The sequence below is a fragment of the Salmo salar genome, chromosome 13 (genome assembly GCF_965601325.2).
Source record: "Salmo salar chromosome 13, fSalSal1, whole genome shotgun sequence".
Lineage (NCBI taxonomy): Eukaryota > Metazoa > Chordata > Actinopteri > Salmoniformes > Salmonidae > Salmo > Salmo salar.
Genome location: NC_138303.1, coordinates 67,024,958 through 67,313,315, shown reverse-complemented (window position 1 = coordinate 67,313,315; position 288,358 = coordinate 67,024,958). Strand labels below are relative to the sequence as shown.

At 43.2% G+C, this 288,358-nt stretch overlaps 6 protein-coding genes and 1 long non-coding RNA gene across 10 annotated transcripts in view; 3 read left to right on the top strand and 4 right to left on the bottom strand.

Moving 5' to 3' along the window:
• LOC106567575 (ceramide synthase) overlaps positions 1 to 24,034 on the bottom strand; it is a 62,392-nt gene extending 38,358 nt beyond the window's left edge. The window contains exon 1 of the mRNA XM_014137053.3: positions 23,326 to 24,034. Coding sequence (XP_013992528.1) covers positions 23,326 to 23,447 — 122 coding nt within the window. The 5' untranslated portion in view covers positions 23,448 to 24,034. The remainder of the gene's footprint in view (positions 1 to 23,325) is intronic.
• Positions 24,035 to 30,844: 6,810 nt separating this feature from the next.
• LOC106567576 (uncharacterized) lies at positions 30,845 to 34,449 on the top strand. The gene is made up of 3 exons (XR_001320102.3): positions 30,845 to 31,466; positions 31,902 to 32,022; positions 32,165 to 34,449. It is a non-coding gene; the product is annotated as an uncharacterized LOC106567576 (long non-coding RNA).
• A 19,785-nt stretch (positions 34,450 to 54,234) lies between these two features.
• LOC106567574 (ubiquitin carboxyl-terminal hydrolase 2) lies at positions 54,235 to 105,995 on the bottom strand. Of its 3 annotated transcripts, XM_014137047.3 has the most exons (14): positions 105,802 to 105,995; positions 105,558 to 105,591; positions 104,399 to 104,996; positions 66,593 to 66,643; positions 66,352 to 66,475; positions 60,309 to 60,420; positions 59,960 to 60,070; positions 58,744 to 58,808; positions 58,555 to 58,658; positions 58,317 to 58,397; positions 58,138 to 58,216; positions 57,317 to 57,424; positions 56,826 to 56,946; positions 54,235 to 56,665 (listed from the first exon to the last, which is right to left on the bottom strand). In XM_014137047.3, the coding sequence occupies exons 3-14, from the start codon at positions 104,939 to 104,941 to the stop codon at positions 56,575 to 56,577; spliced, it is 1,590 nt and encodes a 529-aa protein (XP_013992522.1). In that variant the 5' UTR covers positions 104,942 to 104,996; positions 105,558 to 105,591; positions 105,802 to 105,995; the 3' UTR covers positions 54,235 to 56,574. The 3 variants fall into 3 exon arrangements, with proteins under 3 accessions (XP_013992522.1, XP_013992524.1, XP_013992526.1); XM_014137049.3 differs by lacking the exon at positions 105,558 to 105,591; XM_014137051.3 differs by lacking the exons at positions 104,399 to 104,996; positions 105,558 to 105,591; positions 105,802 to 105,995 and adding an exon at positions 72,974 to 73,575.
• A 9,528-nt stretch (positions 105,996 to 115,523) lies between these two features.
• On the bottom strand, positions 115,524 to 188,150 carry LOC106567602 (alpha-tectorin). The gene is made up of 34 exons (XM_082959733.1): positions 188,063 to 188,150; positions 178,033 to 178,186; positions 177,016 to 177,155; positions 176,387 to 176,568; positions 175,569 to 175,831; positions 174,831 to 174,957; positions 174,345 to 174,461; positions 169,616 to 169,970; positions 149,938 to 150,022; positions 149,501 to 149,640; positions 149,036 to 149,323; positions 148,560 to 148,697; positions 145,118 to 145,283; positions 144,504 to 144,916; positions 141,808 to 142,378; positions 137,734 to 138,344; positions 135,992 to 136,562; positions 135,273 to 135,732; positions 135,062 to 135,212; positions 134,057 to 134,374; positions 133,690 to 133,906; positions 132,527 to 132,726; positions 129,222 to 129,602; positions 128,749 to 128,910; positions 128,488 to 128,612; positions 127,906 to 128,186; positions 123,439 to 123,549; positions 122,929 to 123,131; positions 118,759 to 118,922; positions 118,094 to 118,342; positions 117,765 to 117,927; positions 117,340 to 117,424; positions 117,058 to 117,177; positions 115,524 to 116,398 (listed from the first exon to the last, which is right to left on the bottom strand). Exons 2-34 carry the CDS (start codon positions 178,172 to 178,174, stop codon positions 116,295 to 116,297), a joined length of 7,803 nt encoding a protein of 2,600 aa, XP_082815859.1. The 5' UTR covers positions 178,175 to 178,186; positions 188,063 to 188,150; the 3' UTR covers positions 115,524 to 116,294.
• Positions 188,151 to 202,923: 14,773 nt separating this feature from the next.
• Positions 202,924 to 209,040, top strand: LOC106567571 (H-2 class II histocompatibility antigen, A-Q alpha chain). Its single transcript, XM_014137043.2, has 4 exons — positions 202,924 to 203,043; positions 205,855 to 206,130; positions 207,542 to 207,817; positions 208,672 to 209,040. Exons 1-4 carry the CDS (start codon positions 202,974 to 202,976, stop codon positions 208,809 to 208,811), a joined length of 762 nt encoding a protein of 253 aa, XP_013992518.1. The 5' UTR covers positions 202,924 to 202,973; the 3' UTR covers positions 208,812 to 209,040.
• A 7,497-nt stretch (positions 209,041 to 216,537) lies between these two features.
• Positions 216,538 to 219,657, top strand: LOC106567570 (HLA class II histocompatibility antigen, DQ beta 1 chain). The gene is given in 6 exon segments (XM_014137042.3): positions 216,538 to 216,737; positions 217,449 to 217,470; positions 217,472 to 217,731; positions 218,278 to 218,550; positions 218,863 to 218,973; positions 219,146 to 219,657. Coding segments are annotated over 6 exon segments (780 nt in total). The 5' UTR covers positions 216,538 to 216,673; the 3' UTR covers positions 219,196 to 219,657.
• A 37,596-nt stretch (positions 219,658 to 257,253) lies between these two features.
• On the bottom strand, positions 257,254 to 274,720 carry tiprl (TIP41, TOR signaling pathway regulator-like (S. cerevisiae)). 2 transcript variants are annotated; one of them, XM_014136761.3, is made up of 8 exons: positions 274,634 to 274,720; positions 260,488 to 260,615; positions 260,113 to 260,292; positions 259,875 to 259,974; positions 259,186 to 259,317; positions 258,848 to 258,943; positions 258,598 to 258,660; positions 257,254 to 257,871 (listed from the first exon to the last, which is right to left on the bottom strand). In XM_014136761.3, the coding sequence occupies exons 2-8, from the start codon at positions 260,610 to 260,612 to the stop codon at positions 257,740 to 257,742; spliced, it is 828 nt and encodes a 275-aa protein (XP_013992236.1). In that variant the 5' UTR covers positions 260,613 to 260,615; positions 274,634 to 274,720; the 3' UTR covers positions 257,254 to 257,739. The 2 variants fall into 2 exon arrangements, with proteins under 2 accessions (XP_013992236.1, NP_001135039.1); NM_001141567.1 differs by lacking the exon at positions 274,634 to 274,720 and adding an exon at positions 269,401 to 269,431 and having other exon boundaries at positions 257,265 to 257,871.
• Between the last annotated feature and the right edge of the window lie 13,638 nt (positions 274,721 to 288,358).

Below are 288,358 nucleotides of genomic sequence, written 5' to 3'. Positions count from 1 at the left end.
AAATACATATTTCTGAAAGCTAATGGGAGCTCTGCTTTAACCAGGGTTGTGGTTAAAAATAATATTATGAGTCAGTCAATTCAGTTAGGGAAACTGAATGCATTCAACTGAAATGTGTCTTCAGTTGGAATTCAGGAAGTGAACTGAAATTCCAATTAATCATAAAGAGGCATTTACTTTTAAATTACTTCTGAAAAAACTGAAAAGGAGACGCTATATACACTGCTCAAAAAAAAATGAAGGGAACACTTAAACACAATGTAACTCCAAGTCAATCACACTTCTGTGAAATCAAACTGTCCACTTAGGAAGCAACACTGATTGACAAATTTCACATGCTGTTGTGCAAATGGAATAGACAACAGGTGGAAATTATAGGCAATTAGCAAGACACCCCCAATAAAGGAGTGGTTCTGCAGGTGTTGACCACAGACCACTTCTCAGTTCCATGCTACCTGGCTGATGTTTTGGTCACTTTTGAATGCTGGCGGTGCTTTCACTCTAGTGGTAGCATGAGACGGAGTCTACAACCCACACAAGTGGCTCAGGTAGTGCAGCTCATCCAGGATAGCACATCAATGTGAGCTGTGGCAAGAAGGTTTGCTGTGTCTGTCAGCGTAGTGTCCAGAGCATGGAGGCGCTACCAGGAGACAGGCCAGTACATCAGGAGACGTGGAGGAGGCCGTAGGAGGGCAACAACCCAGCAGCAGGACCGCTACCTCCGCCTTTGTGCAAGGAGGAGCAGGAGGAGCACTGCCAGAGCCCTGCAAAATGACCTCCAGCAGGCCACAAATGTGCATGTGTCTGCTCAAACGGTCAGAAACAGACTCCATGAGGGTGGTATGAGGGCCCGACGTCCACAGGTGGGGGTTGTGCTTACAGCCCAACACCGTGCAGGACGTTTGGCATTTGCCAGAGAACACCAAGATTGGCAAATTAGCCACTGGCGCCCTGTGCTCTTCACAGATGAAAGCAGGTTCACACTGAGCACATGTGACAGACGTGACAGAGTCTGGAGACGCCGTGGAGAACGTTCTGCAGCCTGCAACATCCTCCAGCATGACCGGTTTGGCGGTGGGTCAGTCATGGTGTGGGGTGGCATTTCTTTGGGGGGCCGCACAGCCCTCCATGTGCTCGCCAGAGGTAGCCTGACTGCCATTAGGTACCGAGATGAGATCCTCAGACCCCTTGTGAGACCATATGCTGGTGCGGTTGGCCCTGGGTTCCTCCTAATGCAAGACAATGTTAGACCTCATGTGGCTGGAGTGTGTCAGCAGTTCCTGCAAGAGGAAGGCATTGATGCTATGGACTGGCCTGCCCGTTCCCCAGACCTGAATCCAATTGAGCACATCTGGAACATCATGTCTCGCTCCATCCACCAACGCCACGTTGCACCACAGACTGTCTAGGAGTTGGCGGATGCTTTAGTCCAGGTCTGGGAGGAGATCCCTCAGGAGACCATCCGCCACCTCATCAGGAGCATGCCCAGGCGTTGTAGGAAGGTCATACAGGCACGTGGAGGCCACACACACTACTGAGCCTCATTTTGACTTGTTTTAAGGACATTACATCGAAGATGGATCAGCCTGTAGTGTGGTTTTCCACTTTAATTTTGAGTGTGACTCCAAATCCAGACCTCCATGGGTTGATAAATTGGATTTACATTGATTATTTTTGTGTGATTTTGTTGTCAGCACATTCAACTATGTAAAGAAAAAAGTATTTAATAAGATTATTTCATTCATTCATTCAGATCTAGGATGTGTTATTTTAGTGTTCCCTTAGTTTTTTTGAGCAGTGTATTTCAAACGGTTTTCCAATTTTTAAAATTGTACATTTAAATGAATTGGGTGACCTTAATTCAAAGAGACCCCAACCCTGTCTCTCTTTTGACCCAAGCTAAACCAGCACATCGTTTCTTAAGAGGACATCGATTGGACCGGTTACTTTCTAGACTGTCCAAGTGCCCCCCTATTGGAGCAGCTCTAGACTTAATCCTTATAGTGAAGGAAATAAAATGCTAGTAAAACATAGCGACATTCAGTTTGGACTCCAGGCCAATTCAATGGGAACATAATGGACATGTGACTGACAGGCACTGCAGAGACTTGATATGGATCGCCCATCACAAATCTAACCACCATTCATTCTGCACAGATTCAAGGACCATAACACCAAATAATTATATTTCATATGGCCTGCGACCAAAATGGCACCACTATGGGCCCTGGTAAAAAGTAGTACACTAAAGGGAATAGGGTGCTATTTTAGACACAACCAATGAGTTCGCCTTTAAAATGTGGACGAAGGGATTGTTCAACCAGGCACTCAACTTCCGGCTTAGTTTGACAGATCTTGGCATCTCTGGCAATATGCAGCTTTGAAATCACAGAAATCTCATTCCTTCACCCTTACCACAGCCACTCGCTATTCACGCCCTTTATGAATCGCTCAATTTCGAAATGATTAAAGGTGATTGTATTTAGCAGTACAGTAGTCTCACTTCAGGCTAGGTCAAAGGAGGGTGAAGGCACACAGAGCCATTTCCTGTTGAGACCTGCTGCTCCGGAGGCTCGCACCCTTCCCCACAGACCTTTGTTTCATATTGCAGTTTTAATAGGCCGATCATTTCTTTCCTATGGACAATAAAGTATCTATCTAGTATTTATTAGTGTTGTCACAAAACCAGAATTATGACTTCGATACCATCACGATACCACGGCAAAAAAAATAAGGCATATTAGCCTAAGTCACAGAATGGCACTTGACCCAGACAGAAACTCAACTACTGCTCTGTTCAATCATTGGGCATCTTTTGAGCTCAATATCATTAAAAAGAATTACGTCAACATTTTACAAAGACAGCAATGTATGCATTAATGAATCAATTTGACTTTGGTAAAAACAACTACATAAATGGTAATCCTTTATTTGAATGGTAACTCTATTGCTCAACTGGGTAAATCAAAATGTAGCTTAGGCCTACCCACAATACACAGGTGAATGCATATTCAATGGGAGTGTGTGCATGCATGCATATTGAGCTTGTTTGGCTGATTTCATAGGGCTGCAGATGACAAACAAACAATCTGTTTCCCTTCCATGAGACTTATTTTACTGTACTGATCAAAAACATTTGCATAGAAGTAGATTTAAAAAAAATGTATGCCGTCTCTAACCGGTAATGATGTCATTCACTAGGCGGCCCGCCTGAGCAGTCAGTTCCCTGAGGCAATAGGTCATCTTTGGGAGAGACATAAGTTCATGAATAAAGTTTGGTGGCAATCAGCTTTGAAATCAGCATATTGTGTGTTAAGGTTAACATATTATCACAAAGTACTAGTCTAGTGAATTGATGTCAGCTTTAGCTGTCAGCTAGCAAGGAAAATAAGCTTACAAAGCTGAAAGCTACCGGTTATTTCTTGCATTGTAAAGTGTTCTCGCTCGTATGGAATTCTTTTTACGAACAGTAATTAACAGTTTCAACATTTCTTCATGCTGCGTTATTCAAGTGTGTTGACTTCTGTGCAGCATGGCGTCCGCATGCGTCCCATCCAAAAAAAGTTTAATATATTATGACATTTTGTGAGGTTTTGGTCTTCAGCAAGGGTTTTTTCGGCTGTTGATGCACACAACATTTTTAACTGAGGCTAGCCGAAGATTGGTAGCCAAAGTCTACGCCCCTTGTCGGTGATTGATCAACAGTAGGGATTCTTCAATGAACTGTTTGTCGTTATTCAACGAGAGACTAGTTTTCATGCACATTTTTTAAAAGAGAAATACTGCACCAAACATCTTCGTTAGTGATTGAGACCTCGGCAAAAAGGTAAAAATGAATTAAAGATTTGAGTAATCTTAGATTAAATCTGACTACTTTGAGGAAGTGTATATTACTGGCTACGGTGTCTCAAGAGGGACAAACAGTACAATTGCCGCTTTTTTTCTCATTTCATGTGAAGGTCTTTTAACCTGTTGGGGCTAGGGGGCAGTATTTGCACGGCCGGATAAAAAAAACGTACCCAATTTAAACTGGTTACTACTCTTGCCCAGAAATGAGAATATGCATATAATTAGTAGATTTGGATAGAAAACACTCTAAAGTTTCTAAAACTGTTTGAATGGTGTCTGTGAGTATAACAGAACTCATATGGCAGGCCAAAACCTGAGAAGATTCTATACAGGAAGTGCCCTGTCTGACAATTTGTTCTCCTTCTGTGGCATCTCTATCGAAAATACAGCATCTCTGCTGTAACGTGACATTTTCTAAGGCTTCCATTGGCTCTCAGAAGGCGCCAGAAAGTGGAATGACGTCTCTCCTGTCTCTGGGTGAAAAACAGAAGGAGCTTTTGTGAGTGGTCAGGCTGGGAACAGTGACACTGCAGATGCGCGTTCATGAGAATTCTAATTTTTTTCCTTTCAGCCTTTGAATGAATACAACGTCGCCGGTTGGAATATTATCGCTATTTTACGAGAAAAATAGCATAAAAATTGATTTTAAACAGCGTTTGACATGCTTCGAAGTACGGTAATGGAATATTTTGTAGTTTTTTTGTCACGAAATGCGCTCGCGCGTCACCCTTCGGATACTGACCTGAACGCACGAACAAAACGGAGATATTTGAATATAACTATGGATTATTTGGAACCAAAACAACATTTGTTGTTGAAGTAGAAGTCCTGGGAGTGCATTCTGATGAAGAACAGCAAAGGTAATCCAATTTTTCTTATAGTAAATCTGAGTTTGGTGAGGGCCAAACTTGGTGGGTGTCAAATTAGCTAGCAGTGATGGCCGGGCTATGTACTCAGAATATTGCAAAATGTGCTTTCGCCGAAAAGCTATTTTAAAATCTGACACCGCGATTGCATAAAGGAGTTCTGCATCTATAATTCTTAAAATAATTATGTATTTTGTGAACGTTAATCGTGAGTAATTTAGTAAATTCACCGGAAGTGTTCGGTGGGTATGCTAGTTCTGAACATCACATGCTAATGTAAAAAGCTGGTTTTTGATATAAATATTAACTTGATTGAACAAAACATGCATGTATTGTATAACATAATGTCCTAGGAGTGTCATCTGATGAAGATCATCAAAGGTTAGTGCTGCATTTAGCTGTAGTTTTGGTTTTTGTGACATATATGCTTGCTTTGAAAATGGCTGTGTGATTATTTTTGGCAGGGTACTCTCTTGACATAATCTAATGTTTTGCTTTCGCTGTAAAGCCTTTTTGAAATCGGACAATGTGGTTAGATAAAGGAGAGTCTTGTCTTTAAAATGGTGTAAAATAGTCATATGTTTGAGAAATTGAAGTTATAGCATTTGAGGTATTTGTATTTTGCGCCACCTTGCCCGCAAACATCCCACCTTGCCCAGGGAGGTTAAAGCTGCAATATGTATCTTTTTGGGAGACAAGACCAAATTCACAGAAATTAGTCACTCATTGAGAGTAAGTTTAAAAAAAGTGGTAGATCTGTTCTGTGTGCTCTTTCGATGGTTCCTGTTCTTAAGTTTTTTGTTTTAGCATCTTTTACTTTCGGTTACAATATTTTTGGTTTTGGAAAATATATTTAACAGCAGTTTACAGTGCATTTGGAAAGTATTCAGACCACTTTACTTTTTCCCACAATGTTACATTACATCCTTATTCTAAAATGTATTAACCTGTCTGGGCCAGTGGGACGCTTGGTCCCACCCTAATCAACAGCCAGTGGAATCGCGTCGCGCTAAATGCAAAACCTCAAATGCTATAACTTCAATTTCTCAAACATATGACTATTTTACACCGTTTTATAGATACACCTCTCCTGAATCGAACCACGTTGTCCGATTTCAAAAAGGCTTTACAGCAAAAGCAAAACATTAGATTATGTCAGCAGAGTACACAGCCAGAAATAATCACACAGCCATTTTCAAAGCAACTAGCATGCATCACAAATACCCAAAACACAGCTAAATGCAGCACTAACCTTTGACAACCTTCATCAGATGACACTCCTAGGACATCATGTTACACAACACATGCATTTTTTGTTCGATAAAGTTCATATTTATATATAAAAACAGCATTTTACATCGGCGCATGACGTTCAGAAAATCTTTTCCCTCAAATGCTTCTGGTGAATTAGTGCTACAATTTACAAAATTACTATTCGAAAAACATTGTTAAAATGTAATATTGTCATTCAAAGACTTATAGATTAACATGTCTTGAATGCCATCTCTTTGCCAGATTTAAAAATTACTTTACTGGGAAATCACACTTTGCAATAAACGACGTGGTATGCCCAGAAAAAAAGTCTAGGCTATAAATGTTGGAGCCATCTTGGAACGATCAACCATCAAAAATACTATTGTAAATAATCCCTTACCTTTGATTATCTTTATCAGAAGGCACTTCTAGAAATCCCAGGTCCATAACAAATGTAGTTTTGTTCAAAAAAGTTAATAATTTATGTCCCAATAGTGTTAGCGCGCTCCGAAGGCTAGTGAAAATGTACCGTGTGCGTCTGACTTGTCGTCAGGAATGAGCAAAAAAAATATATTTAAGTTTGTTCAAACATGTCAAACGTTGTATAACATAAATCTTTAGGGGCTTTTTCAACCAGGGCTTCAATAATATTCCATTGGGACGGTTGCATTGTCTTTCAAAACGTTTCGAAAAGGGAGAGTACCCATGGGCGCCGACGTCACAATGGTAATGGCCCATCCCCTGTGACCAAGATAAACAGCCTCTCTTTCAGTCAATTTTGATATTAGGAGACTCAAACCACTTTGTAAAGACTGGGGACATCTAGTGGAAGCCATAGGAAGTGCTAAATGATTCACAAGCCCCTGTGTGTTTCAATGGCAAATGTTTGAAGTGATATCCACACATCAGATTTCAGTTTCCTGTCAGGATTTGTCTCAGGGTTTTGACTGCAATATGATTTCTGTTATACTCACAGACACCATTAAAACAGTTTTAGAAACTTTAGGGTGTTTTCTATCCAAATCAAACAATTATATGCATATTCTAGATACTGGGCAGGAGTAGTAACCAGATTAAATCGGGTACGTTTTTTTTATCCGTCCGTGCAAATACTGCCCCCTATCCTCAACAGGTTAATTAAATACATTTTTGTTCCTCAATTTACACACAATACCCCATAATGACAAAGCGAAAACAGGTTCAGAAACTTTTGCAAAAAAAACCCCAGAAATACCTTATTTACATAAGCATTCAGACCCTTTGCTATGAGATTCGAAATTTAACTCAGGTGCATCCTGTTTCCATTGATCAGCTTTGAGATGCTTCTACAACTTCATTGGAGTCCACCTGTGGTAAATTCAATTGATTGGGAATGATTTGGAAAGGCACACACCTGTCTAGATTAGGTCCCACAGTTGACAATGCATGTCAGGGCAAAAACCAAGCCATGAACTTAGAGCTCCGAGACAGGATTATGTCAAGGCACAGATCTGGGGAAGGGTATCAAAAAATGTCTCCAACATTGAAGGTCCCCAAGAACACAGTGGCCTCCATCATTCTTAAATGGAAGTAGTTTGGAACCACCAAGACTCTTCCTAGAGCTGGCCGCCCGGCCAAACTGAGCAATCGGGGGAGAAGGGCCTTGGTCAGGGAGGTAACCAAGAACCCGATGGTCACTCTGAAAAAGCTCCAGAGAGTTGCTCTGTGGAGATGGGAGAACATTCCAGGAGGACAACCATCTCTGCAGCACTCCACCAAATCAGGCCTTTATGGTAGAGTGGCCAGACGGAAGCCACTCCTCAGTAAAAGGCACATGACAGCCCGCTTGGAGTTTGCCAAAAGGTACCTAAAAGGACTCTGACCATGAGAAACAAGATTCTCTGTTCTGATGAAACCAAGATTGAACTATTTGGCCTGAATGCCAAGCATCACGTCTGGAGGAAACCTGGCACCATCCCTACAGTGAAGCATGGCAGTATCATGCTGTGGGGATGTTTTTCAGCGGGAGGGACAGGGAGACTAGTCAGGATCGAGGGAAAGATGAATGGAACAAAGTACATATGATAACTGGCACGCAGCTCGGTATTAATGGTAAGGTAAAATTGGCATTCCACATGAGAAAGGTTGACGACTCATCGTGAAACCTATTACTGCCAACTTCAGGAGAAGGTGCAGGGGTGAGAGGAGAATAGTTGTCAGGTTAAGGTTGTTTTTTTCTGTTATCTAGATCTCTGGCACCCAAACCGTAAACTTAAAGCATATAGTTGAATACACGTTTTAAAATGTCGACCAATCCATTGGTTAAAAGAACAGCCCTAGATTTGTCCTGTGTTAATGAAGGCGGATTGATTGATTTCCACATTTTCAATATATGTTTTCTCAAGATAAGTGAGAAGAGTCATCTAGCCCATTGGGTAACTCACTACACCACCATATGCCATGTTTTGAAATATGCAGCCAGACAGATTAAAAGTACATTTACAATGTAATACAACTTTCTAGCTCTGCCCACAACTTCCAGGCTTTATAGCAATCCCAGAAAGCATTGATTATTGAGTCATTATTAGTTTTACAAATAAGACATTTGTTGAATTCTCTTGTATATCAAATTCTATATAAACTCAGCAAAAAAAGAAACGTCCCTTTTTCAGGACCCTGTCTTTCAAAGATAATTAGTAAAAATCCAAATAACTTCACCGATCTTCATTGTAAAGGGTTTAAACACTGTTTCATGCTTGTTCAATGAACCATAAACAATTAATGAACATGCACCTGTGGAACGGTCGTTAATTTATTTTATTTCACCTTTATTTAACCAGGTAGGCCAGTTGAGAACAAGTTGTCATTTACAACTGTGACCTGGCCAAGATAAAGCAAAGAAGTGTGGCACAAACACAGTTACACAAGGAATAAACAAACGTACAGTCAATAACAAAACAGAAAAAATCTATATACAGTGTGTGCAAATGAGGTAAGATTAGGGAGGTAAGGCAATAAATAGGCCGTAGTGGCGAAGTAATTACAATTTAGCAATTAAACACTGGAGTGATAGATGTGCAGAAGATAAATGTGCAAGTAGAGATACTGGGGTGCAAAGGAGAATAAGGGAAAAAAAAATAACAATATGGGGATGAGGTAGTTGGATGGGCTATGTACAGGTGCAATGATCGGTAAGCTGCTCTGACAGCTGATGCTAAAGTTAGTGAGGGAGATATGAGTCTCCAGCTTCAATGACTTTTGCAATTCGTTCCAGTCATTGGCAGCAGAGAACTGGAAGGAAAGGCGGCCAAAGGAGGAATTGGCCAGTGAAATATACCTGCTGGAGCACGTGCTAAGTGGGTGCTGCTATGGTGACCAGTGAACTGAGATAAGGCGGGGCTTTACCTTACAAAGACTAATAGATGACCTGGAGCCAGCGCGTTTGGCGACGAATATGAAGTGAGGGCCAGCCAACGAGAGTACAAAGGTCGCAGTGGTGGGTAGTATATGGGGCTTTGGTGACAAAACAGATGGCACTGTGATAGCAAATTGGATGCAGTCTGAGTAGTGTTGGAGGCTATTTTGTAAATGACATCGCCGAAGTCAAGGATCAGTAGGATAGTCAGTTTTACGAGGGTATGTTTGGCAGCATGAGTGAAGGATGCTTTGTTGCGAAATAGGAAGCCGATTCTAGATTTCATTTTGGATTGGAGATGCTTAATGGGAGTCTAGAAGGAGAGTTTACAGTCTAACCAGACACCTAGGTATTTAATTGTCCACATACTCTAAGTCAGAATCGTCCAGTATAGCGACGCTGGACTGGCGGGCAGGTGCAGGCAGCGATTGGTTGAAGAGCATGTATTTAGTTTTACTTGCATTTAAGAGCAGTTGGAGGCCACGGAAGCAGAGTTGTATGGCACTGAAGCTCATCTGGAGGTTAGTTAGTTAACAGTGTCCAAAGAAGGGCCAGAAGTATACAGAATGGTGTCATCTACATAGAGGTGGATCAGAGAATCACCAGCAGCAAGAGCGACATCATTGATATATATCAATATACAGAGAAAACAGCCGGCCCGAGAATTGAACCCTGTGGCACCCCCATAGAGACTGCCAGAGGTCCGGACAACAGGCCCTCCAATTTCACACACTGAACTCTGTATGAGAAGTAGTTGGTGAACCAGGCGAGGCAGTCATTTGAGAAACCAAGGCTGTTGAGTCTGCCGATAAGAATGCGGTGATTGACAGAGTCGAAAGCCTTGGCCAGTTTGATGATTACGGCTGCACAGTATTGTCTTTTATCGATGGCGGTTATGATATTGTTTAGGACCTCGAACGTGGCTGAAGTGCACTCATGACCAGCTCAGAAACCAGATTGCATAGCGGAGGAGGTACGGTGGGATTCGACATGGTCGGTAATCTGTTCGTTAACTTGGCTTTCGAAGACCTTAGAAAGGCAGGGTAGGATAGATAGGTCTGTAACAGTTTGGGTCTAAAGTGTCACCCCCTTTGAAGAGGGCTTTCCAATCTTTAGGGATCTCAGACGATACGAAAGAGAGGTTGAACAGGCTAGTAAATAGGGGTTGCAACAATTTCGGCAGATAATTTTAGAAAGAGAGGGTCCAGATTGTCTAGACCAGCTGATTTGTGGGGTCCAGATGATGCAACTCTTTCAGAACATCAGCTATCTGGATTTGGGTGAAGGAGAAATGGGGAGGTTTGGGCGAGTTGCTGTGGGGGGTGCAGCGCTGTTGACCGGGGTAGGGGTAGCCAGGTGGAAAGCATGGCCAGCCGTAGAAAAATGCCTATTGAAATTCTCAATTATCGTGGATTTATCGGTGGTAACAGTGTTTCCTAGCCTCAGTGCAGTGGGCAGCTGGGAGGAGCTGATCTTATTCTCCTTGGACTTTACTGTGACCCAGAACTTTTTAGAGTTTGTGCTAAAGGATGCAAATTTCTGTTTGATAAAGCTAGCCTTTGCTTTCCTAACTGCCTGTGTATATTGGTTCCTGCCTGTGTATATTGGCCTAATGCAGTACACCACAGGATGTTTTTGTGCTGGTCAAGGGCAGTCTGGTCTGGAGTGAACCAAGGGTGTTGTATAGCACACTATTACTTATACAACTAATATAAGGACAGGACATGCGTAGAAATTAATGTGGGTATTGTTTAATGCGTTTCACAGGAAGAACATTCCAAGCATTTCAACGTAGGTAAGCAGGGGGGGGGGGGGGGGATTACAGGTGCCCTAAAGGGACAAAACTAGAATATCAATACACAACATATTCCTCACCCTTTACTTTTGATGACTCATAAGGAAAAAGTAAATATTCACTGTTTTGCCTATTGTTTTCTTCTTAACATGTGTTCTCTTAATGTAAATAAATGAACTTTTCAGAATAACCTTTTCTAAACTGGGGAAGAGGGACAGGTGCGCCCTGTTGATGCCAAGGTCTTGGCTATAACTGCATTCCCCGCACCTACCACCAGACGAGAGCTACGCCGCTTTTTAGGGATGGTTAGCTACTACCAGTTTCTGTAAAACTTTCTCTGCGGTAGTTGCTCCATTGACCGATTTGCTCAGTCCGGCTAGATCGTTTGAGTGGTCCCCTGATAGTCAGGTAGCTTTTGATAGTGCTAAAGCACTCTTATGTAATACCCATGTACTTGCTGCTCCGGATTTTGAACGACCGTTTAAACTTGAGGTAGATGCTAGTGCCAGAGGTGCTGGTGCTGTTCTACTGCAGCAGGACAAGAGTGGAGTGGATCATCCTGTTTGTTACTTTCTCAAAAGGTTAACAAATGTCAGGCTAACTATGCAACCATCGAACAATAAGCTCTAGCTTTGTTGTTAGCTCTGCAATACTTTGAAGTGTATATTGGTTCTAGTGCCCTACCAGTGATCGTATAAACTGACCATAACCCCTTAGTGTTTCTCCACCGTATGTACAACCAGAACCAGCGCCTTATGCGTTGGGCGCTTATTGTGCAGAATTATAATTTGGAGATCCGCCACAAAAGGGTTCTGATAATGTAGCAGATGCTTTGTCTCGTGTTTAAAAATGTATGATTTTTGTATGTCTCGTTAGGTTGCCTTTGCGCGTTGAACTTGTTGGTATTCGCTGTAAATACTTTGGTTGCAATCCTTATAGAAGGCAGGTGCTTACCGCCCTATAGCACACGTCGGTAGCCATGAAGTGCTTCGAAATGGCTCACAGCAACACCATTATGCCTGAAACCCTAGACTCACTCCAATTCGCATACCGCCCCAACAGATCCACGGATGACACAATCTCAATCGCACTCCACACTGCCCTTTCCCAACTGGACAAAAGGAACACCTACATGAGACTACAGCTCAGCGTTCAACACCATAGTGCCTACAAAGCTCATCACTAAGCTAAGGACACTGGGACTAAACAACCATCTCTACAACTGGATCCTGGACTTCCTCACGGGCCACCCCCAGGTGTTAAGGGTAGGCAACACCACATCTGCCACGCTGATCCTCAACACGGGGGGTCCCTCAGGGGTGCGTGCTTAGTCCCCTTCTGTACTCCCTGTTCACCCACGACCGCATGGCCAAGCACGACTCCAACACCATCATTAAGTTTGCTGACGACAACAGTGTTAGGCCTGATCACCGACAATGATGAGACTGCCTATAGGGAGGAGGTCTGGCAGTGTCGTGCCAGGACAACAACCTCTCCCTCAATGTGAGCAAGATAAAGGAGCTCATCGTGGACTATAGTAAAAGGAGGGTCAAACAGGCCCCCATTAATATCGACAGGGTTGTAGTGGAGCGGGTCAGAGTATCAAGTTCCTTGGTGTCCACATCAACAAACTATCATGGTCCACCACAAACAGATGCTGTCACCAAGAAAGTCATGAAGAGGGCATGACAACACCTTTCCCCCTTACAAGAAAATAAATATTTGGCATGGGTCCCCAGATCCTCAAAAAGGTCTACAGTTGTACCATTGAGAGCATCCTGACCGGTTACGTCGCCACCTGGTATGGCAACTGCTCGGCATCTGACCATAAGGCGCTACAGAGCGTAGTGCATATGGCCTAGTACATCACTGGGGCAAAGCTTCCTGCCATCCAGGACCTATATACTAGGCGGTGTCAGAGGAAGGCCCAAAAAATGTTCCATAGACTCCAGTCACCCAAGCCATAGACCGTTCTCTCTGCCCCTACTCGGATGGTATTGCGCCGTCCCAACCTTCGCTCTCTCTCTCCCGCTACTCTCTCCTCTTCCATCCTATCATCTCTTCCCTCTGCTCAAACCTTCTCCAACCTATCACGATTCTGCCTCCTCAACCCTCCTCTCCTCCCTTTCTGCATCCTTTGATTCTCTATGTCCCCTATCCTCCAGGCCGGCTCGGTCCTCCCCTCCTGCTCCGTGGCTTGACGACTCATTGCGAGCTCACAGAACAGGGCTCCGGGCAGCCGAGCGGAAATGGAGGAAAACTCGCCTCCCTGCGGACCTGGCATCCTTTCACTCCCTCCTCTCCACATTTTCCTCTTCTGTCTCTGCTGCTAAAGCCACTTTTTATCACTCTAAATTCCAAGCATCTGCCTCTAACCCTAGGAAGCTCTTTGCCACCTTCTCCTCCCTCCTGAATCCTCCTCCCCCTCCCCCCCCTCCTCCCTCTCTGCGGATGACTTCGTCAACCATTTTGAAAAGAAGGTCGACGACATCCGATCCTCGTTTGCTAAGTCAAACGACACCGCTGGTCCTGCTCACACTGCCTACCCTGTGCTTTGACCTCTTTCTCCCCTCTCTCTCCAGATGAAATCTCGCGTCTTGTGCCGGCCGGCTGCCCAACAACCTGTCCGCTTGACCCTATCCCCTCCTCTCTTCTCCAGACCATTTCCGGAGACCTTCTCCCTTACCTCACCTCGCTCATCAACTCATCCTTGACCACTGGATACGTCCCTTCCGTCTTCAAGAGAGCGAGAGTTGCACGCCTTCTGAAAAAACCTGCACTCGATCCCTCCGATGTCAACAACTACAGACCAGTATCCCTTCTTTCTTTTCTCTCCAAAACTCTTGAACGTGCCGTCCTTGGCCAGCTCTCCTGATATCTCTCTCAGAATGACCTTCTTGATCCAAATCAGTCAGGTTTCAAGACTGGTCATTCAACTGAGACTGCTCTTCTGTGTCACGGAGGCTCTCCGCACTGTTAAAGCTAACTCTCTCTCCTCTGCTCTCATCCTCCTAGACCTATCTGTTGCCTTTGATACGGTGAACCATCAGATCCTCCTCTCCACCCTCTCCGAGTTGGGCATTTCCGGCGCGGCCCACGCTTGGATTGTGTCCTACCTGACAGGTCGCTCCTACCAGGTGGCGTGGCGAGAATCTGTCTCCGCACCACGTGCTCTCACCACTGGTGTCCCCCAGGGCTCTGTTCTAGGCCCTCTCCTATTCTCGCTATACACCAAGTCACTTGGCTCTGTCATACCCTCACATGGTCTCTCCTACCACTGCTATGCAGACGACACACAATTAATCTTCTCCTTTCCCCCTTCTGATAACCAGGTGGCGAATCGCATCTCTGCATGTCTGGAAGACATATCAGTGTGGATGACGGATCACCACCTCAAGCTGAACCTCGGCAAGACGGAGCTGCTCTTCCTCCCGGGGAAGGACTGCCCGTTCCATGATCTCGCCATCACGGTTGACAACTCCATTGTGTCCTCCTCCCAGAGTGCTAAGAACCTTGGAGTGACCCTGGACAACACCCTGTCGTTCTCTACTAACATCAAGGCGGTGACCCGATCCTGTAGGTTCATGCTCTACAACATTCGCAGAGTACGACCCTGCCTCACACAGGAAGCGGCGCAGGTCCTAATCCAGGCACTTGTCATCTCCCGTCTGGATTACTGCAACTCGCTGTTGGCTGGGCTCCCTGCCTGTGCCATTAAACCCCTACAACTCATCCAGAACGCCGCAGCCCGTCTGGTGTTCAACCTTCCCAAGTTCTCTCACGTCACCCCACTCCTCCGCTCTCTCCACTGGCTTCCTGTTGAAGCTCGCATCCGCTACAAGACCATGGTGCTTGCCTACGGAGCTGTGAGGGGAACGGCACCTCCGTACCTTCAGGACCTACACCCAAACAAGGGCACTGCGTTCATCCACCTCTGGCCTGCTCGCCTCCCTACCTCTGAGGAAGCACAGTTCCCGCTCAGCCCAGTCAAAACTGTTCGCTGCTCTGGCACCCCAATGGTGGAACAAGCTCCCTCACGACGCCAGGACAGCGGAGTCAATCACCACCTTCCGGAGACACCTGAAACCCCACCTCTTTAAGGAATACCTGGGATAGGATAAAGTAATCCTTCTAACCCCCCCCAAAAAAAAAGATTTAGATGCACTATTGTAAAATGGTTGTTCCACTGGATATCATAAGGTGAATCCACCAATTTGTAAGTCGCTCTGGATAAGAGCGTCTGCTAAATTACTTAAATGTAAATGTAAATGTAAGCGGTACCGGAGCACCAAGTCTTGGTCCAAAAGGCTCCTTAACAGCTTCTACCCCCAAGACTGCTGAACAATTAATCAAATTGCCATCAGGACTATTTACATTAACAACAACCCCCCCCCCCCCCTCCTCTTTGTTTTTACACTGCTGCTACACGCTGTTTAATATCCAGACATAGTCACTTTACCCCTACCTACATGTACAAATTACCTCGACTAACATGTACCTCTGCACATTGACTCGGTACCCCATATATATATATACGATTTTATTTATTTATATATATATATATATATATATATATATATATAAAATCGTTATTGTTATGTACTTATGTTACTTTTTGATTTTATATTTTTACTTTCATTTACTTGGTAAACATTCTTAACTCTATTTCTTGAACTGCATTGTTGGTTAAGGGCTTGTAAAGCAAGCATTTCCCGGTAAGGTCTACGCCTGTTGTATTCGGCGCATGTGACAAATAAAATGTCATTTTATTTGATTAAGCATACATTTTTGTTAACTGTAATTTTGTTAGTTATGCTCCAACTTTCCCTCCATCTTCTGCTAACATCAGTTCTTTATAAGTATTGGTTCCAGAAGGTTTATATGGTTTTTCTCTAAGAGAACTGCCATTCTAACAGCAGAAATGGGGCAGCTGAGGCAACCAAGATAAATACCTTCTGGTGCAACGATGTGACCATGGCTCCCTCAATCACTGTGGAGGGAACAATCCCCCAATCAACTCAGTGATTTCTAAACAAATGTGGAAATGGCCCAAGAGAGTGTGGTTCAGTTGGTTGGAGGAGCATGGGGCTTGGAATAGCAGAGCTGTGGGTTTGAATTAGTTGTTGTATTAGTCACATATCAAATACAATTTTATTTGTTACATGCTTCGTAAACACGTGTGGACTAACAGTGAAATACTTACTTACAGACCCTTCCCAACAATGCAGAGAAAAACAAAAGAGAAATAGAAAGTAAAAGACAAAAAGTAATATACATATTAGGGCTGGGAATTGCCAGGGACCGCAAGATACGATATTATCACGATACCATAGAACCGCAATACGTATATGTATTGTTATTCGATATTGCGATTTGATGTTCTAAACATATTACTTACTACGCTGAACAAAAATAAAGCTCAACATGTAAAGTGTTGGTCCCATGTTTCATGAGCCGAAATAAAAACAATCCCTGAAATATTCCATACAAAAAGCTTATTTCTCTATTTTTCCACATCCATATTGGTGAGCATTTCTCCTTTGCCAAGATAATCCATCCACCTGAAAGGTGTGGCATATCAAGAAGCTAATTAAACAGCATGATCATTACACAGGTGCACCTTGTGCGGGGGACAAAAGTCCACTTTAAAATATGCCGTTTTGTCACACAACACAATGACACGGATGTCTCAAGTGTTGAGGAAGCGTGCAATTGGCATGCTGACTGCAGGAATGTCCACCAGAGCTGTTGCCAGAGAATTTAATGTTCATTTCTCTACCATAAGCTGCCTCCAACGTTGTTTTAAATAATTTGGCAGTATATCCAACCGGCCTCACAACCGCAGACCACGTATTTCCACGCCAGCCGAGGACCTCCACATCAAGCTACTTCACTTCGTCTTGACGGGGGGGTGCTGTAACTCAGTAAAATCTTTTGTTGCATGTTGCGTTTATATATTTTTTTCAGTATGCGTCTGCTGTAGATAGACAAGAGAGTAACAAGGTTGGTTGTTTCCACTTGCCACTACATAAATGTATTTCAACGTTTATGTATTTATATTGGTTCATTGAGATTACATATCAATAAGGTGTTATGCCATTGGTCTTGCTGCAGACAGGAGAGTAATACAGTTGTCCTCCACAGCTAAATGTTCTTGTCTATTTTCAGGTATTTACACCTATTGTATATTATACTATTTTTGTAATTGTTATCTTTGATTACAAAAGCCCAGTCTGATAATTCAATACAAGCAAATAAACACCAACTGTGACTGCTGGTGGGCATTCCTTTCTTTAAAAAAACAACGCAAGGGAGTTAACAAGTACGATCACATCTGTTACAAGAGCATAAGAAAATGAGTTGAGATCAGTCATGGAAATAAAAGCGCTGAAAACACGTTGGCTCACTATTTTAAAAAAGGAAGCTGGAGAACAAGCTAGATTATGAAAAATACAGGAGATTTGGTACAGGTACAGCTGACTAGCACTAGCTAACGCTACCTAGCAACAACAAAAATGCTAGGTAGTCAAAGTATGTGAGTCAAAGTATCAATATAATGTCATCCAAAATATTAGTGTGATATGCAACTATCGATTTCTTCCCCCATCACTACCACATACAGCCTAATGAATACGTCTTAACTGTATGTTTCATTGGATACACGTGTTCACAAAAGGACCACGTTATTCGGCCTATATTATTCCTGCATTGGCCAATAGCCACATTGTGGGGCAGGAGCTCCAAGTGTGTGATAATGTTTAGATTTTATAGATAGTTGTACAAAAGGACCTATAATGGTGCGAGCAGGTTGCATCTATGGTAACTAAGTGCAGCAAAACACGTTTTTCCCCTCCTCTACCTTAAAAGATTCAATGCGCCACAAGACCTGATGAACATTAACACCGGCTACATATGCCCCACCCTGGAATATGCCGCAGCTCATGGACCCAGGCCTAGTCTGATGACCCGGAGCGTATTCAGAAGAGAGCATGCATGCCGCATCATCCCAGGAGGATACTCCAGTTATACTGAGGCACTACTGACCCTGTCCCTACCCAGGCTTCTTGAAAGGAGGACACAGCTCTGCAGACTTCGCTGTCAGCCTCCTCAACTCTCCATTCAGAGACTATCTACCCCCTGACCAAAACACAGCAACAGGTAGGAACACCCGCAGCCAAAATCAACTGACAATCCCAAAGTCAACAATACAGAAGGTCACCTATCCCATACCTCTGTTCATTAATTAGTCACTAAGGTCACTGGACCTCTTGATTCATAATTGTATAATTTCTATACATTTCTGTATTTGGTCAACCTCTTAAATCATCCATATTTCGTATGCGCAATGATTTCAGTATGTATTGACTGCTGTGAGTAACATGTTTTTTACTTTACTGAACACGACCAAATGTATGTGGACACCCCTACACCGTTGCTGACAGGTGTATAAAAATCTAGCACATAGCCTTGCAATTTCCATAGACAGAAATTGGCAGTAGAATGGCCTGACTGAGCCCAGTGACTTTCAACATGGCACCGTCACAGGATGCCATCTTTACAACAAGTCCATTCGTCAAATTTCTGCCCTGCTAGAGCTGCCCGGTCAACTGTAAGCGCTGTCATTGAGAAGTGGAAATGACTAGGAGCAACAACAGCTCAGCCGCGAAGTGGTAGGACACACAAGCTCACAGAAACGGGACCACCGAGTGCTGAAGCGGGTAAAAATCATCTGTCCTCGGTTACAACACTAGCTCCCGAGTTCCAAACGGCCTCTGGAAGCAACGTCAGCACAACGCCCATGATTTTGGAATGAGATGTTCGACGAGCAGGTGTCCACATACTTTTGGTGAATATGTATCTATCTTTAACTGTATGTTTCATTGGATAAGCATGTTGACAAAATGACCATATTATTATTCATATGAGGCCCATATTATTATGTAAAGCATGGCTACGAACAGTGTGGCTACATGGGTGATCTTATGTTCTTCCATGATGGAAAGACCTGGGCTTATCCTGCCTGAACCCACCAATAGGAGGAGGCCTTCACATCAGTCCCACACACATGGTGCATTACAGGTGGAGATAAGGTCATTTCCATGTAAAGGGGCCCATGAGCACCAACATGTGAAATTGGGTTTCAAATGAAAGCTAAGAGTCTATATAGAAAGTCTATATGTCCTTTAATTGTTTTTTTTTTTTTTACATTTTGTTGCATTACAAAGTGGAATTGAAAGATGTAATTGTATTTTGTCATCAATCTACACAAAATACTCCATAATGTACATAATCTACAACTTTTTACAAGTTCATACTAATTTAATAACTCAAATAGTAGTTGCATAAGTATTCACCCATTTTGTATAGGCAAGGCTAAATTAGTTTGGAAATAAACTATGTCATAACAAATCACATAAGTTATAGGGACTCACTGTGTGAAATAATAGGACAGTATTTTTTTTATGTCCCCCATACATACAACAACTATAAGGTTCCTCAGTCAAGTACTGAATTTCAATCACATATTCAACTACAAAAGACCAGGGAGCTTTTCGATAAGCCTCAAAGAAGGGCAGTGATCGGTAGATGGGTAATGTCTGGCAGACATATCAGTGTGGATGACGGATCACCACCTCAAGCTGAACCTCGGCAAGACGGAGCTGCTCTTCCTCCTGGGGAAGGACTGCCCGTTCCATGATCTCGCCATCACGGTTGACAACTCCATTGTGTCCTCCTCCCAGAGTGCTAAGAACCTTGGCGTGACCCTGGACAACACCCTGTCGTTCTCCGCTAACATCAAGGCGGTGACCCGATCCTGTAGGTTCATGCTCTACAACATTCGCAGAGTACGACCCTGCCTCACACAGGAAGCGGCGCAGGTCCTAATCCAGGCACTTGTCATCTCCCGTCTGGATTACTGCAACTCGCTGTTGGCTGGGCTCCCTGCCTGTGCCATTAAACCCCTACAACTCATCCAAAACGCCGCAGCCCGTCTGGTGTTCAACCTTACCAAGTTCTCTCACGTCACCCCGCTCCTCCGCTCTCTCCACTGGCTTCCAGTTGAAGCTCGCATCCGCTACAAGACCATGGTGATTGCCTACGGAGCTGTGAGGGGAACGGCACCTCCGTACCTTCAGGCTCTGATCAGGCCCTACACCCAAACAAGGGCACTGCGTTCATCCACCTCTGGCCTGCTGGCCCCCCTACCTCTGAGGAAGCACAGTTCCCGCTCAGCCCAGTCAAAACTGTTCGCTGCTCTGGCACCCCAATGGTGGAACAAGCTTCCTCACGACGCCAGGACAGCGGAGTCAATCACCACCTTCCGGAGACACCTGAAACCCCACCTATTTAAGGAATACCTAGGATAGGATAAAGTAATCCTTCTAACCCCCCCCCCCCCTAAAAGATTTAGATGCACTATTGTAAAGTGGTTGTTCCACTGGATATCATAAGGTGAATGCACCAATTTGTAAGTCGCTCTGGATAAGAGCGTCTGCTAAATGACTTAAATGTAAATGTAATAACAAATCAGACACTGAATATATCTTTAAGCATGGTCAAGTTAATAATTACATTGTGGATTATGTATTAAGCCACCCAGACACATCAAAGATGCTGTCGTCCTTCTGAACTGAGCTACGGGACAGGAACCAAACTGCTTATGGATGTCACCATGAGGTCATTGGTGATATAAAAATGTCTGGAGTTCAATGGCTGTGATGTGAGAAAGCTGAGGATGGATCAACATCATTGTAAATGTTTTTTGTTGTTTGTTTGGCATACATTTTAAGTGAAAAATCATTCTCACCACAATGGAATTGTCCATAAGACACCACTTTACCCACGTAACACAAACCCCTGACGAATGCTGTTCACAACCGTCTCGAGGGGAGTTGGGGCAAATGAGAATAAAAGTGTTTATTGTTCATTACAAATGTCAATACCGTTCTTCTATTTTAACAATATAGAAGGGATATACACTACATGACCAAAAGTATGTGGACACCTGCTCGTCGAACATCTCATTCCAAAATCATTGGCATTAATATGGCGTTGCCCCCCCCTTTCTGCTATAACAGCCTCCACCCTCCTGGGAAGGCTTTCCACTGGATGTTGGAACATTGCTGCGGGGACTTGCTTCCAATCAGCCACGAGCATTAGTGAAGTCGGGCACTGATGTTGGGCGATTAGACCTTGCTCACAGTTGGCGTTCCAATTCATCGCAAAGGTGTTCGATGGGGTTGATGTCAGGGCTCTGTGCAGGCCAGTCAAGTTCTTCCACACCAATCTTGACAAACCATTTCTGTATGGACCTTGCTTTGTGCACGGGGGCATTGTCATGCTGAAACAGGAAAGTCCTTTCCCCAAACTGTTGCCACAAAGTTGGAAGCACAGAATCATCTAGAATGTCATTGTATGTTGTAGCTTAAAATTTCCCTTCACTGGAACTAAGGGGCATAGTCCGAACCATGAAAAAAACTAAACAGCCCCAGACCATTATTCCTCCTCCACCAAACTTGACAGTTGGCATCATGCATTGGGGCAAGTAGCGTTCTCCTGGCATCTGCCAAACCCAGATTAGTCCGTCGGACTGCCAGATGGAGAAGTATGCTCGAGTCCAATGGCGGCGAGCTTTACACCACTCCAGCCGACGTTTGGCATTGCGCATGGTGATCTTAGGCTTGTGTGCGGCTGCTCGGCCATGAAAACCCATTTTGTGAAGCTCCTGACGAACAGTTATTGTGCCGACGTTGTTTCCAGAGGCAGTTTGGAATGCAGTAGTGAGTGTTGCAACCGAGGACAGATGATTTTAACTCGCTACGTGCTTCAGCACTCCCAATCTGTGAGCTTGTGTAACCTACCCCTTCACAGCTGAGCCGTTGTTCCTCCTAGACGTTTCCACTTCACAATAACAGCACGCACAGCTGACCAGGGCAGCTCTAGCAGGGCAGAAATTTGACATATTGACTTGTTGGAAAGGTGGCATCCTATGACGGTGCCACGTTGAAAGTCACTAGGCTCTTCAGTAAGGCCATCATACTGACAACGATTGCATGGCTGTGTGCTCAATTTTATACACCTGTCAGCAACAGGTGTGGCTGAAATAGACAAATCCAATCATTTGAAGGGGTGTACACATACTTTCATATATATATAGTGTATGAGGCACGAGAAATGGTCTGGTCTAATCTTGTTATAGAATCTGGAGAAAAAAAATGTCACTGCCTAAAATACTGCCAGAGGGAGAAAAGCTCGAGCAGCACACTGCAGCTTATCCATTTGCTCACTGACCCACTGGCACTTTAACAGGCAGGTAAAACAAATACAACACATACAGTAGCAGGCCAAGAGATCGTAAAACAAACGTATATGAATTAACTATTAATTACGTTGCTGATGGGCATTCAACATGATAACATTAGTTGTCTTTTTTTGTAACCTAGCCTACGTTATTGCAGCTAGATAATGCCAGATAGCTTCTCCCGCTATCGGGATATGTGACATAATCAAACTGGTGAGGCATTCAAGGCTGACTTGACGGGGTTACTGAGCTAGCTATTTAGCTATGTATCCCCCGAGGCATCAACACATGCGTCTAAGAAATGCATTTTCCGTTAGATGAGCATTAGCGAATTAATAGGAGCGTGATTAAGGCCAAGCGATCGGCTCAGTATTCTCTAGTTCAGCACTTTACATTGCATAACTCAGTAGCCACCACAGCGATCGAGTTTGAAGGGGAATTATCAACTAGCTAGAGAGTGACAGGGTACAAATGATCATCGAAGTCACCCTGCGCATGTGATTGTGTAATTTGGACCAAGACGCAGCAATATTCCCATGATATTACTATGTTGTAATTCACTGGGCTAGCCACCACCGGTATGATAACGCAGGCTACAATAGCATTATCGGGTACGACATAATAGCCATGACGACATATCAAATGTACAAAAAGCATAATTTCTAATCTAATATCTTTCAGCACTCTTTGAAATAGCAACTGTGTCTAATTCGGTTAAAGCCCATGCCAAGCTCGAGACTCAGCAATTTGTTGTATCAGCTTGCATGGCCGTACTTGCTAACATAGCCTCCTAGGGCCAGCTACTGCTTGACCAGCAATGTCCAGGATTAAACGTTTACCATCTGAATAAAATAAAAATTATTACCTCTCGCTGACCAGTACAACGTCTGCATCGGTCCACTGTTTGAAAATGGACGGGAGTACCCTCCGAAAGACGAAGAAGAGTCCGGGGAAAACTACGACGCCGCAAGCCAGCACTTGCAACATCCTTGCGTTGCGCTTCTCCCGCTATCGACCTATCTATTATTATAATATGGGTCGAGGGCTGCAAGATGTATTTTACACACCGCGTTTTACACCGGCGACTGGGATTCGCCGTGTTTGTTAGACAGCATTAGTGGTCACGCCACGAGATCCAGTCATCGGTGACCGCTGCGTTTTTTCCCTTGCCTCAGCAACACCACACTGTACACACAACCGAGCTAGCGAAGGTACCCGGTGATTGATTGGTCTTCACTCCTGGCGCAAAGCCGGTAACGTTAGACAGCACGCTTACTACATGCCGCGGAATACAATTTAATATCGAGGTTTGAGAATATTCTACCAGAAAAAAACGGGGGGAAAAATAATACATATGTGAATTAAACCGAGGCAAGGTTCGACCAACGCGTGGGTTTCTCCGAGTTGGGGTACCTTGCTTTGCGAACCATCAACGACTCAACAAGCGCTCTCTTATCAAAGATTTGTATAACTTAACCAAGATACACCACAACCTGTCGGTTCAAATGAGTCATAGTGGGCAGAACAAGCAAGGAGGTGGGCAGAGTCAAGCACGAGCTAGCAAGGTCCTATTGGCGCGTTTTAGCTGTATTTGCATATTTCCGTTAGGGAACGCCTTCTCTATGCGCGTGTGCAATAACTCAATTCCATTTGCACTTCTAAACAACGAAATTGTAAAAAACTTTAGCAAAGGGTAAAGTCTACAAAACTTAGTCCACTCTGTTTGTAACAAATTATACTTTTGGGATCAGAAAACTGTATTGCGATTAAAGGTTTCATCAATGACAAAATGTGCTATGTCAGCCAAAATCCATCTTCCATCTTCTCCCACTGCCGGCCACTGGACTTCCTCTCACTAAGCGTTTGGTAGTGTGTGGAAACGCCAAGCGGATGCTTCACATTTACACATCCGGTGAAATATCTGTCTCATTGTTCCATCTGTGCTGTTATTCATGACGGTGCAGAGACCCTACAAACACCGTGGACAAGGCGCATTCCGCAAGACAGCGCCATCTAGGCAGTAGCGGACCTGTGCTGCCCATACAGGCATAGTTCACCCTGATGATTTTCAATTTACTGTCATTTTCTGTTTTAGAAGCCTACTCTCAGTCTACACATAATTAGGCTATGCATTGTTGCAAAATTATTCATTTTTGCAAAAACACACTATTTATAGAGGACAAGTACAAGAGGACAGGTACCTTAGTGTCTAGTTTGAGAAACAGATGCCTCACAAGTCCTCAACTGGCAGTTTCACTAAATAGTACTTGCAAAACACCAGCCTCAACGTCAACAGTGAAGAGGCGACTCCGGGACACTGGCCTTCTTTTGCCCATCTTAATCTTTTCTTTTTATAGGCCAGTCTGAGATATGGCTTTTTCTTTGCAACTCTGCCTAGAAGGCCAGCATCCCGGAGTCACCTCTTCACTGTTGACGTTGAGACTGGTGTTTTGCGGGTACTATTTAATGAAGCTGCCAGTTGAGGACTTGTGAGGCGTCTGTTTCTCATACTAGACACTCTAATGTACTTGTCCTCTTGCTCAGTTGTGCATCGGGGCCTCCCACTCCTCTTTCTATTCTGGTTAGAGCCAGTTTGCGCTGTTCTGTGAAGGGAGTAGTACACAGTGTTGTACAAGATCTTCAGTTTCTTGGCAATTTCTCGCATGGAATAGCCTTCATTTCTCAGAACAATAATAGACTGATGAGTTTCAGAAGAAAGTCTTTGTTTCTAGCCATTTTGAGCCTGTAATCGAACCCACAAATGCTGATGCTCCAGATACCCAACTAGTCTAAAGAAGGACAGTTTTATTGCTTCTTTAATTAGCACAATAATTTTCAGCTGTGCTAACATAATTGCAAAAGGATTTTCTAATGATCAATTAGCCTTTTAAAATGATAAACTTGGATTAGCTAACACAACGTGCCATTGGAACACAGGAGTGATGGTTGCTGATAATGGGCCTCTGTACACCTGTGTAGATATTCCATGAAAAAATCTGCCGTTTCCAGCTACAATAGTAATTTATAACATTAACAATGTCTACACTGTATTTCTGATAAATTTGTTGTTCTTTTAATGGACAAAAAAATTAGCTTTTCTTTCAAAAACAAGGACATTTCTAAGTGACCGCAAACGTTTAAACGGTAGTGTATATATCACAAAAGGGAATTAGAAAATACAAATATTCACATGCTTCCTTCTTTTTATATCTTTTCAGAATATTTATTGATGTAATGTGCACAATATTTCTAATCACATTTGAGACTGTACAAAACATGATATATGTATCAGAAGAGCTTTGTCAATATTAATATTTGCTCCACTTCCTATGTATATCAGCCTCATGAGGCTGAAGAAATTAGGCTTGTCACCCAAAACCCTGACAAACTTTTAGAGATGCACAATCGAGAGCATCCTATCGGGCTGTATCACAGCCTGGTACGGCAACTGCACCGCCCTCAACCGCAAGGCTCTCCAGAGGGTTGTGTGGTCTGCACAACGCATCACCGGGGGCAAACTACCTGCCCTCAATGACACCTACAGCACCCAATGTAACAGGAAAGCCCCAAAAAATAATCAAGCCACTTTAATAATAAAAAATTGGATGTAATAAATGTCACTAAAATAATGTTTACATGCAGTTGAAGTCGGAAGTTTACATACACCTTAGCCAAATGCGTTTAAACTCAGTTTTTCACAATTCCTGACATTTAATCCTAGTAAAAATTCCCTGTCTTAGGTCAGTTAGGACCACCACCTTATTTCAAGAATGTGAAATGTCAGAATAATAGTAGAGAGAATGATTTATTTCAGCTTTTATTTCTTTCATCACATTCCCAGTGGGTAAGAAGTTTACATACACTCAATTAGTATTTGGTAGCATTGCCTTTAAATTGTTAACTTGGGTCAAACGTCTCGGGTAGCCTTCCACAAGCTTCCCACAATAAGTTGGGTGAATTTTGGCCCATTCCTCCTGACAGAGCTGGTGTAACTGAGTCAGGTTTGTAGGCCTCCTTGCTCGCACATGCTTTTTCAGTTCTGCCCACAAATTTTCGAAAGGGTTGAGGTCAGGGCTTTGTGATGGCCACTCCAACACCTCGACTTTGTTGTCCTAAAGCCATTTTGCCACAACTTTGGAAGTATGCTTGGGGTCATTGTTCATTTGGAAGACCCATTTGCAACCAAGCTTTAACATCCTGACTGATGTCTTGAGATGTTGCTTCAATATATCCACATCAATTTCCTGCCTCATGATGCCATCTATTTTGTGAAGTGCACCAGTCACTCCTGCAGCAAAGCACCCCCACAACATGATGCTGCCAACCTCGTGCTTCATGGTTGGGATGGTGTTCTTCTTTCTTGCAAGCCTCCCCCTTTTCCTCCAAACATAACAATGGTCATTATGGCCAAACAGTTCTATTTTTGTTTCATCAGACCAGAGGACATTTCTCCAAAAAGTACAATATTTGTCCCCATGTGCAGTTGCAAACTGTAGTCTGGCTTTTTTATGGCGGTTTTTGAGCAGTGGCTTCTTCCTTGCTGAGCGGCCTTTCAGGTTATGTCGATATAGGACTCGTTTTACTGTGGATATAGATAATTTTGTACCTGTTTCCTCCAGCATCTTCACAAGGTAGTTTGCTGTTGTTCTGGGATGAATATGCACTTTTCGCACCAAAGTACGTTTATCTCTAGGAGACGGAACGCGTCTCCTTCCTGAGCGGTATGACGGTTGCATGGTCCCACGGTGTTTATACTTGCGTACTATTGTTTGTACTGTTGAATGTGATACCTTCAGGCATTTGGAATTTGCTCCCAAGGATGAACCAGACTTGTGGAGGTCTACAATTTTTTTTCTGGGGTCTTGGCTGATTTTTCCAAGATGTCAAAAAAAGAGGCACTAAGTTTGAAGGTAGGCCTTGAAATACATCCACAGGTACACCTCCAATTGACTCGAATTATGTCAATTAGCCTATCAGAAGCTTCTTAAGCCATGACATCATTTTCTGGAATTTTCCAAGCTGTTTAAAGGCACAGTCAACTTAGTGTATGTAAACTTCTGACCCACTGGAATTGTGATACAGTGAATTATAAGTGAAATAATCTGTCTGTAAACAATTGTTGGAAAAATATTACCTGTGTCATGCACAAAGTAGATGTCCTAACCGACTTGCCAAAACTATAGTTTGTTAACAAGAAATTTGTGGAGTGGTTGAAAAACGAGTTTTAATGACTTCCGACTTCAACTGTATCAACCATCTATTGCACCTTGCCTATGCCGCTCAGCCATCGCTCATCCATATACTTATATGTCCATATTATCATTCAACCCTTTAGATATGTGTGTATTAGGTAGTTGTTGGGGAATTGTTAGATTACTTGTTAGATATTACTGCACTGTCAGAATGAAAAGCACAAGCATTTCGCTACACTCGCATTAACTTCTGCTAACCGTGTGTATGTGACCAATAAAATTTGATTTGATTTGAATGCATGCGATGGAGGGCAGTAGTGAATGAAGATTTGCATGCCGAGGGGGTACGGTGGGGTGGGGACAGGGCAGGGTGGCGTTAGTTGCGCTCCGACTGTGGTGCTCACTGAGTGGTGAAGGGCTCGTGGTGTGAGGGCTTAGTGACCCACAGGTCACCCAGTGCTGCTGAGTCCACACAGGATCCCCTTTGTTCTCCAGTCTGCCATGCTTGGGATGTCACAGACCCTAATCCTGTCCCTGCCCCACTCGCTCCCCAGGCCAGCATTGTCCACTTACCCCTACTGAGTTCACACACACACACACACACACACACACACACACACACACACACACACACACACACACACACACACACACACACACACACAGTCGTGGTGTGATCATAACCACATTCATATCCTGAAGCTGCATTTCTTGTAGCTGGGGATTTTAACAAAGCTAATCTGAAAACAAGGCTCCTTAAATTTTATCAGCATATCGAATGTGCGACCCGGGATGGCAGCATTCTGGATCATTGCTACTCTATCTTCCGTGATGTATATAAAGCCCTCCCTTGCTTCGGCAAATCTGACCACGACTCCAATTTGTTGCTCCCAGCCAGAAACTAAAACAGGTAGAAACTAAAACAGGAAACGCCCGTGCTCAGGTTTGTTCAACGCTGGTCCGACCGATCTGATTCCACGCTTCAAGATTGCTTCGATCACGTGGACTGGGATATGTTCCGGATAGTCTCAGACAACAACATTGACGTATACACTGATTCGGTGAGTGAGTTTATTAGCAAGTGCATCGGTGATGTTGTACCCATGGTGACTATTAAAACCTTCCCCAACAAGAAACCATGGATTGATGGCAGCATTCGCGCAAAACTGAAAGCGCGAACCACTGCTTTTAATCATGGCAAGGCGACCAGAAACATGACTGAATACAAACAGTGTAGCTATTCCCTCCGCAAGGCAATCAAACAAGCTAAGCGTCAGTATAGAGACAAAGTAGAGTCGCAATTCAACGGCTCAGACACGAGACGTATGTGGCAGGGTCTACAGTCAATCACGGATTACAAAAAGAAAACCAGCCCCGTCGCGGACCTCAATGTTTTGCTCCCAGACAAACTAAACAACTTTTTGCTTGCTTTGAAGACAATACAGTGCCACTGACACGGCCTGCTACCAAAACCTGCGGGCTCTCCTTCACCGCAGCCAACGTCAGTAAAACATTTAAACGTGTTAACCCTTGCAAGGCTGCTGGCCCAGACGGCATCCCTAGCCGCGTCCTCATAGCATGAGCAGACCAGCTGGCTGGTGTGTTTACGGACATATCCAATCAATCCCTATCCCAATCTGCTGTTCCCCCATGCTTCAAGAGGGCCACCATTGTTCCTGTTCCCAAGAAAGCTAAGGTAACTGAGCTAAACAGTTACCTGCCAGTGTTTCTCTCTGTTTAGGGCCAAATAGCGTTCTAGTTTGCTCAGTTTTTTTTGTTAATTCTTTCCAATGTGTCAAATAATTGTATTTTCTCATGATTTGGTTGGGTCTAATTTTGTTGCTGTCCAGGGGCTCTGTGGAGTCTGTTTGTGAACAGAACCCCAGGACTAGCTTGCTTAGGGGACACTTCTCCAAGTTCATCTCTCTGTAGGTGATGGCTTTATTATGGAAGGTTTGTGAATCACTTCCTTTTTTTTCACTTTTTTTAATTTAACCTTTATTTAACTAGGCAAGCCAGTAAAGAACAAACTCTTATTTTATCATGACTGCCTACCCCAGCCAAACCCTAACCCGGACAGCGCTGGGGCAATTGTGCACCTCCCTATTGGACTCCCAATCACGGCTGGTTGTGGTACAGCCCGGGATCGAACCAGGGTCTGTAGGGACACCTGTAGCACTGAGATGCAGCGCCTTAGACAGCTGCACCATTCGGGGGTTGTAGAATTAAACGTCTCTTTTCTGGACTTTGATCACTAATGGGTATCGGCCTAATTCTGCTCTCCATCCATTATTTGGTGTTTCACATTGTACACTGAGGATATTTTAGTAGAATTCTTCATGTAGTCTCAAAGGCTCTACAGGCTGCAACATCGAGAGCATCCTGCCCAGTACATCACTAAGGCTAAGCTTCCTGCCATCCTGGACCTCTACACCAGGCGGTGTCAGAGGAAGGCCCTAAAAATTGTCAAAGACCCCAGCCACCCCATCATAGACTGTTCTCTCTACGTTCGTATGGCAAGCGGTACCAGAGCGCCAAGTCTAAGACCAAAAGGCTTCTCAACAGTTTTTACCCCCAAGTCATAAGACTCCTAAACAAGTAATCAAATGGCTACCCGGACTATTTGCATTGTCCCCCCATCCCCTCTTTTACGCTGCTGCTACTCTCTGTTTATCATATATGCATTGTCACTTTAACTATACATTCATGTACATACTACCTCAATTAGCCCGACTAACCGGTGCCCCTAACCGCACATTGGCTACCTGGACTAGCTGCATTGTGTCCTGCCACCCACCACCCGTCAACCCCTCTTTTACTCTACTGCTACTCTCTGTTTATCATATATGCATAGTCACTTTAACCATACCTACATGTACATACTACCTCAATTAACCCTGTATATAGCCTCACTACTGTTATGTTTCACTGTCTTTTTACTGTTGATTTTATTTCTTTACTCATCTATTGTTCACCTAATACCTATTTTTTTTAAACATAAAAATCGCACCGCTGGTTAGGGCCTGTAAGTAAGCACTTTATTTGAATTTGGTGTTTGTCCAATTTTGTGAATTCTTGGTTGGTCAGCGGACCCCAGACCTCACAACCATGAAGGGCAATGGGTTCTATAACTGATTTAAGTATTTTTAGCCAGATCCGAATGCATTACACCGCCTCCCACATTCTATTTTACTTCCTACCGGGTTGCTGACTTCCGGAGCGATTTACGCTATTGTTTTTATCATTAGTTTACTAGGTCGTCAATGCATTTCTGACTGAAATAGTTCCGAATGCCTACGTTTAAATTACAGCATGAACATTGTTCAGTGCCTCTGTGTTCAGGTTCTTCAAAATGTAATGGTATTGTGAGCTTCTGTAGTTTCCCAGTCGATGTAGAGCTCAGGAAACCGTGGTTTGTGGCAGAACGTCGTGACAAGTGTAGGTGTGTAGTACACATTTCGTCAAGAGTGACTTTGTTGAGGGGAAAATTGTGGGGCGACAATACCTAAAAAGAGGTGTTGTTCCTACAGTCTTCGCGTGGAACTGGCACATTCAATAGTGACCTGGTGTTTGGAAAAGAAAACTGAAACCTCCTGCCCCGACTGAAGAGGATGAAGAACAAGGTGCGCTGCCTATGGACTGTGCCGTCTCTTGATCCAGGCCAGATTACTGTGCAGTCCCTGAACATGGCAAACCATGAGCACATAAGAGAAATTGAGGAGCTTCGAGCCAAGCTGGAGAAACTGACCGCACAACACGGCTTTGGTCTACAGCGATTTGCTGGTTCTGACGAGGATATACGTTTTTACACAAGGTACAGTAATGATTTATTATCCTGCATTACTATTGTTTATTATTTACTATTAATTATTATTATTATTATTATTCCAAAGTCCATCTTACTTTTAAGAACATGTTCATTGTTATTTAAAACTTGGCTAGCATATCTTAGCATAAGTAGGCACATTGAATGTATATTGTATTTACATTAGTTTTCAGTTAACCCCCAGGTTGTTGCTGCAAATGAGATTTGGTTCTTAGTCCACTTCCCATGCTAAATAAGGACAATTTAAAACAAATTCACTGCTGTGACGATAGCTGCTGTGAATTACAGTATGAATTGCAGTAACAAGAAAAACAGGTTACAATAGCAGCTAGGTCATGTCTAGTGCTACTTGATGCTTAGAGAAAATGGGCAAAAATAGGAATGAGCATTTTTGGTATTCAAATACTCTGGGTCCGTCTTTAGATTTGCAAACTACACCCACCTGATGGCCTTCTGGTACATGATTGAGCGGGCAGCAGAGACCAAGTTTATAAGAGTCACAAGCACCAATCCATCTGAAACAAGTGTTACTTGAAGAAAACCAGTAAGGGACAACTTCATTAAATACAGTACTTAATAGAGAATATTATTTGATTTTACTGTAATTGTTCAACATTATTTACTTTTTGTGTTATGGAACGAATGTTAGGACTTTATTGTACTAAAACTGTTTTCTTTATGTTCAGACCCTGCCATCAATCGATGAGTTCTTCTTGTTTATGACTCATCTGTCGCTGGGTCTGAAGCAGAAGGATTTGGCCCATCGGTTCAGGATCCACCAATCGACAGTGAGACAGATTATCATATCTTGGGCCATCATCCTCTATTGTCTGCTTGGATCAGCACGGATATGGATCCCCAAGGAAACATCAAAGCACACCAGCCACCTGAGTTCAAGGACTTTCCAGACACCCAGGTAGTGATCGACTGCACTGAACTCCGCTGCCAGACATCATCTTCACTACTATTGCAGAGTGAGGTGTTTTCTTCCTACAAGTCACACTGTACCTTTTTAAGGGCATGTTGGGATTGTCACCACATGGAGTTGTCACTTATGTGTCATCCTTGTATGCTGGATCTGTGAGTGACAAGGAGATCTTCAAGTAACGTAAATTCCGGACTATAAGCCGCAACTTTTTTCCCAGCTTTGAACCTCGCGGCTTAAACAATGACACGGCTAATATATGGATTTTTCCCGCTTTCAATTTTTTTTCTTGCAAAAAAAAAACACATTCTGTGACGTGCTCAGTTTTTGGGCGGCATGAAGCTTTCATTAGACCAATGAAATTGCTGAACGGGTTAAGGTCAAACAACTTTTTTGTTTACTGTTTAGATTAAATCGAGCGCTCTCAAACTTCCCATCATTCTGATTACGGTAGTCATTTTGTCACCCTCATCATGGCAAAGACACGGAGAAATGCATATGATGCAGCTTTGAAGTTGAAGGCGATTGATCTGGCTGTTGGAAAAGGAAATAGAGCTGCTGCATGGGAGCTTGGTCTTAATGAGTCGATGATAAGACGTTGGAAACAGCAGCGTGAGGAACTAAAGCTTACTGCAAATTTTTTATTTTTTGTTACAAGCCATGTTTCGTTAAAGCCTATTTATTTTTGTTACAAGCCGTGTTTCGTCAAAGCCTGTGTAAAGTTCATTTGTTTCAATGTACCGGTAGGCACCTGCGGCTTATCCTCTTACATCTAGACGTTCCGCTAGCGGAACACCACTCCAATATCCAATGATAGGGTGTGGCGCAAAATACAAACTCCTCGAAAATCCGAAAACTTCAATTTTTCAAACATATGACTATTTTACACCATTTTAAAGATAAGACTCTCCTTTATCTAACCACACTGTCCGATTTCAAAAAGGCTTTACAACGAAAGCAAAACATTAGATTATGTCAGCAGAGTACCCAGCCAGAAATAATCAGACACCCATTTTTCAAGCTAGCATATAATGTCACAAAAACCAAAACCACAGCTAAATGCAGCACTAACCTTTGATGATCTTCATCAGATGACACTCCTAGGACATTATGTTATACAATACATGCATGTTTTGTTCAATCAAGTACATATTTATATCAAAAACCAGCTTTTTACATTAGCATGTGACGTTCAGAACTAGCATTCCCACCGAACACTTCCGGTGAATTTACTAAATTACTCACGATAAACGTTCACAAAAAACATAACAATTATTTTAAGAATTATAGATACAGAACTCCTTTATGCAATCGCGGTGTCCGATTTTAAAATAGCTTTTCGGTGAAAGCACATTTTGCAATATTCTGAGTAGATAGCTCGCCATCACGGGCTAGCTAATTTGACACCCACCAAGTTTGGTACTATTCAGGTGCGCTTAATAGTCTGGAAATTACGGTAGTCTGGAATTATTTCCTTACTCACCCCTGACATCGGCATTATGGTGGATAAGGGCTTTCTCGTAGATGATATTGTTCTGTGCCAGGTCTACCGCCAGCCTTTCTGTCAAGACACACACAGATGCCAGCGCATGAGGTTAGGGAGACCCAATCCATAGCCAGGCTGAGAGTGCATGTTGAATGAATGATCCACAGAGTAAAGGAGCACAAGCTGTTTGACAGGGTCATCCCCCTGACCATCTCAGGCAGCATCAACCAATTATTTGCAGTGGCGTGCCTGTTGGTCAACTATCAAAATGGACCTTTGGTCAGAACATAGGCCAAGCCAGTGTAAATGTACATGTGTTTATTTGCTAGCAGAAAAATAATAATTTGTTTATCTATGACATGTATCAATAATTTGTATTGTAGTGAATATCTGTTTGTGTGGAGCTTGTATTGGCTTTAATTAGGCAATGAGTTTAGGAGTGGGGGAAAGAAATCAAGTAAACACAGAATAGCCAGAATGCAAGATTGAATACAATATTAGAGGTGTAATTGATTAACTGAACTGTTGAACATTTGCTGAAATAAATGTTTTTAAACAAATCTATTCTACTGTAGTTTTCTTCACAAGAACATCAATACTTATTTTTTCATGATACCACTAAACTTGGCACCCATTCAGGTGCGAGATAAGACAATTCTGAAAGTAGTGGTAAAAATAAGTGGTCAACCTTCTCTCTTATAGTTCTTGAAACCTGTTGATCTTTATATATCCTTTCAACTAGGATGTCCTCCTGTGCATAGATGACAGTCACACCAACTACAACCTGTGAGAAGGATTTGACCTTGCATCTGCCAGTAGTAAGCATGAGATTTCTTCAACTTCAGCTCTCCATTCTATATCTTCAGGTAAGGGCAGTCAACATAACTTGGTACATTTGGGCACTTGACCTCTAAGAGTCAAAAGTGTGGTCTCACACTGGGATCAAATTTGCTGCCATCTGGAGAGGATCCTAACCACGGGGCATCTGGGTGGACTACGAAGCCACACAGAAAGTTAACATTCTTCAGTGTGCTGTACTCCTGTACAGCCACTGGCTCCATGGCTAGCCCCCTCTTCATCTCCATGGTCTGCATACCAGATCCCTTGAACATCCGCTCAGCTAGGCGGTCAGCTGAGGTCTCTCCCGGACATGGCAAACCTCTCGAAAACGAGAGGATGTTATTCTCATTTTCCTGAGCTGATGCCATTCTGGGCTGCTGCTCTGTTCCCTTATAGCAACTTCGACTTTGTGTAACATCTTGTAGGTTGTCTCAAATGCCTTGGCGTGGAACTGCTCCTGATGGCTAAGGACGTAAGCCCACTGGGAAGACTGAAGCCTGTAGCTATCTAATGGAAGTATTGGTGGAGAAGGGGCATCGGCAATCTTCACAATTTCACAGGTCTTTGGCTGTGGAAGTTGATAGGACAGCACACTGCCAGCTTGCACTGGCCCAAAGGCGGACTCAACCAGGGGCATGTCAGTTGACATTTCCATTGTTGTCACAAGAGGGGCAGTAAGTGGAGTAAAGCTGGCATATGTTTCTGAGACACAGAGAAGGTCCATGTCAGGCATGTATCCTTTGAGTGCTTTGTAGAGAGAACTTCTGCAAAACATTTTAAAACCTTAACATCCGGTTGGAGAGATTACTATGACAAAGACTCATGTACCTTTTACAGAAACAGCAAAAGCCCGAAAGTTCAAATAAAATTGATTAAAATATACAGATTTATAGATTATTCTATATTTCCCCGCAGTCTTTGTTCCTGTCACGACTTCCGCCGAAGTCGGTTCCTCCTTGTTCGGGCGGCGTTTGGCGGTCGACGTCACCGGTCTTCTAGCCATCGCTGATCCACCTTTTCATTTTCCATTTGTTTTGTCTTGTTTGCCCCACACACCTGGTTTACATTCCCTCATTACTTGACGTGCATATAACCCTCTGTTCCCCCCATGTCTGTGTGTGGAATTGTTTGTTGTAAAGTGTATGTGCACTTCAGACTAGTTTGCGACAGGTTATTTCAACCCGTATTTTGTTGTTCTGGGTGCAGTTTGTTTTGCCTCATTAAAGTGCTCCGGTTGTTACCCATTTCTGCTCTCCTGCGCCTGACTTCCCTGCAGCCAGTTACGCACCTCTTACAGTTCCTAACATTTGTCATGACATCATAAAGACGCCACTGTTTAGGCTTATCATCTGGAAACAAAAAAATCACAAGAAAATGTTTTCTAAAATGTTTGTCTTCTAGGAAGCTCCAACTTACCTTATTCTGGTAAAGAAGGGCCACCAGATGATTGCACATAGTACTTCCTGGAACACAGGAGAAGTTGCTTTGGACCACTATCACTGGTACAAAGTCCTTTAACACCATCTGTGAAGTGAAGATAAGTGTTATGAAAGACTGAAGTGAGAAACAAGAATGATGCGGCCCATAAATAATAAACATGGTAGTGTCTAGTCTTCTTAACTAGGGTTCAATTAACTATACAGGAATACATTGTCTCAGTAACAAAATTACCAAACACCGCATCAACAGATCTTTACCAAATAACCTAAGTGGGCAATTAAAATTCTTATTTCCCTCATTAAAATGCAAATCAATTTATAACATTTTTGCCATGCATTTTTTCTGGATTTTTGTTGTTGTTATTCTATCTCTCACTGTTCAAATAAACCTACCATTAAAATTATAGACTGATCATTTCTTTGTCAGTGGGCAAACGTACAAAATCAGCAGGGGATCAAATACTTTTTTCCCTCACTGTATCTATAACCTTTCCCTAATCTTGCGCTGTGCGACTTTTCACTCCTCCTCATGGACCTGTGACAGGCAGCCCTCACGGTGATCTCCCCTGTCAATGTATCTTTGTTAACTACTGTGTAGAAGACATGAATAACAATTATTTTTAGCTAGCAAGGATCATTTTTAAGCAAGCTAATGAAAATACACACATTCTCAGGTAGATTCTGTCAAGGTTACATCATTTTATGAAGTAACTAGCTAGCTACAGTTACTAGTTAAATTAGCTAGCTAGCTAATATGGTTGTAGCTAGCTAACGCTATATGTGTCACTGACTTGGTACTCACCTTCATAGTTTCTATATAGCTTCCTATATACATCTTGAACCCCTTTTCGTTCTTGCTCGCTGGAGTCTCCGAGGCTGATTTAACAATTCGATGTCGAATCATTAATATTAATTTGATGTAAGTCCTGAAGACACCTAGTAAAAAACTGCAACATAGTGGTAGTAATGTTATGTTGTCCATAACTAGTCTGACTTCCGTTCTATAGTATGCGCCACCCGAAATTACCACACCAGTAGGAAGTGTGCTTAGAACGTTCGGTCATGGAATGTACATAAGGGCTATTGGTATGTCGAAGTTTATGTTCCTTTTGATGGCATAGAAGGCCCTTCTTGCCTTGTCTCTCAGATCGTTCACAGCTTTGTGTAAGTTGCCTGTGGTGCTGATGTTTAGGCCGAGGTATGTCTAGATTACATTTTTTATTTGTGGTCCTGGCAACTGGACCTATTTTGGAACACCATTATTTTTGTCTTACTGAGATTTACTGTCAATCTGTGCAGAAGATCTAGGTTCTGTTGTAGGCCCTCCTTGGTTGGGGACAGAAGCACCAGATTGTCAGCAAACAGTAGACATTGGACTTCAGATTCAAGTAGGGTGAGGCCGGGTGTTGCAGACTGTTCTAGAGCCCTCGCCAATTCGTTGATATATATGTTGAAGAGGGTGGGGCTTAAACTGCTTCCCTGTCTCACCCCACGGCCCTGTGGAAAGACAATTTTTGCCATGTTTAACCACACCCTCTTCAACATATATATTGTTTGGTACATGGATTTTATAATGTTGTATGTTATGTCTCTTGTCTCTCTCTCTCTCCCTTGGTCCAATCACCATGACTGCCAGGGGGCAAACCAAATCCCTCTCCATTCTCAAATCAACTGATTAGGCTACCAACCTATAGGTATCATCAATCAATGCTATTGTCAGAGCAGCAAATATTTTATTTACACATTTTACTGGGCCTATTCAGAGGCTACGTTTCAAATGGCACACTACTCCCTAAGTAATGCACTACTTTTGACCAAATGGCACTACTGGTTGCCATTTGTGACGTAAGCAGAGTACACATAAACAAATTAGGGTTATTTGGGAAGGATGATGGTTCTTCTAAGTGGAACCATAATGACTCAAATAACCGTTTTGAGCTATTCAATGGTTCTTTACAGTTCACAAAATGATTATTTGTTCTTTAAGTGATAATTCAAATGTAGGGGAAGCGGCTCATTCGAATATTTTGGGGCTTGGTTTGCTTACAGCTCTTTTTGTGCAACTGTGAGTGAGAGTGTCGCTTCTGTCTGTCTAATGTGTTGTGTTATGCCATTACATATTGTGTATGACTATGGCCAGTGGCTTTGTGTCAATTGAAAATGGTTGACTAAATCCATCCGTGGTTCTCAATTCTCTCCTCGGGGACCCCCAGTTGTTCCAGAAGTATCTAAATTGATTCAACTTAACACAATAATAACACCTATGTAATTTTAACAATATAATATGGCTGACCAGAATTAAAAAAAACTTCTTCATAAGGATCTACAAAGAAACTTTCAGATTGAGACTGGTTCTATAAAGAACCATAAAAAGGGTGCTATTTAGCCTCAAAAAGGGTTGTAACCATAGTGCTCTTGGATAAACAGACTATAATGCTATTCATATGCAAACAAATACGATAAAAGTGGCATATAGTTCAACATTTGATTTGTCAGAGTATGCATATGAATAGCATTATCATATTGTTTTTAAAACCTCTACGGGATCGGTGTACCCCCTGCGGGATGGTTGAGCTAACGTAGGCTAATGTGATTAGCATGAGGTTGTAAGTAACAAAAACATTTCCCTAATCTAACTGCACTGTACAATTTACAGTAGCTATTACAGTGAAATAATACCATGCTATTGTTTGAGGAAAGTGCACAGTTATGACCTTAAATGTATCAATAAACCAATTAGGCACATTTGGGCAGACTTGATACAACATTTTGGACAGAAATGCAATGGTTCATTGGATCAGTCTAAAACTTTGCACATACACTGCTGCCATCTAGTGGCCAATATCTAAATTGCACCTAACCCAGAATAATACATTACTGCCTTTCTCTTGCATTTCAAAGATGATAAAACAAATTAAAAACGCATGTTTTTTCTTTGTATTATCTTTTACTAGATCTGTGTTATATTCTCCTACACACATTTACACAAACTTCAAAGGGTTTCCTTTCAAATGGTATCAATAATATCCACATCATTTTCCTCCCTCATGATGCCATCTATTTTGTGAAGTGCACCAGTCCCTCCTGCAGCAAAGCACCCCCACAACATGATGCTGCCACCCCCGTGCTTCACGGTAGGGATGGTATTCTTCAGCTTCCAAGCTTCCCATGGTGTTTATACTTGCATACTATTGTTTGTACAGATGAATGTGGTACCTTCAGGCATTTGGAAATTTCTCTCAAGGATGAGCCAGACTTATGGAGGTCTATATTTTTTTTCTGAGGCCTTGGCTGATTTATTTTGATTTTCCAATGATGTCAAGCAAAGAGGCATTGAGTTTGAAGGTAGGCCTTGAAATACAGTGGGGGGGAAAAGTATTTGATCCCCTGCTGATTTTGTACGTTTGCCCACTGATAAAGAAAGGATCAGTCTATAATTTTAATGGTAGGTTTATTTGAACAGTGAGAGACAGAATAACAACAAAATTATCGAGAAAAACGCATGTCAAAAATGTTATAAATTGATTTGCATTTTAACGAGGGAAATAAGTATTTGACCCCCTCTCAATCAGAAAGATTTCTGGCTCCCAGGAGTCTTTTATACAGGTAACGAGCTGAGATTAGGAGCACACTCTTAAAGGGCTTGTTACCTGTAAAAAAGACACCTGTCCACAGAAGCAATCAATCAATCAGATTCCAAACTCTCCACCATGGCCAAGACCAAAGAGCTCTCCAAGGATGTCAGGGACAAGATTGCAGACCTACACAAGGCTGGAATGGGCTACAAGACCATCGCCAAGCAGCTTGGTGAGAAGGTGACAACATTTGGTGCGATTATTCGCAAATGGAAGAAACACAAAATAACTGTCAATATCCCTCGGCCTGGGGCTCCAAGATCTCACCTCGTGGGGTTGCAATGATCATGAGAACAGTGAGGAATCAGCCCAGAACTACACAGGAGGATCTTGTCAATGATCTCAAGGCAGCTGGGACCATATTCACCAAGAAAACAATTGGTAACACACTACGCCGTGAAGGACTGAAATCCTGCAGCGCCCGCAAGGTCCCCCTGCTCAAGAATACATATACATGCCCGTCTGAAGTTTGCCAATGAACATCTGAATGATTCAGAGGCCAACTGGTGAAAGTGTTGTGGTCAGATGTGTTTTACTTTTGTTAATTTAGTAAATATTTTCTGAACACTATTTCCTGGACTGCATTGTTGGTTAAGGGCTTCACGGTAAGGTCTACACCTGTTGTATTTGGCATATGTGACATTTATTCAAATTTTATTTGAATTGAGGCTGTTCTGAGAGCAAAAGTGGTTGTAACTCTATATTAGAAAGATGTACCTAATGTTTTGTACACTCAGTGTATTAAAACGAATGAGCATTGCGTAATGAATTTTTAAAAAACTAAAAGAAGTGATTTATTTGTAGGTGCTTATATAGTAAGTGTGAACAATGGTGACTTAACTCTTTCTTCCTCTTTTATCGTCAGCCATTCTCTATGCATACATTTCTCCTGCACCTGCGGAAAACACACCCACCCCAACAACACCACCTACAAACCCAGAGACTACTACTACCGATGTGTCCACCTTTGCATCTTCCACTGCTGATACTTACACCTCTACTCCAGTGACCGACCCAACATCTAACCCCACAGAGGCCACCCCCACATCCACCTAGACCAACGAGGGAGCCCCAGAGCCAGTATTGTCAACTGGCCAGACATTGAGCGTAACGCACACAGACACACACACAAACACACACCTTATCTATTCATTAACAGAACAGAGGAAGGGGAAACCCAATATTGAACCATGAAAGTGATACCACACGGGTTTATTGGCCATCATGGTTTCATCTTGTTTGTGTGTAACCAAATTTATTCAAATGCTACTATTCAAATCACTCTATTAGGCGGGAGCAGCAGCCCCAACTGCCAAATCAGAGGACAAAGTAAATAAATAGATACAAAATGATGTAAAAACCAAATAAAGTACAAACAAAACAGACCAACAAGGAGACATACATCTGTCAATGAAAATGCCTGCTCCAGGCTACTCTGGCAACTGCAATCTGTTTTTTTGTGTGTTTTTTTTTAACAAACAAGTTCAAGTAGTCCTCCCTCTTTCAGTCTGTTTTATTCCATTTGGTTCTTAATTAATATGACCTGGTTGTACTGTAGGTACAGTGCATTTGGAAAGTATTCAGACCCCTTGACTTTTTCCACATTTTGTTATTTTACAGCCTTATACTGAAATTGATTAAATCATTTTTTCCCTCAATCTACACACAATGCCCCATAATGACAAAGCAAAAACAGGTTTTAGAAATATTTGTTAAAAAACTGAACTATCACATTTACATATGTTTTCAGACCCTTTACTAAATATGTTGTTGAAGCACCTTTGGCAGTGAACACAGCCTCGAGTCTTCTTGGGTATGACGCTACAAGCTTGGCACACCTGTATTTTGGGAGTTTCTCCCATTCTCAGCAGATCCTCTCAAGCTTTGTCAGGGTGGATGGGGAGCGTCGCTGCACAGCTATTTTCAGGTCTCTCCAGAGATGTTCGATCAGGTTCAAGTCGGGATCTGGCTTGGCCACTCAAGGACATTCAGAGACTTGTCCCAAAGCCACTCCTGCATTGCCTTCGCTGTCTGCTTAGGGTCGTTGTCTTGTTGGAAGGTAAACCTTTGCCCCAGTCTGAGATCCTGAGCGCTCTGGAGCAGGTTTTCATCAAGGATCTCTCTGTACTAGTCTCCCAGTACCTGCCACTGAAAAACATCCCCACAGCATGTTGCTGCCACCACCATGCTTCACCGTAGGGATGGTGCCAGGTTTCCTCCAGGCGTGAAGCTTGGCATTCAGGCCAAAAGGTTCAATCTTGGTTTTATCAGACCAGAGATGGTGTCGATATGTTTTTCCCCAACACCACTTTCCATCAATTTGTATAGCAGACCTTCATGCCAAATTGAGCCAAAAGCTTTTTTGAAATCAACAAGGCATGACAAGACTTTGCCTTTGTTTTGGTTTGTTTCTTTGTCAGTTAGGGTGTGCAGGGTCAATACGTGGTCTGTCATATGGTAAAAAGCCAATTTGACATTTGCCCAGTACATTGTTTTCACTGAGGAAATGTACGAGTCTGCTGTTAATGATAATGCAGAGGATTTTCCCAAGGTTGCTGTTGACACATATCCCACGGTAATCTCTCTCTCTGTCTCCTCTAGGTGAGAGGGATCTTTGTTGGTCTGGAGTTTAGTGGGAGGCTGGGAAGTTTGGGGAGGGGTTAGTTTTGCCAGACTGGGTTTGGTGAGATGATAAGCAGAGATTCTATTGGCCTGAGACCAGTCCAAGACTCAACCTCCTGCACAACCACTGTGGCAAAGAACCAAAGCCCTGCCTCCTTCCTCTATCTGAAACCACTGCCAAACAACACATTGAGAACCATAATTTATAATTTAACAGGAATGCAGATTGCATTATTATGGGCCAAACTAGGAAATTGTATGCTGTGCTCAGTTCAGATAAAATACTACTTCCAACTGCTGATAATATACAATGCACACAAATATGTTTTATTTAGTTTGTTATTTTATGGAGCCATCCCTTGTATAATTTTCTACGCTTCCCAGATATTAGCATAGAAAGTAATGCATATGCTTACTGCCGCTAGGGGGAGCTCTGACGTCAATGGGGAGCATTAGTGGGATCGTGAGGTCTTGGATGTTTCTTCTTCAATCCTGGAAAATGCCTGGTACAGACTACTACTAACTGTTCTCCGTCACATCATTCCACCCTGGTAATTCAGGTATGTAATGTGCAAAAGTACAATATGAGATAACATGGTTAACTACATGGTCCATGAGTTTAGTGAAGGTAATTGAAGGGCGTTTTAAGAGTGAAAAACTGGTTGATATTTTCCAATTATAAGTAATGGAGGTTTGCTTCGTTGCTAATGGTTTTCATGTAAGCAAAGCCAACAAGATTGCATCCAAACTTTTTGTGCAATGTGACGATAGAATGTGTTGAAAGTGTTTATATTTGTAGGAAAATATCATTTAACAGTTCTCTAGCTTTATGATAGCCTCGTCGAGAACCAGGCTTCCCTGGGGAAGGCCATGGCACAACATCTGCTAAAAAGAGTTAGAACCCAGTGTAAATCAATGACGCCTCCCATGTGGCGCAATGGTCTAAGGCACTGCATAGCAGTGCTTGAGGTGTCACTACCGACGCGGGTTCGATCCCAGGCTGTGTCACAGCTGGCCGTAACCGGGAGACCCATGAGGCGGCGCACAATTAGCCCAGCATCTTCCGGGTTAGGGGAGGGTTTGGCCGGCTGGGATTTCCTTGTCATGTGGCGCTCTAGCGACTACTTGTGGTGGACCGAGCGCCTGCAAGCTGACCTTGGTCACCAGCTGAACGGTGTTTCCTCCGACACATTGGTGCGGCTGGTTAAGCGAGCAGTGTCAAAAAGCAGTGCTGCTTGTCGTGTTTCGGAGGACGCATGGCTCTCGACCGTAGGGGATTTGCAGCAATGAGACAAGACTGTAACTACCAATTGGGGAGAAAAAGGGGTAAAAGTACAAGAAAATACAAAATAATTCAGTTCAACACATCAAACCAATCAAATGTCTTGCTTCGGCTCACTAAATTAGTGTCGTATGTGCAACAGTGCGTGAGGATGGTTCTGAAAGATGTGCCACGGCTGTCTCGATCCCCCTCAAGTACCAAAACAGTGTCTGTTCATGAAAGCACTGAGAGTCCAGCGAGACAAGGCCTATTTCAGGGACCCAGGCTCAGCAACAGATGACCAGCCGCCAGATATACACTAACGCCTCACAAGTCCTTAACTGGCAGCTTCATTAAATAATACCCGCAAACACCAGTCTCAACATCAACAGTGAAGAGGCGACTCCGGGATGCTGGTCTTCTAGGTAGAGTTCCTCTGTCCAGTGTCTGTGTTCTTTTGCCCATCTTAATCTTTTATTTTTATTGGCCAGTCTGAGATATGGCTTTTTCTTTGCAACTCTGCCTAGAAAGCCAGCTTCCCGGAGTCGCCTCTTCACCGTTGACGTTGAGACTGGTGTTTTGCGGGTACTATTTAATGAAGCTGCCAGTTGAGGACTTGTGAGGCGTCTGTTTCTCAAACTAGACACTCTAATGTACTTGTCCTCTTGCTCAGTTGTGCACCAGGGCCTCCCACTCCTCTTTCTATTCTGGTTAGAGCCAGTTTGAGCTGTTCTGTGAAGGGAGTAGTACACAGCGTTGTACAAGATCTTCAGTTTCTTGGCAAATTCCCGCATGGAATAGCTTTCATTTCTCAGAAGAAGAATAAACTGACGAGTTTCAGAAGAAAGTTCTTTGTTTCTGGCCATTTGAGCCTGTAATCGAACCCACAAATGCTGATGCTCCAGATACTCAACTAGTCTAAAGAAGGCCAGTTTTATTGCTTCTTTTTAATCAGAACAACAGTTTTCAGCTGTGCTAACATAATTGCACAGGGGTTTTCTAATGATCAATTAGCCTTTTAAAATGATAAACTTGGATTAGCTAACACAACATGCCGTTGGAACACAGGAGTGATGGTTGCTGATAATGGGCCTCTGTACACCTGTGTAGATATTCCATAAAAAAAATCAGCCGTTTCCAGCTACAATAGTCATTTACAACATTAACAATGTCTACGCTGTATTTCTGATAAATTTGATGTTATTTTAATGGACAAAAATGTAGGAATTAATTTTCAGCATAATTGGCTGTAAGTGACAACAATGAAAGTAAGTGTTCTACCTACGAACAACATAGTTATCTACAGCTAACTTTTGTCAATGGAATAGGCCATGCAGCTACAGGTGAACTTTTGTTTGATTGTTTATTACAGTTTGGGTTATGTTTAGGCATTGACCCCAAATTCTTAAGGTTAGGAATTAAAGGTTAAGGTTTGGGATAGGCTGAAAACCAAAATATCAGAAACAACCTTCCATCACTGGATTAGAACATGCAACCTTTGGAATCGGAGGTAGATGCTTGTGCCCATCCACAATGCCCCAGCAAAACCGAAACCTACTTGAACGTAACAGCGCTCACTGTTGCCCCTAGTGGCCAGTTTCCACATCTCCCTCACACATGGATGTGCATCAAATATTGACTTCTATCACGGGTGACCTGCTTGTTTACAACTACTTCTGGTACAAAGTCAAGGATACTTAGAGGTCTTTTGGAAATAATTGGTATATGTCTTCAAGGTAATCGGCCCAGAGAAATACCAAAGTATTTGATGCAAGAATTGCAAACACCATGTATGCCTCACAAAAGACTTCATCCAACATCAAGGGGCCCATGTCCAGTTTGACATTGCACAGAAAGTCAGCAGGACCATTGGAGGGCAGACAGACCTGATGCAGCGATTTGATTAAGACTGTGAGCTGAAGTCAGTCTGGAAAGCCCTCAATCTCAAGTAGATCTGAGGACATTAACCATATAGAAAGTGTGCTTCATAATCAGAAGGTGTTTGCTTTGACCACTGGCAGGTTCTACCCAAGCTTCCAGAACTTGCAAATAAACCTGTTGCACAAATTGGACTATGAGGACCTAGTGTTGTGGATCAGCAACCACAAACGGAACATACACCGTGAGAAGAACAAATTGTCTGCTCGTTTGGCACGCAGACAGAGGCACAAACGTTGCCAGTTGATTTCAGCTGTAGTGCTGAGACCCTAGAATGGAAATGAACTGAAATGACAGTTAGAGAAGTAATGTAAGAGAGGAAATAAGACATAGTACTGTAACCAATGACAATGTAGACTCACAAAAGGTGTATTTACTTTTATAACGCTACATTCTTGGTTGGATTAATTTGTGTAATTCCTTTAACTGAAAATATTCTATGTACCTTTTCTTATCATTTACTTGTGTAATTACTTTTACTTACAATGTTATGTACTGTTAACATTCTTCCTGTTGTTGCTGTCTGAAACGTGATAAAGGAATACATTGTATGGGCTGTGATGTGTACACCATGCAAGAGCAGTAACAAATGCTATAGCCTTTTCACAATTCTTTGGGCCAACACTGGGGGGAAAGCCCACAATTTTTCTACTTTGCAAGTTGTGTAAAGTTTATAGTAGTATACTTTGTTACTTATTTCAGCCAAATAAGGCAACTACAAATTACAATAAAGTCATACAATCCACTGAGCATTAATGTTTCCAAATCTGGAATATTTATTAAGGAGAAAAGTGAAAGTTAAAAAATTGCTATGGGTGACAGGTCACATCTTGGCCCACAAATATTTAAGCTAAATTATTTATTTACAGTGTGTGTATGGCATATATTCTACTATTCCACAGCTCAATGGTAAAAGGGCCTGTTTCCACAAAAATATTATCCTAGACTACATACCATAAGTCTTTTGAGGTGTTAAGCAGATGAGACAATACCTACAGTATTAATCAACATGTAAAAGTCTTCATGTATACACAGTCATGTTTGCAAAAGCCCCAAGTTGTCCCAACACTGAATCATAATCATGACCACTCAAGTGTTCATCATCCCCAAAAACCTCTATGATGATAGAGGGTAGGGCTATTGCATGCCTCATGTCAGTAATAGGCAGAGCAGAAAACATTTCCTAAATTCAGAAAAGGGAATTGCACTCAGAATGTTGTCTATTATTTTGTCAGGGTTACTGCCATTGGCTGATGCGCAATAAACAGAGACACTCCCATTGTCACGAACGTCATTGGAAGCATACTCGAACCAAAGCGCAGCGTGATCTGGGTTCCACATGTTTATTAAATGAAACTCTCCAAAAAAAATAAAGAATAAACAAACACGTGAAGCTATGGAGTGCTCACAGGCAACTACACGTAAACAAGATCCCACAAAAGACAGTGGGGAAATGGCTGCCTAAATATGATCCCCAATCAGAGACAACGCTAAACAGCTGCCTCTGATTGGGAACCATACCAGGCCAACAAAGAAATACACACACTAGATTACCCACCCTAGTCATACCCCGACCTAACCAAAATAGAGAATAAAAAAGGCTCTCTATGGTCAGGGCGTGACACCCATGAACACCTGCGTGCCCCATCTCAAGTGCAAGGTCATTTAATTTCACTCTCAGGTAATGCCTATGCTCTTCACTGACCAGCCTATATCTGGGTTGTTATTGTTGTCCTACATGCCTCTCCAAAAGACTTGAATTGCCCTCACATACGTCCTTGCAGTTGCATGAGGTAGCACAATTGTCACAGCAGTCATGTTTGGGTTATATTGGTTGCATGACCTTATCAAAGAGCTGTAACAATTTCACCCGCTTGCAGCTGGTACTGTTTGACACATAGTCTCATCTTATTTGAAACTCCAACACGTTGTCTTCAATTGAGTTGACTACATGACACCCTTAAAGTCTATCCCCATTCCAAGTGCTGAAGTATCTATCACAACTCAGATTAGATGACTCATCTTTCAAGGCTGCGATGATGTGCAGTTTGATGTGCTCAGGTATCTGCTGTGAGTGGTACATGTCGAAAAGTATTTTTCTATTGTGTCCTCTGCTCCTCCTGGATGCACATTTCTCCACAAGGAAATGCTGAAAAACCTGGTTATACAGCAAAGAACAGTCTTCAATTCTCTTATAGTATATGACAGTCCTTGCGGTCTCAGGCCCCTTTGACTCCAACTCTGTGAGCAACCATGAAAACGTCTCTACAGGGTCAGACGACACGTTCACGGCCAGTCTGATGTTGTTCCTGATGTTGTTCCACCTCAACACATTGCTGCATGCCCAGTTGCTTCATTATATTCTTCCTTGTAGCCTTGGAAGCTGTAGCTGTGACGGCCAATTGAGGAACTGGAACGAGTGACCGCAGCTCTCCAACCCCTCCACACCACTTCCAAAAAGCAGCCTCCTACTCCTGTGCCTTACTACTGCCTTTATAGGAAATGGGATAAAAACATGAAAATATGCATTATTTGTCATAATAAAGAACTAAATAATCCCGGTTCAATGACAACATTGTCATGTTGAAGGTAGAGCGTGGCCTTTGTTAATTTAAAGGAGTGTCATTTTAAGAGAAGGTCCAACATAATTTTAAAAAAGTGATTTAAACTAGAATACACAGAAACACAACTGATCAAAGAATTGGCACGTTTCAGGCATCACTCATTTTACAAGTCATATAAATCATATCAAATCTAATTTTATTTGTCACATGCACCGAATAAAACAGGTGTGGACCTTACAGTGAAATGCTTACTTACAAGCCCTTAACCAACAATGCAGTTAAAAAAGACCTACAAAAATTAAGTACAAGAAATAAAAGTAACAAATAATTAAAGAGCAGCAGTAAAATAACAATAGCAAGGCTTTATACAGGGGGTACCGGTTAGTCAAGGTAATTGAGGCAATATGTACATGTAGGTAGAGTTATTAAAGTGTCACGGCCCCTCCTCTGTAGTGCAGGGGCGGTTCCTCCTGCAGGCAGAGGAGGGTCGTTAGTGATTGGAGCCACCTGGGCTCAGGGTATTTAAACTGCTTCACTAACCACTCTTATCTCTCTCTGCTCCTCCAGGTATGATCCTGTTTTGTTTGTTCCTTTCTAGTTTTACGTAGTTTCCATTCCGTCATATTCACACACACACAGATTCATGCATCCCTGCACTTTACATACACCCCACATTAAGACATTTCCACACCTCATTCCTTTTTTTTTGTTTAAAGTTAATAGTTTTTGGTTTATAATAAAGAACCTTTTTGATTGGTCTATACCTGTTGTTCGTGTCCCCCCATTTTTGCCACAGGCTATAGCTACTATGCATAGATAATAACAGAGTAGCAGCAGTGTAAACAGGGGTGGGGGGGGGGGGGGGGGCAATGCAAATAGTCTGGGTAGCCATTTGATTAGATGTTCAGAAGTCTTATGGCTTTGGGGTAGAAGCTGTTAGGAAGCCTCTTGGACCTAGACTTGGCGCTCAGGTACCGCTTGCCGTGCGGTAGCAGAGGGAACAGTCTATGACTAGGGTGGCCGGAATCTTTGACAATTTTTAGGGCCTTCCTCTGACACCGCCTGATATAGAGGTCCTGGATGGCAGGAAGCTTGGCCCCAGTGATGTACCGGGCCGTACGCACTACCATCTGTAGTGCCTTGCGGTCGGAGGCCGAGCAGTTGCCATACCAGGCAGTGATGCAACCAGTCAGGATGCTCTCGATGGTGCATCTGTAGCACCTTTTGAGGATCTGAGGACCCATGCCAAATCTCTTCAGTCTCCTGAGGGGGAATAGGTTTTGTCGTGCCCTCTTCACTACTGACTTGGTATGCTTGGACCGTGTTAGTTTGTTGGTAATGCGGACACCAAGGAACTTGAAACTCTCAACCTGCTCCACTACAGCCCTGTCGATGAGAATGGGGGCGTGCTCGGTCCTCCTTTTCCTATAGTCCACAGTCATCTCCTTTTATCTTGATCTCGTTGACGGAGAGAAAAAGGCTAGTGTGGAGTGCAATAGAGATTGCATCATTTGTGGATCTGTTAGGGCGTGTATGCAAATTGAGTGGGTCTAGGGTTTCTGGGATAATGGTGTTGATGTGAGCCATGACCAGCCTTTCAAAGCACTTCATGGCTACAGATGTGAGTGCTACTGGTCGGTAGTCATTTAGCCAGGTTACCTTAGTGTTTTTGGGCACAGGGACTATGGTGGTCTGCTTGAAACATGTAGGTATTACAGACTCGGCCAGGGAGAGTTTGAAAATGTCAGTGAAGGCACTTGCCAGTTGGTCAGCGCCTGCTCGGAGTACACGTCCTGGTAATCCGTCTAACATAAATCTTGATTAGATAAGTATTCAATCCCTGACTCAATACATGTTAGAATCACCTTTGGCAGCAATTACAGCTGTGAGTCTTTCTGGGTAAGTCTAAGAGCTTTCCACACCTGGATTGTGCAACATTTTCCCATTATTCTTTTCAAAATGTTTCAAGCTCTGTCAAATTGGTTCTTGATCATTGCTAGACAACCATTTTCAGGTCTTGCCATAGATTTTCAAGCAGATTTAAGTCAAAACTATAACTTGGCCACTCAGGAACATTCACTGTCGTCTTGATAAGCAACTCCATTATAGATTTGGCCTAGTGTTTTAGATTATTGTCTTGCTGAAAGGTGAATTTATCTCCCAGTGTCTGGTGGCAAGCAGACTGAACCCAGTTTTCCTCTAGGATTTTGCCTGTGCTTAGCGCCATTTAGTTTATTTTTTATCCTTAACAACTCCCCAGTCCGTAACGATTACAAGCATACCCATAACATGATGCAGCCAACATTAAAATATGTTGAGTGGTACTCAATAATGTGTTGTATTGGATTCGCCCCAAACATAACACTTTGTATTCAGGACAAAAAGTGAATTGCTTTGCCACATTTTTTGCAGTTACTTGTTGCAAACAGGATGTGTTTTTTTAAAATATTTTTATTCTGTACAGGCTACCTTTTCACTCTGTCAATTGGGCTAGTATTGTGAAGTAACTACAATGTTGTTGATCCATTCTCAGTGTTCTCCCATCACAGCCATTAAACTTTGTAACTGTTTTAAAGTCACCATTGGCCTCATGGTGAAATCCCTAAGTGGTTTCCTTCCTTTACGGAAACTGAGTTAGGAAGGACGCCTCTATCTTTGTAGTGACTGGGTGTATTGATACACCATCCAAAGTGTAGTTAATAAATTCATCATGCTCAAAAGGATATTCAATGTGTTTTTTTAATATATTTTTTTATCCATCTATCAATAGGTGCCCTTCTTTGTGACGCATTGGAAAACCACCCTGGGCTTTATGGTTGAATCTGTGTTTGAAATGCACTGCTCGGCTGAGGGACCTTACAGATAATTGTATGTGTGGGGGTACAGAGATGAGGTAATCATTCAAAAATCATGTTAAACACTGTTATTGCACACAGAGTGAGTTCATGCAACTTATGCGTCTTAAGCACATTTGTACTCCTGAACTTATTTAAGCTTGCCGTAACAAAGGGGTTGAATACTTATTGACTGAAGACATTTCAGTTTTTCATTTTTAATACATTTCTAAAAACATAGTTCACAATACCCCATAATGTCAAAGTGGAATTAACACTCGACTCTTTCCCCCTTACTACTGTAGCTCTGACTTAGCTACTTTATTGAAGAAAAATATACTTACTGTGATATGTGGTTGTCGCACCTTGCTATCTTAAGATGAATGCACCAGAGGCGGCTGGTGGGAGGAGCTATAGGAGGACGGGATCATTGTAATAGCTGAAGTGGAATCAATGGAGCGGCGCCAAACACATTGCTTCCATATGGTTGGTACCATTCCATTAATACCATTCCAGCCATTACAATGAGCCCATCCTTCTATAGCTCCCCCCACCAGCCTCCTCTGCAATGCACTAACTGTAAGTCGCTCAGAGTAAGAGCGTGTCCTAAATTACTAAAATGTGAAATGGAAATGTAACCCAGTGACACAAAATCTCAATTTAATCTATTTTAAATTCAGGCTGAAACACAACAAAATGTGGAAAAACTAAAAGGGGTGTGAATACTTTCTGAAGGCACTGTATACGGCAACTCCAGGGCAGACAGCCGGGATGACAGCCGGGATGACGGACCGTGCACTGGAACTCCCCAATGCGAAACACAAATGCAGTGAGCCAGCGGAAGGTCATGTTGGATATAGGCAGTCGTATTAGACTAGCAATGAATCAAAGCTTACTTCTTAATAATAAGGAGGTGACTTAAGAGTCCAATCCTGGAGGCACAAGCTATACCGCAAGTTATAGAACTTGTCTATAAATCAGCTACCAAAAAGTAAAGATTACATTCATCATAAATATTCATAGTTGATATTTCCACCTATTGTATCTCTGTGTTTACTGGTCTATATTTCCAAGATGAATTAAGATATCCTAATGCTGTTTGTGCATGTAGGGCAGACAACACACTAGTTGTACTCACATTTTTGCAATATCAGGACAAACATAAGCAAGCACCCCCCCCCGAAATTATTATATGTGAGAAACGGCATGGAATGCCTTTACACATCCGAGCACCGAGAAAGTGATGTGCACGTGTGTATAGAATGTATATTGTGTAGAGTAGTGTAAAGCGAGTATTAGCGACTGAGTGTATACAGTTGAAGTTGGAAGTTTACATACACTTAGGTTGGAGTCATTAAAACTCGTTTTTCAACCACCACAAATTTCTTGTTAACAAACTATAGTTTTGGCAAGTCAGTTGGGACATCTACTTGTGTGCATGACACAAGTAAGTTTGTTTTCCAACAATTGTTTACAGACAGATTATTTCACTTATAATTCACTGTATCACAATTCCAGTGGGTCAGAAGTTTACATACACTAAATTGACTGTGCCTTTAAACAGATTGGAAAATTCCAGAAAATTATGTAATCACTTTAGAAGCTTCTGATAGGCTAATTGACATAATTTGAGTCTATTGGAGGTGTACCTGTGGATGTATTTCAAGGCCTACCTTCAAACTCAGTGCTTCTTTGCTTGACATCATGGGAAAAGCTAAAGAAATCAGCCAAGACCTCAGAAAAACAATTGTAGACCTCCACAAGTCTGGTTCATCCTTGGGAGCAATTTCCAAACGCCTGAAGGTACCACGTTCATCTGTACAAACTATAGTTCGCAAGTATAAACACCATGGAACCACGCAGCCGTCATACCGCTCAGGAAGGAGACGCGTTCTGTCTCCTAGAGATGAATGTACTTGTGTGAAAAGTGCAAATCAATCCCAGAACAACATCAAAGGACTTTGTGAAGATGCTGGAGGAAACGGGTACAAAAGTATCTATATCCACAGTAAAACGAGTCCTATACCGACATAACCTGAAAGGCCGCTCAGCAAGGAAGAAGCTACTGCTCCAAAACCGCCATAAAAAAGCCAGACTATGGTTTGCAACTGCACATGGAGACAAAGATCGTACTTTTTGGAGAAATGTCTGGTCTGATGAAACAAAAATAGAACTGTTTGGCCATAACGACCATTATGTTATGGCCAAAAGTGTGAGGAAAAAGGGTGAGGCTTGCAAGACAGAAGAACACCATCCCAACCGTGAAGCACGGGGGTGGCAGCATCATGTTGTGGGGGTGCTTTGCTGCAGGAGGGACTGGTGCACTTCACAAAATAGATGACTTCATGAGGAAGGAAAATTATGTGGATATATTGAAGCAACATCTCAAGACATCAGTCAGGATGTTAAAGCTTGGTCGCAAATGGGTCTTCCAAATGGACAATAACCACAAGCATACTTCCAATGTTGTGGCAAAATGGCTTAAGGACAACAAAGTCCATAAAAAATGAATCTGGCTCTGAACAGCTGCTTTCTAAACATGATGGCGATTTTTATGTATTATGCTAATTCGATTTAGACTCTGGGGTGTTAATCCAACACAGCACCCTGTTAAACTAAAGCTTCTAAGATGCACTCACCAGCCTTGAGAAAAGGAAGAAGAGTGGATGCAGAAGAGACACAGAGGGTAGGAAAGACAGAGAGACAGCACCGAGAGAAATAAATCCTGCCTCACTTTGGAAAGTAGAAGGAAGATCTGTTCAAGCAACGCTTCTCCCAGTACTTGATTATGGTGATATAATCTACATGCATGCTGCAGCCTCTGCTTTAAAACCTTTAGATTCAGTCTATCGTTCAGCACTGCGTTTTATCACTGGGAACGATTTTCGTGCACATCACTGCATTTTGTATAGTTATGTTGGCTGGGAGTCTCTGACTACCAGAAGGGCCCAGCATTGGTTACTTTTTGTAAAGAGGTTCTTCAGAAACTCCCCCACTACCTCAGCTCATGTATAAACTGGAGATCCAGACATTTTAAGACCCACTCTCTAGACTGGCTGGTTCTGGAGGTCCTGCGGGTCTCCACTGACCTGGGTAAAAATGCTTTTAGTTTTTATGCCCCCAGCTCATGGGATAGCCTTCAGCACACCTTGAAATTAGGCTCGCTGGTCTCCATTGGACAGTTTAGAGTATAAGGGAGGTAATACTGTATGTGAGAGTTGTGTTTTTGATTTATTTTGTTGTATTTACTGTATGTTTCCTTTTCACAGAGCTCCCTTGCAGATAAGACCCTGGTCTCAATGGTGACCCATCCTCTATAAATAAAAGTAAAAATAACAAATAAATAAATACCCACTTACACAAGCTTGAATATGCACACACACACATGTACATGCACCCACACACACTCACTCACTCTCTCTCTCTCTCTTTAATACCCACATTAACAAGATCAGTGACATAAGGATTAGTCTCCAGCCAGAGGTCACTGAGGAGAGAAATGGGGTGACTCTGACCTAGATGTAGAGGCAGGCGGAGAAGGGAGAGAGAAGAGAAAGAGAGACAGAGTTGAGAGGGAGAGTAGAGAGAGACAGAGTAGAGACAGAAAGAGAGAGGTAGAAAGAGAGCACAAAGAAAGGCAGCAGGCAGGTTACCTCCACATTAGCCCCACGCAAAACAACAACTATCCACTGTGTTTGGGCCAAGCTGCTGGCTGCTACTGAGAGGATTTAGACTTGAATAACCTTGGACTCACACACACACACACACACACACACACAAAATCTCCCATGGGAGTATGTTAGAGGAGACACCACCCCCCAGTGGATCAGTACTGAACCAACATCACTTCTCATGTTGACCTCATGGCCCGTATTCACAAATAGTTTCAGAGTAGGAGTTCTGGTCTAGGATCAGTTTTTTGCTTTATAATATCACAATGAATAAGATTTTATGGACAGGTGGGACCTAGTCTTAGATCAGCAATCCTACCGTGAGACATTTTATCAATACAGGCCTTGGGCATTTAGACATTTAGGGGGGCAGGTGCACACAGTGTAAAATTAAGACATCCAAATGAATTATTGTCATCTAATTTTGCTGAAAAATGCAATTAATTAGACATTCCCATCTCCATAATGGAAAGTGGTAACACTTCCCCCCCAACCCCATCTCTTAGCTTAGCTCTAGCAAACCAAGTGACGGGCTGCCGTTGTGTTGTTTTCTGCATCTAGGAATGGTGCCTTAATACTCTGAATTGTTTAAAGTCATGGTTAACTGGGCAACAAAATCCATTTATAGAGATCATTTGGACATGATATTTAAAACATGCTTAATGGAGAAGATTAACCTACATTGGTTTCTGATTAAAAAAATGCTAATAATATGCTAATAATAATATTAGCATTTGTTAGCAGAGACTAGTTGAACAAAGTGTGGATTGTAGTCCCTGTTTATCAATAAACTGCTTTCAAGATAAGGGAATAAATATCTAAACATGTAATTTCTCTGAACTGTGCCTTTAGGAGTTCATAGTTGGCACAGGTGGAGAAGATTACTCTTAATCAAAGCCATTTACTGTACAGGTGTTTGAATATTAGATAGAAAATTACACAATTGTGAGTCCTTGTTTTGAACAGATCAGGGTTGTAGACACCAAACGCACGAATACAGACCAAATGGGTTAGGGATTAGCTGAATTTGTCCAATAACAAACTCTAGTTTTTGTAGAAAAAAACCCAGCTTTATTATTTACACTAATAAATATGACCCTGGGTCCAGATACTATTTAAAATCATTACAAATACTTTAGCTGTGCTTGATTAAGCTCTCCTGTTGCAATGGAACAGTCCCAAACGTGCTCTGCAAACCCTGCAAACCTGGCACCCCAGGCAGGCTTAAGCAAAAGCTCAAAGTATTTGAAAGAGTTTCAAATAGTATAGGAACCCAGGTCAAATACTGTTTGAAGTAATTCCAAGTTATGTCTAAGCCTTTTACAACTGTTCATACACGCATTGACAAACACTGACCTCATTCTACGCCAGATGGTGCTAGAGAGTCATCCATCCATCTCTAAAGTCACAAATATGGTGAAATTTGTTTAAATAGAATAATTTACAGAACGGAAGGTCACGTGATAGGCTTTCATGTCTCAGTGGTGGCCTTGAAGTGAATGACGAAACTCCGGCTTAGGGTCTTAGAGACCTCGTTGTAGTGCATAAAAAATATATATATTTTCACCGTCGGCATGGCGACTGCACACGCACACACCCACTCTTCCCAACGTCCCCGGGAGAACTGCTATGGTTGAACCTCAACTCAATATCTGTATCCTGGCAGTGCAGCTTATGTGTTGTAGCTGAATCCATGGTGCCAAGGGCTACTGTATACATATATACAGAGCAAGGCTCAAAAATCAACTATCAGACCAGACACAGGCCTTTTAGGCTCGTTGCATAGGATCCAGGTGCTGTGTAGATCTATGTAGTCCATATATTATCCATATGACCAGGCTGCCAGGCTTTACGTAGCCTATATGTCCATGACATGTAGCTTCACAGGCGTGAATGAGAGGAGGAGGCCAGCTCGTAGAAGAGCACATAGGCATCACTGCTGCGGACCTGGCTGGATGACATGGGGCTCACCCTGTAGGGAGGACGCCGAGAACAAGTGTGTGTTAGAGCATTGTTATAGACACAGAGATATAGAAATATAGATAGATACAGGCACAAACACACCGAAAACAAAGCTATTGACTCTGATTCGTAATATAGGGTGGAGGGGACATCATGGCGTCATTACATACCTGGAGTCATTGTAGCTGTACCACTCCCCCAGGGCTGGGTTCCTGCAGTAGGCTGTGTAGTGGCCACCCAGCGTGTTCCCAGAGTGGTTGGACACCGCATAGAGATTATACACTGCATTCACTACACACACACACACCACACACAGAGACAGAGATTAGTGTTATGTCATTGACATCACTGAGGCCTTCATTCAGTTTCAACAGACACCCTATCATTATTGAAAGACAATGCCTGTTAAGCCTGATTTAGAAAGAGGATGCCATACCTATAGACTATAAAGCAAGTCATTTGAACTGTGTGTGCGTGGGTGTGTGTACTGTGTGTCCTGAGTTCAATGAAGCCAGTTGATCTAGTCAGTCGAGCAATTCTAAAAATATAAAAGTAGCTGGAGACAGAGTGGTAGGCTATTTACAGATCTTGTTGTTGGTGTGTGTGTGTGTGTGTGTGTGTGTGTGTGTGTGTGTGTGTGTGTGTGTGTGGGACTACTTACTGCTGTTTTCGGAGGCAAATTCCCTCATGTCCAGCTCTTTGAGGGGGAAGTTGACATAGGTAGAGAGTTTACTGGTTCGGACGCGGTTCTCTGAGAAGCGCTTGAGGTCTGGGAGACAGGCTCCGTCAAGGACAAGCACATGTACAGCTCGAGCATAGTAGCATAGATACAGTAGCTATTGATAGCATAGTAGCATCTATAGATATTGATAGCAATTGATAGAATAGACAGCTTTTGATAGCATAGTAGCATCTATAGATATTGATAGCATGGTAGAATAGACAGCTATTGATAGCATAGTAGCATCTATAGATATTGATAGCATGGTAGAATAGACAGCTATTGATAGCATAGTAGCATCTATAGATATTGATAGCATGGTAGAATAGACAGCTATTGATAGCATAGTAGCATCTATAGATATTGATAGAAATTGATAGCATGGTAGAACAGACAGCTATTGATAGCATAGTAGCATCTATAGATATTGATAGAAATTGATAGCATGGTAGAACAGACAGCTATTGATAGCATAGTAGCATATATAGATATTGATAGAAATTGATAGCATGGTAGAACAGACAGCTATTGATAGCATAGTAGCATATATAGATATTGAAGTAGCATTGAGCTTTCATAGCTCAGCTGGCTACTGGGTTAACCCCAGAACCATACACATTCAATACACTGTTTGAAACATAGCATTACAATGATTTTGGCTGCAAAGTTCCTAGAATTAGTTAATTAGAAAGGTTGAGAGTAACTTAATTGTTGGGGGAACCAATGTTGGGGAGGCCAATATGATGTAGTAGAAAGGATACGAAGCACAAGGATCTGGGGGAACTTCTGGATGGTGAACTTCTTAGTGCATTTCCTTCTGGCTTTACACCTGCAGCATGTCTGAAGGAGGAGCGGAAGAGAGGGTTTGGTCATTACATGTAGAAACTCAGTCTCACACACTCACTCACACACACACACACCAAGCGCAGTAGTCCCTTACCGGTTTTTCATCTCCATCCAGTACATCTTCTTTGGTGAAGAATCGCATGCAGTCTGTCAGACTCACTTCCCCTGAACCTTTCTGCAGACGCAAACACCCTCAGTCAGACACAGCTTTCACTGTTTCTTTGTGTGTGTGTGTGTGTGTGTGTGTGTGTGTGTGTGTGTGGTGTGTGTGTGTGTGTGTGCACGCGTCTGTGCCTGTGTCCATGCCTGCTTGCATGTCTGTGTACACTGACCTTAGCGATGGGTAGTGACAAGTCCCAGAATGGATCGAACACTGTGGAGCAGTAACCACATTCACTGCAGGTCAGAGAGCTCTTCAGCTGGCCAACAAACAGATCTACACAGAGAGAAACAGACACACGATTATACACATTGGACATCACACACACTTGTAATACACACACTTTTTCTCAGTCACTCACCGACCACTTTGCTGTCCTCTCTCTCTAGGTATTTGTTCCACATTTTCTTCCCTTTCTCATTGTCACTGTGGAGGAGACAAACACAGATCCCAGGTGAGATTAGTGTCAAACAAGTTGTCCTCTAGAACAGACACACTCCTCTCTAACATAGATCCTGGGTCAGTTATGTTAAACAAGCTGTCCTGTAGAACAGACACATTCCTCTCTAATACAGATCCCAGGTCAGTTTACGGTCAAACAACCGTCATGGGACCGAGAGGCACCTTTATTTAACTAAGCTAGTCAGTTAAGAACAAATTCTTATTTTCAATGACAGCCTAGGAACAGTGGGTTAACTGCCTTGTTCAGTGGCAGAACGACAGATTTTGTACCTTGTCAGCTCGGGGATTCGATCCTGCAACCTTTCGGTTACTAGTCCAACGCTCTAACCACCTGGCTACGCTGCCGCCCCGTGTGGCAGAGCATAACATGCTCTGGTACTTTGCTGACTAGTAAGTATTTTTGAAACCTGCAGCTTTGGGCTGTATGTGGCAATGTGTAGTTCATGCATGCATAATCTGTTAACAGAATTACTGACTTATTTCAATTAGCCACGAAATACCTAGTTTGAAAGCAACTGTTTTCTGGAAGCTGTCCTATGCCATTTTCCCCCACGTGGGCCAGCCCCCTAGCAATTCTAGTTACAGCCTCTCACCATTTGAGTGAGAGCTAGCAAGATGCACACAGTAGAGGAGAGAGAGAGCAATGACGTGGTGCACTTATCCACACATTTGTGAAGTAGTGTACAATTTTCAGGGACCACTTTTGGCTCGTGCGCTACTTTCAGAACTACTGGCTAAAATGTATACAAAAGTACCGGAGAATATCTTTAACCAATAAAACATGACTCATTACAAAGGCAGTTGCCTCATGATATTCAGGCAGTTATGTCTAGGCATGTCTAGGCATGTCTAATCCTAGGAGAACAGGTCAGGTTCATTATCTACTGGGCACACACTGGTTGAATCAACATTGTTTCCACGTCATTTTAATGAAATGACGTAGAACCAACTTGGAATAGACGTTGAATTAATGTCTGTGCCCAGTGGGTAGGCACCAAACAGAAGAAAATGGACAGACTTGTCCACTAAGAAACGCTGATTTTCCTTTTCCTTTTCAAAACGGTTAAAACTACTGAACAAGCTCCTGGGTTGGTGCTACAGGAGGTGAGACTTACGAGAGGTGGTCAATGTCCTCGGCCGGGAGCCTGGGCCGCACTGTGACCCTGTTGACCTCGTTGTGGAGGCCGTCCAATAGGAAACGCAGGAACTCCTGAGCGTCCTGCTGACTAGAGGAGAGAGAAAGACATTTCATTTCAAAAGCTTTCTTTTTTTTCAACCACAAAATAAGAAATGAAAATGAAAGATATTAACAGACATTAATGCCTCACTGGGAAAGGGAGAGAGAGCGAGATGCCGTTTTTAATAGCTAACACTAATTTATGAACTCGCTTTCTCACGGCACACGTATGACCATAGAAATATAATTACTAGAACAGACCACAGCCCTTTTCTGAATTAACCTACTTGTATCCCACAAATTTGGGCGCGTATCTCTGGATCTGGGTCTTGAAGTCTGAGGGACTGATGGCCTCGCTGCTGACTGATGTCCATAGGGTCTGAGTGAGTTTGGCAAACTCTGTGTGTGAGAGAGAGAGAGAGAGAGAGAAAGAGACGGGGAGACGGAGTGAGAGAGAGACAGGGGAAAGAAAATGAGACCACTTTTAGAGCCCTTGTACTGTGAAGCAGAGGTCACATTGCAGGGGAGAGGAGCCATGTGAAGAATAACAATCAGGTAGCAGACAGACCTTAGCTACTGTTCAAATGTTAATCATTTCCAAACCGTGTGTGTGTGTGTGTGAGTTAAATATAAATTTCAAATCAATTTACGACACAATCTGTCCAAGTATTAAGCATAGAGGTTATGTTACATATTAGAGGTCAGTATTATAGTGTCCCCAGGTGGTTCTGGAAATATTCTTAGGATGATAATTATGCTGCATAATCATGGTTAGTGCTTCTTTACACAATGTTGTCTAACTTCCTGTTTCCGGTCACAACTTGCAGACTTGTTTACGCTGCTGTGCGTTTTTGTTGCCGATCTTACTTTGATACCTGACGGTTTTTTACTTTTTCATTACCGTATATTTTTACTTTTTCCCTCACTCAACTTTTTTCCTCACTCAACTTTTTTCATTCATCCCCGGAGGTTTTATCTGGACATGGTTCGTCAGGACTTCAAACAGCCGAAGCTAAGTAACATTAACATGATGCCTTCTAATTGCAGTCGTTGTATTTATAATATACAGGAGAACGATCGCCTTACGGCAAGGATAGCTGTGCTGCAAGCCCAGCTTCAGACGCGATCGTTAGGCAAGGGTAATTTCAGTGTAGGAAAGGATGAAACAGCGTCTGTGCCGCCAGTAAGTACAGATAGTAACGTTAGTATAAACCCCCTCGCACGGTCCCCGCAGCCGGACATCTTTCTCATGGCTTCTGGAGGGAAACGCTGTAGGAATGCTCAACCGGTGTCGCTTATTCAGCCGACAGAAACTTTCAACCGGTTCTCCCCATTAAGCGAGTCGGAGTCGGAGGCCGAGACTTCTCTGGTCTCTACTCCTCCCGTTGTGGGGTCTGAGACGCCGACGGCTCCCACCATTAGCTCTGACAAATTGAAAACCCTAGTCATTGGCGACTCCATTACCCGCAGTATTAGACTTAAAACTAATCATCCAGCGATCATACACTGTTTACCAGGGGGCAGGGCTACCGACGTTAAGGCTAATCTAAAGACGGTGCTGGCTAAAGCTAAAACTGGCGAGTGTAGAGAGTATAGAGATATTGTTATCCACGTCGGCACCAACGATGTTAGGATGAAACAGTCAGAGGTCACCAAGCGCAACATAGCTTCAGCGTGTAAATCAGCTAGAAAGATGTGTCGGCATCGATTAATTGTCTCTGGCCCCCTCCCAGTTAGGGGGAGTGATGAGCTCTACAGCAGAGTCTCACAACTCAATCGCTGGTTGAAAACTGTTTTCTGCCCCTCCCAAAAGATAGAATTTGTAGATAATTGGCCCTCTTTCTGGGACTCACCCACAAACAGGACCAAGCCTGGCCTGTTGAGGAGTGACGGACTCCATCCTAGCTGGAGGGGTGCTCTCATCTTATCTACGAACATAGACAGGGCTCTAACTCCTCTAGCTCCACAATGAAATAGGGTGCAGGCCAGGCAGCAGGCTGTTAGCCAGCCTGCCAGCTTAGTGGAGTCTGCCACTAGCACAGTCAGTGTAGTCAGCTCAGCTTCCCCCATTGAGACCGTGTCTGTGCCTCGATCTAGGTTGGGCAAAATTAAAAATGGCGGTGTTCGCTTTAGCAATCTCACTAGTATAAAGACCTCCTCCATTCCTGCCATTATTGAAAGAGATTGTGATACCTCACATCTCAAAATTGGGTTACTTAATGTTAGATCCCTCACTTCCAAGGCAGTTATAGTCAATGAACTAATCACTGATAATAATCTTGATGTGATTGGCCTGACTGAAACATGGCTTAAGCCTGATGAATTTACTGTGTTAAATGAGGCCTCACCCCCAGGTTACATTAGTGACCATACCCCCCGTGCATCCGGCAAAGGCGGAGGTGTTGCTAACATTTACGATAGCAAATTTCAATTTACAAAAAAAAAAACAACAATGACGTTTTCGTCTTTTGAGCTTCTAGTCATGAAATCTATGCAGCCTACTCACTCACTTTTTATAGCTACTGTTTATAGGCCTCCTGGGCCATATGCAGTGTTCCTCACTGAGTTCCCTGAATTCCTATCGGATCTTGTAGTCATAGCAGATAATATTCTAATTTTTGGTGACTTTAACATTCACATGGAAAAGTCCACAGACCCACTCCAAAAGGCTTTCGGAGCCATCATCGACTCAGTGGGTTTTGTCCAACATGTCTCTGGACCTACTCACTGCCACAGTCATACTCTGGACCTAGTTTTGTCCCATGGAATAAATGTTGTGGATCTAAATGTTTTTCCTCATAATCCTGGACTATCGGACCACCATTTTATTACGTTTGCAATTGCAACAAATAATCTGCTCAGACCCCAACCAAGGAGCATTAAAAGTCGTGCTATAAATTCTCAGACAACCCAAAGATTCCTTGATGCCCTTCCAGACTGCCTCTGCCTACCCAAGGACGTCAGAGGACAAAAATCAGTTAACCACCTAACCGAGGAACTCAATTTAACCTTGCGCAATACCCTAGATGCAGTTGCACCCCTAAAAACTAAAAACATCTGTCATAAGAAACTAGCTCCCTGGTATACAGAAAATACACGAGCTCTGAAGCAAGCTTCCAGAAAATTGGAACGGAAATGGCGCCACACCAAACTGGAAGTCTTCCGACTAGCTTGGAAAGACAGTACCGTGCAGTATCGAAGAGCCCTTACTGCTGCTCGATCATCCTATTTTTCCAACTTAATTGAGGAAAATAAGAACAATCCGAAATTTCTTTTTGATACTGTCGCAAAGCTAACTAAAAAGCAGCCTTCGCAAATGGAGGATGGCTTTCACTTCAGCAGTAATAAATTTATGAACTTCTTTGAGGAAAAGATCATGATCATTAGAAAGCAAATTACAGACTCCTCTTTAAATCTGGGTATTCCTCCAAAGCTCCATTGTCCTGAGTCTGCACAACTCTGCCAGGACCTAGGATCAAGGGAGATACTAAAGTGTTTTAGTACTATATCTCTTGACGCAATGATGAAAATAATCATGGCCTCCAAACCCTCAAGCTGCATACTGGACCCTATTCCAACTAAACTACTGAAAGAGCTGCTTCCTGTGCTTGGCCCTCCTATGTTGAACATAATAAACGGCTCTCTATCCACCGGATGTGTACCAAGCTCACTAAAAGTGGCAGTAATAAAGCCTCTCTTGAAAAAGCCGAATCTTGATCCAGAAATTATAAAAAACTATCGGCCTATATCGAATCTTCCATTCCTCTCCAAAATTTTAGAAAAAGCTGTTGCACAGCAACTGACTGCCTTCCTGAAGACAAACAATGTATACGAAACGCTTCAGTCTGGTTTTAGACCCCATCATAGCACTGAGACTGCACTTGTGAAGGTGGTAAATGACCTTTTAATGACGTCAGACCGAGGCTCTGCATCTGTCCTCGTGCTCCTAGATCTTAGTGCCGCTTTTGATACCATCGATCACCACATTCTTTTGGAGAGATTGGAAACCCAAATTGGTCTACATGGACAAGTTCTGGCCTGGTTTAGATCTTATCTGTCGGAAAGATATCAGTTTGTCTCTGTGAATGGTTTGTCCTCTGACAAATCAATTGTAAATTTCGGTGTTCCTCAAGGTTCCGTTTTAGGACCACTATTGTTTTCACTATATATTTTACCTCTTGGGGATGTCATTCGAAAACATAATGTTAAATTTCACTGCTATGCAGACGACACACAGCTGTACATTTCAATGAAACATGGTGAAGCCCCAAAATTGCCCTCGCTAGAAGCCTGTGTTTCAGACATAAAGAAGTGGATGGCTGCAAACTTTCTACTTTTAAACTCGGACAAAACAGAGATGCTTGTTCTAGGTCCCAAGAAACAAAGAGATCTTCTGTTGAATCTGACAATTAATCTGGATGGTTGTACAGTCGTCTCAAATAAAACTGTGAAGGACCTCGGCGTTACTCTGGACCCTGATCTCTCTTTTGAAGAACATATCAAGACTGTTTCAAGGACAGCTTTTTTCCATCTACGTAACATTGCAAAAATCAGAAATTTTCTGTCCAAAAATGACGCAGAAAAATTAATCCATGCTTTTGTTACTTCTAGGCTGGACTACTGCAATGCTCTACTTTCCGGCTACCCGGATAAAGCACTAAATAAACTTCAGTTAGTGCTAAATACGGCTGCTAGAATCCTGACTAGAACCAAAAAATTTGATCATATTACTCCAGTGTTAGCCTCCCTACACTGGCTTCCTGTTAAGGCAAGGGCTGATTTCAAGGTTTTACTGCTAACCTACAAAGCATTACATGGGCTTGCTCCTACCTATCTTTCCGATTTGGTCCTGCCGTACATACCTACACGTACGCTACGGTCACAAGACGCAGGCCTCCTAATTGTCCCTAGAATTTCTAAGCAAACGGCTGGAGGTAGGGCTTTCTCCTATAGAGCTCCATTTTTATGGAATGGTCTGCCTACCAATGTGAGAGACGCAGACTCAGTCTCAACCTTTAAGTCTTTACTGAAGACTTATCTCTTCAGTAGGTCCTATGATTAAGTATAGTCTGGCCCAGGAGTGTGAAGGTGAACGGAAAGGCTGGAGCAACGAACCGCCCTTGCTGTCTCTGCCTTGCCGGTTCCCCTCTTTCCACTGGGATTCTCTGCCTCTAACCCTTTTACAGAGGCTGAGTCACTGGCCTACTGGTGTTCTTCCATGCCGTCCATGGGAGGGGTGCGTCACTTGAGTGGGTTGAGTCACTGACGTGGTCTTCCTGTCTGGGTTGGCGCCCCCCCCCCCCCCCCTTGGGTTGTGCCATGGCGGAGATCGTTGTGGGCTATACTCGGCCTTGTCTTAGGACGGTAAGTTGGTGGTTGGAGACATCCCTCTAGTGGTGTGGGGGCTGTGCTTTGGCAAAGTGGGTGGGGTTATATCCTGCCTGTTTGGCCCTGTCCGGGGGTATCATCGGATGGGGCCACAGTGTCTTCTGATCCCTCCTGTCTCAGCCTCCAGTATTTATGCTGCAGTAGTTTATGTGTCGGGGGGCTAGGGTCAGTCTGTTACATCTGGAGTATTTCTCTTGTCTTATCCGGTGTCCTGTGTGTATTTAAATATGCTCTCTCTAATTCTCTCTTTCTCTCTTTCTGTCTTTCTCTCGGAGGACCTGAGCCCTAGGACCATGCCTCAGGACTACCTGGTATGATGACTCCTTGCTGTCCCCAGTCCACCTGGCCGTGCTGCTGCTCCAGTTTCAACTGTTCTGCCTGCGGCTATGGAACCCTGACCTGTTCACCGGACGTGCTTGTTGCACCCTCGACAACTACTATGATTATTATTATTTGACCATGCTGGTCATTTATGAACATTTTAACATTTTAACATTTTGACCATGTTCTGTTTTAATATCCACCCTGCACAGCCAGAAGAGGACTGGCCACCCCTCATAGCCTGGTTCCTCTCTAGGTTTCTTCCTAGGTTTTTGGCCTTTCTAGGGAGTTTTTCCTAGGGAGTTTTTCCTAGCCACCGTGCTTCTTTCACATGCTTTGCTTGCTGTTTGGGGTTTTAGGCTGGGTTTCTGTACAGCACTTTGAGAATATCAGCTGATGTACGAAGGGCTATATAAAAATAAATTTGATTTGATTTGATTTGATTTGTCCTAAGGGAAATAATGGATTATTATTATGTTTTATTACCAAATAGTCCACACTGGCCCACTTCCAACCTTTTCAGAATTTGACAGCTGGTAACGTCCTAATGTTATTCTAATAATGCACTTTGCACTAAGGCTTAAGTAAAGTGCTCCTTGTTGGATCAGTAGTGTGCCTTACCCTCCATGAGAGCGGCCTTGGCCCTGCAGTTGTTGTTGAGGTCGGTGCGGTGCGTGTTCCTCAGACAGTAGTCCCTCAGGTCAGGTGTGTTGCTCAGACACTGCAGGATTGAGTTCATGAAACACTACACCAGGACAGAGAGAGAGAGGGGATAGACGACATCAGATCCACTACAAACCAGACATAAACACAGTGTAAAAACAGACTCATGTGTTAGTGATTTAAGTAATGGTTTACTTACTGTGTTGCCGAGGTTTCTCAGTCCCACCAGGCCTTGAGGACTCTTGGAGTTCTTTTGAGGCAAAGTAAGAGAGACACGGGTTAGAGCACAGCAGAAATCTTTCTTCACTCAGTCACACTATGGTACATGACAACTTACAAGAAGATGGGACCAAACACGAGGTCACCAGTTTAAGCCTGCTCTTGTGAGTCAGGAAATAGAACCCTCTATCCAGTGAATACTGAAAGAAACTGGTGGTATTACTATTTACCCCCACGAAGTATTTGACTCTGTTGTGAAAACATGGACATCATAAACTGGGTAGTTCGAGCCCTGAATGCTGATTGGCTGAAAGCCGTGGTACATGAAAACATTTATTTTTACTGCTCTAATTACGTTGGTGCCCAGTTTATAATAGCAATAAGGCACCTCGGGGGTTTGTGGTATATGGCCAATATACCACGGCTAAGGGCTGGATCCAGGCACTCCACTTTGCGTTGTGCGTAAGAACAGCCCTTAGTCATGGTATATTGGCCATATACCACACCCTTATTGCTTAATTATACACAGTGCGTGAACTGTATGGCCTTTGATGACAGTAATGTACACTGACATGTTGGATGTTCACTAGAGTTGTGTAACATTGTCTGAAGGGTATGGTATTACTATAGTAACGGTGGGGTATTACTACGGTGTAAGCACATAGAGCTGGGATGAAACTAGTCGACATACTGAACATATGACAGCCTCCGGCAGCGTATAGCGCATTCCGCATCTGTGCGAGAGCCTCACGGGGCTGTGTGATACACTCACACGGGTTGTCACCGTGTCACACGAATCACATATGACTTAGTGTCACTGGAGGAATCTGCCACTGCTCTGCTAATCATCGCCATTCCACAAAGAGCCACCAACAGGCTCCTATTGCATGGTGATGTCACAGACCCTTTTTTATTTGGATTTATTTTATTTAAACTAGGCAAGTCAGTTAAGAACAAATTCTTATTTACAATGATGGCCTAGGAACAGTGGGTTAGCTGCCTTGTTCAGGGGCAGAACGACAGATTTTTACCTCAGGGATTTGATCTAGCAACCTTTCGGTTACTGGCCCAACGCTCTAACCACTAGGCTACCTGCCGCCCTTGAGGTGACAACTTTATAGCAGGGCGATGTGCTACACATGGGTAACCACGGGGGGCCAGTAGGAAAAAAAAAAAAAAAAAAAAAAAAAAAATGTATGAAATGAAATGTATGCATTCACTACTGTAAGTCGCTCTGGATAAGAGCGTCTGCTAAATGACTAAAATGTAAATGTAAAATGTAATGGGTAAGAGAGTGAGTAGCCCTACAACTACTATGTTGGTTTTGATGGAATGGATCTCAATTATTTAACATTTACTGTACGGAGAGATCCACTGTACACATGATTAAGTAATTCAGCAATTAACTGTCCCTATTCAATCCATTCATATGAATACTGGGTTAAGCATAAGCATAGATTCTACACTGCATTACATTTACGTCATTTAGCAGACGCTCTTATCCAGAGCGACTTACAAATTGGTGCATTCACCTTATGATATCCAGTGGAACAACAACTTTACAATAGTACATCTATATCTTTTTTTTTTGGGGGGGGGGGGGTTGGGGGGTTAGAAGGATTACTTTAGCCTATCCCAGGTATTCCTTAAAGAGGTGGGGTTTCAGGTGTCTACGGAAAGACTATAGACTTAGCTTGTGTCAATGTAAGTGTCAATACTGTCACCACACATACACTACATGGCCTAAAGTATGTGGACACCCATTCAAATTAGTGGATTCAGCTATTTCAGCCACATGTAAACAATTTAGCACACCGCCATGCAATCTCCATAGACAAACATTGGCTGTAGAACGGCCCGTATTGAAGAGCTCAGGGACTTTCAACGTGGCACCGTCATAGGATGCCACCTTTCCAACAAGTCAGTTTGTCAAATTTCTGCCCTGCTAAAGCTGTCCCGGTCAACTGTAAGTGCTGTTTGTGAAGTGGAAACGTCTAAGAGCAACAACGGCTCAGCCGCAAAGTAGTAGGCCACACAAGCTCACAGAACGTGACCGCCGAGTGCTGAGCGCGTAGCGCGGAAAAATTGTCTGTCCTCGGTTGCAACACTCACTACTGAGTTCAAAGCTGCCTCTGGAAGCAATGTCAGCACAAGAACTGTTCGTTGGGAGCTTCATAATCTAGAAAAAAGAAACGCACACCTATAAAGGCGAGGTGCTGGCTAAAGGAGTAGAAAACTAGAAAATAAGGGAAAGCCGCACACTCTAAGAGCTCAGATGCAAAAATGTAATAACCTAATAACCAACGTTTCGACAGCAAAGCTGTCTTCATCTGGGTATCATCGTTGGGAGCTTCATGAAATGGGTTTCCATGGCCGAGCAGCCACACACAAGCCTAAGATCACCAAGCGTCAACTGGAGTGGTGTAAAGCTCCCGGCCATTGGACTCTGGAGCAGTGGAAACGCGTTCTCTGGAGTGATGAATCACGCTTCACCTGCTGGCAGTCTGACAGATGAATCTGGGTTTGGCAGATGTCAGGAGAACGCCATCTGGCCAAATGCATAGTGCCAACTGTAAAGTTTGGTGGAAGAGGAATAATGGTCTGGAGCTGTTTATCATGGTTTGAGCTTGGCCCCTTAGTTCCAGTGAAGGGAAATCTTAAAGCTACAGCATACAATGACATTCTAGATGATTCTGTGCTTCCAGCTTTGTAGTAAAAGTTTGGAGAAAGGCCTTTCCTGTTTCAGCATGACAATTCCCCCGTGCACAAAGTCTAACCTCACAGGAACCCACTAGACAGACCAGGTCTTCCTTGAATACTGGGTTAAGCCATAAGCATATAGTTGCTTTACTGTATAAACTATAGACTTCTAATATAATTGTACATTACATTAATCAAACAAATGTATTCAGAAATCCCTTTTTACATCAGCAGGTCACAAAGTGCTAGACAGAAACATAACATTTTAATAATTTAGCTGACACTCTTATCCGAGCGACTTACAGTTAGTGCATTTATCTTAAGATAGCTAGTTGAGACAACCACATATCACATTTGTAGTAAGCTACATGTACCCCCCACCATCAGCCATACTGTGGTAACGTAGCCTTCCCTGAATACTGGGTTACACCAGTTCTGGGTTAAGCAGGTTTAATGGATAATGTTGCTTTTCCAAGCTAACTGCTACATGTAACCTACTGTATACAGTGTCCCCGTAATACACATTGCTGTATTAGAGGGACATTTCTGGGAACTGGACATTCTTGAAAGTTCCATATTAATATTCCATATTCCTCTAGTGTTCTAGCTAGGCTAGTCCAAATTGAAGTGGAGGGTTTGGTGAAAGTGCATCGGTACATCTGCTGACGAATGAAACACCTACGGGAGGCAGGCAGCACCCGCCTGACGCCACAGCTGACAGGACTGGGGTGGCATCACACGTGCATGTGGGTACAGTATAAATACAAACAGTCAGGCACACACAGGCCTAAAAGGAACATTCACACACGCCATAGACACACACACACACACACACACACACACACACGTGAATGAAGTAGAAACAGCAGTCAGATAGTTACTGACTCACATGTATCTATCTCCTGTCCCACCCCAAACCACTCCACATACCGTACAGTATGTAACACCGCAATGACACTTCTCACACCCATACAGGTACCAAATTCCACATACTTCTTTCTCATAGTTCACTTTCCACTGGTAGAGCAGTGCAGGCACTGACTACAGGCCAAATTCATTGAGCTGGTGAGTACGGAGTACAGACAGTGCTGCTTTACATGGCCCTTCAGAGAGCGTGTCTGGGCCCACTCTTCATCGTTAGCGCTGAGACGGACCATATGGCTTGAGCCGCATGCACAGGTCAGTTTCTCACACCCTGGGTAGAAATAGCACCAGAGCCAGGGACACTGTTACAGTGATTACTGAGGAGAGGCCTGTAGAGAATGGGCTCTATTGGCATGTGGCTCACTCAGAACATGGAGGGGGGTCCAACAATAAGGGCCCTGATTGGCTAACGGCCCATCTGTTCTGAGGAGGCAGTCATTCCATTGGTTGGCAGAGGTTGAAAGTGTAAGAGTGGGGAGAACGTTGTGTTCTCCAACCTTGCTTTGCAGGACTAGTCACAGCCAAACAACTTGTGGCTGGGCGCACACACGCACGCACACACACAAAACCCGCTTCATAGCTCTCTCATACACACTCATACCCATATAAAGTTGGCATATGGTGCACCACCCAGCAGCCACACCGTAGGCTGACTGTACTGCTCATACCAATAACACTAAAAACTGTGGCGGATAAAACATTGATAACGTATTAGAACCATTGATAATGTTGTCAAAGCAGCAATAATGTTGCATTACGGTTATGCGATGGCTGTCACTGTGATGGTGCTGACTGAGGAACATTCTGCTCTCTAGATGTCCCCGTAAAGGACATCCATATCTTTAGGCCCTCAGCCCATTCTAAGAACCCATGCACCCAATCATCCCACAGCATACTGTACAGTACATGAGATAAGGCGAGACATTCTTGGAGACATAGGCTGACATTCCTTATCTATTGGTGTTCGTTCAACGTCGTAAAACAACGTCACGCCCCCAATTGTTAGTGTGACGCAGGCCAAATGGTGTTAACAGTGTTCTCGATACCCTAACGTGTGTTGCAGTTATGTAACAATAGGCAAATCAGGTTATCTTCACCCACAAGTGCTGATGGGACTTTCTTCTATCAACCAGGGAACACGGTGAGGTAAAACAGTGTTCTTTGTCAAGTGTATACTGCGGTACGTTTGACTTTCAAGGGCTAAGCAGCAGTCACTGAGGGCAAAGGTTATGAATGGTGGTTTGTTTGGTGTTTCATTGCGAGGTTTTGTGTTGAGAACTTGACTGATAGAAGGAATGATAGACAGTGCTATAGGGCATTGTGAGCCTTTGGTTTGTCCACTAGGGGTCATCCTGTCGTTTCCTCAGGGTTATTCATGTATTGATTAATGAGCCGGTATTTTCATAAAGGGTCTCGGAGTAGGAGTGCTGATCTAGGATCAGTTCCCCCATGTCCATGTAATCTTATTCCGTATGATCTTAAAAGCAAAACTAATCCTAAATCAAAATCGTACTCAGACGCTTGATACATACGGCCCCTGTCTATGGTGTGGTATGTTATACAGGCCTTTAGGCTTACATATAAGCTATTTAAAAATACATATTATTTCAAGAACGACTTCAAAGTACTGTGTAGTGTTAATGTAGTCTGTGCCGCATCAGATGATCTTTTGTCTTTAGGCCTAATTCTTCTCCTTTCAGTAGACTATGCATGTTGCATTGGAGGTTCAGAAGGGAAAGGCACGAATTTTGTCTCTTCACTAATTCTCTGTACTGTACAGTGTAGCCTACATTCAGGGCCAGAAAAGAACAGCTGGAACGGAAGAAAGCAGGCCTATATTATGTGCATTACGGGCCAGCGGTGCACACACTCCTACTCAGCTCAGAGCAGTGGTTCCCAACCTTTTGCTGTTACTGTACCACCAAGTACATTCATTATGCTCTTCCCAGAGTAACCCAGGGAGTCCTGGTTGAGAAACGCTTGTGCAGAGGATGCTCCGAGCTCTGTAAGAACTGCTGATTATGTAGCCAAATCAACTGCAGGAGGTTATAGTAAGTTGACAGGCAGGCAGCTGTTTCGAGCACTGTTTTCAGATGCCCGATGACTTGAACATAATGTGAAACTATTCCTATTGGATTGAAACAATAGCTATTGCATGCTGTCATACCATATTTGGATCCACATTTGTTGTCAGTGCAACAACCCTGAGCCTATATTGGCTTGTGTAGGATGACAACATTCCACCACACAAAAGTGTAATACTCTTATTTTATATCATCACGGGTGTCAAAATAACGTGTAACTTTTTGGAGAGGATGTAGGCTTGCCTATTCGAGCTACAGGTGCAGAATTTAAGTTAGCCTTGCTTCACTTTTGCAAATCAATAACTAAGCCACAGACCCGTTAAGATTCCAAGTTCCAACGTGGAAAGTGTAGTTTAAAGGGCTCAAGCTCTAAAAGCAATTTCATAACACATTTAATCTGTTGCTGACAGGGTAAGTGATATTATTATGTAAGTACGTAGACTACAGCTGCCAACATGATCCTTTCCTGAGGTTTATGTTGTTGATTGAAATGTCGCCTGTAACTAAAACAAATCTATCCGATGATAAATGTAAATATGAAATAGGCCCATAAGCCTAATATCAAAAATCGTCTGACAATATTCGCTCAGTCACAGTTTGGGCACCGGCTACCTGAATATGCCTTTGCTTGCATACAGAATAGGCGCACTCACCTTGGCTTGATTAATAAGAAGACCCACAAATGTGGACACCAACATTGAGCGCGACATTGGAGGACTCTTCCTGCGCAGGTCCGTCTTTAGGAAGGGGTATGCGGTGACCGGCGGCTCCTCGGGCACGGTGACGGTGTACGACTGTCGCATACTAGGCATGATGGCGGTGTAGGCTACGGTCTAAACAGCAGACGATACAATCAATTAGAGGTGGCGATGCTGAAAAGTTGTCTTCCGCGGGTGCAACAGTAGCTGGTCCCTGTGTAACGTGGTTGCACTTGGTAAGGAAAATGTTCTTCTCATCGAGGACAAGGTGTTCAATTCGAATCCCTCGAAACACTTTAATGATCAAATAAAACAGGGGTTGATGATCAATTGTCGCGATTTGCAGTCCGTCAGAAGTGAGACAACCCGATAGACCAGGTAGTCCAGCCTATATACTAGCCTTTATTTATAAATAAACAGTAACATATAGGCCCCAACGGGCACTTTGCCTACCAGAATAACATTAGACCCCAAACTCAATCTGGAATATCACTGGCTGCAGACTGAGGCCGATTCGGTTTTATATGGTTCCACCAATAAACTAGAGTCGGTGTGCAGTGCCCTTTCGTTTTACTACACAGCACACGCCCCCTCGGACTCGGTAGACGTCACGAAGTATCTCATGCTTGTCGAGACGTCAAACAGCAGAGGACGAGACCTTCTCCCCATTCACAGAGGAGGATGAAAGCGGAGCGGATGAGGACTGAGAGGAGGGTGGAGGAAATGCATGATATATCCGTCCGTGTATAATAATATATGCAATTTAGCTGACGCTTTTATCCAAAGCTACTTACAGTAATTTTACGTCTGTCGGTCTCTACATATAGATCCATTTATCTATCCATATATTTTTACACTTTGCCTTACAACATTGGCTTCATCCACCTTGACATGTGAATTTAGCTTGACAATATAATGCATAATATCAGTGTAATGTCATTAGTAAAACCTATAACATGGTATGACAAGCATTATGGCATTATGTCAATCAAAAGTCAATAACGTCCAACGTTTGTTGCTTGCAAATTTAGCAAACTAAAGCAACAGTTGGTCCTAGCTCAAGCATTGCCATGCGTTTCTCTATAATATTGTGAATGAATGACAAAACTGGGTTGCATTCACTAAGCAGCAAACAGCGCGAAACAGGGAGGGCCTACATAGATCTGACCAATAAGAAACGCTTGTTTTTATTTTCCGTTATAGAACGTGTTGCAACGGTGTACAGTAATGAATACGACCCTGGGGTACAGTAAGAGCAATGTAACACATTACCCAATCAAACATTTTCCCTGGATCAGAGATTGTTTTTAATGCAAGCAGATTTTTGGCATACCAGGGTTGTGCTCATTAGGGCACACAGTCAAAAAAAGGTTTTGCAACCGTAAACGAAAATTAGCTTTCCAGTCCAGGGAGTCCCTTCACCGTTTTCTTCCTAATTGGCCCATCATCACTCTACAGTCACATTCAATCTGTACACAGAATAATACCAGGTAGAGGGGGTGTTAAGAAAAAGTAATACATCCACCTTCAAAACCTAAACAGGAAATCCAACAAACACAGCTCCTTAATCTTACGAAAGCAAAGTGTCGCTTTTCGCCGCATCATTACGTAAGCAGCGTGGTGACCCGTTCCCTGAGAATCAGTGCATTCCTCTTATGAAACGCCACTCATGTAAGGTTGGGAGTTATGGTCTAAAAATCATATCTTGATTTTTTCAAAGTTATGTGCGATTCACGATATATATCTCGATTTAAGTGTTCTTTAAATAAGCTTTTTGTACAATTAAAGGTAAAATGCACTGCATTGCAAATAGTCAGCAATAATATAATACATTCAGGGTTTGTGAAATTATACCTAGGCTAAATATGAGCCTTCCACAACCATAAGACCCACTAATGATTTAATTATTTTATAAAAAATAGATACATCTGCTTTTTTGAAATAATCACTGATCTGGCATTCAAGTCTGTCTATTGAAATGGACATTTTGTAAAACATTCTTTTTTTTTAAATGACCAGAACCATGCATAATGCACACCAGGGGAAATGGCCAAAATATCATTACATGGAATCATGGAAATATGTTTATTCTAATTCTATAGTTAGAATATAAATAATTGTGGGCACTTTGAATACAGTGCTGTTTGACATGACAACGAATGAAAATGCCAGGAAGGAGTTATTGTGACAGGGCAGGAACCAAAGTGTTGGTCAGCGTTTCCTAGGGGACCCTATAATCTTTGGCTACATGAAATGTTTCTTCATGCAGCCAAAATATTTATGCTTCACCTATTCCTCTTTGATTTAGAAGATACTGTTGCACAAACAGCATGCTGATTTAGGCCTACACCATCACTGGTATCAGGCTGTATTAGCTAGCTACATTTGCTCTGACTACGTACATTTATTAGCTAGCTAACTAGCGATTGGCATTAGAGGCTAAAACTATTTAGCTAAACTTTCTAAGAAAAGACAAACTAGCTGTTTGCATATGTAAGAAACACAAATTAATAGTGTAATTATAGAACACTTGTGGATTTATATTAAGAAGCAAAGTGTAAACAACATAGTTGTGATCAACATTGTTGCATGTGTCACTCAATGAACAACAACAAAATTATTTTAATATTAAATGAACACAAAAAATGGACAACTTTGTTACTCTGAGATTTTGGGGGGGATGAAATTTAAAGTATGCTAATATTTTTTACACATTTGTTTAGGTGATTTTACACTTTATTCAGACTGTAATGAAATTAGATGGGGAGACAGGCAAATGGGAGAAACAGTGGGAAGGTCGGAAGCACGGATTGATCCCTATTCTCAGGTGGAAAGTTGTAGCAGGTAGCCCAGTGGTTAGAGCATTGGGCCAGTAACCGAAAGGTTGCTAGATCGAATCCCCAAGCTGATAACGTAAAAATCTGTTGTTCTGCCCCTCAATAAGGCAGTTAACCCACTGTTCCTCGGCCGTCATTGTAAATAAGAACTTCACCACGAGTCAAACTCATTCCACAGAGGGCTGAGTATGTGGGTTTTCGCTCCCCCCTTGTACTTGATTGATGAATTAAGGTCAATAATTAGTAAAGAACTCCCCTCACCTGGTTGTCTAGGTCTTAATTAAAAGGGAAAACCCAAAACCTGCAGACACTAGGCCCTCCATGGAATGAGTTTGACACACCTGCACTACACCAATACTCCGCACAGGAAATACTAATATTAATGGTTGATGGCAGTCGGTAACCAAATCATAGATTGCCGTCTCCTTGTCCATAGACTGCTTTCAAGGTAAGGACACACATTTTGGTGAACTCTCTTTAAAATAGGGCTGGAATAAAATCCTGCTTGCTCTCCAGAATGGTTGTCCACCCCTGATCTGTTTCCCAAGTGCTGGGTGTTTGAAAATGTTCTTGTTATAACAATTAATTTATCAAAATCACCCAACCTTGAAGACAAATCTAATGTATATCAATATTTAGGTGGTTTATGCCATCTAGTTGAAGTTTCTTGCCATAATCTTACTCTACAAAGACAAAATATGAGTTTATGAGTTGTGAGTCCCCCTACCATCTCTGCCTAGTATGTGCACAATACTAAAATGTCAAAATATATATTTGAGGTCTGGAGCATTTAATATGCAGGACGTAATATGTAGGGACTTATTCAAAACTGCCCATGAATGGCTGCAAAATACATAGCCTCATATAATTCATTTTCAACGAGTAGGCATATCAGATTTCAAAAATGTGATTACAGTGGCAAAATTGGGAAGAAGCGGAATACAATAATGTCAGTGTGGGGAATAACATTAGTGTTCTTGCTGACAAGCACATGAATTACCCTTTATTTTAGCCCATTGTTAAGAATAAGAATTGTCCCATTGATCAGACTAAATAAAGTACATTGCTAATAAAATCTCATAACCAATGTGTTTATATTCATTATCTCCCCTCTAGAATCAAACGTACACTTTTGGGTTCACAATAACTTTGACAAAATTATGTTCACAGTTACAAATCAGGTCACCCTAGCAAACTTCCCAGCTACAACATACTGTGGGTCTGTTTGCTGCCGTTTAGCTGTCACAGCCTGCCAATCGTCAAACGAGGGGACTGCAAGTGTGGATTAAATGTACATGCTGTCAAATGGCTGCATTCTGCAATAGGACCCGGAGTAACAGCAACCTAATTTTGTTGACAACATTGTACATAAAACAGCGCTACCGTGCTGCTCTTTTTACAGTTATATAAAGTCAACGGAGAACGTTCTCTCTCCATTCAGCTCCACTCTAATCTTGAGGGGCGTTTTTTGTAAACGCGCATCCAACCCCGTGATCCGGTACTTAACAAGACCAATCATATGCTGCAATGTGCCGCGGTTCACGGTGCTGTGACAAGCAAACGATCGAGGTTCCGCTCTTGATGTAAAATTGATGTCGCAGATGCTACGATGTCAAAACGATATGGAGCACAGTTGAAAGTTAACACACTACACAATGTACTCATTAGAAAAATAAAAGCAGTAATTTTCGTTGCGTGATATATAAGAGGTGTGGCATTTGAGGGTCAATAGCGTGTGTCTCACGGCCAATGCGTGGGAGTTGGCAGCTCTGTAATCATTTTAGCCAATTTGGATCTATTTAGTAGCTAACAAGGTAGACCAGTTGACTTGTTATAAACAGGCCCTTCTGTCCGTCTGCAACAGTTTGAACAGAATGCTAGCCTGTCCACTTTGTTCAGATGTTGAAATGTCAAGTGGCCAACCTTATTTCTCAGAATGAGAACGACTAACCACTTCGTTATATAATTGTGTTTTATGCTTTAACACACAGACTAGAAAAAATATTTTCAGTACTTGGCTAAAATTCTGCTAGCGGGCCGTTTTATCTCAATGTCACATGCAATAAAATGAGCATTAATTTATTTTCCAGAATCAATGTTCATTGATACTCCCGTTTTAGTAGGTTCTAGTCTGCGCGCAATTTGAGTCTCAATGTGTCCATATGACTGATTTTGTCCCAAATCTCAAATGCAATTAGTGAGTTGAAACCGCTTGTCAGAGAGGAAGAAGTGATCTCTCATCTTGGTTGTTGTGAGTGGCAGGAGGGGGGCTTGGTGTGTGTGTTAAAACCTGTTTGGGATAGGGGGCAGTATTTTCACGTCTGGATGAAAAGCGTGCCCAAAGTAAACTGCCTGTTACTCAGGCCCAGAAGCTAGGATATGAATATAATTGGTAGATTTGGATAGAAAACACTCTAAAGTTTCAAAAACTGTTAAAATAATGTCTGTGAGTATAACAGAACTTATTTGGCAGGCGAAACCCCGAGGACAAACCATCCAGGATTTTCTTTTTTTAGTTCACTGTGTTTTCAATTGGTTTTCTATGGGAACCTAGATTTGTTGCACTTGGTTGCAGTTCCTATTGCTTCCACTAGATGTCAGTCTTTAGAAATTGGTTGATGTTTTTCTTTAGAGAAATGAAGAAGCACGGCTATTCAGAACGAGGGTCCAGCCTAGTGCACTCTAATGTTTTAGTGCGTGTGACCGGGATCGCGCTTCACTTTGTTTTCGTCCGGTATTGAACACAGTTTATCCCGTCTTAAATTTTATTGATTATTTAACCTAAAGTTGGATTAGGAAAGTTGTTTGAAATGTTTGGAACAAGTTTACAGGTAACTTAGATATTTTGTAGTCATGTTGGGCGAGTTGGCACCGGTGTTTTTCTGAATCATACGCGCCAAATAAAATGGACATTTTGGAGATATAATGACGGAATTAATCGAACAAAAAGGACCATTTGTGATGTTTCTGGGACATATTGGAGTGCCAACAGAAGAAGTTCTTCAAAGGTAAGGCATGAATTATATAGTTATTTCTGAGTTTTGTGTCGCGCCTGGCGGGTTGAAATATAAATGTCATGTGTTTGTTTGATGGGATGCTGTCCTCAGATAATCGCATGGTTTGCCCTCACCGTAAAGCATTTTTGAACTCTGACATGGTGGCTAGATTAACAAGAAGTTAAGCTTTAATTTGGTGTATTGCACTTGTGAATGTATGAAAGTTAAATATTTCAAATAATTTTTTGGGAATTTCACACTCTGCAAATTTACCGGATGTTGTCGAAACGTTCCGCTAGCGGAACCCCTAGCCATAACAGGTTTTAATGGAAAGGTGCACACGGACCAAGACCTGTATATAATGGGGAGATGCTCATGTCTCCACCCTAACAATGGGAGTTGTTGGACAGAGTTAGGCGAGAGTAAAACCTCTCGCTTCGCCTCTTCCTCTCTGACACAGCACAGAAGGAGCGAAGGAGACAAGACCAAAAATACAACATGAGAAGAAGCGTACATAAACGCTTGTAAATGTAAAAATAAAACTCGATTCATGCAATACAGGCATCTGAAATACCGCACAATAACACATTAAACATTATTTCGATATATCGCCCAGCCATACACTCAAGCGTTAAATATAAGAACTACGATAAACTGTGTTTACTAGCAGTCTAGAGGGCAGGGTCATAATATGACATATAGCACCTGCTCCAGATATGTATGTAATAGGGGTTAGATATTGAAATATCAGATATTATCATCATCAATAACGTACTGTCCGAACTCAACAGCCTGGCAGGCACAGTACGGAAGCAGATACTTTAACACTTGAGTGTATCTTACACTTGCCATTGAGTGACAGTGATTGAATGTGAAAAGGCTGCACAGCCATTAGCCGTGGTTTATTGGCCAAATACACCTTCTTGGGCCTTATAACACACCGCCTAAGGGCTGTTCTTAGCACGACGCAACGTGGAGTACCTGAACAAAGCCCCTAGCCGTGGTATATTGGCCATATATGTCACGACTTCCGCCGAAGTCGGTCCCTCTCTTTGTTCGGCGGTCGATGTCACCGGTCTTCTAGCCATCGCCAATCCACCTTTCATTTTCCATTTGTTTTGTCTTGTTTTCCCACACACCTGGTATTCATTCCCTCATTACATGTCATGTATTTAACCCTCTGTTCCCCCCATGTCTGTGTGTGTAATTGTTTATTGTTGAGGTTGGCACGCTTCCGGCTGGTTTGCGCCGGTTTTATTTTATTACCCGTGTTTTGTGGCAGCCTGTACTTTGTACTTGTGTTTTTGTACTTTGTGCTGCCTCACTGGTTCGTTGGGCATTTGTTTTGTGACGCAGTTGCGTTCTGTGCAAATGATTGCCTTAGTAAAGTGCTTTGTCCACTCATCTCTGCTCTCCTGCGCCTGACTTCGATGCACCAGCTACACTCACCTCTTGACAATATATCAATACAGGTGTGCCAAGCTTGTAGCGTCATACCCAAAAAGACTCAAGACTGTAATCGCTGCCAAAGGTGCTTCAACAAAGTACTGAGTAAAGGGTCTGATAACTTATGTAAAATTTCAGTTTATTTATTATTTTTATACATTTGCAAAAATGTCTAAAGGTTTTGCTTTGTCATTATGGGGTATTGTGTGTGTGGGGGGGGGGGGGCAATTTAATACATTTTAAAATAAGGCTGTAACCTAACAAAATCTGGAAATATATTTTCCAAATGCAATGTATGCCATAAATTTACTCCACTATCACCCTATCAGTGAGGTAGGTATCTGTGTACATCAGAGATGTGTAACACAGAATAGGTTTTAATAGTGGGAGATTTAGTTACCGAGATTAAATCGGACAGACAGCGCATCTCAGTATGGAGCGCAGTTCACAATGCATGTATCATCTCACCAGCTGGTAACTTTTTTTCCTTGTGACAGGTACATTTGCTGCAGCATAGTCTATGCTACAGTAATAACAAATTGCATCCAAAATAGATAATCCTGTTCAAGAAACATATATCGATGTCCTAGCCTACCTCTTTCAGGTAATACATTTAATGCACTATTAGCCTTATATTTAGCTAATGAATGATGGGTTAATATGCATAAGCTTCTAACTTATAGTCTCTATACTGTTCTCTTGCACAATATGCATCTGCTCTCAGCTGGCCTCTCTCCTTCTTTGCAACATGGATTCGGGGTAGACGTAACATAGTAAACAAACATCCAGGACACTCAAATTGGTATGATATGTTACGTTTGGTATGAATTTGTCGATGTCCATCATTGATTTAATATGTTATGAATTACAATTCGTATGACACGTTGTATATTACAAATCATACAATATGTTACAAATTATGTTACAAAATACATATAATATGTTATGAATTACAATTTGTTGTGGATAACATTAGCTAGGTTAGGGGTTAAGGTTAGGGTGAAGGTTAGGCTTATAGTTAGGAGTTCAAGGTTTAAGGAAGGGTTAACTAACATGCTAAGTACACTGAACAAAAATATAAACGCAACATGTAAAGTGTTGGTCCCCTGTTTTATGAGCTGAAATAAAAGATCCTCTAAATTTTCCATACGCACAGAAAGCTTATTTCTCTCAAATTTTTGGCACAAATTTGTTTACATCACTAATGAGCATTTCTCCTTTTCCAAGAGAATCCATCCACCTGACAGGAGTGGTATATCAAGAAGCGGATTAAACAGTATGATCATTATACTCTAAAATGTGCAGTTTTGTCACATAACACAATGCCACAGATGTCTCAAGTTGAGGGAGCGTGCAATTGGCATGCTGACTGCAGGAATGTCCACCAGAGTTGATTCCAGATCATTTCTGTCTGTAATAAAGCCCTTTTGTTGGGAAAAACTCATTCTGATTGGCTGGGCCTGGATCCCCAGTGGGTGGGCCTGGCTCCCAAGTGGGTTGGCCTATGCCCTCCCAGGCCAAACCATGGCTGCGCCCCTGCCCAGTCATGTGAAATCCATAGATTAGGGCCTAATTTATTTATTTAAATTGACTGATTTCGTTACATGAACTGTAACTCAGTAAAGTCTTTGAAATTATTGCATGTTGCGTTTAGATTTTTATTTAGTGTAGTTGCAAAGTAGCTAAAAAGTAGTTAAAGTTAATAATTAGCTAAAATGCTAAAGTTGTCCGTGATGAGATTCGAACACGCAACCTTTAGCTTGCTAGACATTCTCATTATTATTGTTTTTTTGCCTTAAGTAACCTTCTGTCTAATGTAACCATACCAAACTGAAAATATCATACTAATTTGAGTGTCCTGGATTTTTGTTTACTATGTTACGTCTAGTCTACAAGACCAGGATTTTCTTTTAGCTCTTGTGGAGTCCGAGTAAAAGCTAGACTAGAATAGCTTGTTGAAACCTTGATTTTCCCAAATCTGTGGAGACTGAAGGGATCTTGAGAGTTATCCATTCCTGAGAACGGGTTTGGTAACATATGATTCTGAACTTAATTAATGAAGTTGCATATGAAAGGAGTTTCTTTAAGATTGCTTTGTAAATAAATAAGAGAATGCAGCGCTCTTCTTACAGACAGAGAGGTCCATCCCACATTTTTATACAGACTACAATGACGAGTCCGAAAATTGTCCCCTGTGATAAAATGTATTGCGGAATGGTAGAATGCGTCCAAGGGTTTCAAAACAGAGGTTGCCACATGCATGTAAACAATACCACCAAAAACCAATACAGGGAGAACCGTTGTTTGAACAACCGTTGTTTTTCCAATTGTCAACACTGAGGCATGATTTCTTTCCATATCAAAAAAACAATCGTGGATCTTAGCTTCTTAGTCATATTTTCTATATGCGTTACGAAGAACAACTTCGGACATCAATCTAGACACCCAGGTACTTATATTGAGAAACACTATAATGCAAGCTATTGTTTGCTGAATGTTAAATACAGCAGCCAAAATAACTCGCTATGAGTTTGAAAGAAGTGAGAGAACGAGCGATAGGCTATAGCAGTTATTTATTCAGACCATACCCATTCAATCTTCGTGAAGAGAAGCAAAACCCATTTGAGCAAAATGATCATTAACTGGCTAATAATAGGGACCTCAAGGAAAATAATGTCTGGTGTGTTAGAAATGCCAAGACCAGTTTTTGGTCCCAGTAGCCTCAACAGCACTCTGTAGGGTAGCACCATGGTGTAGCCAGAGGACAGCTAGTTTCTGTCCTCCTTTGGGTACACTGATTTCAATACAAAACCTAGGAAGCTCATGCTTCTCACGTCCTTCCATAGATTTAAAGGGTCTACAGACAATACGCATACAGGCACGACTGAGCGTAGCGCAGTGTTGCAATGTAGTTTTGTGTCACAAAAGGGGCGGATCCTTGTAATACGCGCCGTCATTCGACGCAGTTTTTTTCCTACCTGGAAATTGAGACCCGACGTATCATTTCTTGCAAAGACTGAGGGGCAGTATTGAGTGAGTTTTGCAACGGAAGTCCCGCCCATGTCTACATCACGTCTTTTCTGGTATTCTTTCTGGTATAAACACAGAAAAGATGGACGTTCTTCTACTTTTCTTTTACTACTTGCAAGCTTCCTTTTTTGCACTTTTTATTTTGAGATTTGCTAAGCGCAATTATGTCTATGTCCAGTTTGGAGGAGCGTCTGTGCGATCTGGTGAGACAATACAAGAACCTTTATAACCCTTCAATGCGGTTGTATTCAGACAAGCAAGCAAAAACAACAACTGGAGGGAGATATCACGTCATTTAAACACCGATACTGATATGAAAGAAACATGGAGAACGAGTCGGGACCAAGCGGGCTGTGCCTTTTACTGAGGAGTCTGGCCACTCTACCATAAAGGCCTGATTGGTGGAGTGCTGCAGTGATGGTTGTCCTTCTGGAAGGTTCTCCCATCTCCACAGAGGAACTCTGGAGCTCTGTCAGAGTGACCATCGGGTTCTTGGTCACCTCCCTGACCAAGGCCCTTCTCCCCCGATTGCTCAGTTTGGCCTGGCGGCCAGCTCTAGGAAGAGTCTTGGTGGTTCCAAACTTTTTCCATTTAAGAATGATGGAAGCCACTGAGTTCTTGGGGACCTTCAAATGCAGCAAAACATTTTTGGTACCCTTCCCCAGATCTGTGCCTTGACACAATCCTGTCTCGGAGCTCTACGGACAATTCCTTCAACCTCATGGCTTGGTTTTTGCTCTGACATGCACTGTCAACTGTAGGACCTTATATAGATAGGTGTGTGCCTTTCCAAATAATTCCCCATCAAGTTGTAGAAACAGCTCAAGGATGATTAATGTAAACAGGATGCACCTGAGCTCAATATCAAGTCTCACAGCAAAGGGTCTGAATACTTCTGTAAATAAGGTATATCTGTTTTTTATTTTTGTAATACATTTGCAAAAACGTCTGAACTTGTTTTTGCTTCGTCATTATGGGTTATTGTGATTGAGGGGCAAAAATGATTTGATCCATTTTGGAATAAGGCTGTAACATAACAAATGCTGGAAAAAGTCAAGGGATCTGAATAGTTTCTGAAGGCACTGTACATACACACCCAAAGTGGCAGCGTTAGAGTATTGAGCTGCTGTTTGGGGCCATGTGCCTGACATATGCTAATAGGAGTGTTAGTACACTGGGGGGGGGGGGGGGGGGGGGGCATGTGACCCATGGTGTTGGATGGACGCCACCTCTGGACTGCAGCTGAGAGAGGTGAATGGACTGAGAGAAAACGAGGGAAAGGGGAGGGGTTCAAGTAGAGGGGGAATTAATGAGAGCGAAAAGAGATGGATGAGAAAGTGGAGTGAGTGGAGCGAGACAAAGATATTTAAAGGGATAGCTCACCCAAATTACATATTGGTTTCTTTACCCTGTAAGCAGTCTATGGACAAGGTATGACAGCAATCCATGCAGCAATCCAACTCACCTCTAACTGTTATAGGCCTATTTCTATTTTGCCCTGATATTCAAAAGTGTTGGAAAAATGTGTCAATAATCAACTGACTGGCTTTCTTGATGTCTATAGTATTCTCTCAGGTATGAAATCTGGTTTCCGCTCAGGTTATGAATGTGTCACTGTCTCCTTAAAAGGTCCTCAATGATGCCATCATTTCCCTTGATTCTAAGCAATGTTGTGCTGCTATTTATATTGATTTGGCCAAAGCTTTTGATAAATTAGACCATTGCTTTCTTGTGGGTCGGCTAAGGAGTATTGGTGTCTCTGAGGGGTCTTTGGCCTGGTTTGCTAACTACCTCTCTCAAAGAGTGCAGTGTATAAAGTCAGAAAATCTTCTGTCTCAGCCACTGCCTGTCACCAAGGGAGTACCCCAAGGCTCAATCCTAGGCCCCACGCTCTTCTCAATTTACATCATTTGGGTGGGCCTGTGCCCCTGTGACAACAATTTTGGACCCCCTCGTGGCCCCCCTAAATGTGGAGTATGAAATAATTTTTACAACACATTTTTGCTATCGTTCTTTTTTTACATCCGTTATTAGACAGTGGCAACGCGGAACACTAATTTAACCCACACATTTTCTAGAGGGACGGCTTTATGCGGAACACAACAGTTTCGTAGCACATGCAAAACGATATGACAACAATAACGTCTAATGTAACTGGCCCCTCCAGTTGAAATGGTCTAGAACCGCCACTGCTGCTACCATGTTGTGTTGCTACCATGTTGTTGTCATGTTGTGTTGCTACCATGCTGTGTGGTCATGTGTTGCTGCCTTGCTATGTTGTTGTCTTAAGTCTCTCTTTATGTAGTGTTGTCTCTCTTGTCATGTGTGTTTGGTCCTATATTTATTTATTTTAATCCCAGCCGCCGTCCCCGCAGGGGGCCTTTTTCCTTTTGGTAGGCCGTCATTGTAAATAAGAATTTGTTATTAACTGACTTTCCTAGTTAAATAAAGGTTAATAAAAATAATACATTTGGCTTATTTTCTAAATGCTAACAATTTAGCATTTGTGGCACAAATCCCATTCCAGTCATGATACCGATATTAGCATGTTTTGCGCATCATGTTCAAATCATCTCATAATGGATTGGATTTATATAGCGCCTTTCTACTAAGTGAGGTACTCAAATCCCTTTACATAGTAAGGGGTGAAACTCACCTCTTCCACCACCAATGTGTGGCACCCACCTGTGTGATGCACAGCAACCATTTGTGCCAGAACGCTCACCACACATCAGCTAGCATGGTGAGGAGTGATATTTGCCAATTAGGAATGAGGGTGATGATTAGGTGGCCATGATGGAAATGGGGCCAGGTTGGGAATTTAGCCAGGACACCGGGGTTAACACCCCTACAATACGTGCCATGGGAGATTTAGGACACCCGTTTAACATCCAAAATACAGAAGTGACAATCAATTTGACATACTTTCGGATGATTTGAACATGATGCACAAAAAAATGCTAATATGGGTTGCATGACTTGAACGGGATTTGTGCCACAAATGCTAAAACGTTAGCATTAGGAAACAGTGCCAGGAAAATAAAACCAAAGCATGGATTGCTGTCATACCTTGTCCATTGTAATTTGGGTGAACTATCTCTTCAAGAGCAGTGTTTCACAGACTGCCACGGAACAGGTCCACAACAAACTCTGTGAACAAACTCGATGTCACTGGTTGCATGCCTGCATCACTGTGTGCATGTGTGTTTTTGTCCTCATAGTTTTTTGTTATTTATTTAAAAAAATAATTTAACCTTCATTTATACATGTTTTTCTCATTGAGATAAAATATATTTTTCAAGAAAGACCTGGTCCACAGCAGCAGGGGGAACAATGTTTCAGACAAAACAACTTCGATACACTAACAACATTGAACAAAACTATAGACACACATACAGTACAACAATTACATATTACGTAAAGAAAAATCTAAAAAAATATAACTTCACCTTGTTACTAGGTGAACGTGCACTTACTGCATCTTTGTGTGTGTGTGTGTGCGTTCACATGCGTGAGTGTGTTTTCGTCTCAACAATTCCATTTTAATTTGGCTGGCATTTGATCTTTAAAAACAACCCACACATCACAAGTATGGAACAAACAAACCAGGCCTAGCAAAGGAGGAAGAAAGGGCTCTACCTACAGTGGAGGAAGAAAGGGCTCTACCTACAGTGGAGGAAGAAAGGGCTCTACCTACAGTGGAGGAAGAAAGGGCTCTACCTACAGTGGAGGAAGAAAGGGCTCTACCTACAGTGGAGGAAGAAAGGGCTCTACCTACAGTGGAGGAAGAAAGGGCTCTACCTACAGTGGAGGAAGAAAGGGCTCTACCTACAGTGGAGGAAGAAAGGGCTCTACCTACAGTGGAGGAAGAAAGGGCTCTACCTACAGTGGAGGAAGAAAGAGCTCTACCTACAGTGGAGGAAGAAAGGGCTCTACCTACAGTGGAGGAAGAAAGAGCTCTACCTACAGTGGAGGAAGGAAGAGCTCTACCTACAGTGGAGGAAAGAAGAGTTCATTCATGAGCATGCATCCTGGGCCAAGCACACACATAGACACTGAGGAGTTGGCCATAGAAAATGTCCTGTAATGTCCCTTCATGTAGCAATTCAAGTGACAAAGTACCTCTGGTCTTTTCAGCAACACAGGCTCACTTACAGTAAACATGGTCTGACCAACATGTCCTTCCCCCCACTGAGCTGAACTTTCTTATGGCCTCAAGGTGTTAAGTCCCTGGCTGTGTCTGATATTGCAACCTATTCCCTACATTGCACCCTTCTTTTGACCAGGGCCCATAGATCTCTGGTCAAAGGCAGTGCACTGTGTAGGGGTCCTGGTCAAAAGTAGTGCACTGTGTAGGGTATAGGGCACCATTGTGGATGCACCTGTGTGGGGAAGTGGAGGAAAGGGGACTCAAATACAATGTAGGTATAGAAAGAGCCTATAGTGGCCTACACATAATGAGTACAACATGGAACTAGAGTATGGACTGTGTACATTCACGTAAGACTGACACAGTGGCACCGTTACGTTGGGAACAGCAACAGCATTGGGCATGGGTACCCGGTCAGTTTGTGGCCAAAGTGTAGGACATTACCCAAGAGCTTTTGTACACAATGAAATGAGACTCAGCGGGAGTAAAACAACAGATCTCTTGTTTCACATCGTGTTGATGCCAAGCAGAATGTTTGTCGTATGTGGCATTGTGTCAGTCATATGTGAATGTACACAGTCCATGCTCTAGTTCCATGTTGTACTCTGCCATATTATGTGTAGGCCACTATAGGCTCTTTCTATATCAAATCTTATTGGTCACATACACATGGTTTGCAGAAGTTAATGTGAGTGTAGCGAACTGCTTGTGCTTCTAGTTCCAACACTGCAGTAATATCTAACACGTGATCTAAAATTCACAGCGACTACCTTATACACACAAATGTAAAGGGGTGAATAAGAATATGTACATATAAATATATGGATGAGCGATGGCCGAACGGCATAGGCAAGATACAGTAGATGGTGTAGAATACAGTATATACAGTTGAAGTTTACATACACCTTAGCCAAATACATTTAAACTCAGTTTCACAATTCCTGACATTTAATCCTAGTAAAAATTCCTTGTCTTAGGTCAGTTAGGATCACCACTTTATTTTAAGAATGTGAAATGTCCTAATAATAGATAGTTATTTCAGCTTTTATTTCTTTCATCACATTCCCAGTGGGTCAGAAGTTTACATACACTCAATTAGTATTTGGTAGCATTGCCTTTAAATTGTTTAACTTGGGTCAACCATTTCGGGTAGCCTTCCACAAGCTTCCCACAATAAGTTGGGTGAATTTTGGCCCATTCCTCCTGACAGAGCTGGTGTAACTGAGTCAGGTTTGGAGGCTTCCTTGCTTGCACATGCTTTTTCCGTTCTGCCCACACATTTTCTATAGGATTGAAGTCAGGGCTTTGTGATGGCCACTCCAATACCTTGACTTTGTTGTCCTTAAGCCATTTTGCCACAACTTTGGAAGTAAGCTTTAGTCTTGATGTTGCTTCAATATATCCACATAATTTTCCCTCTTCATGATGCCATCTATTTTGTGAAGTGCACCAGTCCCTCCTGCAGCATAGTACCCCCACAACATGATGCTGCCACCCCTGTGCTTCACGGTTGGGATGGTGTTTTTTGGCTTGCAAGCCTCCCCCTTTTTCCTCCAAACATAAAGATGGTCATTATGGCCAAACAGTTCTATTTTTTTTTATCAGAGCGGTGTGACGGCTGCGTGGTCCCATGGTGTTTATACTTGCATACTATTGTTTCTACAGATGAAGGTGGTACCTTTGGGCGTTTGGAAATTGCACCCAAGGATGAACCAAACTTGTGGAGGTCTACAATTTGTTTTCTGGGGCCTTGGCTGATTTCTTTTGATTTTCCCATGATGTCAAGCAAAGAGGCACTGAGTTTAAAGGTAGGCCTTGAAATACATCCACAGGTACACCTCCAATTGACTCAAATGATGTCAATTAGCCTATCAGAAGCTTCTAAAGTGATTACATAATTTTCTGGAATGTTCCAAGCTGTTTAAAGGCACAGTCAACTTAGTGTATGTAAACTTCTGACCCACTGGAATTGTGATACAGTGAATTATAAGTTAAATAATCTGTCTGTAAACAATTTTGGAAAAATTACTTGTGTCATGCACAAAGTAGATGTCCTAACCGACTTGCCAAAACTATAGTTTGTTAACAAGAAATTTGTGGAGTGGTTGAAAACCTAACGAAGTGTATGTAAACTTCCGACTTCAACTGTGTGTGTGTATGTGTATATGTATGTATGTATTGTGGCAAACCTCTTCAAAGTTAGGAGCGTTTGTCACAAATTAAGTGGGAAACTGTCACCAAAGTCAGCCCAGAATGAAAGTTATTTCAAACATGACAGTACCTGTGTGTTTGTTTCGCTGTCCTGGTCCACCCAGGCCGCAGGTAAGGTCAAGGATAGCAGGGTTCGGTACACAAATCTGGTTCTCGGTAGGTCCAGGTCTAAACGCCAACAGGTAAGTCCAAAACAGTCCAGCTCGTACACGGTAAATCCAGCCAATGTAGATTGTCTCTTTCTCTATGGTTCATAGATCCTTCCCGCCCTCTCTCTCTCTCTCTCTTCCTGGTTTTTCTTGACCTTTTATCTGTGGGTCGGCTCCACCTTCTGAGGGTTCCCCTTGCTTCTGGGAATTGTAGTTTTGGCAGTTGGCCATTTTGTGATCTGTAGTTCTGATCGGGGTGGCCATTTTAGTGATCGGGCAGAGCCCGTTTATTAGTTCTGCCCTCACATATCTGCCATTTATCACTCGACCCCCTTCTTTGCCACAGTATGTATGTATGTATGTATGTATGTATGTATGTATGTATGTATGAATGTATATATATGAGAGAGAATATTCACCATGTGGTCATGCTGGAGAGCGGTGCAATCCCATCACCTGGTGATATTTGTTGGGGTGTGGCTTAAGTCACAATTATTCTACAGTATTTTAATGTGTGTGTTTCGGTTGTGATCTCAAATGTTGGGGCAGCATTTATTTTAGAAAGATGTTAAAAAAATAAACAAACTACTAATTAGATTAGTACAGTGGCTTGCGAAATTATTCACCCCCACTTGGCATTTTTTCTATTTTGTTGCCTTACAACCTGGAATTAAAATACATTTTGGGGGGTTTGTATCATTTGATTTACACAACATGCCTACCAGAAATGGTTTGATAGATAAAAACGGCTGCATGGGACCTTTAAAAATGTTTTTTATTGCCTTGGGTTGAATTCGAACATATCATGATGTAAATAAAAGTTTGGAGACTGTTTATTTACATAGGTTTGTTTGGGGGTAGGACTGCAATTTGCAGCACTTCTGTACAACCACCCATATAGTGCACTACTTTTGACCAGATCCCTATGGGCCCTGGTAAAAAGTAGTGCACTATATAGGACAGGGATCATCAACTAGATTCAGCTGCGGGCCAAGTTTTTCCTTGAGCGGTTGGTCGGGGGGCCGAAACATAATAAATAACAAAATGTAGAAGTCCAAACAGATAATATTTCACTAAAACAATAATTTCAAACCTTGCTTACATTTGTAAACAATCACATACAGTGCATTCAGAAAGTATTCATACCCCTTGAATTATTTCACATTTTGATGTGTTGCAGCCTGAATTCAACATTTTATAAATTTAATTTTCTCAGTTATCTACAAACAATACCCCATAATGAGAAAGTGAAAACATGTTTAGACATTTTTGCTAATGTATTGAAGATAAAATACAGAAATCTCTCATTTACATAAGTATTCACATCCCTGAATCAATACTTTGTAGAAGCACCTTTGGCATCGATTACAGCTGTATTTCTGGGTAAATCTCTAGGAGATTTCTACACCTGGATTGTGCAACATTTGCCCATCATTCTAGTCAAAATTCTGCAAGCTCTGTCAAGTTGGTTTTTGATCATTGCTAGACAACCATTTTCAGGTCTCGCCATAGATTTTCAAGCAGATTTAAGTCAAAACTGTAACTCGGCCACTCAGGAATATTCAGTGTCTTCTTGGTAAGCAACTCCAGTCTAGATTTAGCCTTTTGTTTTAGGTTATTGTCCTGCTGATGAATTCATCTCCCAGTGTCTGGTGGAAAGCAGACTGAACCATGTTTACCTCTAGGATTTTGCCTGTACTAAGCGCCATTCCATTTATTTTTTATCCTGAAAAACTCCCCAGTCCTTAACCTGTTGGGGATAGGGGGCAGTATTTGCACGGCCGGATAAAAAAAACGTACCCGATTTAATCTGGTTACTACTCCTGCCCAGTAACTAGAATATGCATATAATTGTTTGATTTGGATAGAAAACACCCTAAAGTTTCTAAAACTGTTTGAATGGTGTCTGTGAGTATAACAGAACTCATTTGGCAGGCCAAAACCTGAGAAGATTCCAAACAGGAAGCGCTCTCTCTGACTATTTCTTGGCCTTCTTGATCATCTCTATCCAAAACAGGGGATCTCTGGCATAACGTGACATTTTCTAACGCTCCCATAGGCTCTCAGAAGGCGCCAGAACGTTGAATCATGACTTTGCAGGCCATGGCTGAAAAACAGTAGCGCATTTGGATAGTGGTCGATCTGAGAACAATGAGACTGGGGCGCGTGCACGAGCCGACACCATGTTTTTATTTTTTCGTCGTTTATTGCACACAGAGTGAGTCCATGCACCTTATTATGTGACTTGTTAAGCACATTTTTACTCCTTAATTAACTTATTTCGGCTTGCTATAACAAACAGGTTGAATAATTATTGACTCAAGACATTTCAGATGTACATTTTTTCATTGCTTTTTCCAGTTTGACATTCTGGGGCCAGTGACCAAAAAAAATCAACATTTAATCAATTTTATATTCAAGCTGTAACACAACAAAATGTGGAACATGTCAAGGGTTGTGAATACGTTCTAAAGGCACTCTATGTCTCTCTATTTCCAAAATTAAAATCACTTGGAACTAATTTCATGGAAAATAAAACTAAAACTTGGGGGGCCAAATAAAACTACGCTTGGCCGCCTGTTGGGGAACCTTGATATAGGGAATATGTTTCCATTTGAAACGCAGCCCCAGAGTTCCTGACAGGGTCTTCTGACATCATCACCACCACCCACACTCTGCTCTCCGCTCCCAGCCAGCTGTCAATTACCGCTATCGCTACTAAGTCATCTCCCACAATACCACACTTTAAGGTGGAACATTAGCTGGTTGTGGTCCTGGGGTTCTGATTGGTTGGTGAGTGTCAGTGCCGTTGCTGCCAGCCAATAGGGCAGCTTTAGGGCGCCTCATGTATCTAAACTATTAGTTTTGACTTCATGACATAAAGTTCAACTTAGAGAACATGGCAACACAGTCTCTGCTAATATGATCTTCCTGCTTCATAGCATTTTTTTTATGGAGAAACAGAAAGAGAGAGAGAGATAAGAGAGAGTGTGAAACAGAGAGAGGCAAAAGAGAGGGAAAGACAAAGGCAATATAGAAAGTTAGAGTAAGAATATGTTACTTTCTAGTGCTTATTAAGAAAATGTTGAACTACCTGAAACCAAGTGGTTTATTTCCTACTTGTTTCACTGAATCCCACTGCAATTTAAAAGGAATTTAAGCAGGGAAATATGAGGCAATAAAGTGGTTACCAGATAATTTCCAAGTAAACACTACACTCCTAGAAACAACGGTTTAGATTTGTTCTTAATGGGCTACAAACGCTTGTCACTGTAGTTGTACCCTGTAAGATACGTCCTTTGTACCTTTTTTATAGGAACATAATTGCACCCCAGTTCATACCTCAGATAGTACCTTTCTTACATTTAGGCCACAAGTACAAAAGCGTACCTTTAGATAAAGTACATTTAGCCTTTATAGAGTGCCATCACAGTGACAGAGCCACTTGTTCCTCGTAACTGGCAAAAATGTACCTCTATCATAGACCACTTAAAATCTGGTACAACACTTCCACTCAAAGGTGGCCAAAAATAACTAACTGAAAGCAACCCACTAAGCCACGCCGCCAATATAATTTCCCTGTGTGCCTTGCCTTTGAGTAAATTGTAGTTACCACCCATGACATGGTTGTTCAATTCGTTTGTTTTCAACCGAAAATACAACTCTTTATGACAAATTACATCTCATAAGGCCTTATTTTGAGGCCTAAATTCACCCCAATACAGTGGCCATGAAACTCATGGTTTACAGGCCACATCAGGCCTGCAAGTAGGTTTGCAAAATTCCTGTAACTTTACAGAGTTCCTGCTTATTCCCTCCCATTTCCAGGAATTTTCCAACTGAGATTTCTAGAAAAGTTGCAAACCTATCTAGGATATTCAACAGTTGGAATTTTTATTAGCCCGCACGCAACCTGCATTCAGAATGAATGCCAGAATTAGGAACATTATGAGGAGACTACCTAAAACATTGAAACTGGAACAACCATTTCAGTAACAGGTGCAAAAAAATCCAACTAACTGATTGGATTAGTTTAGAAAAATGTATGTTATTTATCTTTGTGTAGCATAAGATTAATCAATCAATGTACATGCAAAAACACAGATATTGAAAACAATTCTAAAAATCTACCTGCAGTACAGCATGCTGGGAAATATGATCATGATTATAGTACAAATCTTCCTTTTAGGATATAACCACAGTGACAAAGCCGTTAGTTAATTTCAAGTGGCAAAAGTTCATCATTGTACCTTATGGTGGGTATTGAGAGTATTAAGGGTTCACAAAATATATGTTTGTACCCTGGAAAACAGAAATGTACCTTCGCCGTAGAATGTCATGACTACCTTTTACATTCAAAATATTGGGTACAAAAATGTTCCATTATACTAGATTATCCACACATGTAACCTAAAAAGAAAGGTACCGAACAGTACCATGTGAGATCATTATGTGTACCTCGGATGGTACATTGTGTATTTTGATCTATCTTTTTGTACGTCAGGAAACAATTTGTACCCTAACCGTACCCTTATTTCTAAGAGTCAGGTAAACACAAATGGTTCCTTGTAAGAAGGAAAGACGGACAGCGAGAGGACTGAGGTGTCTGGGCAGTTCCTTGTATACGTGCTAGAACCCACATGGACCTCACCAGTCTCTGGTTTCTCTGGTTTCTGTCAGAGGTGGACATTGACATCAAAGAGCAGGTAAATGGTCACGCACACACACGGACACAGTAACAATGAATGAGCTGGTTAGACTAGAAGCCGTCATCCTAGGAGGACTCATCAGCCCTGACATCAATCTATATAGCTAGCGTGACACAGAAAAGCGCAGAGGACAGCAGCAATTGTAGCCTTGATTTGATAGCGTCCTTGTAAACCGTACAGCTCTGTACAGACCATTAGGGAGACAGGTAAAGTTAACAGCTTATTGCTGGGTGGCCCAGAGCCATTAAGTGTGCGCTGGGCAGAGTCCAATGCCACAGCCACGTAACTCCATCATGTACTTTGATGATGAATCAGGTATGATTGGATGGTAGATGACTGTCGTAAGTGAGATGTCCTTGATCACACACACACAAATCATGGATAAACCTGGTTGTGATTCAAGGCACACAATTGAACCTGCCGGTTCTCTCCCTCCCGATGTCACCTCACCTTGCCAAAATACTATACCAGGACAGTTTATCCTGACCGCATTCCACAATCACTGTGTCACTCCAGGAAAGAGCTTTCTGGGTAAGGAAGGCTAAGACTCAAATGGTAGAGTTCCATTCAAGATCAATTTAACAAGGATATTTTAGAGCCAGCGGTGGGAACTGAATAGATTTCTGTTAAAAAGTTAGCATGGAAACTATTTATTTTGGGGACAATTACATTACCTACAAAATCCTGGGTCGTATTCATTAGGGCAAACAATTGAAAACATTTTAAAATGTAAATGAGCCTCTCTCATTGGACAAGTCCAAGTAGCGCCCACAGTTCATTTCAGCGTGTTTCTTCTATTTGGTGCCTAATGAACATGCCCATGGTCTCAGTACTTCTCAGTGAAGGAAAAGGAAGAGGAGCTGTGTTTCTCTGGAAACAGTAAAGCTAGGATGTGTCTTATTACTAATAAAGGTTTCCAAGAATGGCTGTAAAATAAGAAACATTACAGAAATGCATTAAAAACAATTCAATTGAACACACATACACTACCGGCCAAAAGTTTTAGAACACCTACTCACTCAAGGGTTTTTCTTTATTTTTACTTTAATAGTGAAGACACCGAAACTATGAAATAGCACATATAGCATTATATTTGAGATTCTTCAAATAGTCACCTTTCGCCTTGATGACAGCTTTGCACACTCTTGGCATTCTCTCAACCAGCTTCACCTGGAATGCTTTTCCAATAGTCTAGAAGGAGTTCCCACATATGCTGAGCACTTGTTGGCTGCTTGTCCTTCACTCTGCAGTCTGATTCATCCCATACCATCTCAATTTGGTTGAGGTCAAGGATTGTGGAGGCCAGGTCATCTGATGCAGCACTCCATCACTCTCCTTCTTGGTAAAATAGCCCTTACACCACCTGGAGGTGTGTTGGGTCATTGTCCTGTTGAAAAACAAAATTATAGTCCCACTAAGCCCAAACCAGATGGGATGGCGTATTGCTGCAGAATGCTGTGGTAGCCATGCTGTTTAAGTGTACCTTGAATTCTAAATAAATCACCAACAGTGTCACCAGCAAAGCACCCCCACATCATAACACCTCCTCCATGCTTTACGGTGGGAAATCCACATGCAGAGATCATCCAATCACCCACACCGCGTCTCACAAAGACACAGCGGTTAGAACCAAAAATCTCCAATTTGGACTCCAGACCAAAGGACAAATTGCCACTGGTCTAACATCCATTGCTCATGTTTCTTGGCCCAAGCAAGTCTCTTCTTATTATTGGTGTCCTTTAGTAGTGGTTTCTTTGCAGCAATTCGACCACAAAGGCCTGATTCACAGTCTCCTCTGAACAGTTGATGTTGAGATGTGTCTGTTACTTGAACTCCGTGAAGCATTTCTTTGGGCTGCAATTTCTGAGATTGGTAACTCTAATGAACTTATCCTCTGCAGCAGAGGTAACTCTGGGTCTTCCATTCCTGTGGCGGTCATCATGAGAGACAGTTACATCATAGCGCTTGATGGTTTTTGCAACTGCACTTGAAGAAACTTTAAATGTTCTTGAAATTTTCCACATTGACTGACCTTCATGTCTTAATTTCACGTCCGGATGAAAAAAAGTGTGCCCAAAGTGAACTGCCTGCTACTCAGGCCCAGAAGCTCGGATATGCATATAATTGGTAGATGTGGATAGAAAACTCTAAAGTTTCTAAAACTGTTAAAATTATGTCTGAGTATGACAGAACTTATTTGGCAGAAGAAACCCCGAGGACAAACCATCCAGGATTTCTTTGTTGTTGAGGTGACAGTGTTTTCAATGGGTATCTAGATTTCTAAGGCACTTTCTTGCAGTTCCTATCGTTTCCACTGGATGTCAACAGTCTTTAGAAATTGGGTGATGTTTTTCTTTTGAGTAATGAAGAAGTATTGCTGTTCAGAACGAGGGTCGAGTCTAGTGTACTGTTGTGGTTGGGGCGCGCGATCCTGAAAGCTCGCTCCACTTTGTTTTCGTCCTGTATTGAACACAGTTTATCCCGTCTTAAATTTGATTGATTATTTACGTTTAAAAATACCTGAAGTTGTATTAGGAAAGTTGTTTGAAATGTTTGGATGAAGATTACAGGTAACTTATTAGATATTTTGTAGTCATGTTGCGTGAGTTGGAACCGGTGTTTTTCTGAATAAAACGCGCCAAATAAATTGACATTTTGGAGATATAACGACGGAATTTAATCGAACAAAAGGACCATTTATGATGTTTATGGGACATATTGGAGTGCCAACAGAAGAAGATCTTCAAAGGTAAGGCATGAATTATATCGTTATTTCTGACTTTTGTGTCGCGCCTGGCGGGTTGAATTATGATTGTCATGTGTTTGTTTGATGGGGTGCTGTCCTCAGATAATAGCATCGTTTGCTTTCGCCGTAAAGCCTTTTTGAAATCTGACACGGTGGCTAGATTAACAAGAAGTCAGGCTTTCATTTGGTGTATTGCACTTGTGAATGTATGAAAGTTAAATATTTTTAATAATTGTTTTTGAATTTTGCGCTCTCCAGTTTCATCGGATGTTGTCAAATCGATCCCGTTAACGGGATTTGATCCATAAGAAGTTAAAGTAATGATGGACTATTGTTACCCTTTGCTTACTTGAGCTGTTCTTGCCATAATATGGTCTTTTACCAAATAGGGCTATCTTCTGTATACCCCACTACATTGTCACAACACAACTGATTTGCTCAAACGCATTAAGAAGGAAAGAAATTCCACAAATTAACTTTTAAGAAGGCACAGTTGTTAATTGACATGCATTCCAGGAAGCTGGAATGAAGCTGCTTGAGAGAATGCCAAGAGTGTGCAAAGACGTCATCAAGGCAAAGGGTGGCTACTTGGAAGAATCTCAAAAATAAAATATATTTAGATTTATTTAACACTTTTTTGGTTACTACATGATTCCATGTGTTATTTCATAGTTTTGATGTCTTCACTATTTTTCTACAATGTAGATTATAGTAAAATAAAGAAAAACCCTTAAATGAGTAGGTGTTCTAAAACTTTTGACCGGTACTGCACATGTTATGTAAGCCATAAAACTGAAATGCAAACTTCCACACACACACAATAATATTGACACAAACAAACCTACGTATACATTAGAATACATTCACAGTAGAGGTCGACCGATTAATCGGAATGGCCGATTAATTAGGGACGAATTCAAGTTTTCATAACAATCGGAAATCGGTATTTTTTTTTACACCTTTATTTAACTAGGCAAGTCAATTAAGAACACATTCTTATTTTCAATGACGGCCTAGTAACGGTGGGTGAACTGCCTTGTTCAGGGGCAGAACGACAGATTTTTACCTTGTTAGTCCAACGCTCTAACCTAGCCTTACATTGCACTCCACGAGGAGCCTGCATGGCAGGCTGACTACCTGTTACGCGAGGGCAGCAAGAAGCCAAGGTAAGTTGCTAGCTAGCATTAAACTTATAAAAAACAATCAATCTTCACATAATCACTAGTTAACTACACATGGTTGATGATATTACTAGTTTATCTAGTGTGTCCTGCGTTGCATATAATTGATGCGGTGCCTGTTCATTTCTCCTCGAATCACAGCCTACGTCGCCAAACGGGTCATGATTTAGCACTGTCGTTGCACCTAACCATAAACATCAATGCCTTTCTTTAAAATCAATACACAAGTATATATTTTTAAACCTGCATATTTAGTTAATATTCCCTGCTAACATGAATTTCTTATAATTAGGGAAATTGTGTCACTTCTCTTGCGTCCCGTGCAAGCAATCAGGGTATATGCAGCAGTTTGGGCCGCCTGGCTCGTTGCGAACTGTGTGAAGTCCATTTATTCCTAACAAAGACCGTAATTAATTTGCCAGAATTGTACATAATTATGACATAACATTGAAGGTTGTACAATGTAACAGCAATATTTAGACTTAGGGATGCCACCCGTTAGATAAAATACGGAACGGTTCCGTATTTCACTGAAAGAATAAACGTTTTGTTTTTGAAATGATAGCTTCCGGATTCGACCATATTAATTAAATATCCCAATGCCTCAGGGCAGTGACACTGACTCTGAGGTCATTAAAGATCCCATTGCACTTATCGTAAGAGTAGGGGTGTTAACCCCGGTGTCCTGGCTAAATTCCCAATCTGGCCCTCATATCATCACGGCCACCTAATCATCCTCAGCTTACAATTGGCTCATTCATCCCCCTCCTCTCCCCTGAAACTATTCCCCAGGTCGTTGCTGTACATGAGAATGTGTTCTCAGTCAACTTACCTGGTAAAATAACGGTAAAATAAAAAAATGACCAAAGGCTCGTATTTCTGTGTGTTATTATGTTATAATTAAGTCTATGATTTGATATTTGATAGAGCAGTCTGACTGAGCGATGGTAGGCAGCAGCAGGCTCGTAAGCATTCATTCAAACAGCACGTTCGTGCTTTTGCCAGCAGCTCTTCGCAATTCTTCAAGCATTGAGCTGTTTATGACTCCAAGCCTATCAACTCCCGAGATTAGGCTGGTGTAACCGATGTGAAATGGCTAGCTAGTTAGCAGGGTGCGCGCTAATAGCGTTTCAATCGGTGACGTCACTCGCTCTGAGACTTGGAGTAGTTGTTCCCCTTGCTCTGCGGCTTTTGTGGAGTGATGGGTAACGATGCTTCGAGGGTGGCTGTTGTCGATGTGTTTCTGGTTCGAGCCCAGGTAGGGGTGAGGAGAGGGACGGAAGCTATACTGTTACACTGGCAATACTAAAGTGCCTATAAGAACATCCAATAGTCAAAGGTATATGAAATACAAATGGTATAGAGAGAAATAGTCCTATAATTCCTATAATAGCTACAACCTAAAACTTCTTACCTGGGAATATTGAACTCTCATGTTAAAAGAAACCACCAGCTTTCATATGTTCTCATGTTCTGAGTAAGGAACTTAAACGTTAGCTTTCCTACATGGCACATATTGCACTTTTACTTTCTTCTCCAACACTTTGTTTTTTGCATTATTTAAACCAAATTGAACATGTTGCATTAGTTATTTGAGGCTAAATTGATTTTATTGATGTTTTATATTAAGTTAAAATAAGTGTTCATTCAGTATTGTCATTATTACAAATAAATAAATCAAACGTTTTTTTTTTTAGTTTGAAATGTTTTTTTACAATTATTTTTTTTATTTTTTATTTTTAATCGGCTGATTAATTGGTATCGGCTTTTTTTGGTCTCCCAATAAATCGGTATCGGTGTTGAAAAATCATAATCGGTCAACCTCTTATTCACAGAATTGAAAAGACATTCTCAACCACAGGCATACACTCTGAAATATCACACCCACTCTCTCTCGGCTCACATCAGAGAGAAATAACACCAAAGTCATGACTAATATTCCTGGTATTACTCAATACATCACATGGTCTCCATCTCAAATGGCACCCTATTCCTTTTATTTTGACCAGAGCCCTGGTGAATAGTGCGCTATATAGGGAATAAGGTGCCATTCAGGACATATCCACGATTCCAGGGAAGCCTCTGTGGGAAAAGTCCTTCTAGGGAAACCTACCATACTATTGCTAGGTGAGGCATCATCACCCTGGCAAACAAACAAGACAGCACATCAGTAGATCAGGCTACATGACTCACATTCGCCACTCGGAAGATATGGATAGTCATAAGTCTACTCTCATCTAGGATGATGAAACTGAGAAACAAACATACACTCAATAACCAATGATGTAGACGCACCTTATTTTGTGGTTTGACTTCTTCCACCTCTTACATTAGTGGTTTTTTTTGGGGGGCATTTAGTGTTTACCCATCTATTGACCCATGATGCTCATCAACCTATCTTTTACCACTAAATCCTCCTATCAAGGCTAAATCATACATTCAATAAAACCAAATGGAAAAGGCTAAGACATGGTGTTGTAAATGGGAATTAGGACTGGGAATTGCCAGGGACCTCACGATACGATATTATCACGATACTTAGGTGCCGATACGATATGTATTGCGGTTCTCACGATTCTATATGTATCGCTATTCAATACTGGGATTTTATTACGATTCCATGGTCCAAACATATTGCTCACCATATGTCTGTCTGCTGCAGAGGGGCAAGAGAGCCATGAGAAAATGAGTTTTGATCAGTCATGGAAATAAAATGGCTGAAAACAAATAGGCTCTCTATCTTTCAAAAAAAGATGGATGACAAGCTATGAAGAAAAAATATTGCAATATTGTCAACACATTAAAATATATCATCACAGATAATATCCCGATGTAACTATAGATTTTTTTCCCCCATCATTACTACGAATAAGGCCAGTCCTCCCTTCCATTTCTTTTAATTATTTGAAACCAACTAAACTTATTTAGGATATAAAGGTCACAACTCATTTCACTGAAACATTGAAAAGACTGTATAAAACCCAGAATAAATACAATCTATGATGACTAATAAGTGAGTTTGGTTATGGCAGAGGCTGAATGCCTACATATGGATCTCAGTCTTGTCATTCTCATAGTAGTGGCACCTCCCCAGTGAGTACAATTGCTGACAGTGAGGTGAATAAAAATGCAATTGACTGTAATTCTTTTCAGGAGATTTTTAAATATGTGGCTGAACAGTCATCAAAACCTGCTGTGTCTTAGAATGCAGGGTTGAATCCTAACTTGAGAGACATGCGCAAATGCACATAACTCAAAGTATTACGTTTGTGTCAATGAAGGTTTTGTGTGAAGGTTTCAAGTTGTTCAGTGCTCTCTAGTCTCTACCACTTTGGTACTATATTGTCAAAGATAGTATTTCTTTGCCCTCTGTTGGACATAGGCAAGGATGCCATCAAGTGGTCTACAGTGAGTACTGAACAAATACTGAAATTATTTCACCTCAATGTCCTTGTGTGCTTTTACCACCAGCCCTGTGTCTTGAGAGCCTAGGTCGTGTCTACACTTGACACTTACATGCGACTTCTGCTATCAGAATATGAAGACCACATTGAAAAGACAGGTGTTGTGTTCAGATCTGGCTGACCACTTCAGAAGGTGGTCGGATTTCTCCTCAGTCTGGACGCAATCAGGTTACCGAAAGCGCATACAGTGGGCGACGTCATCAGGACTCCTCCCACAAGTCTCCAGAAAACTTGTGTTTTGGGACCGAGAGGCACCTTTATTTAACTAAGCTAGTCAGTTAAGAACAAATTGTTATTTTCAATGACAGCCTAGGAACAGTGGGTTAACTGCCTTGTTCAGGGGCAGAATGCCAGATTTTGACCTTGTCAGCTCGGGGATTCGATCTTGCAACCTTCTGGTTACTAGTCCAACGCTCTAATCACTAAACTATCTTTTTATTCTAACGTTAGAGGAAATACATTCCTAGTGTGTGAGGAATGTGTTTGCTGGCCTCATAAATGCTAGCCAGCTGGCTAATATTTCGGGAATTCTTTTTTTTGTTTGGCTAGAGTTATGCTAACCAGTTTGCAATCACTTTAGCATTGCTTGCTAGCTACAGAGGTTAGCTGGCTAGATAGCTACTGCCATCAGCTGTTGTTGTGTTATTATCATATTTAGCCTGGCATTTGAATATAGCGCAGGAATAGGGAATCCGGACACACATTTAAATATAGGTGTAGAAGCATGACGTGTTCGGAATTCCTTGAACATAACTCTATGATCAGAATACTAAATCTGCATGCACTGTCAAATTAAAACACGGCCCCAGAGACCTGGCAAGCAAAGCTAGTAACCTATGTAACCAATGCCACCATGGAACATCCAAGTCATATAGCTATCTTTATCTGCAGCTGATATGCACCTTTAAATGTAAACTCAGCTAAATCACATTGCCACGAGCAGCACTGCAGATATTGAGATTGGCGAGATGCAAGACTTGTCCTAATAGTCACACACAGTATCTGTGCATGTGCAAAGGTTTACTTCACGCTGTCACAGCATGGTAGTCAAAGAACCAAAACAGCTGAAGTTGAGCCTTGTGCTTACACACTCGTAGTTGTTGTGGAAATTGACCCACTATTGCTGTTTACGGAATCTACAGTTGAAGTCGGAAGTTTACGTACACTTAGGTTGGAGTCATTAAAACTAGTTTTTCAACCACTCCACAAATTTCTTGTTAACAAACTATAGTTTTGGCAAGTCAGTTAGGACATCTACATTGTGCATGACAAGTAACTTTTCCAACAATTGTTTACAGACAGATTATTTCACTTATAATTCACTGTATCACAATTCCAGTGGGTCACAGTGTGGTAGCCACTGCTCCAAAACCGCCATAAAAAAGCTAGACTACGGTTTGCAACTGCACATGGGGACAAAGATTGTACTTTTTGGAGAAATGTCCTCTGGTCTGATGAAAACAAAATAGAACTGTTTGCCCATAATGACCATCGTTATGTTTGGAGGAAAAAGGGGGAGGCTTGCAAGCCGAAGAACATCATCCCAACCGTGAAGCACGGGGGTGGCAGCATCATGTTGTGGGGGTGCTTTGCTGCAGGAGGGACTGGTGCACTTCACAAAATAGATGGCATCATGAGGGAGGAAAATTATGTGGATATATTGAAGCAATATCTCAAGACATCAGTCAGGAAGTTAAAGCTTGGTCGCAAATGGGTCTTCCAAATGGGCAATGACCCCAAGCATACTTCCAAAGTTGTGGCAAAATGGCTTAAGGACAACAAAGTCAAGGTATTGGAGTGGCCATCACAAAGCCCTGACCTCAATCCCATAGAAAATGTGTGGGCAGAACTGAAAAAGAGTGTGCGAACAAGGAGGCCTACAAACCTGACTCAGTTACACCAGCTCTGTCAGGAGGAATGGGACAAAATTCACCTAACTTATTGTTGGAAGCTTGTGGAAGGCTACCAAAAACATTTGACCCAAGTTAAACAATTTAAAGGCAATGCTACCAAATACTAATTGAGTGTATGTAAACTTCTGACCTACTGGGAATGTGATGAAAGCAATAAAAGCTGAAATAAATCACTCTCTACTATTATTCTGACATTTCACATACTTAAAATAAAGTGGTGATCCTAACTGACCAAAGACAAGGAATGTTTACTAGGATTACATGTCAGGAATTGTGAAAAACTGAGTTTAAATGTATTTGGCTAAGGTGTATGTAAACTTCCGACTTCAACTGTACGTCATATTGCTGAGTCTACCTTTGAAATCACTATGAATCAACTACAGATCAGCTCAGCCTCTCACAGTACATACGTTTTTTTTTTTTTTTTTTACGAATAATGGTATCAGTATGTCTCACTCACTCTCCTTCACCCACCATTCAACTATGCATAGAATTATGTATAGAACTATGCATAGAGTATGTACAGTACTTCCGTCCCACTAACTCACCTCAGAGACCCAGTAGGGAAAGCCATAGTAGTCAGCTCTGGCTGGACTCCGTCCTCTGATGGCAGGGCAGGGCTGCTGGTCCGACAGCCCCATGGAGGCCAGGTCCTGGGTGAGGGCCGACTGGCTGACCAAGCGATGCCGGCGGGACAAGGGCGAGGTGGACACCATAAGGTACGCCGAACAAGTCGGTGAGAGACCCCTACTACCCCCATTGGTGTTAATACGCTCCCCAACCGGCCGCCATTTGTTGGTGGCCCCCAGGGCTCGGCTGAAGCTTTCACTGCGCCGACATGCCTGGGGGACCTCGATCCTGGGGAGGGGTACCTGGGCTCTCCCCCTCTCTGGCCCTCTGTGGTTGTGGCTGGGGCTGGTGAGGCCCAGGTTCCTGGAGGTGGAGATGGCGTACATGGAGGAAGATGGGAACGGGAGGTGGAGAAGCTCTGATCCCCTACGGGGGTAGCTCATGGTGGGCTCGTAAGCGCTGTAGTAGCTCAGGGGGTTGGAGCTGGGGCTGTACCTGGGGGTGGAGGACACTCGAGACATGCTGGAGCAGAGAGGTCAGCCACAGGGAATGATACACCAGGGATGGATACGCAGACTGGAAGAGAGCAAGGAAGGAAGAGCATCAAGTAATGGTCTGAGGTAAAGGAGTTGGACCCCCCTTAAGATGCAGCCAATAGAGCTGCCAGCTTCCATCTAAAATCAGATCTGCTGTGTTGAACAGATGTGTATTGGATACAGGTGGAAGATACACACTTTACGTGCTACACACACACAGACAAGGCCGAATCTCACTGACACACACATAGGCTGCCCCTAAAGGAGAATGAAGAACATGATACAAAAACAGATCACGTGCACACACTCATATGCACACACACACCGATACATTACAGATGCGTGCATGCATTACACAAACACACACACACACACACACACACACACACACACACAGAATATGAACGTCTCTGTGTCACCCCTCTGGTTATGATATTCAAGACAACCAATGCGATGTTATGAGAACCTTGTTATGTTGGTAGGCACAAATGTGCATATTTGATAGGCTACATAAATAACGTTACAAGGATGACAAGGAAATCCACTGGCTGCCAATGTGAATCTTACTAATGCATTAATCAAATAAACTCAAAACAAACACCTGTTGCTGTAGTCATGTCGTTGCTATAAACAATCTGAAAGACAAGAAAGAAAGCCTCAATTGGAGGGGGTAAAAAGTACCATAGCAACAGTAGTTGTCTTGTTCACCAATGTCCTTCTACATGGAACCAGGTTTAAATCCAGTCGGTAACCAACGTTCGATTTACTCTAAGCCAGTTAACGTTACATCATCGCAATGAGCTATTACTGTACAGTATGCTATATAGAAGTATGTTACCTCTCACCTTCGAAGGCACTTTTCTGGAGTGTCCAAAACATGTATCTTCTGTGTCGATGTCAAACCAACATTTATTTTGCCCTTAACTATATCTGCACATTATATATTTCTATATTCCACTTTCAATCCAGATAGAGATAAAGTTGCAATGTCCTTGCGCGCAGTGTACAGAGCATGAATGGATGTAACAGGTAGGTAAGGTCTATTTCGTCTTCTTCTTTTTCTTCTTCTTCAAATTTGTATTGGCCGATCGCAACCAACTTAAGGTGCTTACAGTGCCACCTATGGTACTAGTGTGGCCCTATTCATCTACTTCTCTTATCTAGCCCTGTGTTTCTGCATACTGTTCTGTGCCCGGTTTCCCGACAGCGATTGAATTTAGGTTTACGAGTGTTTTGACATAGGGTTGTGACAACTAAGGAGGACACTGTGTTCCGGTGTTGTTGCCATTCATGTTCTCCCAATTGAGTAGATTGTATCACGGTAACATCTAGATGGATACCAATATTCGTTATTTATTGTGCAGTCTGCTATCCTTATCGCTGGCGACACTATGCAAGCACCCTATTTCCCCAAAACACTGCTGCTCTCGTATCAGCTTTCTTCATTCAAATCTTAGTTTAGCATTAGAATTATTCCACAAAAATGACGAAGGATCAGCTGCTAGAAAGATATCACCTATTGTTGCAAATATTACAATGCTTACACCCACTATAATAATGCACTAAATCAAGATTTGGCACATCATTGCCCACTTGTTAGGCTACACATGAAATATATTGAGACAAATTACAGACAGTAACCTATACAAGTAGTAAAATACTCAGTTGATTGAACATTAAATGTATTTCAATATGATTGAAAAAGGCCTATCGCCTACTGTATTTATTATTTAATGCAGTCATCTCGGTTTTAATTTGAAGCATTTTTTTTATACGTCTCTTGTTTGTTTCAATTGTATTTGTAGTCAACTTTGTTCTGAAGTTATCTGTGTTAACAGAGAGGTGGATAAACCATGTGATTCTTTGTTTATTGGAGATCTTCTGTGTTTACATGACATGGGAGGGCAAAAAAAGCATCTAACGACCCAGTTAGCTGTTCTAACAGTGGTCTGAGGCAGCCAGAGATGGGCAATATTTCTGATACATGTATTTGAAATACGTATTTTAATTACTTCTGAGTATTATGTAGTTTGACACTGGTTTGAACTACACTTCATCTTGTATTTTGCATTTTCAAAATACTGTAATTTGTATTTTTAAAACACTAAATACTTCTTTATACCATTTTTTGTTGTTGATCCAGAGCATACCAAATATGCTCAATGGGTGACATGTCTGGTGAGTATGCAGGCCATGGAAGAACTGGGACATTTTCCACTTCCAGGAATTGTGTACATATCCTTGTGACATTATCATGCTGAAACATGAATGGCACGGTATCTCTGTGCATTCAAATTGCCATCTATAAAATGCAATTGTGTTCATTGTCCGTAGCTTATGCTTGCCCATATCATAACCCAAACGCCACCATGGGGCGCTCTGTTCACAACGTTGAAGTCAGCACAACGCCATACATTTACATTTACATTTAAGTCATTTAGCAGACGCTCTTATCCAGAGCGACTTACAAAATGGTGCATTCACCTTATGATATCCAGTGGAACAACCACTTTACAATAGTGCATCTAAATCTTTTAGGGGGGGGGGGGGGGGTTAGAAGGATTACTTTATCCTATCCTAGGTATTCCTTAAAGAGGTGGGGTTTCAGGTGTCTCCGGAAGGTGGTGATTGACTCCGCTGTCCTGGCGTCGTGAGGGAGCTTGTTCCACCATTGGGGTGCCAGAGCAGCGAACAGTTTTGACTGGGCTGAGCGGGAACTGTGCTTCCTCAGAGGTAGGGGGGCCAGCAGGCCAGTGGTGGATGAACGCAGTGCCCTTGTTTGGGTGTAGGGCCTGATCAGAGCCTGAAGGTATGGAGGTGCCGTTCCCTTCACAGCTCCGTAGGCAATCACCATGGTCTTGTAGCGGATGCGAGCTTCAACTGGAAGCCAGTGGAGAGAGCGGAGGAGCGGGGTGACGTGAGAGAACTTGGGAAGGTTGAACACCAGACGGGCTGCGGCGTTCTGGATGAGTTGTAGGGGTTTAATGGCACAGGCAGGGAGCCCAGCCAACAGCGAGTTGCAGTAATCCAGACGGGAGATGACAAGTGCCTGGATTAGGACCTGCGCCGCTTCCTGTGTGAGGCAGGGTCGTACTCTGCAAATGTTGTAGAGCATGAACCTACAGGATCGGGTCACCGCCTTGATGTTAGTGGAGAACGACAGGGTGTTGTCCAGGATCACGCCAAGGTTCTTAGCACTCTGGGAGGAGGACACAAGGGAGTTGTCAACCGTGATGGCGAGATCATGGAAGGGGCAGTCCTTCCCCGGGAGGAAGAGCAGCTCCGTCTTGCCGAGGTTCAGCTTGAGCTGGTGATCCGTCATCCACACTGATATGTCTGACAGACATGCAGAGATGCGATTCGCCGCCTGGTTATCAGAAGGGGGAAAGGAGAAGATTAATTGTGTGTCGTCTGCATAGCAATGATAGGAGAGACCATGTGAGGATATGACAGAGCCTAGTGACTTGGTGTATAGCGAGAATAGGAGAGGGCCTAGAACAGAGCCCTGGGGGACACCAGTGGTGAGAGCGCATGGTGCGGAGACAGATTCTCGCCACGCCACCTGGTAGGAGCGACCTGTCAGGTAGGACGCAATCCAAGCGTGGGCCGCGCCGGAGATGCCAAACTCGGAGAGGGTGGAGAGGAGGATCTGATGGTTCACAGTATCAAAGGCAGCAGATAGGTCTAGAAGGATGAGAGCAGAGGAGAGAGAGTTAGCTTTAGCAGTGCGGAGAGCCTCCGTGACACAGAGAAGAGCAGTCTCAGTTGAATGCCCAGTCTTGAAACCTGACTGATTAGGATCAAGAAGGTCATTCTGAGAGAGATAGCAGGAGAGCTGGCCAAGGACGGCACGTTCAAGAGTTTTGGAGAGAAAAGAAAGAAGGGATACTGGTCTGTAGTTGTTGACATCGGAGGGATCGAGTGTAGGTTTTTTCAGAAGGGGTGCAACTCTCGCTCTCTTGAAGACGGAAGGGACGTAGCCAGCGGTCAAGGATGAGTTGATGAGCGAGGTGAGGAAGGGGAGAAGGTCTCCGGAAATGGTCTGGAGAAGAGAGGAGGGGATAGGGTCAAGTGGGCAGGTTGTTGGGCGGCCGGCCGTCACAAGACGCGAGATTTCATCTGGAGAGAGAGGGGAGAAAGAGGTCAAAGCACAGGGTAGGGCAGTGTGAGCAGGACCAGCGGTGTCGTTTGACTTAGCAAACGAGGATCGGATATCGTCAACCTTCTTTTCAAAATGGTTGACGAAGTCATCCGCAGAGAGGGAGGAGGGGGGGGGGAGGGGGAGGAGGATTCAGGAGGGAGGAGAAGGTAGCAAAGAGCTTCCTAGGGTTAGAGGCAGATGCTTGGAATTTAGAGTGGTAGAAAGTGGCTTTAGCAGCAGAGACAGAAGAGGAGAATGTAGAGAGGAGTGAGTGAAAGGATGCCAGGTCCGCAGGGAGGCGAGTTTTCCTCCATTTCCGCTCGGCTGCCCGGAGCCTTGTTCTGTGAGCTCGTAGTGAGTCGTCGAGCCACGGAGCAGGAGGGGAGGACCGAGCCGGCCTGGAGGATAGGGGACAGAGAAAATCAAAGGATGCAGAAAGGGAGGAGAGGAGGGTTGAGGAGGCAGAATCAGGTGATAGGTTGGAGAAGGTTTGAGCAGAGGGAAGAGATGATAGGATGGAAGAGGAGAGAGTAGCGGGAGAGAGAGAGCGAGGGTTGGGACGGCGCAATACCATCCGAGTAGGGGCAGAGTGAGAAGTGTTGGATGAGAGCAAGAGGGAAAAGGATACAAGGTAGTGGTCGGAGATTTGGAGGGGAGTTGCAATGAGATTAGTGGAAGAACAGCATCTAGTAAAGATGAGGTCAAGAGTATTGCCTGCCTTGTGAGTAGGGGGGGAAGGTGAGAGGGTGAGGTCAAAAGAGGAGAGGAGTGGAAAGAAGGAGGCAGAGAGGAATGAGTCAAAGGTAGACGTGGGGAGGTTAAAGTCACCCAGAACTGTGAGAGGTGAGCCATCCTCAGGTAAGGAACTTATCAAGGCGTCAAGCTCATTGATGAACTCTCCAAGGGAACCTCGAGGGCGATAAATGATAAGGATGTTAAGCTTGAAAGGGCTGGTAACTGTGACAGCATGGAATTCAAATGAGGAGATAGACAGATGGGTCAGGGGAGAAAGAGAGAATGTCCACTTGGGAGAGATGAGGATTCCAGTGCCACCACCCCGCTGGCCAGATGCTCTCGGGGTATGCGAGAACACGTGGGCAGACGAAGAGAGAGCAGTAGGAGTAGCAGTGTTATCTGTGGTAATCCATGTTTCCGTCAGCGCCAGGAAGTCTAGGGAGTGGAGGGTAGCATAGGCTGAGATGAACTCAGCCTTGTTGGCTGCAGACCGGCAGTTCCAGAGGCTGCCGGAGACCTGGAACTCCACGTGGGTCGTGCGCGCTGGGACCACCAGGTTAGAGTGGCAGCGGCCACGCGGTGTGGAGCGTTTGTATGGCCTGTGCAGAGAGGAGAGAACAGGGATAGACAGACACATAGTTGACAAGCTACAGAAGTGTTGTTTCTTGTATTATTGTCTCCTGTGTCTTTAGAGAACTGTTTCACTTTGATATCCTTTTTCTTCTGTCCTGATTTTCTCTTTCTTTTCTTCTGTTAACTAGATATTCTTTGTTATTCTTCGTTAGCTAGCTAGCTTCTTCCAAAAGAGTCCCTAGCAACTGCTTAGCAACTGGTAAACAATTCAGCTTGCTAAGATAACTACAATTTTATGAAAAATAGTTATTTTTCAAAAGCCTATCTTCTTTGTTTGTTGCTTGTCTTTTCTCCTATTCAGTCTTGCAGTTTTCTTTTGCTTTTTTCCGATGTACTTCACTCTAAAAACCATGTAAATTTCAATATTTCATACACATGGTCTGTGGTTGTGAGGCCGGTTGAACGTACTGCCAAATTCTCTAAAATGACGTTGGAGGCGGCTTATGCTAGAGAAATTAACATTTAATTATCTGGCAACAGCTCTGGTGGACATCCCTGCATTCAGCATGCCAATTGCACGCTCCCTCAACTTAAGACATCTGTGGCATTGTGTTGTGTGACAAAACTGCACATTTTAGAGTGGCCTTTTATTGTCCCCAGCACAAGGTGCACCTGTGTAATGATCATGCTGTTTAATCAGCTTCTTGATATGCCACACCTGTAAAGTGGATGGATTATCTTGGCAAAGGAAAATTGCTAAAAGGGATGTAAACACATTTTTGCAAACAAATTGAGAGAAATAAGCTTTTGGTGCCTATGGAAGATTTCTGAGATCTTTTATTTCAGCTCATAAAACATGAGACCAAGATTTTACATGTTGCGTTTATATTTTTGTTCAGTGTAAAAATGAACAATTGCAAAGCATGCTGAATATTACTCTGCTGAGCTCTGCCCCGAAACAAGGCCAATAACCCTGTGTGCTTTTCCGTTTATTTTGGTATGTTCATTTTCACATATACACATTTGTATTTTGGTCATTTAGCAGACTTAACCTTTACTGAGAATGTTGTTGATGTTCAGGCTGGCTACATGCAAATGTATTTTTGTATTTTAAAATACAAAAGGCATGTATTTTAAGTCAATACATTGATCTTTATGGTATTTTGTGCTTGTATTTTGTAATTGTATTTTGTCATTTTTGCCCATCCCTAGAGGCAGGCATTAGATTAGGCCTACTAGCGTTTTCAAGTACAACATTAATAAAGGTGGTTTTGGGAAACCGCTCGGAGATTTAACGATGCTCCTACAAAGGTTCTAACGATGACCTTAGCCTTAAGATGCTTTTGGGAAACCGGGACCTGGAGTGTGAATTCATTACGCTTTGTTGCACAAAAGGGAAGGGAAGGGGAAAAGGACGGGGAAAAGGGAAGAAAAATTGCCTACCAACTAACGCTACAGCCATTAAATCCACTACTTGGTCCTATCTGATCCTACACAAGGCCGGCAGCCTGGGAGGACAGGACACTATTGTTCAACACACCCTGTAAGCCCTCTGCAGTACTCTGCAACTGCCACCACAACATCTATTTTCTGTGATTTACGTTCCATTTCTGCGGTACAGTTGATAACCATGGCTATAAACGCTAAGTCAACCTTACTGAAACGCATGTTATTTCAGCCTGATCTCATAGATCATAGATTTTGTTGCGATTCTGCTATGGGCCGGAGAGAATTAAAAAAAAAAACATATCCATGCAATTCTACTCATTTTGCCATGTGGCAGAAATACATTTTTGCTGTTCTAAAGCAAGTTTCCTGCAGTTCTACACATTTTGCCATGGGGAAGACAGAACATTTTGCAATGTTATAACAAATGTTGTGCAATTCTATTCATTTTGCCATGGGGCAGAAATAAATAATAAATAAATAAAACACAAGAGAAAAACTGCTGAAGCACAACCAAAATTTGAACCTGTACCTTGTGTATTGTACTATTTTAACTACCAACAGTAAGTTGAGACCCCAACTGAGTTCCTAAAAAAATATATAATAGTAATAATTTGGGGTCTTCACTGCCTCAGCATAATACATCTCCTGTACTACTCTGATCCTGGCAACATCAACCTACCTTTCTCTCTCACCGGACACTTCTGATCTCCAGTAAAGAAATGTGTTTACACAAGGCTCATTCCAGCCTTGTGTAGGTCTGCAATCTTGTTCCTGACATCCTTGGAGAGCTCTTTGGTCTTGGCCATGATGGAGAGTTTGGAATCTGATTGACACCTCTTCTGTGGATAGGTGTCTTTTATACAGGTAACAAGCTGAGATTAGGAGCACTCCCTTTAAGAGTGTGCTCCTAATCTCAGCTCGTTACCTGTATAAAAGACACCTGGGAGCCAGAAATCTTTCTGATTGAGAGAGGGCCGGTTGTGATACAGCCCGGGATCGAACCCGGGTCTGTAGTGACGCCTCTAGCACCGCGTTACAGTGACTTAGAACCACTCAGGAGGCCCCAAGGCCCTGAGTTTATGGTTTTATAAAATCATTGAAGCATTAATGCATGTAGGTGCAACTTTTTAGAAACATTAACATAACAGAGACACAATGGTAATTATGAGAACCATTCAGTTTATTCTGGAAATGGTATTGCTTCTCTAAAATGGGATGGTTGCCTCTCTTGTTTTGCTGCCTTTTGGGGTTACTTAATTATCCAAACTCAATATTTTAAGGCCACTTGAAATTCATACAATATCACATAAAAAAGCCTGTATTAACAATATGTACATTTGTACATAATGAAAATTTTATGAAATACTCCGATATTTTCTAAAAGGAAATTGTTATTGCTAGCTATATGGAGTGGGGTGAGCTTCCTTCTGTGTCATTCATTGTACAAAAACATTACCTGTTCACATGCTGAGAACAGCATAGGTAGGCACATTTGACCCAGGTCACTTTGATATTTAGCTCATACTGATATCGGTCTGGAGAACTGGTTCTACATCGGTCTTTACAAAATGTGAAAATAATTAACCAAAATACATTTGAGAATTCATTTCACCTTCACAATATTATTATTTTTTCAATCAAATGTATCTGAAAGCATCATTTGAAACATGAGTTATTTTAGAACTGTTTCCGATTGAGACTGGCACATGTGCCATGAAGTAGGCACGTAAAATGTCAGTGGGACATGACCAAACACTTTGGTAGTTAAGACACATCCACCAGAGCAGGTATTCCCAAACTGGGGTGAGCGTACAGGGGTACGCGCAATGCCGTCGGGGATAAGCCAAATAAAAATGTGATTCACATACATTTTTTTATTTACATTTTCACATTTTCAAACAGAATATTTATATTTTCTAACGGGGCTATACATTTGAGTTAGTTTTTTTTCTCGTCTGAGTAGCCTCGATTTACTGCCAAAAATAATATAAAACCATCTTGTGTTCAGCGAAATAACAATACAATATAAAATACAGGTAGCCTAGTCAAATAATTAACATCCAATCACATTAACCGTTACTCTCTCGCGGGAAACCTTCACTCTTGCGCAGACATTTAGAAACTAAACATGACAATTTGAAAAATAAGCCACAGGAGTTTTTTGAGCGAGAACAAAGACGACTTTCGAGTAGTAAGACATGTATAAAAGCAACAGATACCATTAATAAGAAGGGGCTAGAAGCGTTTTATATGGTGAGCTACCGAGTGGCTAAGACAGGCAAGCCCCATACTATTGTGGAGGACTTAATTCTTCCTGATGCCGTGGACATGGCTGGGACAATGCTGGGGGAAAAGGCCAAAAAAACTATACAGACAATGCCTTCATCAAACAACACCGTTTCATGACGCATCAGTGACATGGCAGGAGATGTTTTGAAACAATTACTGCTTCACATACAAACCAGTGAATTTATGCGTTACAGCTGGATGAGTCAACAGATGTGGCGGGGCTGGCACAGCTCCTGGTATATGTCCGTTACGTTTATGGGGGGTCAATTAAGGAAGACATCCTCTTCCACAAACCACTGGAAACCAGGACAACAGGAGAAGCTATATGGACAGCTTTGTGACATCAAATGGACTTTGGTGGTCAAGATGTGTTTGTATCTGTACTGATGGCGCAAAAGCCATGACAGGGAAACATAGTGGAGTGGTAACGCGCGTGCAAGCAGTTCCTCCCGACGCCACTTGGGTACGCTACAGCCTCCACAGAGAGGCTCTTGGTGCCAGGGGAATGCCTGACAGCTTGAAAGACGTTTTGGACACTACAGTGAACTCTCGTGTATTTTCTGCACTATGCAATAATATGGGCAGCAACCATGTAAGGCTTTTACAACATACAGAAGTGCGCTGGTTATCAAGGGGCAAAGTATTGACATTTGGCGTTTTTTTGAATGTTGACTTGTCTGACCGCTTGCATGATGACGAGTTTCTTACACGACTGGCCTATCTGGGTGATGTTTTTTCTCGCCTGAATGATCTGAATCTAGGATTACAGGGACCCTCCGCAACTATATTCAATGTGCGGGACAAAATTGAGGCTATGATTAAGAAGTTGGAGCTCTTCTCACAGGTCTTTGCATCATTGTATGATTTTTTGTGTGCAAATGAACTCAAGCTTACGGACATTGTCAAATGTGATATAGCGTAGCACCTGAGTGAGTTGGGTGCGCAGTTACACAGGTACTTTCCCAAAACGGATGACACAAACAACTGGATTTGTTATCCCTTTCATGCCCTGCCTCCAATCCACCTACCGATATCTGAACAAGAGAGCCTCATCGAAATTGCAACATGCTGTTCTGTGAAAATTGAATTGAATCAGAAGCCACTGCCAGATTTATGGATTGGGCTGCACTCAGTGTATCCTGCCTTGGCAAATCGCGCTGTTAAGACACTGATGCCCTTTGCAACCACGTACCTATGTGAGAGTGGATTCTTGGCCCTCACTAGCATGAAAACTAAATACAGGCACACTGTGTGTGGAAAATTATTTAAGACTGAGACTCTCTCCAATACAACCCAACATTGCAGAGTTATGTGCGTCCTTTCAAGCATACCCTTCTCATTCACAATTTTCGATGAACAAATAAAGTTTTATAATGTATGTAAGATGGCTAAATAAAGAGCAAAATTATAGATTTTTATTATATTATTTGTGCCATGGTCCTATAAGAACTATTTTTCACTTCCCACAAGCCGGGTTGTGACATAAACTCACACTCATTCTTATGTTTAATAAATGTATCGTATAGTGTGTGTGTGGCAGGCTTACAATGATGACAAAAAAACAACATTTGAGAGTATGCTGACCTTGGTGCTAGAGGGAGTAAGCAGCCGGAGGTTGAATGTTTGAAGGGGTACAGGACTATAAAAGGTGGGAACCACTGCACCAGAGCATTACTTGGTATGTTACTGAGACTCATACTGTAGTTTCAGAGTAGGGGATCAGGGGCTGAGAAGGGAACAGGTAATCAATTCACATACACAGCCTCTGACTTCACACATAAATAATAATACAGTTATTTTAAACCAAAACACTGTATCTAGTACTAACTCACTAAGCTGTTTGTTAAATGAAATATACCGACTTTCTGCTGTCTAGCTAAAGTATACGTGAATAGAGAGACTCTTTTGGAGGGCTTTTTCCATTGTGATCCAGTGCCCCAGTCTGGTGAGTTGTTGTTGTTATTGTTTAGTGGAACGGGTGGGAAGTGCCTCTCTGCTCTGTGATTGGTTGCTGTGGCAGTCTGTGACAGTGAGTAGGAAGTGTAGATGTCTGCTCTCCTCTGGTTTGCTGTTTTTTCATGTTATACTGCTCTCCTCTTCTCTTTTATCTGTCTCTCTCTCCCTCCTCTCTCTCTGACTGTCCGCCCAGGGTTAGGAGAAGAGGGAATTGTGTGTGTGAGTGAGGAGCACGGAGACCATGGTGCTAAGAGCCAGTGGGAAAACAAGGGGTCGAAGGTCAACGCTGGAGCTGACAGCTGCATGGAGGGAATAAAAAAATAGAATGTCTTATGAAGGGTAGAATAGAAGGTCAGATGAGAAAGAAGAGAACACCAGCATTTTGGGATCAAACATAATTTTTTGGTGGTACTTTACATTATGGTTCCGAAATAACCAGGCATTAATTAAAAAGTCGACGGTAAAATGGTAACAATACAGTATTAATGATTTACGTGCTTGTTTCTTGAAGATTGATTTGTATTAATCTTGTATTTGATTAACAAGTAGTTACCAATTCTGTTGTATAAGTGGGTCGTTCCACCAATTTTGGTGCCTTTTGAGATCTGTAACTTGGTGAAAAATTACTTTTCATTTCACCTAATTTTAACATTCTTTAATAATGTTCAACTTAAAAAAAGAAGAAAAAAAAGACTACAGTACAGTAAGTGCCAAATAAAGTAACAGGGTTGATCGTAACAGGGTTAATGATTTTATCTGAAATCAACCATAAATCCCCTTGTGACAGTGGAAATGGGAAACATGTTTGTTATGAAGTTGCTCTTTATGACAGAATGGTACAATTAGGTGAAATAAATGTATTTTTAACAAAATTACACTACCTTAAAGGCAGTATTTGTAGAATGACCCATATTATTTATTAGCATTGTATAGATGTGAGAGGATGATGTGTGTTTACCTCTACAGCTCTTGCCGTCCCTCTGCAGCATCCCAGTCACACAGCTACACATAGCTCCCATCCCTTTACTGGTGCAGATCTGCTCACAGCCTCCGTTACCCACCTCACACCAGTCCGACTCTAATATGCACACATAAACACAAAATTATGAATCACACACATACTAGTATTTACACAAACTCAAACATAATGCATGCAGATGTTGCAGTTGGACATCAGACACAGACAATAAACACACACACATACAGTACACACACACACTAGGGCAACACTGATGTATACCTCGCCTTCTGATGGGTCCTACAGTGAGGATCTGCTCCTTGTGATCGCTGTAGTCTGAGTACATTCTCCTGTTGTGGGGACAGTTCTACACACACACACACACACACACACACACACACACACACACACACACACACACACACACACACACACACACACACACACACACACACACACACACACACACACACACACACACACACACACACACACACACACACACACACACACACACACACGTGATAAGGTGGAATAACGTAGCCATTGTAAGCATGCTTCACAATATGTTAGATTTGTTATCATTTGCCGCATATTAACACTTTGGGACAGTTTCCTGGACAGATTAAAGTGGTTCCTGATGTAATATGAACCTGTGTTCAGTGGGCACCACCATGTTCAGTGTGCAGTGTTCAGGATCTCCTCACCACTTTGCAGGTATTGGTCTCGTGGTCACACAGTGACACGTCACAGTGGAGGTGGACCTCACTGTAGTCCCCGATGAACTTGAAGACGGTGACGTGGAAGCGACAGGTGAGGGACACCCCGTTCTCAGCCATGCCGATGGTGTTGTCCTTGACGTTGGGACAACTTTGGAAACAGAGAAGGAGAATTTAGTGTGGTCCTTTCCTGTGTTGTCTTACAATATCCTACAGCCAGGATTTCTGGAAAACCTGGGAACTTTGGGAAAGTTGCGAGAATTTTCCAAGCCTGATTATGGATAGGGTGCTGTTTTGGCCGTAGGTGTTGAGCCTACCCTCTCTCTATGAGGACGTAGCGGAGGTGGTCGTTGCTGTAGCGGGACGGCGTGGCCCAGCACATATTGACGATGAGGATGAGCTGGTCCTCATCGGCCCCCTCCACAAACACCCCCACGAAGATGACGTCCCGCGTGCTCAGCACCACCTCGCCCTCGCGGTACGGCTGGCGGTACGAGGAGTTCTTGTACAGCGCCATCTTAGTGATGAAGTTGCCTTCCTGGGTGGGGAGGGTGAGGTTGATAACACTGGAGAGAGGGAGAGAGAGAGAAAGCGAGAGGGAGGTTGGGAGAGAGAGAGAGATAAGGTGGGGGGGAGATAGAGAGAGGGAAGTCAGGGAATGGAAAACATTGGTCGTGTGCAATCTCTTGTCTCCTTGTCCAATGTGACATGGCACATACTGTATCTCTATCGTTCACATAAATGTATAGATATAAAACCAAAATAAATGCATATTTCAGACTACATTTCATCATGTAGGGTTGCAAAGTTCTGTTAACTTTCCCAAGATTCCCAGGTTTTCCAGAAAACCTGATTCAAGTATTCTAGATTTTCTGCTTATTCCCTTCTGATTCTGGGAATTCTACAATTGGGATTTCTGGAAGACCTGGAAATTTTGGGAAAGTTTGCAACCCTAGTGTTGAGAAAAAGAAGGTCCTCTAACCTGAGCATGGGCTTGAGCACGGTCTCCAAGGATATCTTGAGGTCTAGCTCGTAGGCACAGGTAAACTCCACGTTGATTGTCTTGTCCCTGGTGATGATGTTGCCTGTGTTGTTCACACTCTCGATCCACACCGTGTTCTTGTACATGATGTGTGTGCCGTTGGACTGGTAGAAAATAAAATGTTCTCATTTTGAAGATAGAAATTCCAGACAATAACCGTCATTACAGTAGGTATAGTATGACTTGATCTGGGAAGAGATTTCACTAGTAACATGGAGCCCTACTGGCAATTTGGATACACTGCAAAAAGTGAAATCTAAGCAAGCCTAAATACACAGTATATACAAAAGTATGTGGCCCATCTATCTACCTACCTCATCCCCATACTGTATTTATTTATATATCTTGCTCCTTTGCACCCCAGTATCTCTACTTGCACATTCATCTTCTGCACATCTACCATTCCAGTGTTTAATTGCTATATTGTAATTACTTCTCCACCATAGCCTATTTATTGCCTTAACTTACCTAATTTGCCATCACTGTATATAGACTTTTTGTTTTCTTTTGTTCTACTGTATTATTGACTGTATGTTTTGTTTATTCCATGTGTATTCCATTGTATGTGTCGAATTGCTATGCTTTATCTTGGCCAGGTCGCAGTTGCAAATGAGAACTTGTTCTCAACTAGCCTACCTGGTTAAATAAAGGTGAAATAAAATAAATGTAAAAAAAATGGTGGATTCGGTTATTTCAGCCACAGCTGTTGCTGACAGGTGTATAAAATCAAGCACACAGCCATGCAATCTCCATAGACAAACGTTGGTCGTCGAATGCCCTTACTGAAGAGCTCAGTGATTTTCAACATGGCACCGTCATAGGATGCCATCTTTCCAACAAGTCAGTTTGTCAAATTTCTGCCATGCTAGAGCTTCCCCGGTCAACTGTAAGTGCTGTTATTGTGAAGTGGAAACGTTTAGGGGCAACAACGGCTTAGCCGCAAAGTGGTAAGCTCACAGAATGGGACCGCCGAGTGCTGAAGCAAGTAGCGTGTAAAAATTGTCTGTCATCAGTTGCAACACTCACTACCGCGTTCCAAACTACCTTTGGAAGAAACGTCAGCACAAGAACTGTTCGTCGGGAGCTTCATGAAATGGGTTTCCATGGCCAAGCAGCCATACACAAGCCTAAGATTACCATGAGCAATGACAAGCGTTGGCTGGAGTGGTGTAAATCTCACCGCCATTGGACTCTGGGGTGATGAATCACGCTTCACCATCTGCCAGACGAATCTGGGTTTGGCGGATTCCAAGAGAACGCTACTTGCCCCAATGCATAGTGCCAAGTGTAAAGTTTGGCGGAGGAGGAATAATGGTCTGGGGCTGTTTTTCATGGTTCGGGCAAGGCCACTTAGTTCCAGTGAAGGTAAATCTTAACTCTACAGCATACAGTGACATTCTAGATGATTCTGTGCTTCCAACTTTGTGGAAGGCCCTTTCCTATTTCAGCATGACAATGCCCCCGTGTACAAAGCGAGGCCCAAACAGAAATGGTTTGTCGAGATCGGTGTGGAAGAACTTGACTGGCCTGCACAGAGCCCTGACCTCAACCCCATCTAACACCTTTGGGATGAATTGGAATGCCGGCTGCGAGCCATGCCTAATCGCCCAACATCAGTGACCGACCTCACTAATGCTCATCGCTGAATGGAAGCAAGTCCACGCAGCAATGTTCCAACATCTAGTGGAACGCCATCCCAGAAGAGTGGAGGCTGTTATAGCAGCAAAGGGGGGGACCAACTCCATATGAATGATTTTGGAATGAGATGTTCAGCAAGTAGGTGTCCACATACTGTTGGTCAAGTAGAGTATCTTCTATTGAGTGATAAAAAATATATACACTGCTCAAAAAAATAAAGGGAATACTAAAATAACACATCCTAGATCTGAATGAATGAAATAATCTTATTAAATACTTTTTTCTTTACATAGTTGAATGTGCTGACAACAAAATCACACAAAAATAATCAATGTAAATCCAATTTATCAACCCATGGAGGTCTGGATTTGGAGTCACACTCAAAATTAAAGTGGAAAACCACACTACAGGCTGATCCACCTTTGATGTAATGTCCTTAAAACAAGTCAAAATGAGGCTGTATGACCTGTATGGCCTGTATGGCCTGTATGACCTCCCTACAATGCCTGGGCATGCTCCTGATGAGGTGGCGGATGATCTCCTGAGGGATCTCCTCCCAGACCTGGACTAAAGCATTCGCCAACTCCTGGACAGTCTGTGGTGCAACGTGGCGTTGGTGGATGGAGCGAGACATGATGTCCCAGATGTGCTCAATTGGATTCAGGTCTGGGGAACGGGCAGGCCGGTCCATAGCATCAATGCCTTCCTCTTGCAGGAACTGCTGACACACTCCAGCCACATGAGGTCTAGCATTGTCTTGCATTAGGAGGAACCCAGGGCCAACCGCACCAGCATATGGTCTCACAAGGGGTCTGAGGATCTCATCTCGGTACCTAATGGCAGTCAGGCTACCTCTGGCGAGCACATGGAGGACTGTGCGGCCCCCCAAAGAAATGCCACCCCACACCATGACTGACCCACCGCCAAAACGGTCATGCTGGAGGATGTTGCAGGCAGCAGAACGTTGTCCACGGCGTCTCCAGACTCTGTCACGTCTGTCACATGTGCTCAGTGTGAACCTGCTTTCATCTGTGAAGAGCACAGGGCGCCAGTGGCGAATTTGCCAATCTTGGTGTTCTCTGGCAAATGCCAAACGTCCTGCACGGTGTTGGGCTGTAAGTACAACCCCCACCTGTGGACGTCGGGCCCTCATACCACCCTCATGGAGTCTGTTTCTGACCGTTTGAGCAGACACATGCACATTTGTGGACTGCTGGAGGTCATTTTGCAGGGCTCTGGCAGTGCTCCTCCTGCTCCTCCTTGCACAAAGGCGGAGGTAGCGGTCCTGCTGCTGGGTTGTTGCCCTCCTACGGCCTCCTCCACGTCTCCTGATGTACTGGCCTGTCTCCTGGTAGCGCCTCCATGCTCTGGACACTACGCTGACAGACACAGCAAACCTTCTTGCCACAGCTCGCATTGATGTGCCATCCTGAATGAGCTGCACTACCTGAGCCACTTGTGTGGGTAGTAGACTCCGTCTCATGCTACCACTAGAGTGAAAGCACCGCCAGCATTCAAAAGTGACCAAAACATCAGCCAGGAAGCATAGGAACTGAGAAGTGGTCTGTGGTCACCACCTGCAGAACCACTCCTTTATTGGGGGTGTCTTGCTAATTGCCTATAATTTCCACCTGTTGTCTATTCCATTTGCACAACAGCATGTGACATTTATTGTCAATCAGTGTTGCTTCCTAAGTGGACAGTTTGATTTCACAGAAGTGTGATTGATTTGGAGTTACATTGTGTTGTTTAAGTGTTCCCTTTATTTTTTTGAGCAGTGTATATATATATATATTTTTTTTTACCAAGTAAGTTATCTGATGTCATTAGCAGATAATTTAGCCTATTTTAAACTAAAGTAATTTATCTAATTTCAATGTGTTTTTCACAATATTTTACCTTTATTGTCAGTATTAAGGTAAAATATTTTGAAATAAGATACATTACCTGTATTAAGCATTTTTTTAGGTTAAAATAAGCAAACCTATCTGTCAATGACATTAGCTCACTTAGCTTTGCATGAAAAAAGTAGAAAAAAACAAATTTTAAGAGATTCATCACTCAATATATGATATTTAGGCTTACTTAGATTTCACTTTTTGCAGTGTAGGAGGACAGATCTACCCTATTGGCTATACGGATTTTTGCAATTTCTCACCAGGAAAATGGAGCTCTATTAGCCCTGAGTCACAAGCCTAAAACGTGTTCGACACCCGTAGGTGGAAGTAGCATTCTAACCACTAATCCAAGATCAGATCTTTTTTCATCCCGCTAATGATTACAGTTCTGATTAAAGGTAGACTAATCTGACTGTAGATCTGTGGCTACCTGTCTGATAGAGCCACACTGTTCCTTTGTGTTGTTTATGTGGAAGGAAACCACTGATACAGGGACAGATATATTATCACACCCCTTATGATAAAGGTTAGAATTGAAAAATGATCCAATGACCCTCAATCTGTGGTTAATTACCTGTACAATGGAGCCGCAATGGCCCTTGGTGTTGTTGATGTGAAAGGAGATGAAGTCCTCTCCCTCAATGCCGGGGCAGTACTGGTTGTTGATCCTCACGTCCTCACGCTCGAAGCCCAGCTGGAAGAGCTTACACTTGGAGATGGACACCTCCATCTGGGCGTGCTTACATGTCACCTCCGCCTGGATTATGTCATCCTCGCCTGGCGCGAAAACACAGGGTTTGAGAATCATAAGAATATGGTATCTACCTAGTATTCAGTTTCTAGACTTGGGCTTAAGTCGTGTTCAAACGGTTTACTCCCATTTCATGCCTAGTGAACACGACCCAGGTATTTCTTGTAAGAGATTTGATCAAAATGAGATCGAGTAGAATAAATAAATGACTAAGATTAAAAAAATAAATTTCTACCATTGTCTCTATTCTTGTCTAGCCCTAACAATCAATCCCCGCCCCACCCTCGCTCACCCCCTTCTCTCGATTCCCCCACTCCCCCCCCTCGCACTCACCCCCAGCGTTGTTGGGCAGCTCAGGGCAGCCACACAGGTCTCCCCCGTTCTCCTGCTCACACGTGTTGTTGGTGCAGATCTCTCCTGCGCAAGGGTCGTAGATCCATTCTGCTAATGACAGATCCAGGAACAATGTTAGCTGTCACACCACTAACACTCACCCATGAGAACACAACTGAACTGACTGTCATTCTTGAATAGCCTGATGCTCAGTTCAGAGAAACATAAATCAAATTTCCCTGCAATTTCCCCCACGGACACCAACGCATGCTCAAAGTTCAAGTTACCCGTACATATCTAAAGTTTGGATCCACACCCAAGTAATTCATACACCTCAGTTAACTGTCTATCATCTGCGTAACAATGAAAGCCATAACCATTGCATAACGTGTTTTGTGTTTTACATCGCCCTTTGGTAGCATGTGTAGTAATAACAATAACGGACCTACCCCTGCGGAACTCTGTATGTTACCTTAAAGTAGGGGTATTCAAATCTTACCCTACAAGGTCCGGAGTACTGCTGGTTTTCTGTCCTACCTGATAATTTAATTGCACACACCTCCCAGCTAACAAAAAAATGTTACCACAACTTTGGAGAATGTTCCCTTTAGAGTCTCATTAGGTCATTACCGAATATTTTCATGCGAATCTTCCAGTGATGTGCAAGGACTGTTTCCCAAAGACCATTCCCTTAATGTCAAACAGAACTTGCCCAGAACATGGTTACCATGTTCTCAGAATATTCAATATTAATGTCGTAGACACTTTTCATTGGAACGTTGTAAGAACATTCATGTGTCTACTTTTCTGAGGGTTTGGAGAATATTCCATCAACGTCACAACCAAACATACATAGAACATGGTTGTGATGTTCTCGGAATATAAGACATGAATGTTCTAGACACGCTTCATGGGAACGTTGCAAGAACATTCCTGTGTTCAAATGACAGTTTAAAACAGTACGTTCTGCCAAGGTCCTCTGGAGGTTTTTGTCTAGTTCCCAGCTTGGTCAGAGGGTCGTCCCTAAATATGTTTTTAGGACGTCGCCTGATGGTCCCTGATGGTTCAATTGACATTTCTTTGTATATATCCATAAAAATGATGCCAGCTCATTCATGATTTCGACAGGCTGAAAAACACTGCCTGCCTCTCTCTCTCATCCCGACTCCTACACGATCATTACTATGGGACAGTTGAAGAGAATATTGAAACAATGTTGCAAATGTCGGAGAGACAGACAGCAAGGTTAATATAAATCTCCGCTGTTGAAAACCAAATGCTAGTCTAAAAGAAATGTGAGATAATGACTAGATGCTTTTGACAGTGGAGATCAAATTTATAACTTCCCTGCCTGAGCTGATGAGATAGTGGATTGCACAGTCAGATGGAACAGAGGAAATAGGCATTTTAACGTCATAGATTTAGCCGGTGGTAACTTGTGGAATAGACACCGGATGGAATGCGCTTTTAACCATTCAGCATTCAGGATTAGACCCACCCGTTCTATAAACATATATACAGTACCAATCAAAAGTTTGGCCACACCTACCCATTCAAGGGTTTTTCTTTATTTTTTACTTCTTTCTACATTGTAGAATAATAGTGAAGACATCAAAACTATGAAATAACACATGGAATCCTGTAGTAACCAAAACCAAGTGTTAAACAAATAAAAATATATTTGAGATTTGAGATTCTTCAAAGTAGCCACCCTTTGCCTTGATGACAGCTTTACACACTCTTGGCATTCTCTCAACCAGCTTCATGAGGTAGTCACCTGGAATGCATTTAAATTAACAAGGGTGCCTTCTTAAAAGTACATTTGTGGAATTTCTTTCCTTCCTAATGCGTTTGAGACAATTAGTTGTGTTGTGACAGGGTGGGGGGTATACAGAAGATAGCCCTATTTGTTATAAGACCAAGTCCATATTATGGCAAGAACAGCTCAAACAAGCAAAGCGAAACGACAGTAGTCCATCATTACGACATGAAGGTCAGTTAATGCGGAACATTTCAAGAACTTTGAAAGTTTCTTCAAGTGCAGTCACAAAAACCATCAAGCGCTATGATGAAACTGGCTCTCATGAGGACCGCCACAGAAAATGAAGACCCAGAGTTACCTCTGCTGCAGAGGATAAGTTCATTAGAGTTAACTGCATCTCAGATTGCAACACAAATAAGTGCTTCAGAGTTCAAGTAACAGACACATCTCAACATCAACTGTTCAGAGGAGACTTTGTGAATCAGGCCTTCATAGTCGAATTGCTGCAAAGAAACCACAACTAAAGGACACCAATAAGAAGAAGAGGCTTGCTTGGGCCAAGAAACAAGAGCAATGGACATTAGACAGCTGGAAATCTGACCTTTGGTCTGATGAGTCCAAATTTGAGATTTTTGGTTCCAACCGATGTGTCTTTGTAAGACGTAGAGTAAGTGAACAGATGATCTTTGCATGTGTGGTTCCCACTGTGAAGCATGGAGGAGGAGGTGGGATGGTGTGGGGGTGCTTTGCTGGTGACTGTCTGTGATATATTTAGAATTCAAGGCACACTTAACCAGCTTAGCTACCACAGCATTTTGCAGTGATACGCAATCCCATCTGGTTTGCGCTTAGTGGGACTATCATTTGTTTTTCAACAGGACAATGACCCAACACACCTCCAGGCTGTGTAAGGGCTATTTGACCAAGAAGGAGAGTGATGGAGTGCTGCATCAAATGACCTGGCCTCCATAACCACCCGACCTCAACCCAATTAAGATGGTTTGTGATGAGTTGGACCGCAGAGTGAAGAAAAAGCACCCAAAAATTGCTCAGCATATCATGAAGCTATTTGAGAGAATGCCAAGAGTGAGCAAAGCTGTCATCAAGGCAAAGGGTAGCTACTTTGATGAATCTAAAATATAACATTTTATTGGTTACTACATGATTACATATGTGTTATTTCATAGAATAATAGTGAAGACGTCAAAACTACAATGTAGAAAATGGTACATATAAAGAAAAAGCCTTAAATGAGTAGGTGTGTCCAAACTTTTGGCTGGTATTATATATATATTTTTTTACTGCAACCGCCAACCACAGGAGGACTCAGGAGCCTGCTCTAAATGAGTGTAGACAGCCTGCTACTGCCACTCTTCTAATCATCAGATCGGAGGAAGAAAGGAGGTAGGGAGCCCATGTGGGTAAATGGGGATCCCTGCCTTGATTGGGTAACCGACCCCCCCCCCCCAATTTCTTTTAATAAACTTCATAATAAATAAATGTGACTGGTCAATTGTGTGAGTTATCCAACCACAGGAGCCCGCTCTCAATGTTTAAAATACACCGGAGAGCATCATTTTGCCCCAGAGGATCAATAGTTTAAAAAAAATAACTGTGGATTAAGTTATCACAAGCACATACCTCTATCTGACAAAATAAAGGGAACACCAACATAAAGTGTCTTAAAAGGCTGCAAGAACAGCTTCAATGAGCCTTGGCATAGATTCTACAAGTGGTCTTAAACCTTGCCAGGAAAATGCACCCAATACCATAACATATACTTTGTATCTATTGTTTACTCAAGTGTTTCCTTTATTTTGGTAGTTACTGGTATGTCTACAATTGGGAAGGCAGCCGTTTGGGCAGCATGTGCACTAAATATACAGCTTGCGTTGTGGCCATAGACATTTAATCCATAGAAGGGTTTTATAACCTCTTACCTTGGCAATTTGACTGTTAAACTCATGGGTACACTAGCAATGGATGCCAGTCCTCCTGATTTACATGGGAGCTGTGACTGACTATGGTTGGTTGCGGCTGTCAGTTTGCCTCTTTCGCAGATTTCAAAATACAATCGCGGGAAAAACGTACCGTTTGGAAAGCAAATGCCTACTGCTGGAAATACTCATCTCTGTACAACCAATAGATTTTATTTTTCTCAACACCCAATTTTTTGCTAAAAACAGAACTGTTTTTCAAAGTAGCTGATCTTGAGATGGGCTATTGCCACGACGAGCGCATCAGCCATCCCTGTGAGTAGCCTATGGCTTCACCTTCATCATTAGGGGAGTCAGTGTGCCACTGGAAATGTTAGTTAGTAGCCTGCTGTAGCAGGCTATTGTGTTGTTTAAGTGTTCCCTTTATTGTTTTGAGCAGTATATATATATATATATATATATATACACACACACACACATATACACACACACTGTATATTTAATTTCTTAGTCCGGCCCTGCATATTTGACACACTTTGTCACAGAATTGTTAGCTGAGCTACCAGTCCCTGATTAGGGAAAAAAAAGCTGTGAAGTTGGCTTCAAGATCCAGATTTGAATTTGAGGGCCTTAGTGTTCTGAATATTCTTTATCATGTTTTATCAATATTCACCCTTGTACCTCCCCTTGTAACCCCTTTCCAGAAGCCCATTCTCTCCTGCCAGTGGCGCCATGCCCCCATGACCGTCCCCATGCCTGTGCCCTTACAACAATTCTCCTGGGCAATCCACTTGGTGTTGAGCGTGCCTAGGGAGCGGCAGGCCTCGGCGTAGGCAGCCAGCGAGCCGCACACCTGGACCTTGTGGTGGTTGTAGCAACCATCCAGGTAGCAGGACTGGTAGAAGGGCCTGGGGTCCAGCAGGCCATGGCAGGGATGGAAGAAGCCCTTCATCTGGGTGAGCTTCTGGCACCCCTCCTCGCCCTGGAGGCCCAGCACAGCTGTGTTCTCACACGACTGGGCCAGAGCCACGTACTGGTTCTCATCACAGCTGGAGTGAGGGAGGGTGAAGAGATGGGAGGTAGAGGTAGAGTTTGGCAGAACCATCCATGCTTTTGAATGCACCAATGATACAATATGTTTCAACTCGCACCACTACATTCTCCATAAATCCTAGGAGATTCTGGGCATTGCTAAATAACCAGCAAACACATTTTTTAATGGCTTTGAGGAAGCAACAACACCATAGGGTGGTTTTTTAAAATATAATTTTTAAAAATAGAACTGTCACTTTAACCACTAACTGTCTCTCTCCCATGCCCCCCCTTCCCCATGCCTCGTCTCCCCCTCACCCGTTCTGCATGCCATTGGTCTTCCAGCTCTGGGCCAGCTCCAGGGCGCTGATGGCCGACTTCCCACGGGAGGTGATGTAGTCGTCAGTGGGGTTTCCGTTGAAGTTGCCGCAAAGGCCGCACACCTTAATAATACATGCTATTTTATAGCTCTCTTAGTTATTTTCAAATAAACCCCAAATATGCTTTACAATAACCATGTAATGTTCTACATAATGCTTACATAATGTTCTCCAACCATAAGGGAAAACAACAACAAACCTTGTTTTGCAACCGCTGGCCCATAGCGATGCTGAGCGTGTTGAAGCGGTTGTAGCGCACCTGGATGTCCTGCGGCGTGTCGATGACCAGGAAGCCCTCCGATGTGGAGATGCGCATCATCAGGCCCGTGACAAAAGGCAACGACACAGGAGTGCCGTTCACCTGGTTGGAGGGAGGACAGCATGCACTCGTGGTCAGACTTTTTAAGTACACACACACACACACACACACAAATAATTGTACGATATATATGTAACTATACACATGACTCACCATCCAACCTCAAACTAATAAAAACACCCACATTTCACATGTATTCTCTCCAAAATAAACAGATGATAGCGATGCAAAAATAAATGCACCTGTTGACACCCCAAATCATCTTCCTGCTGCCATACACTCATCCATCCATCCAACCATCTAACCACCCTTTAATTCATCCATTAAATCTACCCTCAATCCCTCCCCATCACCTTCACAGTGCTCCCGGAGATCAGGATATTCTCCTCGTTAATATAGAGGTACACATGGGAGATGGTGGTGAGGTTGGGCCTGCTCCACTTGTCGAAGTTTGCGATGAGCTGAAAGGAGAGGTCAGGTAGCTTGTGGCAGTTGGTGGACAGCACGAAGGAGCAGGAGGCAGGCAGGCGGAGGGACGCCCCGTCAAAGGTCCTGAAGACACCGCCACCGGACGCCACGCAGTGCTGCGAGCGCTGGGCGAAGCAGCCGCGCACGCCATGGCGCAGGGCGCACTCCTCCTCGGCCTTGCAGCGGCGCGGGTCACACTGGATGAGATTACGGCTGATGCACTGGCAGCGCTTGGTGCAATCACTGTTCCAGAACAGCTGTTTGGGCTGGAGGAGGGATAGCAAGCGGGAGGGGAAAGGAAACAAACTTAATGAACTCATTTTAGAATATAAAAAAAAAATGCATTTCCTTGCTCACAAAATAGATTTAAATCCCGATGGGATTTTACCTGTGTAAATCAGTGCAAAAAAAAACTTTGCCCGCGCTACTGACGGCTCTATTGCTCTTCTAAGACACACCTACTCATTCAAGGATTTTTCTTTATTTTTTATATTTTCTACATTGTAGAATGTATATATATATGAGGAAAGAAAAAAGGAGGAAAAATATATATATATACTGCTCAAAAAAATAAAGGGAACACTTAAACAACACATCCTAGATCTGAATTGAAATAAATAATCTTATTAAATACTTTTTTCTTTACATAGTTGAATGTGCTGACAACAAAAATAATCAATGGAAATCCAATTTATCAACCCACGGAGGTCTGGATTTGGAGTCACACTCAAAATTAAAGTGAAAAACAACACTACAGGCTGATCCAACTTTGATGTAATGTCCTTAAAACAAGTCAAAATGAGGCTCAGTAGTGTGTGTGGCCTCCACGTGCCTGTATGACCTCCCTACAACGCCTGGGCATGCTCCTGATGAGGTGGCGGATGGTCTCCTGAGGGATCTCCTCCCAGACCTGGACTAAAGCATTCGCCAACTCCTGGACAGTCTGTGGTGCAACGTGGCGTTGGTGGATGGAGCGAGACATGATGTCCCAGATGTGCTCAATTGGATTCAGGTCTGGGGAACGGGCGGGCCGGTCCATAGCATCAATGCCTTCCTCTTGCAGGAACTGCTGACACACTCCAGCCACATGAGGTCTAGCATTGTCTTGCATTAGGAGGAACCCAGGGCCAACTGCACCAGCATATGGTCTCACAAGGGGTCTGAGGATCTCATCTCGGTACCTAATGGCAGTCAGGCTACCTCTGGCGAGCACATGGAGGGCTGTGTGGCCCCCCAAAGAAATGCCACCCCACACCATGACTGACCCACCGCCAAACCGGTCATGCTGGAGGATGTTGCAGGCAGCAGAACGTTCTCCACGGCGTCTCCAGACTCTGTCACGTCTGTCACGTGCTCAGTGTGAACCTGCTTTCATCTGTGAAGAGCACAGGGCGCCAGTGGCGAATTTGCCAATCCTGGTGTTCTCTGGCAAATGCCAAACGTCCTGCACGGTGTTGGGCCGTAAGCACAACCCCCACCTGTGGACGTCGGGCCCTCATGGAGTCTGTTTCTGACCGTTTGAGCAGACACATGCACATTTGTGGCCTGCTGGAGGTCATTTTGCAGGGCTCTGGCAGTGCTTCTTCTGCTCCTCCTTGCACAAAGGCAGAGGTAGCGGTCCTGCTGCTGGGTTGTTGCTCTCCTACGGCCTCCTCCACGTCTCCTGATGTACTGGCCTGTCTCCTGGTAGCGCCTCCATGCTCTGGACACTACGCTGACAGACACAGCAAACCTTCTTGCCACAGCTCGCATTGATGTGCCATCCTGGATGAGCTGCACTACCTGAGCCACTTGTGTGGGTTGTAGACTCCGTCTCATGCTACCACTAGAGTGAAAGCACCGCCAGCATTCAAAAGTGACCAAAACATCAGCCAGGAAGCATAGGAACTGAGAAGTGGTCTGTGGTCCCCACCTGCAGAACCACTCCTTTTTTGGGGGTGGTGTGATTGACTTGGAGTTACATTGCTGGGTTCTTGTGTAAGTGTTCCCTTTATTTTTTTGAGCAGTGTATATATATATATATATATATATATATATATATATATATATATATAATTATTTTTTCCTTCAGATTTTTCAGGGAGTGCTATAGCACCCTCAGCACCCGTACTTGCTGCGGCTATGTTTCCTGGGAGGTTTAATTAACACTCTGAGAATGGAAATTATAGGTTATTTGGAGGTTTTTGAATAACTTCCTTAAAACTTACACTGAATGTTTCAATAATACTTTTAACAACACTGCTAGCTTATTTTGGGTAAACTCTTTTTTACTCCAAGCACAGATAGGAGACATGGAAATTAATTTCCTTACACATTAATCATGCAAACACATGAATTCAGTGAGATTCAACTCTATAATCTTAAATTCTCTATCCATTGAATTTGTCCACTGTGCCACCAGGATGGAGCTAGCATGCCATGTTTTTTTACGAATACAAAGCAGACCCCATTTCAAAGGAACAAGCTCTTATTAAGATCAGGTGTTATCAATTAGTGGACCCCTGAACACTTAACAAGATAGAGGATAGAGAGAGTTTTGTTTATGCTGAGAACGGAATGTATATGTTTTAATAACGTTCTTATAACGTTCTCTGAACGTTACTAAAGTTCTTGTGATTTTTATGGAAAGTTTACTTAACATTTTTGGGAACAATTTGAGAACATGACTTTAAATAGAACCATGTGGAAACCTGTAGGAAACATTATGCTGAAGTACTGAAATTCCCACAGAATAAGGTTTTGTTAACGTTCTTGGAAGAATTTGAGAACATTCCCAATGTCAAACTATTCCCCATGTCAAAATGTGACCATGTTTGAACTTTTAAGAAACGTTCTGTTAAAGTAATGAAAGTTTTTTTGTCAAGTTCCTTAAATGTGCTGAGAACGTTTCAAAGCCATTGGCACCATCACACCAACTCCTTGAATGGCCTACTCTATTAAGTTTACACTTGTGTCTAAAAAACATGATTTTCCTCAAACATATTATTTTTACCGTTAAGTGTGTGAACATTACTGTATTTATACGCAGGGTTTTGTTTTTCAACAGAAAAAGTTAAAAAATAGCTGGAGTGCGTCTTTAAGTACTTTCTGTGTACTTTCACAAGCCATATTCGAAATCTTAAGCTAACTAGCTTGTCACGTGTATATGAATGTCTGTGGAGAGAGACCACTGTCTATGTGACTGACTCACCTCATAGTACTTTCCATCGTTGTAGCAGCCACAGTTCTGGGGCTGAATGCAATCCTTGCCATTGAGGACGTATCCCTGGTCACACTGGCAGCCCTCCACACAGTCTTGGGTGCACTCCCTCTGACCGCGGGCTGGGGCGCACTGCGGTTGGCATACTGACATGCAGCTAGAGTAGTGGCTGTTGGCTGGGCACGTCAACGCTGGGGAAGGAGAAAAAATAAACATGTCTTTATATAGATAACGAAAATGTGGGTTTGCGTCCAAAATGGCACCCTATTCCTTATGTAGTGCGCTAGCATTATAGAGGGAATATGATGCCTTTGATTGAGACACAGGCATGACGATTACATGATTCATTTACCTGGCATTGGTTCTCTGGACAGATTACAGTTTGGGTGCAATGTGGATGATAGATGCAGAATAGATAAGAACAAGAATTAAAATATCAGTTGGTTATTCATTTGACACCGTACTGTATGTCATTGTGCAGGACGGTAACATAAAGCTGCTGCTTTGTGATTCATCTCTCCTTTACTCATATGACTGAGAACTCCATGTAACCTTGGTGAAAGTATCAGTTGTTACTGTTGGGCACTAACTTCTAAACTCCTGAGGGTATGGACATCTACTGAGTGAGAAAGGGGAGTGCAGAAAGTTTACATTTTGTAAGAACATGCTATTGTTAAATCTCATGTATCCTATGGAGAGGAGGAGGGCAATGGTTCTGGTTTCAGTCAACAGATAAGGTAAGACAGGAGTTTGGGAGGGGTGAGGAATTTTGTCCGAGGTCAGGTCAGATGAGTTCAGGTCAGATGACGTGAGAGAGAACAGGCACCACTAAAGTCCTGTCTAGCAAACAGAGATGTATTGGCTGTCCAGATGTGCAAGGAGCAGACTCAGCATAGGAGGAAGGTATAAATATATGTGCTTGTGTAAACATGTTTTGTCTTTGCAGCTGTTCGACCCAGTGGGTGAATAAACTTGGTTTGAGCTTTGACCAGTTGTCCGTTAGTTTTTCACTCTGTTTGTCAGAACCTAACATTATCTAATAGGCTATTACTACTGAGGGGTAGTCCCATGTAAGATAAGCCTCCGCCTGGGCTGGAGAGAATTAAACTCAACTCAATCTACTTTATTCATGTCTCAATTATTATTGTGCTCACCACAGGGTGTGTCACTCCTCCAGTCTAACACACGCACCCCCTGGGTCTGGCATGTGCTGGTGTAGATCTGCAGCCAGTTGCAAGTGGTCCCCGAGGCACCCTGGTCCAGGCATGTGTCCTGCAGGCAGCTCTGGTAGAAGAACGCCGGCGCCACCTTGCTGTGGCAGTGCACAAACACACCGCTGCGGTCCACGATCAACCCGCACAGACGCACTGCCTCGGGCTCCACAAACAAGTACAGCCCATCGCCCAGGTGGAATCGGATTCCCATGTAACCCCTGCCATCAACATTGATGCCTCCTCCCTCACCATCTTGGGCCACGCCTTCCACGTAGGCGTCCGTGACGAGTAAAGGGGCATCGATGGCACCAAGGCCTCTCTCGACCAGCCCACAACGTGGGCACGAGTCGCCGCAGCCCACCTGGCAGAATGTGTCTTGCTCAGCCCAGGCCATTCCCCAGTTGCTGGTGGTGAGTGCGGGTGGAGAAGAAAGTGGCATGCCCTGGCACAAGCCGCAGGTGGTGTTGAGGAGGCGTCGAGGCAGCGTGAGCAGGAGCAGGGTGTTCCAGTCGAAGGCAACCTTCAGGCCAAAGTCCGTCTCTACCACCAGCTGCATGCCGAAAGTGAAGATGTGGACCTTCCCCGGCCCCAGCTTCAAAGGCAGGTACAGACGTTCCTTATTCACCTGGGAGAGAGCATGGGAGAGTGAGTCATGGCTGTTTGTGTGTGTGTGTGTGTGTGTGTGTGTGGGGGGGGGGGGGGGGGGGGGTGATATATCTAGCAAGTCTGAGTGTATAGGATTGAGTGTGTGTATTGTGGTTTTCCTCAGATCTTTGGGTTGGTTTGTGAACCTTTTCCAAATGTCGCTCAGGTCAGCCGTTCCCCTGAGCCCAATCCAGCCCGATAAAAGATGCCGATGGAAATAAGATCCGCCCTGAGCCAGTCAAAGAGGAATTCACTCTTTGCTCCGCTATTCTATCGGCTTGATTAACAAATAACTCTCCCTCACACGTCTGTGTGAGATTCACAACACATCAGTCACACTGGAAGGATGAATATGCATTGAAATGAAAAGTGTCAAGACTTAGTAAGAACACATTTCTCCTGTCTTTTTTTCAGTTGGATTCTCTGAAAAGCATTGGTAAGATTCTTGGCCTGTTACTTACCTCATGTGTTTCTTCCTAATAAAGTCTAACAAGACTGAGTGGAACCGAGCCAAGTCAAACCAAATTTTACTGAGCTGGCCTAGTTACGCATCCACCATAGTTTCTGGAATCGTGGTAAAAAAGGACAATGGGAAATGAAAATATCTGAGCCAGAACAGTTTAATTCAGGACGGAAAGGTAATGTGATAAGTGTATAATACACTCACCGTGATGGTGTGTTTGTAGCTCCGAGACACCTCAATCTCATAGCCGTAGACTTCCAAGATGAACCCCCTCACCCAGATGGCCTGCCCCGTGTCCCTCTCCTCGTTCCGGGCTGACAGCTTGAAGCGAGGGAGGTCGGCGCTGGTGCTCGTCCTGGGTCGGGTGGTGGTGCTCTGGTCCATATCCTCCTCTCCCGCCACTCCGCCATTGCACCTCGTTGTAGCCAGGATCAAGGTACAGCTACTCTGCAGCTCGAAGGGCACACCTCCGAATGGCAGGAAGTGGCTGTAACCAGCAGCAACGCACAGCGCTTCAGTGCGCGGCTGGCAGAAGTAGAGGCCCTCAAGGCCCTCCTGGCAGTACTCACCCTCCCGGCAGGGTGCCAGCATGCAGTAGACGCTGTTGTCCGAGCCGTTGCAGTAGCAGCGCTCCTGGCACTCCCGGTCATTCCAGAAGATCTGGTTGCTGGCCAACTGCCGGCCCCCAGAGCTGATGCAGCCGCAGTCACTGCGCACCACGCACTGGCCGTTGCGGAGTGCAAAGCCCTCCCTGCACTGGCAGCCCTCCTGACAGGGCAGTGGGCACAGCTTGGCGGGCTCATCTAGGCCGGCGCAGGTCAGCGGGCAAGCGCTGGTGCACTCGTCGAAGTAACTGTTCTCCGGACAGGGCAAGGCTGCGGGAAGGAGAGAGAGGGGTGGGCGGAGAGAGATGAGAGTGGGGTAAAAGACAAATAGAGATAGAGGGACCGTAACAGAAAGAAAAAGAGAGTGAGAGAAAAGGATAGAGACATAGAGAGAGGTCGGGACAGAGACAGAAACAAGAGAAAGGGCTATTCAGAATTAGCAGAGCCAAGGTTTGGTTAATAAACGAAAAATACACAATCAGTCCATCACTCAACATCACTCCAAGGTGGTGGCGAGGGACTAACTCACGGCAATTGGTAGCACTCCTCCAGGCAGCAAGGCCCACCTGGGCATCCTGACAGGCCGAGGCATATGCCTGCAGCGAAGAGCAGAGCACTGAGCGGTTTCCCTCCCGCACGCACATGTTGTACAGGCAGTTCCGGAAGAACGGCGAGGGGTTGACGGCACCGTGGCACGCCAGGAAGGAGCTGTTCCCCGGGTCATTGATGTTGCCACACATCCACGGGCTCTGGTAGAGCCGCAGGTCCGTGCACATGCGGTACAGGTCGTCGCAATCACCATTGCACGTCAGGTCGTCGGCGATAGCCCGCCAGCTGTCAGTGAAGAGTTCGAGGGATTCGGCCAGCCGGCCGTTAGGCAGACGGAGATCGTCGCTGGCGTTTCCGTTGAAGAGACCGCACAGGCCGCAGGTGGCGTTGTAAAAGAGGGTAGAGAGAGAGATGTTGAGGAGGCCCTGACGGGTGTAGCGGACTAGGACCAATCCGCTGGATTCCACCACGGTAGCGTTGCCAGGGGTGCGGTAGATCATAAGGGTCTCCAGTGGGTGGACATAAGGCAGTAGTACCAGCTCACCATTCAGCTGGGATTTAGACACATCATAACATTATGTCATAGAGAGGTAGTAGCAGCAACATTCAGTCACTGTAATGTACTGTAGAGCAGTGATATATCTGTTACGTAGTTACACATTTTCAATCAGTAAAGCTGGTCTGAATGGATCTTTTCATTCATCTAGTAAACTCATAATTCACATCGCTTCCTATCTCACTCATCAGCATAGCAGGTATTTATATGGCAGGGGTTATAATGATACCTTGTCAGCATGGCAGGTATTTATAGTGTAGTGTCTTAATGTTAGCTCATCAGCATAGCGTCACGTCTCTTCCTCCTTTTCTATTAGCAAGCGTGTGGAATGTCACTTCAGCCTATGAGCATGGTACACTAAGGCAATTCCACCACAGTTGCTGATTAAACTACTCACTCGTGCAATAATCAATGTCTTTCTTTCAACCAATGGGCATGAATCTAGGGGAGTATTTATATGTCGACTCAAACCTTGTCGTCCAATGACCTATCTCCCCACCACCACCAGCATAATAACCTTAAGACCCGTCATTGGAACTCCTTTCCCCCAGCATAGGGAAACCTGTCATCAGCATCTTGCTCCGAGGAGCATTCCTTGGAGACAAAGCCTACACCAAACTATTCAATAAAATTCCTTACTATATTATCTCTGTTGTCATTCAGTTAAGCCTGTACTCAATTGAACTACATATTCCAGCTAAATTACTTTGAGAAAGGTATTCATCTCATGATGACAGCCTTTCAGGGCCAGTTTCCCAGACTCATATTTAGCCTACTCCTGGTGTAAGTTAATGCTAAATGAAGTTTCTCCACTGAAAGTGATTCTTAGTCTAGAAGTAAAGTTGCCCTGGGTGCAGTGGAGGCTGCTGAGGGGAGGACTGCTCATAATAATGGCTGTAATGGAGCGAATGGAATGGCATACAAAAAAATGGAAACCATGTGTTTGATACTATTCCACTTGTAGCCCAATATCGATGCTCAGAGAATCTTTACAAATACTTTTGTATGTTTACTTGTCTGAAGACTCATGCATTTTCTCTCAATCAGACTGAGGTAGCACCAAAATAGCCTAGCCCCATACTGTATATTTGGAATGACAATGAACAAACACAGAGAAAAGTTGGCTAAAGCACAAACAGACTCGAGCACTAGGCTATATTACTGACCTTCACTGTGTCAAAGTCCGATCCACCCATTTGGGCCTCCAGGTTGGCCACCCTGACCACCACGGGCCGCATCCAGTACGGACCCTTGTTTACCAGCCGCCGGCCCATCTTTACTTCCACAGCAGACACGTTGGCCGGCGTTGGCCCACACGACCTCAGCAGGTAGTAGGAGCTGTCGTCCGGGAAGGGCATGGAAGTCCCGTCGAAAGAGGCCGTCACAACATTCTGGTCCAGAGAACACAACCCCTCCCTGCGCGGGTAACAGCCCAACAGGCCGAACTCTGTCACACACACCTCGCCTTCTCTACATGAATCGTTGAAGCAGGAGACTTCGCCGTTGGGCCGACAGACGCAGCGCAGGGAGCACTCTCCACCCTCGCCGGCAGGGCCCGCCCAGAAAGTGTCGTTGAGAGGGTAGTAGAGGCCTTCACGCTCGCAGCCGCAGTCCTGGTGCCGGACGCAACGGTTGCCACTCAGCACGTATCCCGGATCGCACTGGCAGCCCTCTGTGCAAGGGTGGGTGCAGTACAGGTGGGAGGTGAGGTCCGAGCATGAGGCGGCGCAGGCACTGGTGCACACCTGGTAGTGGCTGGACTCAGGGCATTTCAGGGCTGGCAGCCAATCAAAGGAGAAAGAGGATGTTACTGTATTTAACAAATCATATTAACCTAAGATTGTTATGCTGTTATGTGCTACATGATTACTACTGTAAGTTACATTATGATATTAACCACATCTAAGGGACAGATTGACATTTACTGGGGGGAGGGGTGGTCAAAAATAGGGGAGGGTTGTCAAACTGCTGCAACTGACAGTTGAACTTGAGGTGAGGAAGACCGTTTCAGGCCTACCAGAGTTACTAATATCTAACAATATAGTGCTTATCTTTATACAAAATATAAGACTACCCTCCTTCTGTACGTCTACATCTGTGTTGTAGACGCAGTAACCATTTGACATGAAGTGTCGTAGCATGGAACCTGCATATCTCTATCTCTCTGGGGTTAGGCCGAAGATTCTCTTCCGAAGCCTATTGGCCTTGTAATGTCCTGATACATTTAGTGCTCAAATCTCTGACAGCTGAACCTTGAGGTGGACAATTATTGTTTTAGGAAAGTACCCTACAACCCCTCCAAAAAATAGACTATAAAGTGTTGCATATGCTACACATCAGAACACAAGGAATAGTGTTTTCGTAATTTGTTATAGGTTGTTTTTAAAGACACGTAAATGTGTCTCATTTGGCCAACATCCCTTGTTTATTGATGGTGCTGGCTGCGCCAGGTTGAATTTGAATGCATATGGATGTCCATTACATTTCTCAAATGTTGGGTATATTAAAATCTTCCCTGTCATCTTGTCCGGTGCCAAATTTTCCTAAAGGAAACTCTGAAATGGCATTTATGAAATGTTTTTATGAAGATTTTAGAATATTCGCATAAAAATCTGTCGCCATTTGGATGGAAACCTAGCTATAGACACGCTAAAGACTGGCAAGTTTGCTAGTCCAGTGTCACTTTGATTATGCCTGCACATCATGGTTCACCAGCAGTTGTAAGAATTGTACTTAAAATCACCCCTCATTCTCATCTGAAGCTTGAGCATTTATTAATCTCTATATCTATGTAATTATATATTAATTATGTAAAAAATAGATCCCCTAATCAAAAGATTGGACACACCTACCCATTCAAGGGTTTTTCTTTATTTGTACTATTTTCTACATTATAGAATAATAGTGAAGACATTAAAACTATGAAATAACACATATGGAATCATGTAGTAACCAAAAAAGTGTTAAACAAATAGAAATATATTTTATATTTGAGATTCTTCAAAGTAGCCACCCTTTTCCTTGATGACAGCTTTGCACACTCTTGACATTCTCTCAACCAGCTTCATGAGGTAGTCACCTGGAGTGCATTTCAATTAACAGGTGTGCCTTGTTAAAAGTGAATATGTGGAATTTCTTCCCTTCTTAATGCGTTTGAGCCAATCAGTTGTGTTGTGACAAGGTAGGGGTGGTATACAGAAGATAGCCCTATTTGGTAAAAGACCAAGTCCAAATTATGGCAAGAACAGCTCAAATAAGTAAAGAGAAACGACAGTCCATCATTACTTTAAGACATGAAGGTCAGTCAATACAGAACATTTCAAGAACTTTGAAAGTTTCTTCAAGTGCAGTCGCAAAAACCATCAAGCGCTATGATGAAACTGGCTCTCATGAGGACTGCCACAGAAAAGTCCCAGAGTTACCTCTGCTGCAGAGGATAAGATCATTAGAGTTACCAGCCTCAGATATCGGCAATTCACTGCACCTCAGATAACAGCCCAAATAAATGCTTCACAGAGTTCACGTAACAGACACATCTCAACATCAACTGTTCAGAGGAGACTGTGTGAATCAGGCTTTCATGGTCGAATTGCTGCAAAGAAACCACTACTAAAGGACTCCAATAATAAGAAGAGACTTGCTTGGGGCAAGAAACAAGAGCAATGGACATTAAACAGGTGGAAAACTGTCCTTTGGTCTGATGAGTCCAAATCTTTTGGGTTCCAATCGCCGTGTCTTAGGTGAACAGAAGAGTAGGTGAACAGAACAGAAGAGTAGGTGAACAGAAGATCTCTGCATGTGTGGTTCCCACTGTGAAGCATAGAGTAGGAGGTGCTTTGCTGGTGACAGTGTCAGTGATTTATTTAGAATTCAAGGCACGCTTAACCAACATGGCTACCACAGCATTTTGCAGTGATACGCCATCCCATCTGGTTTGCGCTTAGTGGGACTATAATTTTTTTTTCAACAGGACAATGACCCAACACACCTCCAGGCTGTGTAAGGGCTATTTGACCAAGAAGGAGAGTGATGGAGTGCTGCATCAGATGACCTGGCCTCCACAATCACCTGACCTCAACCCAATTGAGATGGTTTGGGATGAGTTAGACCGCAGAGTGAAGAAAAAGCAGCCAACAAGTGCTCAGCATATGTGGGAACTCCTTCAAGACTGTTGGAAAAGCATTCCAGGTGACTACCTCATGAAGCTGCTCGAGAGAATGCCAAGAGTGTGCAAAGCTGTTTAACACTTTTTTGGTTACCACATGATTCCATATGTGTTATTTCACTATTTCACTCTTCACTATTATTCTACAATGTAGAAAATAGTCAAAATAAAGAAAACTCTTGAATGAGTAGGTGTGTCCAAAAACTTCTGACTGGTACTGTACGCATTTCTTTTACTGACAAATAAAATCAATCAATCAATCCAAACTGTGCAGCGGCCAATTGATGAATGGAAAGAGGTATCTGTTACAAAACACCAAAAAGTTTAATGACATTCAGAGATTGTCAAGCCAAGCCTTCGATACTGGGTAAGCCTACAAGGTAGGGAGGGATATATTTTCTGTTTGTCAAGATTGACATTGTCTATTTATTGGGGTGTTAAAAACGCAAACCATGATATTAAAGTGCCCAAAGTCGTTATGCTTTGTTTATTGGTTGTGTGGTGCATTGGCACAGAAACCTGTTGGTGGAAAATTAATTGGATATTTTATAAAATGAAATATGGCATCAAAATGTTAAAAATCTGATTTCCCCCTAGCTGATCAGTTTCTGCAGCCGGCTCTGATCGTAGCGTAATGAAACAGGCAGGGAAAGTGAGCTCGTCTGTGGTGGTCGGCCAACCCTCAACCTTCTGGCTCTTAGCCCTGCGTGGCATCGACTGTGCCACAAAAGCATGCTGAAGTGGCAAAGTTGATATCCACTTTTATTAACACAGTTATTGTTATTTGTGGTCCTAAACATTATTTTCAGTTAATTATATGGGGGGAGGGTGTTGAATTTATTTTACGTTAAAAGGGGAGTCATGTAAAAATGTTTTTAACTTTGGGGAGGGGTGTGCATTTTTTTTTTTATGACACTGAGTTGGACCAGCCCCTCCCACCCAGTAAATGTAGATCCATGACTAACAGAAACAGTAGGTAACATATTTATTTTAAGGATAGGTAGCTATAAAAATGTCCAAACAAAACCATTTCTACCCGACATATAGATATATATCGGGACAGAAGAGCACCCACCACAGAAGGTGTGTGACCTCCAGGTTCGTATGGTGACCCCCAGGGCTTGGCAGGCTAAGGCGTAGGCCTGGATGGCCTGACAGAGGGTGGTAATGTTGTCCCTGTTGCTGCACATGTCGTAGACACAACTATAGACAAAGGCCGTTGGGTCCACCACTGCCCTGCAGTCCCTGAAAGGCCCGTCCGTCTTGTTGATGATTCCACAGTAGTCCGGGCGGAAGTAGAACGCCTCGGTCAATGGTTCACAGACACTACAGTTCTGGGCACAGCCGTCTGTGCAGCGCCAGTCAGCGTCCTCTGCCCGCCAGCTGCCACCCAGCGCCACTACGCTCTCGGCCAGCGAGCCGTCGGGCAGCACAGGGTCATCGGCAGGGTCGTCGTTATAGTTACCGCACAGGCCGCATGTGTTGTTGAAGTAGGAGCTGGGCAGGGAAATGGAGGCGTAGTGCTGCCCATCGTAGGTCACCAGGAGGCCGAAGTCGGTCTCCAAGGCGACGGCCATGCCCGACTGGTACACCCTGACTGCACCTAGCTGGAGTTGGACTGGCAGTGTCTTCATCAGTCCATCCACCTGGAAAAGGAGAGGTAGGAGATTCAGGGCAGATTATGCAGTACAGTACCACATAAACACCATATTAGATTAGATAGCCCAGCTAACAACTCTAGAGAAAGATAACTTTTTTGTAATGTTATCTGTAATGTTCCCCAGATGTTTGAGTGTCCAGTTTTCTGTTAGTTAGGGGAACATTCTATTTATGTTAGCAAAAACCTCCTGAGAACCTATTTAGCATGTTTTGGCGAAAATTCCCTAAATGTCAAACATAACTTACACAGAACATGGTTGCCATGTGCTCAGAACATAATATATGCATTTTCTAGACTTGTTTCATGGGAATATTTCAAGAAAATGTATTTTGTATTAGTTGTCAGGACTTCACCTGATGATCCCAAAGAAACGTTCTCCCCCCCCAAAAATTCATTAAACATTTCGCCTTGTTACTGTTGCTGAGCCCATCAAGGCCCTGATTGGTGAACCACTGATCCATTCACAGCTATTTGTCTGTAGACAATGTTCGGGACACAGAGCTTTCAACTTACATATTTGACACTCTTTGAAAAACATGATTATATTGTGCATGTTCAATTATACAGTAATTATTATTCAGCATGTCCTCACCTCGGATTTGAACTCACAACTTCTTGGTTCACGGCATTCTGATATTTATGCTACGCCACCATGTCTGTGTCAATTAGCAGTTAATCTGAATATTCTCTCATCATTTATTTGATGTACTTATTTCAGCAACGTTAGGGCTTTCTATATAGTGGTCTATTGTTGGTGGGGCATTTTACCTGGTTTTAATGTTGCTCCTCAATCACTATGATCAATAAAATAGTTTTTCTTGAGTGCACTTCAAGAGATTTACTTCAAAGTGCATTTCAAGCAGACGATGGAGCGATGCTCATGTAAAGGAGTTAAGAACATGCCTTAACCTCATTCCACAACTAGCTTGAAATAATTTGTGCTCAAGGGGTAATCCTACAGGTTCCCATCTTTCATTGAGAAACACATTTTTATTAGATCAATTACGAGTGCTGTAAATGTTGCCAAATAATGACATTAACATACTGTATACTGCTAATAATGTGAGTGTGACTCCCCTAGCAGGTCACAAACCCAGGCCAAAAGCACCAATGACCTAACCACTGTCCCAATAAGGGATAACCCTAGAGCAGGTGCTTATTGGGCCAGTGTAGTCTGGCACTGTCCAGAAGCAAAGCCCAACATCGTATTCCTAGGCACTTGTGCAGATCTGAAACATCTGGATAGGTGTAAGAAATAGGGTGAATCCACTTTGAAGGAAATCTCAGCTCTGTTAAAGGCACACTCAATACTATTATTATTTTTTTTAAATATAATTGCGATTAAAGAGTAACATTAAAACAAGGTTATATGCCCCACCAACATTAGAAAACTATATAAAAGCCCTAACATTTCTGAAATAAGTAAATCAAATGAATTAAGAGAGATTAGTCTGATTACACAGACATGGTGGCGTAGCAGTAACATCAGAATGCTGTGAACCAAGAGGTTGTGACTTCAAATCTGAGGTGAGGACAAGCTGAATAATAATTACTGTTTAAATGCACAATGTAATCATGTTTTTCAAAGTGTGTCAAATATGTAAGTTGAAAGCACTGTGTGTGTGTCCCGAACATTGTCAACAGACAAAGAACTGTGAATGGATCACAGAGCCTTGATGGGCTCGGCCACAGTAACAAAGGGTGCTGTGTAATAATGAAACAATTGGGTTTCTTTGGGACCATCAAGCGACGTCCTGATGGCTGATACCTTTCATGAACATTCCTGTGTATCGAAAACATTAATATCTTATATTCTGAGAACATGTCAACCATGTTCTTTGTATGTTTGGTGGGACGTTGATGGAATATTCCTATGAAAATGTCAGGTAATGGCCTAATGAATCTCTGGGAGAGCGGTACACAGGATCTGCTGGTCTTACCTGTCAAGCTACATGATCAGACCACTGTTATGTACCTAGCCTCCCAAAGGTACAACATCTGACCTATAACCATCTGACCTATGGCAAACTGACAAGACTGTGTTAGCCCGCTGAGCTAAAACCTAGACATCCCTACATATTTGTCCTCCTTGGAAGTGCTGCTCTGCTCACCTGTATTGTGCCCTGGCTGCCCTTAGGCAGGGTGACTCTGTGGTCGTACACCTCCACAGTGACATCTCTCAGCCAGGACACAGAGGCCACGCCGCGGTTCTCATTCTTGGCCTCCACGCTGAAGAAGGGCAGGCCTGCCACCTCCCAGCAGGGCCGAGCTAACAGGTAGGAGCAGGTGCCCTGGAAGTGGTAGAGGAAGCCATCAAAGGTGTGGTAGTGAGGGTCGCCGAAAACCACACAGGTGCTGGTGCGCGTAGACTGGCAGTAGAAGGCACCCTCCTTCTGCTCACACGTTTCTAGCTGGCTGCACGGCGCCTCCCGGCAGAGCACCTCATTGTCCATGTCCAGGCAGCGGCACCGCTGGGAGCACTGGTCGGACAGCCAGAAGATCTCACCGCGCCGATAGAACCGCCCTAGGAGAAGATATGGACATTCATGACTATGGGTCTCCCAAGCCATGATGTTTTTTTAATAAGGGGACTCATGTTGTGTTATGAGGAGAGTAATTGAAGTTTACAGAAACTGTCTACATGCACTTGACTAGTACCTAGACATTCGAACCTAGACATTTGACCAGTGTGTCAAGTCTTTGTTATGTTATAATTTTTACCCACCATTGTAACTGCAGCCATTGGCAGGGTCTATCAGGACAGTGTCTACACGGAAGACCCAGCGGCCAGGCAGGTTTACATTGGTCGTCCTCTCGATTTCAACCACGGCATTGGAACGGGACCCAGGCAGGTTGAGGAAGTTACCGATTTCTCCTCCATTAAAACCTGACTGGAGAGGAGAGAGATGGGGAAAAGGCAAGTGAGGAGGTTATCCCCTTTATAGAGGTGGAAGGCATCAAGATTGGTCTGTTGTATTTTAGCTATATCTGGGAGGTTGTGATTGGTCTGACAGGTTTTAAGGGTGGTATATGGGGCATGATGATTGGACTGATGTGTTTTAGAGGTGGTAAGTGGGGCATTGAGATTGAGGGGATTCGAATAAGCTATGCCCGTCACGTGACTGGGTGAGGAAGGTGCGCTATGCACAAATCGAATGGTAATCTGTGCTGCTCTGTCATATTGTCAACAATGCAGAATGGTGCTTTGTACAACATCTATTTCCCATAAAATATAGATTCAAATTTTCAAGCTAGTTATCATTGGGATGTCAGATAAACCATTTTTTTATCAAAAGCAATCAATTTTGCATGTGAAAACAGAGAATCTTACTTACAGTTGAAGTCGGAAGTTTACATACACTTAGGTTGGAGTCATTAAAACTCGTTTTTCAGCCACTCCACAAATTTCTTGTTAACAAACTATAGTTTTGGCAAGTCAGTTAGGACATCTACTTTGTGCACAACACAAGTCATTTTTCCAACAATTGTTTCCAGACAGATTATTTCACTTATAATTCACTGTTTCACAACTCCAGTGGGTCAGAAGTTTACATACACTAAGTTGACTGTGCCTTTAACTTCTTTGGGATAGGGGGCGGTATTTTGACGTCCGGATGAAAAGCGTGCCCAAAGTAAACTGCCTGCTACTCAGGCCCAGAAGCTAGGATATGCATATAGATTTGGATAGAAAACACTCTAAAGTTTCTAAAACTGTTAAAATAATGTCTGTGAGTATAACAGAACTGAAATGCCAGGCGAAACCCCAAGGACAAACAATCAAAAAAAAAGAAAAATTCAGCACATCACTGATTTAATGGCTGGCACTTTTATAATAGGGCGAAATCGTCCCTGATGGCAGTTCCTAGGGCTTCCACTAGATGTCAACAGTCTTTAGAAAGAGTTTCAGGCTGATTTTTGGAAAAATTAGGGAGAAGTTGTAGTTTTTCTAAGTGGCTCCCATTTTGGCTGTAGTGTTTCCAAGCGTATGGCCGAGAGAGCGTGTTCTTTTTGTTTATCTCCGGTAAAGACAATAACGATTTTCCGTCTTAAATTTTATCGTTTATTTGCGTATTAGGGTATCTCAGGTTTGATTATAAACGTTGATTGACTTGTTTGGATAAGTTTATTGGTAATGTTTGGGATTCATTTTGTATGCATTTTGAAGGAGGGAAACCGAGTGGATTATAGACTGAAGCGAGCCAGCTAAACTGAGTTTTTATGGATATAAACAAGGGCTTTATCGAACAAAAGGACCATTTGTAATGTAACTGGGACCTTTTGGAGTGCCAACAGAAGAAGATCTTCAAAGGTAAGACATATATTATATTGCTATTTCTGACTTTCGTGTCGCAACTCCCTGGTTGAAAATGATTTGTTATGCATTTGTGTGCTGGGCGCTGTCCTCACATAATTGCATGGTTTGCTTTCGCCGTAAAGCCTTTTTGAAAGCTGACACATTTGCTGGATTAACAAGAAGTTAAGCTTTATTTTGATGTATAAAACATATATTTTCAAGAATGTTAAATATTTGAATTTAGTATTTTTGAATTTCGCGCTCTGCAATTTCACCGGATGTTGGCCAGGTGGGACGCTACCGAAAATTCCAGAAAATTATGTCATGCTTTAGAAGCTTCTGATAGGCTAATTGACATAAGTTGAGTCAATTGGAGGTGTAACTGTAGATGTACCTTAAGGCCTACCTTCAAACTCAGTGCCTCTTTGCTTGACATCATGGGAAAATCAAAAGAAATCAGCCAAGACCTCAGACAAAATATTGTAGACCTCCACAAGTCTGGTTAAAAAACGCCTGAAGGTACCACGTTCATATGTACAAACAATAGTACGCAAGTATTAAAACCATGGGACCACGCAGCCATCATACCGCTCAGGAAGGAGACCCGTTCTGTCTCCTAGAGATGAACGTACTTAGGTGCGAAAAGTGCAAATAAATCCCAGAACAACAGCAAAGGACCTTGTGAAGATGCTGGAAGACACAGGTACAAAAGTATCTATATCCACAGTAAAACGAGTCCTATATCGACATAACCTGAAAGGCCGCTCAGCAAGGAAGAAGCCACTGCTCCAAAACCGCCATAAAAAAAGCCAGACTACGGTTTGCAACTGCATATGGAGAAATGTCCTCTGCTCTGATGAAACAAAAATAGAACTGCTTGGCCATAATGACCATCGTTATGTTTGGAGGAAAAGGAGGATGCTTGCAAGCTGAAGAACACCATCCTAACCGTGAAGCACGGGGGTGGCAGCATCATGTTGTGGGGGTGCTTTGCTGCAGGAGGGACTGGTGCACTTCACAAAATAAATGGCATCATGAGGGAGGAAAATTATGTGGATATATTGAAGCAACATCTCAAGGCATCAGTCAGGAAGTTAAAGCTTGGTCGCAAATGGGTCTTCCAAATGGACAATGACCCCAAGCATACTTCCAAAGTTGTTGCAAAATGACTTAAGGACAACAAAGTCAAGGTATTGGAGTGGCCATCTCAAAGCCCTGACCTCAAATCTCATAGAAAATTTGTGGGCAGAACTGACAAAGCGTGTGTGAGCAAGGAGGCCTACAAACCTGACTCAGTTACACCAGCTCTGTCAGGAGGAACGGGCCAAAATTCACCCAACTTATTGTGGGAAGCTTGTGGAAGGCTACCCCGAAACATTTGACCCAAGTTAAACAATTTAAAGGCAGTGCTACCAAATACTAATTGAGTGTATGTAAACGTCTGACACACTGGGAATGTGATGAAAGAAATAAAAGCTGAAATAAATCATTCTCTCTACTATTATTCTGACATTTCACATTCTTAAAATAAAGTGGTGATCTTAACTGACCCAAGACAGGGAATTTTTACTAGGATTAAATGTCAGGAGTTTTGAAAAACTGAGTTTAAATGAATTTGGCTAAGGTGTATGTAAACTTCCGACTTCAACTGTATTACTTCACGAGCTTAAACTACATCACTTTTGTTTTGTGCCGACGGCCAGAACGGGGCACCTGGCTCACATGCGGGAGGCACTCCGGATCCAAATCAAATGCAATCAACGCTAATTTGGTTCACCCGGGTTAGCGGGCATGTCAGAGGCATTAATCGAATCCCCTCATTGGTTTGATGTGTGCCAGGGGTGGTATATGTAGGTTATCTTGATCAGACTACCTGTGCTGTGCTACCACCCAAACCAGTCAAAGGGTCTCCTCCACTGGCTGTGCCTGTGCTCCAGTTGATCTCTCCATAGTTGAACATGGAAAAGCATGACAGACCGTCCGATATCAACACAACCTGAAATGTGTTCACCTATAGAGAGGTGAGAATGTGCAGGCATATGGTAAGTTCAATAGTGAGACAAAACAAAAATTCACCACCTGGCAGAATTTACCTTTTAATTAACCTAAACAAACAACCCCTATTAGACTAAACAAATACTTACCAAGAAGTTCCAAGAGATTTTAATTTGAGACGACTACATATGAAAGTTACTCTCAGTTCTGCATAAGTATCATACAGAGACACATGATTAAAAACATTTATTGTAGGATAATGGTACCATCAGAGGCCATCGTCCGCATGCATGCAGGTGTTTTGTGTGTGGAGCATATAGCAATCCCTGTGATTCATGATTGTGGTTATTTTACCGGGGTGGTCTGACTGCCTCCGTAGAAGGTGACCTGGTGCCAGGTTGTGATGAAGATCCAGGTGGCTGTGAAGGTGGGCATGTTCTTAAAGTACTTGCGGATGTCTTGTGTGGCCCGCTCCAGTAACTCTGGGTCTGTGCTCTCACGGTAGTACACGTCTCCGCGGATGCCGTTGTGCACGTCTGCCCATAGTGGGGCAATGAAGGATCTGCTGTCACCCAGGGGGAAGGCCTCGGGGGTGAACTGGCTCACCTGTACTTCGAAGGAGATCACACCGTTGTTGTTGACCTGCAGACATAGAGAGAGAAAGGGAGGCACGGTCCCAATTGTTTTGTTGATGAACAGATTGATGATCAAATTAACAATTAATGGTTAGATGGATGATATGGTGGATCAATATTTCTCTCTTATGAGTTGGGGATATTTACTGGTATTGAAGGAAAGAAGGGGTAAATGGGAGCTTACATAGATGGAGCGGTAGGGGTTATTGAAATAAATGAATGGCATGAGTATAATTATTTCAGTGGAACTCCCATCATCCATCTTGGGTGTCTCCAGATCTCGGCAGGTAGGCCCATAGGGGTACATGATCTCCTGAGAAAGAGCTGAATGAAGGGTAAGACAACTGTCGTAACAGATCTAGCAAAGAATGGGGAACAACTGTTCATAAACATATATAGAGACTACTCAAGTAATCTGATACATTTTGGTGATTTCAATCAAGATAAGAATAAAGTCATGCTTGTTTAACCAGAAAAAAAGGGAAAATAAGTATATCTTCTAAACATACACAACTTTCACTCTTTCGTAACGGTCTATAACACAATGATCCTTGAGCAATTTGCTCTGACCTTATATCTCTAGATAAGATACAGAATCAGAATCGGAGCCATGTCACTCACCTTCTCTCCGAGAAAAGAAGCTGAAGAGGTGGAAGAGAATGACTGGAGTACCTGGTCTGATCATTCTAGATTCTGAGTAAGGCCACTGAGGACAATGAGAGTGAGAATAATTAATTGAGGACAAGGCATTTAATGAGAGGGATTCAGGAAGGTGTTGTTCATTTAGTTTTCTGATTGTTCCAAAGCCATAGACCCACAAAACCTCATGAACCACATCACCAGCAACTTGAACCATATATCTTCTAAGAGGCTGATACCAAAGACGTGTAAGAGTTACTCACAGAGACAACTTCTCATTAAAAAAAGCGCTTAACAAGGGCACAGGGGAATGAGAGACAACTGGCCAGCCAGTCGACAATGACATGTAACTTCTTTAAGATCAGTCTCCCAGGTCTCCCGTGGGGGTACCCCCCCGCCCCTTCTCTCCGCCATGGTGGCCCATTAGAGGAGCCTTGAAAAGGCCCCATTATGGGTTCAGGAACAATGTGTCAGGATCACATTTACTTTGTGGTCCCGTGTGAGTGGACCAAGCCAGGAACCCTGCGGCCCAACCCAAGCCGCTCCTACTTCTCCTTGTCTGAGGAAGGAAGCTAGGCCTGGGACCTCATTACCACATCTGTTTAGGAGCCATGCCTTGTTGGCTAAAGAAAGGGCAGCGTAAACAGTGGAGCACTAATGGCTTTAATTGAGCTGGCTTGAATTGCCAGGGTCCTTACTTTGGCCCTCGCTTGTCGCGTTGGTGCCTGGCTTGGCAGGCTTTCTACTGCCAAATTATACTGAAATAAATATAAAATGCAACATGCAACAATTTCAAAGATTTTACTGAGTTACATTCTCTGTCAAAACCTATTAATACAACAGTAGCTAAGATGGGGAGAAGTCTGTCCATAATAAAGCACTTCTCTGCCTTCTTAACAACACTTTAAACAAGGCAGGTCCTTCAGGCCCTAGTTTTGTTACACCTGGGCTACTGTTCAGGAAATTACAAGTTGCTCAGAACAGGGCACCACGGCTGGCCCTTAAATGTACACGTACAGCTAACATTAATGATATGCATCTCAATTAAAAAGTGTTGACAAACTGAATGTACTGAGCTGTCTGTTTTAACTACTAACACACAGCTCGGACACCCATGCATGCCCCACAAGACATGCCACCAGAGGACATTTTGTATTGTAAATATGTAGTGGTGTAATAATGATATATGATGTACTGTTTTATCTTTGGTTTTATATGTAAGTGACGTAATGTGTTTGGACCCCAGGAAGAGTAGCTGCTGCCAAGGCCTAATAAATATAAATGGGTGATATGTCTGGTGAGTATACAGGCCATGGAAGAACTGGGGCATTTTCAGCTTCCAGAAACTGTACAGATCCTTCGGACTTGGGACTTTGCATTATTATGCTGAAACATGAGCTGATAGCGGCAGATGAATGGGCCTCAGAATCTCATCACGATATCTCTGTGCATTCAAAATGCTATCGATAAAATGCAATTGTGTTCGTTGACCATAGCTTATGCCTGCCTGTACCATAACCCCACCACCATCATGGGGCACTCTGTTCACAACGTTGACATCAGCAAACCGTTCGCCCACACCACGTCATACACGTGGTCTGCAGTTGTGAGGCCTGTTGAACGTACTGCCAAAATCTCTAAAATGTTTGCGCTTTTCTGATAACAAATTTCTGTGTTCTATTCATGTGCTGTATTAAAAACCAATTTCTGTGTTCATGCAAGTGACTGATTTAACGAATCCTCACGTATCAGTATCTGCAATTTGGCAGTATGCCCAGACCTTGTTTTGAGTACGAACTAAAGATATCTCAGTTTCAAGGTCTCAGCTTAGAGAGAAGAAGTCTCGTGAGGTATTGGTCTGTCACATGTTACAAACCAGTATTGGTTGGTCACATGAATGAAACAAAATGGTAATGATTAATTAATTACGCTAAATCATGCAAATATAACTTGTCTGTGTATAGCCATATATAAGTCAACTCCTGGGACTGCCCAGGAAGAGCTCCTAATTGACATGTGTACTATGGTGCATTGAGTTGGTTGGAACGTCTCCAGCGCGCTGACAACTAAAGGATGATTAATTTAAGATTGACTTCAAGTGTCCCAGTGTAAGAATTTCCACAACAAATGACATTGGAGGCAGCTTATGGTAGAGAAATGAACATTCAATTCTCTGGCATCATCTCTGATGGACATTCCTGCAGTCAGCATGCCAATTGAACACTTCCTCAAAACTTGAGACATCTGTGGCATTGTGATGTGTGACAAAACTACACATTATAGATTGGCCCTTTATTGTCCCCAGCTCAAGGTGCACCTGTGTAATGATCATGCTGTTTAATCAGCTGCTTGACATGGATGAATTATCTTGACAAAGGAGAAACGCTAACGAATATGGATGTCAACAAATGTGTGCACAAAATGTGAGAGAAATAAGCTTTTTATGCGTCTGGAATATTTCGGGGATCTTTTATTTCAGCACATGAAACATGGGAGCAACACTTTACATGTTGCATTTATACATTCTATACTGAACAAATGTACTGCCAAGTCGATCCAAGGGACAACACCTGATCTAATTCAAAGCAGCGTTTGATTGAATGGTAGTAGAATGTTAAATTAATGGTTGTCATAAATTGAATGTAAAAATAAAGTTTACATTTGCGTCCTGTCCAGAGCTCTAAAATAAATAAATGTATAGCACTGGTGCTCCCAACATATAAAAGTTAGGAGCACAACAAAATATACGCACACCAGAATAATTTTAAATGTTTATTGACTGAAATGTAGCATAAATCAAATAAAGTTTTTGGTTAGCAGATGTTATAGCGAGTGTAGCGAAATGCTTGTGCTTCTAGTTCTGACAGTGCAGCAATATCTAACATGTAATCTAACAATTCCACAACAAATACCTTATACACACAAATCTAAGTAAAGGAATGGACTAAGAATATATACATACAAATATATGGATGAGCAATGACAGAGGCATAGGCAAGATACAAGATAGGTAAACATTATTAAAGTGCCATTATTAAAGTGACTAGTGATCCATTTATTAAAGTGGTTGCGCGCGGTGCAGTTGCCGTATCAGGTGGTGATACAGCCCGTCAAGATACAGCCCTCAAATCCTATTTTAGACACTACCTTCACATCTCATCTTTACCAAAACATTCTCTTTGATTTGGATATTTTCCACACAACGTACAATGTATAAACATCAGGCATATACTGGGAAAACGCTTAAAGGTACAATGTTTTCATAATAACGTAATCTCTTAACCTTTAATAACAATACAAAAGTTACATACATTTTCATATTCCACCTCTCGTCATGACCACCATTGTGGCTGACGGAAACCATTGTTCCAAAGTCCCTTTATTGCATGTTTAATGTTCTGAGGCCAGTTCTCCATAGTGAGAGGACAAAGGAATTTCTCAGTGGCCTAAGGTTTATTATGGGCGTGAGGTGTCATAAAACCCCCCACATCTTCAGACCCCTAGATCTCTCCTCCTCTGTTGGGGTTTGGGAGATAATCTGTAGGGTGGTGGTCTCCTGTACCCTGACCTGATCAGGTCAGTCATGACAGAAGGAAGACGTCGGTGTCGGTGTCCGTGACGTGGCTGGTTTTCTTTTTGTATTCCGTGATTGTCTGTAGACCCTGCCACATACGTCTTGTGTCTGAGCCGATGGATTGCGACTCCACTTTGTCTCTATACTGACATTTTGCTTGTTTGTTTGCCTCGGAGGGAATAACTACACTTTGTTTTTGGCCATAATCTCAAATCAGCTTTCCATGGTTAAATGCGGTGGTTCGCACTTTCAGTTTCACGCGAATGCTACCATCTATCCACGGTTTCTGGTTAGGGTAGGTTTTAATCGTCACAATGGGTACTACAGCGAGGGAAAAAAGTATTTGATCCCCTGCTGATTTTGTACATTTGCCCACTGACAAAGAAATGATCAGTCTATAATGTTAATGGTAGGTTTATTTGAACAGTGAGAGACAGAATAACAACAACAAAAATCCAGAAAAACGCATGTCAGAAATGTTATAAAATTATTTGCATTTTAATGAGGGAAATAAGTATTTGACCCCTCTGCAAAACATGACTTAGTACTTGGTGACAAAACCCTTGATGGCAATCACAGAGGTCAAACGTTTCTTGTAGTTGGCCACCAGGTTTGCAAACATCTCAGGAGGGATTTTGTCCCACTCCTCTTTGCAGATCTTCTCCAAGTCATTAAGGTTTCGAGGCTGACGTTTGGCAACTCGAACCTTCAGCTCCCTCCACAGACTTTCTATGGGATTAAGGTCTGGAGACTGGCTAAGCCACTCCAGGACCTTAATGTGCTTCTTCTTGAGCCACTCCTTTGTTGCCTTGGCCGTGTGTTTTGGGTCATTGTCATGCTGGAATACCCATCCACGACCTATTTTCAATGCCCTGGCTGAGGGAAGCAGGTTCTCACCCAAGATTTCACGGTACATGGCCCCGTCCATCGTCCCTTTGATGCGGTGAAGTTGTCCTGTCCCCTTAGCAGAAAAACACCCCAAAGCAAAATGTTTCCACCTCCATGTTTGACGGTGGGGAGGGTGTTCTTGAGGTCATAGGCAGGATACGTGGTTTCCAGTTTGCATAGTCCACACAATATCACATAATGACAAAGTGAAAACATTTTTTAAATGTTTTTGCATATTTATTGGCAATGCACTACAGATGTATATAATTTAAGTATTCACACCCCTGAGTCAATACTTTGTAGTAGCTCCTTTGGCGGCGATTACAGCTTTGAGTTGTCTTGGATGTGTCTGTATCAGCTCTGCACATCTAGATTTTGGGATTTTCTCCCATTTTTCCTTGCAGATTTTCTCAAACTCGGTTAAGTTAGATGTGGAGCGGCGGTGAACAGCAATCTTCAAGTCTTTCCACAGATTTTCAATGAGATTCCAGTCTGGGCTTTGGCTTCTTGTTCTGAAACCATTCCAGCATTGCTTTGGCTGTATGCTTAGGGTCATTGTGCTGTTGGAACATAAATATTCATCCCAGTTTAAAGTGGTTTACACGCTGAAGCAGGTTCTCATCAAGGATTTGCCTGTATTTGTCTCCATTCATTGTTCCCTGTATCCTTAGTCTCCCAGTCCCTGCTGCTGAAAAGCATCCCCATAGCATGATGCTGCCACCACCATGCTTCACGGTAGGGATGGCGTTAGATGTGTGATGAGCTGTGCCTGGTTTGTGTACCACAAGAGACTGGTGTATGACTGGTGGTGTTTCTATACTGCATGCGCAGTAGCAGAGTTTGCAAAACAAAAGATAATCCGATTGATACATATCATCATGGTATCACATGGCCTTATCTTCATATTACAGAGCATGTAAAAGACAGAGGGACAACCTTTACTAATTTGCTATCTAGCATGCTCCGAACACCTGTGTGTAATGGAAGAAGGCTGCCAGAAACGTGTTGTCACTGAAAAATACTGTCGGCTGCAACTGTGATGAAGCCGGTTAAAACAGTGTACAGTAAGTGTGTATTTTGCATTTGTGAAATTATTTTGATGTGATATGAAAGTAGAGGGCTTTATGTTTCTAGAACCGTAACGCAATTGCGAATCGATTCACGTTTAGATGGAGTATTTGGCTGTTTTGTTTGCCAGAGCCAGTCTACATATGAAAATAGCATGTAAGGTCCTTGGACTGGAGTAACGTTAGGCTCCATAAAGCACATCTTGGGCTAAGGCATTCACATGCATTATGTCGTCAAAAAGTTGCAAGAAATACAAATCACCGATGCATTCTTCAATATTCTTTAAATGTAGGCTTCGGATTGAACAAATCTGCACACCCATGTTAATTTATGCAAATATAAAAATGGTTATAGTTCCAAAAGTATAGATAGAATCAAATATCCTTTGACAAGCAATCTAAGTTGGGCTGGTCTGAACATCTCCATGTTGGGTTGGTGTTGATAGCTTAAACGGTGTAGAAGGAGGTAGGTGTAGAATTTTGAATTGTTTTACCATTTCAATCTATGGGCTTTTCTTTGTAATTGAAATGCATTGGGAGCTCATTTAAATATTGCTATTGTTTAAAAAGTATAAATGCTATCAAAAATATTTCCTCAAGCAATCCGAGTTGGGGTAGTCTATTTTCAAAAATTGGTTTTGTGTTTATAGCTTAAATCGTTTAAGCGTGATGCATGTAAACACCTTTGATCTGAGTGCTTTGATCTGTACGGGGGTGGTGTGTGTATCTGTGAGACTTGGGGGAAATGGCTATTGCAATTTGGGGTACAAAAGACCTATTGTGACTTTGATCAGTTTTGTGGATTGGTTAGGAGGGGTGGTGGGCCATGGTATAAGCAGTTTGATGGGTGGGTTGTGGTCTGTTCAGAAACCCTTAAACCTTTTTTAAGTTTAAAATGTTGTTTTAGTATAAGCCGGAGATGTGAATTTAAAATGATGCCAATCATTGTTATTTTACTTGTAAACAGAGAAATACACCAAACACGGTTATATTTAAAATGACAAGAAATGTGTTTCACAGGAGAGACTAGGGTTGTCATGCTCTGACCTAAGAGAGCTGTTTTTCTCTGTTTAGTTAGGTCAGGGTGTGATATGGGTGGGCATTCTATGTTTTTTGTTTCTATGTTTTAGTTCTAGTTTTTCTATTTCTATGTTGTTATTTTTGGGTTGATCTCCAATTGGAGGCAGCTAGTCCTCGTTAACTCTGTTTGGAGATCATATTTAAGTTGGGGTTTTTCTTCCCGGGTTTTGTGGGTGATTATCTTTTGAGTAGTGTTTATTTCTCTCTGCGTCACGGTTTGTTGTTTTCGTTATTCAAGTTATTTGTGTATTGCAACGTTTCACGGAATAATAAATATGTGGAACTACAACCATGCTGCATTTTGGTCCGATCCTTTAGACAGCCGTGACAGAATCACCCACCATCAAAGGACCAAGCAGCGTGCCCAGGAGCAAAAGAAATGGACCTAGGAGGAAATTCTGGATGGAAAAGGACCCTGGAGGCAGACTGGGGAGTATCGCCGTCCGAGGGAGGAGATTGAGGCAGCTAAAGCAGAGCGGCGTCATTATGAGGCACTGTACCAACAATGAGGCAAGTGCGAGAGACAGCCCCCCAATTTTTGATCCATGGCATGAAGCCTGTAGTGATGATCCATGGCCCGGAGCCTGTTGGGATGTTCCATGGCACGAAGCTTCCAGAGTTAATCCATGGCCAGGAGCCTGTAAAGATAATCCATGGCAAGAAGCCTGTAGGGATTATCCATGGTCCGGAGCCTGTAGGGATTATCCATGGTCCGGAGCCTGTAGGGATAATCCATGGCAAGAAGCCTGTAGGAATGATCCATGGCCCGGAGCCTGTAGAGATGATCCATGGTACGAAGCCTCCAGTGATGATCCATGGCGCGGAACCTGTAGAGATGATCCATGGCATGGAGCCTGCAGCAACGTTCCCTAGTCCGGAACATATAATGACGCTTCCCAGTCCGGAGCCTCCGGTGACGCTCCTCAGTCCGGAGCCTCCGGCGACGCTCCGCAGTCCGGAGCCTCCGGCGACGCTCCGCAGCCCGGAGCCTCCGGCGGCGGTCCGCAGCCCGGAGTCTTCGGCGGCGGCCTTTAGCCTGGAGTCTTCAGCGGCGGTTGGCGGTCCAAAGCTTCCGGCGATGATCCACGGTCTGGTTCCTCCGGACACACAGAAGCGGGGGGATCAGCGGGCGGTGGGGGTGCTACGCCCCGAACCAGAGCCGCCGCCAAGTACAGATGCCCACCCGGACCCTCCCCTATAGGTTCAGGTTTGCGGCCGGGAGTCCACACCTTTGGGGGGGTACTGTCACGCTATGACCTAAGAGAGCTGTTTTTCTCTGTTTAGTTAGGTCAGGGTGTGATATGGGTGGGAATTCTATGTTTTTTGTTTCTATATTTTAGTTCTAGTTTTTCTATTTCTATGTTGTTGTTTTTTGGGTTGATCTCCAAATGGAGACTGGTCCTCGTTACCTCTGATTGGAGATCATATTTAAGTTGGGGTTTTTCTTCCTGGGTTTTGTGGGTGATTATCTTTTGAGTTGTGTTTATTTCTCTCTGTGTCACGGTTTGTTGTTTTCGTTATTCAAGTTACTTGTGTATCGCAACGTTTCACGGAATAATAAATATGTGGAACTACAACCATGCTGCACTTTGGTCCTGAAATACTACATTTCTTGTGATGGTTGGATTGTATAAAATACATTCATAATAATATATTTATTTCTACTTTCTGTCTGTGTCGCTCTCTCTCTGTGTGTGTGTGTGTGTGATTATGTGTGTGTGTGTGGACATGTTTAACTATACCTGTGACTTATACCTGTGACCTGACATTTTGTTAGTCCCCACAAGGTCAAATGCTATTTTTAGGGGGTTTAGGTTTAAAGTATAATTAGTGTTAGAATTAGGTTTAGCGTTAGGAGTTAGTGTAACATTATCCTCAACGTGATCTCTGAGGAATGTGATGTAAATTAATTATCTCTTCCAAATCTACACGGTCATCTCTTTAATGCGTGTACAGTATTCAGCCTGATGGTAAATTGTGTTCAGGTGTGCCAAGGTTAGTGGACCCTGGTGAAAGAGGATCATTGTTCAGTCATCGCCCTGTCATCATGCCTTGTCAACACAGAGATTACCACAACCCCTATTTTCACTCCTTCAGTTCCCTCACACGTTGTCTGACAGGAATTTACTCCATAATGTTTCAACAGAACAGTTGAGATAAAGCCTGGGGACTGCACTGAGGGTTGTAACATAGTGGTGTAAACACAACCCCTCTGGGGTCACAATCCAGTGCCCTAAACTTCTGACTGTATCAGGAGGAGTCTACTCTAGCAACAACAAATAGAACAGAAAACAATTGTAGAAAATCATCCAATTCATGCCAATTACATTTAGCAGAACATTCAAATAATGCAGCATTATTGCCATGCATCTTCAAGACATAAATAGATTAGGGACTGTTGGCTAATGCTCATGAGATACGAAATGACAGACTGAGTAACTTCTAAATCACAACATCTTCATTAGCACATACATGTTGTCAAGTCAAAAACTATAGTGCCAGATGCTCAGCAGTAGGCATTGTTATAACATGCAACATCAAATCCTAATACAGTATTAACTAATGACACAGAGATGACATTATTCTAAGACCAAATGCCAAGGATGGCACTGTCATCTTCCCTGTGTGACATCACCATACACATGTTCATAAGGCAGTAAAGCACTTTACTCTCATGTCCTGATTTCCTAAGAGCTGAACTGGGTGAGGCTATAAACTGTCATGAAACCTTAAATACAACAAGGCTACCAGTAACAGGGATAATCCACCATGTTAGGAATTTCTGTATTATCTAAAAAAAAAACAATGAAATTCCAAGGATAAACGAGTTTGAACACACCTGTACGGGAGTCAGATTCAGATGCAGCTCACCTGTCCATCAATCGGTGATGCATGTGTTGGAGGGAAAGGGAGAGAGAGAGAGAGCTAGAGGACGAGGTAGATAGATGGACCACTCACCTGCCTTCAGAACACGGACACTTAACCCCTCACCACTCACACCAGGCTTCCTCCAGTACACAGATGTGTTCCATCCAACTGGGAACCATCCACAGAGTTAAAAGAAGTGAAGAGAGGACTGGAGAAAGACGGAGGGGTGGCGGTTGTTATGGTGATAATGGGAGGGGGGGGGGGGGGGGTGGACGTCCAAACAGAGGGGTGCTTCTCGTTCACCTCCAGCAGGATTACCGGTACTGTTAAAACAGGAGTCCCAGAAAACAGCCAAAATCCTTGCCTAGGGCATGCAATGGATATCAAAAGGAGCAGGGAGAAAGAGATTCCTTGTATGAGAGGAGCGGCAAAAATGTAAGCCCCTGCCAAAGCTCTGGAAGGAACTTTACTAAAAGAGGCAGGTGCAAATTTTACCAGGGATAGTGTTCAACTTAATCTGAGATCAGTGTTTGGGGAAAGTAGTAGGTGGGGAGGTGAGGGGGACTTTGAGTGGGCAGAGACGTAGAGGGAAAGTGAGGGAAAGAGCAAATGAGATATCCTGGAAATGAGGGCAGAAAGACTACACAAGCAAAGGCAAATTATTGAAACCAAACATTATTTCCCTCCAATCATGGAAGGCAAAACAGTTACAACAAAGAGGATTTCGGACATAGATGCCAGCCCCTTGGATTGGGCCCTGATTCCCCCCCTCAGCCCTGTCCGTGTCTCTGTATGGCTAAAGCTTTCCACCTGAGCAGCTCAGACCCAGCCAATTTTAATTTTTTATTTTACCTTTATTTAACCAGGTAGGCCAGTTGAGAACAAGTTCTCATTTACAACTGCGACCTGGCCAAGATAAAGCAAAGCAGTGCGACACAAACAACAACACAGAGTTACACATGGGATAAACAAACATACAGTCAATAACACAATAGAAAAAAATATATACAGTGTGTGCAAATGTAGTAAGATTAGGGAGGCAAGGCAATAAATAGGCCATAGTGGCGAAATAATTACAATTTAGCATTAACACTGGAGTGATAGATGTGCAGATGATGATGTGCAAATAGAGATACTGGGGTGCAAAACAGCAAAAAAAATAACAATATGGGGATGAGGTAGTTGAATGGGCAATTTACAGATGGGCTGTGTACAGGTGCAGTGATCGGTAAGCTGCTCTGACAGCTGATGCTGATAGTTAGTGAGGGAGATATGTCTCCAGCTTCAGTGACTTTTGCAATTCGTTCCAGTCATTGGCAGCAGAGAACTGGAAGGAAAGCCGGCCAATGTAGGTGTTGGCTTTGGGGATGACCAGTGAAATATACCTGCTGGAGTGCGTGCTATGGGTGGGTGTTGCTATGGTGACCAATGAGCTGAGATAAGGTGGGACTTTACCTAGCAAAGACTTACAGATGACCTGGAGCCAGTGGGTTTGGCGACGGATATGTAGCGAGGGCCAGCCAACGAGAGCATACAGGTCACAGTGGTGGGTAGTATATGGGGCTTTAGTAACAAAACGGATGGCACTGTGATAGACTACATCCAATTTGCTGAGTAGAGTGTTGGAGGTTATTTTGTAAATGACATCGCCGAAGTCAAGGATCGGTAGGATAGTCAGTTTTACGAGGGTATGTTAGGCAGCATGAGTGAAGGATGCTTTGTTGCGAAATAGGAAGCCAATTCTAGATTTAATTTTAGAATGGGGATGCTTAATGTGAGTCTGGAAGGAGAGTCTACAGTCTAACCAGACACCTAGGTATTTGTAGTTGTCCACATATTCTATGTCAGAACCGTCCAGAGTAGTGATGCTAGTCGGGCGGGCAGGTGTGGGCAGCGATCGGTTGAAGAGCATGCATTTAGTTTTACTGGCATTTAAGAGCGGTTGGAGGCCACGGAAGGAGTGTTGTATGGCATTGAAGCTCGTTTGAAGGTTTGTTAACACAGTGTCCAAAGAAGGGCCAGATGTATACAGAATGGTGTCGTCTGCGTAGAGGTAGATCAGAGAATCACCAGCAGCAAGAGCGACATCATTGATATACACAGAGAAAAGACTCAGCCCGAGAATTGAACCCTGTGGCACCCCCATAGAGACTGCCAGAGGTCCGGACAACAGGCCCTCTGATTTGAACTCTATCTGAGAAGTAGTTGGTGAACCAGGCGAGGCAGTCATTTGAGAAACCAATGTTATTGAGTCTGCCGATAACAATGCAGTGATTGACTGAGTCAAAAGCCTTGGCCAGGTCAATGAAGACGGCTGCACAGTACTGTCTTTTATCGATGGCGGTTATGATATCATTTAGGACATTGAGCGTGGCTGAAGTGCACCTATGACCAGCTCGGAAACCAGATTGCATAGCGGAGAAGGTACGGTGGGATTCGAAATGGTCGGTGATCTGTTTGTTAACTTGGCGTTCGAAGACTTTGGAAAAGTCAGGGCAGGATGGATATAGGTCTGTAACAGTTTGGGTCTAGAGTGGTACCCCCTTTGAAGAGGGGGATGACCGCGGCAGCTTTCCAATCTTTAGGGATCTCAGACGATATGAAAGAGAGGTTGAACAGGCTAGTAATAGGGGTGCAACAATTTTGGCTGAACATTTTTGAAAGAGAGGTTCCAGATTGTCTAGCCCAGCTGATTTGTCGGGGTCCAGATTTTGCCGCTCTTTCAGAACATCAGCTAAGCGGGGATGGGGGGACGGGGACGGGGGGAGGACGGGGGGGCTTGGGCAAGTTGCTGCGGGGGTGCAGAGCTGTTGGCCGGGGTAGGGGTAGGGGTAGCCAGGTGGAAAGCATGGCCAGCCATAGAAAAATGCTTATTGAAATTCTCGATTGTCGTAGATTTATCAGTGGTGACAGTGTTTCCTAGCCTCAGTGCAGTGGGCAGCTGGGAGGAGGTGCTCTTATTCTTCATTCTCCATTTACAGTGTCCCAAAACTTTTTGGAATTAGTGCTACAGGATGCAAATTTCTGTTTGAAAAAGCTGGCCTTTGCTTTCCAAACTGACTGTGTATATTGGTTCCTGACTTCCCTGAAAAGTTGCATATCGCGGGGGCTAATCGATGCTAATGCAGTACACCACAGGATGTTTTTGTGCTGGTCAAGCAAGGGCAGTCAAGAGTGAACCAGGGGCTGTATCTGTTCTTAGTTCTACATTTTTGAATGGGGCATGCTTATTTAAGATGGTGAGGAAAGCACTTTTAAAGAACAACCAGCCATCTTCTACTGACAGGATGAGGTTATTTATTTATCTTTATCTTTAATTATCTTTATCGTTTAAGTATTTTAGGGAGCGTTTGACAGTGATGAGGGGTGGTCGTTTGACCGCGGACCATTACGGACGCAGGCAATGAGGCGGTGATCGCTGAGATCCTGGTTGAAGACAGTAGAGGTGTATTTGGAGGGCAAGTTGGTCAGGATGATATCTATGAGGGTGCCCATGTTTACGGATTTAGGGTTGTACCTGGTGGGTTCCATGATAATTTGTGTGAGATTGTAGGACGGCCGGGGTGTTAAGCATATCCCAGTTTAGGTCACCTAACAGTACGAGCTCTGAAGATAGATGGGGGGCAATCAATTCACATATGTTGTCCAGGGCACAGCTCGGGGCAGAAGGCGGTCTATAACAAGCGGCAACAGTGAGAGACTTATTTCTGGAAAGGTGGATTTTTAAAAGTAGAAGCTCGAACTGTTTGGGCACAGACCTGGATAGTAAGACAGAACTCTGCAGGCTAACTCTGCCCCCTTTGGCAGTTCTATCTTGACAGAAAATGTTGTCGTTTGGGGTGGAAATTTCAGAATTTTTGGTGGCCTTCCTAAGGCTAGGACATCAGTGAATGCGGAGAGTGCTAAAGCAGTGAATTCAACAAACTTAGGGAGGAGGCTTCTGATGTTCACATGCATGAAACCAAGGCTTTTACGGTTACAGAAGTCAACAAATGAGAACGCATAGGGAATAGGTGTAGTACTGGGGGCTACAGCGCCTGCCAAAGCAGCCATGTCTCGCTTTGGGGTATTTTATGGACAAAAAGAGAGAGAAAAACCACACACAGGCTAAAACCCTGCTTTTTCAAGACCTTGGGTAGTTCTACTTACAGAATTAACATGAGTCACTTTGGACACACTGTGTTCTTCTCTTTAATTAGGAATGGCCTCATTTACATGGGAACACAGCGTACCTCATTTCCATAGATCCTGAAGAGATTAGGCATGAAAGAAATGGCAGGTGGATCTGTTCTGATAGGGTCTGGGAAGGAGAGGTGACTCAGTCGGGTCTTTGTTGCAAGGGGGACAGTGGAGGTAACTGGAGCGAGGGGGAGCATGTCGTGTCAAAGGCTGCAGGACTGAGGGCTGACCTGGGGCTCCCATTGACCAGTGTAGGGGCTCTTTGTGGTGGATTATTTTACTCCTCCCATGCATTGTTGTGTAAATGCATATACTCTTTACCAACCTGTGAAAAGAGAGCGACACACCAAAGGGGACTACAAAAAACCATGATCCCAGTGGGCCGGCCGGTACCGGGATCCTCCTGTGCTAACGGCCGGTGTTTTGGGAAATGTCGAGGATGGGGAGAAGTAGGAGGAATTAAGATGGGGACAATAGGCCTGATTTTCTCACTTAAACTCCCAATCTCGCATGGTGTAACGGATGTCGTCGTAATGAGACCAAGGTGCAGCGGAGGATGTGTGTTCATCTTTGATATTTAATTGAAAAAGAGAACACTACAAAAAATAAACAAACAACGACAGCAAAACAGTCCTGTTAGGAAAAACTCTCAACAGAAAACAATCACCCACAAAAACCCAAAGGAAAACCAGGCTACTTATGTGTGACTCCCAATCAGCAACAATGAACTACAGCTGTGCCTGATTGGGAGCCACACACGGCCCAAAACAAAGAAATACAAAAACATAGAAAAATGAACATAGAACATTGAACCTTTATTTAACTAAGCAAGTCAGTTAAGAGGCAAAAGGCCTCTTGCGGGGACGGGGGCCTGGGATAAAAAATAAAAAATAAATAAATACAATACAAATAAAGGACAAAACACACATCACAACAAGAGAGACAACACAACACTTCCATAAAGAGAGACCTAAGACAACAACATAGCAAGGCTGCAACACATGACAACACAGCATGGTTAGTGAGAGGATGAAGGTATTTCACTCCCTCTCCCTCCATTTAGCTCACTGGGAATGGGGACAGCGTTGTGTAATCAGTTGTTACATACTGAGCTCAGCTGAGGTGACATTGCATATTTGCCCCATGTAAGGTAGCACACATCTATGCCTCAATGAAGAACAGATATTTCCAGGAACAGTCTTGCTGACAAGGAGGTTTACTTCTAAATGGTCTGATTGTAGTTCCAATTGTTAAAAGTTGAGAAAATAAAATAGCAATGATTGAAACGGACTGATCAGTTACATAAATAAGTTGTAAAAGCATTACATCAACAGTTTCTGTGGGACCACCCAGTGACAGGTGAGGGTATTTTGTGGGAATAAAGTCTGCCGCATTGAACATTAAAAGTTCTGGAGAACCCATCAAGCTTGACCTTCCAAAAAAAGGTCCTAAACTGGATTCCCGGGTGAGCTCAGTGCGACAGTCATTCAATCCCCAGAGTGGGCCACTCTATATCAACCCTCTAACCTCCGCCCAATGCCCAGCAGTTAGCCTTGCCTTGCCCTCCTCTCCTCTTCTTTCCTCCACAATGTAGAACCTCCTTGTGGTAACCCAAACCTCACATTCCCAAACGACTCCTACTCCTGGGCACACAATGGGCTCTGTTCAGCTCTTACTGCCCTTGCTTCTGCTCCATAATGCAATGGGGGAGATCAGGATACAGCCTCCCCGGGCCAGGTGTTGGGTACGGGACAAGGGCGCGAAGAGGTACCGTAACATCTCGACCCCCACCACCTCCCAACTTCGGTGTGACCCTGCATTAGGGGGACAGCCCTGTTGTCACAGCCTGGTAACCCAAAGCCAGCCCAGTCTTCCCTCCATAGAGGAAGTTGAACCTGTGGCCCTGGTGCTCCAGTCAGAGAAGGCCCACGCCGAGGGGACCTCAGCCCCATCTGTTGCGTAGTGACAGAGCCTCTGCTGGGACTGGAGGTTGGGATTGGGAGCCGGCGGGCTGGGTGCTATAAGCAAACACCCAGAATTGGCTGAGTGTGACATCAGCCAAATGTGTCTTGTGTGGTTCACACCCTGTCTGGAAGATGAGGAGTGAGGGGAGGAGGAGCTTTCGGCACCTCCAGGCTTGGTGACACCAATTAAGCCTGATTATCTTGTAGCCAAGTTGTTGCAGTGATCTGGGCGGTTGTGATTATGGACTGTCTCGGCTCCAGTTGGAAGATTTGTGCTCCATGGTGGTGACTTCAGTACGTACATTACCGTTCTAAAGTTTGGGGTCACTTAGAAATGTCCTTGTTTTTGAAAGAAAAGCAATTTTTTTGTCTATTAAAATAACATCAAATTGATCAGAAATACAGTGTAGATGTTGAAAATGACTATTGTAGCTGGAAACTGCTGTTTTTTTTAAATGGAATATCTACATAGGCGTACAGAGGCCCATTATCAGCAACCATCACTCCTGTTTTCCTTTTGGCACGTTGTGTTAGCTAATCAAAGTTAATAATTTTAAAAGGATAATTGATCATTAGAAAACACTTTTGCAATTATGTTAGCACAGCTGAAAACTGTTGTTCTGAATAGCTGGAGCATCAGCATCCGGCGACAGTTCCCCGTCCAGAGCTTCCGGCGACAGAGACGGCCTCCAGTCCGGAGCCGCCAGAGACGGCCTCCAGTCCGGAGCCGCCAGAGACGGCCTCCAGTCCGGAGCCGCCAGAGTCGCCCTCCAGTCCGGAGCCGCCAGAGTGGGTGCCCAGTCCGGAGCTGCCAGAGTCGGTGCCCAGTCCTGGGTCGGCGGTAAGGGTCCCCGCCACCTAAGTGGGCCGTGCCAGAGGTGGAGCGGGGTCTGCGTCCCTCACCGGAGTCGCCACCACGGAGAAAAGCCCACCCAGACCCTCCCCTATAGGTTCAGGTTTTGCGGCCGGAGTCCGCACCTTTGTTGTGGGAAGTTGACTTTGTTTATGGCCCATTGCCTTTAGCTTCACGGTTTGTTGGGTAGTGTTTATTGTTTTGTTCGGCGTCTTTTCTAATAAAAAGAATATGTACGCTCACCACGCTGCACCTTGGTCCTCTCCTTTCAACCGACGTGACAATCAGCATTTGTGGGTTCGATTACAGGCTCAAAATGGCCAGAAACAAAGACTGTTCTTCTGAAACTCGTCAATCTATTCTTGTTCTGAGAAATGAAGGCTATTCCATGCGAGAAATTGCCAAGAAACTGAAGATCTAGTACAACGCTGTGTACTACTCCCTTCACAGAACAGCGCAAACTGGCTCTAACCAGAATAGAAAGAGAAGTGGGAGGCCCTGGTCCACAACTGAGCAAGAGGACAATTACATCTGAGTGTCTAGTTAGAGACACAGACGCCTCACAAGTCCTCAACTGGCAGCTTCATTAAATAATACCCGCAAAACAACAGTCTCAACGTCAACAGTGAAGAGGCGACTCCGGGATGCTGGCCTTCTAGGCAGAGATGCAAAGAAAAAGCCATATCTCAGACTGGCCAATAAAAGAAAAGATTAAGATGTGCAAAAGAACACAGACACTGGACAGAGGAACTCTGCCTAGAAGGCCAGCATCCCGGAGTCGCCTCTTCACCGTTGACGTTGAGACTGGTGTTTTGCGGGTACTATTTAATAAAGATGCCAGAATCCTTCCAGATCCTTGACATCATTCGTCTGTGCTTATGGACTGCCCTCTTCATTTCAAACCACAGGTTTTCAAGTCCGGAGACCAACATGGCCATTGCGTGGCCATAGAGCTTTATTTTCATACTAGTAATTACCAGTTGGAGGGGCGTTCAAGTGGATTTTTACACCTTCCCACTTGGTTATGAACAAAGCACGTATATTAAAAAGTAAACAAAAAAAGTAACGCTTTATTCCTCTTTAGTCTGATATTTACTTGGAAATAATATGAGGCAATCCTAATTATACTGTTTAACATTTTTACCCTGGTTTCTTTGGCATTCACTGATACAAACACCACTACTTACCACCTGGTGGAAGTAACCAACTATGTTGAATTCTTTGAAGTACTGTGTGTGTGTGTACAGTGAGTAGCAGAAAATACCCATTGTTATCCCGTAGGTAAATATAATCTGAAATGGGGCTGTAAAATAAAGCATTACCAACATAAAGTAACCATTTCATTATCACCACAATAAAGCAAAATTAAATGTTTTAAATAGATTTATCCGATAAATGCATTTACATATAGCAAGATTATTTTACAGGGTCTTAGACAGACATGTATTACAGTGCTATGCATAAAGTCAGATTTAACAACAGTCAGCAGGTAAACATATGTCCATAAATTCTCTATGTGTACAGTAAGTTTGATTTTAAGCAAAGATAAAAGGGAAAACATTTCTTGAAACTGGAGGCATTGAAGTTTTCAGAAAAAAATCTGAATCACTTTGATAATTATCAATCTGATCATCTTCCCCCAAAAATATAACATAAAAACAGTATATACTCTATGTACTATAGCATACGCTCTTATCGTAGGTCCCTCAAGTTTAAGTTACAAGTCCATGCAATCCTCCATAGTAAATGACGGCTCACTATTAAAAAAATCCAACCACGATCCCAGCCCACATACACTACATTGCATACTTTACCATTACCAACCATGCGAACACAACATGAACAGATCAAGAAACACCTGTGATGTGCCTAAAATAATTCCCAAAAGGTCAAGATCCAGCTACTTTTCTAAACAAAGCCTAGCGCTGACAGACTGAGGGCCACGTTCATTTAGCTTTTGCACCGGTATAATACGTAAAGTAAAAAGATCAAAGAGGATTTCAGATTAAAAAGGGAAATATAATTGGTAGGGTGATTGGTAAATAAACCCAGTTTCATCGTCACCTTGGTTTACTGATTTCTTCCATGTATAAGAAGAGTAGCTAACCTCTGACGCAAAAGCAGAGTGAAATTGACTTTGGACTGGACAGCATTTCTCACATCTTTCCACCAATTGGAGGTCTCTGAATCTGAAGACACCTATTAGACAACATGAACCAATGGGAGAGCACAAATTCTGGGGCCACATTGGACACTGGTTCCAGTAAGAGGTGTTGGGTGTGTGAGACGGATGTGAGGTGTGGATGACGGGGAGAGAGGAAGATGGAGAGAGCAAGAGGTGAGGAAGGCCACAGCCCGTTGGGTGAACCCATTGTAATCCAAGTGACTGTGACACAGCAGCCGGTATGTGGTTACTCAGTGAGGCTGGCCTGGGGTTCCCCGCCTCTCCCTCCAACACCCACTCCCCCTCGGCAGGGGAGAGAGCTGGTCCCTTCTTGTGGAATCAGACAGCAGGAAGACCTACAGCAACCTGAGCGCACCTCCCCTTCTCCAGATCCCCCTCTCTCTCCACCTTTAACAGCAACTGCCCACCCCCCCTACTTGGCCTTGTCTTGTCTCTTTCCGCCAGGTCGCCTGAGTGAGTTGGGGTCAGTGATGTTCCGTGTGGTCTCTGTGTGTCACAAGCTCTATCATCCTCAAAGCTCAATGAAGCGTCTCTCTCAGCGCACCACCCCCTGTGATTCTGACTCAGGGGTTATCTTTGGATATCTGAAGCACATGATTTAATACTGGGGGGCAAGAGGGAGGGTATGCTAATTGTGCTAACATTACTTAAAAACTAATATTTCTGATAAAATACTATTCTGGGCTCTATTTTGACAAACCAAATACAATGGAAAATCTCAGTGGTGTGACGTGCCACCAGCGTCTGACAATAGCAATGCTTCGCACCAAGCCAAAAATAGAGCCCTCAGTGTGATAGCGTGCGTGTAGCATACATGTGTAAATATATATTTATACACAGTAAGGTGCTTTACCAATAAACGTCTTTACAATCAATGTAATTGGTAAAAAATAAAATAAAAGCCAGCGTAGACAGTTGGTGTCCAGAAGCTGGTCAGTCTATAAAGTCCTGCGCGCACACACACACACACACACACACACACACACACACACACACTTCTTAGGAGTCCAAGGAGGTGGACGAGATGGTGCGGCTCTTAGTCTTGGGCACCACCAGGATCTCATCCCCGTCTTGGATCATGTACGAGTGGAGTGCCCGACTGCCGTACTTCATCTCCTCAGGTCCCAGCGCGGAGCCTAGCTCGCGGGCGATGTAGTACAGTCGCATGCCATTGGCTGGCAGGTCCACCAGGGCCCTGAGCTCCTTCTTGAGCTCCCCGACTGTTTGCTCCAACCGCAAGCTTAGAGTCTCCGTCCGCTCACCCCAGCGCACCTCCAGCATGGCCATGCAGCGTGGACGCAAGTCTACCTCGGCCAGCGGGGCAAGCCGTCCGTACTTGGACACCAGGACATGGTACCTGTGGAGACGAGACAGAATGGATGGTAGGTTAGGATTTGTCATTTGGTAGAGAGAATGGTGGTGATTGGTCATTTTTGGCAGCCGCTCTTATACATACATTATGGCAGGGATTCCTTAACTTTTTTGGCCCGTGACCTAATTTTTATGTAAAAATACATTTGACCCCACCATGTGAAAAAAGTGATGTAATAAATGGCCAATGCTTACTTTTTTTAATTAGGGCTATGACACCCTATTAGAGCCTTTTGTAGGCCTCCGGATCAATCCCCCACCCACATTCGGAAAGTATTCAGACCCCTTCACTTTTTCCACATTTTGTTATATTACAGCCTCATTCTAAAATGGATGAATAATTTTAAAAAAAATTGTCCGGAATTGTCCGTAGAGATCCGAGACAGGATTGTGTCGAGGCACAGATCTGAGGAAAGGTACCAAAACGTTTCTGCAGCATTGAAGGTCCCCAAGAAAACAATGGCCTCCATCATTCCTAAATGGAAGAAGTTTGGAAGAACAAAGACTCTTCCGAGGGCAATCAGGGGAGAAGGGCCTTGGTCAGGTAGGTGACCAAGAACGTGATGTAGCGCCAGAGTTCCTCTGTGGAGATGGTAGAAACTTCCAGAAGAACGACCATCTCTGCAGCACTCCACCAATCAGGCTTTTATGGTAGAGCGGCCAGATGGAAGCCACTCCTCAGTAAAAAAGGCACATGACAGCCCACTTGGAGTTTGCCAAAAGGTACTTAAAGGACTCTCAGACCATGAGAAACAAGATTCTCTGATCTGATGAAACCAAGATTGAACTCTTTGGCCTGAATGCCAAGCGTCATATCTGGAGGAAACCTAGCACCATCCCTACAGTGAAGCATGGTGGTGGCCATCATGCTGTGGGGATGTTTTTCAGCAGCAGGACTGGGAGTATTGCGTGTAGATTGATGTGGGGATTAAAAAAAAATAAAAAATTATGAGCTGGATTGCCTGTTTTTGCAATTTGTTTATTTTAATTTGCGCTCGTTAGCATATTTAGCTAGCAGCCTCCATGTAAATTCGATATTACTTATGCAAATGTTGTTAGCATTCTGGTAAAAGATGCCCAATTATGTTTTTGGCTGGGTTTTTTGGTGCCCCCTTGTGTACTAAGCTGGTAATACCATAAATCCCAGGGTGAGAGAAGGACAGGCTGACGACATGAAAATCTGGATACCACCCAATCCTACTGTGTACCCATATCTATACCCACACATGCAGTCAGAGCCGGCCCTAGACATTTGGGGGCCATAAGAAAAATGTATTTGCGTTTCAGAGTTAATTTCCTGCAGATCTACACATTTTGCCATTGGGCAGAGAAAAGACTAGGCAATTTTATAACCAATTTCATGCAATTTTAATCATTTTGCGATGGTACGGAGAGAAAAATGTGCAATTTTACAGCTACTTTCCTGACATTTTACACATTTTGCCATTAGGTGGAGAGAAATGTTTGCAGTTTTTAATATGATATCTTACGGAGAGTGACTAACAAAATCAATGGGGCCCACCGGTTGTTAATTAGACCATGATTACCACAAGTTTACAAGACTAACTTACAATAAAATCAAATAAAAGTCAGCTATGGGCTAATTGAGTGACTGTCAGTGACTGACATACCAAGAGAAACTGCTGACGCACAACCTCACCCCACAGAGGTCCCCCCCACCACACACTTTTTAAAAAAGTATTTGGAAATTGATCTGTGGGCCTATAAAAAGGGAGGCTGCGGGCCACATGTTAGTTTGGTATTTTATTAGGATCCCCATTATCTGTTGCAAAAGCAGCACCTACTCTTCCTGGGGTCCACACAAAACATAACAGTACAGCTCCCACAATCTTATTATCCTTGGACTAACCGCTATCCAAGAAAACAGCTTTCTCTGACACTGGGGGTAAATTGGGACAAATGTGTGTGAGTGTATGAGTGTGTGTGTATATTTGATAAGAGTGGTGTGTGCTCGTTCGGGAAACACAGCGAGCTCTCTACCTCTCTCTCAGCCGTGAGAAAGCGCTCACCCATCTTGAGGGAACACTGAGTTAGAGAGAAGGAACGATTAAATCAAATCCCAGAGAAAAGCCTATTTTCAAAGCTACGGTAACAGTTGGGCCAATCAAACCAATTTCCCCTTCCCTCGCTGAAAACCCCGCCTGGCCAGGATTTGAGTGTGGGTGTGTGTGTGTGTAGCCAGGGTTTCAGTGTGGGTGTGTGTGTGTAGCGAGGGTTTCAGTGTGGGTGTGTGTGTGTGTAGCCAGGGTTTCAGTGTGGGTGTGTAGCCAGGGTTTCAGTGTGGGTGTGTGTAGCCAGGGTTTCAGTGTGGGTGTGTGTAGCCAGGGTTTCAGTGTGGGGGTGTGTGTGTGTGTAGTCAGGGTTTCAGTGTGGGTGTGTAGCCAGGGTTTCAGTATGGGTGTGTAGCCAGGGTTTCAGTGTGGGCGTGTAGCCAGGGTTTCAGTGTGGGTGTGTGTGTGTGTGTAGCCAGGGTTTCAGTATGGGTGTGTAGCCAGGGTTTCAGTGTGGCTGTGTAGCCAGGGTTTCAGTGTGGGTGTGTGTGTAGCCAGGGTTTCAGTATGGGTGTGTAGCCAGGGTTTCAGTGTGGCTGTGTAGCCAGGGTTTCAGTGTGGGTGTGTGTGTAGCCAGGGTTTCAGCCTAAAGCGGCAAGCGCCACCACCATGGGAATTCTCATCTAACCCCTCAGTCAATGCAGAAAGTGCCATTCTGTGAGAAACCCATTTTTCATTCACTCAAAGGTCTTATTTAATGTGGAAACTTGTAGATTGCACCCCTGTAAATTATATTTAGAGAGCGAGGTATGGTAATGCTAAATGCAATTTTTAATGGTCCTAGCTTAGTGTGGCGCCTGAAAAAAGTGGTGGCATTAATTTAATACCTGTGTTTCTATACACAGCAAAATGTATTGGGTCCAGTGGAGCCTAGTGGGAGAAGTTATAGGAGGACGGGCTTATTGTAATGGCTGGAATGGAATGAAATGAACAGAATGGAGTCAAACACAATTCCCATGTTTGACTCCGTTCCATTAATACCATTCCAGCCATTACAATGAGCCCATCCTCCTATAACTCATGCCACCAGCCTCCTCTGTTTGTGGCTAATACCTTACCTTGTAACTACCCTAGATCTCTGGTGTTTCATGCCTCTCTCTCTCTCTCTCTCTCTCTCTCTCTTTAATCCACCTCAGCTGCTTAGTCACTTCCCCGGTATGCCCTCAATTCCTCTTCTCTGTCTCTTACTAATTACCCCACGCCGCATCTCACCCTTCTCTTCACACCATAAGCCCCTTCATCTCTCCCTTCTACCCTTCTCTGTAGCCCCTGCTTTCCTTATCTCAAGCCCAATCCTCTCCCTTACCCATCCCTCTCATAGCCCCTCCTCTCTTATAGCACCTCCGCCGAAAGGGGATAGCCCGGCCGCCTAAGTCCTTCCCAGTGCTCACTGACCGCATCCAACACACTCTCACACACGTCCACATGTGTACCCACACACGAGCACACAAAGAAAACGGGCTTAGACCCAAGAGCAAGTAAATGCTTTCTCTCTCTCTCTCCTTGCTTTTAAAATGCAAAGAGAAAAAGAAAACCTATAGAGAATGGTCGGTGGCTTTGAGACACTTCCATTGCAGTACCCTTATTAATCTGAGACACTGTGTCGGTTTGGAGTCAAGTTTTGGGCTACATCAGCTCCGGTTACACACGGAATTGAGTCAACCTCTCGATCCCCCCCCTAAGAAAGAAAAAAAAGAGAAAAAAAAAGAGGGTGAACAAGCGAAGGAGGAGGTCAAAAACATCTACCTGCCACCTTGTGTATCGGTATTCCGATCTGAGTATTCCAAGGCACAAAGAAGTCATTGAGTGGGCAGAGACTGGCGCCATTGTCTCGCAAATGTTACTTTCCCCCAGTCAGGGACCACGCTCTTCCCCCGCAAATCCCTCCCTTGCATTCTCCTAAGGTTAAGTGGAATGTGGCTGGCGAAAAGCGTGGGCCAATCAGTTTTCCAGCATTGGCCCAAACCAAACCTACCCCCCCCCCCCGAAATTTCCCATCACCGGAAGTCCTGAGATGACAATATGTTACAGGATATTAAGTGTGTAAGAACACTGGGGGGAGTTAACATAAGGAGAAAGAGGTAGGAGGTAGCTGAGAGGTAGTGAATCAAAGTGATTCCCGTCCATTGTTAAGGTACAGTAGGTGTCTCAGATCAGGGCTCTTGCTATTATGAACCAGAGATAAGTTTTACATGAGGTTGTTCTTATCAGAAGAAAAATGTATGTGCCTGTTTTACAGTTCATCTGACAAAGCTCCACCTCAACAAACTAGCGTGTGTCAACAGTACCTATGAGGCAGCGTCTCTTCAGGAAAGTCCAGGTAGTGTCTGATGAAGAACCTCTCAGCATCTTCCCTCTCCCCTTCCGTCACCACGCTCCCGTTCAACACAGATACAGACGGCAACCTGCAAAAAGGACAAAGAATATGTATGAGTGTGTGTGACGTGTGTCAAATCAAACAGGTGTGTATTCAATTGTGTGTGTGCCTCTTCAAAAGGTATCTTAAATAATCCCACAGCACCTGCCCTCCCCGACCCGATTAAAAAAACAAATAAATAAATCACATCCTACCTTTGTATTTGCACTAACACCAACACTTGTCTTTGCTTACTAGCACTGACTTTGCTGATAGCGGCTTTATTGAGGAAAGGTTTTACTTACTATGACTGTGCAATGTGGTTGTCTTACCTAGCTACCTTAAGATTAATGCACTGTCACTTTGGATAAGAGCGTCTGCTAAATGACTAAAATGTAAAATGTGTGTGTGTACTCACTGTGCCACGGTGAGGCTGCGTCTCTCTTTGTTTGTGTAGGGCTGCAGTAAAGGAAGCCCCATCAGCCTCACCTCCTCCAGCTTAGGGAAGAAATTCAGCCTTTCTATGTCCTCCCATCGTTTCAGCCCTTTAAGAAACGCGCGCGCACACACACACACACACACACACACACACACACACACACACACGAGTTAGGATTTGGAAAATATCAGTACTCATTCTCCATGGAATCCCAGGATACAGTATTGAATATGGTGTATGGAAGTAGTACAATACATATATTTTCACATATATTTTCTGAGGTGTGTGTACATTAATTTAATTTATTTAGCATAAATAACATTTAAAAAAAGACTTGAAATGCCAAATATATATTTAAAATACATTGGAATGTAAAATAACTTGAGCCCTTCTAACTAGACCTACTTATATTTAAAGGGTTCCCTGTCCGGCAGAGTGGAAAGAGAGAGGTACAGAAGCAGAGGAGTAGTAAGAACCGGAGGAAAGGGAAGAAATCGGGAATGGAAAGAGTATAACTGGGTAGAGGAAAGATGGATATTTGTCTGTATGCTCATGCTGTGTGTGTGTGTGCGAATCATCATGCTGTGTGTGTGTGTGCCAATCATCATGCTGTGTACGAGTATGTTTGCATATGTGTATCTTCGAGCTACGCATGTGTGCATGCTCTATGAGCATGCTTGTGTACGTGTGCGCATGCACAACCCTCCCTTCGCATACCTGAGTTGTTGAGGTTGATGCTGCGCAGGTTAGGAAACAGGCACTGCAGTGTGTCCTGGGGTGTGTCCTCCTCCACAGAGCCCAGTTTGTTGTTGGACAACACCAGGTTTTGCAGGCCCGGGTACATGGGCCCAAACTTACGCACCTCGTCCCACTCCTGTAGCTGGTTGTCTGTGATCTGAAGCAGGCGCAGGGAGGGGCAGGGAACCGGGGATTCGGCTACTTGGTCGTACTCGTTCAGACAAAGGAAGAGCTCCTCTAACCTACAGGGGGCGATAGTATAAGCATCAAAAAGAGGTAGCTATGTGTAAATGGAATCGAAATACAAGGTATGAGATATGAGTAGGGTGAAGTTGCCCCTAGATGCTGATCTTTGGTCCATTTTACATTTTCCCTAATAATGGGTAAGGTTAGGATTGGGGGAAGGGAAGCTGATCCCCAGAGGTATGAGATACATGGAACTACAGTATCCAGGACATACCTGAACATGATACACGGAAATATAATACATGCCTTAAACCCAAAATGGACTACGCACCACTTGTTTTGGTATACAGCGATGGGACAGGGCTAGGGAAATGTAACCCCTCAAATTCATAGACATGTATATGGCGTTGAAATACATGTCAAATATGGATACAAGTAAATATAATACATGCCTGGACAAGCCTGAACTTGAGAAGGTCAAAGGTATAATGGCAAAAACACACAAAACACATAGACAAATACAAATAGCTAAATACTAAAATACAAAACACACACATTCATGTATTCACGTGTGCCATGTGATTCGCAGTCCAGTGTCTGTCATGACTTACTCAGGGGTCTGGCGTGTGAGTGTGTGTACCGTGTCCCAAGTGACACGCGTGTTGATGAGAACCAGGCGGCGGACCCGGAAGAACACCTCAGCCAGGCCTGGCTCCAGCTCAATCCCACTCAGAGGGTTCATACTCAGGTTAAGGAAGTCCAGTTTGGGGATGTTAGACACAATCGTGCAGATCTCGCAACCCAAAAAAAACAGATTGGAGCTATCACACTTACTGACTGACTGTACTGGCAACCCAATTGTAGATAGTATACACGATGTTGCATATCTGGCAACCCAAAGACAGAATGGCGCAATTGGAACTGACTGACAGATGAAGGTCTTGTTTGTTGAATGATGTCTCTGGGCAATTGTTTTGGGTGATGTGGTAGGTACAGTCCGTTTCTTTTAGCATTGTTACATGCTTATTTCATGCTAGCCAGGAGATGCTGGACATTACAAAATAATCAACTATTGGACTTTAAAAAAACTTTCTGGATAAAACAACACCCTAGATGTGTAGAAAATAAGGCAAAACACTGTGTAGTGCCAGCCTTCCTGCTAATAGCTAGCTGCTGATAAATGAATGGTGCATAACATGACAGCCAGGCTGAGGAGGATGAGGAGAACTACAGTACCCACCTCCCCCCAGTCTTGTAGCTGGTTGTGGGACAGGTCCAGCTCCACCACATGGGCACAAAAGGTGGCCACCTCAGCTTCGTCCCCAGCTTTACTGATGCCACAGCCGTCCAGGACCAGCACACTCGGCAGATTCAGACGATCTGGAGAGAGACAACAATCTTTCTAGCGAATAATTGTTCTTTATTGAAATCACATTCACAATACATGATGGACAAAAGCCTGGTATCACTTATTGTTATTACTCATTTACATCACTACATAGGCAGTGTCCTTGGGGATAAGCTAAGGCATGAGAGAATGACTCATATATAAGGGATACAAGTAGACCTACATGCAGTTCGCGGTATTCCTGGGTAACTAGAAGATGATAACTTGTGTGATTACCTTGTATAATGCATATGAGTAGACCTACATACATCTTACCTCTTAATTATGTTTTTCTGAGAAAAAAGGTAAGTAGGTTGTAGTGTGGCCTTTGACTCTTCTGCTTTGAGGAATAACAACTTTTTCAGACATGTTCATCAGACTATAAATCATCTTCCACGCACCAACACAGTTTAGCAGGGAGCGAAACAAATGCAAGAGAGAAATCACTGCCTTCAAATGGTCGTCGGAAGTGGGAAACCTCCCAGTTAGGCTGTCGTAAGTTCGACATGATTGTGTCGGAATAATTCCTCATCCAATGAGATTAACTCTATGTAGATGAGCTAGCTAACGTTGCTAATGATAAAGTTAATTAGCTTGCTTAACGTTGACAACAGAGTCAAACTAGCTACATGATCCATATTGACAAGTTTGACAATGTCAAAAATGTATTTGCTTCGTCACCTTTTGATTGAAAAGCTGAAAGGTCAGTGACAATATGTCACAACTCAGGTAAAACTATCTCCAACATTCCCACTCGGAAATCCAACTTGGGAGGGCCGTCAAGTGGTTGTTGCCCAATCGGAACCTCGTATTTCACACTTCTGATGAGCATTTGAAGGCAGCATAAGATATAGCGCCTTGACCGCTCACCTTTAATGGGCGACCCCTGTGGACTGGAAAGCACTACGACGCCCATGCCGTTCCCACGGCAGTATGGGAAATTCTCTGGGTTGTACTTCTCACTGACCACCTGGACGAAGGTGCGCAGCGCCTCTTCATCAGAGGACTCCATGGCCCCAGCTGTCTGATGAGAGAGGGAGAGAGTGAGAGAAATGAGTGGAAGACATACTTCAAATCAAATATTATTTGTCACATGCTCCGAATACAACAGGTGTATAAAAACAGGGAAAATAAAAAGTGTAGTAAGATTGAATCGTACTACACCGGCTCTGACGCTCGTTGGATGTGGCAGGGCTTGCCAACTATTACAGACTACAAAGGGAAGCACAGTGACACGAACCTACCAGACGAGCTAAATTGCTTCGAGGCAAGCAACAATGAAACATGCATGAGAGCATCAGCAGTTCCGATCAACTATGTGATCACGCTCTCCATAGCCGATGTGAGTAAGACCTTTAAACAGGTCAACATTCACAAGGCCGCTGGGCCAGACGGATTACCAGGATGTGTACTCCAAGCATGCGCTGACCAACTGGCATGTGTCTTCACTGACATTTTCAACCTGTCCCTGACTGAGTCTGTAATACCAGACCACCATAGTCCCTGTGGCCAAGAACACTAAGGTAACCTGCCTAAATGACTACCGACCCGTATCACTCACGTCTGTAGCCATGAAGTGCTTTGAAAGGTTGGTCATGGCTCACATCAACACCCTTATCCCAGAAACCACTACAGATGGTAGTGCGCACAGCCCAGTACATCACTGGAGCCAAGCTTCCTGCCATCCAGGACCTTTATACCAGGCGGTGTCAGAGGAAGGCCTCCAGCCACCCTAGTCATAGACTGTTCTCTCTACTACCGCACGGCAAGTGATACCGGAGCACCAAGTCTAGGTCAATTACCTTGACTAACCGGTGCCCCCGCACATTGACTCTGTACCGGTACCCCCTGTATATTGCCTCGCTACTGTTATTTTACTTCTGCTCTTTAATTATTAGTTACTTAACACTTATTTTTCTTAAAACTGCATTGTTGGTTAAGGGCGTGTAAGTAAGCATTTCACTGTAAGGTGTTCACTGGCCCTGTTCTATTCGGCGCATGTGACAAATAAAATTTGATTTGTGTAGACTTTACTGTGAACTGCTTACTTTCGAGCCCTTTCCCAACAACACAGAGTTAGAAAGTATGAAAAATGTGCTAAATAAAAAGAAATAGTAACAAAATAACGAGGCTATATTAGCTATATATTTTTTTAAATATTTTCCAAAGTACTGCCATGCATAATAGAGATATGTGATCGTATACAAATGTAAGCTAGGTTTGAAATGTTAAAAAAAATTTGACAAATATATCTGTTTGGGCTTCTTGCGGTCCATTTCCAATCTACAAATTATTTGTAAATATGTTAAAGCACATAGCTTTAGTTACATGTCTTTTCTGCTGACTTGTCTGCTGCTAGCCTACATGCTAACAATTCAAATCTTGTTCATGCTACAACACATTGATTTGAGGTTAGCGGAGACTTACAAATATGGCCCCTCTAGGGGTCAAAGTTGGTGTGGACCACAGACAGACAGCCCTGGGCTGTAGTGTGGTGAGGAGGTGCCGTCTCTCTCTCTCTCTCAGGCACAGGCCAGGAGGACGAGAAAGAAAAAGAGAGCCTGTGTTACATGAGCTAAAAGAGTGACCCAATTATCCTTCCACATTGTGACATGATCTCAATTAAGTAACCATTTAATAGAATTACCTATTTCAGTAGTAACAACGATTCACTCTAGTCTAATGTTCTTCAACATATCCTGTTCGACTCTCGTTTGATTTCACTTAACCTGCATAAAGTTTGCCCAACAGTCTATTTGGTGTGGCAAAAGAAAAGCCCATGCACTTTCTCCAATTCCAACTGTCATGTAGTGCTACTGGGTGCGTAGGCTTTAGTGACAGCCCAGCACTGTTTCAATTTCAAATAAACAACGAATCATGGTCTTCAGTCGGACTCTGAACCACAATTAGTTGAATCAGGGCCTGGTGTGTTTCTTCTGGGCTGGAACAAAAGTATACATATTCAGTGGCTCTCCAGGTCTGGAGATAGAGAGCTCTCACCCCTGCTGTAAGGACACAGAGTTCTGATTCTTACAGTGCTTCCTAAATTATCAGACTGATCGGTTTCACTATCTGGTTGGGTTAAGTTCTGTCTGCAAACTGATTCTCTGGCCTGGACCCATCTGAACTCACAATACCCTTTTCACACTACACTGTATAATGCTGACAAAGGGCTGGGCGATATATTACGTTTTTTCGTTATATTCGAGTTTATATTTTAGCGCGATATGGAAAATGCCTGTATCGCAAGAATCGAGGTTCTGTTATAATGTTGTAACGTTTTACAAATGCAGTATCTCACTGTCTCTTCTCTGTCAGCCCAATGTCGAATCATGTCCCAATTGCATGACAACACATGCACAGAGGTTATCCACCAATCACAACCCTAGACAGCCTTTCACAAATTGTAACCATGGCGGAGAAGCGGCGGTAAGAGTTCCACCAAAATGGAAAGTGGGGAAGCCAGCTCAACCTCTCGTGAGGATGAAATCATCCCCCAAAAGAGCAGCAATGTTTTTTCAGTAATATGGAAGTGGTTCGTGTTTAAGAGGTCTGATGTTCAGCAAACGAATGTCCTGTGCAAAATGTGTCGAAAGACAATTGCTACGAAAAGCAGCAGCACAACCAACCTCTTCCATCACCCGCAACTGAAACACCCGGTGGAATGGGAGGAACGCGTGTGACTAAGCAATGCCGATTCCAGTCGCCCGGTTCCCAAAACGTCTGCTAAAAGACAAACTACCATAGCCGCATCCTTTTCAAACGTAATCCCTTATGACAAGAAAAGTTTGAGGTGGAAGGAGATAACGGATGCAGTGACCTATTACATAGCGAAATATATGGTCCCAATCTTTACAGTAGAAAAGCCAGACTTTAAAAAGCTTCTAGATACAGTTGACCACAAAGATCAGTTGCCAAGCCGCAAGTACTTCACGGAAGAAGCCCTGTCTCGATTATACACTGCCACCTGCGAAAGAGTCACAGAGAAGCTGGCTAGTGTGGGGTTATTTTTCGGTTTTATGCTTCTGCAGATATTGAATGTGCAACTATAATTATGGTTTATAATATATCAGAACTTAAACAGGACAGCATAATGGGTAGACAAAGAGAACATTGTGTAACAAAGTGTAGGCAGCTGACTTAGTGATAGGAGGTTGTGAAACCCATCACAAGGGGAGCATGTGAGGAACAGGTAGAGTGGAGAAACAACTGTATAAGTAAATCACTGGAAATTGAGTGGTTGCTGACTCTTGAGTATACACTAAGAAGATAAGATCCAACGCCTGGCAACATGTGATGCGCCAGGAGGCTTGGACCAGCCTGTGCGCCTGCAATAGGCTGAGTAAGTCTAAACCACGCTCAGCCTCTACTCTGATAGTTCCCGCTCAGAGCGGGCCTATCTCTGTCAGAGTATTAAAGAAGAACTTTGTGCTTAAACAGTGAGTTCTCTGTATACCCTGCGAGGTGGTGCAGTGAGCCCGTATATATGAACATCATATTTACCATTTGTACTATCATTCTATTTACTTAAAGATGAATTAAATAATCATTGCAAAACTAAGTTGCATGGTTTGTTTATATCCTAATACCAGATTCGATTGACGCAACCCAACACTAGTGTTTCTTGTTTTTCCACCACAGCCGATCTATGGTCGAGCAGAACGTCAGAGCCATACCTAAGTTTGACAGTCCACTACTTAAATGAAGACTGGAAATTGCAAAATGTCTGCCTCCAGACATCTTACTTCTCCAATGATCATACGGGTGAAGTAATAGCCCAGGGCCTCAAAGACTCTCTGGCATCGTGGAAGATGAGCGAAGACCGACAGGTGTGCATGACAACTGACAGCGGGAGCAACATGATAAAAGCATTGCGCTTGAAGAACTGGACCTGCCTGCAGTGGTTTGGGCACAGGCTTCACCTCGCCATCGGATAATTAAAGTGCATTCAAAAAAAGTTATGCTCAGGCCAGCTGGAGGCTAATGTGTTAGTAGTTGTGTCACTCTGCCAATCCAATAGCAAATAACCACAGGCTGTTTTAATTATAAAAAATGAACTAAATTAATAAATTTTCAATCAAAATGATTATATAAATTAAAATCCATGTGTACGTGTGTGTATGCTGGGTGTGTTATCGTGTGTGTGTATGCGTGTGTCTGTGCCATTTGTGTGTCTCTTTACAGTCCCCGCTGTTCCATATGGTATATTTTTATCTGTTCTTTTATCAGATTTTACAGCTTGCATGAGTACCTTGATGTGGAATAGAGATCCATGTAGTCATGGCTCTATGTAGTACTGTGTGCCTCCCATAGTCTGTTCTGGACTTGGGGACTGTGAAGAGACCTCTGGTGGCATGTCTTGCGGTGTATGCATGGGTGTCTGAGCTGTACGCTAGTAGTTCACACAGACAGCTGGGTGCATTCAGGTAGCTAATAAAATAGTGGCAGGTAGCCTAGTGGTTAGAGCGTTGGGCCAGTAACCGAAAGGTTGCTGGATCAAATCCCTGAGCTGACAAGGTAAAAATCTGTCATTCTGCCCCTGAACAAGGCAGTTAACCCACTGTTCCTCAGTAAGGCGTCATTCTAAATAAGAAATTGTTCTTAATAACTGGCTTGCCTAGTTCAATAAAGGTTAAAAAAAGAATTCTTCAATAGGTCAGCCCTTCTCACAAATACAAGTAGTGATGAAGTCAATCACTCCTCTACTTTGAGCCAGGAGAAATTGACATGCATATTCTCTGTGAACATTTAAGGGCCAGATGTGCTGCCCTGTTCGGGGCTAATTTAAATGTTCCTAAGTCCCTCTTTGTGACGACTGGACAGTAGTCCAGGTGCGACAAAACTAGGGCCTGTAGGACCTGCCTTGTTGATAGTGTTTTAAGAAGGCAGAGCATGGCCGATTAATTAGGGCCAATTTCAAGTTTTCATAACAATCGATAATCTGCATTTTTGGATGCTGATTATGGCCGATTACATTGCACTCCACGAGGAGACTGCGTGGCAGGTTGACCACCTGTTACGCGAGTGCAGCAAGGAGCCAAGTTAAGTTGCTAGCCAGCATTAAACTTTCTTATAAAAAAAACAAACAATCAATCTTAACATAATCACTAGTTCACTACACATGGTTGATGATATTACTAGGGTAACTAGCGTGTCCTGGTTGCAAATAATCAATGCGGTGCCTGTTAATTTATCATCGAATCACAGCCTACTTCGCCAAATGGGTGATGATTTAATAAGCACATTCGCGAAAAAAGCACTGTCGTTGCACCAATGTACCTAACCTGCATATCAATGCCTTTCTTAAAATCAATACACGAGTATATTTTTTTAAACCTGCATATTTAGTTATGGATGCCACCCGTTCGATAAAATACGGAACGGTTCCGTATTCACTGAAAGAATAAACGTTTTGTTTTCGAAATGATAGTTTCCGGATTTGACCATATTAATGACCTAAGGCTGGTATTTCTGTGTGTTTATTATATTATAATTAAGTCTATGATTTGATATTTCATAGAGCAGTCTGACTGAGAGGTGGTAGCCAGCAGCAGGCTCGTAAGCATTCATTCAAGTAGCACTTTCCTGCGTTTGCCAGCAGCTCTCCGCAATGCTTGAAGCAAAGCGCTGTTTATGACTTCAAGCCTATCAACTCCCGAAATTAGGCTGGCAATATTATAGTGCCTATAAGAACATCCAATAGTCAAAGGTATATGAAATACAAATGGTATAGAGAGAAAAAGTCCTATAATAACTACAACCTAAAACTTCTTAACAGGGAATTTTGAAGACTCATGTTAAAAGGAACCACCAGCTTTCATATGTTCTCATGTTCTGAGCAAGGAACTTAAACGTTAGCTTTTTTACATGGCACATATTGCACTTTTACTTTCTTCTCCAGCACTTTGTTTTTGCATTATTTAAACCAAATTGAACATGTTTCATTTTTTATTTGAGATTAAATAGATTTTCATTTATGTATTATATTAAGTTAAAATAAAAGTGTTCATTTAGTATTGTTGTAATTGTAATTATTACAAATAAATAAATAAATAAATAAATAAATATATATATATATATATATATATATATATATATATATATACACACACACACATGTAATAGTGACAATTACAACAATACTGAATGAACAGTTTTATTTTAACTTAATATAATACATGAATTTAGTCTCAAATAAAAAATGAAACATGTTCAATTTGGTTTAAATAATACAAAAACAGTGTTGGAGAAGAAAGTCGGCCGATATATATATATATATATTTTTAAACATTTTTAAAATAAATAAAATAGGCCGATTCATCGGTATCGGCTTTTTTTGGTCCTCCAATAATCGGTATCGACATTGAAAAATCATAATCTGTCGACCTCTAATACATAGGCACACAGGCTTTACTCAGAGCCAGTGGCAGGTCATTAGTAAAGATTTTAAAAAAGTAAGGGCCCTAGAGAGCTGCCCTGGGGAATGCCTGTCCACCTGGATTATGTTGGAGAGGCTTCCAGTAAAGAACACCCTCTGTGTTATGTTAGACAAGTAACTTTCGATCTACAATATAGCAGGGGATGTAAAGCTGCACTGCACTAACAAAACAGCTCCCACAATATTTGTATTATCAATTTCTGTCAGCCAATCATCAGTCATTTGTGTAAGTGCCATACATTTTGAATGCCCTTCCTTTTAAGCGTGGTGAAAATCTGTTGTTAAAAGGGTTAACTGTGAAATTGAATTGTATCTAAGTGTTGGTAACAGGCTGATTGGCTGGCTAATTGAGTCAGTAAAGGGTGCTTTGCTATTCTAGGGTAGCGGAATTACTTTTTCTTCCCTCCAGGCCTGAGGGCCTGTCATCCTCAGTAATTTTCCATCTTGTAGTCCTAGATTGAAGAGATGGCAAATAGGAGTGCCAATAGCGTATGCTGTCATCCTCAGTAATTTTCCATCCAAGTTATCAGACCAAGGTGGCTTGTAATTGTTGATAGACAAACAAACCATCTGTACTGAGAAATCATGGGTTTCACCACACCGGCAACAAAACAACACGGTGCTCAGTATACTTCACTCCCGCAATAAGGAAAGGGAAGTAGCTAGATAGTGTAGCCAATATCAGGGCAGGGTGAAGGCTAAAGCACATTTATTGTAGTGATTTTTACTAATAATGAGGAGCAACCAGATGCAGCACTTGACACATTTGTGAAATTGCTTATTCCAGTAACTAATAAGCATGCAACCATTAAGAAAATTACTAAAAACAGTTAAATCCACGTGGATTGATGAGGAATCGAAAAATTGTAGACTTAGCTACAATGCTACAGTTGTCAACAACTGTTGTTACTGACACAACCATTAGATGGAGCTGAAAATGTTTTTGTAAAAAAACAATTACTCATAAAACAGAATGAATCTGAACACTTACAATTCCCAACTTCGGCAGACAAATTTCTAATTCTCGATTAAGTTTCTATAACCACCCTTACCGAACCTTAACCATGTTACATTTTAACATAAATGGGGTAGGGATGTGCAAAGGATCCCGGATAGCACGGACCAGGCGCGCAGGGAGCAGCAACGACATCATTACGTCATCCAAAAACATGGCAGACATTGGATTAATATAAAATGTTAATATCGTCGGCTGTGAGTGATGAACATTTTTTGGGATCTCTGCTACAATTATTTGAATAATTCAATTCATGTTTTGTGCACAAAGGTGATGACTTAAGAGTCTTAGAGAAGTCAGATTTTAAAATGTCTATGTGGCCGTCAATGGAAATTGTCTTTCTGGTTCGGGCATCAGTTAAACTGCAGTACTGAAGCAGAACTGTATGAGCAGTCGAAAACGTGATTCTATACCGGAACCATGGGCCACACAAGCAAAGGCTATGTTCGAGAGGATCAAAACCGCAATGTATCATGGGTAAATTGTGACCGACTAACCTACAAATAATAATGAGTCGATATTTATGATGAAAGGTGATTTGTAGATAATAATACATTTAATTCATAAAGCACTTTCATAGACCCAAGGCACTGAAGAAAATAACTATCCAAAACACAGAACATCTTAAGCAGACAACAATCAAAGCTGTCGTCAGATCTGATGGACAGGAGAACAGAATTGACATAGGCCCTTGAAAGCTTTACTGAATAGCTCAGTCTTTAGCTGTGCCTTAATAAGGATTAAATAAGACCAGAGACTCTGCAGCCTGACCAGGGTTGCCATGTTCGCACTTTTCCTGAAAAATCTGTCTACTTTCAGAACGATGTCGCAGGTGAAAATGTATTGGTCGCAGGTGGCTGGTTTTTGGACTACTTCTAAATTGCACCGAAGCCACCATGGCATTTCTCTTAGATATATATTTCATTGTGACCTGCTGCTGACTATCAGGCAGCGAGTAGGCTGTTCCTGAGTGAGTGAATGTTGGGGAGGGTTGAGGGGTGTGTTGCATTGGTTGAGAGATTTCTGCAGCAGAGGCAACTGAGTCACGGAGACTTTTTACCAGTTGCAGGTAGGCTATTTAGATTGGTCATTATGGAGACACCCTCTTTCCATAAAACATATTAACGTGCTAGAACTAATATAACGGGGACAAAGCATTCGATAAGGACTTTAGGCGCACTAGAGCTCTTTAGATGAATTCGCTCAGAGGTGGTTTAAAGTAAACTTCATTCTAATGTTGACTTTTCTTATGGATAACCATATCAATCAAAGGGGTTTTACTCATGCTCAGTTCCTGCGTCTGGAGCGCTGCGAGAGTGGAGATTTGAAATGGAAGTTACGGAACTCCCTCGCATGCTTCTGTTATGGGGAAAAAGTCCACAATAAAAATTACATTAAATGTGGAGAATGATAGGCTGTATTTGATGGAAAATGATCTGGCAAGTTTAATGAGGGCAAATTATATTTTCTCCAGTGGCATATTCTTAAACTAGCAAGAATTACTTTTTTAATGGTAAACAAATGTAGCTTGTTAGCCTACCTGGTTAAAAATGACGTCAATAAACCCTTAATTCTCACGATAACTTTATGGAAAAGGGGTTTCATGGGTAAATGTGGCAACTCTCTTGCTGCAACAAAAAAACTGGGCTAGTTTTCAGGCCTTGTGGGCAGGTTGAGGGGTCATTGGGCTTTACATTTTAGCTTGACATGGCAACCCTGGCCCTGACAGTGACTGAAAGTGTGTTCCACAGCCAAGGAGCCGCACAACCTAAATCCCGGTCACCCATAGTTTTTAGACTGCTGTTGGACTGCTGAAGGTAGATGGAGTGGCAAAGGGTGTGTGTGGGGTGCCTATGGGGTAGGATGAGTTCAGACATTTACTTGGTTCCAGAGTTGTGGACAGCTTGGTAACTGTGAACGAGGATTTTGAAGTCAATGTGTAAGTATAATTGATAATAATAGATCAGTCAGTTGGCAGTCGCTTTGATCCGAACACGGCCGTAAACTAGATCACTGGAAAGGGCTCATCATCAAGACTGACTGAACCGAATCTGTTCGTCTCCACTCGACTCTCGCTGTGCAACAAACGTCATCAATTTGTACATTTGGGCACCAGGTGTGTCCATATTATAGTCTCTTCAGGGTTGAAGGCAATCTACGATAGAACAAGTATTAAATGGATGGGCAATGAGACGACATTGTTATAAACAATGGCATAATGTATCAGTTTTTGTATTCTGAACTGGTTGGTTGTTTTTTGATACTGTGCGACCAACAATTATTTTAATTGAGAATCTGGTTCCCAAAACAGTAGCTACTTGGACGGGTAAAAAAAATGCTCATGTACTTAGGGCATATATTGCTCCTCAATCAATGGTGCATAACAATAATAATCGGACAGTTGGACCACATCTCTTTCGAAAAGGCATTGAGAAAACATTCCTTACCTTTCTCTGTCGTTTCCTTCGAATGGTTATTATTGTTATTCAGACCGCTGTGAAGCAGGCTAGAAAAAAATAAGTACTTCCGGGTCACGGGATTTTTTTTTTTATTCCTTCAGAATAAAAGTCACGTCCGGTATATTTTGTGAATTAATAATTAGGGAGAACATTTGCTAAATTATCTATATATTTTATGCTAGTTATCATAGAATGATTTAAAGAATTTCTATGAGATATACTTTTGTCTACTCATGTCATTTTTCCTCCTGAGACACAGCAATTCATTTTTGTCATCCCTAGTGAACATTAGTTCTTGTTCCGTATCTCTGAGGCCATAGAGCCACTGTCCTGTTGTCCCTTTGAGAGGACACTCTGGCGTTTTCAATAATATCACGTGTTGGGGTGTGACCTTGACATAAGAGCTTATCCTCTGTTGTGGACACCCTGATATCACAACTATGTTTTTCACCTACTTTTCACCCATTGACTGTAATGGCAATTACAATGAAAGATAACTATATATATATATATATATATATATATATATATATATATATATATATATTTTTTTATTTATTTTTTTTTTTACATTGGACATACATATTGCACCATACAAAATTATCTGTACGTTGTGTTGCAGTAAAAGGTGAGTCTATTATAATATCTAATATCTAGTTAACAGAAGAAAAGAAAGAGAAAATCAGGACAGAAGAAAAAGGATATCAAAGTGAAACAGTTCTCTAAAGACACAAGAGACAATAATACAAGAAACAACACTTCTGTAGCTTGTCAACTATGTGTCTGTCTATCCCTGTTCTCTCTTCTCTGCACAGGCCATACAAACGCTTCACACCGCGTGGCCGCTGCCACTCTAACCTGGTGGTCCCAGCACGCACGACCCACGTGGAGTTCCAGGTCTCCGGCAGCCTCTGGAACTGCCGGTCTGCAGCCAACAAGGCTGAGTTCATCTCAGCCTATGCTACCCTCCAGTCCCTAGACTTCCTGGCGCTGACGGAAACATGGATTACCACAGATAACACTGCTACTCCTACTGCTCTCTCTTCGTCTGCCCACGTGTTCTCGCATACCCCTAGAGCATCGAGCCAGCGGGGTGGTGGCACTGGAATCCTCATCTCTCCCAAGTGGACATTCTCTCTTTCTCCCCTGACCCATCTGTCTATCTCCTCATTTGAATTCCATGCTGTCACAGTTACCAGCCCTTTCAAGCTTAACATCCTTATCATTTATCGCCCTCCAGGTTCCCTTGGAGAGTTCATCAATGAGCTTGACGCCTTGATAAGTTCCTTTCCTGAGGATGGCTCACCTCTCACAGTTCTGGGTGACTTTAACCTCCCCACGTCTACCTTTGACTCATTCCTCTCTGCCTCCTTCTTTCCACTCCTCTCCTCTTTTGACCTCACCCTCTCACCTTCCCCCCCTACTCACAAGGCAGGCAATACGCTTGACCTCATCTTTACTAGATGCTGTTCTTACACTAATCTCATTGCAACTCCCCTCCAAATCTCCGACCACTACCTTGTATCCTTTTCCCTCTTGCTCTCATCCAACACTTCTCACTCTGCCCCTACTCGGATGGTATTGCGCCGTCCCAACCTTCGCTCTCTCTCTCCCGCTACTCTCTCCTCTTCCATCCTATCATCTCTTCCCTCTGCTCAAACCTTCTCCAACCTATCTCCTGATTCTGCCTCCTCAACCCTCCTCTCCTCCCTTTCTGCATCCTTTGATTTTCTCTGTCCCCTATCCTCCAGGCCGGCTCGGTCCTCCCCTCCTGCTCCGTGGCTCGACGACTCACTACGAGCTCACAGAACAGGGCTCCGGGCAGTCGAGCGGAAATGGAGGAAAACTCGCCTCCCTGCGGACCTGGCATCCTTTCACTCACTCCTCTCTACATTCTCCTCTTCTGTCTCTGCTGCTAAAGCCACTTTCTACCACTCTAAATTCCAAGCATCTGCCTCTAACCCTAGGAAGCTCTTTGCTACCTTCTCCTCCCTCCTGAATCCTCCTCCCCCCCCTCCTCCCTCTCTGCGGATGACTTCGTCAACCATTTTGAAAAGAAGGTTGACGATATCCGATCCTCGTTTGCTAAGTCAAACGACACCGCTGGTCCTGCTCACACTGCCCTACCCTGTGCTTTGACCTCTTTCTCCCCTCTCTCTCCAGATGAAATCTCGCGTCTTGTGACGGCCGGCCGCCCAACAACCTGCCCACTTGACCCTATCCCCTCCTCTCTTCTCCAGACAATTTCCGGAGACCTTCTCCCCTTCCTCACCTCGCTCATCAACTCATCCTTGACCGCTGGCTACGTCCCTTCCGTCTTCAAGAGAGCGAGAGTTGCACCCCTTCTGAAAAAACCTACACTCGATCCCTCCGATGTCAACAACTACAGACCAGTATCCCTTCTTTCTTTTCTCTCCAAAACTCTTGAACGTGCCGTCCTTGGCCAGCTCTCCTGCTATCTCTCTCAGAATGACCTTCTTGATCCTAATCAGTCAGGTTTCAAGACTGGGCATTCAACTGAGACTGCTCTTCTCTGTGTCACGGAGGCTCTCCGCACTGCTAAAGCTAACTCTCTCTCCTCTGCTCTCATCCTTCTAGACCTATCTGCTGCCTTTGATACTGTGAACCATCAGATCCTCCTCTCCACCCTCTCCGAGTTGGGCATCTCCGGCGCAGCCCACGCTTGGATTGCGTCCTACCTGACAGGTCGTTCCTACCACGTGGCGTGGCGAGAATCTGTCTCCGCACCATGCGCTCTCACCACTGGTGTCCCCCAGGGCTCTGTTCTAGGCCCTCTCCTATTCTCGCTATACACCAAGTCACTTGGCTCTGTCATATCCTCACCTATCATTGCTATGCAGACGACACACAATTAATCTTCTCCTTTCCCCCTTCTGATAACCAGGCGGCGAATCGCATCTCTGCATGTCTGTCAGACATATCAGTGTGGATGACGGATCACCAGCTCAAGCTGAACCTCGGCAAGACGGAGCTGCTCTTCCTCCCGGGGAAGGACTGCCCGTTCCATGATCTCGCCATCACGGTTGACAACTCCCTTGTGTCCTCCTCCCAGAGTGCTAAGAACCTTGGCGTGATCCTGGACAACACGCTGTCGTTCTCCACTAACATCAAGGCGGTGACCCGATCCTGTAGGTTCATGCTCTACAACATTCGCAGAGTACGACCCTGCCTCACACAGGAAGCGGCGCAGGTCCTAATCCAGGCACTTGTCATCTCCCGTCTGGATTACTGCAACTCGCTGTTGGCTGGGCTCACTGCCTGTGCCATTAAACCCCTACAACTCATCCAGAACGCCGCAGCCCGTCTGGTGTTCAACCTTCCCAAGTTCTCTCACGTCACCCCGCTCCTCCGCTCTCTCCACTGGCTTCCAGTTGAAGCTCGCATCCGCTACAAGATCATGGTGATTGCCTACGGAGCTGTGAAGGGAACGGCACCTCCATAACTTCAGGCTCTGATCAGGCCCTACACCCAAACAAGGGCACTGCGTTCATCCACCTCTGGCCTGCTGGCCCCCCTACCTCTGAGGAAGCACAGTTCCCGCTCAGCCCAGTCAAAACTGTTCGCTGCTCTGGCACCCCAATGGTGGAACAAGCTCCCTCACGACGCCAGGACAGCGGAGTCAATCACCACCTTCCGGAGACACCTGAAACCCCACCTCTTTAAGGAATACCTAGGATAGGATAAAGTAATCCTTCTAACCCCCCCCCCCCCCCCTTAAAAGATTTAGATGCACTATTGTAAAGTGGTTGTTCCACTGGATATCATAAGGTGAATGCACCATTTTGTAAGTCGCTCTGGATAAGAGCGTCTGCTAAATGACTTAAATGTAATGTAAATGTAATTATAGTTTCCAAATCTGCAGATACTTTTGTATGGTGCAATGTGTATGTCCAATATGAAAAAACTATTGGATTGAAGTTGATGGGCGATTTTCCAGATCCACCTAGGGCCGCCAAATGAGCAGTGACGTTCCTCTGGTTGTAAACTCTGTGGATCTGGAAAATAGAAGTGCTCCTGAGTAGAATGGACCAGCTTTTACTGCGACACAATGTACAGATAATTTTGTACGGTGCAATATGAACAATGAACAAAAATATAAACGCAACATGCAACAATTTCAAAGCTTTTACTGAGTTACAGTTCATATAAGGAAATCAGTCAATTTAAATAAATTCATTAGGCCCTAAACTATGGATTTCACATTACTGGAAATACAGATACACTATATATACAAAAGTATGTGGACAGCCCTTCAAATCAGTGGATATAGCCACACCCGTTGCTGACAGGTGTATACAATTGAGCAAACAGCCATTCAATCTCGATAGACAAACACTGGCAGTAGAATGGCCTTACTGAAGAGCTCAGTGACATTCAATGTGGCACTGTCACAGGAAGACACTTTTCCAACAAGTCAGTTCGTCAAATTTCTGCCCTGCTAGAGATGCCGTGGTCAAATATAATTGCTGTAATTGTGAAGAGGAAACATCTAGGAGCAACAACGGCTCAGCCACGTAGGCCACACAAGCTCACAGAACGGGGCCGCCAAGTGATGAAGCACGTAGCGCATAAAAATCGTCTGCACTAGGTGGCAACGCTCACTACCGACTTCCAAACTGCCTCTGGAAGCAACTTCAGCACAATAACTGTTCTTCGGGGATTCATGAAGTGGGTTTCCATGGCCAAGCAGCCGCACAGAATCCTTAGACCATCATGCGCAGAGCCAAGTGGCGGCTGGAGTGGTGTAAAGCTCGCCGCCAACACGTTACATGTTGCATTTATATTTTGGTTCAGTGTATGTCCAATATGAAAAACGGATTGGATTTAAGCCATTAGGCTACTATTTAAGTGTCACGACTTCCGCCGAAGTTGGTTCCTCTCCTTGTTCGGGCGGCGTTCGGCGGTCGGCGTCGCCAGTCTTCTAGCCAACATCGATCCACTTTTAATTTTCCATTTGTTTTGTCTCGTCTTCCCACACACCTGGTTTCAATTCCATCGTTACATGTTGTGTATTTAACCCTCTGTTGCCCCCATGTCCTTGTCCGGAATTGTTTATTGTAAGTGCTTGTGCACGTTATGTCTGGTGTGCGATGGGGTTTGTACCCATTTATTGATTGTTCTGTTTTCCAGTGGTTTTTATTATTAAACTGCACCGTTGTAAACACAGTTTTTGCTCTCCTTCATTTTTTAAAAATAAAATACTTTCCTAAAACAGTAATTGTCCACGTCACGGTTCAGCTGTCAGAGATTTGAGCACTAAATGTGTCAGGGCATTGCAAGGCCTATAGGCTTAGGTGTCCACTGTATGATATCAATATTTGTATAAATGTATACATAGCCTATTTAAAGGAAGAGAAGCTTAGGGCTAGACCCAGAGAGAAAGACAGAGAAAGAGAGAGATATGTCGGTGGCATGGTACGACACCAACATGTATTTCTTTATGTCAGATGGCTACTGCTTCTTCTACACAGATATAGACGTACAGAAGGAGGGTCATTTGTACATTTTTGATCCAAATATTTTGTATAAAGCTAAGCATTATATTGTTAGATTATAGGAGTAACTCTGGTAGGCCTGAAACATTCTTCCTCACCTCAAGTTCAACTGTCGTAGTCAGTTGGACAGCCGGGACACACTGCCTTCATATCATAGGCCTGCAGTAGCTTAAGCTTAATAATAGCCACACCATACCAAACCTTCACAAACGTTTCTAAACTTTATTAGGATAATATCAAAAGTAAGTCAAGCCATAGTTTATAGGGATAATATGACCAGAATAGCAAATGTAAACCAGGGAAATAGCACACTATCCTCCCCTGTGCCCCCCCCCCCCCCCAAAAAAAAAACACACAACCCCCCCAAAGCAAAAACAAAAGTTTGACAACCCTCCCTTATTTTGGACGACCCATCACCCCAGTAAATGTTTATACATTTGTGTTTACATCATTAAGCCTCTATGTCTGTGTTATGAATGACCAAAGGCGTCTGACTTTATAGTAAGTACAGCGCCATATGATATAAGGCATTTATGTACAGTATGTGTTATAAATAACCAAAAGGGTCTGACTTTAAATTAAGTACAGCGTCATGCGAGTCTTTATGGATACATTATGAATGACCGAAGGTGTCTCACTTCAAACTAAGTATTATCAAAATCAAATCAAATCAAATTTTATTGATCACATACACATGGATATCAGATGTTATTGCGAGTGTAGCGAAATGCTTGGGCTTCTAGTTCCAACAGTGCAGAAATATCTAACATGTAATCTAACAATTTCACAACAACTACCTAATACACACAAATCTAAGTAAAGGAATGGAATACATAAAAAATTATTTAACCTTTATTTAACTAGACAATAAGAATATATACATATAAATATTGTCACGTCCTGACTATAGAGAGCTCTTATTTTCTATGGTAGAGTAGGTCAGGGCGTGACTGGGCGGGTTTTTCTAGTTTATTTTTTCTACGTTGGTTTTTGTATGATTCCTAATTAGAGGCAGCTGGTCATCGTTGTCTCTCATTGGGGATCATATTTAAGTAGTTGTTTTTCCCACCTGTGTTTGTGGGAGATTATTTTGAGTTAGTGCATGTTGCACCTCTGTCGTCACGGTTTGTGATTTGTTTATAGTTTATTGTTCGTTTGGCTAAGTTTCACAATATAATAAAGATGTGGAACGATACTCACGCTGTGCCTTGGTCCGTTTCTACAAACGATTGTGACAAATATATGGATGAGCAATGACAGAGCGGCATAGGCAAGATGCAATAGATGGTATAAAATATAGTATATACCGTGGCAGATGGTAGGGAGAGGTGAGGGGAGTGGTTATTAAAGGGAGATATCGTGCAGCCCGCTGGCTCCACACCCGAGCCTAATATGGACTTCCTGCCCCAACGAGGCGAGGCTGTTGTTCGTTAAGCCAAGGAGTGCTTGGTGATAAAGGAGGAAGCAGCCTGTACAAAGGGGAGGAGTAAGGAGAGAACAAAGTGCGTTATGAAGAGTGGGAGAAGAGAGAACAATATCTGTGTGATTACCCATTGTGACGTGGACTGTCAGATTACGCCCCTTGTGTACCGAACCGGATTGGCTGAGAACCCGAGTGTGAGGATTACCCCTGGAGAACGGAACAAACAACGAGAACGGCTTGCGGACTGTGAAGCATTTGCTGAATTCCCCCCTTCTTCTCCCAGTGTACCTAAATCCCTAATAAACTCCCAATTTGCATTCTAGTTGTGCTACTGGTGCATGTTTTGTTATTGAACTTGGTGATGTGGAAACCCCACACCCTTGAGCCTTCTACAATACATATGAGATGAGTGATGCAAGATATGTAAACATTACTAAGTGGCATTATTAAAGTGACTAGTGATCCATTTATTAAATTGGCCAATGATTTTAAGTCTGTATGTAGGCAGCAGCCTCTGCGTTAGTGATGGCTGTTTAACAGTCTGATGGCCTTGAGATAGAAGTTGTTTTTCAGTGTCTCGATCCCAGCTTTGATACACCTGCACTGACCTCTCCTTCTGGATGGTAGTGGGTGAACAGGCAGTGGCTCGGATGGTTGTCCTTGATGATCTTTAAGGCCTTCCTGTGACATCGGGTGCTGTAGGTGTCCTGGAGGGCAGGTAGTTTGCCCCCGGTGATGCGTTGTGCAGACCACACCACCCTCTTGCGGTTGTGGGCATTGCAGTTACCGTACCAGGCGGTGATACAGCACGACAGGATGCTCTCAATTGTGCATCTGTAAAAGTTTGAGGGTTTTAGGTGACAAGCCAAATTTCTTCAGCCTCCTGAGGTTGAAGAGGCGCTGTTGCACCTTCTTCACAACACTGTCTGTGTGGGTTGACCATTTCAGTTTGTCCGGGATGTGTACGCCGAGGAACTTAACACTTTCCACCTTCTACACTGCTGTCCTGTCTGTTGATAGAGGGGTGCTTCCTCTGCTGTTTCCTGAAGTCCACGATCACCTCCTTTGTTTTGTTGACGTTGAGTGAGAGGTTGTTTTCCTGACACCACACTCCGAGTGCCCTCACATCCTCTCGTCGTTGTTGGTAATCAAGCTCACTACTGTTGTGTTGTCTGCAAACTTGATGATTGAGTTGGAGGCGTGCATGGCCACGCAGTCATGGCTGAACAGGGAGTACAGGAAGGGGCTGAGCATGCACCCTTGTGGGACCCCAGTGTTGAGGATCAGCGAAGTGGAGGTGTTGTTTCCTACCTTCATCACCTGGGGGCGGCCAGTCAGGAAGTCCAGGACCCAATTGGAGGGTGGGGTTGAGACCCAGGGCCTCAAGCTTAATGATGAGCTTGGAGGGTACTATGGTATTGAATGCTGAGCTATAGTCAATGAATAGCATTCTTACTCTTGTCCAGATGGGATAGGGCAGTGTGATGGTGATTGCATAATCTGTGGACCTATTGGGGTGGTAAGCAAATTGAAGTGGGTCTAGGGTGACAGGTAAGGTGGAGGTGATATGATCCTTGCCTAGTTTCTCAAAGCACTTCATGATGACAGAAGTGAGTGCTACGGGGCAATAGTCATTAAGTTCAGTTACCTTTGCCTTCTTGGGTGCAGGAAAAATGGTGGCCATCTTGAAGCATGTGGGGATAGCAGACTGGGAGAGGGTGAGATTGAATATGTCCGTAAACACACCAGCTAGCTGGTCTGTGCATGCTCTGAGGACGCGGCTAGGGATGCCGTCTGGGCCGGCAGCCTTGTGAGGGTTAATACATTTAAATGTCTTACTCATGTCAGACACGGAGAAGGAGAGCTCACAGTCCTTGGTAGCGGGCTGTGTCGGTGGCACTGTATTATCCTCAAAGCAGGCAAAGAAGGTGTGTAGTTTGTCTGGAAGCAAGACGTCGGTGGCCGTGACGTGGCTGGTTTTCTTTTTGTAGTCCGTGATTGTCTGTAGACCCTGCCACATACGTCTCGTGTCTGAGGAGATATTCCCTTGGGAGATAATACGGTTGGCATTTGATTGTGGGGAATTCTAGGTCAGGTGAACAAAAATACTTGAGTTCCTGTATGTTGTTACAATTATTCCATGAGATCTTCCCGGAGAGATGTTTATTCCTGTTGGCGGGACGCACAAAGAATCCAGGTGGCTGTACCAACTCCAACAGAATATCCCGAGAGAGCCATGTTTCCGTGAAACAGAGTATGTTACAATCCCTGATGTCTCTCTGGAAAGCAACCCTTGCCCTAATTTCGTCTACCTTGTTATCTAGAGACTGGACATTAGCGAGTAATATATTTGGAAGCGGTGGGTGGTGTGCGCGCATCCGAAGTCTGACCAGAAGACTGCTCCATCTGCCTCTTCTCTGGCGCCGTTGTTTTGGGTCAGCCTCTGGAAACAGTTCAAATGCCCTGGGTGGTTCGGACAAAAGATCCGCTTCGGGAAAGTCGTATTCCTGGTCGTAGTGCTGGTAAGTTGACGTCCCTCTGATATCCAATAGTTCTTCCCGGCTGTATATAATAACACTTAAGATTTTCTGGGCTAACAATGTAAGAAATAATACATAAAAAAACAAAATACAGCAAGGACTAGAAGCGAGGCAGCCCTCTCTGTCTGTCAGACACTAAAAAGTGTCAATAAATAAGTTATTAACATTTTGCTGATTTATGAAGGTTCTCTCATGAACCAAAGGTTGCTGTTGGGTGTGAGAGTTATTTAAATAGGTTGATGAACCTGAAAAGCTTGTGTGTGTCAGAACTAAGATGGTTTGGAGTAGTCCAATCTGAGACCAGGTCTTCCTCTTCTGTTCCCATGCTGGAGACCACGGCTTGATTAAAACCTGTTACAATGGTGCCAACATTTTGTGGCTGATCTTTCAGCAGGAGAGTGGTGAATGTGTCAAAAACCTAATGGGCCAACACTACATGGTATGGCTTGTTTTTGTTGTGTGTGTATTTGTTGCCTGTTTAATATGTTATTTTGGCATTAATGCGTGTCTCATATCAGTTTGTAAACAATGTAAAAAAGCAAAAAACAAACATTGAGTTAATAAAGCTGCATACAAACATGGTCTCTTTTTGGCTTTCTTGAGTAAGGCAGCTCCAAAACGCAGGTGTTTCAGCCTAGCTCAGTGCTTTCTGTGGTGGTGGGGCAGCCAGTGGAAAATACAGCGCGTAGGGGTTGGTAATGTTCTCTATTTGCGCTGTGATTGGCTCAGTGTTCTGTCATTCATGGGGACACTACATCACCGCAAAATCTACGGGTAGTGCTTGAAAATTCAAGCCCCTTAAGTGCTGCCATAGTTACATTAGAAGTGCCCATCCAAGAAGGCTCAAGGTCATTGTCCACAGATAAAATATCAAATGACATGATATGTACCGTAGCTTTGACTGGACTGATCGTGTCAACATCATACTTTCAAAATCTTAGCTAGTAAGCTAGCAGTCAACATCATGAATCAAGTTGACAATCTACTGGCAAATCATTTTCAATCCTTGTCATATGAAGAGAAATTATGAAGAGAAATCATAGATAAAATGTATCGGTGCTCATCGGCCATTGGACATAAACATTACACAACAAGTTAGAAATCGCAAATTCAACAATGAGTGGTTTGGAAGGAATCAGTGGCTAACTGCAAGCATTGCAAAGCAATCACTAGCTTGCTATTCAGTGGAGTGGGTGTGTGGTCCAAGTCTGGTTTTAAGGGTCTCTTTTCCAAGCTTTAAAGGATAAACACTCATAATTGGCCATTATGTCAATCCAGCATGACTTCTGCCGCATTCGAAACAACTGGAAACTCGGAACTGACGAATCTCAGAATTCAGTGAGTTCAAGACAGTGGTCCCAAAATTCTGAATCAAATGGCTAAATTATACATATTATGACCATCTTAAAACAATGCCTTATGTTTGCTTAGTAGTTATTGCGATGTAAGTGCTTAGACCTACAATGGTCAAAACTGAAAAATAGGCCACACAGGAACATTTAATGTCATCTTGGTAAGCCACTCCAGTATAGATTTGGCCTTGTGTTTTAAGATTGACCTGCTGAAAGGGAATTCATATCCCAGTGTCTGTTGGAAAGCAGACTGATCCAGGTTTTCCTCTAGGATTTTGCCTGTGCTTAGTTGGATTCCATTTATTTTTATCCCCAAAAAACTGCCTAGTCCTTGCCGATGACAAGCATACATATAACATGATGCAGCCACCACCATGCTTGAAAATCTGAATATTCTTTACAGTTTTACTTCAGTGACTTATTGGAAATTGATGTTTTGTGTTGGATTTCCCCCATGTTTTGTATTCAGGACAAAAAGTTAATTCCTTTGCTTAAAGCACATCAGAAGACTATAAACAACTTCTCTGACAGAAAACGGCCTATGTGACATCGATATTAGTTTTTGTCATAAAGTCAGTGTTGTCCAAAACTGAGTTTTTCAAGTCAGTTCGTCATGACTTACTTGAAGGTTGGGTTTTGATTTAGACTATGCTCACTTGCCAACTAACACGGGATACACAGCTGGGGTGTTTGCGCTTTTTCCAATCCTACCACATAACACACAAACAGCAGACAGTTGCCCAACAGTGCAGCGGATCAGACTTTTTTTTAACATAAGACAACACATCACGCAATTTTTACTTGCGAAATACTGGACCAAACATGTTAGCTAGATGTAAAATTGATGTAAAACTAAAACCTCCTCTGCAAAAATGAAAAAATGTATTACAGATTTTTGGAGTCATCTTATTTTGAGGAAGAGATACTGGCTTTGTTCCTATGGTGTCTCATGGGGGACAAACATTACATCAATAACTGCCACATCGAAATCCTGACACCCACTATTATTGAACACAGAATGAGTCCATGCAACTTATGTGATTTGTTAAGCACATTTTTACTCCTGAACTTATTGTCACGTCCTGACCAGTAAAAGGGGTTGTTTGTGCGTCAGCGTCAGCCTAGTCCAGTACGTCCTGTTCCTGCTCCTCGCACTAGCCCTGAGGTGCGTGTCTCTAGTTTGGCGCCTCCAAAGCCAGCCAAACTGGCCTTTAGTGTGCCTGCCCAGTCCAGTACGTCCTGTTCCTTTTCCTCGCACTAGCCCTGAGGTGTGTGTCTCTAGTTTGGCGCATCCAAAGCCAGCCCCACGCACCAGGCCTTCAGTGCGCAGTCCCCGTCCAGAGCTTCCGGCGACAGTTCCCCGTCCAGAGCTTCTGGCGACAGTTCCCCGTCCAGAGCTTCCGGCGACAGTTCCCCGTCCAGAGCTTCCGGTGACAGTTCCCCGTCCAGTGCTTCCGGTGACATCCTACAGTCCGGAACCGACAGAGACGGCTTACAGTCCGGCGCAGCCAGAGTCGCCCGCCAGTCCGGCGCAGCCAGAGTCGCCCGTTGCGAGGGTCCCCAGTCCGGGGTCGGTGGCGAGGGACCTCGCTCTAGAGGCGCCACTAAAGTGGAGTGAGCCAGTGGTGGAGCGGGGTCTGCGTCCCGCTCCTGAGCCACCTCCGTAGGGGGGAGGTTTGGGAAGGGGGGGTGTTGCACAAGAACCGTCGGTGACGGTGGCCACCCTCCCTTCCCTCCCTTTAGTTTGGGATTATTTTTGTTTTGGGGGTTTATTTTTGTGTTTTTTTTTGTTTGAGGTGCATCCGGCGTCTGCACCTTTGGAGGGGGGGGGGGGGGGGGGGGTACTGTCACGCCCTGACCAGTAAAAGGGGTTGGGGGTTGTTTGTTATTGTAGTTTGGTCAGGGCGTGGCAGGGGGTGTTTGTTTAGTGTGTTTCGTTTTTTTGGGGGGCAATGTTCTATGTTAGTCTATTTCTATGTCTGTGTCTATTTAGTCTATTTCTATGCTTAGTTTATTGGGTTGACCTTCAATTGGAGGCATCTGTTCCTCGTTGCCTCTAATTGAAGGTCCTATTTAATAGGGGTGTTTTTTCATTGGGATTTGTGGGTAGTTGTTCCTTGTATAGTCAGAGCACCTTACAGGACTGTTTTTCGTCGTTATTTTGTTCAAGTGTTTTGTTTCTTTTCTGAAATAAAAGATGTTTCACATCCCCGCTGCAGTTTGGTCCGATCCTTACGACGAACATGACACTTATTTAGGCTTGCCATAACAAAGGGTTTAAATACTTGACTCAAGACATTTCACCTTCTAATTTAAAAATTAATTTGTTAACATTTCTCAAAACAAAATTACATTTTTGCTTTATGGTGTATTCTGTGTAGATCAGTGACACAAATACTTAATTTAATTCATAACATTCAGGCTGTATCAATTTTGGGGGAAAAAGTTAAAGGTGAAATGTGAATACTTTCTGAATGTGCTGTATATGGTTCTTATCATGACACAAGGCGAGACCCAGATGCAGACACAGGAGGCAGATGGTTGGAGTCTTACAATGTTTATTAACCCAAAAAGGGGTAGGCAAGAGAATGGTCGTGTACAGGCAAAAGGTCAAAACCAGTTCAGAGTCCAATAGGTACCGAGGGGCAGGCAGATTCAAGGTCAGAGCAGGCAGGATGATCAGGCAGGTTGGTAAGTAGTTCAGAGTCAGGCAGTGGTCAAAACCTGGAAGACTAGCAAAAGAGAATAGAAAAGGGGTACGTGGGAAAAAACACGCTGGTTGACTTGACTAAACATACAAGACGAACTGGCACAGAGAGACAGGAAACACAGGGATAAATACACTGAGGAAAATAAGCGACACCTGGAGGGGGTGGATAAAATCACAGGGACAGGTGAAACAGATCAGGGCGTCACAGTTCTAGCAGTTCTAATTTGATGTAGGCCCAACCAATGGTTGTTTGGAGCTGAGCTAGGCCTACTCTTATTTTCAGGCCATCACATTCTTTGTCAACACGACTTGTTTTATCACATTCAGAACTAGCTGAAGTGTTTCAGGGCTTTAGTGAACCACGAGACGAACATCCGTTTCAGAGCAATGGAAATGTGTAATCATACAATAAAAAACACTCATTGAATTGTGATGGACATTTTATGGTGTGTATGTAATTGTATGTTTAGCACAATGCTGCTCTTGTAATAACCTGTCTTGGTTGGGTTCAAGCGAGTGACTGGTTGAGTGCACAGAGGAAACCACACTTTCATTCATAAGCAATTTGGCAGTACGTGTAATGGCTGTCGTCTGAAGTTGAAGGAGTGGACCAAAGCGCAGCGTGGTAAGTGTTCATATTTTATTTACTATGAAACACACGAACAAAAGAAACAAAAAGCCAAACAGTTCCGTCAGGTACAGAATCACTAAACAGAAAAACAACTGCCCACAAACACAGGTGGGAAAAGGCTGCCTAAGTATGATTCCCAATCAGAGACAATGATAGACAGCTGGCTCTGATTAGGAACCATACTCGGCCAAAACAAAGAAATACATCACATAGAATGCCCACCCCACACCCTCACCTAACAAAATAGAGAAATAAAACGGCTCTCTCAGGTCAGGGCGTGACAGTACGCCCAGAACATTGCTCTGCAAACTAGAAGGAGTGATACACTATGTCAGTTTCAAGGTAAGAAGCCTTCATGTGGTATCAGTCAGTCACATACAGAAACCATCTATGCTTATAACTTGTTTGTGTAGCAGAATAATATAACTGAATGGGAACATCCTCTTCAGAGTTTTCATCAAGCTTGTATTGAGTTTGTGAACCTCTCCTTGCGTTAATAAAGATTGCTTCATTTACTTTGAGTTTGAGTCCTTAGTGGTGAATTTCCACGACAGTATTTAATAACTTGGCCTGGGTGTATACGTTTGGTGTGTGGTCACGTAAGAATGAAAGGAATTTCCATATTGGCTGCATAGCAGAAACAACACATTTGTAGTTTCCTCCTTTTCAGAGCTTCCCATCAGAGACTGAAAGAGTTAGATTCTGCAGCACTCCCTCAAACACACAGATGAGCTTCGAGATGAACTACTCTGTGATTATACTGATTCTCACTGGAGCCGTTTGCACTTCTGCAGAAAGTAAGAGTTTGATTTATGTTTTATACTGTACTAGTGTAAATGCCTTTGTTCATGTTTGATATACACTACCTGTCAAAAGTTTTAGAACACGTACTCATTCAAGGGTTTTTCTTTATTTTTACTATTTTCTACATTGTAGAATAATAGTGAAGACATCAAAACTCTGAAATAACACATATGGAATCATGTAGTAACCAAAAAAAGTGTTAAACAAATCAAAATAAATGTTATATTCAAATAGCCACCCTTTGCCTTGATGACAGCTTTGCACAATCTTGGCATTCTCTCAACCAGCTTCATAAGGTTGTCACCTGGAATGCATTTCAATTAACAAGTGTTTCTTCTTAAAAGTTAATTTGTGGAATTTCTTTCCATCTTAATGCATTTGAGCCAATCAGTTGTGTATTATGGCAAGAACAGCTCAAATAAGCAAAGAGAAACGACAGTCCATCATTACTTTAAGACATGAAGGTCAGTCAATACTGGACATTTCAAGAACTTGGAAAGTTTCTTCAAGTGAAGTCGCAAAAACCATCAAGTGCTATGATAAAACTTGCTCTCATGAGGACCGCCACAGGAATGGAAGCCCCAGAGCTACCTCTGCTGCAGAGGATAAGTTCATTAGAGTTAACAGCATCAGAAATTGCAGCCCAAATAAACACTTCACAGAGTTCAAGTTTTATTTTACCTTTATTTAACTAGGCAAGTCAGTTAAGAACAAATTATTATTTTCAATGATGGCCTAGGAACAGTGGGTTAACTGCCTTGTTCAGGGGCAGTACAACAGATTTTTACCATGTCAGCTCAGAGATTTGATCTTGAAACCTTGCGGCTGCAAGATCTAACCACTAGACTACCTGCGCCCCGGATATATCTCAATATCAACTGTTCAGAGGAGACTGTGTGAATCAGGCCTTCATGGTCAAATTGCTGCAAAGAAACCACTTCTAAAGTACACCAATAAGAAGAAGAGACTTTCTTAAGCCAAGAAACATGAGCAATGGACATTAGACTGGTGGAAATTTGTCCTTTGGTCTGGAGTCTAAATTGGAGATTTTTGGTTCCAACCGCCGTGTCTTTGTGAGACGCAGTGTGGGTGAACGGATGATCTCCGCATGTGTATTTCCCACCGTTGTAACGGTTCCGTAACGATAGACGCTGGGAGATGAGAAGCAAGTACAGGGTGTGGATTTAATAATAAATAGACTTGAAACAAAACAATAACAGTGTCTGGACAGAAAAACACAACAACATTAATGCTGACTCCGGAATGAAAGTGACAGATATAGCGGAGGTAAATCCAGGTGAGTCCGATAATTAAGCGCAGGTGCGCGTAACGATGGTGGCAGGTGTGTGTAATGATGAGTGAACTGATGACCTCGAGCACCCCCCCCCCGCCCCCACTAGGGGCACCACCTGGCGTCCTACCCGGGCGAGCCTGACGGGCTGGCCGAGGCGTGGGAGCCTGATGAGCCAGCTGAAGTATCCCCGATTGCGTTGGTAGCGGCACCTGGACCCGACATCACCCCCCAAAAAATTATAATAAAAATAAAAAAACATCCCTGATGCCTCCAATTGTGGAGTCTGCATTCTGTAACAGTTCCGTATTGACAGACGCTGGGAGACGAGATGCAAATACAGGGTGTGGATTTAATAATAAATAGGCATGAAACAAAACAAGAAAAGCGTCTGGACAGGAGAAACATAACATCAATGCTGACTCGGGAATGAAACTGAGGAGATGACAGATATAGGGGAGGTAAATGACGTGATGGTGTCCAGGTGAGTCACAAAATTAAGTGCAGGTGCGCATAACGACGGTGGTATGTGTGCGTAATGATGAGTGAACTGATGACCTCGAGCACTGGAGAGGGGGAGCGGGTGCAGGCGTGACAACCGTAAAGCATGGAGGAGGAGGTGTTATGGCGTGGGGGTGCATTGCTGGTGACACTGTCTGGGATTTATTTATAATTCAAGGCACACTTAACAAGCATGGCCAACACAGCATTCTGCAGCGATACGCCATCCCATCTGGTTTGGGCTTAGTGGGACTATCCTTTGTTTTTCAACGACCCAACACATCAAATCAAATTAAATTGTATTGGTCACATACACATGGTTAGCAGATGTTAATGCAAGTGTAGCAAAATGCTTGTGCTTCTAGTTCCGACAGTGCAGTAATATCTAACAAGTAATCTAACAATTCCACAACAACTACCTAATACACACCAATCTAAGTAAAGGGATGGAATAAGAATATGACATATATATGGATGAGCGAACACACCTCAAGGCTGTGTAAGGGCTATTTTACCAAGAAGGAGAGTGATGAAGTGCTGCATCAGATGACCTGGCCTCCACTATCCCCTGACCTCAACCAAATTGAGATGGTTTGGGACGAGTCGGACTGCAGAGTGAATGAAAAGCAGCCAACAAATACTCAGCAAATGTGGGACCTCCTTCAAGACTGTTGGAAAAGTATTTCAGGTGAAGCTGGTTGAGAGAATGCCAAGAGTGTGCAAAGCTTTCATTAAGGCAAAGGGTAGCTATTTGAAGAATCTTAAATATAAAATATATTTTGATTTGTTTAACACTTTTTTGGATACTACATCATTCAATATGGGTTATTTCATAGTGTTGATGTCTTCACTATTATTCTACAATGTAGAAAATAGTAAAACAAATTGAAAAACCTTTGAATGAGTATGTGTTCCAAAACTTTTCACCGGTAGTGTAGATATTACCATCCTGGAAAAATTATATAAACCCCAGTTGATTCATTTGAAGTAATGTGCTTTCCCTCCATTTCAGTTCATCATGAAATTCACTTTATCTTCGGATGCTTTGAGTCAAGTGATCCTGCGGTGGGACTTGAGATTGATGGAGATGAAGTCTTCTATGGTGACTTCAATAAAAACAGTAATACATGTCTAATAGCAGATGTAGTGTTTACATTACCTAAATTCATATCTATTACACCAGAGGATAAAGAAAGGGCTTGTGAATATGCTACCATTAGCAGAGTTTGGTGCAAAGACTGCATCGCATGGGGCAAACAGTCTGAACCGAAAATACCAAAAATCAAAGGTAAGTGAAGATTGATGGGAATGTCTCACATAAACTGATAAATAATCAGTGATTCAACATGATTAGTGCATCTCCAAAATCAATCTTTGTCAGAGTGGTCTGTCGAGCGGAGTTACCGTAAATTCCGGACTATAAGCCGCAACTTTTTTCCCACGCTTTGAACCTCGCGGCTTAAACAATGACGCGGCTAATATATGGATTTTTCCCGCTTTCCATTTTTTTCTCTCTCAAAAAAACACATTCTGTGACGTGCTCAGTTTTGCATGAAGCTTTCATTAGACCAATGAAATTGCCGAACGGGTTAAGGTCAAACAACTTTTTTGTTTACTGTTTAGATTATATCGAGCGCTCTCAAACTTCCCATCATTCTGATTACGGTAGTCATTTTGTCACCCTCATCATGGCAAAGACACGGAGAAATGCATATGATGCAGCTTTCAAGTTGAAGGCGATTGATCTGGCTGTTGCAAAAGGAAATAGAGCTGCTGCACGGGAGCTTGGTCTTAATGAGTCGATGATAAGACGTTGGAAACAGCAGCGTGAGGAATTGACTCAGTGCAAAAAGACAACTAAAGCTTACTGCTCTTTTTTTTTTTTTTACAAGCCGTGTTTCGTTAAAGCCTGTGTAAAGTTCATTTGTTTCAATGTACCGGTAGGCACCTGCGGCTTATAGACATGTGCGGCTTATTTATGTTCAAAAAAATAAATTTAAAAAATTCAGTGGGTGCGGCTTATATTCAGGTGCGCTTAATAGTCCGGAAATTACGGTAATGTCATATAATATCCATGCCAGTCTCTCTTGGCTAAGGGTTGAGGAGAGACTGACTGGATCACTTCTTCTTTTTATAAGAGACATTAATGAGTTGAAAATCCCAAACTTACACACAGCCCTGACACACACTTACCCCACCACACATGCCACCAGGGGTCTTTTCACAGTCCCTAAATCCAGAACAAATTCAAGAAAGCATACAGTTCCATCTCATTTTGCTCAAATGAACAGCAAACCTGGTTTAAAAAAAACAGATAAAGCATCACCTCACAGCACAACGCCTCTCCCCTATTTCATATAGATAGTTTGTGTGTACATTAGGTGTTGATATGTAGGCTACGTGTGCCTTTTTTAAATGGATGTAGTTCTGTCCTTGATCTGTTCTTGTCTATTAATGTTCTTTATTATGTCATGTTTCATGTTTTGTGTGGACCCAAGGAAGAGTAGATGCTGCTTTTGCAACAGCTAATGGGGATCCTAATAAAATACCAAATACCAAATATGCTATCTTTTGAGTAGGTCTATGTACAGTATCTGCCTTAATCCCAAATGAATGGGACGATAGGCACTGACATTCCGAAAGTCTGACAAACTTCAATTTTTGAGTGAATACAGTTTCAGGCTTTTGTTGCCCTCTAGATGCCCCTGAGAGCACCATCTACCCCAGGGATGAGGTGGAACTGGGGGTGGAGAACACCCTCATCTGCTTTGTGAATGATTTCTTTCCCCCGCCTGTCAAAGTTTACTGGACCAAGAATGAAATGGAGGTGACTGAGGGATTGTCTCTCAGTCGTTACTATCCTAATAAAGATGGAACGTTCCACCAGTTCTCCAGCCTGAGTTTCACCCCACAAAAGGAAGACGTCTACATCTGCGCTGTGGCGCACACGGCTCTGAAGGAGCCCAAAACCAGGGGTGAGAGAGGACATAATATTTTTGTACATGGTTCTATACTGAACAAAAAATATAAACGCAACATGCAACAATTTCAACGAGTTACAGTTCATATAAGGAAATTAGTCAATTGAAATAAATTTATTAGGCCCTAATCTATGGATTTCACATGACTGGGAAGGCAGCGCAGATGAGTCCGGGTGGCTGGTCTTAGATAATCCCGCCAGGGAAGAAGCCGGATGTTGAGGTCCTGGGTTGGCGTGGTTACATGTGATCTGCAGTTGTGAGACCGGTTGGACATATACCAAATTCTCTAAAATTACGTTGGAGTTGGCTTATGGCAGAGAAATGAACATTAAATTCTCTGGCAACAGCTCTGGTGGACATTCTTGCAGTCAGCATGCCAACTGCATGTTCCCTCAGAACTTGAGACATCTATGGCATTGTGTTGTGTGACAAAACTGCACATTTTAGAGTGGCTTTTTATTGTCCCCAGCACAAGGTGCACCTGTGTAATGATCATGCTGTTTAATCAGCTTCTTGATATGCCACACCAGTCAGGTGGATGGATTATCTTGGCAAAGCGAAATGCTCACTAATAGGGATTTAATGAAATTTGTGGACAAAAGTTGAGAGAAATAATGTTTTGTGTATATGGAAAATGTCTGGGGTCTTTTATTTCAGCTCATGAAACATGGGACCAACACATTACATGTTGCGTTTATATTTTTGTTCAGTATATTTACTTTAATATTAAACCTTAAGAAGGAACTCAAACAACTCTGAAATTGAGACCTGAAACAAACCATTTCAAGGCAGTGTGTGATGAGTGGTTGTGTATTGTGCTGATTCTGGTGACACATCTTGTCTTCCAGAATATAAGGTCAGTGGGTCCAGTGCTGGTCCTGGTCCTGCTGTATTCTGTGGAGTGGGCCTCACTCTTGGGCTGCTGGGGGTGGCTACTGGAATATTCTTAATCTACAAAGGAAAGAGAGCCACTGAGTCTCAGGAATAAAGATGGGAAGTGAGGCACTGGACTAGAGAGATCTAGCCATTACGATTTAAGCCATTAAGTGTCATAATCATCACATTACATTCTGCGCAATATTGGTAAATCACAGTCAACAATGTACGCCATTACTCTCTGTTGATTTCTGTCTATTTGAAAAAGTGTAGAAGGTGAGTTGTATTTTTTAGAAGAAGTATTTTTTTTTACAATAAAAAATAAATAAATTGGGAGATATTGTAAGGTTCTGCTTTTCTTTTCTTAGTCAACCTTGTGTTCTTTTTCTTTGTGTTCTGCAACGTAGCCCTGTCTTTCATTTTTGTTCATTGATTTCTCCTGTGTTCAATTCTCACCTGGTCTCATCAGCTCCCTATTGAGTTCAGTTCTTTCTGTTTGTATGGTTGTGAGGTATTGTTTGTTTTTGACTGCCTAGCTGTGTTTGACCATTGCCTGCCTGTGACCACGATTCCTGCCTTCTGTGAAGGCTTAATAACCTCTTTGGGCTAGGTGGGACACTAGCGCCCCACCTCGACAACATCCTGTGAAATTGCACAGCGCGAAATTCAAAATACAAAAATCGTAATATTAAACATTCATGAAAATACAAGTGTCTTACATCGTTTATAAGCTTAACTTCTTGTTAATCCAACCGCGTTGTCATATTTCAAAAAGGCTTTACTGCGAAAGCATACAATGCGATTATCTCAGGACAGCGCCCCGCATACACCAGCATTAAAAAAAAATTCCAAACAAGCAGAGGCGTCACAAAAATCAGAAATACCGATAAAATAAATCTCTTACCAGTCACGTCCTGACCATTGTGTGCTCTTATTTTCTATGGTAGAGTAGGTCAGGGTGTGACTGGGGGGTTTATTCTAGTTTAATTGTTCTATGTTGTTTGGGTCTAGTTTTTGGTTTTCTATGTTGGGTTTTTTGGACGATCCCCAATTAGAGGCAGCTGGTCATCGTTGTCTCTAATTGGGGATCATATTTAAGTAGTTGTTTTTCCCACCTTTGTTTTGTGGGAGATTATTTTGAGTTAGTAAATGTAGCACCTCTTCGTCACGGTTTGTTGTTTTGTTTATGGTTTATTGTATGTCTTGCATAGTTTCACATTATAATAAAATATGTGGAACGATATTCACGCTGCGCCTTGGTCCGTTCCTACACACAAACGTGACATTATCTTTGAAGATCTTCCTCCGTTTGCAATCCCAATGGTCCCAGCTATACAAAAAATGGTTGTTTTGTTCGATAAAGTCCTTCTTTATATCCCAAAAAAGTCAGTTTAGTTGGCGCGTTTGATTCAGTAATCCACCCGTTCCACTCGTTCAACATGCAGACAAAGGAATCCCAAAAGTTACCGGAAAACTTCGTCCAAACAAGTCAAACTACATTTCTAACCAATCCTCTGGTACCCTAATATGTAAATAAACTGTCAAATTTAAGACGGAATGTAGTATGTTCAATACCGGAGATAAATAACGAAGTGTGCGCCGTCACCCAGGCGCGCAACAAGACTACAGTCCAAATGAGAGCCACCTTGAAAAACTACAAATACTCGGTCATTTTTCAAAAAAAACAAACCTGAAACCCTTTCTAAAGACTGTTGACATCTAGTGGAAGCCATAGGAACTGCAATCTTGGAGGAATTCCTTTGAATATCCCATAGACAAGCATTGGAATGGCCTGTGACCTCCCCAAAAGAATTCTGGATGGATTCTCCTTGGGTTTTCACCTGCCATATCAGTTCTGTTATACTCACAGACATTACTGTAACAGTTTTAGAAATTCCAGAGTGTTTTCTATCCAATGCTTCCAATTCTATGCATATCCTAGCTTCTGGGCCTGAGTAACAGGCAGTTTACTTTGGGCACATCAGTCATCCGAGCTACCGAATACTGCCCCCTAGCCTTAAACATCTGCCGCACTCTGCGCATGAATCTACACCTTTTTCTCCCTGAGTATTCATTACAGATACAGTACCTGTCAAAAGTTTGGACACACCTACTCATTCAAGGGTTTTTTCTTGTAGTTACCAAAAAAGTGTTAAACAAATAAATATATATATATATATACAGTGGGGAGAACAAGTATTTGATACAGTGCTGATTTTGCAGGTTTTCCTACTTACAAAGCATGTAGAGGTCTGTAATTGTTATCACAGGTACACTTCAACTGTGAGAGATGGAATCTAAAACAAAAATCCAGAAAATCACATTGTATGATTTTTAAGTAATTAATTTGCATTTTATTGCATGACATAAGTATTTGATCACCTACCAACCAGTAAGAATTCCGGCTCTCACAGACCTGTTCGTTTTTCTTTAATGTTCTCCACTCATTACCTGTATTAACTGCACCTGTTTGAACTCGTTACCTGTATAAAAGACACCTGTCCACACACTCAATCAAACAGACTCCAACCTTTCCACAATGGCCAAGACCAGAGAGCTGTGTAAGGACATCAGGGATAAAATTGTAGACCTGCACAAGGCTGGGATGGGCTACAGGACAATAGGCAAGCAGCTTGGTGAGAAGGCAACAACTGTTGGCGCAATTATTAGAAAATGGAAGAAGTTCAAGATGACGGTCAATCACCCTCGGTCTGGGGCTCCATGCAAGATCTCAACTCGTGGGGCATCAATGATCATGAGGAAGGTGAGGGATCAGCCCAGAACTACACGGCAGGACCTGGTCAATGACCTGAAGAGAGCTGGGACCACAGTCTCAAAGAAAACCATTAATAACACACTACGCCGTCATGGATTAAAATCCTGCAGCGCACGCAAGGTCCCCCTGCTCAAGCCAGTGCATGTCCAGGCCCGTCTGAAGTTTGCCAATGACCATCTGGATGATCCAGAAGAGGAATGGGAGAAGGTTATGTGATCTGATGAGACAAAAATAGAGCTTTTTGGTCTAAACTCCACTCGCCGTGTTTGAAGGAAGAAGAAGGATGAGTACAACCCGAAGAACACCATCCCAACCATGAAGCATGGAGGTGGAAACATCATTCTTTGGGGATGCTTTTCTGCAAAGGGGACAGGACGACTGCACCGTATTGAAGGGAGGATGGATGGGGCCATGTATCGCGAGATCTTGGCCAACAACCTCCTTCCCTCAGTAAGAGCATTGAAGATGGGTCGTGGCTGGGTCTTCCAGCATGACAATGACCCGAAACACACAGCCAGGGCAACTAAGGAGTGGCTCCGTAAGAAGCATCTCAAGGTCCTGGAGTGGCCTAGCCAGTCTCCAGACCTGAACCCAATAGAAAATCTTTGGAGGGAGCTGAAAGTCCGTATTGCCCTGCGACAGCCCCGAAACCTGAAGGATCTGGAGAAGGTCTGTATGGAGGAGTGGGCCAAAATCCCTGCTGCAGTGCGTGCAAACCTGGTCAAGAACTACAGGAAATGTATGATCTCTGTAATTGCAAACAAAGGTTTCTGTACCAAATATTAAGTTCTGCTTTTCTGATGTATCAAATACTTATGTCATGCAATAAAATGCAAATTAATTACTTAAAAATCATACAATGTGATTTTCTGGATTTTTGTTTTAGATTCCGTCTCTCACAGTTGAAGTGTACCTATGATAAAAATTAAAGACCTCTACATGCTTTGTAAGTAGGAAAACCTGCAAAATCAGCAGTGTATCAAATACTTGTTCTCCCCACTATATATATATATATATATATATATATATATTTGAGATTCTCAAAGTAGCCACCCTTAGCCTGGATGACATCTTTGCACACTCTTGGCCTTCTCTCAACCAGCTTCACATGGAATGCTTTTCCAACTGTCTTGAAGGAGTTCCCACATATGCTGAGCACTTGTTGGCTGCTTTTCCTTCACTCTGCGGTCCAACTCATCACAAACCATCTCAATTGGGTTAAGGTCGGGTGATGGTGGAGGCCAGGTCATCTGATGCAGCACTCCCATCACTCTCCTTCTTGGTCAAATAACCCTTACATAGCCTGGAGGTTTGTTGAGTCATTGTCCTGTTGAACAACAAATGATAGTCCTACTAAGCCCAAACCAGATGTGGTAGCCATGCTGGTTAAGTGTGCCTTCTAAATAAATCACTGACAGTGTCACACGCAAAGCACCCCCACACCATCACACCTCCTCCTCCATGCTTCACAGTGGGAACCACACATGCGGAGATCATCCGTTCACCTATTCTGCGTCTCACTGAGGCACGTCGGTTAGAACCAAAAATCTCAAATTTGGACTCATCAGACCAGATTTCCACCGGTCTAATGTCCATTGCTCATGTTTCTTGGCCCAAGCAAGTCTAGTCTTCTTACTGGTGTCTTTTAGTAGTGGTTTATTTGCAGCAATTCAACCATGAAGGCCTGATTCACACAGTCTCCTCTGTACAGTTGATGTTGAGATGTGTCTGTTACTTGAACTCTGTGAAGCATTTATTTGGGCTGCAATTTCTGAGGTGGGAAACTAATGAACTTATCCTCTGCTGCAGAGGTAACCCTGGGTCTTCCTTTCCTGTGGCGTTTCTCATGAGCCAGTTTCATCATAGCGCTTGATGGTTTTTGTGACTGCACTTGAAGAAACTTTCAAAGTTCTTGAAATGTTCTGTATTGACTGACCTTCAATTCTTAAATTAATGATGGACTGTCATTTCACTTTGCTTATTTGAGCTGTTCTTGCCATAATTTGGACTTGGTCTTTTACCAAATAGGGCTATCTTCTGTCTACCACCCCTACCTTGTCACAACACAACTGATTGGCTCAAACGCATTAAGAAGGAAAGAAATTCCACAAATTAACAAGGCACACCTGTTAATTTTAATGCATTCCAAGTGACTACCTCATGAAACTGGTTGAGAGAATGCCAAGAGTGTGCAAAGCTGTTATCAAGGCGAAGGCTGGCTACTTTGAAGAATCTGTTTGTTTAATACTTTTTTGGTTACTACATGATTTCATATGTGTTATTTCATAGTTTCGATGTCTTCACTATTATTCTACAATGTAGACAATAGTATATATAATGAAAAACCCTTGAATGAGTAGGTGTGTCCAAACTTTTGACAAGTACTATATATTCCGAAGCTTATTCAAATGTAAATGTTCTGACCTACAAAAACATTTGACCACTGCTATGTTTTTTTCTGGAATTAATTTCATTATGTGTTGGGCTTTTTGTGTGAGCGAGGTTTGAAAGTACTGAACTTTCAACAGTGCATTACATTACACAGCAGTGTGTCCTGGATGTGGGTGTTAATAACAAAACTGCAGTCCCACTGTGTGTGCTGACTCATCCAGTATTTTGCTGTGGAGTGTTTGTTTGTTCTCTTTTCCCATTTCTATGTTTTGTTTCTGTCTTAATTCGAAGCAAGGTCATTGATGGAGAATGGTTGCAAGTGCTGTCCTCCATGTATTAATATAATAATATTCGCCCTAGATTACATTTGTTCGGATTAGATTTGGCCTCATGGATACTTCCTGGATTTCAATTGGTGGCTTCCTTTCTGAGAAATCTATTTTGTGAATTTAACAGTAACAAACAGGACCCTCTTTTTGTGGTGTGCAGTGAGTTAAAAGTATGTTCCTGAATTAAGTTCTGTACATTAGGGGATTTTTAGCGACATTTGTAGCATCCCGAAATCTCATGAAACTATCTCCTCCATCTTCACGTGACTGGTGCTTCCCCTTGCAGATGCTTCCCCTTGCAGGGGAACTAACTCTGAGAAGTAAACATGTTAATGTTGATTCTCTCCCCCATCCACAGATTTGCCATAGTAAATACTACAGTAAGTTTACATTTTACATTTTTTATGTAACCTTTATTTAATTATGCAAGTCATTTAAAAACAAATTCTTATTTACCGGGGAAGTTAACTCCGTTTGAAACAGGACTAAGTAATACCTTACTTTATATCGTTCTTATTACTTATTACTTATTACTTACATTGCACTCCAATCTTTTCAGACATCCACAATTAGTCTAATGTCAAAATTAGATGATTTATCTAAAGCGACTTGCCAGAAATGGCCAGAAATTCAAAAGAAAATGGAAAAGATAAACACCGCCAGTCTAGAGATTACAATGCCTATTTTTTCCTTCCTTTTGGATTTTGGCAAAGGACACATTTTGATTTTGGAGTGTGATGTCACTTTAAGCACATATTTACACTGTTCTTACAACAGAAGCCTAACCCTCATTTTGTCCGCTATCTCTGAATCAACATACAGTATGTTCTAACAGTGGCCATGGGGATTCACATAAAGGGCTTAGGAAGTGAAAGAGTATGGTTCTTGAAATGAATGCACTAAAGAGGTCTATATAGGTCTGCTAATACAGGACTAGTAAAGGCCCAGTGCATTACTTTTGTGATTTTTTTTTACTAAATGTATTTGAATGTTTACCAGTATTTGTAATTTGAGTCTGATAATTATCTGTACAAAACGGTTAATCTGATAATATTTGAGGAATATAAAAATACTTGCTTGGTATATGTTTTCCAGTTTCTTGAAATACTTTGCAAATGCAATTCACTTTTATGTGAAAACTGAAATGGTCTAGCCATTCCTTTTCCATTTTAGTAGACGGTCTTATCCAAAGGAATTTACAGTAGTGAGTGCCAACATTGGTATTCTTTTTTGTACTTGTCCCCTATGGGAATCGAACCCACAACCTTAGAATAGCATGCCGCTGCCTACCAACTGAGCCACATCATCACAAACCACTTTATGTCTCAATGTACTCAATTACTGTATTGTGCATTCTTTTTCTTCATGGTGATGGAAAGTCTACAGGTAGAAACCTAGATGACCAGCCTATGCACAACACAGTAATGTACATTTACATTAAAAGTGGTTTGTAAGATATAGATGTACTATTGTAAAGTGGTTGTTCCACTGGATATCATAAGGTGAATGCACCAATTTGTAAGTCGCTCTGGATAAGAGCGTCTGCTAAATGACGTAAATGTAAATGTAATGTAAATGTCAATTAATACTGCACAAAAGTGGTTGTTTTCCATGTTATTAAATCAAGAAAAATATTTAATTTGATGTGGATGTTTTGTGTCTTTGCCCATAACATGGCACCATTTGATGTACACTACCGTTCAAAAGTTTGGGGTCACTTAGAAATGTCCTTGTTTTTTAAAGAAAATCACATTTTTTGTCCATTAAAATAACATCAAATTGATCAGAAATACAGTGTAGACATGGTTAATGTTGTAAATGACTACTGTAGCTGGAAACGGCTGATTTTTAATGGAATATCTACATACAGTGGTTTCTCAGTTGCGTCATACAGCGGCACTTTAACCTAACTCCTAAACCTTACCTTAACCTAACCCTTAGCCTAACCAATGTTAGTCACCTAGTTAACGTTGGCGTTAGTCACCTAGCTACCTAGCCAACGTTGGCGTTAGTCACCTAGCTACCTTAAGAACGTTAGCCAAAACAAATTGGAATTCGTAACATACTGTATAGTACGTTAAGCAAATTGTTAACATCATTTTATTTTTTGAAACTGCATTGTTGGTTAGGGGCTCGTAAGTACGCATTTCACTGTAAGGTTGTATTAATTGCAATTCGTAACATATTGTATGAATTGCAATTCGTAACATATCAAAGGAATTGTAATCGATAGCATATCATATACAAAATGGATGAAGAACAGCCAAAACTTAATACATACCGTAACATATCATACTAACTGGAGTGTCCGGATTTACATTTACTATGTTACGTCTACCCTCTGAGTCCAGGTTGGCAACGGTCCTGCTGAGTTCAAAACTGAAGTTTCCCAGCTGTCTAAAAGGGTGGTTCTTGAAACAGCTTTAGTTTCCTCAGTGTTGTTTCACAGTTGAAAAGTTCTAACTCTGAGACTTGATTATGTATGTGCTGAATTGCTTCTCCATCCACCTGCTGCTCCTCTTCTCCTCTCTGTCTGAAGTGGGTGAGTTCAAACAATCATAATCCAAATGAGATTTTATTGCTTTTCAACAGTGAAAGAAAGTGGACATTGCAATTGGCTGAACAGAGACGCATTAACAGAAATTCCAGATTGCGAACACTGGAATGTGAGATTTAGGCCTAATCTACACCTCGATTAGGATGATAGAAATCCTTATTATTTCGTTTAATCCTTTTTCACTTTGAGTGTAATTATTCAGTTAGCCTTCACTTTCCCGTTCTGAACTTCTAACGCGAGTGGGGTGGGTGTGGCTTCTTGACAATGATCGCAAGAGTAGCTGCTCAACGATTTAATAATGACTCCAAGGCAGTTCCACCTCCAACACCGCCAAAACATATGCTATGCATGTGTCTGCAATCGGCGGTTAAGGCTTGATCTGATTGAATCTAGGCCAAAGTGTTTTACATTTGTCCCATATTCTTGCAATGAAACAACACATTTGTATGGCTAGTTATAAACTAGTAATTTACACACTATAAGACAGGGATGGGCAATAATTCTGGCTCGAGAGCCACATAGGGAATTTGAAATTCAATGGAGGGCTGCACAAATTATTTTTGGACCAATTTCTTCAGGGGGGCATTTAATGGACTGGCGGCCAGATATACCCTAATAATTATATTTCTGAAGTGTGCATAACTCTTCAAATCTGTCTATTAAAAAATACTTTTACCTGTCCTTTTTCTGTTATAGTTGATTCCTCAGATGAAGATTTTGCACGATGATGCATGGTGTAGGTTTAGCTCCAGAGATTTACATAATATGGAGTATATTTTAGAGCATCATTTTAACAAGATCTTGGTGGCTCAGTACAACAGCACCACAGAGAGGTGGACAGGATACACAGCATGGGGAGTGATATCTGCAGAAAAGTGGAATGAGGACCCAGATGAGATCCCCAGGAGGAGAACAGATATGGGTGTGTTATGCAAGCCATATGCTAATCGGATCTACAACGCAACAGAGATGTTTATGGGTGATTATAACAATTCACTAACAACTGGAAGTTATCCTTCACTTGATTTCTTTTACGTCTATAGGATATGCTCTGCAGTACTTGATAACATGTCACATTTCTTTCAATTACATTATTGTATTTCAACAAAACATAGACCATGGAGTAATACTGTAGGTCAGTTGTAATAATCTAGTAAGGTACAGTAGTTCAAAGCCATATTCTTCTAAATAAAGGAGGAATTGTTGGAATGAACCATAAACAACTGGAAATCTTACTGACTGTGGCTTTAACTGCTAGAGCTGGGAAGGGGCAGACTAAGGGGACTTTTCTGACTAGCATCCCATTGACAGCCCAACTAGCCAAAATCTTAAACGTACCGTTTATCAACCAAACCCTTAACCTAATTTAAACAAATTTGGAAATTCAACATTGGAGTGCTGGTCAGGCACATTTCCCACCATTTTAGGCTACAGATTTCTGTAGCAAGCACTCAACATTTCTGCTTGAAACCTTATTCTTCCAGTTATAACGTATCATCATTGATTCATTGACCTCCTTCTCTAGTTGAGCCCAACGTCACACTGAGGCTAGAGGGGCCATCCAGTGACTCCAGCCTTGTGTGTAGCGTCCACTTCTTCTACCCCAAACACATCAGAGTGACGTGGCTGAGGAACGGGGAGGAAGTGACCTCAGATGTGACCTCCACTGACGTACTGGCCAATGGACTCTGGAGCTACCAGATACAGTCCTATTTGAAGTACACACCCACAACTGGAGAGAGAATCACTTGTATGGTGGAGCACATCAGCCAGACTGAGCCCAAACTTTATTACTGGGGTAAGGGCATGGGTGGAGTAAGGGTGTGTGGGTGGAGTAAGTGTATAAGTGAGAGCGACTTCACCCGACTCCCCAACAGGGCTGCAGAACAGTGGCTATTTCATATTAGGGCTCACTAATATGAACATGGGGACAAGGAAAGTCAACTCTTAACTCATCAGCTGAAGAGTAGAACAGTCACAAGTCATCTCTGAAATGTTCACCAGTTTGTGTCGTATAGCCCAATGTCTCTGTGGAATAGGGAGATTAAAATAGTATTTTCATTTGCGTGTGGTTTGGAGACCATCATCTTTGTTAAATGTGTAATTGCAGATCCCTCCTTGCCTAAGTCTGAGAAGAATAAGATAGTGATTGGTGTCTGTGGGCTGCTGCTGGGGGTGGTCTTTGTAGTAGCTGGACTGATCTACTGGGCGAAATCTACTGGTGAGGAACCACAAGACTCATGAAAGATTACTGAAAAGCCACAGATAATGCTACTCACTGTATATCTACGGTTGTACTGCTATCTGCCTGTACTACTGTTGTAGACTCAGTGCTCGATGATGGTTTATTCTTATGGCTCTTAATTCAGAATCTCTGTTTTTACTTTCAACAGGACGGCTGTTGGGTCTTATTGGTGAACGTGATTATGGGACTTGTGATTGAGGCCGTGTGGACGAAGGCTAGCTGATGAAATCCCTGTCGTTAACTGATGGTAGCTGATATAGTTTGCTTTTTAGCTGCTGTTGCCTCTAGCAGCTGCCCCCCCCCCCATTCAAAATGCCAACATTTCACCAACCATGGCCTGCTTGCCAACAGTTAACCAACTACACTCTGGAAAAAAAGGGTGATTTGTGGAGGGGAAGGGGTTCTACCTTGCGTGAATTCAATGTTAAATCAATAAAATTTCACAATATCATTGCATTTAGGTAAAAAGTTCAGTGAAAAAAATATGAAATGCCCTTAAGTTGATGACTTTGCAAATTCAATCAGTTTTCCACATTGATTCACATATATTTTTTGGGTTGAAATGAAGTGGAAACATCAGTTTTTGCCCAGTGGGAGGTTCTACCTGGAACCTTTTTCATCAGAATTTAACATAAGAAATCATTTCTGTTTAGCAAAAGCCTTTGTCGATATTTCAGTTTAATTTTAAGACATTAGCTTGCCTAGGAATTTGTGGAGGAGTAGCCTTCACTGTCATTTGTGCAAATGTGTTCTATTGTGTTTATATTCAAGAATCCTATTTGTCATCGAATCTAAATCCAGTTAATGTATCTTTATTCACCAGCCCAACCTTTACCTGTGTGTTTTAATGTAGACTGAGTTGTCCCTTTAATTCTCCCTTTAATGTCCCTTTAATTGTGAACTGATCGCTTGCACTGACTGTTAATTAGTTGATTGCTCACACCCGTGGCCTCCTGCCTCAAGGGCTCAGTTTGTTCAAATGGAGGATTCTGTTGAGTGTGTGGAAGGTACTGCGGAGATGTCTGCAGGTTGTTAATAAAAATAAGCTATAAGCAAGATCATCATCTCTGTCTGATGTGAGAGGGCATCGGTCTACCTTCACACAAAATTGTTATTATGTACTGTACATTTTATATAAAATGCCAGGCTGCACGTGCCTGAATTGCTTACCTATATGGAAAAATATTATAAGAATCTTATGAGGTCCTTTGTATGTTGAAGATATATATGTCCGTCTATACTCTTAGAAAAAATTGTTATTTGGGGTTCTATATAGAACCTTTTGGTTCTTTGGACGAGATTAAAGAACGCTTTACTAAAAAAGGTTCTATATATACTCAGGGCCAGTTTATGAGGTACACCCAACGTTGCTCAATTAGTATCAAGGGACCTAACGTGTGCCAGAAATACGTTTCGCACACCATTACACCACCGACACCAGCCTGTATAGTTGACACCAGGCAGGATGGGGCTATGGACTCATGCTGATTATGCCAAATCCTGACTCTGCCATCAGAATAGAATAGAATAGAATAGGCATTTAGAGTTCCAATTCTGACTATATACACTGAGTGTACAAAACATTAAGAACACCTGTCTAATATGAAGTTGCAAGCCCCCCCCTCCTCTTTTTGCCTCAGAACACAATTCGTCAGGCAAGGACTCTAAAAGGTGTCGAAAGCATTCCACAGGGATGCTGGCCCATGTTGACTCCAATTCTTCCCACAGTTGTGTCAAGTTGGTTGGATGTCCTTTGTACTTGCTCATTTTCATCATTTGTTTGCCATGGACACTTGATAAAAATAGACTATGCTTTTACTCCAATGCATTGATTTATCGTGCTTCTACACCTGCGTTGCTTGCTGTTTGGGGTTTTAGGCTGAGTTCCTGTACAGCACTTTGTGAGAGAGAATACAGTAGACAGCACGCGTCAAACGTTTGATTTATGACCCTATGTCCGGGTGACGTGTACATGCCCATATTTGGGCAACCTGTCAGGACATCCTAGCGGGAAGGTATCACGTGGTTATGTCCATATAAGGGCATCATGTTCCGGTTCTCATGCCTTAGAGTGAGTGTTAATTTATGCATATAGTGCATCTATTTCTTTGAAGCTATCACGCTTTAGCTAGTGTTTATTTAACAAGATAGTGCATATCTATATGTTAAAGCATGTGTATGCATTTGATCTATCCTGGGGTGTGTGTGTGTGTGTGTGTGTGTGTGTGTGTGTGTGTGTGTGTGTGTGTGTGTGTGTGTGTGTGTGTGTGTGTGTGTGTGTGTGTGTGTGTGTGTATATATGTCTCTGCAGGGGTGTTTGAAACAATGTTTTTTTATCTAAACAATTCAACAGTAGGAGGGCATATATACATAACGATACCCAAACAACAGGTGATTTTTCCTAGGTTGTGGATCAAGGGAGAGCGGCTCTCCAGGGGGTGGCTGTCACAGTCAATCATGCCAGCTTCTTTTTGAAAGGGTAATTGTACTCTTTAAGTTGGGCCCTTTACTTTTGACTTACACAGATTCATTTTCTGCCCCACTTATTAATTAATGCAGTGGGATAAATCAGGTGTTTCTTAGTGGTCTTAAACAAATCTACTGTGAAACAAAAGTGTACACTTTACACACATGTTTATTGACTTAAAAAAAGACCACAGTAACATGTCAGATATAGTAGAGATGCTAAAAAATCTGCTAGTTTGTAAATAAATGGTTTTAAAATTCTATCTCACCCTTTATCGAACGGGAATCGGTTGTTTTCTCTATCGCGGAGAAAGGCTTTTCTGGGAAAATGGGTCTGTGCGTTTCAAAACAATGTATTCCCGGAGAAAAAAGGCTTTCGGGAAAGATGTGTGCGTGCATGTGCGTGTGCATGTGCGTGCGTGTGCGGGCGTGTATGCCGGAGAAAAAAGGCTTTCGGGAAAGATGTGTGTGTGCATGTGCGTGTGCGTGTGTGCGTGCGGGCGTGTATGTGTGTGTGTTTCAAAACAAAGGGTTTTCGGTGGTGTGTGTTCAACAATGCCCTGGCATTTGCACTTAAGGCTCTCTCTCTCTCTCTGTCTAGATATCTGTCTACCCCCATCAAAAAGGTTTGAAAAAATATAGGCACTTTCGATTCACTAACACACAAGCCTTTCAAATCCGATTTTATTGACCCCCCCAGAGGATGTGGGGGCTCAAAAGTCAAAACCCACAGCCGGAACATATCATGTATAGACCTACCCATGGGGTTAAAAAACATTGTTTTATCTAATCAGCACTGATACTAACGGTCCCCCCACCCCGGTCGGTAAATTTACATCGGACACCCCCCAAGCTGTTTCCCCTGAGGTGCTATGAAGCATAAAGGCAATACAGCCAGACAGAATATGTTGAGACACCCTCCTGTTGTTTTAAATCATTGTTTTGGTCTCTAAACATTCGGGGTACTACAGGTCAATTTTTGCATACAGGATGGCGCCCCAGAAAAACGTCACCCCCGCTCTGTAAGCTCATTCCCTACTATCTCTCAGTCACGACAGATGTCCTGGTGAAACAGACAGTATTCAACCCTTCTGTATGACCGACTTTAACGCAACTCCAAACCCCAGGCCAACAGCCCAGAAGAGCGGAAGACCAATCAGCTAAAAGATAATCTGTGAATCCTTCCTCATGGAGCTTTTTGAAGGTGAATTAGTGAAAATAAAATATTCGATTTGGATGCGTAGGTACAGGGGCTATTTTAGTATTCCTTTTCTATTTTTTTTATTTACATGTTTATAATCCAAAAAGTATATTTTTAGAGTGGAGTGAAATATTGTTTATGTTAAACTGTAGAGAACAAGAACTTTTGTTGAATAAAAGAGTCACTGATGTTTTATATACAGTACTACACAGAAGACAGGTCCGTACTGTAGTACTACACTATTACACGGTTATGTACTACTAATGTACTAGGATCTAGGATGTTAAGGAATATCTATGGGGGGAACATGTACATGATATAACACATTCCCCACAGCATCGAAGCATGCATACACTGACACTGACATTGTATTTTGTTATGTGAAAGTAGCATAAGTATGTGTAAAGAGTTTACAATTTTGTTTAAAATGTCAGAATATGTCTCTTGTGAAAATTGAGATGGGGTACATATATTGTGTATTTCAATTTCTTACACATTTTTAATAATACTTGTGAGCTGTAGACACGTATAAACCAAAGGTTTCATTTGGGTTATAATAATGATTTACAAATGAAAAAGTCAGTAGTTCATTGCATATTATGTAATTGTGGATTCGATTCTTTTTAATTATTTTGCCTATTTTCTCAACTGTCATCCCCTTGCTTTTTGCTTTATAGGTATGCTCTGCTAGTCCTAATTCCAGACATAATCCACACATATGTGATTGTTATAACTGGTCTACATTGTGGGGGAACAAACGTTTGTTTTCCTGGAAGGGTGAGCTTTCATGAATGGGGTCAAAATAAATATGGTAGAAGCGATAGAAACAAGGATCTATTTCCCAGAAACGAATAGTGTATATCATTAGTAACTCACGTTATCATGGTTCAATGATAGGTGTTCCATTCTGTGGACTGAGAATAAAAATACTTTGCACAACACATACATTTAGATTATTTTAGAGTTGTAAATACTACATGTAATTTACCAAAGTTAGTGTAATTGCCTGTAGTTCTTGAAATTAGAGAAAATAAAAATGTCATCTAGAGAAAATATTGTAATTTATACATGAAAAACTTACAAAATCTACTGTATTTATGCTTGTTAATCTTTATATACTGTACGTATCCATATTGCCCAGGTATCGTCATGTCATATACATCATAACCCGAGGGGGTTCACAGTTGTTCAAATGTTGCATATACATTTTTTAGTATCTCGATATTGTGTTATATGTTGGAATGTCTAATAAACAAATATATTGTATACATTAATAATATTATTTTGTCAGAAATATATAAATATAATAATAATAAAGTTTTACCTGCATCGTCATGCTGACGATACAGTTGTGTACTCTATCGTCCGCCCTGCTGATCGTGCTCTATCTGAACTACATTATGCTTTCATTATTTTGCATAAAATCTTTACTGACCTTAAATTATTATTGAATACGTGTAAAACTATGTATATGTTGTTTTCTCGAGTGTACGAAAATTATTCTAATGATTGAAGTGTATGTACCTAGTATGTTGTATTAGTATAGACGTTAAGCTGACTTTTAAAAAACATTGATGAGTTAGTTAATTAAGAAGCTGAATATAAAAAAATGTGGCTTCTTACATAGAAATAGGTCAGGCCTCTTGCTCAAAAGTAGGCTGTCCGTCTTTGAGGTCACGTAGGTCAATTTGTTGCTCTCTTTGCCTTTATACAGCTCTTTGACCTACTGTAAACTCCCTTGGTTGTTAACATCTACAATAATCATTAGACGTACGCGTCAGAGTTATCATACCCAGTGTCAGGGCTTGCTAACTCTGGAAATTCATTTGGTCTGTACAGAGTTAGGTAAATCAGCTCTTTGCCCCCCTTACATGGGGAATAATCTCCAAGCTGCTCTAAACATTGATGTTTTTGGTGTTTCTAGGTTAATCTCTAGACTGCTGAATGAGGCCTGTTACAGCTTACTTACAAAACCTTTAAAAGGAGTTTGTGAAACCGTTCAGTCATAGATGTATGTAAAACATATTTAACACGTATTGCTTGTTACAGAAGACTACTGTTGTACATTGAATAGCCATTCATCCCTGTTACACCTTGATGTGATGGCTCTCTATGTCTGTACATAATGTGAAAAGTGGTTTCCATAAAGCCTCCAGCGACGCTCCCCAGTCCGGAGCCTCCTGAGACGGCCTGCAGCCCAGAGTCTTCAGCAACGGTCTGCAGCCCAGAGTCTTCAGCGACGGCCTGCAGCCCAGAGTCTTCAGCGACGGCCTGCAGCCCAGAGTCTTCAGCGGCGGCCTGCAGCCCAGAGTCCTCAGCGGCGGCCTGCAGCCCAGAGTCTTCAGCGGCGGCCTGCAGCCCAGAGTCTTCAGCGGCGGCCTGCAGCCCAGAGTCTTCAGCGGCGGTCGGTGTTTCAGAGCCTCCGGTGATGATCCACGGTCTGGTTCTTCCGGCGACACAGAAGCGGGGGGATCAGCGGGCGGTGTGGGGGCTACGCCCCGAACCAGAGCCGCCGCCAAGTATGGATGCCCACCCAGCCCCTCCCCTATAGGTTCAGGTTTGCGGCCGGGAGTCCGCACCTTTGGGGGAGGCTACTGTCACGCCCTGACCTGAGTGAGACGGTTTGTTTCTCTATGTGGTTAGGTCAGGGTGTGGGGTGGGCATTCTATGGTGTCTATTTATGTCACGGGTGTCATTGGGTAGAGATGACCAAAACGCAGCAGGAATGTGGATGCTCATCTTGAATATTTATTAAACACAGAGAGCACGGAAAAAATAACAAAACGAAGAATGACAAAAGACAGTTTAACAGGCTATACTCACAACAGCAGTGCTAAAGACAACTACCCACAAAATCCCCAGGTGAAAACAAGCATCTAATATATGACTCCCAATCAGGAACAACGACGTACAGCTGTTCCTGATCGGGAGCCATACAAACCACACAGACAGACCAGAAAGCCATAGAAAACCCACACTAGAACAATTACTCAAACCCCAGACTACATAAACCAAACACCACTTTAATAACACACACAACCCCAACCATACATAACAAATACCCTTCTGCCACATCCTGACCAAATATATAATACAAATACTCCCTCTATTGGTCAGGATGTGACAATTTCTTTGTGTTGAGCCGAGTATGGTTCCTAATCAGAGGCAGCTGTCTATCGTTGTCTCTGATTAGGAATCATACTTACAGTGGGGGGAAAAGTATTTGATCCCATGCTGATTTTGTACGTTTGCCCACTGACAAAGAAAGGATCAGTCTATAATTTTAATGGTAGGTTTATTTGAACAGTGAGAGACAGAATAACAACAAAAATATCCAGAAAAACGTGTGTCAAAAATGTTATAAATTGATTTGCATTTCAATGAGGGAAATAAGTATTTGACCCCTTTTCAATCAGAAAGATTTCTGGCTCCCGGGTGTCTTTTATACAGGTAACGAGCTGAGATTAGGAGCACACTCTTAAAGGGAGTGCTCCTAACCACAGCTTGTTACCTGTAAAAAAGACACCTGTCCACAGAAGCAATCAATCAATCAGATTTCAAACTCTCCACCATGGCCAAGACCAAAGAGCTCTCCAAGGATTTCAGGGACAAGATTGTAGACCTACACAAGGCTGGAATGGGCTACAAGACCATCACCAAGCAGCTTGGTGAGAAGGTGACAACATTTGGTGCGATTATTCGCAAATGGAAGAAAAACAAAAGAACTGTCAATCTCCCTCGGCCTGGGGCTCCAAGCAAGATCTCACCTCGTGGAGTTGCAATGATCATGAGAACGGTGAGGAATCAGCCCAGAACTACACGGGAGGATCTTGTCAATAATCTCAAGGCAGCTGGGACCATAGTCACCAAGAAAACAATTGGTAACACACTACGCCGTGAAGGACTGAAATCCTGCAGCGTCCGCAAGGTCCCCCTGCTCAAGAATACATACATAGGCCCGTCTGAAGTCTGCCAATGAATATCTGAATGACTCAGAGGACAACTGGTGAAAGTGTTGTGGTCAGATGAGACCAAACTGGAGCTCTTTGACATCAACTCAACTTGACGTGTTTGGAGGAGGAGGAATGCTGCCTATGACCCCAAGAACACCATCTCCACCGTCAAACATGGAGGTGGAAACATTATGCTTTGGGGGTGTTTTTCTGCTAAGTGGACAGGACAACTTCACCGCATCAAAGGGACGATGGACGGGGCCATGTACCGTAAAATTTTGGGTGAAAACCTCCTTTCCTCAGCCCGGGCATTGAAAATGGGTCGTGGATGGGTATTCCAGCATGACAATGACCCAAAACACACGGCCAAGGCAACAAAGGAGTGGCTCAAGAAGAAGCACATTAAGGTCCTGGAGTGGCCTAGCCAGTCTCCAGACCGTAATCCCATAGAAAATCTGTGGAGGGAGCTGAAGGTTCGAGTTGCCAAACGTCAGCCTCGAAACCTTAATGACTTGGAGAAGATCTGCAAAGAGGAGTGGGACAAAACCCCTCCTGAGATGTGTGCAAACCTGGTGGCCAACAACAAGAAACGTCTGACCTCTGTGATCGCCAACAAGGGTTTTGCCACCAAGTACTAAGTCATGTTTTGCAGAGGGGTTAAATATTTATTTCCCTCATTAAAATGCAAATCATTTTATAAAATTTTTGACATGCGTTTTTCTGGATTTTTTGGTTGTTTTTCTGTCTCTCACTGTTCAAATAAACCTACTATTAAAATTATAGACTGATAATTTTTTTGTAAGTTGGCAAACGTACAAAATCAGCAGGGGATCAAATACTTTTTTCCCCCACTGTAGGCAGCCTTTCCCCACCTGTAGTTGTGGGATCTTAATTTTGTACTGCTCGTTATAGCCTGCAAGACGTGACGGTTGTTTGTCATTGTTTATTCTTTTGTTGAAGTGTTCTGAGTTAAAATAAATTCAATATGAACACGTACCACGCTGCACCTTGGTCTACTCCTTTTGACGATCGTTACATACACATTTTATTATAAAAAATACATACAATTGACATAGAGATATATATTGTAAAAATGGATGTCCTCCAGTTTTAGAATATCTTGACTGAATATTGTTTCTATCTCGGAGTTGACCTTATCATGTTGTCTGCCCATTTCAAACAACCGCAAATCAAAGACCTCCGAAATGTCATTTAAAGCGGGGAAATGATCAGAATTCAGTGTTTTACTCGTTATTGTCACGAGCGGGTAGAACTGTTTTAGGGTGAGTCAAGCGCAGGAGACTGAGGTCCGTTGGAACAAACTTGATTTAATAAATCAAAGGCAAAATCCATATACGGCTGGGAGCACAACAGTCAAAAAGACTAAAAGAAGCTCCGCTCAAAAGGGCAGACGGGGCGCAGCCCGGCAACCCTACTGCCTATACAATAAGTCGTAAACCAAACAATATAACACCACACGTAACAAAGAACAATCCCGCACGAATCCTAACTAAACACAGACAGACTAAATACCCCCCCACTAATGACAAACACGAAACAGGTGCAATCAAAAAAAACAGACATAACTAACAGACACTGAAACACAGATCGGTGGCAGCTAGTAGGCCGGCGACGACGAACGCCGAGCACCGCCCGACCGAGGAGAGGCGCCACCTTCTGTGGACGTTGTGACAGTACCCCTCCCCTGACGCGCAGGTCCCTCAGCGCGCCGACTCCGGCCTCGGGGACGACCCGGAGGGCGAGGCGCCGGGCGATCCGGGCGGAGGCTGTGGAAATTCCACAACATGACTGGATCCAGAATGTCCCTCACCGGGACCCAGCACCTCTCCTCCGGACCGTACCCCTCCCAGGCCCCTCTGCAGGCCCCCCACCCGACGTCGGGAGTCCAAGATGGCCCGGACTGTATACGCCGGGGCCCCTCCGATGTCCAGGGGGGGCGGGGGGGCCTCCCGCACCTCAGCGTCCTGCAGGGCGGGGAGGGGCCAGCGAGGGGTTAATACGGTAATATGTAGGAAGTTGTAACCTATAACACACCTCGTTTATTCTCCTCAGGACTTTGAATGGCCCCACAAATCGCGGACCCAGCTTCCGGCAGGGCAGGCGGAGGGGCAGGTTCCGGGTCGAGAGCCAGACTGGGTTAAACACAGGGGCCTCACTGCGGTGGCGGTCAGCGCTCTCCTTGTGACGTTCTCCAGCCCTCTTCATACACTCCTGGACAGCATTCCAGGTCTCCCTAGAGCGCTGGACCCATTCCTCCACCGCAGGAGCCTCTGTCTGGCTCTGTTGCCATGGCACCAGGACCGGCTGATAACCCAACACGACCTGGAAGGGTGACAGGTTAGTAGAGGAGTGGCGCTGAGAGTTCTGGGCCATCTCGGCCCAGGGCACGAACCGCGCCCACTCCCCTGGCCGGTCCTGGCAATACGACCGCAGAAACCTGCCTACATCCTGGTTAATGCGCTCTACCTGCCCATTACTCTCGGGGTGGAAACCCGAGGTCAGGCTGACCGAGACCCCAGCCTCTCCATAAACGACCTCCATACCCTGGACGTAAACTGGGGACCCCGATCAGATACGATGTCCTCGGGCACCCCGTAGTGCCGGAAGACGTGGCTGAATAGGGCCTCCGCGGTCTGTAGGGCCGTAGGAAGAACGGGCAACGGAAGCAGATGGCAGGACTTTGAGAACCGATCCACAACAACCAGGATCGTCGTGTTCCCCTGAGATGGCGGGAGATCCGTTAGGAAATCCACCGAGAGGTGAGACCAAGGCCGCTGTGGAACGGGGAGGGGCTGTAATTTCCCTCGAGGCAGGTACCTAGGAGCCTTGCTCTGGGCGCACACCGAACAGGAAGAGACATAGTGTCTTACATCCTCAACCAAGGTGGGCCACCAGTACTTCCCCTTCAGGCCGCGCACTGTCCGTTCCACCCCAGGGTGACCCGAGGAGGGTAGAGTGTGGGCCCATCGGATCAAGCGATCGCGAACACCCAGCGGAACGAACTTCAGACCCGCGGGACATTGAGGTGGAGTGGGTTCTGACCGACTCGCCTGCTCGATGTCCGCATCCACCTCCCATACCACCGGTGCCACCAGACAGGAAGCAGGGAGTATGGGAGTGGGATCGATGGTCCGCTCCTCGGTGTCGTAGAGACGCGACAGTGCGTCGGCCTCCCGGTTCCGAGAACCCGGAATGTACGAAAGGGTAAACTGAAACCTCATAAAGAACATGGCCCACCTGGCTTGACGAGGATTAAGTCTCCTCGCTGCCCGGATGTACTCCAGGTTACGGTGGTCGGTCCAGATGAGAAAAGGGTGACGTGCCCCCTCAAGCCAATGTCTCCACACTGTCAAAGCCTTGACCACGGCTAACTACTCCCTGTCCCCCACATCATAGTTGCGCTCCGCCGGGCTCAGCTTCTTAGAAAAGAATGCGCAGGGGCGGAGCTTCGGAGGAACGCCCGAACGCTGCAAAAGAACAGCTCCTTCCACAGCCTCGGACGCGTCCACCTCCACTATGAATGGCAAAGAGGGATCCGGATGCGTCAGCACCGGAGCGTCGGTAAACAGAACCTTCAGACGACGGAAGGCTCTGTGCGCCTCTGCCGACCACCGCAATCGCACCGGACCCCCCTTCATCAGTGAGGTAATGGGAGCTGCCACCTGACCAAAACCCCGGATAAACCTCCGGTAATAATTGGCGAACCCCAAGAACCGCTGCACCTCCTTCACCGTGGTAGGGGTCGGCCAATTACGCACAGCCGTAACGCGGTCATCTTCCATCACCACCCCTGTGGTGGAAATGCGATATCCCAGAAAAGAGACGGCTTGTTTGGAGAACTCACATTTCTCAGCCTTGACGTATAGGTTATGCTCCAGCAGCCGCCCAAGCACTTTAAGCACCAGAGCTACATGCGCGGCGCGTGTGGCGGAGTAGATCAAGATGTCATCGATGTACACCACCACACCCTTTCCGAGCATGTCTCTGAGAACCTCGTCCACAAAGGATTGGAAGACGGCGGGAGCATTTTTTAACCCATACGGCATGACGAGGTACTCATAATGGCCAGATGTGGTACTAAATGCGGTTTTCCACTCGTCTCCATCTTGGATACGCACCAGGTTATACGCACTCCTGAGATCTAGTTTGGTGAAGAAGCGCGCCCCGTGAAATGACTCCACGGCCGTAGCAATGAGAGGTAGTGGGTAACTGAACCCCACTGTGATAGAATTTAGACCTCTATCGTCAATGCACGGGCGCAGGCCTCCTCCCTTCTTCTTCACAAAAAAGAAACTCGAGGAGACGGGTGATTTAGATGGCCGAATGTATCCCTGTCTCAAGGACTCAGTGACGTATGTCTCCATAGCCACTGTCTCCTCCTGCGACAGAGGATACACGTGACTTTTAGGAAGGGCCGCGCCAGCCTGGAGGTTTATCACACAATCCCCCTGTCGATGGGGTGGTAATTGAGTCGCCTTCGTTTTACTGAAGGCGATAGCCAAATCGGCATATTCAGAGGGAATGTGTACAGTAGAGACTTGGTCTGGACTCTCCACCGTGGTTGCACCGATGGAAACTCCTATACACCTACCTGAGCACTCCCTCGACCACCCCTTAAGAGCCCTCTGCCCCCATGAAATCTGAGGATTGTGAGAGGCTAGCCAGGGGAGTCCCAGCACCACCGGAAATGCCGGGGAATCAATAAGGAACAGGCTGATACGTTCCTCATGACCCCCCTGCGTCACCATGACCAGTGGCACTGTTACCTCCCTCACTTGGCCAGACCCTAGTGGTCGACTATCTAAAGCGTGCACGGAGAAGGGTTGGTCCAGTTTAACCAGGGGAATCCCTAACTTATCAGCAACCCCACGGTCCATAAAACTCCCAGCTGCGCCTGAATCGACTAGTGCCTTATACTGGGAGTGAGGGGAAAACTCAGGAAAAAAAAGCAGAGACGTACATGTGGTCGACAGGGGGCTCTGGGTGTGTCTGGGGCTGACTCACCTGGGGGGTCGAAGTGGTGCTCTGCCTGCCATCTGAATTCCCGGGAGAACCTCTCCAGCACCGGTCCGCAGTGTGTCCTCTACGGCCACAGTGGGTGCAGGAGAGCCCCCCCCCCCCCCTCCGGTCCTCCTAGCAGCAGTCCCTCCTAGCTCCATGGGCGTTGGAGCAGGAGGGATGGGAGGTGGAATGAGTAGGCCCCTATCGGAACGTCCCCGGGCAGCCAGCAGGTTGTCCAGCCTGATAGACAAATCAATCAACTGGTCCAGGGTGGTGGTATGGTCCCGGCAAGCCAGCTCCCGGTGGACGTCCTCACGTAAACTACACCTGTAGTGGTCAATCAGGGCCCACTCATTCCACCCCGATCCGGTGGCTAGAGCCCGGAACTCCAGGGCAAAGTCCTGAGCGCTCCTCGTCTCCTGCCTCAGATGGAATAATCGCTCGCCCGCCGCCTTGCCCTCCGGGGGATGATCGAATACCGCCCGGAAGAGGCGAGCGAACTCTGGGTAGTTGTCCTTAGCTGAGTCTGGGCCCTCCCAGACGGCGTTGGCCCATTCCAGAGCTCTACCCGTGAGGCACGAGACGAGGACGCTCACCCTCTCTTCATCGGAGGGAGAGGGCCGGACGGTAGCCAGGTATAGGTCCAACTGGAGCAAAAACCCCTTGCACCCAGCGGCCGTCCCATCGAACTCCCTGGGAGCCATGATCCGGATCCCGCCTGTACTGGGTCCGGTGGGTGTCGGTAGGGGCGCCGGGTGATGACTTGCTCCTGGTGGGGGTGAAGGAGCGACTCGCTCCCAGCTCTCCAAACGGGCCAGCACCTGGTCCATGGCCGTGCCCAGTCGGTGGAGGAGGCTGGCATGTTGGGAGACTTGTTCCTCCATTGACGGTGTTTCTGTCCCTGCTGACTCCATAACGTGGTGCGGGATTCTGTCACGAGCGGGTAGAACTGTTTTAGGGTGAGTCAAGCCCAGGAGACTGAGGTCCGTTGGAACAAACTTGATTGAATAAATCAAAGGCAAAATCCATATACGGCTGGGAGCACAACAGTCAAAAAGACTAAAAGAAGCTCCGCTCAAAAGGGCAGACGGGGCGCAGCCCGGCAACCCTACTGCCTATACAATAAGTCGTAACCCAAACAATATAACACCACACGTAACAAAGAACAATCCCGCACGAATCCTAACTAAACACAGACAGACTAAATACCCCCCCACTAATGACAAACACGAAACAGGTGCAATCAAAAAACAGACATAACTAACAGACACTGAAACACAGATCGGTGGCAGCTAGTAGGCCGGCGACGACGAACGCCGAGCACCGCCCGACCGAGGAGAGGCGTCACCTTCTGTGGACGTTGTGACAGTTATGTTCCGGGGTACCCCTTCCGTCTCGACCATGTCCTCTCGTGGTGTAGGGCCTTCGGTGTCGGTTATACATTTTATCATAAAAAATACATAGTGTTGACATATAGATATCTCGTAACATTTGATGTCCTCCAGTTGCTCCTCTGAATACTCATCAGGGATAGTTATAACAGCTGATGTTGGATGATCCAAAGCATTTATCCCCGGGAGCAGTTGGCTCAATGTTGGATATGCTACAGACGTTAGATAATATTAACATGTATTCATATGAAATATATACACTTTAACTTATGAAAATACGGGCCTTTTGGGTCTAAATACATACCTAAAAACTAACATATAATGCCGGTTTAATATTAGAACAATATCAAATTATAATATCCAAACAATTCCCAGAAAAAATACCTAACGCATCCAAATATAATATATTATTTTCACTAACTCACCTTCAAAAAGCTCCATGAGGAAGGATTCTTTTAGCTGATTGGTCTTCCGCTCTTCTGGGCTGTTGGCCTGGGGTTTGGAGTTGCGTTAAAGTCGGTCATACAGAAGGGTTGAATACTGTCTGTTTCACTGGGACATCTGTCGTGACCGAGAGATAGTAGGGAATGAGCTTACAGAGCGGGGGTGACGTTTTTCTGGGGCGCCATCCTGTATGCAAAAATGGACCTGTAGTACCCCAAATGTTTAGACACCAAAACAATGATTTAAAACAACAGGAGGGTGTCTCAACATATTCTGTCTGGCTGTATTGCCTTTATGCTTCATAGCACCTCAGGGGAAACAGCTTGGGGAGTGTCCGGTGTAAATTTACCTACCGGGGTGGGGGGATCGTTAGTATCGGTGCTGCTTAGATATAGCAATGTTTTTTAACCCCATGGGTAGGTCTATACATGATATGTTCCAGCTGTGGGTTTTGACTTTTGAGCCCCCACATCCTCTGGGGCGTCAAGAAAATCGGATTTGAAAGGCTTGTGTGTTAATGAATCGAAAGTGCCTATATTGTTTCAAACCTTTTTGATGGGGGTAGACAGATATCTAGACACAGAGAGAGAGAGAGAGAGAGCCTTAAGTGCAAATGCCAGGGCATTGTTGAACACACACCACCGAAAACCCTTTGTTTTGAAACATACACGCCCGCGCACGCACACACACACGCACATGCACATGCATGCACACGTCTTTCCCGAAAGCCTTTTTTCTCCGGGACATGCTTGGTGATAGAGCGAAAAGACATATTCCTTTCGTTAAAAGGTGAGATACTGCTTTAAATTCCTTTATTTCATTCTAAATCTTTAGTACAGACCTTTTTAAAACATGTTATAATTATTTAAACAATTTTACTGCGCAATATTTAAACATGCATGAATGTTTTATGTATAAACATTGTTGGACTACATTTGTACATCATTACCACACACAGTACTACACTTTGATAATCTTTTAAATATTTATGTTTATAACTGTCTGTTGTAGGAAAGACTGTATTCGTATAAAATAATACATTGTTTTGAAACGCACAGACCCATTTTCCCAGAAAAGCCTTTCTCCGCGAGAGAGAAAACGACCGATTCCCGTTCGTTAAAGGGTGAGATAGAATTTTTAAACCATTTATTTAATTCAAAATATTTAGTACAGACCTTTTAAAACATGTTATAATTAATTAAACAATTGTACTATTCCTTTCTTATAGATAAAGGGCCCGGTTATAGGTTTATACACCCGTCCATTTACAATTCCCCGTCGTCAAGACAGGCTCTTTTGCTCGCACGATATCCCACACAAGCCCCGCTCCGTAAGTTTTCCTGGCACAATGTAGTTCACATCCAGACAGGCTTTGGAAAATACATACGAACTAGCAGATTTTGTAGCATCTCTACTATATCTGACATGTTACTGTGGTCTTTGTTTAAGTCAATAAACATGTGTGTAAAGTGTACACTTTTGTTTCACAGTAGATTTGTTTAAGACCACTAAGAAACACCTGATTTATCCCACTGCATTAATTAATAAGTGGGGCAGAAAATGAATCTGTGTAAGTCAAAAGTAAAGGGCCCAACTTAAAGAGTACAATTACTCTTTCAAAAAGAAGCTGGCATGATTGACTGTGACAGCCACCCCCTGGAGAGCCGCTCTCCCTTGATCCACAACCTAGGAAAAATCACCTGTTGTTTGGGTATCTTATGTATATATGCCCTCCTACTGTTGAATTGTTTAGATAAAAAAAACATTGTTTCAAACACCCCTGCAGAGACATATACACACACACACACACACACACACACACACACACACACACACACACACACACACACACACCCCGATAGATCAAATGCATACACATGCTTTAACATATACATATGCACTATCTTGTTAAATAAACACCAACTAAAGCGTGACAGCTTCAAAGGAATAGATGCACTATGTGCATAAATTAACACTCACTCTAAGGTGTGAGAACCGGAACAGGATGCCCTTATATGGACATAACCACATGATAACTTACCAAATATGGGCATGCACACGTCACCCAAAAGTTTGACGCGTGCCGTCTACTGTATTATCTCTTTTGTGACATCAGCTGATGAAGGATGGGCTTTATAAATACATTTGATTGATTAACCGTTGTTTGATTTGTTTTTTGCAATTTTTTTGTGGGGATGCGCAGGTATCGGTGCTCTCTGTGCCGTCTGTAGCCAGAAGAAGTAGACCATTTATTTAGCTTTATTCTTTTCTATCAATTATTTTGGATTTGTGTGCCCATGAGAATTGTTTTCATGCTGAAACAATGAAATGTTACATAGAGGTTACCTGGAGGTTTATCGCACAGTCTCCTCGTCGATGAGGTGGTAATTGAGTTGCCTTCGTTTTACTGAAGGCGATAGCCAAATCGGCATACTCTGAGGGAATGTGCATGGTAGAGACTTGGTCTGGACTCTCCACCATAGTCGCACCGATGGTTACCCCTATGCATCTGCCCGAGCACTCCTTCGACCACCCCTTAAGAGCCCTCTGTCTCCACGAAATCTCAGGGTTGTGAGTGGCTAGCCAGGGGATCCCTAGTACCACCGGAAATGCCGGGGAATCAATGAGAAAGAGACGGATACTCTCCTCATGACCCCCCCACATTACCATGACCAGCGGCACAGTGACCTCCCTGACCAGCCCTGACGCTAGTGGTCAACTGTCTAAGGCGTGCACGGGGAAGGGTTGGTCTAACTGAACCAGGGGAATCCCTAACTTACTGGCAACCCCACGGTCCATAAAACTCCCCGCCGCGCCTGAATCGACTAGCGCCTTAAGCCGGGAGTGAGGGGGAAATTCAGGGAAGGAAACTAACTCATACATATGACTGACAGGGGGCTCTGGGTGAGGCTGGTGCTGACTCACCTGAGATGTCGAAGGAGTGCTCTGCCTGCCCTCTGGACTCCTGGGCGAGCTCCTCCAGCACCGGTCGGCAGTGTGCCCTCTGCGACCACAGTGGGTGCAGGAGAGGGCTCCCCCTCCAGTCTTCCTGGCTGCAGCCCCCCCTATCTCCATAGGCGTGGGAGTAGGAGGGCTGGGAGGTGGAATGAACAGGGCCCGGTTCGGACGCCCGATGGGCGGCCAGCAGGTTGTCCAGTTGGATGGACAGATCAATCAGCTGGTCCAGGATGATGATGGTGTCCCGACAAGCTAACTCCCGGCGGACGTCCTCCCTCAGACTACAACGGTAGTGATCTATCAGGGCCCTCTCATTCCACCCCGCTCCAGCCGCCAAGGTACGGAACTCTAAGGCAAAGTCCTGCGTGCTCCTCGTCTCCTGTCTCAGGTGAAACATTTGCTCACCCGCCGCTTTACCCTCCGGGGTATGATCGAACACTGCACGGAAGCAGCGGGTGAACTCCGGGTAGTGGTCCCTGGCTGAGTCCGGACTGTCCCAAACGGCGTTGGCCCATGCCAGGGCTCTACCCATGAGACACGAGACGAGGACGCTGACACTCACCTCTCCCGAGGAAGGGGGATGGACGGTCGCCAGGTATAACTCCAGCTGGAGTAGGAAACCCTTACACCCAGCGGCCGTCCCATCGTACTCCCTCGGGGGCGCGAGTTTAACCCCACTGGTACTGGGTGCTGTCGGTGCTGGTGGCGGAGCAGGCTGTTGAGCAGCCGCATTAGATGGGGTGGGAGCGCTTCTGTCCAAGCTCTCCAGGCGCGCCAACACCTGGTCCATGGTGTTGCCCAGATGATGGATGATGGCGGAGTGTTGGGCAACCCTCTCCTCCATCGACGGGGTTGGCGCTGAGGCTCCTGCTGACTCCATCAGTTGGTGCGTGATTCTGTCAGAATGCTCAAGGAAGCAGGAGGGTTGAAGTCAGGCGCAGGAGACACAAGTCCGTAAACACACGTTTAATAAATAATCCACACTTGCCAAAAATATATATATATACTGTGCCTTCAGAAATTATTCAGACCCCTTGATGTTTTCCACATTTTGTTAGGTTACAGCCTTATTCTAAAATGTATTAAATTGTTTTTTTCCCCCTCATCAATCTACACACAATACCCAATAATGACAAAGCAATAACAGGATTTTAGACATCTTTGCTAATTTATTAAAAATACAAAACTGAAATATCACATTTTCAAAAGTATTCAGACCCTTTACTCAGTACTTTGTTGAAGCACCTTTGGCAGCGATTACAGCCTCCAGTCTTCTTGGGTATGATGCCTCAAGCTTGGCACACCTGTATTTGGGGATTTTCTCCCATTCTTCTCTGCATATCCTCTCAAGCTCTGTCCGGTTAGATGGGGAACGTCGCTGCACAACTATTTTCAGGTCTCTCCAGAGATGTTCGATCGGGTTCAAGTCTGGGCTCTGGCTGGACTACTCAAGGATATTCAGAGACTTGTCCCAAAGCCACTCGTGCGTTGTCTTGGCTGTGTGCTTAGGGTCGGTGTCCTGTTGGAAGGTGAACCTCCACCCCAGTCTGAGGTCCTGAATGCTCTGGAGCAGGTTTTCATCAAGAATCTCTTCGTACTTTGCTCCTTTCATCTTTCCCTCGATCCTGACTAGTCTCCCAGTCCCTGCCAAGATGTATTACCCTCAATAAAGTACTTGATTTATTAATATTATATTACTTGTGTGTGTCTTTCCTTATCATATGTAAGACTAAATGCCATTTGTAATATGTTTTGCTGCAGATATGAAGTTAATATACAATTCAAATAAGAAAGGGTCTGATAACGGAACATTCCATAGAATTCTAGAAAAATACCATCGTTCACCAAAACGTCTGTAACTCATTCACAGTAAAAGGTATTACTATTATGATTTCAGATTATCAAGCCTTACAAAATAAGGAATACTTAATATGCTTAATATAATAATAATAATATAACTTAATATAATATGTTTTCTCCCTATAATACGTTTTTCTCCATCTTCATTAGGAAGTTGTATAAATGGTAGTTGTAAGGGAATATTATAATTTTCTGAATAAGATACACATTTTCAAAGGTTTTCTTTCTTGACTGATTACTATTTGATTGATGTGGTGCTATTGTATGTCATATCATTTGAAAGGGCTGTTTCTCAACTTTCAAAATATGTATCATGCTTTCATATATAGTTTGACACCAGCAAATTTGGCTCATTAATGCACGCTGAGTTCATGGTCTTTCAGACAGTTTTGGGATACAGATATTTTTCTGAAATCCTGCCAGTGATGCAACGATGCCAATATGGCGATTTACAGTTACAGTTAGCTGGTGTTCTAAAGCCTAGTGTTTCCATTCCACTTTATGCCCCTAAAATTGCAAGGGAGTGAAGGAATGAAGGACGAGAAACATAATCCTGAAAAACGAATATCGTTAAGTACCTATCTACTTGAGTAATGCTTAAAATTAACCAGCAGCACAGAGCTATAGCTATGGCCGCATTCCAAACACTTAAAAGACATACCCTCTCCCCTCAGCTCTCAAATTATGTGGACACTTCTGATGACATATCATGACGTCTGACGAGTTGACACTTGAAGAACGAGGGAAGAATTCATACATTTTAAATGGACAGCTCTTGCCTGGAAATGTGTCATTCATCCGCAGACATCGAATGTTAGCCATCCTACTATATCAGGTAAATCGAAAATTACAATGTATAAGTGTGATGTCAGGGGAAGTTATGTGCGCAAGTTAACGTTTCCAAAAGCTAACCAAACAATAACATAATTACTTTTATGATACGTGTTTGAGCCGTCATGTGCATTAGTAGCACAATGTCTAACTTATTAACATTCGTTTTTACTTACACTTGTATGTTGACTTCTCCATATTAATGTAGGTTTTAAGTTTTGCCTGACTTTTCTTAGCGGATGTACAATCATCCCGAATTGAATTATGGGGCGTTTCAGGCCTGGAGTGAAAATAATTGTACACTCGCAAACTGAGGGGCTTATGTTTCCAACTTCCCTTGCTTGGCTAATCATTTGGACCAAAGACAAAGATGGCCGCGGGGATTCCCCCAAGGGCATAAGGCGAGGGTAAGTGGAGGAGGGTGTGTCTTTTATGAGTTTGAAACGCAGAATATGTATTTTTAAAGTGAGCACAATTTTTGCATTTACTACTTGTCCAGCCATGTTTTATTCATGTCATGTAGCTAATAACCGTAGCTGAGCTTGCCAACTTAGCTAGCGGTATGGTAGATTCAAAGACGGTACCAAAGGTTTTTTATAACTAGCCTAAGATAGACCAGAGCTTGTTGTTTCCAATGGGAGCAAATTAATCATAGTGGGCAGAACAAGCAAGGAGGTGGGTAGAGCCAAGCAGGTGCTAGTGAGATCATATCTGCGAGTTATAACATTTATTTGCATATTTCCGTTAGTCAACGCCTACTCTGTGAAGTGTGCATGTGCAATAACTAAATTTGCCCTTGCACTCCTTCTAAACAACACCATTTTTTACAATTTTGGTCAAGTCTACAAAATGCAGTCTACTCTGTTACAGATTCTAGTTTTAGAAACAGAAAATTGTATGGAGATCAAATGTTTCATCAATGAGAAAATTTGCAGGCTTCTAGTCATCACCATATTTGGTGGTGAGTGGAAATGTCAACCTGATGCTTCACATTTATACATCGGATGAAATATCTGTGACAGTACAGTGGTAGATTGAAAGGTATATTAGCTAGCCTATCACATTACTGTGTGATGCGATGACCTACTTGATTATATTAACTTGCTAGGAAAGTTATTACAACTTAAGCTAGAGTTGGATTCTGGATGTTAGGCAATGTAAAGTTACCTGCTTAGTTATCTCCAGCAGTAAACCGCCCTGCATCCCATTGCTGGCTTGCCTCTGAATCTAAGCAGGGTTGGTCTTGGTTTGTCCCTAGATGGGAGACCAAGTGGTGTTGGAGGGCCAGTAGGTGGCACTCTTTCCTCTGGTCTAAAAATATATATATTCCAATCCCATAGGGCAGTGATTGGGGACATTGCCCTGTGTAGAGTGCCATACTTTGGATGGGATGTTAAATGGGTGTCCCGACTCTCTGTGGTCATTAAAGAGTAGGGGTGCAAACCCCTGGTGCTGTGGCCAAATTCCCAATCAGACCAGCATGACCGCCTAATCATCCCCAGCTTCCAAATGGCTCATTCCTCTCCCCTGTAGCTATTTTTCATTGCTGTAAATGAGAATGTGTTATCAGTCAACTTACCTGGTAAAATAAGGGTTAAAAGTTACTTTGCTGGCCTTCCACAAAAAAAATCGCAATTTAACTAGCTAGATCTGCACAGTGAGTTTGAGTTGTGTCGGATGGTGTGTGGCGGGTGGTATATGACCCAACCTAATAGTATCCAGTTGCAGTGGTGTAAAATACTTTAAAGTACTACTTAACTAGTATTTCTGAGTATCTGTACATGACATTACTATTTATATTTTTGACATCTTTTACTTTTACTTCACTACATTCCTGAAGAAAATAATGTACTTTTTACTTCATACATTTTCGCTGATACCCAAAAGTACTCATTACATTTTGAATGCATAGCAGGACAGGAAAATGGTCCAATTCATGCACTTATTAAGAGAACATCCCTGGTCATCCCTACTGCCTCTGATTTGGTGGACTCATTAAACACAAATGCTTCGTTTGTAAATGATGTCTGAGTGTTGGAGTATCCATACATTTAAAAAAGAAGAAAATGGTGCCGTCTGGTTTGCTTAATATAAGGAATTTGAAATGATTTATACTTTTACTTTTGATATTTAAGTATATTTTAGCAATTACATTTACTTTGGTACTTAAGTATATTTAAAATCAAATACTTTTAGACTTTTACTCAGGTAGTATTTTACTGGGTGAATTTCACTATTACTTGTATGGAGTGATTTTCTATTAAGGTAGCTTTACTTTAACTCAAGTATGACAATTGGGTACTTTTTCCACCACTGTCCAGCTGCAGTCCCACAGCATGGCCTGTCACTAAAAACACTGTCCTCTCACTGAAACTAATGATCTGTCACATGATCTCAGTATATATACACACCTGTTCTGAAAGGCCCCAGAGTCTGCAACACCACTAAGCAAGGGGCACCACCAAGCAAGCGGCACCATGAAAGCCAAGGAGCTCTCCAAACAGGTCAGGGACAAAGTTGGAGAGAAGTACAGATCAGGGTTGGGTTATGAAAAAAATATCTGAAACTTTGAACATCCCACGGAGCACCATTAAATCCATTATTAAAAAATGGAAAATATATGGCACCACAACAAACCTGCCAAGAGAGGGCCGCCCACCAAAACTCAAGGGCCAGGCAAGGAGGGCATTAATCAGAGAGGCAACAAAGAGACCAAAGATAACCCTGAAGGAGCTGCAAAGCTCCACAGTAGAGATGGGAGTATCTGTCCAAAGGACCACTTTAAGCCATAACTCCACAGAACTGGGCTTAACGGAAGAGTGGCCAGAAAAAAAGCAGTTGCTTAAAAAAAAATAAGCAAACACATTTGGTGTTCACCAAAAGGCATGTGGGAGTCTCCCCAAACATATGGAAGATGGTACTCTGGTTAGATGAGACTATAATGTTGCTTTTAAGCCATCAAGGAAAGCGCTATGTCTGGCGCAAACCCAACACCTCACACCAACACCTCACATCACCCCAAGAACACCATCTCCACAGTGAAGCATTGTGGTGGCAGCATCATTCTGTGGGTATGTTTTTCCATCGGCAGGGACTGGGAAACTGGTCAGAATTGAATGAATGATGGATGGCACTAAATACACTGCTTAAAAAAATAAAGGGAACACTTAAACAACACAATGTAACTCCAAGTCAATCACACTTCTGTGAAATCAAACTGTCCACTTAGGAAGCAACACTGATTGACAATAAATTTCACATGCTGTTGTGCAAATGGAATAGACAACAGGTGGAAATTATAGGCAATTAGCAAGACACCCCCAATAAAGGAGTGGTTCTGCAGGTGGGGACCACAGACCACTTCTCAGTTCCTATGCTTCCTGGCTGATGTTTTGGTCACTTTTGAATGCTGGCGGTGCTTTCACTCTAGTGGTAGCATGAGACGGAGTCTACAACCCACACAAGTGGTTCAGGTAGTGCAGCTCATCCAGGATGGCACATCAATGCGAGCTGTGGCAAGAAGGTTTGCTGTGTCTGTCAGCGTAGTGTCCAGAGCATGGAGGCGCTACCAGGAGACAGGCCAGTACATCAGGAGACGTGGAGGAGGCCGTAGGAGGGCAACAACCCAGCAGCAGGACCGCTTTGTGCAAGGAGGAGCAGGAGGAGCAGTGCCAGAGCCCTGCAAAATGACCTCCAGCAGGCCACAAATGTGCATGTGTCTGCTCAAACGGTCAGAAACAGACTCCATGAGGGTGGTATGAGGGCCGACATCCACAGGTGGGGGTTGTGCTTACAGCCCAACACCGTGCAGGATGTTTGGCATTTGCCAGAGAACACCAAGATTGGCAAATTCGCCACTGGCGCCCTGTGCTCTTCACAGATGAAAGCAGGTTCACACTGAGCACGTGACAGACGTGACAGAGTCTGGAGACGCCGTGGAGAATTTTCTGCTGCCTGCAACATCCTCCAGCATGACCGGTTTGGCGGTGGGTCAGTCATGGTGTGGGGTGGCATTTCTTTCGGGGGCCGCACAGCCCTCCATGTGCTCGCCAGAGGTAGCCTGACTGCGATTAGGTATCGAGATGAGATCCTCAGACCCCTTGTGAGACCATATGCTGGTGCGGTTGGCCCTGGGTTCCTCCTAATGCAAGACAATGCTAGACCTCATGTGGCTGGAGTGTGTCAGCAGTTCCTGCAAGAGGAAGGCATTGATGCTATGGACTGGCCCGCCCGTTCCCCAGACCTGAATCCAATTAAGCACATCTGGGACATCATGTCTCGCTCCATCCACCAACGCCACGTTGCACCACAGACTGTCCAGGAGTTGGCGGATGCTTTAGTCCAGGTCTGGGAGGAGATCCCTCAGGAGACCATCCGCCACCTCATCAGGAGCATGCCCAGGCGTTGTAGGGAGGTCATACAGGCACGTGGAGGCCACACACCTACTGAGCCTCATTTTGAGTTGTTTTAAGGACATTACATCAAAGTTGGATCAGCCTGTAGTGTGGTTTTCCACTTTAATTTTGACTGTGACTCCAAATCCAGACCTCCATGGGTTGATAAATTGGATTTCCATTGATTATTTTTGTGTGATTTTGTTGTCAGCACATTCAACTATGTAAAGAAAAAAGTATTTAATAAGATTATTTCTTTCATTCAGATCTAGGATGTGTTGTCTAAGTGTTCCCTTTATTTTTTTGAGCAGTATACATGGAAATTCTTGAGGGAAACCTGTTTCAGTCTTCAAGATTTGAGACTGGGACGGAGGTTCACCTTCCAGCAGGACAATGACCCTAAGCATACTGCTAAAGCAACACTTGAGTGGTTTAAGGGGAAACATATAAATGTCTTGGAATGGCCAAGTCAAAGCCCAGACCTCAATCCAATTGAGAATCTGTGGTATGACTTAAAGATCGCTGTACACCAGCGGAACCCATCCAACTTGAAGGAGCTGGAGCAGTTTTTCCTTGAAAAATTGATAAAAATCCCAGTGGCTAGATCTGCCAGCTTATAGAGACATACCTCAAGAGATTTGCAGCTATAATTGCTGCAAAAGGTGGCTCTACAAAGTATTGCCTTTGGGGGGGGGGGGGGGGGGGTGAATAGTTGTGCACGCTCAAGTTTTCTGTTTTTTTGTGTCTTATTTCTTGTTTGTTTCACAAGAAAAAATATTTTGCATCTTCAAATTGGTAGGCATGTTGTGTAAATCAAATGATACAACCCCCCCAAAATCTATTTTAATTCCAGGTTGTAAGGCAACATAATACAAAAAATGCCAAGGGGGTGAATACTTTCGCAAGCTACTGTACCCATGTCATTAAATGCAATATTTTCCAGGACTGTATCTCAAACAATATGGCCGCTATGAGCCAATGAGCTTGCATTCAGGTTTTTTTCTGAACCATACTTTACAGGTCAGCTAAACTCAAATCACTGAGCATGTGTGCCAAATTTCATCACTCTGAGTCAAAAGATCAAGAGATATAAACATGTGTCCTGTGTAGCACCGCCGTGTAGTCGATCGGATTTTGCTTGCATATGTTGAGTCTTGACAGTGTTTGAAACATGTGTACAAAGTTTTGTTACAATACAAATATCTGTGTCTGAGTTATATGCATTTATTGCACCAGCCCACTTTAATGTTAATGTTCTTTGACATATTAGCCTGAAAAATGTAGACCTTGGTCCATAGATTTTCAGTGCATTCGGAAAGTATTCAGACCCCTTGACTTTTTCCAGATGTTGTTACATTACAGCCTTATTCTAAAATTATTAAATTGTTTTTTTCCCCCTCATTAATCTACGCACAATACCCCATAAGGACAAAGCAAAATCAGGTTAAGATATTTGTGCAAATGAATTCTAAATAAAAAACTGATATCACATTTATATAAGTATTCAGACCCTTTACTCAGTACATTGTTGAAGCATCCTTTGGCAGTAATTACAGCCTAAAGTCTTCTTGGGTATGTTGCTACAAGCTTGACGCTCTGTGTTCTTGTGGACCTTCAATGCTGCAGACATTTTTTGGTACCCTTCCCCAGATGTGTGCCTCGACACAATCCTGTATTGGAGCTCTACGGACAATTCCTTCGACCTCATGGCTTGGTTTTTGCTCTGACATGCACTGTCAACTGTGGGACCTTATAAAGACAGGTGAGTGCCTTTCCAAATCATGTCCAATCAATTGAATTTACCACGTGGACAATCAAGTTGTAGCAACATCTCAAGGATGATCAATGGAAACAGCAAAGGGTCTGAATACTTATATAAATAAGGTATTTCTGTTTTTTATTTTCCAAAACATTTAAAAACCTGTTTTCGCTTTGTCATTATGTGGCATTGTGTGTAGATTGAGGGACAAATTGTATTTAATCAATTTTAGAATAAGGCTGTAATGTAAAAAAATTTGGAAAAAGGGAAAGGGTCTGAATACTATCCGAATGCACTGTATCCGAATGCACTGAATGCACTGTTTTGTGCAGATCAGTCTTTCTGTGCTAGAGGAGTTACGTTTTAAGTGTTTATCACAAAAATCTAAATGGCTGAAAATCCATTATGGCAAACCTTATGGGTCCTTGAGGCAACCTTGTTCCTTGTGAGGAGAAAAACCTATGTACCAAATTTCATGACTCCAGGTCACACGGTGTGAGGGGTGTAAACTTTCAAAATTAGCATTTTCAATAGTTTGTTATAGCTCCAACATGAGGCCATTTGGTATGGCATTGCCATCATGGTCCTTTACCACCATATTATTTGTATTCGTTTTTTTTCACCGAATTGGCGGAACAGGAATCATTATAATGAATGCTAACAAATACAATAGGGTTCACTAGCTTTGCTGCTTCAACCCCTAATAAAGGACTCTTTATTTAATTATTGTGTGACCTAATATAAGGCAGTGGTTGTTGGTTTCCGAGCATGCTGTTGGCATTTTAGTATGCTAGCATACCTCCAGCAGGTCCTCCGACAAGAGCGCCACGGCCCTCTGGACTTTGTCATTGTCCAACCGTCTTTTTCAGCTGGGCCATTAGGGATGGGCTGTCCAGCCTGCAGCTGCCTGAGGGCCGGGAGGTCTTCGCAGGGGAAGGTCATGCCGGTGGGCTAGGAGAGAGACAGAAGATGACTGAGACAGACCCTTACAGACAGCTTCTGAAACATCACAATCATGTGGGACATATTTCAGTAATTAACGGCAAGACCATGCATTTTGCCCGTTTAAACAAAACATCTGGAATGGGGCCTCATCTATCTTCTGATTCAAACCTTTGATGAGGTGCAATATCAACTACAGTAACACAAACATATTGATTCATAAACCATTTCAAATCCTGACTGAGTGGCACAGTGTATAATCCACGTTAAGAACGCTGATATCCAAATAGCAGATGTACTTTCACTTAAATGTAATATCCATCCAATATACATGATATTGTGATGTCAAGTAAATATATTGTGTATGCAACATGTGCCATGTTACCTCAGAGGGTTCCTCTTCCTCCTCTTCATCATCACCAGTATCATCATCACTCTGTCTCATCATGTGTTTCTCCCTTCTGTTCCTCAGAGAGAGTGCATCACATTGACCACCATCGATAACGATCCATCCAAAACACACACACACACACACAGACACAGACACAGACACACACACAAACACCAATTGTGATTCTAAAAGCAGCTTGGTAAAACACGTAAATTGTTACAACTGAAATGCACTTACTGATGGGGTTTGACACGTCTCCAAAGATTCTAGGATGGTCTTTAAATCTCAGATAGAACGTATCCTCCAGCACAGGCATCTTTACAGCTGTGAAGAACGCAGCCACACACAGATTAGACCTAGAGAAAGGAGCCCATTATCAGGTTGGCTTCATACAGTATTCATTCCCTGGACTTATTCCACATTTTGTTGTGTTACAGCCTGAATTCAAAATTAAATATATATAATATTTTTTTTTTCCTCACCCATCTAGACACAATACCCCATAATGACAAAGTGAAAACATGTTTTTAGAATTTTTTGCAAATGTATTGAAAATGTAATACATCTCATTTACATAAGTATTCACACCCCTGAGTCAATACTTTGTGGAAGCATCTTTGGCAGCATTTACAGCCGTGAGTCTTGCTGGGTAAGTCAAAGAGGTTTCCACATCTGGATTGTGCAACATTATTCTTTTCAAAATTCTTCAAGCTCTGTCAAATTGGTTGTTGATCATTGCGAGACAACCATTTTCAGATCTTGCCATAGATTTTCAAGTAGATTTAAGTCAAAACTGTAACTCGGCCACTCAGGAACATACACTGTCTTCTTGGTAAGCACATCAAGTGTAGATTTGGCTTTGTGTTTTAGGTTATTGTCCAGCTGAAAGGTGAATTCATCTCCCAGTCTGGTGGAGAGCAGACTGAACAAGGTTTTCCTTTCCGATTTTTCCTGTGCTTAGCTCCATTTCATTTTGTTTTTATTTTGAAAAACTCCCCAGTCATTAACAATTACAAACATACCCATAACATGGTGCAGCCACCACTATGCTTGACAATATGGAGAGTGGTACTCAGTAATGTCTTGTTTTGAATTTGCCCCAAACATAACACTTTGTATGTAGGACAAAATGGTAATTGCTTTCGCCACATTTTTTGCAGTATTACTTGTTTGTTACTTGCCTTGTTGCAACCAGGATGCATGTTTTGGAATATTTATATTCTGTACAGGCTTCCTTCTTTTCACTCTGTCAATTAGGTTAGTATTGTGGAGTAACTACAATGTTGATCCATCTTCAGTTTTCTCCTATCACATCCATTAAACTCTGTAACCCTTTAAAAGCCACCATTGGACTCATGGTGAAATCCCTGAGCGGTTTTCTTAGTGTCCGGCAACTGAGTTAGGAAGGACGCCTCTATCTTTGTAGTGACTGGATGTATTGATACACCATCCAAATTGTAATTAATATCTTCACCATGCTCAAAGGGATATTCAATGCCTGCTTTTTTTTTTTACCTATCTACCAATAGATGTCCTTCTTTGCTAGGCATTGGAAAACCCTCCTGGTCTTTGTGGTTGAATCTGTGTTTGGAATTAGCTGCTCAACTGAGGGACCGGACCTTACAGATTATTGTATGTTTGGGGTACAGAGATGAGGTAATCATTCAAAAATCATGTTAAACACTATTATTGCACACAGAGTGAGTCCATGCGACTTATTATGCGACTTGTTTTTACTCCTGAACTTATCTAGGCTTGCCATAACAAAGGGTTGAATACTTATTGACTCAAGACATTTCAGCTTATCATTTTTAATGAATTTGTAAAAATGTCGAAAACATAATTCCACTTTGACATTATGGGGTATTGTGTGGAGGCCATTGACCAAAAAAATATCTTAATTTAATCAATTTTAAATTCAGGCAGTAACACAACAACATTTGGAAAATGTTTGTAGATCTGAAAGGATTGGATAGGTGTAAGTGGTACCATATTACTGACAGCTAAATCTTTTCAGATCTACAAGTGCCTAGGATATAGAATAACTATCTTCAAAGTAATGACATGGGACGTCGGGTTTGAAATGAAAGCTTCTTTTAGTAATACTACTTGTTCACGTTACATTTAACAACTTTAGATTCTACAAAACAATAAAAGAAAGTTGCCAGCGAAAGTCAGGATAATCACTTGTCACTTGTACATAACTGGCGTGTTCTCTCTCTACTTCCTGTCGCAAGGCATTCTGGAACTTGCAGTCAAAAGCGTAATCCAATACTAACCAATACAACAAAAATACCTATGTAGTTCTCTCAATCTCCAACACACGAATGCTAATACAATTACATATGTAAATAACTGTAAAGAAAATATCTTTAGATACAGCTCAATGAATTAACTGTAAACATTAACTCTGTAACCCATTAAAGTTACAACATCCTCCCCCTGATGAACAACTGTGTTCATCTAAATCTCTAGGCAGTATATCAACTGAATAGGTCTCCTCAACAAAGTCCCTGAAGCAGTATGAACTGAACATGACCTAACTAGGCCATCTCGGCCTGGAAACAGTTCCTCAATCTTTCCTAGTTTCCAGGTTTGTCTGGGTGTGTTATCTTCTCCAATGAGTACAATGTCACCAGCTTTCAGTGGGGTGGTCTGTGATGTGTCACAGCGGTGTGCTGACTTTAGATCCAGCAAGTAGTCTCTTCGCCAACTGTTCCAGAAGCTGGTCACAAGTCTCTGCCTGTACTTCCATCTGCGTGTCATTTCCTCCTTGTTTAGCGTTGGGTGCTGAGTGTCAGCTGGAAATGGCTTGGGCGGCAAAGAACTTAGTCTTTTACCCACCCGGAAGTGTGCTGGGATCAGTGGTTGTGGTTCATCCACTTCATTGTGCACTAAGGTCAGAGGCCTAGAATTTAGGATAGCTTCAACCTCTGTCAGGACTGTGCACATCTCTTCAAAGTTGAGTGAAGCTCTCCCAATAACCTTTCACAGGCATGTTTTCACTGACCTGATGAGTCTTTCCCAGAATCCGCCCCACCAGGCTGCTCGCTCGGCGATGAACCTCCAGGTCATGCCCCTTTCTGAGAAGAACGCCAAGAGTTGGGGCTCTTCGATTGCCTTCCACAGCTCTTTCAAGTCCTGATCAGCTCTCTTGACTGTTTTTGCATTGTCCGAGAAGATTGATTACCTTGCATAATCCTCTCCTTGAGATTAATCTTTTTAGAGCTAACAGGAATGTCTCTGTTGACTGATCTGAGACCAGTTCCAAATGCACTGCTCTGGTTACAGCACAAGTGAACAGTGCAATGTATGACTTCTTCACAGAACCTTTCTTTCGGTATCCAATATCGCTCTCTGATTTGTACTAGAGTGTCTCTTGCTCCAGAATGCATCACCTTCTCATGGTGGTACTGTATCAGCATTTCTGAGTATCTGTACTTGTTGGGCAGAACCCATGGGTGCTGCTCTCTGAATGTAAAGTTGGACTGTTGCAGTCTTCCTCCTACACTGAGTAGTTCGTGTTCGTCCAAGAAAGGTTTCAGTTCTCTGATTTTACAGTCATTGTTTAGGCCTTTTCCTGCCTTCAGTAGTTTGATCTCCTGTCCAAAACTCTGTTGTTGTGTTACCTTGATCCAGTACTTTTCTGCGTCGAACAGTTCGTCAGCAGTCAGTTCACCTTGCATCTTTATGTTTGTATGAGCATTGGCTATGAATCTATTTATCCAGGCGATGACTCTGAACACTCTTTTCAGTTTGTTGTACCTTTCAAGCTCCAACACAGGTTCAGTGCTGTCTGTGCCGTTTGCTGCGAGTTGTACAGTAACCTGACGACTGGACTTGAGTTCTGTATTTACCTCTTCTCGTACCTTGTTATCATCAGTCTCCTTGGACTGATTGGGTGATGTCAGAATTCTGGGTCCATTCCGCCATAGCTGGCTCTGTGTCAAGTTTCGAACAGTTTGTCCTCTTGTAGGGAGGTCGGCTGGATTAGTTTTCCCTTCAATACGTGACCATGACTCTGGATTGGTCAAGGACTGGATCTCGGTCACTCTGTTCGCAACAAACTGTTTCCATTTCTGAGCTGAGCTGCAAATCCAATGATCATCGAGTCTGTCCACATTTTGATCTGTTTTTCTTCTATTTTCAGTGTGGTCATCAGGTTGTTTGCTAGTCTCGCTCCAATCACAGCTCCCATGAGCTCCAGGTGTGGCAGCGTCATTTTATTGAGTGGGGCTACCCTAGACTTGGATGCGACTAGACTTGTTGTTTCCCCGTCTCGTGATTCACCTTGCAAGTAAGCTACTGCACCGTAAGCCCTTTCACTTGCGTCACAGAACACGTGTAGTTTCAGGGTGTGACTGTTCTGTGGTCGCATGTATGTTCTGTACCACCTTGGTATGGCGAGCTGGTGTAACTGGGGTAGTTCTGAACACCACTGTTGCCATTCTCGTGTCAGATCAGGTGGTAATTCTTCGTCCCAGCTGAGTCCTCTCTCCCACATTTCCTGGAACATGCACTTGATCCTGATGGTGAAGGGGGTCAGGAAACCAAGAGGGTTGAAGATACGTGCAGATGACTGCAGAACACTTCTCTTTGTGTTTTCCTTTTGCTTAAGAATGCTCAGTAGTGGCCTGAGGTCAAACACAAAATCATCTGTTTCCGGTCTCCATACTAAACCTAAAACCTTCAGCACTACTCCTTGTGTTTCTAGCGTCAACGGATGGTCAGTTGTCATACTCTCCTCCCATTTTGTTTTCAGTTCAGGAGAGTTGGTCATCCACTTGCAGAGGTCCATGCCTGCAATCGACAGCATTCGCTTTGCAGTTGTTGTCACAAGGTAAGCCTCTTCAACATTGCGTGAACTTGCAATGAAGTCATCTACATAGAGTGACTCTCAATATTTCTACAACTTCTCGTTGTTCTGTTTGATATTGTTTCAGGTGCTTCCTGATTGTAGCTGCCAGCAAGAATGGACTTGGTGAGCTTCAAATACCACTCTTTTCATCCTCAGCATGCGCAGCTCCTCTTCATTTTCTCCCCTTGGTGGGCCTGTGAGCCATAGGAATCTCACAGCGTCTCTGTCTCTCTCTGCTAGGGATATCTGCAGGAAAGCCTTCTTGATGTCTGCCCTGAATGCGATCTCATGTAGTCTGAACCTTTTCAGAATGCTGAGCAGATCCGGATTCAGGTTAGGTCCTGTGAGTAGACAGTCATTGAGGGATGGACAGCCATCCTCATGGGACGAGGCATCAAACACCACTCTCAGTTTTGTCGTCACCTTGGGCACGTCCTCTGCCATGTCCTGTGTAAGTAGTCCTCTACTACTTCATTGTATCTGCTGTACAACGTCACATCCTTCCTCAGTCTTTTCTTCAGACCTTAAAAATGTTTCTTGGCGACTATAGTTGTCTTAGAGTTCTGGCATTTCTCGTTTCCATGGCAACTCCATGTGATATCGTCCATCTTTGAAGGTGGTTGTTTTCTCGAACCGCTGTAGAGTCTCGTTTTCCTCTGGGTTCTGTGTTTTCTTTCTTATAATACCCAGAGACTCAAGTTCCCAGAATGTATGCAGTTGTTTGGAGACTAGTGTGTCTTCATCAAGTGGGATGAACATGCATGTTGCCTCGGCGACACTTGACATGGACACTGGTCCCTGCACTGACCATCCAAAGGTGCTCTCTAAAGCAACCAGCGTCTCCGTTAGTCGCTCCACTCTGCCTGATACTATCTGCCAGTAGTAGTCTGCTCCTATCAGGACAGAGAGTTCAGGATCATTGTCATCTCCTGGAAGGTCTGTGAGCTGCAGTTCCTTTCTATTGAGCTCATGTTGAATCTGTTCACCAGGAACCTTCATCACAGCTGTGCACACTTGTGGGGTTTCAATTGCCTCTATCTCTATTCTCTGCTGTTTGTCCCAAACATTCTCCAAGATGACTTTCACTGTGTTGCTGGAGCAGAGGAGCCAAATGTGTGAAGAGTGAGTGCCTCTTGTCTGATTACTGGTAGCTTCAAGCCCTTCACAAGGTTTTCATGTATGAAGCTTCTCTGACTGCCTCCATCTAGTAAGCAACGAGCTATCTTCCTGCCCGATGGGGCAACACAGTGTTCAGTCCATCTGGTTTCATCTTCACTGAATGGAGAATAACTGAGGAAACAACAGCATCTGCAGAAACAGTAGGGGTTGCACCTCACTCCTCTTACCGGTACACACAGCAATGTGATGTCTGCTTCCACATGTTGCACATGACACATCTTTGACTTTACAGACTTTTGCTATGTGTTTCTGTCCTAAACATACAAAGCATCTTCCCATTTTCTTTAGTTTCTCTTTGCGTGTAGCAATATTGTGGTCAGGGCAGTTTTCTGATTTGTGGTCTGCACTGTCACAGAATAGACTGTTTTGTTCCTTCTGGGTGGCTGTATGCAGTGCCGCAGCAGATGGCATGTTGGGTCTTTTTGTTTTCATATCATTGGAGGAGCATGACTTGTTCCATGGTTTGCTCTCTTTCTGTTGGTTGCATGATCTTGTCATTTGTAGCGCTCTCTCCCTGCTCTGAACCTCCTTCTGTAGGAAACTGACGATCTCAGACACTTTACATTCATCATCTACTCCCCTCTGACGACTATAGTTAAGAGTCAATGTCCTCTGGAATCATCTGCAGTAAGATTGGGCATAGTAGGCATCCATAGGTTTCTGACCCAGTGATTCCAAGCACCTAATCTGAATTTCACATTCATCATATAGCTGCCTCAATGCATTTAGGTCAGAGGATAGGAGTAGGGGTTCAATTTGGAATTGGGCATCACAAGATGGGCAGGCTTTGACCATGTGACCATTAGTATTTAGTATTTACAGTACTTACAGCCCAAGTGTTGATTCCAAAAGGCTCGTTTTGAGCTACGTTGTGATATAGGACAAAGGCTAACTGCCAAAATGAAGGAAACACTTGAGTAAATGACGGATACAAAGTATATTGAAAGCAGGTGCTTCCACACAGGTGTGATTCCTTAGTTAATTAAGCAATTAACATCCCATCATGTCAAGGGTCATGTATAAAAATGCCCAGTTGACCATTATTTTGGCTACCATGGCTAGAGCAAAAGATCAATCTCAGTGACTTTGAAAGAGGGGTCTCAAAGGAGCATAGGGGGTTTAAGTGTGCGTGTGCGTGCGTGTGTGTGTGTGTGTGTGTGTGTGACCAGATCTCAACCCAATTGAACATTCTGGACTGGTGCCTGAGACAGCATTTTCCACTACCATAACACCGAATTATGGAATTTCTCGTGGAAGAATGGTGTCGTATCGCTACGATTGATTTCCAGACACTTGTAGAATCTATACCAAGGCGCATTGAAGTTGTTCTGACAGCTTGTGGTGGCCCAACTCCCTATTAAGACACTTTATATTGATGTTTCCATTATATTGACAGTTGATGTCTTTCTATATTCAATGACCCAACACTATTTTCCCAGTCCTTTCTATATAACGTTACTCCCCCAGCTCAGCTCAGATTCAGCAAGACGAAGTTAATAACCTCTTAAGGATCTCTACAGATCGGTGCACCACCCTCAGGACGGTTGAGCTAATGTGCGCTGATGCGATTAGCATGAGGTTGTAAGTAACAAGAACATTTCCCAGGATATAGACATACAGTTGAAGTTGGAAGTTTACATACACTGAGGTTGGAGTCATTAAAAATCATTTTTCAACCACTCCACAAATTTCTTGTTAACAAACTATAGTTTTGGCAAGTCGGTTAGGACATCTACTTTGTGCATGACACAAGTCATTTTTCCGACAATTGTTTACAGATTATTTCAATTAATTCACTATATCACAATTCCAGTGGGTCAGAAGTTCACATACACTAAGTTGACTGTGCCTTTAAACAGCTTAGAAAATTCCAGAAAATTATGTTATGGCTTTAGAAGCTTCTGATAGGCTAATTGACATAATTTGAGTCAATTGGAGGTGTACCTGTGGATGTATTTCAAGGCCTACCTTCAAAATCAGTGCCTCTTTGCTTGACATCATGAGAAAATCAAAAGAAATCAGCCAAAACTGTAGACCTCCACAAGTCTGGTTCATCCTTGGGAGCAATTTCCTAATGCCTGAAGGTACCATGTTCATCTGTACAAGTTGATAACCACTGTGATGAACACTAAGAAGCCAACCTTAATCAAACATATCACTCATTGGCCTTTCTTTCTTCACTGCCTCAGCATAGAGCAGACATCTTCTGCACTACTCTGACCCAGGCCACCTCAACCTGCCTCTCGCACAGGACACCTCCAATCACCAGCAACATGAGCACCCCTACCGTTGACACACATTTTTCCACTAAAACTACACATTCCTCTTTCTCATGTCCTCCAGCACACTTCCCACATCTTGGATTCTCCCTCCTACACACTGCTGCAACATGCCCATAAATGTAACACCTATAACACAACAGTCTTTTTGGCACTAAAGCTCAGCATAACTCATATCTAACATTACTTTGTCAAGTAAAGACTCTGAATAAAAGCTCTCCACCAGGTCTGCATCGCACCAAACGGCGGCGTCACAAACACCAGGAATCTTCAACTTAAATTGCTCCACCTCCACACTTACAGCTACCCCAGAAATCACTCCCTTCAATGGTGCCCTGTACCTAAGCGCAAAGTAAGATACAGGTCTTTCCTCAAGTTGCCTCGCATGGAGCGCCTGCTCCATCTGATCTGAAGAAACACAAACCAACAACACAAGCTTCACAGACTCAACAGCACCCACCATCTTTTCCACCCAACCTGAAACCACCCATGGATCAGCCGAAAGGCCTGGTTCCACCTTCGTCAAAAATCTCACTCCCACTAGACCAAATGTATCTTTAACGTAACCATGTCCATCAGTGCAAGGCTCAGGCTCCGAGCTTCTCACAACACCTTCTACCCTTTCCATTTCACCTCCAGAACTTGAACTGGCGTCTGGCTCACTCTGAACTTGACACCAATCTTCCTCAACATTCTCTTTCCCTTAGTATTGCTACAGTATCTTCAACAGATAGAAACCCATCCTCTGCCTCCCTCAGTCTTTCCAACCTCCTCTCTTTCCTTCCAATCCTCCTCCCTTTACCCAACTCCTGAAAATATTTTACTTTTCCCAAGTCGAAATCTCTTTTTAGCCTCCTCGAGGGACAAGCCCTGCACTCCCTCCACTTCAAAAACTTGACCTAACCAGTTAGGTTTGATAGCTAAACGTGAGAATTGTGTTCCATCCTGCAGCTTATAATGTCTGAAGGGAAACAAGTGCTTTCTGTTCCGCTCTGGTGTAGTTTATTTATTTACACATTGGCTCTTTTAATGTTTTGATAACATGAGGAATGGAACTCCATTATACACTGAACAAAAATATAAATGAAACATGCAAGAATTTCTAAGATTTTACTGAGTTACAGTTCACACAAGGAAATCCATCAACTGAAATAAATTCATTAGGCCCTAATCTATGGATTTCATGACTGGGAATACAGATATGCATCTGTTGGTCACAGATACAAAAAGTAGGGACGGGGATCAGAAAACCAGTCAGTATCTGGTGTGACCACCATTTTCCTCATGCAGCCCGACATCTCGTTTGCATAGAGTTAATCAGGGTGTTCATTGTGGACTGTTGTCCCACTCCTCTTCAATGGCTGTGCAAAGTTGCTTGATATTGGCAGAAACTGGATCACGCTTTCGTACACGTTGATGCAGAGCATCCCAAACATGCTCAATGGGTGACCTGTCTGGTGAGTGTGTAGGCCATGGAAGAACAGGGACATTTTCAGCTTCCAGGAATTGAGTACAGATCCTTGTGACATTGGACCGACCGTACATTATCACGCTGAAACATGGGGTGATGGCGGCAGATGAATGGCATGACAATGGGCCTCAGGATCTCGTCATGGTATCTCTGTGCATTCAAACACAATTGTGTTCATTGTCCGTAGCTTATGCCTGCTCATAGCATAACCCCGCTGCCACCATGGGGGCACTCTGTTCACAATGTTGATATCAGCAAACCGCTGGCCCACACATGCTGTCTGCCATCTACCTGGTACAGTTGAAACCAGGATTAATCCGTGAAGAGCACACTTCTCCAATAGTGCCAGTGGCCATCGAAGGTGAGCATTTGCTCAGTGAAGTCGGTTACGACGGCGAACTGCAGTCAGGTCAAGACCCTGGTGAGGATGACGAGCATAAAGGTGAGATTCCCTGAGACTGTTTCTGACAGATTGTGCAGAAATTCTTCAGGTGTGCAAATGTGGTCTGCGGTTGTGAGGTCGGTTGGACGTACTGCCAAATTCTCTAAAACAACATTCGAGGCGGTAGAGAAATTAACATTAAATTCTCTGGCAACAGCTCTGGTGGACATTCCTGCAATCAGCATGCCAATAGCACACTTCCTCAAAACTTGAGACAACTGTGGCATTGTGTTGTGTGAAACTGTACATTTAGAGTGGCCTTTTTTTGTCCCCAGTACAAGGTGCACCTGTGTAATGATCATACTGTTTAATCAGCTTCCTCATATGCCACACCTGTCAGGTGGATGGATTATCTTGGCAAAGGAGAAATGCTCACTAACAGTAACGTAAACAAATTTGTGCACAACATTGAGAATTAAGCTTTTTGTGCTTATGAAAAATGTCTGATCTTTTATTTTAGCTCATGAAACATGGGACCAACACTTTACATGATGTGTTTATATATTTCTTTCAGTGTAGCCATCTCTGTAATATCCAAGCCAAAGCTGCATGCATTTAACATAGCACAACCTTCAAGTATCAGACTACGTTACGTAGAATTCAACACAACCATTATGTGGGGTTCTAATAGAAAAGACGCAATTATCACAATTTTCCAACCAAAACATTTACATAGAGGAAATGTGAAATAACGCTCAAAATAAGAGGCCACTTGACCATGCCAAAATTAAGTTCTATGAACTGTTGTTTTTTGTGTGTGGAGGGAGGCAGGTGCAGTGTTCTCAGTTTATAAAAAAATAAAGGGAGGGAGGGTAAACTCTTCCTTGGTTGGCCCGTCCTTGTCTTAAGTCCAGACACAAGTGAATGTGATGTCCAGTCATAGTGCCCAGCCTGCTCTCCATCACTGGGGGGCCTCTGTGTTCCCTGGCTGAGGGCCTGTCTCAGGGAGCTCCAGCTTTTCACACTTAGTCAGTTTCAGGGTTAAGTGCTGGGAGATCTCATTGGGATCGGTGTACAGAGCAGCAGGGACGTTCTGGAAGACAAGGAGGGAGATTTTGAAAATGACTAACCCTTTACAATAGCAGTATGATAGTATCAGCTGCACAGTGACATGCATGATGTAGCATGAATGACTTGGACAATATGTTTTAGACAAATCCATACATAGTTTTTGGCAAAGTATGGAAATGCTGATCACTTGTGGTTAAAAGTGACCTGAGATTGGAAGTTTGGGAGTTCAAACCCTGGCCGAGTCAAACCAAAGGCCTTATAGTTGAAGGCTCTTTCCTCGAGTCATAAAATTGCATTGAAATTACTTAGAAACTGTGCAGTTTGGAGGTGTGGCCACTTGGAGACAAATGTTAGACCTCTCGCTCAAACCACTGCACCTACTCCAAAATGTCAATGAATATTCTTATGTTACTGAATGTATCCAGAGTATTTTCAGATTTCGTTATTGACAAATGCTGTGAAAAGTTCACCAAATGTAAAACGCCCATCAACAGTTTAATGTTTGGATTCAATCCTGTGTCAGGTGAACTGTTGTGTCCTCACCTTTGGTGTGATAATTTCCCCATAATCTTCAAAGTGTTCTTGTTCAAATGCTTCAGTGGTCACACACATGTTTTTTCCACGAGTGTAAGGGGGTTTAAGGATCTGAGGCATCAGTGCTCCAAGCTTTCAGGAAGGAGACGATGCTAAACTTACCAGCGGACTTCCGCTACACATGTACTCTACAAAAAGAAAATACAATTCTCACCTGCAATTCTGAAATGTTGCTTTCTCGAGTGCTATACTCTCTGATCATGTAATTCTTTCCAGCCTGTAAAGAAAACCAGGGTAAGTGATGACTCATTTCATAAGTAGGCCTAGCCATTTCATAGTTGAACTTCTTAACAGTGAATATTGTCAATTTCCTGTTAAAGATATCCACAGAATATGACTCCCATGCACATCCACTCTGGTGGTTAATCGATTGTCATTTCTCAGGACAGCGCAGTCACACTTGCCTCATGGTAGAGCCGCGTGTCGTTTATACGGATCAGAACTCCATCCACTCGCAGGAAGAACCTCAGAAGCAGGAAAAAACTGGTGGGCATCACTCTCTATATCACACATGTGGGTAACAAGAGGATAAGTCATTCTTCAAAACCTCATCAGCCTCTCAGAAGCAAGCATTTCAGAAATTGCATTTAACATAAGTAGGTGAATAGGAAAATTGCCTTTTTTTTTTATTCCTGATCTTACAGCCCCCGCAAGAGCATGTCCTTTGGTGCTTGTCACGGAGATGGACATATGGGGCGATGTCATCATAAAGAGTCAGTTCCTGTCTGAAAGTACCACTCACTATTTTGACGCTGATCATGGATACTCCGTGGTCGTGCAGCTCGTCCTCAAACAAAAGCACGTCGTCAAAGAACATGATCTGCTCTCGTGCCTTCAGCTTCTCCATGTCAATGCGCTCCGACGTTTCTGTCGCCTGATGGAATAGCAGGTGTGTATTCATCAGTGCACACCATAGCAAAAATAAAATATTTTGCCACGAAAATAGAAGTTTCTTATTAGACACATTCAGGTAGGCCCCTCCCCATTTCAGCCCATTTCATTCCTAGTGAATGCCCCCCAGACAAGAGACATCTTGAGACCAAAAAGTATTAGAATATTAAGCCTATGCGGAAAAAAACCCATTGTGTTCCAGGCTAACTACATTGCAGTCGTTGCATTTCATCAACCGATGGATGTGCGACACATCATTGACGGCGCAGTCGGGCGTCAGACTGCCATATCATATGGCGTGGTTAGATGACATGTTAATCACCTATCCAAGCAATGTGAGATCCGGCAGGCATCTGCAATAAAGTCTGTCTTAAACACAGCCAATGACTTAGGAGAAAATCTTCCACTTAGTCATGCATCGATGTCAATGTGAGTCTAAGTTTCATTAGGACTTAGAAGTTAAGATTTGTCCCCTATTTTGTAATGTTTGTGTTTGGGATATTGTGTTGTATCCACAGTGTGAACCGAAAAGCCTCTCACCGTCATCTGCAGGTCCTCTCCTAACAAGGTGCCTCTGTAGTCTGTGGTGTATGTCCAGTCGTAGCGTTTCACTACCTCTTTGGAGTGTTCAGAATCAGCCCTGGGAATACATCCACATCTACTCACTGAGATCATTCTCCATAATAGGACTGATTAGGACTAAACAATTTAAAATGACACTGTTTTTTTCTACTTCAACAGCATTTAGACAGTGGAGGTCTTATGATAGGGGTTGTACCTGCTCTCTTGCCATTCCTGTGCACAGGCCACTTTCACAGAGTCATGCATGTTGTTGACCCTCTTGAGGGCATCGATGGCATTGAACTCAATGCCATAACCGTCTGTGTGCTGGATGCGTAGAATGTTGTCCCCAAACAGCATCTCTGGAAGCGAGGGCATGTGCATCTCCTCCCCTAACCTGGGACGAAACTGTCAAGATTGAAACCTGAACAACTAACCTCAATGCAGCTTAGTTGTTAAATTGATGAGATTTGAATGACTAAAAGTAAGTCTAAGTCTAAACAAGCTCCCCAATGTAGACTAAACCTTAAGAATATTAAAACAGAGAATTATAAGACAAAGTATTTGACACAAAATACTTGGAATAGCTTACCGTTCAATGTCCTTAGATTTCATAATGTGGGTTTTTGCAGCAGTCACTTTCCATGGTCCGAATGTGAAGTCTTGCTTACTGCTCTTAAACCCATGGGTCATCATGGCTGACAAATTGGCAAACATCAACTGTAAATACAGACACCAAACCCATCAGAGACAGAAGTAAAGGACGTCACGATAGCCTAGACAGCCAATAGTGGCCACTAGATCTGCACTGTCTAGGATTTATGTGTATTCCCGGTATTACACTCGTGTCCCCGTGAATCGGCTGGTAAATAAAACATCCGTCATTCGGGCTTCTAAGGCATCATTTCCCTCCTTAACTAGCTTTAATGGTGAGCCGTTGGGTAAAAATGGTACAAATGTGTAATGCCTTAATAAAACACATTTCCACCACCATTTTCAGATTCTGACAACTTATGCCCCATTAACATTGTAACGGATTTCCTTACGCTGTAGGTCATGTTTACGGAGTCTTGCCCCGCCACTGAACAGAAAAGTGTAAGTTAGTGATGAAGGAGAGCCTGTCTTGTCAGAGATGGTATTTGTTTTGTACGGTCCCGTGTGGCTCAGTTGGTAGAGCATGGTGTTTGCAACGCCAGGGTTGTGGGTTCGATTCCCACGTTGGACCAGTACTGAGAAAAAATGTATGAAATGTATGCATTCACTACTGTAAGTCGCTCTGGACAACAGCATCTGCTAAATGACTAAAATGTAAAATATGACATTTTCATTCAATACAGGACAAATATATTGTTTCAGGTGCTAAAACATGTTTTGTTTAGTTACTTTTTCATCAACTTGTTTGTCTAATTTTATAGCAAGTCAAGTTACCTTGCACTGCAGAGCAGCTAGCTAGCTAAAAGCTAGGTTGATGATACCACTGTAGCAACCTCCACCTAATAATTATCATAAAAAACAAACGTCATTACTATCACAAACTAACGGGAGGCAACAGCCATAATATAGTTGGCTTAACCTGTTAGGGCTAGGGGGCAGTATTGACACGGCTGGATAAAAAACGTACCCGATTTAATCTGGTTACTACTCCTGCCCAGTAACTAGAATATGCATATAATTATTGGCTTTGGATAGAAAACACTCCAAAGTTTCTAAAACTGTTTGAATGGTGTCTGTGAGTATAACAGAACTCAAATGGCAGGTCAAAACCTGAGAAGATTCTGTACAGGAAGTACCCTGTCTGACCATTTCTTGGCCTTCTTTGCCATCTCTATCCATTACAAAGGATCTCTGCTGTTACGTGACACTTCCTACGGCTCACATGGGCTCCCAGAAGGCGGCAAAAAGCTGAATCGTGGCTTTGCAGGCTCTGGCTGAAAAAAAGTAGCGCGTTTGGGTAGTGGCTGGTTACAGTACTGTGAGACTCAGGCTCGTGCCCGCGTCGACCGAAAGCTTTGTTTTCTTTCCTCTGTTTACCTAAACGGAGATTCCCGGTCGGAATATTATCGCTTTTTTACGAGAAAAATGGCATAAAAATGGATTTTAAACAGCGGTTGACATGCTTCGAAGTACGGTAATGGAATATTTAGACATTTTTTGTCACGAATTGCGCCATGCTCGTAACCCTGATTTACCATTTCAATTGGCTTCCAGTTGAAGCTCGCATCCGCTACAAGACCATGGTGATTGCCTACGGAGCTGTGAAGGGAACGGCACCTCCATACCTTCAGGCTCTGATCAGGCCCTACACCCAAACAAGGGCACTGCGTTCATCCACCTCTGGCCTGCTGGCCCCCCTACCTCTGAGGAAGCACAGTTCCCGCTCAGCCCAGTCAAAACTGTTCGCTGCTCTGGCACCCCAATGGTGGAACAAGCTCCCTCACGACGCCAGGACAGCGGAGTCAATCACCACCTTCCGGAGACACCTGAAACCCCACCTCTTTAAGGAATACCTAGGACAGGATAAAGTAATCCTTCTAACCCCCCCCCCCCCTTAAAAGATTTAGATGCACTATTGTAAAGTGGTTGTTCCACTGGATATCATAAGGTGAATGCACCAATTTGTAAGTCGCCCTGGATAAGAGCGTCTGCTAAATGACTTAAATGTAAATGTAAATGGAGAGTGTCTGGAACCCACGAACAAAACGCCGCTATTTGGATATAACGATGGATTATTTTGGACCAAACCAACATTTGTTATTGAAGTAGCAGTCCTGGGAGTGCATTCTGACGAAGACAACAAAGGTAATCAAACTTTTGTAATAGTAAATCTGACTTTGGTCAGGGCTAAACTTGGTCGGTGTCTAAATGGCTAGCCCGTGATGGCTGGGCTATGTACTTAGAATATTGCAAAATGTGCTTTCACCGAAAAGCTATTTTAACAGGCAATGTATGACTTAACATTACTATTAAAATAGTACTCACAGGAATAGGCAATTATTTACAAATTGCAAGCTAACCCATAAAGCCATCACCGAAAACCATATATTTTCATCTTCTGTGGTTTGGTAATTTCATGTTCTTCAATGAACTCTGGCTGGACTGAAGACGACGTAAAGTTAGAAAAATGTCTAACAGGCTGACTACACCGCTCGCATCGCAAAATAAATGTAGGAATCTATATTATTCAATTATTGCGCCAACGAGCGTCTGCTAAAATAGAAGTCTGTTCTATAAACCAATGAGGAGATGGGAGAGGCAGGACTTGCAGCGCAATCTGCGTCACAAACAGAACTGACTTCTATTTTAGCCCATGGCAACGCAGACGCTTGTTGGCGCGCTCGAGCAGTGTGGGTGCAATAATTGAATAATATAGATCTCTAAATTTATATTGCAACTGTGCGCGAGCGGTGTAGTCAGCCTGTTAGACATTTTTCTAACTTTACGTCGTCTTCAGTCCAGCCAGAGTTCATTGAAGAACAGGAAGCTACCAAACCACAGAAGATGAAAATGTATGCTTGCTCTGGCAATGCAATTCAGAGGCTCAATATGGAGGGTTTTAGGCAATTGCGGAACCTTGCAGAGGCCAAATCGAGCTCCGTACTGCATCGCCGTGCGCCTCCCAAATTTTGAAACAATGCGGAAGGCTCCGTATTGAAATTATTGGTTGACGGTAGGGGGGGTGGGAGGCCCTGTATAAAAACTCACATCCTTGACAACTTCCTTCATAAAGAGCTACGCTGCTCGGACTTCTGTGGAGGCCTAATCACAGTCACAGTAAATTCTGTACGGCCACTGCAGACGTTGGATTGATCATGCAGAGCTTTTAATGTGAACAAGGCTTTGGGATTGTGAACACAGTGTGTAACATCCTAAATTGTCAGAAATTCCAAAAATAGTGAAATTGTGTTTCATTAAGACAGTTAAATTAAAAAGTAATAAAAGTATGGCTTTGCAGCCTGAATGGTGGAGGCTTTATGTACAAGCCGGTCCACCGGGAATGCAATCCTAGACAATAGTGCAGATCTAGTGGCCACTATTGGATGCCTAGGCTAACGTCACGCTGCTTAGCGAGTACTACTTCCTCCTGATTCGACTCACACAGAGGCTTGAACTAGAGGTTTATAACTAATCCAAGATAGGCTCTCGTCTGTCGTTTCCAATGGGAACAAATTAATCATAGTGGGCAGAACAAGCAAGGAGGTGGGCAGAGCCAAGCACGAGCTAGTGAGATCCTATTGGCGTGTTCTATCATTTATTTGCATATTTCCATTACGGAACGCCTACTCTGAAGTGTGCAATACCTCAATTAGCCCATTTACTCTTCCTAAACAATGCAATTTTTGGAAAGGGTCAAATCTACAAAACACAGTCCACTTGTTTGTTACAGATTCTTGTTTTGGAAACACAAAAATGTATGCAGAAAATGTGCAGAATGTCTGACAAAATCCATCTCGATCCATCTTCAGTGAGCTTCCTCTCATCACCATATTTGGTAGTGAGTGGAAACGCCAACTGGATGCTTCACATTTATACATCAGGTGAAATATCTGGCTCATTGTTCTATTGTTGCTTGAACCCAGGACCAGAGTATGCGAGCGGAGCGGAGCGTGCCCAATTTGACTGGAGCGTGAGCGAAAATCCCAAAGGAGCGTTGGCCTGCTCCAATTTCGCTCACTTCATAAGCTTAGGGCATGCTCGCCCCAGCATGCATTTGTAGCCCCTTACTATAGCTACTGTCATGGAGTTCGCTAGATATTTTCATACAGAAACTGATAAAACATACAGGTGCTACATCAAGGTGACTTACAAAGATGAGGACCAAGAGCAAGTGAGGGAGTGCGGTGATGTAGTGTCCACAACTAAAGAATCATTTTGGGATCTGAAAAGACACTTATCCCAAAAGCATGATGGTGTACTTACTACCGGCACATGCTAAAAGAAAAGAACGAGGTGGGTAGATAAGTATCATTGGAGCAAAGTATTTCTAAACTAAAAATCTGATCTCTTAAAACGATTTGTTCATTTTCGTTATAATATCTATACAATAGGCCATAATAGATTTTTGCCCAATAGGCCTGGCATATTCCCACGTTCAAGGAGCTTTCCGTTTTGATTGGGTTATTTTGCCTTAAAACCTTTAGGCCTACCAATAGAAGAAAAAAAATAACTCTGGATCTCTGCCCAGCCTGGTAAGAGTGGCCAAAAGGGTGTTTAGCATCCCCAGTGGCTCTGCAAGTGTGGAGAGGATATTCGCCACTGCTGGCCGGCTCTCCAGGCACCATCGCATGAGCCTGAAGCCACAGACCGGCCAAACTCGTGTTTCTAAAAATGAATTCAAAGGCACTTAGTCATTTTTCATTTCATTTGTATTTAATTCTAAGCAAGTCATAGCCTATATGTGCAATGCAATATAATGTTTAAATGCCAAGCGCTTTATTCCTACCAGCCTATTGTGTCGCACTCGCAAATGCTTCACAATGTATTTCTTTGTAGGCTATAACCTTGAAATAATATAGCCTAAATAATTAATTTCCGTTCCTCCTTAGTCTCCCTGTCTGGCTCCTGACCTATTTAGTGTTTATATGCTGTTTAATATGACATGTAGCTTATTTGAAATGATGTTCACTTCTTACATTCCCCTTTCCATGTTTATTCAAATACTTTTCAGTGAAATCCATATAGGGGTCCAGGTAGTCACAAAAATAGATGGCTGTTGGTTAAATTGTGATTTTTAATGAAAGGAGCTTAGGAGAAAAAAACCCCCAAAAAACTGAGCACTGAGAGGTTTTTAGCTGAGTGGTAGGAAAGGACATGGAGCACTGGAGTGCACATCTCAGATGAGCAGGATTTCCAACTGCTCAACTCTGCTCACATGCTCTGTCCAAGGCCTCTGCTTTGCTAGCACAGATGTCCACCCTCCTGAAGCACACGTCCGCCCTCCTGAAGTGTCCCCAGTGGGGACACTTCATACCTAGCTATTACAACAGAACACAATTCCTAATGATTCTCAATACCCTATGAAATTCATAGACTTTGTGGGACTATCACCCCGTAGCACTCACTTCCGTCATCATGAAGTGCTTTGAGAGACTAGTCAAGGATCATATCACCTCCACCCTACCGGACACCATAGACCCACTCCAATTTGCTTACCGCCCCAATAGGTCCACAGACAACGCAATCACACTGCCCTAATCCACCTGGAAAAGAGGAATACCTATGTAAGAATGCTGTTCATCGACTACAGCTCAGCATTTAACAACATAGTCCCATCCAAACTCGTCATTAAGCTCGAGACCCTGGGTCTCGACCCCGCCCTGTGCAACTGGGTCCTGGCCTTTCTGATGGGCCGACCCCAGGTGGTGAGGGTAGGAAACAACATCTCAAATTCTCTGACCCTCAACACTGGGGCCCCACAAGGGTGTGTTCTCAGGCCTCTCCTGTAGTCTCTGTTCACCCACGACTGCGTGGCCATGCACTCCTCCAACTCAATCATCAAGTTTGCAGACGACACTACAGTGGTAGGCTTGATTACCAACAACGACGAGACGGCCTACAGGGAGGAGGTGAGGGCCTTCGGAGTGTGGTGTCAGGAAAACAACCTCACACTCAACGTCAACAAAACAAAGGAGATGACCGTGGACTTCAGGAAACTGCACTACTCGTCCACATTGACAGGACAGTAGTGGAGAAGGTGGAAAGTTTTAAGTTCCTCGGCATACACATCACGGACAAGCTGAAATGGCCCACCTACACAGACAGTGTTGTGAAGAAGGCGCAACAGCGCCTCTTCAACCTCAGGAGGCTGAATAAATTTGGCTTGTCACCAAAAACACTCAAACTTTTACAGATGCACAATCAAGAGCATCCTGTCAGGCTGTATCACCGCCTGGTATGGCAACTGCTCCGCCCACAACCGCAAGGCTCTCCAGAGGGTAGTGAGGTCTGCACAACGCATCACCGAGGGCAAACTACCTGCCCTCCAAGACACCTACACCACCCGATATCACATGAAGGCCAAAAAGATCATCAAGAACAACAACCACCCGAGCCACTGCCTGTTCACCCCACTATCATCCAGAAGGCGAGGTCAGTACAGGTGCATCAAAACTGGGACCGAGAGACTGAAAAACAGCTTCTATCGCAAAACAGCTTCAAGGCCATCAGACTCTTAAACAGCCATCACTAACATTGAGTGGCTGCTGCCAACATACTGACTCAAATCTCTAGCCACTTTAATAATTAAAAATTGGATGTAATAAATGCATCAGTCACTTTAAACAATGCCACTTTATATCACGTTCACATTCCCTACATTACTCATCTCATATGTATATACTGTACTCTATACCATCTACTGCATCTTGCCTATGCTGTTCGGCCATCGCTCATCCATATATTTACATGTACATATTCTTATTCCTTCCTTACACTTGTGTGTGTATAAGGTAGTTGTTGTGAAATTGTTAGATTACTTGTTAGAAATTACTGCATGGTCGGAACTAGAAGCACAAGCATTTCGCTACACTTGCATTAACATCTGCATGTGACCAATAGAATTTGATAAACCCAGCCTATTTCTACAATTTCTTATTCAAATCTGATTTTCAACCTACCCTTAACCACACTGCTAACCTTTGCTTTTTGGTCCTAATTTAAAGGTTAGGCAAACAAAAATGACCATGAAAATCCCACCTACTTGTTTTTCAAGTCCTATACTTAAAAAAATATAAAAAATACATTACAAAATTCCCTATAAAAACACGCCACTCCGATACAGCTACGACCGAGGATCAGGATGAAGAGGAGTCTGACAGTAGGAGTGTTTTTGGAAAAAGTGCCTTTTTGCTAATCCATGTGCTTTCAGGATGGGTGAAAGCAGAGTTGGATGCTGTGGAATCAGTGAGGGTAACCAGAAGTGGTCTTGTGATAATCATTTGTTTCTGCTGGTCTGAGGGAGAAGGCGCTCCGCATTAGAATAAATGGGGGCAAAAAATGTGAATTGTTTTGCACTCAAGAAAAGAGTGCCATTGAAAGGAGTGATTAATGGGGTAGCAGTAAATGTAAAAGTTGACCAACTGAAGGGGAAGATTCCCAGTGTTTGTGATGTTTTTCGCTTGGTGCGACACACACAGGGTGGTGCGAATGGTGAAACAGAAGAGTCATTGTCTGTTCTTTTGAGTCTTTGCCCGACAAAGTGATGTTAGGATATATACGTTATCCTGTACGAGCTTTTGTGCCAAATACATTACATTGTTACAGGTGTCAAGCTTATGGGCATGTGGCAGCAGTGTGTAGGAGGGAGGTTCCTGTGTGTGAGAAGTGTGCAGAATGGCATGAGACAAAGGAATGTGTTGCATTAGGGAAAGTAGTGATATGTGTTAATTGTAGGGGTGCCCATTGGGCTGGGGATCAGAAGTGAGAAACAGGTTGAGGTTTCCAGGGTTAGAGTAGTACAGAAGTTATATGCTGAGGCAGTTAAGAAAGTAGAGGAAGATGGGTTAAGAGGGAGGGATCCTGAGCAGAGTGGTGTGAGTAGCAGATCTGTACAAGTACAGAGCGATAGGCCAACAAATGATATGTTTCAGTAAGATTGGATTTTTAGCATTTATAGCAATGGTTATCAACTGTACTGCAGGGATGGAACGTAAGTCGCAGAAAATGTAGGTTGTGGTGGCAGCTGCAGAGAGGGATTTGGGTGTGTGAGACTTCAGAAGCATTACAGGGTGTGTTAAGTGGTGGTGTAGATTTAAATAGTGGAGTAGGGTGGTGTTCTTTTTTATTATTTGAGTGTTGTGTTAGATGGTAGGGTATTTGTTTATTTATGTAACTCTGTGTTTTTTTTGTGTCACACTGCTTTGCTTTATCTTGGCCAGGTCGCAGTTGTAAATGAGAACTTGTTCAACTGGCCTACCTGGTTAAATAAAGGTGAAATACAAAATGACAAAAATAAAATAAGGGAGTTGTACCGTCTAGAAGGTGGTGGTAATGCAACATTTATTGGATAACAATTGCCATTAAACCTCATCAAAGAAGAACAGCTACGACCGGAAGTTATTTTTTGAGCAGGTTATGATAAGTTACGCAGCAGGTTAAAATAATTAAACAAGCAGGTTTGAAGAATTGGGTTAAGATTAGGGAAAAACAGGAAGTAGGCGGGGCTCATCATAGCGGCCAACGTCAGTAACTTCTAGCCATTGCAAAATTCAACGCTATATAAAAGAAGCAGCAGGTAGTGACAAACGGGCACGAATGTTTATTCAAAAGGAGGCGCAAACAACCATGCAATAACTAGATCAAGCATCCCACAAACGTATTTATCTAGCTGGCTAACACTAGCTACGTTGGCTGCGCCTCTGGCTGGCTCACCATCACCATATACGCATGTTATCTTAACTTCAGTACTAATGGATAGCCATCCCAAATGAATAACCTACTGACAAGACACATAATTAAAATTAAAATCAGATATTACATTAAAAAGATAGCTAAAAGTACATCAACTTACTCCAGTATTTTGATCGTCAGCTAAAGTCCATGAAAAAGAGCGCTTCACAGAAATGCTTCCGACGTACTTTTCATTCTTGTATTATATGGTTCCGCATCATTTAGCCATATGCTAGCTGCTTTGTAAGACAGGTCCCATAAATAAATTGAACAGAAATAAAATGTTTAAGAAAATATTATGTTAAGTGTTTTCATATTTATTTATTTTTTACTTGGAGTGTATGTCAGCTTTACTTTTTATATGTTGTGGTGATATTCTGCGCTGTCACCCAGACATAGCAGAAAGAAGATGACTGGTATCAATGACATAATCAGAGGCATTACAGTCAAGTGTTCCAAACAAAATGGTAGTTGTGAGAATGTCCTAAGCACTTGATCCCATCCTAGGATTTGGTACAGTGGGTGGTACTGTCTATGGCCCTATTGGTACAGTACAGCTTGCTCCCTTTTATTTTATTTATTTATTTAACTTTTATTTAACTAGGCAAGCCAGTTAAGAATAAATTCTTATATACAATGACAGCCTACACTGGCAAAACCCGGACGATGCAGGGCCAATTGTGCACTGCCCAATGGGCCTCCCAATCACAGCCGGTTGTGATTTAGCCTGGATTTGAACGAGGGTGTCTGTAGTGATGCCTCAAGTACTGAGATGCAGGGTCTTTAGACAGCTGCGCCACTCGGGAGCCCCTTGTCTATGTATGTACGGCAGTGGAGAGAGGGATTGGATTATGGTCCCCCAGTTTTGAGTAGACATGGGGCTGCTCAGTCACAGGGGATACACTGAAGCCAGTTTCTTGGGACGTTCCCAAGAGGAGAAAGGTCAAGAACACTCTCTAGAAAACAGTAAATGTGACATTTATAAACTGAATAAAATGCATTTGTTTGGGGAAAAAATTCACAAATAAGTCCCCTACAAAAAGCCTGACCCATAACCTATGTTATATGTTTATGACTCGTACTGTAGTTGGAAATGTGCGATAACAGTGAAGGTTTTATTAAATTTGTACTGTTTTCTAATGCATTCTAATCAAATCAAAGTGTATTAGTCACATGCTTACTTACAAGCCCCTAACCAGCAATGCAGTTTAAAAAATAAGAATATGAAATAAAAGGAACAAGTAATTAAAGAGCTTCAGTAAAATAACAATAACGAGACTGTATACAGGGGGTACCGGTACAGAGTCAATGTGTGGGGGCACCAGTTAGTCGAGGTAATTGAGGTAATATGTACATGTAGGTAGATTTATTAAAGAGACTAGGCATAGATAATAACAGAGAGTAGAAGCGGTGTAAAATAGGTGGTGAGAGGGGGGTGGGAAATGCAAATAATCTGGGTAGCCATTGGATTAGATGTTCAGGAGTCTTATGGCTGGGGGTAGAAGCTGTTTAGAAGCCTCTTGGACCTAGACTTGGCACTCCAGTATCACTTGCCGTGTTGTAGCAGAGAGATCAGTCTATGACTAGGGTGGCTGGAGTCTTTGACAATTTTTAGGGCCTTCCACAGACACCGCCTGGTATAGAGGTCCTGGGTGGCAGGAAGCTTGGCCCAGTGATGTACTTGGCCGTACGCACTACAGTTGCCATACCAGGCAGTGATGCAACCAGTCAGGATGCTCTTGATGGTGCAGCTGTAGAACATTTTGAGGATCTGAGGACCCATGCCAAATCTTTTGAGTCTCCTGAGGGGGAATAGGCTTTGTCGTGCCCTCTTCACAACTATCTTGGTATGCTTGGACCATGTTAGTTTGATGGTGATGTGGATACCAAGGAACTTGAAGCTCTCAACCTGCTCCACTACAGCCCTGTCGATGAGAATGGGGGCATGCTCGGTCCTCCTTTTCCTGTAGTACACAACCATCTCCTTTGTCTTGATCACGTTGAGGGAGAGGTTGTTGTCCTGGCACCACACAGTCAGGTTTCTGACCTCCTCCCTATAGGCTGTCTCATCATTGTTGGTGATCAGGCCTACCACTGTTGTGTCATCGGCAAACTTAATGATGGTGTTGGAGTCATACCTGGTCGTGCAGTCATGAGTGACAGGGAGTACAGGAGGGGACTGAGCACGCACCCCTGAGGGGCCCATGTGTTTAGGATCAGCGTGGCGGATATGTTGTTACCTACCCTGACCACCTGTCAGGAAGTCCAGGATCTAGTTGTAGAGGGAGGTGTTTAGTTCCAGGGTCCTGAGCTTATTAATGAGCTTTGAGTGCACTATGGTGTTGAGCTGTAGCCAATGAATAGCAGTGTCACATAGGTGTTTCTTTTGTCCAGGTGGGAAAAGGCAGTGTGGAGTGCAATAGAGATTGCATCATCTGTGGATCTGTTGGGGCGGTATTCAAATTGGAGTGGGTCTAGGGTTTCTGGGATAATGTGTTGATGTGAGCCATGACCAGCCTTTCAAAGCACTTCATGTCTACAGATGCGAGTTCTACGGGTCAGTAGTCATTTAGGCAGGTTACCTTAGTGTTGTTGGGCACAGGGACTATGGTGGTCTGCTTAAAACATGTTGGTATTATAGACTCGGACAGGGAGAGGTTGAAAATGTCAGTGAAGACACTTGCCATTTGGTCAGCGCATGCTCGCAGTACACATCCTGGTAATCCGTCTGGCCCTCCGGCCTTGTGAATGTTGACCTTTTTTAAGGTCTTACTCACATCGGCTACGGAGAGCGTGATCACACAGTCGTTCGGAAAACCTATTGCTCTCATGCATGTTTCAGTGTTATTTACCTCAAAGCGAGCATAGAAGGCATTTAGCTCGTCTGGTAGCCTCGTGTCACTGGGCAGCTCTCGGCTGTGCTTCCCTTTGTAGTCTGTAATGGTTTGCATATCGGCTGCGGAGAGCGTGATCACACTGTCGTTCGGAAAACCTGGTGTTCTCATGCATGTTTCAGTGTTATTTACCTCGAAGTGAGCATAGAAAGCATTTAGCTCATCTGGTAGCCCCGTGTCACTGGGCAGCTCTCGGCTGTGCTTCCCTTTGTAGTCTGTAATGGCTTGCAAGCCCTGCCACATCCGACGAGCGTCGGAGCTGGTGTAGTACGATTCGATCTTAGTCCTGAATTGACGCTTGCCTGTTTGATGGTTCGTTGGAGGGCATAGTGGGATTTCTTATAAGCTTCCGGGTTAGAGTCCCGATCCTTGAAAGCTGCAGTTCTAGCCTTTAGCTCAGTGCGAATGTTACCTGTAATCTATGGCTTTTGGTTGGGGTATGTACATACGGTCACTGTGGGGACGACATCATCAATGCACTTATTGATGAAGCCAGTGACTGATGTGGTGTACTCCTCAATGTCATCGTAAGAATCCAGGAACATATTCCAGTCTGTGCTAGAAAACAATCCTGTAGCTTAGCATCTGCTTCATCTGACCACTTTTTTATTGACCGAGTCACTGGTGCTTCCTGCTTTAATTTTTGCTTGTAAGATGGAATCAGGAGGATAGAATTATGGTCAGATTTGCCAAATGGAGGGTGAGGGAGAGCTTTGTACGTGCCTCTGTGTGTGGAGTAAAGGTGGTCTAGAGTTTTTTTCCCCTCTGGTTGCACATTTAACATGCTGATAGAAATTTGGTAAACGGATTTAAGTTTCCCTGCATTAAAATCCCTGGCCACTAGGAGCGCCGCCTCTAGATGAGCGTTTTCCTGTTTGCTTATGGCGGAATACAGCTCATTGAGTGCGGTCTTAATCCCATTATCAGTCTGTGGTGGTATGTAGACAGCTACGAAAAATTGAGATGAAAACTCTCTGGGCAGATAGTGTGGTTTACAGCTTATCATGTCATACTCTACCTCAGGCGAGCAAAACCTCGAGACTTCCTTAGATAAACTTTTGTTTACAAATATATAAGTCCGCCCCCCCTTGTCTTACCAGACGCCGCTGTTCTATCCTGCCGATAATGTTGTCGTTCAGATACGACTCCATGAAGCATAAGATATTTCAGTTTTAAATGTCCCATTGGAAGTTTAATCTTTCTCGTAGGTCGTCGATTTTATTTTCCAATGATGGCATGTTAGCTAGTAGAACCGAAAGCAGTGGGGGGTTTATTCGATTGCCTACGAATTCTCAGAAGGCAGCCCGAACTCCGTCCTCTTTTTCTCCATCTTCTCTTCTAGCAAATGACGGGGATTTGGCCCTGTTCCCGGGAAAGCAGTATGTCCTTCACGTCGGACTCGTTAAAGGAAAAAAAGCTTCTGCCAGTTTGTGCTGAGTTATCGCTGCTCTGATGTCCAGAAGTTATTTTCGGTCATAAGAGACGGTAGCAGCAACATTATGTACAGAATAAGTTTTAAAAATAAGTTACAAATAATGCAAAAAAACAAACACAAAATACAGTTGGTAAGGAGCACGTAAAACATCAGCCATCTTCTCCGGCTACACGTCTAGTGTTTGATACTTCATATATCATGTTATCACTATTTCTTGCATGAGAGACAGACAAGCTAAATACTCACTGAAATTAGTACACTTGATGATCATAATAAGGACCACTACAATCAACACCACTACAATAACGACCGCAATCAATATCCCACTCACTGCGAAACCTGCAACATAATCAGGAAAAGTGTGTGATATAACTCAAATCACGAGAGAAAAGTCATTGACATGCAGTATTCACAGAACATAATCATGCCAGAATTGAAGTTAGATCAGTATTGGAAAATAGACTTCTCTTAATATGGTGATAATGGAAAAGTATATCATCTTTTACATTTACAATTTGGTCATTTAACAGACAATCTTATCCAGAGTGACTTAAAGTCAGTGCATTCAGCTATATAGATTAAACAACCACTATTACAGTCACTATCCAGGTTTCCTTCCAACCAGGGCCATAAGCAGGGTTTGAGTTTTACTGAGATCCATAAGGAGGGGTTGAGTGGGGGTGTCCCCCCCCCCAACCAGGATTTTGTTTAAGTGAAGCTCATTTACTACATTTCTATGCAATTCCAAAACTTTACAATGCTATTTGGAGAACAGCAAACACAAGTTAAAATGACCTCAGCCTTATCACCTTGGCTGCTGTAGGTTCATTCACCTCCATCAGGCCTAAATTGTTTACTTGCTAGCTAGGCTGGTAAATAAGGCTAAACTGTAACATTAGCTAGAAAAACACATTTTAGCTGACTTTAGCTTGCATCACATTTAGTATTTAATACATTATTTAGACTAGCTGAAAAAAGGGCATTAATATACCAAATGAATAACTTGCTATCTATATTCAACTTACCTTGTTTTGCTTTGTTGCTGCTCGTTCCTGCAGAATTGTGTTCTTCCACTTCTTGTCTCACTTTTTTTCCCCTCAAATGTTTTCGAATCCCGTCACATGACAAGTCTACTCCCCCGCCTGCTCTGTTTGGTATTCCTGCCGCCTCCTGTCCATTTTCATTGTTTGCCTGACACAACCAATAATAATCGTTTCTGCTCTGAGAACATGTTTGAGTAAGTAAAACTTCCATTAGTTGCTGAGATTCACAAACAGTTGGATATTCAAATGAGCTCCTCCCACATTGTGGCACTGGGGCAGACTGCCTGAGCCCAGCTAAATAGTATGGATGTTTTGGAAATACAGATGGCACTACTACATACTAGGGCACTTTATTAGAACAGCAATAAATGCAGGCTGATTATTTCACAAGCATGAGACATTTCTGTCCTTTGCTTTGTCACTATGTTATTGATATTTCCGTTGTAAGCCACCTAATAAGCTAGTCGTGAAGCTAGCTAACTACTACTGCTATCTATCAGTCAATAACAGTTAACTAGATTTCCTCTTGACATAAAACTTTTAGCTACATACCACATGATATAAAATAGAAGAGAATGGTGAGATTGTTGTTGTGTAGAGGACTTGCTTTGACATTATTCAGGGTTTCAGATATCCGCTAATAGCCGGCTTTTGACCGATATTTTTTTTTAGAAAAGGCGGTAAATAAAATTGCCTCTGGCCATTGTCAAGGAGAAGAAGAAAAGTGCAGAATTTTTGGGCTATTCATTGATGGAAATACCAGACTGTGAAAATAAATTTGACTGGTCATGCTTATCAGTCTATAGCCTAATTTGCATAATGTTGTGGAATAAATTGGAGCATGCCCAGTATATTCGTTATGTATCTTATTTATCACACACATACAGCATACAGATACAGAGCCTTTGAGCAAAAAATCTGTCAGACAGTGTGGGAGCTGCTGTTACAGCATCTCAAACTGAAAATGCATAGGCAACGGAAGGCAGGCTTCATCAGCATGTCACACACCACTTTGCAATGAGCTGGAGGCAACATGCATTTTGAAAACATAAAGCTACTTAAGAGTTTGAAACTTGAAGCTTTTACTACATATTATGAGGCATGTCTTACCTTGCTTCAAAGTACCCTAGGCAAAATCCGACCATATCTGTGGAGGCAATTATTTTATATAAACTTTCTTCATTGTCCAGTAGCCAAAGGCACAATCCTAGTCATATTAGCAACCTGTACTAGTTGCTGCATAGAAGAGCTCCCCTCTTTCAAATTTTCTAATGGATATTTTCATCTCTGTCACATAAAACTGCTGGCATGTGCAGTTCGCAACAACACTGTTTTACCGCTAATTGCATTGTGGAACATATATTCACACGTAGCCTACCACCTTGTGCGCATTGCTGTGCTTATAATGTGAATAAAAAATTGTTTATTAACATTTTAAGCTAAATGTCCTGTTGTGTTCCATCAAACTCATTGCTTGAAAAAATAATAAGAATTGTAGCCTAGGCTTACTGGTTGTATGAATTTGGGATCTATCGTCCCACAACTGTCCCAGAGTCTGTTCGGAATAGGCTATTTCTTTCTTGACAAGCTTAACCCAACAATAGAATGTCACAAGTGTTTCCCTAAAAGCTGTCTTGGTTTAAACATTTTATATTGTACAGAAAGTGAATAGCTTAATCAATTGATAGTGAAATAATTAGATTACTTCCCAAGCAAAGTACATTTTTTTGTCTCCTCAGCTATAGAAGGTTGTAGCTAAGCCTCTGAATGTCAAAGAAACAAAACAATTTTATCCCCATATGCATCGGAGTCTTTCCCGGGTATTTTACAACTTGTTTGTAGCATAAAGCATCGCGGACCAAAGCGCTGTTATAAATCACTTTATATAAATCTGATCCGTTAGATTAAAAAAGAAATCTTAAGCTAACAAGGAGTAGGCCTGTGGTTTTTGCCATTTTCTTGAAATAAACGGTAGGCCTATGGCATACCCTCTCATCAACCTGATCTCAGAGCATTTTGTTTTATTCTGAACATAAATCCGAGACACTCCGTTTAGTATGATATATTACATTTGGTATGGTCACTAAGACAGATGGTTGCAAAATCAAAAGTAGGGTGGTTGGTGGGGGTTGGTGGGGGTGGATGGGTAGGCATAAAACACAAATGTCTAGCAACCCAAAGGTTGAGGTTTCACATCTCATCACAGACAGTTTTAGCAAATTGGCAAAACTTTAACTACTTACTCATTTTTAACTACTTAGAAAGTACTTAGCATGTTAGCTGACCCTTCCCCCAACCTTAACCCTTTAAAGTAACTCCAAAACTTAACGCTAACCCCTAAACCTAACTCCTAGCCTAGCTAACGTTTGCCATCTAGCTAGAATTCGTAACATATCATACCTTTACACATTTGTAACATATAACACATTTTGTAAATTCTTTACACATTGTACGTTTTGCAAATTCATAACATATAATACAAATTGTAATTTGTAACATATATTAATTAATACATCCACATATTAATACATACCATACAAAACATAACATATCATACTTAACAGCCCTTCACTGACACAGAGGTAGCCTATTTAAATAGTGCCTCATGGGTGGAGGAATTGGCCGACAAATCTATGGCTATAGCAGCTATAGCCCAATTTCCAACAATATGTTTCAGGGCAAGAAACATATTGTTTTTATTCAAATCTATTTTAGTAGAAGCAAGCTATCAAAATTGACCTCAGGTCCTCCTTCTCATCTTCTCGCTCTCCTTCTCAAACTGAACAGTCCGCCCGCAAGTTATATCATTTTTTTGGACTAGGCCTAATAAAAAATAAAAATCTGAAGAAGCCTTGGACTCTCCTCCTGAACTGCCATTGTAGGCCTACACAGCACAGCATTGGTTAGGCAGCACACAAAAAAAGGTTTTGATCAGCAAGATCAGAGCAGGCCGGGGCTTAGGGTTGGAATATCCATTGCAGTGTGTAATACAGCCTAGTTTAATTTACACCATCCCAGCAGCTATCTTACAAATATTACTTTGCTCTGTCCTTCTCTGAGCTTGCACTTCATAACCTATAGGCTATGGATCATTTGATTGAGATCACACTAAATAGCCTATAGGCGCACTTGATATTGCACACCCAGCGGAGAATCAGAGATGATGGGCAACATCCATATATAGCCTAATAAGCAACTTATTCTAAAATGTCATCAATTACAAATTATTACAAAGTGCCCTGGACTAGATACAAAAACACTAAAACCCTCCACTTGCCTAAAATTGAAAAAGCACGACACTCCCCCATTTTCCTCCAGGTACCAATTCTGCAGGCCAGCTCTTACAAACCACGTAATTTGAAATAGAAGATGAGGCAACAACATTATTTCAGTATAAGTTAACAGAATATTAACTTTTAAAAGTGTGATTTTCACTGTACAGTTACTTTAAATAAAGCACACAATAAAAGGGCATTTTTATTACCCTCACAGATCCACAGAAGACACAATTGCCATTGCACTGCACACTGCCCTATCCCACCTGGCAAGAGGAATACAGTGAGGGAAAAAAGTATTTGATCCGCTGCTGATTTTGTACGTTTGCCCACTGACAAAGAAATGATCAGTCTATAATTTTAATGGTAGGTTTATTTGAACAGTGAGAGACAGAATAACAACAACAAAAAAATCCAGAAAAACGCATGTCAAAAATGTTATAAATTGATTTGCATTTTAACTGAGGACCTGCAATTGGGTCCTGGACTTTCTGACGGGACGACCCCAGGTGGTCAAGGTTGGAAACAACATCTCCACTTTGCTAACCCTCAACACTGGGGCCCCAGAAGGGTGTGTGTTTAGTCCCCTCCTGTACTCCCTGTTCACCCACGACTGTGTGGCCATGCACGCCTCCAACTCAATCATCAAGTTTGTAGATGACACAACAGTAGTGGGCTTGATTACCAACAACGACGAGACAGCCTACAGGGAGGAGGTGAGGGCACTCGGAGTGTGGTGTCAGGAAAACAACCTCTCCCTCAACATCAACAAAACAAAGGAGATGATCGTGAACTTCAGGAAACAGCAGAGGGAGCACCCCCCTATCCTCATCGAAGGGACAGCAGTGGAGAAGGTGGAAAGTTTTAAGTTCCTTGGCATACACATCATAGACAAACTGAAATGGTCCACCCACACAGACAGTGTGGTGAAGAAGGTGCAACATTCTGACAAACTTTTACAGATGCACAATAGAGATCATCCTGTCGGGCTGTATCCCAGCCTGGTACGGTAACTGCTCCGCCCACAACCGCAAGGCTCTCCAGAGGGTGGTGCGGTCTGCACAACGCATCACCGAGGGCAAACTACCTGCCCTCCAAGACACCTACACCACCCGATGTCACAGGAAGGCCAAAAAGATCATCAAGGACAACAACCACCCGAGCCACTGACTGTTCACACCGCTACCATCCTGAAGGCGAGGTCAGTACAGGTGCATCAAAGCTGGGACCGAGAGACTGAAAAACAGCTTCTATCTCAAGGCCATCAGACTGTTAAACAGCTAAATCACTAACTCAGAGAGGCTGCTGCCTACATTGAGACAAAATCACTGGCCACTTTAATAAATGGATCACTAGACACTTTAAACAATGGCACTTTAAATAATGCCACTTTAACAATATTTACATATCTTACATTAAGTATATACCATCTTTGCATCTTGCCTATGACGCTTGGCCGTCGCTCATCCATATATTTACATGTACATATTCTCATTCACCCCTTTAGATTTGTGTGTATTAGGTAGTTGTTGGGGAATTGCTCGATTACTTGTTAGATATTACCGCGCTACACTCACAATAATATCTGCTAACCGTGTGTATGTGACCAATACGATTTGATTTGAAATGTTCCCTTCACACTGACAGGCGTGGTGAAGAAGACCCAACAGCACCTCTTCAACCTAATGAGGCTAAAGAAATTTGGCTTGCCCCCCAAGACCCTCACGAATTTCTACAGATGCACCATTGAGAGTATTCTGTCGGGCTGTATCAACGCCTGGTATGGCAACTACACAACCCGCAATCACAGGGCTCTCCAGTGGGTGGTGCGGTCAGCCCAACGCATCATCGGGGGCACACTGCCTGCCCTCCAGGACATCTAAGGCAATCAGTGTCACAGGAAGGCCAAGAAGATCATCAAGTACCTCAGCCACCCCAGTCAGGGCATGTTGATAAATCAAACACTGATAAACTCCTGTATCTGTTAGGCGAAATACCTCCGTGTGCAATCACAGCAGCAAGATTTGTAGCCCGTTTCCATGAGTTAAGGGCAACCAGCGGAGCACGAACAACATCGTAAATACCACTAATATTTAACTGTTTATTTATCTTCCCCTACTATTCGTACAACAACTATTTGCACATTGCACTTGAAAGGTTCTTTATCTATTTGAAACTTTTTTGAGTGCAATATTTACTGTTAAATTCTAATCGTTTTTTGTGGATATTGTTTTGTGTCTTCTCACTTGCTTGTTTATTTCACTTGCTTTGGCAATGTGAACACATTTCCCATGCAAATAAAGCCCATTTGAATCGAATTAAACAGCTTCTATCTCCAGGCCCTCAAACTGTCCGGCCTTTGACCCAGTACACTGCTCTGAACCTTAGACAATGTCACTAGCCGGCTTTCACCCGGTATTTTACCCTGCACCTTATAGACTGCTGAACAATGTACATACAATCATTGAAAACTGGTCACTTTATTAATGTTTACATACTGTTTTACCCACTTGAATGTACAGTACCAGTCCAAAGTTTGGACACACCTACACATTTAAGGGTTTTTCTTTATTTTTACTATTTTCTACCTTGTAGAATAATAGTGAAGACATCAAAACTGTCAAATAATACAAATGGAAACATGTAGTAACCAAAAAGTGTTCAACAAATCAAAATATATTTTAGATTCTTCATAGTAGCCATCCTTTGCCTTGATGACAACTTTGTACACTCTTGGCATTCTCTCATACAGCTTCACCTGGAATGCTTTTCCAACTGTCTTGAAGGAGTTCCCACATATGCTGGGCACTTGTTGGCTACGTTTCCTTTACTCTGCGGTCCAACTCATCCCAAACCATCTCAATTGGGTTGAGGTCGGGTGATTGTGGAGGCCTGGTCATCTGATACAACACTCCATCACTCTCCTTCTTAGTCAAATAGCCCGTACACAGCCTGGAGATGTGTTGGGTCATTGTCCTGTTGAAAAACAAATGATAGTCCAACTAAGTGCAAACCAGATGGGATGGCGTATCGCTGCAGAATGCTGTGGTAGCCATGCTGGTTAAGTGTGCCATGAATTCTAAATAAATTACAGACAGTCTAACCAGCAAAGCACCATCACACCTCCATTCTTCACGGTGAGAACCAAACATAGGGAGATCATCCGTTCACCTACTCTGCACCTCACAAACACACGGCGGTTGGAACCAAAAATCTCAAGTTTGGACTCATCAGACCAAAGGACAGATTTCCAACAGTCTAATGTCCTTTGCTCTTGTTTCTTGGCTCCAGCAAGTCTCTTCTACTTATTGGTGTCCTTTAGTAGTGGTTTCTTAAAGCAATTCGACCATGAAGACCTGATTCACGCAGTCTCCTCTGAACAGTTGTGTAACGATGTGCGCTGAGAGTTGGGAAGCAAGTTCAAAGAGTGAGTGTTTTAATAAATAAAACGCAACTAAATACAAAACAAGAAACACAAACAACGCACAGACATGACACTGGAACAGAAACAATGACACCTGGGGAAGAAGCCAAAGGGAGTGACATATATAGAGAAGGTAATCAAGGAGGTGATGGAGTCCAGGTGAGTGTCATAATGCGCTGATGCGTGTAACAATGGTGACAGGTGTGCACCAGAACAAGCAGCCTGGTGACCTAGAGGCCAGGGAGGAAGCACACTCAACAGTGTGCGGCAGTCCATCACAACTGGACTGCCGACGTGATCGCCCGATGTTGTCTCAACAGGCTATTCTGTTACGATGTCGCCGAAGAACCAGCTACTAGCCCTGGCCTGCTAGCTTTTCAGAACGCTGTGTCCCCTGCTCGCCTAGCGTAGTAGTGACTACCGAACAGCACCCTGATTCACCTATTGCTGTTCTTTTGACCCTATGATCACTCGGCTACACAGCTGATGTCCCTTGGACTGTTTCATTAACACGGTACCTCATTTCATTTACCTGTCGGCCCCAGCCTCGAACTCAGGTCCTGTATGTACCTAACTGATCCGCTCTGCACATTCATCGTCATTTACCCGTTGCTGTCTTAGCTCTCCTGATCAACACCTGTGATTGCTTTATGCCTCTCTCTAATGTCAATATGCCTTGTCTACTGCTGTCTTGGCTAGTTTTTACTGTTTTATTTCACTGTAGAGTCTTCAGTCCCACTCAAAATGCCTTAGATAGCTTTTTTGTCCCACCCCACATACATGTGGACACCTCACCTGGCTTAACTTGTCCCTCCAGAGATGAAACCTCTCTCATTGTCACTCAACGCCTAGGTTTACCTCCACTGTACTCACATTCTACCATACCCTTGTCTATACATTATGCCTTGAATCTATTCCACCACGCCCAGAAATCTGCTCCTTTTATTCTCTGTCCCCAACGCACTAGACGACCATTTGTTATAGCTTTTAGCCGTACCCTTATCCTACTCCTCCACTGTTCCTCTGGTGATGTAGAGGTTAACCCAGGCCCTGTAGCCCCTAGTTCCACTCCTATTCCGCAGGCGCTATCATTTCTTGACTTCTGTAACCGCCTTGGTTTCATGCATTTTAACATCAGAAACCTCCACCCTAAGTTTGTTTTATTCACTGCTTTAGCACACTCCGCCAACCCTGATGTCCTAGCCGTGTCTGAATCCTGGCTTAGGAAGGCCACCAAAAATGTGGAAATTTCCATCCCCATCTACAACATTTTCCGCCAAGATAGAACTGCCAAAGGAGGTGGAGTTGCAATCTACTGCAGAGAGAGCCTGCAGAGTTCTGTCGTGGTATCCAGGTCTGTACCCAAACAGTTCGAGCTACTGCTTTTAAAAATCCACCTTTCCAGAAATAAGTCTCTCACCATTGCCGCTTGTTATAGACCCCCCTCGGCCCCCAGCTGTGCCCTGGACACTATATGTTAATTAATTGCCCCCCATTTATCTTCAGAGTTTGTACTGTTAGGTGACCTAAACTGGGATATGCTTAACACCCCGGCCGTCCTACAATCTAAGCTTGATGTCCTCAATCTCACACAAATTATCATGGAACCCACCAGGTACAACACTAAATCCGTAAACACGGGCACCCTCATAGATATCATCCTGACCAACCTGCCCTCTAAATACACCTCTGCTGTCTTCAACCAGGATGTCAGCGATCACTGCCTCATTGCCTTCGTCCATAACGGGTCCACGGTCAAACGACCACCCCATCACTGTCAAACACTCCCTAAAACACTTCAGGAAGCAGGCCTTTCTAATCGACCTGGCCCGGGTATCCTGGAAGAATTTTGACCTCATTCCATCAGTAGAGGATGCCTGGTTATTCTTTCAAAATGCGTTCCTCGCCATCTTAAATAATCAAGCCCCATTCAAAAAATGTATAACTAAGAACAGATATAGCCCTTGGTTCACCCCAGACCTGACTGCACTTGACCAGCACAAAAACATCCTGTGGCAGACTGCATTAGCATCAAATATCCCACACGATATGCAACTTTTCAGGGAAGTTAGGAACCAATATACACAGGCAGTTAGGAAAGCAAAGGCTAGCTTTTCGAACAGAAATTTGCATCCTGCAGCACAAACTCCAAAATGTTCTGTACACTGTAAAGTCCATGGAGAATAAAAGCACCTCCTCGCAGCTGCCCACTGCACTGAGGCTAGGAAACACTGTCACCACCGATAAATCTACAACAATCGAGAATTTCAATAAGCATTTTTCTACGGCTGGCTCTGCTTTCCACCTGGCTACCACTACCCCGGTCAACAGCTCTGCACCCCCCACAGCAACTTGCCAAAGCCTCCCCCATTTCTCCTTCACCCAAATCCAGATAGCTGATGTTCTGAAAGAGCTGACAAATATGGACCCCTACAAATCAGCTGGGCTAGACAATCTGGACCCTCTCTTTCTAAAATTATCCGTCGCAATTGTTGCAACCGCTATTACTAGCCTGTTCAACCTCTCTTTCGTATTGTCTGGGATCCCTAAAGATTGGAAAGCTGACGCAGTCATCCCCCACTTCAAAAGAGGGTGACACTCTAGACCCAAACTGTTACAGACCTATATACATCCTACCATGCCTGTATACAGACCTATATACATCCTACCATGCCTGTCTTCGAAAGGCAAGTTAACAAACAGATCATCGACCATTTCGAATCCCACTGTGCCTTCTCCACTATGCAATCTGGTTTCCGAGCTGCTCATGGGTGCACCTCAGCCACGCTCAAGGTCATCATAACCGGCGTCAATAAAAGACAATACTGTGCAGCCATATTCATCGACCTGGCCAAGGCTTCGACTCTGTCAATCACCGCATTCTTATCGGCAGACTCAACAGCCTTGGTTTCTCAAATGACTGCCTCGCCTGGTTCACCAACTACTTCTCAGATAAAGTTCAGTGTGTCAAATCGGAGGGCCTGTTATCCAGATCACTGGCAGTCTCTATGGGGGTGCCACAGAGTTCAATTCTTGGCCGACTCTAGCAAACCTCCAGACGAGCTTCAATGCCATACAACACTCCTTCCGTGGCCTCCAACTGCTCTTAAATGCTAGTAAATCTAAATGCATGCTCTTCAATCGATTGCTACCCGCACCCGACCGCCCGTCTAGCATCACTACTCTGGACGGTTTTGACTTAGAATATGTGGACAACTACAAATACCTAGGTGTCTGGTTAGACTGTAAACTCTCCTTCCAGACTCACATTAAGCATCTCCAATCCAAAATTAAATCTAGAATCGGCTTCCTATTTCGCAACAAAGCATCCCTCACTCATGCTGCCAAACATACCCTCGTAAAACTGACTATCCTTGACTCATTTACAAATTAGTCTCCAACACTCTACTCAGCGAATTGGATGTAGTCTATCACAGTGCCATCTATTTTGTCACCAAAGCCCCATATTCTACCCACCACTGCGACCTGTATGCTCTCGTTGGCTGGCCCTCTCTTCATATTTGTCGACAAACCCACTGGCTCCAGGTCATCTATGTCTTTGCTAGGAGAAGCCCCGCCTTATCTCAGCTCACCCGTCACCATAGCAGCACCCACCCACCCATAGCACACGCTCCAGCAGATATATCTCACTGGTCACCCCCAAAGCCAACTCCTCCTATGGCTGACTTTCATTCCAGTTCTCTGCTGCCAATGACTGGTTCGAATTGCAAAAATCACTGAAGCTGGAGACTTATATCTCCCTCACTAACTTTAAGCATCAGCTATCAGAGCAGCTTTCCAATCATTGCACCTGTACATAGCCCATCTGTAAATAGCCCACCCAACTACCTCATCCCCATATTGTTATTTATTTTTTTGCTCCTTTGCACCCCAGTATCTCTACTTGCACATTCATCTTCTGCACAACTGTCACTCCAGTGTTTAATTGTTCAATTGTAATTATTTTGCCACTATGTCCTATTTATTGCCTTACCTCCCTAATCTTACTACATACCTCCCTAATCTTACTACATACTGTCTATACACACTGTATATAAACTTTTCTATTGTGTTATTGACTGTACGTTTGTTTATCCCATGTGCAACTCTGTGTTGTTTGTGTCACACTCCTTTGCTCAATCTTGGCCAGGTCGCAGTTGTAAACGCGAACTTGTTCTCAACTGGCCTACCTGGTTAATTAAATAAAGGTGAAATATTTTTTTTTAAGTAAAAAATTAAAGTAATGATGGACTTGTCACGTGTGCTCCCTCTCCGGCCTCTAGGTCACCGGGCTGCTCATTATGGCACACACCTGTCACATTGTGACGCGCACCTGCCCGTCGTCAGACTCACCTGGACTCCATCACTTCCCTCATTACCTTCCCTATATTTGTCACTCACTTTGGTTCCTTCCCCAGGCGTCATTGTTTCTATTTCTGTTTCTTATCTGTGTGCTGTTAGTGTTTCTTGTTTTGCATTATTTTATTAAAACACTCACTTTCTGAACTTGCTTCCCGACTCTCAGTGCACTCGTTACAGGACTGTTGTTTGTTTCTCTTTGCTTATTTGAGCTGTTCTTGACATAATATGGACTTGGTCTTTTACCAAATAAAGCAATCTTCTGTATACCACCCCTACCTTGTCACAACACAACTGATTGCCTTAAACGCATTAAGAAGGAAATAAATTCCACAAATGAACTGTTAACAAGGCACACCTGTTAATTGAAATGCATTCCAGCTGACTACCTCATGGAGCTGGTAGAGAGAATGCCAAGAGTGTGCAAATCTGTCATCAAGGCAAAGTGTTGCTACTTCGAAGAATCTCAAATATTAAATATATTTTGATTTGTTTAATACTTTTTTGGTTATTACATGATTCCATATGTGTTATTTCATAGTTTTGATCAAAATCAAATCAAATCAAATTTATTTATATAGCCCTTCGTACATCAGCTGATATCTCAAAGTGCTGTACAGAAACCCAGCCTAAAACCCCAAACAGCAAGCAAAGCATGTGAAAGAAGCACGGTGGCTAGGAAAAACTCCCTAGGAAAAACTCCCTAGAAAGGCCAAAAACCTAGGAAGAAACCTAGAGAGGAACCAGGCTATGAGGGGTGGCCAGTCCTCTTCTGGCTGTGCAGGGTGGATATTATAACAGAACATGGTCAAGATGTTAAAATGTTCATAAATGACCAGCATGGTCAAATAATAATAATCATAGTAGTTGTCGAGGGTGCAACAAGCACGTCCGGTGAACAGGTCAGGGTTCCATAGCCGCAGGCAGAACAGTTGAAACTGGAGCAGCAGCACGGCCAGGTGGACTGGGGACAGCAAGGAGTCATCATACCAGGTAGTCCTGAGGCATGGTCCTAGGGCTCAGGTCCTCCGAGAGAAAGACAGAAAGAGAGAATTAGAGAGAGCATATTTAAATTCACACAGGACACCGGATAAGACAGGAGAAATACTCCAGATGTAACAGACTGACCCTAGCCCCCCGACACATAAACTACTGCAACATAAATACTGGAGGCTGAGACAGGAGGGATCAGAAGACACTGTGGCCCCATCCGATGATACCCCCGGACAGGGCCAAACAGGCAGGATATAAACCCACCCACTTTGCCAAAGCACAGCCCCCACACCACTAGAGGGATGTCTCCAACCACCAACTTACCGTCCTAAGACAAGGCCGAGTATAGCCCACAACGATCTCCGCCATGGCACAACCCAAGGGGGGCGCCAACCCAGACAGTAAGACCACGTCAGTGACTCAACCCACTCAAGTGACGCACCCCTCCCATGGACGGCATGGAAGAACACCAGTAAGACAGTGACTCAGCCCCTGTAAAAGGGTTAGAGGCAGAGAATCCCAGTGGAAAGAGGGGAACCGGCAAGGCAGAGACAGCAAGGGCGGTTCGTTGCTCCAGCCTTTCCGTTCACCTTCACACTCCTGGGCCAGACTATACTTAATCATAGGACCTACTGAAGAGATAAGTCTTCAGTAAAGACTTAAAGGTTGAGACTGAGTCTGCGTCTCTCACATTGGTAGGCAGACCATTCCATAAAAATGGAGCTCTATAGGAGAAAGCCCTACCTCCAGCCGTTTGCTTAGAAATTCTAGGGACAATTAGGAGGCCTGCGTCTTGTGACCGTAGCGTACGTGTAGGTATGTACGGCAGGACCAAATGTCTTCACTATTATTCTACAAGGTAGAAAATAGTAAAAATAAAGAAAAACCCTTGAATGAGTAGGTGTGTTCAAACTTTTGACTGGTACTGTATATACTGTATTCCGGTCATGGTGATGGCTCATCCTCTATAACTACTGCTGTACACACCTTTTCTATTCACATACTGCCCATACTGTCTATACACACCATTCACATACATACAGTACAGTATATATTTATAATCCAGACTCTGGTCTGGAAGTTAAATTCCTGCAATTGTATCCATTTTGCCATGGGGTTTTGTGCTGTGTATTTAAATACTGTGTTCTCGACATAGCTAATTCTAATATTTCTACTACAGTATATTGCATTTTAGTTACACTGTTTATACACACTGCATATTTATTTATATACCGGATTCTTGACATAGCTCACTAATATATCTACTGCTGTACATATCCTTCTTAGTATATCTTGTGTAAATTCTTCCGGTGTATATAGATATACAGTTGAAGTCAGAAGTTTACATACACTTAGGTTGGAGTCATTAAACTCGTTTTTCATTCACTCCACAAATGTCTTGTTAATAACAAACTATAGTTTAGCAAGTTGGTTAGGACATCTACTTTGTGCATGACACAGGTCACTTTCCCAACAATTGTTTACAGACAGATTATTTCACTTATAATTCACTGTATCACAATTCCAGTGGGTCAGAAGTTCAAAATTCCAGACAATGATGTCATGGCTTTAGAAGATTCTGATAGGCTAATTGACATAATTTGAGTCAATTGAAGGTGTACCTGTGGATGTATTTCAAGGCCTACCTTCAAACTC

Excerpts from the sequence above, each read along its gene's own strand:
- LOC106567602 (XM_082959733.1), bottom strand. The coding sequence starts at position 178,174 with ATGGAGTCCTCTGATGAAGAGGCGCTGCGCACCTTCGTCCAGGTGGTC. Across the intron at positions 169,971-174,344 it reads GAAGAGACGCTGCCTCATAG|GTACCATGTCCTGGTGTCCA; the intron begins GTACTGTTGACA and ends TCGTCTCCACAG. Across the intron at positions 128,911-129,221 it reads TCTCCGGGAGCACTGTGAAG|GTGAACGGCACTCCTGTGTC; the intron begins GTGATGGGGAGG and ends CCCTCCAACCAG.
- LOC106567574 (XM_014137047.3), bottom strand. The coding sequence starts at position 104,941 with ATGTCTCGAGTGTCCTCCACCCCCAGGTACAGCCCCAGCTCCAACCCC. Across the intron at positions 58,809-59,959 it reads GAGGACATTGACCACCTCTC|TGACAATGAGAAAGGGAAGA; the intron begins GTAAGTCTCACC and ends TCTCCTCCACAG. Across the intron at positions 56,666-56,825 it reads TACAGCTACAATGACTCCAG|GGTGAGCCCCATGTCATCCA; the intron begins GTATGTAATGAC and ends TCCTCCCTACAG.
- LOC106567571 (XM_014137043.2), top strand. The coding sequence starts at position 202,974 with ATGAGCTTCGAGATGAACTACTCTGTGATTATACTGATTCTCACTGGA. Across the intron at positions 203,044-205,854 it reads CGTTTGCACTTCTGCAGAAA|TTCATCATGAAATTCACTTT; the intron begins GTAAGAGTTTGA and ends CCTCCATTTCAG. Across the intron at positions 207,818-208,671 it reads GAAGGAGCCCAAAACCAGGG|AATATAAGGTCAGTGGGTCC; the intron begins GTGAGAGAGGAC and ends CTTGTCTTCCAG.
- tiprl (XM_014136761.3), bottom strand. The coding sequence starts at position 260,612 with ATGTTTGCCAATTTGTCAGCCATGATGACCCATGGGTTTAAGAGCAGT. Across the intron at positions 260,293-260,487 it reads AAATCTAAGGACATTGAACG|GTTAGGGGAGGAGATGCACA; the intron begins GTAAGCTATTCC and ends GTTTCGTCCCAG. Across the intron at positions 258,944-259,185 it reads CCATGATCAGCGTCAAAATA|AGAGTGATGCCCACCAGTTT; the intron begins GTGAGTGGTACT and ends TGTGTGATATAG.